Source organism: Oncorhynchus kisutch, linkage group LG20 (genome assembly GCF_002021735.2).
Source record: "Oncorhynchus kisutch isolate 150728-3 linkage group LG20, Okis_V2, whole genome shotgun sequence".
NCBI classification, from domain to species: domain Eukaryota; kingdom Metazoa; phylum Chordata; class Actinopteri; order Salmoniformes; family Salmonidae; genus Oncorhynchus; species Oncorhynchus kisutch.
The window spans coordinates 18,616,049-18,904,406 of NC_034193.2; the positions used below are offsets into that span (position 1 = coordinate 18,616,049).

Below are 288,358 nucleotides of genomic sequence, written 5' to 3' on the forward strand. Positions count from 1 at the left end.
AAGGTGCTTCAACAAAGTATTGAGTAAAGGGTCTGAATAAACATGATATTTCAGTTTTTTTCCCCAAATATATTTGCACACACTTCTGAAAACCTGTTTTTTCTTTGTCATTAGGGGGTACTGTGTGTAGATTGAGGGGGGGAAACAATTTAATCAGTTTTAGAATAAGGCTGTAACGTAACAAAATGTGGAGAAAGTCAAGGGGTCTGAATACTTTCCGAATTCACCATGTCATTTTAAGACACAAAAACCTTTTATGTTATGCTTTTGTTCTATTATATTAACAGTGAAATATAAAAAATAAGTGTCTTATGATTTTAAAAAAAGGTTGTGAAATTAATTCTAAACTAACCGAACATAGTTCACATCTTAATCATATCAAATAACTCGTTCTTCCCATTCACATTTAGAGACATCAGATTTCCTCAGCAACATCCTCCCTTAATCAACAATTGACTAGACTAGACTGGTTCAAGTAAAATCAATTCTTTTAAGAAATGAAAACAAAATCTCCATATGCATGAGCTGTAGGTAGACTGGACTCCTGTAGGACTCCTTTAGAATTCTGGAACCCCAGGCCCAGGGCAGTAGAGGATCTCTAGCTTTGGGTATGGAGTGACTGAAGGGACAAAATGCACAGTAACACCCAGGAAGAGAGAAATGGGACACACAGATCATATACAGCAAAACCTCAATAATACTATATTGTCTTCTTTTCAAGAAAGACACAATATGCAAGAGTTTACTATGCATGCAAATCTGTCCATTCTAATCTCAATAAAGGCCATATAGGCAACTAAGACAAGAGGTTGAGTAGAGACAAACACAGCAGCATAGAACAGAGCAGTGAGACATACAATGAATGGGGAGAGAGAAGGGAAATAGATACCATAATCTGGTAAGGGACAGATCGAAATTTACTGGGGGGAGGTGCCGGTCAAACTAAAGGTATAATTTAAAAAAATGCGCCCCCCTCCCCAAAGTTACAAATATTTTCACATGACCCTCCCCTTGTACTGTAAAATCAATTAAACCCCCCCCCCTCATATAATTAACTCTAAATAATGTTTACGACCACAAATAACAATAAATGTAGAGTCCCTGTGTTTATAAATATGGATATCGACTTTGCAACTTCAGCATGCTTTTGTGGCACAGTTGTTGGGCCAGAAGGATGATGTAAAACTGCTAATTTACTGCAATTCTATACATTTTGTCATAGGGGAACGAGCTCACCTTAAATGCAGAAGAATACTCTGATATCTCAGGTAAGCTTCATCAGTTGCACTGTCCTTTTAGAGATCAATAGACTGTCATGGAACTGAAAGTAGGAGTCTCATAATTTACTGCCTAGTATATTTAAACAGTGCTTGTTTATAGCCATAGCAGTGTTGGATGACACAGGGAATCACCGCGCCAGGTCAAAATGAGTAGAATTGCATGAATTGAGTTATAAAATTGCAAAATCTTCTCTCCGGCCCATGACAAAATATGTAGCATTGCAGGAAATTTACTTTAGAAAGTAATTAAAAAATATATTTTCTGTCAAGAGGGGGACCGCTATTACGAGGGGGGATACATTTGTGGGTGGCCCCCACACACATCAAAGTTGCCCATCCCATAGCTACATCACCATGGTTCAGAAGAGGGTGAGTAAAGAGAGAAACGTAAAGGGAGGTGGAGTGTGAGCAGTAGCTACATAGTGTGTGTAAAATAACATGCGCAGAACGTGATCTGGATTCTAAGCTTTGAGAAAGAGGTTTCTGTAAGGGTGGGGCAGAGGGCGAAAACTCCATATTCGTAGCCAGGGCCTAGAGTTTACACCATAGAGAATGAAAGAGGCCTCTAGTGGCCAAACAGCAGTATTATCATGGGCAGCACGATTGAGGGCTTCCACCATTTTAGTGTAGTCAACAGGGTGGGACTTCCAACTTCATTGGCTGAGGCCTCCTGGTGACTCTGTTGGAGTCCTGTCCAACCGGGTCATCAGGAGGGATCAGCCAATCATGAAGAAGAAAATTGACTACTTCAAAATGGAGATTGCCTCAATGGCGCTGCCCATGCTGTCACAGACGCTATAATGGCACATATAGAAAGATCAGTCCTCTATCTATCTCTATGGTTTACACACTGTGTTGACATAACACACTCACATACATTTTGCTTTACACAGCAGTTCACACAGGGCCAGGGACCCGGTGAACTATGTGCGGTTCATTGTAGAATTTGACAGTAGTGCTGTTTTTTTTTTTGCGGCATCTCATGTCCTGATAACAAAAAAGAGCCACAGAACATAGTCAATAGGAGAGACCTGCACTTTTTCTCTCGCTCTCCATCTTTCTCTCCCTCTCCATGTTATGTAATAGATGGCCAGGAGAGGTTGTAGGCGTGATGTAACCTGACAGACGCGGCATCCTTCCTGCTCATCCCGGCATTACCCGCCCTTTTCCTCCCATTCCTCTCTCTGCACGTCCGCACTCACTGACCCAGTCCCAGGACCGCCTGCTTCCTCTCATCTTTCTGTCTGCTTACCCTCTCTCTCCCTGGGCCATCGATGCAAGCAGAGTATAGCCTCACTGGCTGCCCCCTGCTGAGGCCTCCTGGATTTAAGCTCCTTATGCCCCGGCTAGCATATTCCCATAACCCACTCATAAACACACAGCAGCACTGAATCACTGCTATCTAAGATGAGCTGCAGCCACAAGTGCATCATCTCTCTTACTCTGCACTCTCTTTTCAATGTGAGATTTTACAACTCTAGGGAGTTGAATTGGTTTCCTTGTCTTACTTTGTTATGCTGAGTTACCCAGCTGCCCTGTTTTTCAAACCTTTTCTTTGCACTACCATCTCTGAGAACTCTCTCCTTCCCCTCAGGAGGCCTACTTGCTCCACCTCCTTTTCTGAAGTCTCTTCCCTTCCCTCGTTAAGATTTTTTGTGTCCTTTATCCCCACAATTCTCTACTAGTTCTCGCCCACTGCTCAGGCCCCAGCCAAAGGCTTTTATAAGGATCCCCACTCCCCTCTTCTCTTTTCCAGCGTGGTGTAGCCTACATGTTCCTATATGTCACCTGACCCGGCAGAGTGGAGCTGAGGACACCCGAGAAGGGATGAAGTGGAGACTCTTGCGTAATGGACTTATACGTGTGCAGACGTGTGTGTTTAGCCTATGTGTATGCGAGCGAGAGGGATGGCGGGGGAGTAGAATGGGAGAGGGAGGGAGAGATGGAAAGTGACAAAGAGTGGGATAGGAGTGTAGGAGAGAGAGTGCGGGCAAAGAGAGGGTACCACTGTCAGAGTCAATTCCTTGTTGCTTGTTTACAAGTGACGCGGGAGAGGAAGGGGTGCGGGCGACAGGTAGTCATGCCCCTGTGTTTGGCTTTACGTTCCCCTGTTTAACCGTCATGGGGGAATTATCCACAGAATGCAGGGCTTTTTCCATGTTTATTTCTTGTCACTTCATCTGAGTGGTTTGCTGCATTAATGAGCCTGGGGCAAAAAAGAGAGGAAGGATAGAGGATCCAAATAAATCTGTACGGTTGACTGACAGGCAGGAAGTAAATTCACAATGCCGTTACATGTTCAGTATGACAATGGCCGTGTTCGAGAGCATCAAATCCACAATGCATCGTGGGTAAATGTTGACTGATCTACAAATAATAATGAGGAGTTATTTATGGTGCTAAAGGATTCGTAGATCAGTCAGGCAGGCAGTCGCCTGCGCCTACAATGTTGAACAAGCCCAAAATGTGTTTGGCTGCGTTTAGACAGGGAGCCCAATTCAGATTTTTTCCCCACTAATTGGTCTTTTGACCCATAACATCAGATCTTTTCAAACCGGATCTGTTTCAGAGCTGATCTGATTGGTCAAAAGACCATTTAGTGAAAAAAGATCAGAATAAACACAGCCATAGTGTTGGAGAAAGAGTGCGTAAAGAGAAAGAGGGAAAGTTTCTGAATGCCCGTACACGTGTGAGTATATACTTGAATTGACAGCACAGCTGGCTGCAATGTTTGCTGCTGAGTGGAAAATTCCTACAACGGAGTGAGAGGGAAAATAGGGAAGAGGAGAGGAGGGGGCCACTAAGGGGGCAGGCAGGTCTAGGGTCGGAAAAGCAGGGGAGGGATTGGTTGGTAGGAAAGCTGCCATTGTGAGATCACAGCCCCCACAACAGCTTCCACCTACATGGTGATTGAGCGGGCTCCTTGCAAAAGATTCATAGCCAAGACAAGAAAAGTATCAATGAGAAAACGCTGTGTGTCTGCTATAATCTGTCAATTATGTGACTCTTTCAAATTGACTGGCTTTGGGCTGACTTTCACATTGATGAAAGTATAGGTTTTAGTAGAGCTAGGTTTTGTATATTGTTCATCCCACTTCAGATTCTTGTTAAATCATGGCAGGTATACATCTATGTGCAAAGCTTGCCCATGCTGACCTGAAGCTGTGAAGCCTGGGTAATGCAGTCTTTTTGCTACCAGGCGGTGAACAGTCAGCCTGGCCATGTCCTCACCTGAGGGACCCCTCACACCGTGCTCTCTGAGAGTGTGAACGCTTGGGATGATACCCTCCGCATCAATTGTTTATAGGAAAACACACCTGCAATCTAGTGCATTTAAATAATCCCTGTTTGTAAAAAAAAACAACATGAGACCTTTTTTAAAACCATATACGACACTTTGAAATCTAACATAGAGACATCCGAGTTGATCAGCCACCAAAGTGGAGAGAATTCAGTGTGACATGTAGCCTACTTATGTGACTTGTACTGAACAGTGTTAGCAGCCCCATCCATTCAATCCCATAGCGATGTGACATGACAGGTTCTGTTTACTCATAATTTGCCTCAATTTCTGCATGACGCGTTTCCATCCTTGGCTGACTGCAAACATAACTGAGCAAGTGTACATTTCCTACATAATTTACCCCCCCCCCCCGAAAAAGCCTCCACTTTTCCACAAAACATGTTTTGAAATCGCGAACATTTCAAAACATAAAGGGCAGTGAACACGTTTGTTTATACGTGTTCTTATTGCAGTGGAAAGATATGGAGTATGGAAATACAGAGATGCGTGCCAATCTGTTTTGGGTATATACAGTACGTGTTTCAGTAAAGCAGTGCAGTGTCTGGGAGGGATGGAGAGAGATGTTAGGGGTTCTGGTGGGGGGAGGGGACACTGACAAACACTACTTGCTTTTGTTTCCATGCCTTTCTTTGTGTGTTAGACAAACAATCAGTCTGCTCCAGAATTCCCCTGTTTATGTTCCCTTGGCGGTGTCTTTTCCTCAGGACGGCGATGGGGGGTCACTGAATTGGGAAATGCAGACTGTTTCGATGTGTATATGTCAGGTAAACATGGGTGAAGTCAGTGAAGTCCACACAACCCATCTCCCTTCCTTCCCAAGCATTCTTTCATAGTGGTGCCTGTCAACAGATGTATCAGGTAAGGCCTGGATATAGCCTACTCAGTGTACTGTATGTCTAGCCGTGCTGCAGTAGACTACATTAACCACTGGATCGAACGTTTCACTTGTCCCCTACTCTCACAACTACTAATCATTAATTAAAGATAATAATCCGTTGTTTCTCTCCCCCCCCCCCCCCCCCCCTCATTACCTGCCAATTACCATAGTTTGCTAAACTGAGACTAAGCTTTTTTTTTCTGACACATTCGCTTACCCGATGCTCAGGTAACACACTGTTAACAAAGGGATGGAGGAGGAGGCAATAACAGACCAGGGAGCGGGAGAATTTAAATTTAGTCACATATTTATTACATAAATATATAGTAAAATAGACCAGCGACAATTACCATAAAAATATCTTCCTTTAAAATCCTGACCATAAACAAAGATTTGAAAATCACACACTGACAATTACAAACACGCTGATTGTCTGGACCGGTCATAAGCAGCCCACCACAAAAACCTGACATCACACCACCCACTGGACTCTTATTGGAGAGGGAGGGTTCAGATGCTAGGGCGAGAAGGGGATAGGACGAAGGTACAGGTTCAGGAGGAAGAGGGTGGAGTTTGGGTTGAGGTTAGTTGGTTGGTGGTGGTGGTAGGTGTGATGACGGTGTGGGTGGTGTGAGAGGAAATCACAGTATATATATTCAGAGGTTTTGTGTGTGTGTAAGAGAGTCTTTTGCCCAGAGCTTGCCTACTGCCTGCCTGTGTTTGACTACCTTGTGTTTGTCCCTGTGCTTTGTGGAAATTGATCCTGAATACTGTTCGTCATGTCCTTGTAACAGTGACTGCATCTGAGATAGAGGGAGAATCTCAATTGCATACTACTCGCGTCCTCTCTCCTTCTCAAAACCCATTGGATGGGAAAGCCAGAGGTCCTTCCCCTCTGACCTTTTCCTCCAATAGGTTTTGAGGAGAGGACTCGAGGGGTATGCAATTGAGATTCTCCCAGAGAAACTGAGAGGAAGAGAGAGGAAGAGAAAGATGGAAAGAGAGAACGTATCAGGTCCCTACTGGTGACAGTCTTTAGCCTGTTGAAGGCCACATGTTTGTCTGTGTACTTTGTCCCCTCTCTGACCACCACAAGTTACGGCAGTCTCAGATCAAGACTACAGCCTTGCAATATCATTTCTTCAAAGTGTCTGTTGTACACTGCAATCACAGATATCCAGACTGAACCTCAAGGTAAGAACTACAGGGTCATCTGGCTTTTTCCATTGGCTGCAGTCGCTTAAGAACCCCCCCCCCAAAAAAAAGTTGAGGTGTCATAGGGAACGTGTTCGGCAGTGTGTTCAAAGACAGGTATACTGTACAGACACAGGGTGTCATTACATAGACCTATGTGTTACGTGGCTGCCACAGACTGACCTCTGACCTGACCTTGCAAAATGTCATGGCCCCAGAGTGTCTGTGAAGCACCCACCCTCATAAGGAACCTAGATAAAGGTCAGTGATAGAAAAGTATACCAAAAAGTCTTAGTTGTAGTAGACAGACAGTTTTCTTTCATATATTTTGACAGATTTGCATGTACAGCTGGCTGAAGGTTTTGAAGTCTGTTTTATGTATCAATAACCACAAATACACTGAGCAGTTGAAGAACGGACTGGTTGAATTTGTTTTGTGTGTGTGCGAAACAAAAATGACTCAAAACAGAGAAAATAATTTCTAACCCATCGGTATTGAGGCTCACAACTCTCCATTGGTCAAATTTGGTAAGACAATAAAACCCATAGCTTTGAATCAGGTGTCATACTTGAAGTGCATCGTCGAGATGGCACGTTGGCACGTGGCCCCTCTCTGGATCGCAAAAGTTCAGATAATATACAGCGACACAAAGATCATACACAAACGTCTGTACAGCAAAACCTCACCCAGAGTGCAGTCCCTATTCCAGGACTGGAGAACAAAACCTCACCCAGAGTGCAGTCCCTATTCCAGGACTGGAGAACAAAACCTCACCCAGAGTGCAGTCCCTATTCCAGGACTGGAGAACAGTGGTGACGCAGAGGCAGTTTGACATGGAGCCTTAAGACTGAATTTAGTAGTGGGTAAGGTACTGTAGTATAGTACCATCCCACTGGGCACAGATGTCACTTCAACGTCTGTTCCACGTTGGTTCAATGTAATTTCATTGGGGGAAAGGAAGAAACAAAACGGGGAAAAAATGGAAACAACGTTGATTCAACCAGTGTGTTCCTAGTTGAATGGGTATTGTTAAATCTATGGGCTCAATTAGACCAGTCTGTTACTGTGTGAGAACATTTGGTCCCTTCGCTGGATTTCAAAACTAGCTTAACAGAGCATTTCTCTGGCTTTGCATACAATACAAGGCTTTAGTGGAGCGCTGGCCGATGGACTTGCAGGGTAACCTGCGCTAGGAGTGTACATGTCAGATCAGTGCCATGGGAAAGACAGGAGACAGCGTGGGAAAAGGAGGGGTTAAGAAAAGCACCTTTTGAGGCCTCACTTTCAAACCTGAGCAGTCCTGACCGATCAAACCCGTTTTCAACCTGACAAACATTGCATATGTATTCATACAGATGGCTAATTCTCTAATATATATATGTATATTTTTTTGTTAATTAATTGTACATTCCTTGCTGCCTAGGGATATATTTTCCACCACACCTTTTACAAAAATATCTCCACGATTAGTCACCTCAATAGACATTGTACACACATAGGTAGTCCAAGCAGCATAATGCAGACCAATCAATTCACCAACTGTAATCACCTGCCGTCAAGAGCTCCTAAAGGTGTTACCTATTAGTGCTATTAATTCATTGGCAACAATTTGGTCCAGTAGTTAACAGACACAATACAGGCCAATCTGATGAGATCGCCAGAGCGATCGCTTCACCCCCGTTCATAGATCTTCACGCGTTATAATATTTACAGCTCTCCATGTCTGAGGTAGTGACCAGGTCATAGCGCAGGTCAAGGAGCGGAGCTCCAAGAGCCATAGAGGGGTTATAGTGCTTTTCAATGACCATAGGTCAACATACTACTGTATACAAGCACATCTAGAGGAGGGTTTACCGATAGACACCTGACAGTCATGACTTTTAAAAGTCAATGCGCTTCACAAAATGAAGTCGCACACAAGTACGTGCCCAACCTCTTTCTCTAGACCACACACACACACACACACACACACACACACACACACACACACACACACACACACACACACACACACACACACACACACACACACACACACACACACACACACACACACACACACACACACACACACACACACACACACACACACACACACTCACACACACACACAAACTCCTTTTCCTGTAGTATAGTTATCATTGTATCATTGGCAGGATTCAAATGTCATAATATGGTTTTCAATAGATCCCTCTGAACTCAAGTTTTTCTTGCCTCTGTTGCATCAGAGTTGCCTTCACGTGGATGTTGGCTCTAGTCAGTTCTAATCCTCTGTAACGATATCCTCATAAGGTTATTCTCCAAAAACGTAAGCTGGAAAAACATATTTCTCCCAAGTTCCAAACTCTATTACCTGCATTTTCTCAAAGCAAACCAATGAACGCCCACACCAATCATCAATCTCTATACAAAATGCTGCAGTACAGTGTCACAGAGCAGCAATACAAAACACAATCAATAAGGCAGCCGTTTCAACACCTGCCATGCCCTAGCGGCCAAAACAAGACAAACGGAACACTATTAACAGTCTGTTTTCCACTTGCAAGCTGAACGTCATTTCAGCCGAGCCCCTTAAGTATTACCCTGCTCGCACTCACGAGGTAGAAGCCCCGCACACACCTCCTAACGGTTCCCAAGCCCCCCCCCCTAACCCTCTCAGCCCAGCTTATTGAACACTCTTGGCTACATTCTTCAAGGAAAATAATAATGGAAGTCTATGACAAGGCTCTGTTTTACAGAAACCTGTCTTGTACCGCGGCCTCAAAAGATGCTTAGGGAGTTGGGGAGAACAAAGAAGGTCCGTGCCATTCACAACACACACAGAGGCACGTGCACACCCAAACAGACACAGAGGGACATACGCAACACACAACGCACATACACACACAACCTGCTGGGACAAAAACTGGTTGAATCAAAGTTGTTTCAGATTATTTCAACCCCAAAATTCGGTGATGATGCTGAATCAACGTACAGGAATTTGGTCATTTTTTCACCCAACTTTTAACCTAAATCCAATGACATGGTGAATTTTGTTGGTTGATTTCACGTTGAATTCACGTTCTTTGACAACTCAACCAAATGTAAATCAAAACTAGAAGTTGAACTGATGTCTGTGCCCAGTGGTACACACATCCAACACAAACAAATTTGAGCCTTACCACGCTTCCAATGGATCACAAAGTATTGGACATTAAGCACACATCAATAGAACAGGTCATGACACAGGAGCAAAGCTTTTCCTCAGATGGTGAATTGCTGCCATATTGGATGGAAGCCATTCATGTGGACCATTAGCCAACTGTGTGGGGGAGCTGGGAAATGCTGCTTACTCTTTAGCTGTAAATTCATACACCAGAATATCAAGCAGGAATCCACTGTCTGTGATGGTTACAATTCATTTTATACACTGCATGTGTTTCTGTGTGTAGTAAGCAAAGGTGGGACATGTTCCTTCTGGACCATAGGGCATAATTGGTTTTGGGGCAAGGAACTGTCCCAAATAAAGAAAACTCCTGTCTGAGTGCTCACCGTGTTGTCAGTGTTTATCACACATGCACCCACATTCAGCCACCCACCCACACTGAAACAGACAGATAGAGAGACAGACAGTAACACACACAGAAATATTATCTCGTTGGTGCTGTTTCTTTGCAGTAGGAGAAAGGATATGGGGAAATCAAATGGAAAAGGGTCGTTCCACCAATTCGGTGCCTTTTGAGAAGTGTACACATTTTCTTTTTTTTGGGGGGGGGGGGGGGGGGGGGGGGGTTTCACAAAATGTTTACCTTCTGTCATAAAGATCACATATTCAACTTCATACATAAAAAAAAAAAAAATCCCATCTCAAAAGGTTGAATAAAAATGACCATAGTAAGTGCCTAATAAAGTAACAGGGTTGACAAATTCATCTTGAATCAGCCATGAATCCCCTTGAGACAGGGGGGATGGAAGCTTGTTCTGTGCAACAGGGAGGGGCAATTGAATTCAAGCTTTTAATTATTTTTGTCAAAACATGCCCAGTCTGTCTATCTATTGGTAACAGGGTTGATGTGTTATGCTCGTCCCAGTCAGTTTTCCACCACAAATCACCAGAAAATGGCAAAGAGTAAAACCAGCTGACCTGCTTTTACACTATGATTTGTCTGTTAATGTTCAATATGTATTCATATACATATATATATAAATATATACAGAATAGTTATTAAATTGAGAGTTCAGCTCACATCTTGTGGAATTTTGGCACTCAAGCAAGACTTTAATATGGAAAATCTGATTTATTTAATTCTCCATGTGATCTATATTAAAGGGCACTTAATTCAATATAACAGGCTTTTAAAAATGCAATATTGGAGCACAATTTCTACTTAAAATAGCAAAGGGATTGCATGGAACGATCCAAAACCAAAGAGCAGGAGGCAAACAGTACATACCATGACATTCTCCATCCAGAGAGCAAAAAAAAGATGAGCTAACAATGGTGGTTCATCTAATGTTTATCATCATTTATTTAGAAAATGTTATTTTTTTCCTGAGAGAATCCTTCAATAGCTTTCTTATCCAGTCCGGGAAACAAGTGTGTGTCTGCGATTGTGTGTGTGTGTGTGTAGAATGGGTCACTGTGTTCTAGCCAACACTCTCATGGGTGGGTGCATGTTAAAACTAATCATGCAAATTCATATTGTCTCACGGTTAACAACCTAATAGGGTCTGACAAGACCAGCACCACTCACTCAGATATTTCACTTCATTAAAAGCTTACCCAGAAACATTGGTTAAACATTTTTTTTTGTCAACAGCTGTGGCTTCGAGGCTACACCAACACTTATATAACGGTTCAACTAGTTCAAAGTAACAGTTCAAATGTAAGCGCTATTTGGCCATTATCGGGTGCAATCAGTGTATTTAAAGTCTTCATGCTGACACAATCAACGACTACTTTTCTAGAATATTCTCCAGACAGCCTTTAGAATCTAGGCTGCTGAGAGTGCATCTCAACTACGTACGTGCTGCTATGTTAGTGCACGGCCAGTTAAAGCGGTCTTGTTTATGTGGTAACTTGGCTCGTTCATCAGTGCATTCGCCTGTGTCTCGTGAGTTGCAGGTGTCTGACCATCATGAGGAGAGGTTAGAGGTCATCCTGCCAATCGCACGTTACTCGCATCTCACCAAAGTACGTAACTCACCTCCCACTGAGCACCATAATGTCTTGAAGTACATTCATTTGGCCACTACCCACTAAGCACGGACTTACGCTGACGTCTTTTGGAGTACTGAACTATACTTTTCTTTACTTTACCCTCTGACCTCTTTTTTTGGTGCGGTTTTAACATCCACGGACCAGAGCGAGTCTGAACCAATCATAGACGTTTATGTTTGGTTTAGATTTGGTCTGGTCTGGACCGGCCTTTATTTGGCCCAAACAGACATCTATAATTGGTTCAGATTTGGTCCGGACCGGCGTTAATTTGTCCCAAACATATACGTCAGATTTGGTCCGAGCTGGACAAAATCTTAACCAATCAAAGACATTATGATTCACAAGTTTGGAGAGCACAGTACAGCAGTGCACAGTACATTACAGTACAGAAAAGTACAGTACAGTACGATACAGTAGAGTACATTAAAGTAAAGAAGGGTAAAGTATAGTTTAGTACAGTAGAGTACAGCACAGTATAATATACTGTATTTGACCCTACATTACTCTAATATACTCTACTGTACTGAATTAAACTGTACTGTAGCTACTGTACTGAACTGTGCTGTAACGTACTGTTATGTTCCAACTTGTGAAACATAGCCTAGACATCTATGATTTGTTCAGATTAGGTGTGGTCCGGACCAACCAAATTTGTACTTGTTTGGGGGCGGAGCTCATTAGGGCTCCCGAGTGGTGCAGTGGTCTAAGGCACTGCATCTCAGTGCAAGAGGCGTCACTGCATTCCCTGGGTCGAATCCAGGCTGTATCACATCCGGCCGTGATTGGGAATCCCATAGTGCGGTGCACAATTGGCCCAGCGTTGTCCGGGTTTGGCCCGGGGTAGGCCGTCATTGCAAATAAGAATTTGTTCTTAACTTACTTGCCTAATTAAATAAAGGTTAAATTTTATATTTACAAATAACACACAGAATGCTTTGCAAGTGTCTGTTTTTACATTTAACATTTACATTTTGGTCATTCCGCAGACTTACAGTCCACTAAGGTAGATAAACAACAACATATCACAGTCATAGAAAGAAAATAATATTTCTGTAACCGTGGTGTGCTGGTTTATTCTGTAGGTTGGAATGCTTGGAACATCAAGCTCACATAAACGCATGTGACCGGTGGAAGAAATAATAAATAATATTTGCTGCAATCTTCAGATGGCTCCTCTTTCCTATATTCAATTGATTTATTGTTATATAATTTATATAATGTTCCATATTTTCAACTTTCATTCAGAATGGAAAATTAACCTTACTTCAACGTCTTCAACGTAAATTTTGCTTACTGGGTAGATTCAATATTTTAACGCTCAACTATGCAAGTGATTAATTTTTTCACTCTAATTTCTAAATGAAAAATACAAAGACACAATTCACGTCTGAGGCTGCATGGGACTTGTTAGGGTAGCACTGAATCGATCCACCAAACCATGAGAGTGTTGTATCGTGTAGACAAATACTGTAACACAGATACAGCCATGCACGTACGCACGCACGCACAGAGATTCCGGAGCAGTTTACAACAGCACAACTCTATCCAATCTTCTATGATATCAACAGTGTCCTTCCAACTCCACTTGTCCTTTTGCCATCTCAACGAGTGGGCTTGCTGGTCCCCAGGCACCAACCGGTGAGCTAGGTCATGGTTGGAGTGTGAAGACAGGGCCTTTGGGCATCCCGTCAAACCTGGGTCCATTCACTTGAAAGCCCTGAGCCTCGGCACACACAGAGTAGCAAGGGTCTTTGCTCCCAGATCAAAGAAGGATCACTGGGATTCATGCAGTTGAGTTGGGGGAATCCAGACAAGGTTGAAACCGCTTTAATATAAGCATGGCTGGTAGGCTGGCTCGCCAGTAAAGGGAGCACGCTTTTGGAGGGGAATTGCATAGACATCTTGCTACTTGCGTTTCTTTTTTTGTCTTCACAAAGCTCTACATTTGGTAAAGGTGGAGCAAACAAAGCCCCCCCAAAAACAAAACATCACAGACAATCCTGTCCCTCTTCCCATGTGTCAACCTGTTTGGACTGAACCAAGATAAGACAGCTGATGAATGGACAGGGGTGTTGGGGGATTCCATTTAATGGGCTTTCCTAAATGAATGTAGCGGGCAGTAGCCAGGCAAGCTGATATATTGGAAATATTAGTGAAGTCTTGACATTCCCCTACCCTTTGTTATTGAAGGACTTCAGATCAGTGATTCTCAACTGTTTTTTTAATAAAAATAAATAAATACTCCAGTCTGAGTTTAAACGACTTAAACCAGGTAGAAAATGTGATAATGAATTTAAATGTGTAAATGATTTAATCTCTGAAAATGTTTTCTTCAATATAGAGCTGTTAGCAGCACTATTTTGGTTGATTTCGTGGGTCTCAAGCCAGTGAGTTTATTAACATTCTTCATCAAGAATATGAGCAAAATTGTATTATTGACAATGAAAGAGGCGGGGATGTTGTTCTCGTCATATAATCGTTTTCCAGATTGTATGTTGGCAATTATTTTTCGCGATGCAAATATTGGGTCGCGAGTGAGACAACCAGATTCATTTTGGGTCCCGGGACAAAACCAGTTGAGAACCACTGTTTAAGGTCACTAACCCCCCCCCCCCCCACACACACACACACACACACACTCTCTACCCACTCTCATCATTAACCATGGAGAGACCAGTCTGTTGTAGGTAGACACACATTGTAGCCATGAAAGCATTAAGATTTGCTGCCAGGACATACTGTAGGGATGGCTAGCTATCTCTTTTCTGAGAACAAGAGGCACAGGGTCAGTTTAATAAATTCATGGGGTAATTTTGAATATGGGTCGACATGTGAGAGTGCACACACAAGCACACACACAGATGTATGAAGCATTAATATACGTTGCACATTTTTTTTCTTACTTTACAAGATGGCGGGATGCAGGAGCTGGCAAGGAAGTGCTCAAGCCTCAACATCCAGTTTGTGAGTGTTGCATATGATTTTACATATACTGGTTTTTCATATTTCATTTTCTGTATTTACGTCCTTGGTTATGGCCAAAATCAAACTCAAACAGAAACAGTTTTTTTTGGGGGGGGGGGGTGAAAAAGTATTGCACCTTGCAGATGGGCAATATTCTCAGTTTGTTTGTGTGTAACATCGATGTGACACCACCATCCGTTCTGCTGGTGAGCGGAAGTGAGGTTGTGGGTGCCGGGCTCAAATCCAGCCCCGTCCTGTCAGCTACATTCAATACCATAGAGCACTCAGCCATTACAAAAGACTTCCCCCAAGCTCTGGGCCATTCACATTTGGCTTCACTATATATGGTCATGGAAATATCTGGGAGTGGCCAACTGCCAGCCAGCAATCCATTTCAGCACCTGATGATGATGCAAGACTTTACTAATGTTAGGTATCCTATCCGCGATCCTCCTAGAACCAATTTAATAGGTAGCAAGCGCAAAGGCTTGAGGGTAAGTCTTCTGTAATCACTGCATATGCGCACGGGCCACAAGCACATATCTTTTTGCGCACTTCCACATGCGCCCGTGAATCATCACTCCTCCCAAGTTCATTTGAGTTTTGTGTTGTGTGAGGTATGAGAAGATTGTGTTTCATTTTTTAAAACTTTTTTTTTTTTGGGTTGCAATTATTTTTCCTGTTTGTGTTTTTTTTTTTTCAAAGTCGTCTTTCATTAAAAAAAAGGAAACAAAATATATATAAAAAGAAAATATTCCTGTTTTTGTTTGTTGTAAATTCCTCTTGATAAAAGGGACGGACAATCGGACAAATACACAGACAACAGAGAAGTCAACACAAACTATAGGTGATGTGAAAAATAAGTGACATTTCTGTCTACGTTACACTGCACGCATCGTCAAAAAGTGACTACGGCTGTTCTTTTTTTCCCGTTTTACACAGAGCAGTCTAAGCGTCATAAACAAACATCAACAAAAAATAACATTGAGATAAAATGTAGAGAGAAAGAAACTGCTTATTCTCCAAGCGTTGAACTTTTGTTCAGGAGTCTTTTTAAAGTCATCTTTTTCCTCATTTCGCTTTTCTGGGATCATAATCATATACTCCCCCCCCCTCCCCAAAAAAATCCTCAGAAGGTAAAGCAGCATTTCAACCCCTATTGTCACACATATACCCAATCGGCTCACGAGAATGAAGGACATCACTATTGCGCTAACTTTTTTGTTGTTGTTATTGATTCTTTTTCAAAGAAGCTTGGAATTTAATCCATTGAGTGCCGATTCTGTTTCTCTTGCCGATCGTCTCCATTTGAAAGTTGGTGGCTCTCCTTATGGAAAGCTGAAGGGGGTATTTGTGGAAATGAGGGAGGGGGATTAAATGTTACAATGCGGAAGTGAAGGGGGAGACCATCTGATATACTGCCATCTCCCCCTTCTCCAAGTTCACAAACGGTGCTTTGACAACGGGCGACGATCCCCCTCTAACCCATGCCAGATGAAGGATGGAAGGAAGTCTCTCTGTCCCGCTCCCTTCGCTCTCTCCTACTCGCTCGTTCACTCGCTCCCACTGCTGCTTCGCTGTTCACATTCATTCGGCGACGCCACCCTAAGTGAGCTGCTATTATGGCCATCCTTGTCTCACAAGGGAGAGGCCTAGATTCCGTTTGGTGTCCAGGGACGTCTCCTGCGCAGTGGGTGACGGTTGGAGGAAGGCTGTTGATTTAATACTGACAATGTGACGGGGTTGGTTGGGAGCCCCGTCCCAGTGGGCCTCCATTAGAGTAGGCCAGGACTCCCAGAGGAAGGTTCATGACTGACAGATGAGTTGGGGCTAGGTTGTGTAGTTGCTGATGAGGGTGGGGAGAGGGGTTTGGACCACTGCCGTAGTGCAAAACCCAGACCAGCGTTGCTTGGGCCAGGGCCGGGGGTGGGGAGACTAGTGGAGTGGGAGGGTGGGGCACTGTGGAAGGGGATTCTGGCTGCTCCACCAGAGCGGTCTGAGGTCTGCTTACAGTGGATTTCTTGGTTAACTCCTCCTCCAGCGGTTGAGGTTGAGTTTGGACTCCTCCTACGGCGGTTGAGGTCGAGGCAGCGACGCTTGGCCATCTGCTATGAGTACCCGCCATCCCGATCCCGCCCGTCGCTCCGCGTCTTTAGGCGTTCATCCACATGCTCCCGGGGTGCTGAAACCCATCCGTTCATTCATCCCTCCCTCCCTCCGCCTCGTTCACTCGTTCAAAAACTACTGCTTGGCATTCAATAAAAATAGGTTGTATTTGAACTTTTCCCCCCTCAAAAACAGTGGTAAACACAGCCAGTTACGGCCTGGCCACCTTGGGGTTCTACGCTTCCTCACGGTGTATCGCTCCTCTTCCAGGGCGAGAGCTGGACTGTCCATTGTACTCCGTCACGTGATTAATTTGCTTCAGTTTCAACAGAAGAAAAAAAAGAGTGATTCCAAATTGAGAAACTTGGTCCCACATAACAAAAAAGAGAAAAGCTGAACATAATGGTTACCATCCTCCCCTCCCCCGAAAAAGAGATAAGTGACCGTAGGAAAAGGCAGGCCCTCCTGTCTTCAGTGGTATTTCCTTTTGTCTGAGTGATAACACTGATATTGTGTATCCTGTGTTTGTGTGATTTGTCTTAATGTATGTGTGCCTACGAGTTCACACGTGCCTATGTGTGTTGTTGAGTATCCTTAAAAGTGTGTGTGTGTGTGGGAGGAGGCTGGGGGCAGCTGCCCTGTGTCCAGAGGTGAGGTAGAGCCTGGCGGCGCCCCAGCCTTGAGGGTGTGCCCACTTTGAGGTAAATGGCAGCCGTCATTGGCCTTGCCCTTTCTCAGTGACCCCTACAGTAACGACGACTGAGTATGGAAGCCTGAAGGGGCCATACTGAGCTGAGTCACACAGGCGCGGATTCAGACTTACTTACCCTGCAGGTCAGGGCTACAGCACAGCAGTATATACAGTAAATAAGGCTTTGAGTTTCTGAGGGTAGGTGTGTGTGTGTGTGTGTTTCAGGATGCTGTTCAGTCTCCAGGCACTGAATCTGCTTGCCAGCTATTAAATCTATATTTTCCCTCTCTCCCCTACTCCTCCTCCCCCCCCCCCCTCCTCTGAGAACTCCTGCCAGTGGCGCTTCTCCTTCTTTCTCTCTTTTGTTCACTGTTATGACCTTCCTTGGAGAGAAAAGGGCTCAATTGTCATTCATGAGAGGGTCTACTGTTGGCACCAGAAGCACAGGCAATGACAAGGCAGGTCTGCCCAGTGTGTGTGTGGGTTTGAGAGAGTGCCAGTCACAGGCGCTTGCCTAATGACAGAACCAAAGGTAGATACGGAGCCGTGGTCTGTAGTTTTACACATTTACACATTTCAGACAACTGGAGTAGCCTTATAATACAGCACCTGACTTGGTTAAAAACATGAAAATGGCTCAGTTGTGTTCAGCCGTGATTGTAGGTACTAGTAGCTTTGCTCTACGGTAGGAGTTATATGGCACACTCAGTACCTCTGTGTGTGTCCCGGTGTGTTGTCAGAGACGTATCTCCTGAATCATTGTCTTACACTAATTCGGGGAGTATAATTAACTGACCGATTTTAAAAGATGGTTTCCATAAATTCAAACAGGTACAAACCTGCAAAGAACACCATCTAGTGGCAATGTGTGACAACTGAGGTGCCTCCAATAGGGCTCTGAGAGGGGAGCCAGAGTGTGTGTGTCTGTGTGTGTTGGCCTTGGCAAAAGGCTGCAACTCCCACTGGATAAAACACTGTGCTCAGACAGGGAGGGCCGCCAAACTGATTCCCAAAAACAGGTATGAAGAGGTGGTTGGTCAAAAAAAATGTAAATCCTGTTTGTTTGACTCCTGCTGCTGGTTGCGTTGTTTGTTGTTTACCACGTAAATGTCGGAAAAACACAAGTCCTGCCAAAATCCTTCCCAGTTTCAGAAAAACATCCATTCCTTTCCCAAGATGCCTCAAGTCGCTCCACTACTTCCTCCGGGGGTGCCACTCACACTTCCTGGTCCTCGAAGACCTCTAGGAAGAGAGGGGGGAAAAGTTCTGTCGGACACTCCACCTTCATGTGGAGGAAGCGGCTGGCGTGGCACGCCCCGATCATGCGCAGGTCCGTCACCTTCATCAGCAGCTTGGGCCAGAAGTGGGGAATGTTGTGCTTGCGGTAGTTGATGTAGTGTTCAAACGCCAGCAGGTAGGTCTCCTGGCATTTCTCGATCTTGTCAATGTTCGTCAGGCCCGAGCGGTCTGTGGCCGGGGGCAACGGGAGGGAGGGAAAAAAAGTGTCAGTAAACGGAGAGGGTAAAATTCCACCTAGCCTATCAGAGGGAAAGATGTAGGCCAAGTTGTTTTCAGCTAATAGTACAGCAGATTTTATTTATACTTACTTATAGTTCCTTCAGATCCACACAAAGTGCCTAGGTAGTAGTGGCTAGGGGGTGGATTTGGAACTCGGCCTGAATCCTCTGACCTGAATGACCTCAGTTGACCTCTGGCCATTGACCCTTGACCCCGTCCTCACCTGAGCTCATGAGCAGCACGGCCTGCAGCAGCGCCACCTCCGTGTCGTCCAGGTTGAACTGCGCCAGGCTCTTGCCCAGGTCGAAGATGGCGTCCGACACCACGCCCAGGCCGCCGTTCTTCAACTGCTCCCGCTTGACCGCCATCTCGCCGCTAAGGGTCAGCGTCTCGCTCTCTGGGTCGTAGCGCACGGCGGCGCGCAGCGACATGATCTCCATACAGCAGCCTTTCAATAGGATGATCTGGTCCTCACAAGGCAGCTGGACAGAGGAGAGGAGAGAGGGAGGAGGGAAAAGACGTGAGAGTAACAGCAGAGTTTATTGGTCGGTCACACTAATAGACTGAATTGTACACCAATATAAATACCTAGATTTTCATCAAATAGTAAGATAGCACAGAGGTGTGTGTGTGTCTGTTTGGTTTTACTACTTTTACTAAAAAGGCTATTTTATGCTTAGGGGTGAGGTTAAGATTAAAATTAGGGTTAGAATTAAGGTTATGGTAAAGGGTTAGGTATAGGAGTTAGGTTTGAAGTCAGAAGGCCCCACAAGAATAGTAAACAAACAACAATTTCACCAACTGGGGACATTTTGTTGGTCCCCAAAAGGTCAAATGCTATTTCTAAAGGGGTTTAGGGTTAAGGTTAGAATTAGTGTTAGGGTTAGAATTAGGTTTATGGTTAGGAGCTAGGGTTAGTTTTAGGGTTAGGATAAGGTTAGAGTTAAGGAAAATAGGATTTTGAATGGGAATTAATTGTATGTCCCCACAAGGTTAGCCGCGCAAGACTGTGTTTGTGTGTGTGTAATAGTAGGGTGAGTGCATTGATCAGTTCGGTAGCGAATAGGATGGGTAAGATCTGGCAGCAGCCTGTTCATGTCATGTTCAGTTCAGAGAAAGAAAGGAGGAGAAAGGGAGGGCAAGAGAGACTGTTAAGGAATGTAAACAACATTAACTTGAAGGCACTTTTCCATTCTTAGATTGGAATTTCAAAGGACATTTCCGTAAGTCTACATACTTTCCAGCTGCAGTGGTGTAGGCTTCGTGTGTAGTGTATGTAAAATAATGTTATATCAGCAAGCAGTCTACGTTTACCCAATCAGCCAATTTGTTTGCCCTGTGACGTTGTTCCTCAGGGTGTCGTCAGAGAAAATGTACATCATGCACATTATACATATTTCAACATGCACTTTCTACATGCATAAACGTAGTGTATTCAAGGTGCCAGTATTCCCTCAAAGTTCCTATTGTATGTCATTGTGGTGTGTATATTCCTTAGATGTGCTGTGATTCATACAGTGTGCTGAGGGGGCTTACATTCCACGCCCACACACACAGGGCTTTACCTCCGAGAACATGGGCAGTTTTTTGGCAAAGTCGACGACGCGGGTGATGGCAGGGGTGATAATCTTGGTAAACTCACTGAAGGCCTCCAGGTCCACCTTGTCTCCGTCCGACGTGGGGGCCACCGGAGACTGACCTATGTCCTCCGGCTAGGGGACAGGACAGGGGACACAGGGACACAAGTCAAGAAACTTGAGTTAAGTCCTTTGTTATGCCATGAGAGTGTGTTCATTTGGTTGCTAGTAAGATGCCATGAATTAAGCACATCCAACACAAGTGTGAAATTAGATATAGCAGACATTACGACTGAATAGTTAAAAAAAAATAAAATAATTGTTGACATAATTGAGGAAGATGAGATGTGTAGTAAACAACTTCTTAGAGCGCTAAAGAAAATCCACATAGAGATACAAAGCTCATGGTCATATGCAGAACATGTGGTTGGGTTACATGCACCACTAGCAGATGGGATTCTATGAGGCTCTCTAAAAGACACATCTGGCTTAAACTCTTAGCCTTAGTCCATCCCATTTCATTGTGAGTTGAGAAAAGGCTGAAATGTAAAATAACATAAGGCTTTGTCTTATTTTATATAATTAAGGACACACAATCTATACAAAGCTTATGGATGGCGTGACTGTCAGGATTATGCGCCCGAGAGTCAGGTAATTACCTAAAATTGGAATAATACAATAATGCTTTGATTACAGTATATACGTTTTCCTCAGCCTAACTAAAGCTGAGTTTCAGTTGTTCAAGGACAGCTGTGTTTATGTTTCAGACTTGAGAAATAGTTATCTCTTGACAGAACAGAAAAACAAACGAATTTCAACTGAAAACAAGCCACATTCTACAGCTCTGTAGTGAACTAACTCAAACCAACTGCAAAATGAACCTGTTTAGGTTTCAAAGGTTGACAAAGTCATTCTGGGGTTAAAGACGGTAAACCAAAGTATGTTAACCCTGTCTAAGCCGCTTGTTAAAATAGGTCAAAGATCATGCATTTACTGTCTTTTAAACCACTCTATTAGCAAACTGAGGTTTGAAGCTAGGTTGGGTGACCAGACTGGCATTACAGGGGGCACTGGTACACAAAAGTAATGGTCAACAATCCATTGTAACCAATGCCCTCAAACAACCTCATCATCACTCAAGCAATTCAATTTGCAGAGGGGCTCTTTCCATCTTGACCTTCAATCAAATAGGTTAGACATAATATAATGGGTCCTCTGCAGGACACAGGGCTGGAGTTGGAGTGGACTGGAGCTTTTTGATTTGGCCGGTGATTTTGATTCCAAGTGGGTGGGCGGTAAAGGTAGTCTATGGCTTGTTAGCTACTGTTAAATGGAAGTTATTTACTAGCATACATTCTTGTCCAGAGCGACTTACAGCAAGTGCTAACAAAATGCATTACATACTGTAGAAAATGTATATTAAAGGGAAAATTCACCACTAGACACTATCTGGGGTGTTTTTCCAGTCTCCCTACATAATTATGAGTGATGAGAGGGTGTTTCAGACATAATTATGCATTAAAACTGTATTAATTTTTTCGTGCCAGGAGACGTCATTGGTTGATTGAGCCTGTTCATTAAATTACTTCACCAATCAGTGCGTATACAGCAGGCAAGCTAGTTGTTTACGTGCATGATGGACAGACAAGTGGGTTTGAGGAGGCTTGAAGCACTGGGCATTTGTTATGACATGCATTATATGGATTAGGTCCACAGAATTATACCTAGGAGGAGCGGCTTCTATGGAGAAAAATTGAATGTCCTTTGAGCTAGCTAGTTATTAACAAGCTTGAGCTAGCAAGCTTTTGTGTGCAGAGTGGCACCAGAATTAAAAACGCGTCTTACCTTTCTGTAGTTAATCAATCCAATGTGAAAACTAGGCCTATGATATCCTTAACTAGCATTGAAAAAGTTAATTAGTTCTTCTCAAGCTAATTAAAAATATATATTCTGAATAAAGCTTCAACGTGACATCAGTAACCTATGGTTCGGGGGGCAGGTAGTTTAAACACGCACAGGCAAAGATTTTCAGCTTGCAGGCAGATAATGGAATAATACGTTTCTGGGTGGCAAGAGTGGGGGCTTTGCATAGGTGCTTTGTTGCGTTTTGTTCTGGGAGTTGGAAAAAAATGCAACATAAAATAACGTTATTAACCGGTTCCCATGCTTCTAAAATAACGGTACTGTTCCTGAACAGTATTGGTCACTTTCATTCCAGGATCCATGGTTGTTCCTTTTGAAAACGTATTAGATGGTTTTCTGATCTGTTCCCTGAACCGGTTCCAACCCCTACAGACAGACCTATTTATGTTAGCCGGAATACATTGAAGACGTGTTGAGACAGCGATAAAAAAAAAAATTGCGAGACCAGCAAGCAGCGGCGGCCTAAACCAGATGGATCAGGAATCAGGAGGGCAAATGACAGTAATTTTGCTGCTGCTGTTAGCTAGCTATATAACCTATATTTTTACGAGGCAGTGTTGTTCAGTACAGTACAATTTGGTGATTGATTCGGACATAACGGGGCTTGCTAGTTCCACTACAAGCCAAGCTAGCAAAGTTTAGCTATACCTAAAATGTACTGTAGTCTAACGTTATAGCTAGCCTCAGTGCCGCTCATTAGGAACAAAACTGGCGAAATGTTTGGATGATGTTGGAGTAAAGGAATGACTGGCTTTATGACTCTAGTCTTGGAGTAACTATACCGCTGTGATGTAGCTAGCGTGTCTGTTGGATATCTCGTGTCCTACACCATGCTGCTACAGTAAGAATACAGATGGTACAGTGATTGTCCATGAATGTCTACGTGTTTTTCGTCTTTCTCTCACAGACAGTACGTACCTTTAACATTACAATAGATAATTCATCTGATAGATGGCCCCCAGGTAGGCCAACCAATCAGAATTTGGGTTTAATACTTTTTATGGAAAAGTTTGATCTTACTGATATATGGAGAGAGAGAGGTTTCCGGCCAAAAGATCTTTCACTTGGAGTAACAAAACAGGCTCCAGACAATCCAGAATAGATTTTTGGCTTATATCCAAATGTATTGATAGTGTGTTACTACAAATATTTGTACTACTCCCCTCACAGACCATAAGGCTATTTACATTGATATCAAAATATTTACCCCTGATACGAACCTTGGTAGAACATCCTACTGGAAGCTAAATGGCTCATTATTAAATAATGATATCGTTACATTTGAGGTTAAAGATCTGCTCTCACACTTTTGGAAAAGGGCTTGTGAAGAAAAATCTTATTGCAAGAACTGGGAGCTCTTTAAATTTGAGGTGTCCAAATATCTTAGAAAATATGGTAGTAATCTTGCTAAGACCAGAAGAGCTGAGGAGGAAAAGGTGATCATTAAGATAACTTCCCTTTCTCAGAGGTCCCCAGCTGACCTCTTGGGGGAGGAGAAGATGGAACTAATTGAGTTACAAAATAAACTGGATAATATATATAAATTAAAAGCAGAAGGAGCCTTTATTAGATCTAGGAAAAAATGGATTGAGGAGGGAGAACAGAATTCATCCTATTTCTTTAGACTTGAGAAATTTCACTCTAAAAATAACACTATCCATAAGTTAAACATTGATGGTGTTATTACAGATGACCAAAAATTAATCGCTAAATACTGCAGCAATTTTTACAGAAAATTGTATAGCTCTACGTACTGTCAGGAATCCAAAGATATGTTTTTTAACTCACTGAATAATGTTCACTCTATCAGTGATATAGAATCTAAACAGTGTGATGAACCCATCAAAGTTGAAGAGATTATAGAGTCTATCAAACATCTAAAGAACAATAAATCACCAGGTGTTGATGGAATTACATCAGAATTTTACAAATTATTTTCTGAACAAGTAGCTCCCTTCCTATTTGAAGTCTTTTTAGAGAGTATTAAAAACAATGTTCTCCCTCCTACAATGAGTCAGGGGTTAATAACACTGATACCTAAACCTAAAAAAGAAGTGCTGCTCATCGATAACTGGCGTCCAATTTGTCTTCTTAATAATGACTATAAGATATTAGCCTCACTACTTGCAAAAAGAATTAAAGAAGTTCTGGATGCAATTATTGATGAAACACAGTCTGGCTTCATGAGGAACAGACATATTTCTAACAATGTCAGACTAGTATTAGACGTACTTGACTACTCAGACCTAATAACTGAGGATAGCTTCATATTATTTTTAGATTTTTATAAAGCATTTGACACAGTAGAGCATCAGTTTCTCTTCCACTCCCTTGAGAGACTTGGCTTTGGGGATTTTTTCTGTAAGGCTATTAAGACTCTCTATGCAAATGGTAACAGCTCTATCAAATTGAAATATGGCACCTCACCTAGATTTGAGTTAAAGAGAGGAATTAGGCAAGGTTGTCCTATCTCTCCATACCTGTTTTTATTAATCACCCAACTTCTTGCAAATTCTTTAAATAATAGTCCTGTACAAGGTATTTCCATAGCTGGTAAAGAAATTATTATAAGCCAGCTGGCTGACGATACTACACTTTTTCTGAAAGACGCTAACCAAATTCCCATATCGATCAATGTGATACAATCCTTTTCCAAAGCGTCTGGTCTATATCTTAACATTAAGAAATGTGAACTCATGGCTGTCAAAGATTGTGTGACACCTTCATATTATGGTATTCCAGTAAAAGAAGAACTTACATATTTAGGCATAACCATTACAAAGGATCAGAAGTCTAGAGGCTTACTAAATTTTAACCCTCTTATTAAAAAAACCCAGAAGAAACTAAATCAATGGCTACAGAGGGACTTATCTTTAAAAGGTAGAGTCCTGATAACCAAGGCTGAAGGTATCTCTAGACTAACATATGGTGCTCTATCTTTATATCTTGACCGTAAAATAAGCAAGGAGATAGACCAGATGCTTTTCAACTTTCTTTGGAGAAACCGTACCCATTACATTAGGAAAACTGTTGTAATGAACACTTATGAGAATGGTGGACTGAATTTTCTGGATTTTACTACTTTAAATAATACTTTCAAGATCATTTGGATAAAACAATTCCTAAGAAGACCCACTTCTATCTGGAATTTTATTCCTCATCATGTCTTCTCTACTTTTGGTGGCCTTAACTTCATGTTGTTTTGCAATTATAATATTGACAAAGTTCCAGTGAAACTTTCTGCTTTTCATCGGCAGGTTTTCTTGTCATGGTCCTTAATTTATAAACACAATTTTTCTCCACACAGATATTATATATGGAATAATCGGGATATATTGTATAAAAATACCTCTCTGTTTTTAGAATATTGGTTCAGAAATAATATCCTATTGGTGAGCCAACTGGTAAATGCAGAGGGTTTTTTACTCAGTTATAAAGAATTCTTATCACTTTACAAGGTCCCTGTAACACCTAAAGATTTTGCAATTGTTTTAGATGCCATTCCCTCAGGTGTTGCTATGTTATTCAGGAACATGTCAAGACCTGACCCTCAGAGCCTACCTTCTATTGACCCTGTTGACTCATCAGTAGGAAAGATTTGTTTCTCTTTTGGTCCATTCAACAACAGAGCGATACGATCCTTGTTTCAGCAGGATGTTGTATCTATACCTTATGTCATGCCTTATTGGAATGGATTTATTGATAATATCTGTTGGAAAAAAGTTTGGATGTTGCCACAAACATACCTACTTGTTAACAAAATTAAGGAAATTTCCTTTAAAATTATTCATAAATATTATCCTGCCAACCACTATATGAAGAAGTTTAAGGAAAACATCAACTCAAATTGCTCCTTTTGTAATGACCACCCAGAAACAGTTGTGCATCTTTTTTGGCATTGTATGCATGTAAGAAAACTGTGGCAAGACATCAGTAGGTTTATAATTGAACACATTTATGAAGATTTTACACTATTGTGGAGAGATGTACTGTTTGGATTCTTTACATACAATAGAAATAAGCGGAATCATTTTTATGTAATTAATTTCATTATTCTTTTGGCCAAATTTCATATACACAAATGTAAATTTACAAACAGAAAACCACATTTTCGTACCCTACAAAAAGAAATTGAACTGTATTTTAAGACGGTTAAATGCTCTACTAACAAAAAATCTGTTAGAATTGTAAGTATATGCATGTCCCTTAAGGTCCTTGTGTAATTGTAATGTGATATTGTACCCCCTAGCTCGATTGTCTATTATTTGTAATCTATGTATGCTTGTGTTCCCTCATGTGCTTTATGTATTGATTTGTTGTTAATAAAAAAAATAAAAATAAAAAGTACGTACCACTTGGATTTAAAGAAGTTGACTCTCAAGAAAGTTATTACACATTTTTATCCAACGTGTCATTAATAACTTCACCATGCTCAAGGGGATATTCAATGTCTGTTTTTTTAAAGCTTTTTTTTTTTTTTTTTTAAATATACACATTACCAATAGGTGCCCTTTTTTGTTGTTGGTTGAATCTGTTTGAAATGCACTGCTCGACTGAGGGACTTACAGATAATTGTACGTGTGGCGTACAGAGATGAGGTATTAATTAAACAATTGTTAAACACAATTACTGCAAACAGTGAGTCCATGCAACTTAATATGTGAATTGTTAAAGTTGCAAACCTTAACTTTTTGGGCGACCCAACCAAATTCAATTAGAAATGTGAGTTATAGATCTGTCATTCTCATTGAAAGAAAATCTAAGATGCTTCCCGTTCTTAAGTTTCATTTTGCGTTTTTTGGTTTTGTACATCAGCTTCAAAACAGATATTTCAATGGTTTAGATGGTACAATGATTCTCTGCACTACACTTGCTTGGTTTGTCCCAAACTGAAATTGGTCTTAGAATTTTAGCATCCAGAAAATGGCAGAGCGATTTCTACATAGTGCATCTTATTTAGGCTTGCCATAACGTGTTTGAATTCTTAAGACATTTCAGCTTTTTTAGACATTTTTTTAAATCTTGAAAAACATAATTCCACAATGCGATATTGTGTGTAAGGTGAGTGACAAAAAAATATATAAATGTAATACATTTTCAATTCAGGCTGTAACACAACAAAATGTGGAAAGTCAAGGGTGTAAATACTTTGAAGCCACTGTATGCAAGTATTCCCATTGTAGAACTAGTATTTATTATAAGCATTATATATATTGTTCTACTGCATATACAGTATGTCATACATTGCCATAACTTCCTGCATGTAAATGTATGCAAGTATTCCCATTGTAGAACTAGTATTTATTATAAGCATTAGTATATATTGTTCTACTGTATATACAGTATGTCATACATTGCCATAACTTCCTGCATGTAAACTCACCTCGGTCTCCAGAGCAAATAAACGTTGTCTTGAAGACAAATCTGTTTTATTTTAACATGTTTACTTGCCAACAAATTAAAGTTTAAATGATACACCAACGACCTTCATCATTTGTTTTAGCAGTAAGATTGAAGCTAGTTTACCAAAGTACATTTCATGAATATCACAATTTAAAGTCAGCACTATTGGTTTCTGATGCAGCTGGAATCATTTAAGTCACTTGTCAGTACACTTGTATAAAAAAAATATATATATAAAAAATGTTTAAAACACCATTATATACATATGTTCAACAGCTAGCAATAACTATACCACAATGCAATTGAGCATACTAGGCATTCTATATTATACTACAGCATCAGTCTAACTGTATATGGATGATTCGTTGGTTGCAGGTTCCAGAATGTTCGTGTGCTGAACGTCTTCTTGTGTTGGGTAATGGCAGCTGGTTTAGCAGGCTTTAGCGCTGTGGTGATGTTCTCCACCACCCACTGCTTCGACCTCGCAGATGATTTCTATGTACTGCAAGTCTCCTTGAAAAGACATGAAGACTGATCATGAGAATGTAACCATACAATAAACCATGTTCATCTATAAACAAAAACGGGTACAGTAGACTGGTATGTGTTTTTTTTTTTACACTTAAAGTCAATAATTGGGCATTGAGATGGGCTGTTAGCAAAGATGTGAAAAGTTTGAGGGGGGGGGGGGGGGGGGGGTTTGACTTGTAGACAGTCTAGTCATTTATCATTGTGCATGTGCACCAACAGTTGTGCAGTTGAGTAGACAAGCACTGCCAACAATAGTGTGAATAGGCTAGAAGAGTATACTAACAGCCCCTCTCCCCCATGACTCTTAGTTCCATTATATATAAAAGTAATTGGACGAAGGTGTCTTCTGTAAGGGGGAGTTTTAAGAGACTCGACGCTCCGTCTGAACATTAACACGCATCGCTTGCAGTACAGTTTTGGAAGCATAAGGACATTATCTTTCATATCAGTGAGAAATAATGTTTAAAAAAAACAATAGGTTAAATTGAGTCACACCTTTATAAGGTTAGGTCTACCTGTGCTAATTAGCTATCAGCGTCTTCGAACAGCTGTGTGTAAATGGAAGACAGACAACACAAAACGTGTTGTCACCGAAAAAATAATTTTGGCTGCAGCTGTTTTAAAACAGGTTGTGTATTTTGCATTTGTGATATGAAAGTATAGAGATATGTTTCTAGAACCGTACCACAATTGAGAATCGATTCACGTATAGATGACGTATTTGGCTGTTTTAGCTTCCAGAGCCAATTCGCCCTTTTAACAGAACATGTAAGGTCCTTGGACTAAAGAGTAACGCAAGGGTGTGAAAACATTTGAGGAGCACTTGTCTTGTAGACAGTTTAGTGTATTGGTGATTTGGTTTTCTCAAGATGATATTGTGCTTTCATAAATACCCCTGCCTGTCGTGGCTTGGTTCAAAGTCAGATGATGTTGGCCTTGAGCTTATTCCAGGCTTAAAAGTTGTCATCCAATGGGTCTAAAGGCTCTGTACTACTAAAGCTGGTGTCATGGTCATGGTCGGCAGGATTAATTATCAGCAGCAGGATTAGGCTCTATGACACACAGTAGTCAGTGATTAGCCAACATTTTACTACTTTGTCCCCATCAATACACGCTCAAACAAGGTACTATATTCACCCCCCCCCCCCCCCCTAACGTTAATAGATCATGCATACTAACCTTCACACACACACACACAATACCCACCCCCAACAGACACCAGCCAGTCAACCATACCATCCCCTCCTTTCTAATACCTCCTTTTCTCAAAATGTAGACTTCAAGCCTTGCATGAACAATCAACACATCTTCCATAATACAGAGAACTACAGTAGAGGTTGTAGCCTACTTGTAAAACACACCAACTATAACAAGACACGGACCATGTTTATGCCTAGCTCCAGTAGATTTATTTGCTCATCATGGAGTCATGGAAAGATTTGGTAGATTTTCGTATGGTATTTTAGGTGACTTACACTAGTTCCTGGTGCTGAGCTTGATGTTGATGCCACTGCAGATGTTGTTGGATTCGGACTCTAAATTGAACACAACGTTAGTCTCTGCGGTAGTTAGTTAGCTAGCTAACGTAACCTAAAGAAGCTAACGCTATCTTGCAAAGTTACAAATCACATTACCAGATAGCAGCTGGCTAATTACATATGGCATGCTTTGGAATGTCTAGCCAGCGTATTGTGAAAGCCAGTCATCAAAATGTTGGTTTAGATAAACACATGTAGTTGCTAGCTAGTTAGTTAGCTAGGTAATATTAGCAACGTTACCTCGGCTTGATGCAGCGTTGATGTTGGCTGATCGGATCCCTTCCTCTTCGAAGTGAAGTAGGAAATTGATGGAATAGCATCACTTTTCAACAGTCGACGACATGGAAAAAATCATCAGTTGAGACTTCAGTTCCATTTTGAAACACTCTGGCTGAAAGTGCTGGTTACAAACACAGGCATTTGTATATTTCTCACATCAACTGGATACACCTCCACAGAGCGGCACCTACATCCTGAAATCACTATGAAATCTGGATATTGTCGTTCGCTTACAACCACGAAATGTAACTGGCCCGTTTCTACCGGTGAGATGCAGAAACGCTCGTATTTGCGTGTAGTGAGGATTTTTCAAATATGTTTTATGACACAGGATAAGTTAACATATTAATGGACATATATAGTGAAATAGAGCAGCGGTGAAATGTCCCTTTAAGGACTAAACTAGGTTGTCATAAAACTGTTATTTCTTATAGTGTTATGTATTCGATACTGTAGCTAATAGTGTTATGTATTAGATACTGTAGCTAATAGTGTTATTCAGGGGTGAAAGTAGATTTTATTTCTTCAAAGTATGGGGACCTCGTATGTTTGCACGAGTGAAAAAAATGATGGGTCTAATCATAGAATTCCATTATAGAATCGATATACTTTTATTAGGATCATCATCGACCTAATAGTAAAGATGTGTCGTTTAACTTTTCAAATGTATTAGCCTACCTTTTAATGTGGCATAAACACAACCAGTCATGTTGGGGGGGGGGACTTTTTAAGCCTCATGTACATATTTTTCTGCTTATAATTTCTGACATTTGGAAGGCTATTTATTAGCCAACTTGTCTATAATTAGATATGTGCAGCTTCTCTTCTGTCATTACTTAATGCTCGTCTAGAACTCTAAATAAGCACTTGCTCGCTAGAATGTCATAAATCGACAGAATGATCAATGAATCATCAACAATCTAGTTGAGATTGGTTAAATTTGAGGACATTTAGGGACCAGGGAGATTTCCAAATGACACCAGTTTAAAGAAAATGAAAATCTGTGAAAACGATCAAACAACTGATAGTATTTCATTTAGTCTTGAATGTCAACTTTTATTCTCTCAAGATGTGGAAAGAAATAAATCATATTTTTTTCCTGTTCCCATTTGTATGTCATTTGATAAATGCAAAGAGACATCACTTACAAGACATCAAAATGTATGCATACACTGCTGTCCGCTCGAGTCTCAGTCACACCACATTTTGGAGCCACAAGTTCTCAAGTCTCTTTGCTCATTTTTCATGCGACTGACATGCGGTAATGACAAATAGAATCTTTGTTTTAATTATTGTGATATGTCCACATGTTTTACCAGTACGGCATACCCCTACAATTTATTTACTGGTACTCCACACCAGACCTGTTTCTATTACAATGTTAGAGGTGAAGTACTATATTCATCTGTTAGGTTAATCATATGACTTCAGGCTAGACATGTGTTATCTTGGTAGTAGGTGTGGTTCAGGAATGCTCTCAGCATTCTTCTAATGCCCGGCATTTGAGTCCCATTAAATTAGCACTGCTGTGCCCAGAGCCACATGTGATTTGTATCGCTGTGCATTTCTGATGGGCCGTGTTGTAGGCTATTTCGGGAGTATATAAGTTGATAGGACATTTCTGTTATGGTGTGATGTCATTGCGTCATCACTTTTGCTGAGCTTTGACCACACACACACACACACACCGACCACAGCGCCAGAGAGAGACACATTATGTCACTGCTGTGGCCAACACGCAAGCTCATATACATTTCACACACATACTTCTCACTCTCTCTGTCACTCACTCCCTCTCTCCACATTGAACCATTAGTACTTAGTTCTCCACAGTAAAACCATTGCTACACACTTGTAACACGCTATCCCAAACCTACAGTGTCTAAGGTCTCTAGTCTAGAAACTCTAGGTTTATGGAGGAGACATGTTTTAAATGTTACAGTGGGGCAAAAAAGTATTTAGTCAGCCACCAATTGTGCAAGTTCTCCCACTTAAAAAGATGAGAGAGGCCTGTAATTTTCATCATAGGTACACTTCAACTATGACAGACAAAATGAGAAAAAAAATCCAGAAAATCACATTGTAGGATTTTTTATGAATTTATTTGCAAATTATGGTGGAAAATAAGTATTTGGTCAATAACAAAAGTTTATCTCAATACTTTGTTATATACCCTTTGTTGGCAATGACAGAGGTCAAACGTTTTCTGCAAGTCTTCACAAGGTTTTCACACACGGTTGCTGGTATTTTTGCCCATTCCTCCATGCAGTTCTCCTCTAGAGCAGTGATGTTTTGGGGCTGTTGCTGGGCAACACAGACTTTCAACTCCCTCCAAAGATTTTCTATGGGGTTGAGATCTGGAGACTGGCTAGGCCACTCCAGGACCTTGAAATGCTTCTTACGAAGCCACTCCTTCGTTGCCCGGGCGGTGTGTTTGGGATCATTGTCATGCTGAAAGACCCAGCCACGTTTCATCTCCAATGCCCTTGCTGATGGAAGGAGGTTTTCACTCAAAATCGCACAATACATGGCCCCATTCTTTCTTTCCTTTACACGGATCAGTCGTCCTGGTCCCTTTGCAGAAAAACAGCCCCAAAGCATGATGTTTCCACCCCCATGTTTCACAGTAGGTATGGTGTTCTTTGGATGCAACTTAGCATTCTTTGTCCTCCAAACACGACCAGTTGAGTTTTTACCAAAAAGTTATATTTTGGTTTCATCTGACCATATGACATAATCCCAATCTTCTTCTGGATCATCCAAATGCTCTCTAGCAAACTTCAGACGGGCCTGGACATGTACTGGCTTAAGCAGGGGGACACGTCTGGCACTGCAGGATTTGAGTCCCTGGCAGCGTAGTGTGTTACTGATGGTAGTCTTTGTTACTTTGGTCCCAGCTCTCTGCAGGTCATTCACTAGGTCCCCCCGTGTGGTTCTGGGATTTTTGCTCACCGTTCTTGTGATCATTTTGACCCCACGGGGCGAGATCTTGCGTGGAGCCCTAGATCGAGGGAGATTATCAGTGGTCTTGTACGTCTTCCATTTCCTAATAATTGCTCCCACAGTTGATTTCTTCAAACCAAGCTGCTTACCTATTGCAGATTCAGTCTTCCCAGCCTGGTGCGGGTCTACAATTTTGTTTCTGGTGTCCTTTGACAGCTCTTTGGTCTTGGCCATAGTGGAGTTTGGAGTGTGACTGTTTGAGGTTGTGGACAGGTGTCTTTTATACTGATAAGTTCAAACAGGTCCCATTAATACAGGTAACGAGTGGAGGACAGAGGAGCCTCTTAAATAAGAAGTTATAGGTCTGTGAGAGCCAGACATCTTGCTTGTTTGTTATTGACCAAATACTTATTTCCACCATAATTTGCAAATTAATTAATTAAAAATCCTACAATGTGATTTTCTGGATTTTTTTCCTCATTTTGTCTGTCATAGTTGAAGTGTACCTGTGATGAAAATTACAGGCCTCTCTCATCTTGTTAAGTGAGAGAACTTGCACAATTGGTGGCTGACTAAATACTTTTTTGCCCCACTGTATATGTGTTCAGGTATTTATAGAAGAGCTAAAGTTTCTCCGTGCACCAGTTTAAAGGCGTTATTTTACATATTGGCTGGTATAACCTGCAGCTTGCTCAAATCCAATGTTTGGTTTCGGGTTGGCAGTGCTTGGACCCACCTCGTAATGGTTAGAGCTATTTAAACAAGCAAATTGACTGTGGCTTTGCGGGTTAATTGTCTGTGGTATGAGTGATTCTCTCAATCTAGAGCCTTTATGGGAGAATTGGGGCCTTACACTGGTGTGTATGTGTGTGTGCGTGCATGCACATGTGGGTGTATGAGAGGGACATTGTATCGTAAGTGTGTGTGAAAAAGAGCACATAGAAACATAATATATATTTAAGTGTGTGTACATGTGTGTGAAGAGGTAGCTTTATCGGTGTTTGTGTGTTGACACCAAACGTCCCATTTCCTCCCCCTCACACCCCGCCACTTCCTGAACACGGTTGCCTAGCAACACCGACCACGACACCTGCTACACACAGTGAGCCTCTGGGACCCCCGCCCTTTTCCTCCCAGGTAGATCACCCGTTCCTGGGGCACGTTTCTAATAAAACCCCCTGCTTATTTCCAGGGCTTAGTGTCAGCCATGCTGTGAGTGAAGAAGCCAGCTGATAACCCAGCACCCGCTAGGCCTAATCCCTGGCTAACACTTCCTGCCGCTGTGCGCCCAGAGCCACCTGGCCCATGGAAAACATATGGAGATCAGTAGTCCTACCAGTACTGCCACAGGGTATCCTGACAGGAATAGCCCAGACAACATGGGAACATACTGTAGTAGTAACAGTAGTAACTGATCGGCAGTCGAGATGATGGATGGCACTCAACGTAAATGCTAACGGTGCTATTTAGCGTAAAGCCCAATTTATCACAAAGGAGTCTAAAACAGCCAGCCAGTCAACAAAACAGAGAGCCAAACAAACACTTATGTAACCAGCCATTTAGCCAGCCAGTCAACCAGAATCTGGCAAAATTATCAGCCCTATTGGGGCGAGGCGAATGGTGCTCATCCTCTTACCAGGAACTTGCGTTTCTGTTTCCAGTGGGAGCCCTGTGCGTTGGTGTGGCGGTGGGCCTCGGTCAGCATGCGGATCAGCTCCCACTCTGAGCCGGTGGGCTCTGGCCGGTTCTGCAGGGTCTTCACCATCTCCTCCTTCTTCCTCTTCTCCCGGTTCTCCTCAATCAGACGCCGCTTGGCCACCCGCTTGGAGTCGTCCAGGACAACTGAGAGAGAGAAAAAAGACGGAAAGGAAAAAACGAGGGAGAAATAAAATGACTTCAGTTACATCAAGGTGTCACGAGTCCAAGCATCCACATGACTTGTAAAATGTGTGTAATTGTATAATGTGTGAGTGTGTGAGAGACACTCACGGTCCATGGCCATGCCCACTGCGATGCACTTCTTGAAGCGGCACAGCTGGCACTGGTTGCGGGTGATCTTGTCGATGATGCAGCAGCCATCGTACTTACAGGAGTAGGCGGGGTGGAGGTTCTTCTGAATCGTCCGCCGAAAGAAACCCTGGGAGAACGAGAGGGAAGAGATGAAGAGAGAGGGGGGTGAGGGAGAGAGAGGGTGGAGACAAAACGGAGAGACAGAAAGGGAAGAAGGAAGAAAGATAGAGGGAAGGAAGGAGAGAGAAAGAAAGCGTTCAGCATAACACTGTTCAGTGCCACCTGTCATACAAGGAAATAAAGTGATGATGAGAGCATCTTTGAATTCTCAACTTTCTCAGCTTGATAAAACACATCAAAAAAATACAATCTTCCTTGTTATTTGCTTGAGTTGTTATGGATCCAGGCGGTGTGTATATGTGTGTGTGTGGGTGCGTGTGCATGCACGTGTCTTTGTGGGCTTGTGTGGGTGTGTGTGTGTAAGGGGGAGGATTTGACAGGGACGGTGGGAGTTCACACAAGGCAAAAAGACAATGATGCAGGAGCGAGAGAGACAGACCGACATCCTGGAATATACAAGGTCTGAGGTCATCTGCCTTTGGCCTAAAGAGCAGGAACCCAAGACTTTGGAAATACAGACATTGTCATCCTACAAGAAACATGGTATAGAGATGGACCCACTGGTTGCCCTCAAGGTTACAGAAAGCTGGTAGTCCCATCCACCAAACTACTAGGTGTGAAACAGGGAAGAGACTCTGGGGGTATGCTAATTTGGTATAGAGCAGACCTAACCCGCTCTATTAAATTAGTCAAATCAGGAACATTTTACATTTGGCTAGAAATGAATAAGGAAATTATCTCAACAGAGAAAAATGTCCTCATGTGCTACCCGGCAGGTAGCCTAGTGGTTAGAGCGTTGGGCCAAAACAACCAACAAAAACGGGTCACAACTCCTGCAGCTCTAACATGCTGGGTCTGTACAGTCAATGGTAGGCTTCAAGGGGACTCTTATGGTAGGTACACCTACAGCTCATTCCTTGGCAGTAGTACTGTAGATTACTTTATCACTGACCTTATCCCAGTCTCTCAGAGCGTTCACAGTCAGCCCACTGACACCCCTTTCAGATCACAGCAAAATCATAGTCTACTTGAACAGAGCAATACTCAATCATGAGGCATCAAAGCCAAAGGAACTGCATGAATCAAATCTAATTTAATTTGTCACATACACATAGTTAGCAGATGTTAATGCGAGTGTAGCGAAATGCTTGTGCTTCTAGTTCCGACCATGCAGTAACATCTAACAAGTAATCTAACAATTTCACAACAATTACCTCATACACACAAGTGTAAAGGAATGAATAAGAATATGTACATAAAAATATATATGGATGAGCGATGGCCAAACGGCATAGGCAAGATGCAGTATATACATATGAGCTGAGTAGTGTAGGGTATGTAAACATTATATAAAGTGGCATAGTTTAAAGTGACTAGTAATACATTTATTACATCCAATTTTTAATTATTAAAGTGGCTAGAGATTGAGTCACTATGTTGGCAGCAGCCACTCCATGTTAGTGATGGCTGTTTAACAGTCTGATGGCCTTGAGATAGAAGCTGTTTTTCAGTCTCTCGGTCCCAGCTTTGATGCATCTGTACTGACCTCGCCTTCTGAATGATAGCGGGGTGAACAGGTAGTGGCGAACAGGTAGTGGCTCGGGTGGTTGTTGTACTTCATGATCTTTTTGGCCTTCCTGTTACATCGGGTGGTGTAGGTGTCATGGAGGGCAGGTAGTTTGCCCCTGGTGATGCGTTGTGCAGACCTCACTACCCTCTGGAGAGCCTTACGGTTGTGGGCGGAGCAGTTGCTGTACCAGGCGGTGATACAGCCCGACAGGATGCTCTCGATTGTGCATCTGTAAAAGTTTGTGAGTGTTTTTGGTGACAAGCCGATTTTCTTCAGCCTCCTGAGGTTGAAGAGGTGCTTATACGCCTTCTTCGCCACGCTGTCTGTGTGGGTGGACCATTTCAGTTTGTCCGTGATGTGTACGCCAATGAACTTAAAACTTTCCAACTTCTCCACTACTGTCCTGTTGATATGGATAGGGGGGTGCGACCGCTGCTGTTTCCTGAAATCCACGATCATCTCCTTTGTTTTGTTGACATTGAGTGTGAGGTTATTTTCCTGACACCACACTCCGAGGGCCCTCACCTCCTCCCCGTAAGCCGTCTCGTAGTTGTTGGTAATCAAGCCTACCACTGTAGTGTCATCTGCAAACTTGATGATTGAGTTGGAAGCGTGCATGGCCACGCAGTCATGGGTGAACAGGGAGTACAGGAGAGGACTGAGAACGCACCATTGTGGGGCCCCAGTGTTGAGGATCAGCGGGGTGGAGATGTTGTTTCCTACCCTCACCACCTGCGGGCAGCCCGTCAGGAAGTCCAGGACCCAGTTGTACAGGGCGGGGTCGAGAGCCTGATGACGAGTTTGGAGGGTACTATGGTGTTAAATGCTGAGCTGTAGTCGATGAACAGCATTGTTACATAAGTTTTCCTCTTGTCCAGATGGGATAGGGCAGTGTGCAGTGTGATTGTGATTGCGTCGTCTGTGGACCTATTGGGGTGGTAAGCAAATTGGAGTGGGTCAAGGGTGTCAGGTAGGGTGGAGGTGATATGATCCTTGACTAGTCTCTCAAAGCACTTCATGATGACGGAGGTGAGTGCTACGGGGCGATCGTCATTTAGCTCAGTTACCTTAGCTTTCTTGGGAACTGGAACAATAGTGGCCCTCTTGAAGCATGTGGGAACAGCAGACTGGGATAAGGATTGATTGAATATGTCCGTAAACATACCAGCCAGCTGGTCTGTGCATACTCTGAGGACGCGGCTAGGGATGCCGTCTGGGCCGGCAGCCTTGCGAGGGTTAACACGTTTAAATGCTTTACTCACGTTGGCTGCGGTGAAGGAGAGCATGCAGGTTTTGGTAGCGGGCCGTGTTGTTGGCACTGTATTGTCCTCAAAGCGAGCAAAGAAGTTGTTTAGTTTGTCTGTGAGCAGAACATCGTGATCCACGACGGGGTTGGATTTGTTTTTGTAGTACGTGATTGACTGTAGACCCTGCCACATACCTCTCATGCCTGAGCTGTTGATCTGCGACTCTACTTTGTCTCTATACTGACGCTTAGCTTGTTTGATTGCCTTGCGGAGGGAATAGCTACACTGTTTGTATTCGGTATTTCAGTTTTGCATGAATGCTGCCATCAATCCACGGTTTCTGGTTGGGGAAGGTTTTAATAGTTTCTGTGGGTACAACATCACCGATGCACTTGCTAATAAACTCGCTCACCGAATCAGCGTATTCATCAATGTTATTGTCCGACGCTATGCGGACCCTATCCCAGTCCACGTGATCTAAGCAATCTTGAAGCGTGGAATCAGATTGGTCGCACCAGCGTAGAACAGACCTGACCACGGGCGTTTCCTGTTTTAGTTTCGGTCTATAGGCTGGGCGCAACAAAATGGAGTCTATTTTCCGAAAGGAGGGCAGGGCAGGGCTTTGTATGTGTCGCGGAAGCTATTGTAATAATGGTCCATGATTTTCCCTGCCCGGGTCGCGCATTTGATATGCTGATTAAATTGAGGGAGTCTTGTTTTCAGATTAGCCTTGTTAAAATCTCCAGCTACAATGAATGCAGCCTCAGGACATGCGGTTTCCAGTTTACATAGAGTCCAATGAAGTTCATTCAGGGCCATCGATGTGTCTGCTTTGGGGGAAATATACGGCTGTGATTATAATCGAAGAGAATTCTCTTGGTAGATAATGCGGTAGACATTTGATTGTAAGGAATTCTAGGTCAGGTGAGCAAAAGGACTTGAGTTCCTTTATGTTGTTATGATCACAGCGCGTCTCGTCAATCATAGGGCATACCACCCCGCCCTTCTTCTTACCAGAGAGATGTTTGTTTCTGTCGGCGCGATGCGTGAAGAAACCAGGTGGCTGTACCGACTCCGATAGAGCCACGTTTCCATGAAACAAAGAACGTTACAATCTCGGATGTCTCTCTGGAAGGCAACCCTGCTCGGATTTCGTCTACCTTGTTGTCAAGAGACTGGATGTGAGCGGTGAGCGATGTGCCCGTCTATGGAGCCTGACCAGAAGACCGCTTCTTCTGCCCCTCCTGCAGCGCCGTTGTTTTGGGTCGCCGGCTGGGATCCGATCCGTTGTCCTGGGTGGTGGACCAAAGAGAGGATCCGCTTCGGGAAAGTCGTATTCCTGGTCGTAATGTTGACGCTGCTCTTATACCCAGTAGGTCCTCCCGGCTGTATGTAATAAAACTTCAGATTTCCCGGGATAACAATGTAAGAAATACCACTGAAAAAAAACTAAATAGTGCATAGTTTCCTGAGAACGCGAAGCGAGGCGGCCATCTCTGTTGGTGCCGAATGTGGACGGATATTAACAAATGCTACAGATGGATGGAAAGTAGTGTAAAAACCTACACATTTTTGGTGGGCAACAACAATCCCTCCTAGACAACTTCCTGGACAAAACATTTCACTGCAATAGTGAAGGTGTAAACTTGGCAGGAGAAAACCTAAACAGTTTATTTGACCTCTCAGCTTCCCTATCAAATCAAAACATTTCAAGCAGACAACCTAAGAAAATGAACAACAATGACAAATGGTTTGATGAAGAATGCAAAAACCTAAGAAAGAAATTGAGAAACCTATTGAACCAAAAACATAAGAGACCCAGAAAACCTGAGCCTACGCCTTCACTATGGTGAATCACTAAAACAATACAGAAATACACTACGGAAAAAGAAGTTACAGCACGTCAGAAATCAGCTCAATGTAATTGAAGAATCCATGGAATCTAACCACATCTGGGAAAATTGGAACACACCAAACAAACAACATGTTATCTATCCAAAACAGAGCTGTATGGGTAAACCACTTCTCCAATCTTTTTGGCTCTATAACAAAGAACAAACAGCAAAAACATATGCATGATCAAACACAAATCTTAATATCCCTATCAAAGACTACCAGAACCCACTGGATTCTCCAATTACATTGAATGAACTACAGGACAAAATACAAACCCTTCAACCCAAAAAGGCCGGTGTTGATGAAATGTTAAAATATACTGACTGCAAATTCAAATAGGCTATTAGGTGTTGGGAGGAAAACAAACAACATTATGAAATCCATGAACACAAACAACAAGTGTGCAGTTAACACTGGTTAAAACACACACACACACAGGACAGCAACACAATTAAACCTAACCAAATCTTGAGAAAACAAAAAGGTAACAACAAAAAAATTGAGCAAACTAGAATGTTATTTGGCCCTAAACAGAGAGTACACAGTGTCAGAGTGACTGACACAAAATTAAGGAACACTTTAAATATATACAGACTCAGTGAGCATAGCCTTGCTATTGAGAGATCCCGCCATAGCCTTTCTTCTCTTGAGAGCCGGGTTGGCCTTTGTGCATACTGCCTACAAAATTAAGTGGAAACTGAGATGCACTTCCTAACCTCTTGCCAAATGTATTACGATATTAGAGACACATATTTCCCCTGTTCCCACAAGAAAAGGGCAACCAGTGAAGAAAAAACATAATTGTAAATAAATACAGCCCATATTTATGTTGATTTATTTACCCTTCTGTACTTTAACTATTTGCACATCGTTACAACACTGTATATATCCATAATATGATATTTGAAATGTCTCTATTCCTTTGGACTTTTGTGAGTGTAATGTTAACTGTTAATTTTTTATTTAACTTTTGTTTATTACCTATTTCACTTGCTTTGGCAATGGAAACACATGTTTCCTATGCCAATAAAGCCCTTTGAATTGAGTTGAAAGTTGAGAGAGACCGATAGAAAGAGCGGGAGAATAGAGAGATAGAGAAGGATCTGATGTTGGAAAGCAGAGGGAGGGTGTCAGGCTGTCACTTGGACTACAGTGAGGCAAACAGATGACAGAACTGACATAGAGATGACATACCGTCAATATTGTGGAAACTGTCACACTGCGTATGTGTGTGTCTGTCACACACCCACTTGCTCACTAAGGCACTTACTTAAATTTGCCTGTCAAAGGGAGTTAGCGAGTGAGTGAGGTAGAGAGTGAGTAAGGTAGCGAGTGAGTGATGTATCGTATGAGTGAGTTGGTGAGTGAATGGGGTCGCATGTGAGTGAGGTACAGCGTAAGTGAGTTAGCGAGTGAGTGAGGTGGCGCGTGAGTGAGGTGGCACGTGAGTGAGGTAGCGAGTGAGAGAGTGAGGTACAGCTAAGTTAGCGGGTGAGTGAGGGAGCGGGTGAGTGAGGTGGCGCGTGAGTGAGGTAGTGAGTGAGTGAGGTAGCGAGTGAGAGAGTGAGGTAGCGAGTGAGAGAGATAGCGAGTGAGGTAGAGCGTGAGTGAGGTAGCGAGTGAGGTAGAGCGTGAGGTAGAGCATGAGTGAGGTAGCGAGTGAGTGAGGTAGCGAGTGAGGTAGAGCATGAGTGAGGTAGAGCGTGAGTGAGGTAGAGCGTGAGTGAGGTAGAGCGTGAGTGAGGTAGAGCGTGAGTGAGGTAGAGCGTGAGTGAGGTAGAGCGTGAGTGTGTGCACAGTACAAAAGTATCCTTACTTGCCCGAATTCAATGCAAATGAAGGTGAATACCCTAGTTAATTTGTGGTTAATGTTGTGATGAACTCTTCCCACACCTGAGCTTTGTATTTAGTGTCTCTTGACCTTGTCCCAACTTTCCCCACAAGTGACCCAGTGCTTGAAGTAAAAAGAAAAGGTGCAGGATCCATCCAAAAGTGGTGGCCTATAGGGAGCGCATGCCCTGTGTATCTCACCTTGCAGCCCTCACAGGTGATGCAGCGGTAATGGTAGCCAGTGGCCTTGTCTCCACACACCACACACGGTTCATCCTTTTCCAGATAGCTGGGGATGTACCCTGCAACACACAGAGAGAGGCGGAGAAGGAGAGAGTATGACGTCAGGTCCTGAAGTTCACTCTATTGCCACGTAGTACTGATGCTGTAAACATCAGAGGTCTCAAGATTTGTGTAATAGATATCTCCCAATATATAAACCAGGTTTGCGTCAATTCCATTTCAATTCCAGATAGTTCAGGAAGTACACTGAAATTACAATTCCACTTCTTTTCAATTCCACTTCTTTTCAACAGGAAAATGTGGAATTGGAATTTGGTTAACTTTCTGAAATGACTGGCTTTGAAATGGAATTGACCCCAAGCCTGGTCCAAACAGATACAATAGAAGACAGTCAAAGAAAAAAAGTAATGCTTATCCTAAGACCTCGGCCTACGGATCCCATCACATGAGAGTCAGGAAACAAACCACTAGAGGAGATGAGTGTGTGACAATGTGTGTGTGTGTGTGTGTGCGCGTGTGTGTGCGTGCGTGTAAATGTGTGTGTGCGTCTGTTCGCCTGAGAGAGAGGTTATCCTATTCTGTACTGTCTGTCTTTTCCTGGCCTGTGATGGAGGTGTAGGTCCGTAAATACATCTCCTCGTTTGAGCAATTGTACTTGGGCAGAGAGACTCCAACAAGTACCCTTCACTTTGAGAGCCACTCCAAAGCAATGAAGTCTGCCTCGCTGTTGAGTAGAACCCCCCCCCCCCAAAAAAAAAACATTTACTACCCAGCCTCTATCTCCTTCCTCTCTCTTTCTCCTCCCTTATTCAGACCAGCGCTCTTCTAGTCTTCACCAGCCACCTCGGGGAAAACGTTTTTTTTTCCCCATACAGAACATTGAGATTTAGTGAGGGAGCGCATAGACACGCATTTAATAAAATCTATAGTTGTGAGACTGGGGGAGAAGGTTTACGCGTTACACAAACACATACACTGGCAATGAAAGATCCTTGGACGTAGTTTAGGGAGCCAAGAAGTGCTGTCTGTGTGGGTTCCTCTCTCTGCATTGCTGCATGGTGGAGGAGTGTGTGTGTGTGTGTGTGTGTGTGGGACGAAAGTAACACTTTTTCCCCCTTCTTTTCCCCCCTGAGATCGATAGAGCTAGAGGGAACCTATTTTATGACAAACAACTTATATATGTCCTCTGCAATTTAGCAGTTGTCATTTCATTTCTAGGGTCAGTGAGTTGAAATGAAATAGACTGAGAACAGAACTACCAGCAACGTTACTTGTGTACCTGCCGGCGGTGCGGGAGTAACACAGCCTTGGGATGGAAGTAACAGCTGGCGAGGAGTGCACAATATCTGTCTGATCTCCATGTTTCTGCCTTGTAATGCTCGTCACTTTCAACAAATATACCATCAGACCTCATTTCATGTTTTTGTCGATTTCAATAACTAATGCTGTAGGTTAGAACATCGCAATGTTACGCAAACCACAATATTTAGCCTTACAATATTAAAATCAGACTAAACTGGATGACATAATAGCTAAATTAACCATACTTTACTATTCATGCTTCGCTCTACCAATCAGGCACGCTCCAGCTGTCCTTGTCATGCGCTCTCCTCGTGTCTCGATAGAATGGACGTCTTTATTCTCTTCACAAACGGCAAACTCATCATGCTCGTCACATTCCCATAGCTTGACAGAAGGTAATTGGCCCCCAGAATCATAAAGATACATGTTTCTAACCACTAACCCGTCAATAAAAGCTTATGTGAGAAGATGATCCATCAAATCAATTGATTAAGGCATAATTCTAACGTCATATATATAATTCAATTTTTTTTTTTACATAACATTCATATTGATATTATACTAACATTATAAAAACAAGATGAAGTAGAAGAGACAATGGCCCGTGCCTAAACGTTTATTTTATTTTATTCTAGGTCATCAGTTTACATTGTTTTATTTTTGTCTCATAAAAAACATGAGCTGGCGCACACCCGGAAAAAACGATTGTGTGTGGAGGTGCTGACTAACGGCGAATAAACTATAAACTATCAAAATAAATAGGCCCACGCTCCATATATAAACTCCCAGCAATTTACTGGGTTAATCCCCAACGTTTCGGCATCACTGTGCCTTCTTCAGGGTAATGTCATGAATACTTGAACCAGGTTATGTAGACAAACACTGCAATCAGTGCAACCAATGACCATAGTGACCCATCTCTCCTATATCTTCTCCCAGGCTAACTCCCAAGACCAACTATTTTATTTATGTTACCTTTGTTTAACTAGGCAAGTCAGTTAAGAACAAATTCTTATTTACAATGACAGCCTAGTGGGTTAACTGCCTTGTTCAGGGGCAGAACGACAGATTTTTACCAGATTGTTACCTCAGCTAGGGGATTTGATCTAGCAACCTTTTGGTTACTGGCTCAACGCTCTAACCACTAGGCTACCTGCCGCCCCAACTAGCATGATACTTGAAACCTATGCTGTCATTTAGTCACTAGATGGGTTAAGAAAAAATAAGTTTGGAGCCTAAAAACAACTAAACACAACTGTACAACTAAAAAACACTTTCGGGTTAGTTATTTTTACTTACATCGCTCAAAACCACTTTTTGTTGATAACTCTGCGAAACATGATTGGATTGGGAGGGGGGGGGGTCATCCTCCACATTAGGACTGTGCTGACTTCACTAAGTCATTCTAGCGTCTGTGTTATCTGAGAAAATGTGTGTGTTACTTTCGCCCCGTGTTACTTTAGTCCCGGCTCTCCCTAGAGAAAGTAAAAAGGTGTTTATATGTGTGTGTGTCCAGACCACACTGAGTACAGTCTTACAAGTGTCAGTCTGGCTCTCTCAGAGGCAGAGGAGTGGACACTGGACAGGGACAAGGCAGTACAGGACAGGGTAGGGATGCCCAGTCTCACAAGCCAGTCTGTGGGGGTTTTGATAGGAACCAGAGCCAAAATCAATAGTGCTGCTGAAGCCCACACCCTCTGCTATTGCTCCAATAGCTCAATTGATGTACAGTCACATCTGTTGAAATGCTCCGACCCAAAAGGATGTATGGAACTGACCTGTATTCTCTGATCCAGTCTGTCCGTATCCCTTCATTTCTGTTTAGAAAAGAAAAGTGACATTATAATCTATTTTCAATGAATGCAAAATGGAAGAGTCAATGCTCTCTTCATAGAAAAACACTCCACTTTATTTAGATACATTTAGATGAAATAAAGTCTTTCAAAATCAAATTCAGGCAAAATGACATACTGTATTTACTGACATACTGTTTTGGGGACAAACCACTTCTCTAAATCCTTTAAAAATATACTTTTACACGTTTCCTTCGTGGGTTCTTCAGATGAAAAACCCTATTGAAAAAGGTTGAGGGTGCCATGCCATGTGCCAATAGCACTTAGGTAGTAAGAACCTGCACTATGCCCCACCACCCCTCAAAGCCCGGCTCAGACATAGTTTCCCAGCGGAGATGGACCATGGTGGGTCACATGATTCAGGTCTAGCTGGCTGATAGCAAGGTGGGTTGTTGGGGCTACGGGCTTCCTCATCGGTCTGTCCGTCCATAGGCCCGGGATGAGTATCATGGCAAGGAAACAAAACAAGAAGCGGATTTCACTCCTTTAGGAAAACAGCGCTAATGTTGAAAACATTTCTTTTCCAAGCTATAACACACAATATTTTACATACAGCAGGTTTTCAAAAGGACCAAAAAGATTGGTACTGTATGCTTTGTGTTTGTTTTTTTCTTAATGGAAAAAATATTGCAATACTATTATCGTCACAGCCCTATCTGCCCAGTTGGCGTTCAGGAGATGACAAGCGCAGATGTTTTCCAGCATCTCGGCAGATGACACAGATTCCTCTAAACTGTTTTTCTTGCTCGCTCTCTCAACTCCCGGCACTTTAAGATGTCAATCAGAGACTGTAGTCTACTGCAGGAAGAAAGATAGCAGAGCGGCCGGCTCTCGTTTACCGCTGAAAGATGTGGCTCAGGCTCCCTTGTTTCTCCTCATAGGTGATAAATACATACTCAAAATGTAAAAGGTGCCAGTGAATTATGAGCTGTGACATCTGTGTTTCCCACACAAGCACACAACATACAAACCAGGCGACAGGTTGGGAACACAATTCAGGTTTGAGTTTTTGCAGAGTTGAAGACTCTGCAGGCTGGAAAAATCGAACCTAACAGTACATTGCTTACATAGTGTCTTTGTTTGCAAATGGCTGTAAGTCTACCGTAACTGTACCTACCAGACATGCTCTTCACCGAACATGAGCTGCTCTTTCTTTTCCTTTTCGGGCCATCGATCCACCTGCAGAATGAGAAAAGAAGAGAGAGAAAGAGAGGGAGAGAGAGAGAGAGAGAGGGGAGAGAGTGTATGTGTAAAGGAGGAAGCAGGAATTTAAAACACAGGCAGAGTGGAGGGCATGTCTGCATATTTTATCCTTGAAACGGAAAAGACGCAACGCTCGCTCACCATAAAAATGTATCGTTTTATTGAAGCAAGGTTGAAAGATTAACGTTTCAGCCCTTCAATGGGGATTTCATTTTTTGGGTTGCACCTCGACTCACGTTGATTGAGGGCCCCCCCACTTCTTTGCATGTTTCAACCTGCCAGTTCTCCGACAGGAACCTTTCAGGACTCTAGCAGTGCTCTAGTTAAGGGGGTGGAGAAAATGTCTGCCCTTCCACTTCAATTTACATTGGAGGGGAAAGCAAGAACAACAACCACACACACATACACCAATGCGCAAACACGCACACAGTCGGCAACACACAAATACACACCTACGTTTTTCAATATCATTACATTTGAAAAATGTTACAGGCGGCCATGTAGGCATTAATGAATCAATAATAGAATCATACAATCAATTTGACTTTGTTTTACCTACCATAACTACATAATGGTAATCATTTATTTGAATGGTAAATCTCTATTGATAAACTGGGTAAATTGTGTGTGTATGGAAACAATCTTACATTATCCTATCTTACAATCTTACATTATCCTATCCTAAGGTTTTTGGTTAACATTTGTTAGCTTCAGCTGTAAGCTAGCTGGGAAAGTTAGCTTTCCGTGAATGTTGTTTATTGTAGAGCTAGCTAGCTAGCAGGTTACCGGTATCTTCTGGCTTTGTAAAGTGTTGTAGCCTGTATGGACATTGTTTTGCCTAACAGAAAACAAATGAACTGTTTTAAAATGCAGTGTCGCATTATTCAAGTGTCTTCATTATGTGCAGAATTAGTGAGGCACGAGCCAGAGATGCAGCCATTGGCTCAGAGCAATAAGTGAGTAAAACTGGTTTAGAAAAAGTTTCACCGGAGAGGCACAGGGCGCTCGCGCTATAAAGGGGACCTCGGCAGTGCCGATAGTCAATAGACTAGGAACTATTTATTTATTTAACCTTTATTTAAAGGAAAGGACTATATCGGCCAAAAATATAGTCCGAACCGATCGGTCGTTCTCACACACACACACACACACACACACACACACACACACACACACACACACACACACACACACACACACAGCCCATCTGAATAAAGCACACCTCTGTAACAGGAGAACTTAGCACACTTAGCCTGGGAGAGAGTGCACTAATAAGTAACGCTGTAGGATCTATCAGACGTCAACACTAATGTTTCCCTATGGTCCCTCTGCAGCCCTCCAGACACTCCTGAGCACTTCAGCTTCTTGCACCATGAGAAGCTCTTTAATGCCAGCTCCAGGTCTGCTAGGGGAGTGGGTCTCCATAAAAGTGTATAAAACCTAATATAGCTTACTAAAGTGAATTTGAACACTCGTTTGTCTGAACTCTCTCTCCCTCTCTGCTCTCAGTAAATAGCGATCGTTGCTAAGGGAATCCTAAGGACATAAGTGGTTGTTTCACTGGCTTCCTAATTGGGATGTGTTGTTTTCAATTACAGTAACGTGGGTGCCACAGTGAGCCTAATCAAGCCTTAAAGGGGCAATCTTCCAGTCCAAATACTAACAAAGTGGACACCCCGCCACTGTTTTGGCGAATAGCTGAGGGATGGGGCTGGAGAAATGTAACCACTCTCAAATTCTTAGACAGAGCTCTGGATGCAAGGACTGACCATCCATTATATCAACATGACAGTTTAACCACGTTTTGAGGCTATACAGTGCTGGTTTATATTGACCTTTTTTTTTTTTTTTACAAACATTGGACTAAAACACGCTTATATTTGGGGTTCTGACGGGGTATATTATTAAAGAATAAATGGGTACACATTTGTTTATACGTCCAAAAATGGATAGCAACTGCAGATAGCCCCTTTAAGGTATTGAACTAAAGGTCTTGAAGTCAACTCTTAAATGTTTCATAGAGAAATAGAATAAAGGTATACTACTGCCGCCTGCCAAGCCTCCATATCTAAATCACCCTCACAGCCAATCAATTCAGAAATAACTTGAATGAAAACACAACCTCCACCATCACAGTCGACCCGACAGAGATGAATAAGCTGAACACCCTAGCGGAGCCCTCAGAAGTGGCTAGCCTAAACCTAGCGTCCAGCCCCCTCTCAACTCTCTGTTGTGCCAGCTATAAAAAGATGCCTTCAGAGCTTCACACACAGCTCAAGTCTTCTGCTGAGGCGAGAGTGAAATAGAAGGAAAAACCTACTCTGTACACTGCTTTTCACCACAACAACAAAAAACATCAATTATTTCACACTCAAATGGAGGGAGGCCAAGTAGGGGGGGGGGGGGGGGGGGGCAAGTGCCTTTTAGGAACTCAATTCAAGGAGCCATTTGCAGTTTGCTTGGTTGCAGTGTAGGCTAATACCCACTAGTGCCGTGATGGAAAAAATATTGCGATACTTGGTACATGGCAAAAATGAACTCACGAAGCAGACAAACTATTTGGTCCTTTAAAAACCTGATGTAATTAAAATACTGAGAGCTATAGCTTGGAAAATAAATACATGTGACTGGATGACAACATAACGATGTTTGCTTTCAACATTAGTGCGGTTTTCCTAAAGAAGTTAAATCCGCTTTGTGTTTTGTTTCCTTGCCACAATACTAACGAGTATCACAACACTGGTATCGTCCCGGGCCTACGGACGGACAGACCAAAGACGAAGCCCGTAGCCCCCAAAAACCCAGCATGCGCTCAGCCAGCTAGACCTGAGTCATGTGACCCACCATGGTCCATCTCCGCTGGGAAACTACGTATCGCGAAACTGGTATCGTCCCGGGCATAATATCCACCCTCTGTGGGTCGGAAACAGGGGAAATGGAAATGAAGCCTGTGAAGTGACTTCCATTGTCGGACGTTAATAAGTTGACACTCCATCCTAACTCCTCCTCCACATTTACTGGATTGGTTCAACAGTGCAGAAGAGAACCTCCCCCGACAGTTTTTTTCCCTTCTCGTCAGGACCTGCTACATTAGGTTAGCTAATACCCAACGCCAGAAGCTGAGGAAACATTTTGTGTGTGAATTTGTATATACGTATGGTACGTCGCAGAGCTAAAGGGAAGCTTTTTGAAGTGCCCCTATCTTATGAAAACAATGCTTCATTTGGGTACAATTATGTAAGGAGTTGGCGGCCGAGCAGGTTTTAAACTGTGCCACACTGCTCGGGAATTACAGCACATAGCGCTTTTGCAGAAACATACTGTACAACAGGACTAATTCATAAAAAAAAAAAGTTTTTAACTGCAATGTGATCTTACAAGTTCCAGCACATAGTTGTGTGAATCAGATAGCAAAATCAAAGTTTGATTCCCCAAGGTTTGATTCCCTAAGATTTGATTCCCCAAGATTTGATTCCCCAAGGTTTTATTTTCTGCTCAAAAATCAAAGCAAGCAACATTACTGTAGCAATGTACCATCCCTGAAAAACAACAACACAGGCACAGTGCAATTAACCTGCAAAACAAAAAGTGACAGTCCAAAACATGAAAAAAACATTTCTGACCTTATAACGCAGTGTGAGTGTAGAATATGCATTGCGAAAAGAGTGGCTGGCCTCTCAAACAGCTGGCAAATTGGAGAGACATCTACTGTACAGTGAACCTGCTGCCAGCCATGTTTTAGCTCTGAAAATACTTTCTCTCTCTCTCTCTCATTTCTCTAAATAAACCCCTTCTCTCTCTCTCTCTCTCTCTCTCTCTCTCTCTCTCCCTCTAGCCCCGCCCCTGCTCTCTGATTGGACGTGGGACAGCCTCTCCACCTGAGGGTCTGACAACAGGTTTTGGGATGATTGATGGTGGGTTGATATGGCAACTAACAGGTAGCTGTCAGGCAGGCTCTGACCACAAGGCGGGTTCCATGGGTCTATTTCTGTACTTCAGCAACAGAGCCGAAAGCGCAATGACTTGAAATGAGGGCGACTTACTTAAAGGGATTTAGAAACGTAGCTAATTGTCGACGACCCAACATTTACGAGGCAAAACAGAAATCGTCAATGCTCGAATGCAGAAATATCAAAGACATTACATTGACGGACCCCTTTAAAACCGTCTCAGATGTCTTTTTATGAAGTAGCCCTATCATGTGACTCAAGTCTTCAGGGACTGAAATACTAAAGTAAACAAGTCGTGTACCTTTAATAGAAGCCTGACTTCAATCTATACCCCACCAGCCTATGCAGGACGTCGGGCCCTACATTTAGGTCCAGTACTACACAGTAGCTTATTGTTCCCAGTGAATTGCGCATACTAAAACCAGATTTGCATCGGATTTCAGGCGTGTAAAGTCTTGTTTGTTAGACAGGTTATTTACAAATAATGCCAGTGAAATCAGAGATAGAAATTAGAGCCATGCACACACACACCTCTCTCTCTCTCTCTCTCTCTCTCTCTCTCTCTCTTTCTCAGGTCAGTAATTACAAGCAATTATACTTCTGGCTGTGATAGAGGTCCCTGCCAAAAGGAAATCAAAACATTGTTTGTCTCACATGTCCAATGAATGCGTAACAAGATGACAATAGTGTACTACAGGCATTGTTGCTTCTCATACTGTTTCATAATGAAGCTGGGCATATCACATCCACTGCTATTCATCTTCCATATGACACAAGGAAGTCGTAAAAGCAATATTGATGTCATGAGAGGAAGGGAAAGCAAAATCGTCTATTCCACGTTGGTTCCACCAGCGTGTGCCCAGTGAGCAGTGACCGCAATTGCATGACAGAAATGGCATTGTTTGGTATGGAAATTGATTTAAGAGTCACAGAGGCTGGAGAAATTCAAGAAGCCAAAATACAACGTGTACAATGTCGGAAAGGGAAAATAAATACCCTGTTTGTACGGATCTCTCATTCGATAGTGAAGCCTGTCGGTTTCACACTGCAAACCTTATCTGAATAGAGAGGATGAGCGTGTGTGTGCCCGTTTGATAACGGATATGGGCACAACAGCTGTCAGAGAATAATCCAGCCCGTCTCTGTTCTCTACACCACTTCCATTTCCGCCATCTTATCAGCAATTAGAACAGATTTGATCATCCAATTGCAGTGACTTCGTTGCCACAACGACATCGGCGTTGCCAAATAGCGCTCGGCAAACCATTGCCTACATAAGTAGAATAAGATCGGGCAGTGGCTTTTTTTGGCAACGTTGAGAACACTAAGGAAACAAAGAAAGCTGGTGCTAAGCCATTTGCTACCATCAGCAACCACAGCACCACAAGACATGAAATTACTGTGCGTCTCTCGCTTTATTCCTGCCTCGAGCAAGTGCAAGAGAAGAAGCAGGAGACTTCCCTGCACCAGCCCTGTATTACTTTCATCTACTCTCATCCGAACAGTGACGTTAAAAGGGACAGTTCAGCAAAGTTGCGTATTCAGATATTTGTTGCCTTACCTGAACAGCAGGAGTGACTGCAATCCACAGTTGCTCGGCTAAAGTCATTCCTTGTTCACAGACTGCTTTCAAGGTAAGGAAACAAATGTATACATCTGTCATTTGGTTCAACTATCCCCAGTTTCACTTCAAAAGGTTTGCAAGGACAACACGGTGAAGGAGAGCTTTAACCACATTCACTACAGTATCAAACAGTTCAATCAACTCCAATGTGATTAGCAAACAGTCCAAATCAGGATCAAGCTCTTTAATTCCTCCCCGTCTTTAATTGACACAGCGACAGCAGGCTTAATTTAGCCCTGAACCTTCACTACACACACGCACGCACGCACACACGAGCCCAACTGCTAATCTACTGACAGGGGTCCATCGCGGCTGAGAAATTTTGTCCGGCTCCTGTGGCTTTCCTTTCATTTGGGCCTGGGTAATATGCCAAAGGGCTCAGCGCCGGGGAATTTGACACAGCATTCCAGGGAGCCGTAGACCCTCTCCATGGCCCACGTGTCACAACCACGACACACAACACACACAAGCACAACGTAGCATACACACACAAGGGCAAGCACAAGCAAATAAACACCCACACAAGCTCACGGACGCACGCAAACACAGACTTTGATGCACGTACTGTATCCAACCGCTCTCAAACACACATCAGTATGCATAAATAATGTAGACACACGTACCAGTGTAACAGAACACAAACACCACCACTATCAACCATATAAAACTATAGGCTATGCTAACAGAATGTGGTATCACTCTACCCTAGCCAGGCTGCTCTCTCTCTCTCTCTCTTCCCCAACCCCCATATTGCTCTCTCTCTTCCTCTCTCTCCCTCTCTCTCTCTCTCCTCTCTCACTTCTCGTCTCTTCTCTCTCTCTCTCTCTCTCTCTCTCTCTCTCTCTCTCTCCAATCGCTCGGAGGCAAATCAGACTGACTGATAGTTGTGCTTTTTGAGCAGGAGGAGGTTGCTCTTTGATAAAAGTCCTCGTTCCACTCTGACACAGCCTGACTGGTTGAGACAGAGGAGCTTCCATTTCATTGATGTTGTGTTCTAATGAATGATGACAAGGGAACGACCTGTGTTTGTGTCTGGTGGACTGGCTCCGAGCAGTTAGTAAGTTACACACTCACACGTGTTCAGGGTCGGGAAACCTGGAGGACTAGTTTTTAGGTTTCTTCGAAAACGAGATCACTTTTTTTGAGCTGTTTCAACTTGCAGGCAGTAGACAAAGAGGAAAGAGAGGGAGAGAGGAGAAAGAGGAAAGAGAGAAAGAGAGGGAGAGAGGAAAGAGAGAGAAAGAGGAAGAGAGGGAAGAGGGAGAAATAGGGAGAGAGGGAAGGGTGAGAAAGAGAGAGGAAAGTGAGAGAAAGAGGGAGAGGAAAGAGAGAAAGAGGAAGAGAGGAAAGAGAAAGAGAGGGAGAGAACGAAGAGCAAGAAAGAGAGGGAGAAAGGGAAGAGAGAGAGAAAGAGGGAAGAGAGAAAAGAAAGAGAAGCACAGCGAGAGAGGGAGCAGAGAGCAGACTTTCAAAACAAAAGGGTAAAACCCAGTAATTCTACACTTTCCCCAGAAGACCCCTAACCCATAAGACCATGTGATCCCTATCCACTGTGTGATGTTAGCGGCAGGGTTATAGCCTGTATGGTTGAGACCAGGAAGTGGGGGACAGGACTCACCGTTTCTCCTCTCCCTCTGATAGGCTAGGGTCCTGCTCCTTGGGCATGTGTTCCATTCACCTTAATTCCATCCAACAGCCAATCATGCGAGACTGAGGCGGGCCCCACCCTCGGACGCTCGCTGGTCATTCGCAGGTAGGGGGGTCAGTCAGTGCGACATCACAGGGTCCCGGTCCGGGCGGGCTCTAGCCTCCGGAGCGACCCCCCTGTGCTTGCCCTAGGACTGACGAATGGACTGGACCGGACAAGATCTATCAATGAGAGAATAGGATATATTCAGTTAGCAAGAACTCCACGTAAACAATCAGTTAGCATGACTTCCATACACAGTAAGCAACTTCCATACGTTTGGTTAGTATGACCTCCATGTATACATTCAGTTAGCTTGGCTAAATGTATACATTCCGTTAGCTTGGCTAAATGTATACATTCCGTTAGCTTGGCTAAATGTATACATTCCGTTAGCTTGGCTAAATTTATACATTCCATTAGCTTGGCTAAATGTATACATTCCGTTAGCTTGGCTAAATGTATACATTCCGTTAGCTTGGCTAAATGTATACATTCCGTTAGCTTGGCTAAATGTATACATTCCGTTAGCTTGGCTAAATGTATACATTTCGTTAGCTTGGCTAAATGTATACATTCCGTTAGCTTGGCTAAATTTATACATTTCGTTAGCTTGGCTAAATGTATACATTCCGTTAGCTTGGCTTAATGTATACATTCCGTTAGCTTAGCTTAAAGCGCACATTCCGTTAGCATTAGATGGATAGGTCATTGTCATGGGAGAGAAGCGAGAATAGAACAGAGGGAATATCATTGACTGCCAATCAACAACAGTGGATACGAATTTTGTTTTAGTGCCAACCATGTTACTCAACAAGGATTCTCGTTCCTTTTTCTCTGTCTCCCTCCTGTACCTAAACAGAACGGACTAGAACTACCATGATTTGAGATGACATGTCCTCGTGTTTCCGTAGGGTTCAGACCATAACAGACTTGCCAGAGAGTGGTCTTCCATATGTTGCATTGGCCACATTGTTTATGCAACCTTTCCAAAAGCTTCATGTGAGAAGGTCTCACACGTTGGCCTAACATGCATGACCCCTGACTCCTGGCCACACGACGACAGGGCTTTCCAAGAGTTTCTGAGAAACACACACACACACACACATTTACATATACACACACACAAGCGACCTATTCAACCTTTTTGACCGCTCCTTCCTCAGCTCTATTCTTCCTCCCCTAATCCCTCGTTCAACGCCTTTCCAACCCCAAACAGAGGGATGGAACGATTGCGAGCACGAGATTGTTGTCAGCAATCGCTAATTTAACAGTGGCACCGCGTAATTGCCACATAATAGTGCGAGTTGAAATGCTGCGATGTCACCAAGCTTACTGTGTTCTATTTTACAGCACGTTGACTGCTTTAAAGCCGGGTTGTCGTGTCATTTTAAGGTAAGAAAGTGAAACCTATTGTGTCTTTCATGTATTCCGTTTTCCTCCAAGAGTGGCTGAATATTTTCCATCTATATTTCACATGGAAAATCATTTTGCTTGTGTAGGAATCTTCTTCATTGTAAAATTACAGACAAAAATGATCATTGGTCAGTGGGTTGATTCACTGATGTGGTCATCCTGTCTGGGTTGGCGCCTCCCCTTGGGTTGTGCCATGGCGGAGATCTTTGTGGGCTATACTCAGTCTTGTCTCAGGATGGTAAGTTTGTGGTTGAAGATATCCCTCTAGTGGTGTGGGGGCTGTGCTTTGACAAAGCGGGTGGGGTTATATCCTTCCTGTTTGTCCCTGTCCGGGGGTGTCCTCGGATGGGGCCACAGTGTCTCCTGACCCCTCCTGTCTCAGCCTTCAGGACTACCTGACATGATGACTCCTTGCTGTCCCCAGTCCATCTGACCGTGCTGCTGCTCCAGTTTCAACTGTTCTGCCTTATTATTATACGACCATGCTGGTCATTTATGAACATTTGAACATCTTGGCCATGTTCTGTTATAATCTCCACCCGGCACAGCCAGAAGAGGACTAGCCACCCCACATAGCCTGGTTCCTCTCTAGGTTTCTTCCTAGGTTTTGGCCTTTCTAGGGAGTTTTTCCTAGCCACCGTGCTTCTACACCTGCATTGCTTGCTGTTTGGGGTTTTAAGCTGGGTTTCTGTACAGCACTTTGAGATATCAGCTGATGTACGAAGGGCTATATAAATAAATTTGATTTGATTTGATTTATTTGACGGTCATGTTAGCATGATGTTTCGACAGTTCCCTCTTCGAGGTCAAAAGCCCAAACCCATTAATCAAGGCGTGTGTACGCAACCCCAGCCTCCGTGTCACACTTAACGATTTACAAGATGTCGACTGATGCACAGGTGTGAGTTTTACTAGCCAACTTCACCATTTACTTAGTTAAACAAATGTTGAACCGCGGCATTAACAGCCTCTCTCAATCTATTTACAGCTTGAACACGCTCCGTGATAAGAGGAACTTGAGACGAACGCATACCAGCCGCACAGCATCATGGGGGAAAAAAGGGAGGGGTGTATGTTGGAGAAGTGGTCGGCCTCCTACAGTGATGTCCTGACCCTGATAGATAACGCTAATAGCTGACCATAATACAGCGGTCTATCTAGCCATATCAAGGTTATCGTGCAGAGGTGGGATGCAGGACTAGCCAGACCCCCGTGGACATAATATATATTTCATATTCTATAGCGAGTTCAAGGACATTTCAAGGCATTCTAGTCCAACGTACCATAATGTGATGCAGTGGTTCTTGTAATAGTACTGTGGACTGTTAATAAGAACAAATATAAGAGCTCAGCTGGCGTATCCCCTCACACGGCATGTGCTGGTTCAGAGCTGCTAACACGAGACACACACACACACACACACGCTGACAGACACACACACGGAATCCAGCACAACACACGTGCACTGCATAGTCATGTAGTCTCCTCGACCCTAAACCACAAATGTGAGGACAAATTGTGATAAAAAGCTGGATAGGACAGTAATGACACACATTCACCAGAAGGACTATCACAAGAAAACCATTGACAGAGCTATCCCTGTGCTGCTTCTGCATGTACCAGTTGAAACAATTTGTCCGCGGCAATAAAACAGACAGAGGCTAAAGGGACTCATTGTGTTACAGTCAAATGGAGAAAAACAATGCAACCACATCTTGAAGTTCAAGAATGATTTAAAATCGGTTAAATCTCCAATACGGTCCAATAGATTAGATTAGATAGAGAAATGTTCTTCTGTCTATGTGCGATGTCCCATTTTCACTCTATGCCCGACCGCTAGCTCATATCTAGCCTCATCAGTGCTGTGGCCTTGCCTTGCCTGCACCTACTCAGATATCCATGCGTATGCTGTCTCCCTATAGCCAAGGTCAACCCCATACCATAATCTTATCATCTCTCTCTCTCTCAAGAACCCTATGCAATAATAAAACATGCTTTAGTAGGGGTGGGCTGTTTGATAGCCCCTACTAAAGCATGTTTTATTATTGCATAGGGTTCTTGTGAGAGAGAGAGAGAGAGAGAGAGAGATGATAAGATTATGGTAGTCAAGAGGAAAAGCAAGATGGAGCACGGGGAGAGGCTTTCAAAAGACAGAGTACAGCACACAGTAAATCTATACTTTCCTCTGAAAGTGCAGTAAAGGAGAGAGAAGAGAAACAGGAGAGAATGGGAACAGAGAGGGAGAGGGAGACAGAGGTAAATAGGGAACTTTAATTAGATCACAGTTGGTTGGCCTGAGGAGAGAAAATGAACTTAGTTTTTAGGGCTTACAAACCAATAACAGGAAAAGGGAAAAGAAAACACTGAATAATACATTTAAGGTGGAACGGACAGCGTTTGACCTACTTTGCAGTACAATACAGACAAGACAAACAGACAATCATATCAGTCAAAAATATCAAATTCCTCGTTTGTGCTACAAAACCAACTTTATAACTGGTTTTAAAAATAGTTTATGTTTGACTCAAAATTCCATGATGTACTGTAAGGCCTTGTTGGCAGAATAGATGTATGCGGTACACTGAATGATTTATATAATTCACCAAGACATTTCTTGGTTGTCCAAAACATATTGCTATCAGGTTGTAAATCACAGCTGGTCTGGAACATAACTCAATATTTTGGAAAAAAATGTACAACTGTAATAACTAAGTCATAACATGGCTAATATGCTATAGCGCACATGTCAAATACAAGGCCTGAGTATAAAGGAGTCAACAGTTGAGTCACCTACTTTATAAAATGACAGTCTGATGTGCTCTCATCTGTGAATTCAACTTCAATTGCGCTGCTTCTATGTGTCCCGTTTACAGCGCACAGCAGAGGGAAAGTGTACAGACACAAGCTACAATCCTAGCTCGGCTACTAAAAACGTGCAGTCTGGCTTTGGTTTTTAAAGCTTGACAAATGAATAACCAAAAAACAAAACCTGAAACAAAACTCCATCCAATGAGAAACATATAGGCCTATTACAGCAACATTTCAGCAGTAGCCTCGGCTGGCTACTCAACTACAAGACATTTTGAGTGCGCCACACAGCAATGCTGCATTCAACCGCACCAGTGACCCATGCAGTTGCAAATAAAGGCAAATCATGTTTTAAGTTTAAATGTTACAATAACCTATAGCTCTGATTTTGTTATTTGGAGTTATTAAATACTTTTTGATTAGGAAACGTTGGAACATATTATGGGCATCTGCAAGCACAGCAGCAAAGGCTGGACAAATAGTATTTATCTATTCTTTTGTTTTAATAAGTTATAATGCTATACAAAGCATCCTGTGTGCATACAGTGCCTTCGAAAAGGTTTCAGACCATCTGCCTTCTTCCACATTTTGTTGCCTTACAGCCTTATTCTAAAATGGATTAAATAAATAAAAATCCTCATAAATGCACACACAATACTCCATAATGTCAAAGCGAAACTAGGTTTTTTAGAAATCTTAGCAAATTTATTACAAATAAAAAACAGAAATACCTTATTTGCATAAGTATTCAGACACTTTGCTATGAGACTCGACATTGAGCTCAGGTGCATCCTGTTTCCATTAATCATCCTTGAGATGTTTCTACAACTTGATTGGAGTCCACCTGTGGTAAATTCAATTGATTGGACATGATTTGGAAAGGCACACACCTGTCTATATAAGGTCCCACAGTTAACAGTGCATGTCAGAGCAAAAACCAAGCCATGAGGTCAAAGGAATTGTTCGTAGAGCGCCTAGACAGGATTGTGTCGAGGCACAACATTTCTGCAGCATTCAAGGTCCCCAAGAATTATTAAATGGAAGAAGTTTGGAACCACCAAGACTCTTTCTAAAGCTGGTCGCACAGCCTAACTGAGGAATCAGGGGATTGTCACTCTGACAGAGCTTTAGAGTTCTTCTGTGGAGATGGAAGAAACCTCCAGAAGGATCATCTCTGCAGTACTCCATCAATCAGGCCTTTATGGTAGAGTGGCCAGACGGAAGCCACTGCTCAGTAAAAGGTACATGAAATCCCACTTGGAGTTTGCCAAAAGGCACCTAAAGACTCACAGACCATGAAAAACAAGATTCTCTGGTCTGATGAAACCAAGATTGAACACTTTGGCCTGAATGCCAAGCGTCACATCTGGAGGAAACCTGGCACCATCCCTACGGTGAAGCATGGTGATGGCAGCATCATGCTGTGGGGATGTTTTTCAGTGGCAGGGACTAGGAGACTAGTACTGTTATAATCTCCACCCGGCACAGCCAGAAGAGGACTGGCCACCCCTCAGAGCCTGGTTCCTCTCTAGGTTTCTTCCTAGGATCCTGCCTTTCTAGGGAGTTTTTCCTAGCCACTGTGCTTCTACATTGGCATTGCTTCCTTTTTGGGGTTTTAGGCTGGGCTCAGGACCTCAGACTGGGTTGAAGGTTCACCTTCCAACAGGATAACGACCCTAAGCACACAGCCAAGACAACACAGGAGTGGCTTCGGGACAAGTCTCTGAATGCACTTCAGTGGCCCAACCAGAGCCCGGACTTGAACCCGATCTAACATCTCTGGAGAGACCTGGAAATAGCTGTACAGCGACACTCCCCATCCAACCTGACAGAGCTTGAGAGGATCTGCAGAGAAGAATGGGAGAAACTCTCCAAATACAGGTGTGCCAAGCTTGCACCCAAGAAGCCTCAAGGCTGTAACCGCTGCCAAAGATGCTTCAAGAAAGTACTGAGTGAAGGGTCTGATTACTTATGTAGATGTGATATTTCATATTTTGCAAGTTTTTTGGTAAAAACAAATAGGCTATATCTGTCCCGAAAATGCAACTTTTTCTCCTCATATCGTTTTTCAGTGGCTACAGCTGGAGAGACAGGTGTAATTCAGTTAGCAAGCAAGAAATGTGAATCATTTTTCTCGCTAGCTAGCTATGCTGAACTTTAACGACTGTTATCCACAGTTACCATATCTCTTAGTTGTCAATCAAATGTATTTAGCAGGCAGGCACGTTCCCATTCAACTGTCAAAACGTGCGTTGGGACCAGCATGCATTGGTAGGCAAACTACAGAAGGACGAGCAGGCTACTATTCTCCATCGTTTATCAGTGCAATTGTGATGGCCAACTAGCTGAAAAAGTTTGAGAGGGTTTATCTTACGTTCCCTCGTTAAATTTGAGCTCATCTTGTTTGCATAATAGGCCAACTGTAGCTCTGATTGGCTGCGTAGACACCGGTCCTGGACAAGACAGATGTTTTTATTCAGTTTTGTTGACTGTAATTTCTATGAATTGTCCAAACGCACAGCCGTTTTCCAACTTTATATTCATATAGAATTTTATGTCATTCCCGAACATTCTATTGCTTTATGGAACCAACTATATGTAAGTGCTCGCTCGTCAGAACCCCACCCCCACAAAAAAAAAAAAACCATAGGTGTCACATTCTTCCTGGGAGATTTTAATAAGATTTCATGTTGCTAAAATGCTGTCAGTTCCACTTTAAGGGTTTCAGGTGGCTTATGCAAGTGTGTGTGTGTGTGTGTGTGTGTGTGTGTGTGTGTGTGTGTGTGTGTGTGTGTGTGTGTGTGTGTGTGTGAGTGAGTGAGGTGGGTTGTTTTGTGTGTTTGTGTGCATTTTTGCGCTTGTACTGCATTTGTGTGCTGTGTGCTTACATGAGTGAGTGTGAGCGAAAATGTGTGCGTGTATATACACATATAATCTTTTGCCACAGACGCTGTATCTCTGAGAGTCTGGCAAGCGTGACTAGCACATGTAACAAGAAACATAGGTATACACTGAATGTGCAGACAGCTACAGTATGGATCTCGTCAAGTGGGGGATGATTACTTGAGAATAATCAAATCACATTTTATGTCACGGTAAGGACCGACGCTGGAGATGAGAAGCAAGTACAGGGAGTGAACATTTAATGGAAAATGAAACAAACAGCGGGAGGAACAAAACGACATGACAACAATAATGCTGACGGGGAACAAACTGAGGAACAAACAGATATAGTAGGGGCAATCAACAACGTGAAGGAGTCCAGGTAAGTCCAGTGAGCGCTGGTGCGCGTAATAATGGTGACAGGTGTGAGTAATGAATGGCAGCCTGGCGCCCTCAAGCATCAGAGAGGGGAAGCGGGAGCAGGCATGTCAGTCTCATACATGCCGAATATAACCTTGAAATGCTTACTTACGAGCCCCTAACCAGCAATGCAGAGTTTTTAAAAAGTAAGTAAGTGAAATTGGCTAAATAAATTAAAGGAAAAAAATAACAAGGCTTTATACAGGCGGTACTGGTACCGAGTCGATGTGCAGGGGTACGGGTTAGTAATTGAGGTAATATGTACATGTAGGTAGGGGTAAAGTGACTATGCATAGATAATAAACAGAGAGTAGCAGCAGCGCATGTGAGAAGTGTGAAGGAATGTGAATGTATGTGTGTGTGGCGTCAATATGCATGTGTGCGTGTGTGTGTGTGTGTGTTGAATACATCTCTAAACAATGTGAGCCCAGCCATTTCTTCAGTCACTCTCACTCACATGGCCTGATCTGTTTCCCTGTCCTGTCAAATCAACCCTCCAACTTTTAATTGGGGCTTGAGAATCTGGGCTCGCTCCCCGAGCTGCACTTTAATTGGCATACTATAAAATGCCAACTTTAAAACGCATGAGAAAGAAAAACGAGCGAACTTGTGATGTTGGCGCGTGGGGCAGCCTCTGTATCAATTAAACATCCCTCTATTTATTTAGTCTTTTAGTTCCCACCAATTTGATTGACGTCTCTCAGTTCTTTATTTGCGAGGGAAAATGACAAAAGGGAGGAGCTGAGCTCGGTTAAAAAGGAGGAGAGAGAGGGAGAAGAAGCTCTTGATGGAGGAAGAGAGGGAAGTTTAGATCAAGGACGTCTGAGGTTTAATGTGTAGTTGATGTGACGGAGTGAAATAGGTTGATCTGTAAAGAGGAACTTGACAGAGAGATCTAGGGCTGTCGACTTGTTTGGAGCTTGAAGAACTGCGGGTGCTCCATCTGCTGCAGTGCAATCAGTGGAAGTCTCCTAAGACTCCTTTCCAAGTTGGTGCATAATTCACCCTGACTCACATGGCCTTATTGCAGTTGGTGAAAGTGGTGTTAATCAATGCAACGAGGCTCCACTACTAAGGGCTTTATAGACCATACTTTGTATTTTTTATTTCACCTTTATTTAACCAGGTAGGCCAGTTGAGAACAAGTTCTCATTTACAACTGTGACTTGGCCAAGATAAAGCAAAGCAGTGTGACACAAACAACAACCCAGAGTTACACGTGGGATAAACAAAAGTACAGTCAATACCTCAACAGAAAAATCAATATACAGTGTGTGAAAATGAAGTAAGGAGGTAAGGCAATAAATAGGCCAAAGTAGCGAAGTAATTACAATTTAGCAAATGAACACTGGAGTGATAGATGATGCAGATGATGATGTGCAAGTAGAAATACTGGTGTGCAAAAGAGCAAAAAAAGTAAATAAAAACAATATGGGGATGAAGTAGGTAGTTGGATAGGCTATTTACAGATGGGCTGTGTACAGCTGCAGCAATCGGTAAGCTGCTCAGATAGCTGATGTTTAAAGTTGGTGAGGGAGATAAAAGTCTCCAACTTCAGTGATTTTTGCAATTCGTTCCAGTCAGCAGAGAGCTGGAAGGAAAGGCAGCCAAAGGAGGTGTTGCATTTGGGGATGACCAGTGAGCTGAGATAAGGCGGAGCTTTACCTCCAAAGACTTATAGATGACCTGGAGCCAGTGGGTTTGGCAACGAATATGAAGCGAGGGCCAGCCGACGAGAGCATACAGGTCGCAGTGGTGGGTAGTATAGGGGGCTTTGGTGACAAAACGGATGGCACTGTGATAGACTGCATCCAGTTTGCTGAGTAGAGTGGTGGAGGCTATTTTGTAAATGACATCGCCGAAGTCGAGGATCGGTAAGATGGTCAGTTTTACGAGGGTATGTTTGGCGCGTGAGTGAAGGAGGCTTTGTCTAGATTTAATTTTGGATTGGAGATGCTTAATATGAGTCTGGAAGGAGAGTTTACAGTCTAGCCAGACACCTAGGTATTTGTAGTTGTCCACATATTCTAAGTCAGAACCGTCCAGAGTAGTGATGCTAGTCGGGCGGGCAGGTGCGGGCAGCCATCGATTGAAGAGCATGTATTGAGTTTTACTAGCATTTAAGAGCAGTTGGAGGCCACGGAAGGAGTGTTGAATGGCATTGAAGGTCATTTGGAGGTTTGTTAACACAGTGTCCAAAGAAGGGCCAGGTGTATACAGTATGGTACAGCACATCTCAGTGTCATCACCACCTTAAGGCAGAGAGAGAAAACCTGTGTGTGTGTGTGGACTCCTGAACCACGTGCCAGACACACACACACACACACACACACACACACACACACACACACACACACACACACACACACACACACACACACACACACACACACACACACACACACACACACACACACACACACACACACACACACACACACACACACACACTGCCCAGCCTACTCCAGTTGCATTACACTATGCAGGAGGACATAGGATCACTGTTCCCTCCGCTATAGCCCTAAGACTGAACGTGCCCGTCATGAGGTAAACAAGTCACCTGGCAAAGAGACACACAGATGCCTTTTTTCATTTTTTTTAACTGACTCGTCACTACATCAACCCAACAGCCCTACGGTAACGTAGTGATCCTGCCACTTGACAGAACCCCTGGTATTCCAGATAGAGACTTGTTAGACAACAAATCACAATCAAATCAAATTGTATTGGTCACATGCACATATTTAGCAGATGTTACTGCGGGTGTAACGAAGTGTTCCTCGCTCCAACAGTGCAGTAATATCTAAGCCACCCCATAAACATTCACCCCCTGACAACTGACTTGGGGTTGGATTTCTATACTCCCACTGGGGACCCTAACCATTATGAGGAATTCACATAGTTGACCTAAGACCAGTTGGTGAGGTTGAAAAGTAAAGAGAGCGGTATGTGTGTGTGTGTGTGTGTGTGTGTGTGTGTGTGTGTGTGTGTGTGTGTGTGTGTGTGTGTATCAGTTGGCCTGGTGTATTTGATGTCCAGCTGGGAGGGCACATTGACACTATCCTGATTACTTTCTAGTGGTCATTATAGGTCACAGCTAGCCACACACACACACACACACACACACACAAGCAGATATATGGTAATCTATAGTAATATATTGCACTACAGAGACAATTGAGTATTGCAAGCACACATACATTACCTCATCCACATCCGCACACACCCTGTCCCCCAACCTTTCTCCCTCTGTGATGGGAACCGTGGAAGCAAACCCAACCTTGAACTCAGAGGATATGCCCTGCTGATTGTTGCTGTGTGTGTGTGTGTGTGTGACAAGGGCATATGGGACGTGCTGCAGGGCCTCTTCCCTAGGTACAGTATGCAGAGCAGGGTAGGAACACTTGGCACCATGTTCTGTCTGTCTGTCTGTTTTCCTCTTTTCTTTTATACTATTGAAAACAGTGATGAATAGAGAAATAAGCGAAAGCCTTAGGAAACTGTCTCTTCTACCACTCTGCAACAGTACACAAATTGTTTCACATTTTTCAACAACATTGCAGCAAGGCCCCCAAGGCAAAACGGAGCCTCAAATCACATGAAGAAATAAGGGACCTTTTATCCCAAACAACAGAGACGGTGTGGGGGTTAGAGAGAGGGTGCCTAGGGGTTAGATATGTTGGGGTTATATATGAAGGGGTGCCTAGTCAGGGGGTGTCAATGTATGTAGGGTAGATAGACAATAAGATCTGGTTATATCTTGCTCTTGTGTACAGATCCAGGATCAGCTTATACATCCTGAATTCTAACCTTAAACATTAAGGGATGGAGGGGGGGGGGGTTAAAACTGACATGAGATCAGTATCTTGGACCAACTTCCTTTTACTTGATAGACAGACAGGGGCAGCTGGCTGAGGGGGATACAGACAGAGGCACTGGGACTGATATGAAAGACAGATAGTGGCAGTTGTGGGGCAGGGTGTGTGTGTATATGTGCTGCATGTAGGTGTGTGTGCAGGGGGAGGGCGTCCGACGGCAGGCTGGAGTGGGTGACAGATAATAGTTGTAGGGTTCAACCCACAGGGGTGGAGATTATAAACAAGGCAGAGGCTGCCCCGCCCCCTATTCCACAGAGCTAAAGATCTGCATTATGTTTTGGGCATTTGTTTCTTTACCTGTACTTTACGGACACATTTTTGTGGTCACCCTCCCTTCACACATTTCTCACTGTCGATGGTGAATGTTAAATCTTCAAGATTTACCGGTGAAACGTCCATGCAGTATCTGCTTGCCAGCAGTTTGATCAGTTTCATGGAAATATACATTTATATGTTCTTAGTTATATGTACGCTGTCGTTTTGAAGTACAGTGCTGTTTTGGACAGTGAGTGAATGTTGGAGCAGATTGAGTTAAAACACTGTAGTATTCCTGCGTTTTGGTTCAATCAAAGCACAGATTTTGCCTCGCGGCACATGTTGTCGGACAATAGGGAAAAAAAGGACAGTAATGTTCGGTTCTATAATTATTTGATCATTCAGACATTGAGTCAGCTTTGATCAAGTCCATTAAACACCTTTCTCCATTCATCACTGAGATTGAGCAGAGTAGCTTGTTCTCTGGGCAGCAGAATGAGACGAGCAGAGACTGTGCGTACAGTAGAGAATCTCACACGTGCATAAGCTTTAAACCTTTAGCTATTGGGAAGAGGGTTCCAGAGATTTCGGATCCACAGCCACTCCGTATAAAGGGGTTTACATAGACAATGGTAGTCAGGGCAGTTGCAGTAAATAGGTCTAATGTACAGTGTGGATGGAGGAACAAATACAGGTAACAGAGTGGAAATGCCATGATGTAAATAAGGTTATAATCCTGTCCTATAGCTCCCTTTCGCTCCCCTCCCTCACTTTTCTCTCCTCCCTCTCACCCCCCCCCCCCCCCCCCCCCCCATCCCCGTTCCAGCCTGTTTTGGCAAAGGCAAGTTAAGACGCTCCCAAGAATGTGACTAGCGTTCGGAAAACAAATCCAACTCTTTTTCCTTCTTCTACCCCACTGTCTTTTTTAAGGTAGATCTATCAAGCGTCTCAAGCCTGGGTACTTCCAAGAGGAAAATAAAGGGATTTGATTGGATCAAACCCGCTACGGGTCAGCCTCCCTCCTTTCCGGTCCCTTGACTTGATGGAGCACAACATATTTTTCAACGCACCTAACCCCTTGACATGAAGGTTGTTCTCCCACAGTCCACCTTAACAGAAACCCATTGCGTGAAAGCATACATTCTGTACTTAGTTTGTTTTTGTTCTGTTGTTGTTTTTATATGGCAACTTCCCACCCCTCTGTTCATCATTTCCGAACAGCAATTGGAAATTGTAGTGAACTACACTCAGGGAATGACTTCATATTTGTACCTTCAACAGTCTTTGGCAAACCCTGCTACGCTATTGGGCGATACGCCATAACTTTCCATTGGAACCAAAGAGAGAGAGAGAGGGGACACTGAGTGTTCTTCTCAAGTTTCAACACAAAGAATCCCACTGTCTGACCGACTGCGTGTTTCTACAACAACGAGTTTGTTTATAGTTTGGATAAATCCATTTCACAAGACTCATTAAATCGCTGAATACAGTTGAGAACAAATATATTGCCACCCTTGCACTTTTGAAATGAAGCCTTCTATGAAAATAACACCCTCCCTATAATCAAACATGGGGAGGTTTGATAATGCTGTGGGGTTGCTTTGCTGCCTCTGGTACTGGGGACATTGAACGTGTGCATGGCATCATGAAATCAGCAGGTTATCAAGGTGTTTTGTAGTGCAATGTTCAACCCAGTGTCCAAAAAACTATACTGAAGGTTGTGGGTCTTCCAGAACGACACCGACCTCAAACACACATCAAAAGATCTGAAAACAGCAGTTGGTGGAGGGCACCCCTCAAACATTGAAAAATTAGAACAGTTTGCTGTTGCCAGTAGAATGGTGCAGCAAGCTCATTGACGGCTACAAGAAGCATTCGTCTGCAGTTATATTGGCCAAAGGCTGTGCAACCAAGTACTAGCTCTGGGGTGGCAATCATTTTGTCCATGCCATTTCCATTTACTTTCTAAATTAAAATGGTAAACTTTACAAAAATACATTGGTTCTGCAATGTTGAAAATCCAATAACAAGGTGTGGTGACCTGAAGTTATTTTCAATTTCAAATTATTTTTGAAGAAATAGGGAATTTGCAAGGATGCCAGGAAAGATGCAAGGGGGGCAATATACAGTTGAAGTGGGAAGTTTACATACACCTTAGCCAAATACATTTAAACTCAGTTTTTCACAATTACTGACATTTAATCAGAGTAAAAATTCCCTGTCTTAGGTCAGTTAGGATCAACACTTTACTTTAAGAATGTAAAATGTCAGATTAATAGCAGAGTTAATTATTTATTTCAGCTTTTATTTATTTCATCACATTCTCAGTGGGTCGGAAGTTTACATACACTCAATTAGTATTTGGTAGCATTGCCTTTAAATTGTTAACTTTGGTCAAACGTTTTGGGTAGCCTTCCACAAGCTTCCCACAATAAGTTGGGTGAATTTTGGCCCATTCCTCCTGACAGAGCTGGTGTAACTGAGTCAGGTTTGTAGGACTCCTTGCTCGCACACACTTTTTCAGTTCTGCCCACAAATTTTCTATAGGATTGAGCACATTTCTCCAAAAAGAACCATCTTTGTTCCGATGTGCAGTTGCAAACCGTAGGCTTTATTATGGCGTTTTTTTATATGCTCCCAAGGATGAACAAGACTTGTGGAGGTCTACAATTGTTTTCCTAGGTCTTGGCTGATTTCTTTTGACTTTCCCATGATGTCAAGCAAAGTGGCACTGAGTTTGAAGGTAGGCCTTGAAATACATCCACAGGTACACCTTCAATTAGCCTATCAGAAGCTTCTCAAGCCATGACATCATTTTCTGGAATTTTCCAAGCTGTTTATAAAGGCACAGTCAACTTAGTGCATGTAAACTTCTGACCCACTGGAATTGTGATACAGTGAATAAGTGAAAAAATCTGTCTGTAAACAATGTTGGAAAAATGACTTGTGTCATGAACAAAGTAGATGTTCTAACCGACTTGCCAAAACTATAGTTTGTTAACAATACATTTGTGGAGTTGATGAAAAACAAGTTTAAAGTTTTAATGACTCCAACCTAAGTGTGTGTAAACCTCTGACTTCAACTGTATTAGTCCACAACTGTATAATGCCTAAATTACATTAGATGAATAACAAACTAAAAACATCAAAAGCCTTCATTGCCGAAGGCAAGATCATGGTTAGGGTTGCAAAATTCCAGGAACTTCCAATAAATTCCCTGCTTTTCCAGAAATCCTGGTTGGAGGATTCTGGATTTCCTGCTTATTCCCTCCTGATTCCGGGAATCCTCCAACTGGGATGTCGGGAAAACAATGGAATTCATTGAAAGTTCCTGGAATTTTGCAACCCTAACCATGGGAGAACAGTGAATCAGGGACCAGATGTATTTCACCTCTGTGTATGTTCATCTCGCATAGTAATGGGGGTTGTCTCTCGTTCTATAAATCACACACACAAATCAATTGAATCACCTACATACACGTGTGCACCAACACACAAACTATATCCCATATCCTCATAGATGGGACAAGATAGAAGGACTGACATGACCTCTAAGGGAGGTCAGGACATGCAGGTACGCTATGCTTTATTGTGTGTCTTTATTTCATGGTCACAAAGTGGAGGCTAGCTGAGCATTGGCAGACGCTCAGATCAGCAGGTACACTTTTATGAATGGGGTAGCCAGGCCAAGTTTCAGCATGGATACAAAGGGAATTGCACGTGTGTGTGTGTGTGTGTGTGGTCATTAACAAGGGCAGCCACGGGTTTGTGTGTGTGTGTGACATCAGCCAGGTTGGGAATATGAGGCCGGGGGCTGTGCGGGGTATTCTTTTTTACAATATATAGTATCAGATTGACAATATCGCAATATTATTTTTTGCGCTAGTTGGCTGTACCTGCACCAAAACCACAGTATGCCAATTTGTTTTCAGAAATTGTATTTCCCTGACTGATCAAAAGTCATTTTCTCATGATTCTCTCATCCCTCAACAGAGATATAGTGAGTAATAATTTAGGACCATGGAATCGCAATAAAATCCCAGTCGCTATATATATATATATATAAATATATATATATATATATATATATATATATAGAATCGTGAGAATCACAATACATACAGAACTTAAGTATCGTGATAATATCGTATTGTGAAGTCACTGCCAACTCTGTGGGCCGAATGCTTAAACCATGGCACGCTCACACACAGTAACCTCTTCTAACTGTGCAAGTGATCAAGGCAGTAAGGATTGACATGCCGACAACCCCAGGTGGTGACTCCATCTAGCCCACGCTGTGGGGTAGGAAGAATCTAGGGAAAGTCCCCTGGTCCATAACATGCCAACCAACACTCCCTTATTTACTAGGCAGATGTGAACAGAGCACAATAATGAATTTACGGCTGTCCCCGACAAAAAACAATCATCTTGGTCGATCGAGAGTAATCTGTTCTTTCGACCAATCGATTGGCCAACATTTTTAAACGTGTATTTTTCCATATATAGACATATTCTTTGTGTTTTTATCCAATCAAATATATGCACTGAGCTTGTATGATGCTTTATGCACACTGTTTCATTAAATAATTAAGAAACACAAATGACAAGAGGGAATCCGACCACAATTGATTTGATTGGGCGGGTCCAGGCTCAGACTCTTCTGACTGAAAAGTTCTGTTATCTAAATCCCTAATTTGTTTAGGAAAAACATTCCCTATTCCCTCAGCCCTTGCTCTCTTTACGGGACACATGTATGCATTGCCTTCATGTGACTAATAGGGCCTGACCTATAGCATGTCATAATTACATCAATACATTGGTTTTAACAAACTCCGAACACATGTGACAGCAAAATGGATGCAGAGGACGTGACAAATAAACTTGAAACTGGGGAACGTTTACTGGTTGCTCAGGAGGTAAAGGGGAAGTCGGATATATGGAATACATTTGAGTAGTAATGGAAAATACTGGTGATCAAGGAAACGAAGGAGCAAGGCCTGTGTGCATATTATGTGTGCCAAACAGGTGCTCTTAGATTACAATATAATTTTTCTGAAGATTTGGAACAATGTAAACAACAATAAATAAAGCATACGCATACCAGACAGTCTATTGTAAAGTTGTTTTGCTTTTTTGTAAAGCCTTTATTACAGCAAAGACCAAAAACTTTCGCATTCATTCGTGAAAGCAATTTCTGAAATTGAATATTCATTGTGTATGCGAATTACTCAAGGGCCTCTTCAATATTTTATTTTAAATCATGAATGACTCGAATGCTCTGTGATGATATGAACAAATTAATGATTGATACAGTAGCCTATAGAAGAATTGAAATGTAGGCCTAAGTAAGTTACGGTATCAAGACTAAACAGGATGCGATCTTAGGCCTGGTGGTTATACAAGGCTGCTATAATAAGCCTAGCAATGATAACAACGTGACTTATTATTATAATGATGATCATAACAACAATAGTAATCATAATAATAAGAAGGACATCAAGAAAAAAAAGAGGGTTATTATTGTTATAATTATAAATATTATGTTTCTGATCATTTGGAACAGTGTCAACAACACTAAATAAATTATAAGTAATAACAGAGAGGCTGTTCTAATGAAAAAACGTGTAAAGCCTTAATTACAGCATAGCAAAGATTAAAAACAGACAAACTTGTGAAATTGCTTATCCAACATGTTGTGGTTACGTTAGGCTTGGTGCTCACGGAATCAGTAGGCTATTAAACAAACACTCAAACAGAAGCAGGATCTGTCTTATTTCTGTAGATATACAAAACCAGTCAAAAGATTGGATACAGCTACTCTTTCAAGGGTTTTTCTTTATTTTTACTATTTTCTACATGGTAGAATAATAGTGAAAACATCAACACTATGAAATAGAACATATGGAATGGAAGTAAAGTGTTAAACAAATCTAAATATATTTTATATTTGAGATTCTTCGAAGTAGCCACCCTTTTCCTTGATGACAGCTTTGCACAGTCTTGGCATTCTCTCAACCAGCTTCATGAGGTAGTCACCTGGAATGCATTTCAAGTAACAGGTGTGCCTTGTTAAAAAGTTAATTTGTGGAATTTATTTCCTTCTTAATGCGTTTGAGCCAATCTGTTGTGTTGTGACAAGGTAGGGGTGGTATACAGAAGATAGCCCTATTTGATAAAAGACCCAGTCCATATTATGGCAAAAACAGCTCAAATAAGCAGACAAACGACAGTCCATCATTACTTTAAGACATGAACATTTCAAGAAATTGCAGTCGCAAAAACCATCAAGCGCTATGATGAAACTGGCTCTCATGAGGATCACCACAGGAAAGGAAGACACAGAGTTACCTCTGCTGCAGAGGATAATTATAATTACAGAGTTACCAGCTTCAGAACTTACAGCCCAAATAAATGCTTCAGAGTTCAAGTAACAGACACATCTCAACATCAACTGTTCAGAGGAGAACATCATGAATCAGACCTTCATGGTCGAATTGCTGAAAATAAACCACTACTAAAGAACACCAGTAATAAGAAGAGACTTGCTTGGGCCAAGAAACAGGAGCAACAGACATAAGACCTGTGGAAATCTGTCCTTTGGTCTCATGAGTCCAAATGGTCGATTTTTGGTTCCAACCGCCATGTCTTTGTGAGACGCAGAGTACTGTGGTTCCCACCGTGAAGCATGAAGGAGGTGGTGTGGGGGTGCTTTGCTGGTGACTGTGATTAATTTAGAAATCAAGGCACACTTAATGAGCATGGCTACACACAGCATTCTACAGCGATACGCCACCCCATCTAACCCCGTTGCTCCCTCTGCCACATTGTTCTCAACACCAATATGCTGGTTAACTTTGCTATTATGCACTTAGCAACATGGAAAAGGCGGCAATTCAACGGCGCACTGGTGTTTCAGCGCTGCGGACAGCGAGTGCTATCCAATGCAGGAGAAAGAGCATTTGATATAAAATAATATTATTTGTATTAGTGTTGCACCATTGTTCTTATGTAACATAACCCTATACAATTTCAGTAGCACATCTTAAGAGTGACGGACTGTGCCATCTAAACGGCCTCCACAATGGATTAGCTCACTCAGAAAAGGCGCTAATCAGACAGGTGTCTTGTACAGTCGTGGCCAAAAGTTTTGAGAATGACTCAAATATTAATTTGCAAAGTCTGCAGCCTCAGTTTGTATGATGGCAATTTGCATATACTCCAGAATATTATGAAGAGTGATCAGATGAATTGCAATGAATTGCAAAGTCCCTCTTTGCCATGCAAATGAACTGAATCACAAAAAAAACATTTCCACTGCATTTCAGCCCTGCCACAAAAGGACCAGCTGACATCATGTCAGTGATTCTCTCGTTAACACAGGTGTGAGTGTTGACGAGGACAAGGCTGGAGATCACTCTGTCATGCTGATTGAGTTCAAATAACAGACTGGAAGCTTCAAAAGGAGGGTGGTGCTTGGAATCATTGTTCTTCCTCTGTCAGATGACGCGCCGTCATCATTGCTTTGCACAAAAAGGGCTTCACAGACAAGGATATTGGTGCCAGTAAGATTGCACCTAAATCAACCATTTATCAGATCATCAAGAACTTCAAGGAGAGCGGTTCAATTGTTGTGAAGAAGGCATCAGGGAACCCAAGAAAGCCAGGACCATCTCCTAAAGGTGATTCAGCTGCAGGATCGGGGCACCACCAGTACAGAGCTTGCTCAGGACTGGCAGCAGGCAGGTGAGTGCATCTGCACGAACAGTGAAGTGAAGACCTTTGGAGGATGGCCTGGTGTCAAGAAGGGCAGTAAAAAAGCCACTTCTCTCCAGGAAAAATATCAGGGACAGACTGATATTCTGCAAAAGGTACAGGGATTGGACCGCTGAGGACTGGGGTAAAGTAATTTTCTCTGATGAATCCCCTTTCCGATTGTTTGGGGAATCCGGAAAAAAGCTTGTCCGGAGAAGACAAGGTGATCGCTACCGTCAGTCCTGTGTCATGCCAACAGTAAAGCATCCTAAGACCATTCATGTGTGGGAATGCTTCTCAGCCAAGGGAGTGGGCTCACTCACAATTTTGCCTAAGAACACAGCCATGAATAAAGAATGGTACCAACACATCCTTCGAGAGCAACTTCTCCCAACCATCCAGGAACAGTTTGGTGATGATCAATGCCTTTTCCAGCATGATGTAGCACCTTCCCATAAGGCAAAAGTGATAACTAAGTGACACCAATATTTGGGGTCCATGGCCAGGAAACTCCCCAGACCTTAATCCCATTGAGAACTGGTGGTCAATCCTCAAGAGGCAGGTGGACAAACAAAAACTCACAAATGATGACAAACTCCAAGCATTGATTATGCAAAAATGGGCTGCCATCAGTCAGGATGTGGCCCAGAAGTAAATTGACAGCATGCCAGGACAGATTTCAGAGGTCTTGGAAAAAGAAGGATCAACACTGCAAATATTGACTCTTTGCATCAACTTCATGTAATTGTCAATAAAAGCCTTTGACACTTATGAAATGCTTGTAATTATACTTCAGTATTCCATAGTAACATCTGACAAAAATATCTTTCAGACACTGAGGCAGCAGACTTTGTGAAAATTAATATTTGTGTCATTCTCAAACATTTTGGCCACGACTGTACACAATTCTTTAAAAAAAAGTTTTTGCTACTGCTCGACCAAAGAAATCTCGGTCGACCAACAGCCTATCGACCAAACAATCGACCAGTCGACTAAATGGGGTCAGCCCTTAAATTAATTACACACAAGTGTAACATAAATACACGTTTACAAACGCATTCTGACGCACAGCCACTTTTACAACGAACATTTGATTTACAGACATGTAAATTACACACATAAAACACACACACACCCCACCATGAGCAGTCCACTAAGAAGTTGTCCAGGTCCCACAGTTACGGTGCAGTCCAGTGAAACACTACCAATTGTTCCTGTGCTGTGTGTACAAACAGGCCAGAGGAGCCAAACACAGGCCACAACTCAAATAAAAAAACAACAGGCTCGGGCCAAGAACATAAACATAAATAAATAAAATTATAGGTATAAATGTGTGTAAATGTATCAAGAAAAATAGAAAAACCTCGACAAATTGGGATGAGTTCATGAGGTTTATCCAGGCAAGCCTCCAAGGAAGGGATTGAGACATTGCCCAGAGTAGTGAATTTTGCATCTCAGCCCTCTCAGAGTATGTGTGTGTTGTCATTGTAAACAAGCGTACCCCACACAGATGCACTATCACTGGTCTATATCATACAGGTTAACATACAGTGTACCACACACACACACACCCTACAGCTCCTGTCACCTTTCAAAACAAAAGGAGGCCACCTCTATAATGACCAATAAAATATATATAGTAATAGTGCTTGTAGGAGGGGAAAATCCAGACACACACACACACACACACACACACACACACACACACACACACACACACACACACACACACACACACACACACACACACACACACACACACACACACACACACACACAGCTGTAGAGCCCACCGCCCAAGGGCCGGTTCCTACAGGGGATCGAGGTGTGTGTGTGTGTCCCGGTCCCTTCCCTTCTGGTGCGGATGTAAAGGATCCCAGTGAAAGGGAAGAAGGTGGTGGGCTTGGCAGGCGCAGGCGGTTGGAAGGTGATTTGCTTGGCAATGCTTGTGGATCAGGCCGGGGCGGACCACTCTCTCTCTAACGCCTGTGTGGTCCTGGATCAGATTAGCACCCCGGGCCTCTTAAAACACACACACACAAATAGACGCAGACTCGCAGGTATACACAGATGTGCGCACACACACAGACACTTTGATACACATACAAATCTGCTCTCAAACACACACCCACACTCAGAAATACAACAATAGACACACACACATGCACACACACACTTTATCAACTCGGACAGATCACCGAACATATACTCTACAGTCAGACAGAGCGACCAATAGAAAACAGACAGACAGAGTGGCCAATAGAAAACAGATAACCAAGAAAAAAAGGAGAGGAAAGCAGATTTAGGAAGGAAAGCAAAGGGGACGAGGGTGGGGTTTTCATGGCAAATGGCCCTGAGGTTATTTAACCACCCCTTTTCCATGCGTTCTCTTGTTCTCATTTCATGTCCCCCCCAGCCTGTGTGTGATTATGTGTGGCATTACATATGTATTTCAGAGTCCACACGTGTGTATACTGTCTGGTATTTTCTCTGTCTGTGATCTCCTAATGTGTAGGAGTATACCTATCTTTTTCCTGTCTGTGTGTGTGTGTGTGTTGGTGCTCGCGCAATGGTCTTCTACGTATTTGTTTGTGCATGGTTATTTGCTTAGAAAGCCTTGGGGGGGGGGGGGGGGGGGCGCCGCTGGCTATTTCCACCAAGTCCAGGTCTGTGTGAGTCTAATTCATGTCTGGGGTTGTATGTCAGGGCAAGTACAGCTCTGTGTGAAGAGTATGGGTCTATTTATTAATATGGAAACACATTCTCTCTCTCTCTCTCTCTCCCTCCCTCTCTCTCCCCCTCCCTCCCTCCCTCCCTCCCCCATGGCTATTGAACTGCAGTGATATTGAACGGCAGCTATACCTAAGAGTGTGTTTGTCTTCCAGTTTCCTTCCCCAGCGCGCCAATGCAGCTGGACAGAAGGTTGTTGGCTAACGAGCGCTCGCTAACGACACGAGGAGCTATTGTTATGACATCAGTGGGTTCCGTTTGAAGGCATATGGATGGGAGGGGAAGGGATAGTTGGGGATTCCCAAAAGATTTGCGGTGAGACAGACAGCACTCGCTGTACACATGAAAAAACACTCTAGGAGCTCAGATGCAATAATTGAATGAGCTATTAACCAACGTTTTTGACAGACAAGCTGTCTTCATCAGGGTATAATGGCAAACACTGCGGGTCACTAGTTTATATAGTATCAAAGGACACACACAGGTGTCTGTAATCATAGCCGGGTGTGGCCTGATATCATTGGATAGCTCTCAGATATAAACAGAACATACAAAAAGCATGAATGGAAAGCATACGATCATAGATACACAATTTGGCTACATAGACCTACAAACATTTACAATCAATAGCAAGAACACAATAATCACCAGAATGGCTTCAGATGAAAGTCTACGTTGAGACCGAAGGGAGCAAGGGTCTTTAAGTTAATGATCCAGGCAGCCTCTCGTTTTAACAATAAATTGTAGAGGTTACCCCCTCTCCGATATAACGTGGAGACGAAATCGAGCGGTTAGCTTCCAAAAAGTGGGCCGCAACTGGGTACGCCGAGTTTTTGCACCTGATGGTGCAACGATGCTCTGAGATTCGTACTTTTCATTTGCGCTTCGTTCCCCCCCCCCACATCATTTTTGACCACAGTTTTAATAACTGCCTTAGTGGAGCATGTGATAACACCTTTGATTGGGATCTGTTTCACTGTTTGGGGGTGTTGAAGGATCTACATTTATAAGTGCCATTGCATTTGAGCACAGACATTACACTTGTTGTTTCCATCCGGTAGAGGCACAAATAGACAATGTTGTGCAGGGATATTTTGGGGTGGTAAATCAGAGTATGCCAATTGATCTCTGAGATTTCTACCCCGAGAGAATAGGACCAAGGGAGGGTTCCCGAAAACACATTACCTAGACTGTCATCGGATCAATGTTTGTGAACGATTCCCTTAATTTGTTCAGAGCACTTTGAATGGCGGGTAAAGGAATGCTTTTTGCGAGACTGTCCTTGAAAGAGATCACGTCTCAATTTGTTGAGAATTTTCTCAACAGCAGTATTAATCTGACCCTTTTTGTATCACCTCTCCTTGAATTTTCTTTATGTCTTTTGACACTGTATAAAGCAGTGAGCCGCAGTGTTCTCGTCGGCCCGCACCTCGCCCCAACAGGTGTGAGTTTCCTTTGCCTCCAGAGCACTCCCTGTACAACCTTAATATTTTGGTGTGTGTGTGTGCGTTTGTACGCTCGGCATTGCCATGGCGACACATTAGCATCTCTGTAATGATCCTATGGTAGGCTGTCGTAACCATGGTAAGCTGTGGCTCTAGGCAGACAACTATAGCTACTCTACAGTACACTCTCGCTAGGCCTATACCACATCAAAGGAATTCCTATATATGAGTGGCACAGGCTAATGCCAGCACAGCGAAACCAATGGCATTGGTTTCCCAACCCTGGTCCTCCGGTACACAACAACAAAACACATTCGTTGTAGCCCTTGACAAACACACCTCATTCAACTTATTGAGGGCTTGATGATTCGTTGACAAGTTGAATCAGGGGTGCTTGTCCAGGGTTACAATCTAAATGGTGTTCTGTTGGGGGTACTGGAGGACCAGGGTTGAGAAACACTGGCCTAGCGTTTAAGAGTGTTGGACCAGTAACCGAAAGGTCACTAGCTTGAATCCCCGAGTCGACTAGGTTGAGAAATCTGTCGATGTGCCCTTGAGCAAGGCACTTAACCCTAATTGCTCCTGTAAGTCGCTCTTGATAAGAGCGTCTGTTAAATGACCAAAATGCAAATGGCCTACAGTACGGCAAGCTAAACATACCCTTTAGACTCAATGTTCCAGACAAACCCACATATAATTAGAATGAGGAAGGTTGGGAACAGAATGTACACAATTCAGTGTTCTACCACACACACAAAACACTGGAATTCAATCAAATTCAATGAAAGTAAATACTGCAATGAAGGGTCTGAGTGAATTGAGCACGCCGAGTCTGATAGCATTCAAATAAAAAATAATGACGTTGACAAAAGGTGAGTTTGTAATTGAAGAGCACATGAAGTTAATTAGGAGTGAAACTGCAACCTCTACTCAGTCTGCAGAGCAGCAGGTTTCTAGTACTGTCAGTCGCGAGCTGAATCACAGAGCAGTGGAGGGAGTTCTGCTGCTTGGGCAGGTGTGTGTGTGGGAGGTTGTGGAGATTGTGTGTGGGAGACATTGGGACGAGGTAGAAACACTCCTTCAACCTAGGTAGCCTGGCGTTATCGGAAAGGAATCCCACGCTGTTCTGCGGGCAGGCCGGACGGTTTTTGACAAGATCGAGTACAGCAGAAATGACTTTTCGTAGAAGGCGAGGAGAACTTACGCAGCAGGTTAGGAGAAGGAACGTAGCAGGTTAGGAGAATGAGGTTACAGTTAGGAAAAGGGTCAGGGTTAGCTTAAATCATAGCCAGAACCAGGCCTTCTCTCGGAACAGCCTTTGTTTCCATGAACACAATTCTGGTTAACCTGGTTGTCATCACTTGTCATCTCACCACCAATAGAAAAGCTCTGACTCAGAGTATGAATTCTTAAATGAGAGCTGACGGTGAGTTCCCACAGAGAAGAACCACTCAAACTAAGTAATTACAGGCACAATAAACGTTTTTTGAGACGTCATATCACTACTAGAAAGTGAATTTGTCTTTCCCCAACCTTTATTACACGAGTGCCGCTTTATTTCACGGTAGAGAAATGACCAGGCATTTTCCTTTTGAATGACGTGCTACAATTGCGATGGTGAACAAACAGTTCTTCACATCGTTAAGTGAACACACATCATGTGCACACACACACACACACACCCAGGTCGTCATTCTAAATAAGAATTTGTTCTTAATTGACTCGCCTGGATAAATAAAGGTTAAATAAACACTTTGTGAGATCTGTGTTCAAACGTGAACACTTCAATAATGAAACATACAAACCTTTATGTAAACACACAAACCACCACAAACACTTGTGCAGGTGTGCATGAATCGAACATGCACACACTCACAGAGACATGTATAAGGGCTAAGGGTGTATTCACACACACAGCTATATGCAGTGCCGCCACACACACACTAAAAGGTCTGGGGGGGTGAGTAAGCTCCAGTACATTCTTCTGCTTCACGGTCTGTCCTATTTACAATCTCGAGAGAAACAGTACACAGCTAGAGATCCAAACTTCCTCTCCCCCTGTCTCCCTGTCTCCCTGACAGACAGACAGACAACCTTTTGATGTCCTCCTTAAACATGAACACACACACACACACACACAACCAACTCCCTTAGCCATTCACATAACTCCCAATGAAAATACAGCTATGCCCTTGATAGCCGTGAAGCATTGGCATGAAAGATTCCTCCGTTCCATACCGTACTGTGTGACTAAATAACTCCCTGTCCACTTAACTAGGCCATGAACTGGCTGGCACATTTATCATCGCATTGGATAGGTGTGTTCTAAATTAGCATGCCAATCCATTCAACAAACTCATTGAACCTCATTCATCACTTTTGAGCAGTACGACTTTCCATGTAAAGGGCTTTTTTACTTAACAAGGTCTTCAGAAACCGAACAGGTAAGCACACAATTCCTGAAATGTGTGATTCATGTTAGGTGGGGTTTTGTGAATACGTTTTCCTACTTGATAAATGAGGCTGTTTAGCAGAGCTGAGGCGCCACAGTGTAATACTCTAACCTGACATATAGGGGACAGTGTGGGGCAGGAGGAGGGGCGACCCTACCACAGCTCCACCTGTTGCAGCCCTGGTCAGTAGCCTGAGGAAATACTACCTAAATCCCAAATTGACCCCTAGCCTCTACTCCCTAGCCACTCCTTTAGATCTGAGAGGATTGAATGTGTGGTTGAAGTGGAAGCAAATTGGTGACAATTCCAGCCAGTCAACCACAAGGTCAGATTAGGCATATTACCATAATGCCCATCTACCCAATACTTTCTTGTCTACAGGATGACTAGGGTCTAGGGTTTGATATAGAATCCAGTAAAATAGAGAGGAATTTTGAAATTGACACAGAGTGACTAAAGCAGCAGATCAAGCATCTATTTAATAAGTATTTCTCACATCTCTGCATTATGTGCCCCTAGTATACTTCGGGGTATTGCAGGCTAGATTTGCCTCAGGCCTAACCCCTGCTAATGCAATGATATGGAGTCAGATGGCATAATGTAGTGGGCCATTGGATCACTTGGGATCCGTCTCAAGCCAGCACAGAGATGGTACACAGCCTAAGCTCATTATTAGAGGGATAATACAGCTTATCCATGTGGGAGGAGAGGGGGATGAAGGGAGGGAAGTAGGGAGGGATGGAGAGAGGGAGTGGAGGAGGTTTGGTTGGCTCGCTGGGGACAGAGGAGCAGCAGGCATGTGTGATATCTAGCAGGGAGGAGTGGGGGGAGAATACTGTCGCAATTGCAAGTCCGCTGCGCAGGAGAGGCACACACACACACACACACACCAGAGGAGAGAGATCGCACAGAGACACCCTGATGCTACACTGTGTGTGGGTGTGTGTGTGTGTGTGTGTGGAGGGGGGGGGGGTGTATCTATTTCTGAGCTAAATTGGTGCTGCTCTCTGCAAAAGAGAAAAAGAGAGAGAAAGAAAGAGAGAGAGGGAAAAGAGAGAAGCTTGGAGAGAAGCTCTTTCCCAGTTTCCCAACTTCTACACATAGACACACACCGCCAGGAAGCAGCCACTGGACAGACCTGGGGAGCGAGACATTCTGGATCACACAGCCAGATCACACAGGCAGCCAGCCAGCCAGCCAGGCATCTGTAAACATCATCCATACTATACCACTCCCTCTCTCACTCCCTCCCTACCTCCCTTTTTACTGCTTTCTCGCCAGGATGTGAACGCACAACGCAATGTCCAGTTGAACTATAGGCGGCACTAGGAGAGTTCCCCCTAAAAGGCAAGGGACTCACCACTGCCAACCCCCCCCCCCCCTCCTGGAAGGAAGAGAAGAGACTGAATTAGCCATCTGGAAAGCTTCAAGGTTAGTTCAAGTCTGTATGTAGACAATCAACATTAGCAACTCCACTTCCAAACCCAAATAAAGACATATCACAAGAAATGAGAAGTCTGGCGAGGGGACATTGCTCTTTATAACAAGTATGACACGCAGCCATAACAGAAACGCAAAGCTAACAAACACCCTTCAACTCTCGCACATCTCTAATGTGTCCTGTCCTAAAAGAAGAAAAAAAATCGATGCAAATATGCTCGCTCTCTCTCTCCATCCATCCCTCCCTCCTTCCCTCTTCACCCCTCCACAGAGGACACAGTCTCTTTTGCACTTTACACTGGTCTCTCCCACCTGAACAAGAGGGGAAATAACTATGTGAGAATGCTGTTCATAGACTACAGATCAGTGTTGAACACTATAGTCCCCTCCAAGCTCATTACCAAGCTGGGGACTCTGGGACTGAACACCTCCCTCTGTAACTGGATCCTGGACTTCCTGACAGGACGGCCCCAGGTGGTGACAGTAGGCAACAACACCTCCGCCACGCTGACACTCAAGTCGGGCCTCTCAAGGGTGTATGCTTAGTCCCCTCCTGTGCAACCTGTTCACCCACGAGTGTGTGGCCGTGCACGACTCCAACACCATCATCAAGATTGCTGACGACACTATGGTGGTAGGCCTGATCACTGACGTCGATGAGACAGCCCACAGGGAGGAGGTCAGAGACTTGGCAGTGTGGTGTGAGGACAACAACCTCTCCCTCAATGCCAGTAAGACCAAGGAGCTGATTGTGGACTACAGGAGACAGAGGGGAGCGGTTCGAGAGCTTCAAGTTCCTTGGCGTCCCACATCACTAAGGACTTAACATGGTCCACACACACCTGCACAGTTGTGAAGAGGGCACGACGGCGCCTCTTCCGCCTCAGGAGGCTGAAAAGTTCTACAGCTGCACCATCGAGAGCATCTTGACTGGTTGCATCACCGCTTGGTATGGCAAATGCACCACCCTCGACCGCAAAGTGCTAAAGAGGGTTGTGCGGACAGCCCAGTACATGACTGGGGCCGAGCTCCCTGCCATCCAGGACCTCTATATCAGGCGGTGTCAGATGAAGGCCCGAAAAATTGCCAAAGACTCCAGCGACCCAAGCCATGGACTGTTCTCCCTGCTACTGTCCGGCAAAACGGTACCGGAGCATCGCTTCTCGCACAAACAAGCTCCGAGACAGCTTCTAGCCCCAAGACATAAGACTGCTCAATAGTTCATTAATAGTTACCCGGACTATTTGCACTGACCCTATTTTGCACTGGCTCTATGCACACTCACAAGACAATGTAAACACACTATATACACACACTCGCACACACACTACAAAAACCCACACACATTCCCTACATACAGTAGTCCTGATTCCTAGTCACTTTACCCTGCCTTCATGTACATATCTACCTGAAATACCTTATACCCATGCACATTGATCTGGTACTGGTACTCCCTGTACATAGTTTCAATTTTGTGTATTTTATTCCTCGTGTTCCTTTTATTATTAGCAAGCATTTCAAGGTTTAGCCTACACCTGTTGTATTTGGCATGTAACCAATAACATTTGATTTGCCTAGCGTTAGCAGCAGGGTTGTCGCTAGCTAGATGTGAGGACTCGGGAGGGCCCATGTGTTTCTTTGAGCGCGTTTAGGAAATAAAACCAAGTGTGCTCGTTTTAGCTCGACCCAGGCACCGGTTGGGCGTGGTTTGCACTTTTTGACATTTCACACCATTCTATTGGTCAGAACATGAAAACTCGTGAAGGCTTGTGCAGAGATAACAGGAGATTCTCCTGTAAGACCAGCTGCCCGGGCAGGTTGGCTCTACGTTACTTAAACAACAGACTATTTCCCTGTGGTACCTATGAGTCGGATAAAGCTACAGTACTAAGAGGATTATAAACTGTCTGGTTTAGACAGGTGAACCGCGAGATATCCTGGGCTGCAGTGTTGGAGTTGTTAGCTACAGTAGGTGTGAGTGTGGTGAGAGTGTGTGTGTGTGTGTGCGCGCGTAAGTAACTGCATGCTCGTGCGGCCGCACGTGTATCTCCGTCTCATACACACAGGTGTTCTTCCTCTCGCCTTTTCATGTCCCTGCCTCAGAGTGATAAGAGCGAGACTCTGACAGGGTGCGAAAGCCTACATGGAACACAGTGCACACGTGTAAAGGTACAAAGCATGGTGAAACACGTCCTCATTTTAGGGACTGGCAATGGGTTTATTTCACACGAGAGCGAGGAAACGCTTTGAAAAGCAACGTGGGGAGGACATTTATAGGACAATCTATAGTAGATTATATAGGTGACACCTGGGATGTATAGGCCACATACACATTATGAACACCTGCTCCTTCCATGACATAGACTGACCAGGTGAATCCAGGTGAAAGCTAGGATCCCTTATTGATGTCACCTGTTAAATCCACTTCAATCAGGGGATGGAGAAGAAGGATTTGTAAGCCTTGAGACAATTTGAGACATGGATTGTGTATGTGTGTCATTCAGAGGGTGAATGGGCAAGACAAAATATTTAAGTGCCTTTGAACTGGGTATGGTAGTAGGTGCCAGGCACTGAAACACAGCTGGGTTTTTCACGCTCAACAGTTACCCATGTGTGTCAAGAATGGTCCACCACCCAAAGGACATCCAGCCAACTTGACACAACTGTGGGAAGCATTTATTTATCTAACTAGGCAAGTCAGTTGAGAACAAATTATTATTTTCAATGATGGCCGAACGACAGATTTGTACCTTGTCAGCTCGGGGATTTGAACTTGCAACCTTCCGGTTACTAGTCCAACGCTCTAACCACTAGGCTACCCTGCCGCCCCATTGGCTTCAACATGAGCCAGCATCCCTGTGGAACACTTTCAACACCTTGTAGAGTCCATGCACCGATGAGTTGAGGCTGTTCTGAGGGCAAAAGGGGGGATGCAACTCAATATTAGGAAGGTGTCCCTAAATGTTTGGTAGACTCAGCGTATGATACATCTCAAATGTATTGCGGTTATGTGTCCTTTGGTGCCTATTCTCCTACCTATAACTTCATACTGTACTGCATAGTCTTCTCCATCTATAATGCTGACCGTTGTGAGAGAGCTAAAATGGCCTCTCCATCCAAAGTGTTCCTTTGGTCAAGGGCAACATCATAAACAAACCCTGCAGAGCTTCCTTAACCCTCCAGTGCAGCATTTCTGACGCCTGTACCTTCTACGGCTTAGAGTGGCACTTGTAATTCACACTGACAGACTTCTCTTCATCTTGTTATCAACAGCAGATTTGTCCCCAGTGAGATGAGGGCAGTGGAAGGTAGGCCCGTAAATGGCAGGTAATCCAAGAAGGAAAACAAGTAGGCTGCCAGTACGATGCAGAGAACTATTTACAGATCATATATACAGTACACTGAATACATGCAGTGAGCTCCAAAAATATTGGGACAGTGACACATTTTTTGTTGTTTTTTGCTCTGCACTCCAGCTCTTTGGATTTGACCATCACCATGAGGTTATGTGGGAGATTATCAGCTTTAATTTGAGGGTATTTTCATCCATATCAGGTGAAATTCGCTTGTGCCTATTAAAGTAGTAAAAGGTTCATTATTTGTGCGTCTGTCACGTTTGTAACAATGATTTGGGAGACAGGCGAAGGAATGCGTAATAGTTTTTTTTATTATACCCCAAATTACGAAGCGCCGCGTAAGGGCACGGGGACGAAGACCAAACAAACACGTAACAAAAACACGGTTGAAACCCAAACAAAAGAACGTGGAGTACCTCGAATAAATAACACACGCGCACAATGATTATCACAGGGGACTAGACCCGTAATCATCTGCGCAATCCACAAGGGCACCAAAGCCCAAAACACACAGCACAGGTACTCACACACACCAACGGACATTGTAACAATAATCGACAGCACCACGGTGAACAAAGGGCACATGTATACAAATACAATCAGTGGGAATAGTGGCCAGGTGTGCCTGATCCGTGGGAATAGGGTGTGCGTAATGAAAGTTCCGGAGGGATCCGTGATAGCGTCTAACTTTTTCACTTTTGGACGCTATTTATACAAAATATGTACAACGTTATCACATCAGTGTATAAAGGCAACATGAAAAAGTAACACAATATATACAAAGGAGTACGTAAAGGGATCATCTATCTGAGTAGCGTGGTGCGTAAAACACATGCTAGAAAAATCAGTGGGGAGCGACAGTATCTTTTTGTAGTAGCAAACGGCCAAAGTCACCCTCTCTCTCATTCCTCTTCACTTTCTCTATTGCTCAGAACTTTAGTTCGTTGTGTTGGTGCTGGATGAGGGTCGTATACGTCCTTGTGTCTAATAGAGCTTTTGCGTTCCGTGATCCGTGTTCATAAAATTAGCACACAAGAGAGCACTGTATTCAGCCCGAGACATACTGCTACAAATAACGTTATAATTCTTAGAAAAACATCTAAATACGAAGCTTGACCTTGCCATGTTGTGTACATGAAATGACTAATCCTCTCACTGAATGCTGGTCATAGTGAGACTTAATTCATAGAAAAACACTGAAGTACATTATCCAAAATGACCATATACACACTAATAATCCCTCCCTATCTGAGTGAGTTGCTTTAGATTAGTCATATCTCAGTGTTGGGCCAGTAACCGAAAGGCCGCTGGTTCGAATCCCCGAGCCGACTAGGTGAAAAATCTCTCAATGTTCCCTTAAGCAAGGCACTTAAAACTAATTGCTGCTGTAAATCGCTCTGGATAAGAGTGCCAAATGACTCAAATGCCAAATGGATCTGTGGGTTGTTCCATGTCATTACCTAAAAGGAATAGAGAGGGAGGGCTGTTTACTCCAGTGGAGGCTGGTGTCACTTTTTTAAAGCATTTATTTTCGTACTTTTTACCCCTAATTGGTTGTCAGAGTCTTGTCCCATCACTGCAATTCCCATACAAAGGTTGAGAGCCATGCATCCTCCGAAACACAACCCTACCAAGCCACATTGCTTCTTGACACACTGCTCGCTTAACCCGGAAGCCAGCTGCACCAATGTCGGAGGAAACACCGTACAGCGACCAAAGTCAAAGTGCGTGCGCGCTGCCTGGGATTGAACCTGGGTCTGTAGTGACACCTCAAGCACTTCGATGCGGTGCCTTAGACCGCTGCGCCACTCGGGAGGCCTGGTGTCACTTTAAAGAGCCCCCCCCATTCTCCAGCCTCCACTGCTTCTCGCCCATCTGAACTCTTTTTGACCCCCGTCTGGCATAGCTTCTCCCTGTACAAACTAAAGACATACATCCCCCTTGTGTACACTGCCAGAGACATACACTGAGTATACCAATCATTAGGAACACTTTCCTAATACTGAGATGTACACTCCCTTTACCCTCAGAACAGACTCAATACGTCGGGGCATGGACTCTACAAGATGTCGAAAGCGTTCCACAGGGATGCTGGCCCATGTTGACTCCAAAGCTTCCCACAGTTGTGTCAAGTTGGCTGGATGTCCTTTGGGTGGTGGACCATTCTTGACACACACGGGAAACTGTTGAGTGTGAAAAACCCAGCAGGGTTGAAGTTCTTGACACAAACCGGTGCGCCTGGCACCTACTACCATACCCAGTTCAAAGACACTCTTTTGTCTTGACCATTCACCCTCTGAATGGCACACATACACAATCCATGTCTCAATTGTCTCAAGGCTTAAAAATCGTTCTTTAACCTGTCTCCTCCCTTTCATCTACACAAATTGAAGTGGATTTAACAAGTGACATCAATAAGGGATCATAGCCTTCACCGCAATGTCATGGAATGTTTTGTATACTCAGTGTATAGACGAGAGCGAGCATGCAAGGTCACGAGGGCCTGCTGGATGCTATATTAATGACCCCAGAAATGCATAGTCAATGGATGGGTTCGCTTTAGCACTGCGGTACCTTGTGGAACGTACTGCTGCATCGGGGACATCTAAGCCTTCCTGGCTTTCGTCGCGAAAGTCCCCTAGCCTCCGCCGCGCCACCCTAGCTGGCCTTTCACTGACCCTAGTGTCTGCATGCTATAGCTAATCACATTGCACTGGTATATGTAATTATATAGCTCATTAAGCTAAAGCCCAGGGGTCATTACCATTAACTAGCGTGTGCAACTGTTTTGCTACACCAGGCACATCTAAGGCCAATTAATAGAAAGTTCAATGGTTCCAGAGTTACCCGTTAGCCGTGTCATTGGGCGATTGAGCCTCTGCGTCTTCGACATTGTAATTCATTCGAGGTTGTTTGTTCGACCGGAGGCGAGCTACTGTAACTTGACGGCTAGTTTTGTCACCAGCATACGGATATGCTAAAACGGAGACGCCGTAAACAGACAGTAGAGTGTAAAGTGTGTGGTTGTTTGGTTTGTGTGGGGGAGTCCAGCATCTTCCTATGGATGTGAAGACATGACTAAGTCTACAAAACCACAAATAGACCTATAGGTTCATCTGTACACATATACACCTCCCATACACATAATAAACACACATCCACAGAACACATACACCCACCCACACACACCTCAGCACCTACACATCTGACATGTGGACTAATAGCCAATAGGGAGGAACCCCTGGTCTGCTGCCCAGGAAAACAGGGAACAACAACATCAACGCAGATACCATACCAGATAACAGCAGCCTTTTAAAGCAAGGACCACTGCCCAACATTCTGTAAACTACACCAATGTGGGCAAATATGACAGGAACGTGGGTACTACACATTGTAGGCGGACAAATGGACTCATAATGCTCTTTGAGTTTGTGCAAAGCACTCTATACTGTCAATGCAAATCATGAATCAATGTCAGTGTTTGGACAGTACAGTGCCATGAATGTACATTTGGGTTATCACTGGGCAAGGCACGCCCTTCATTTTAGAAAGCATTGCAGAACTGCTATGTGCTGCTAAATGGAGTTGAACAGTACGGCCTGAGTCTCTGAGGCAGTAGCGGATTTAGGTAAAGGCGACAGGGGCAGCAGCCCAGGGCGGCATGGGGCGCCCTCACAAAAAACAAAATATACAATTTTGAACGGTGACATTTGCGTGATTGGTTTTCTATCGCTCATTTGCACATCACGTCAATGATATCATGTCACTGTGTGGGACTGTGGGTCAATTAACCTTGTCGGAGTGGGCACCCTGATTCTAGTTTGTGAGCTAGGCAGGCTACTGCCTGGGAAGGTCTCCCACTCAGAAGTACAAGATGGGGAGGGGGCGAGGGTAGGGTGACCTCAGGTCTCCCCACTGGAAGCCAGAGGTAGGGGGAGTGGGGGAATCTATCAAATAGTGCACCACTAACTATGTACAGTACTAATGCAATTAGTTGTGCACTTTAATTTGTGTTTCTTGTTTGAGGTGTCTTATTTTTGTATATATTTGTATATTTATATAGTTTTATATGTTATGATTATTTATTTGTGTTGTTCCAAATGTCTGAATAAATATTACAATTAGTGGGAGGGTTCGCCCAGGGAGCCATACAAGCTAGAACTGCCACTGTCCTGAGGTGTACCTTTACCTCTTTATTGACTTCCTGTCTCTCTCCCTAATCTCTGCAGAGAGAGAGGGAGAGGAGAGAGAAGAGAGGAAGAGAGAGAGAATGTGAGAGAGAGAGAGAGCGCAAGAGAGAAAGAGAGCGAGAGAGAGAGAAGGAAAGCGAGAGAGAGAGAGAAGGAAAGCGAGAGAGAGAGTGAAAGAGAGCGAGAGAGAGTGAAAGAGAGCGAGAGAGAGAAAGAGAGTGAGAGGGAGTGAGAGAGAGTGAGAGGGAGAGTGAAAGAGAGAGGGAGGTAATGAGATGGGAGAGAAAGAGTCCAGCCCTCCATATGGATGTCGGCTTTTGAGCCACTAAATCAAACCCATTACATCAATTTCCTCTAATCTGGGCAAAGCCTGCCCCGAGCAGGAAATACCAGGCTCGGCGTGGGGCCCCAGAGAAAAGAAGCCATTGTGCCTGCATGCAAAGCATAAGCTGAGGAAGATCTGATTAGCTCACTGCTCTGCTGGGTGAGTGTTTCCGCCGCTGCCAATCAAGCCAGGCCTCCTCTCTTCTGCCCACGCTCCACTCGTCAACACACGCCCACACACAAACACACGGTTGAAGGTCGCTGGTTCGAATCCCCGAGCCGACTAGGTGAACAACCTGTCAATGTACCCTTGAGCTAGGCAGACATCTGCTAAATGGCTACAATGTCAATGTAATGTAAATACAATTGTAGCAGCACCATTCAAGTGAAACTGAATTGAACTGAACGGTATCAAATAGTCTTACTGTACGTTCTGCCGACTGGCTGCTGCTCATGAATTGATTTCCTTGCTTCTGCAACACGTGTGCCACAAGACAACATCCTGTTTAAAGAACACATCCTGATTGGCCATGAGGGGTACACACCCCCGACATGCACACATTTCCCTGTTTGTTGTGGCTTCTGCCTGCTGGCATCGGGCATGGCAACTGCAGTTCAGGTTTGCATGGTTTGCGCCTGCTGCACAGTGCATACCCACACAGCCTTGGCGCTATAGTAACATCAACGGTGTATGAGACCGACTGCTTGATCATCAGATTTAGGACGTGTCAAAGAGGATATCTACCAAGAGTGGTCATCACAACACATGCTATGCTTCTCCTGGCCTACTGTAATTCCTCTGTTCAAGGGAACCCTGCCCAGGAACCACGTGTAATGTCTTATGTGCAATGCGTTCGGAAAGTAATCAGACTCCTTGACTTTTTCCACGTTGTTACATTGCAGCCTTATTCTAAAATGAATTTTTCCTCATCAATCTACACACAATACCCTATAATGACAAAGTGAAAACAGGAAGTCCCATAGGGTGGCGCACAATTGGCCCAGCGTTGTCCAGGTTAGGGGAGGTTATGGCCGGGGGGGCTTTACTTGGCTCATTGCGCTCTAGCGACTCCTTGTGGAGGGCCGGGCGCCTGCAGGCTGACTTCGGTCGTCAGGTGAATGGTGTTTCCTCTGGCACATTGGTGCAGCTGGCTTCCGGGTTAAGCGGGCGGGTGTAAAGAAGCGTGGTTTGTTTATGAGGACTTATGACTTGACCTTCATCTCTCCCGAGCCAGTTGGGGAGTTGCAGTGACAAGACAAGATCGCAATTCGATATCATGAAATTGGGGAGAGAAAGGGCAAAAAAATGTTTTTAAATAACAGAAATACCTTATATAAGTATTATAAGTATTCAGACCCTTTAATATGAGACCTGAAATTGAGCTCAGGTGCATCCTGTTTCCACTGATCATCCTTGAGATGTTTCAGCAATGTCTCATGTATTATCTTAGAGCAGGGATCATCAACTAGACTCAGCCGCGGGCCGATTTGTTCTTGAGCGGATGGTCGGGGGGCCGGAACATAATTACTAATAATTTGTAGACTCCAAATTGACTGCAAGAAGTCCAAACAGATATATTTTTTCACCAAAATATAATAATTTCAAACCTTGCTTACATTTGTATACGATCACGTGTCTCTCTATTATGCGTGGGAAGACTTGGGAACAGATTTCTTAAATTAAAATAATTTGGAGCTGATTTCCTGGTGTTTTTAACAGTCTTATGTCCAACAATAAACATTTTCCTATTTACAGTACATATTATTATTCGTAATTTTTTCTCAGAAAACTTGAGAGGCCAAATAAAAAACCCTGCGGGCTTACCAGTTGGGGAACCCCGTCTTATTGTTTATGTTCCTACGGTGTATCTTGTGTTTAATGTATTTGTTGACTTGTCTGTTGTTACTTGTGAATGATTTTGCAGCAAAACCACTTTCCCCCCGGGGGACGATAAATCCGTCTACTGACGACTGATGTTTATTGGCAGACTCTGAAAGATCTGAATGAGTCATAGTGTTCTTGACAAGCAGATTGTCAAAGGAAAGACACAGTCAAATAGTTTCACAGATGCACAGAAAACAAAACTAATTACCTCTGTTTCAATGGACAATGGTTCCTTTATGTATATCCACGTGTCCATATTTTGTGGCTTCTTCTAAGGGCCCACCCTGTGTCCACTGTCTTTAACGGTGAGACCACCTGTAAGAGCTATCCATCTTGACACCACTCCTCACCTCCGTGACGAGCCGTCCATAGGTCCGTAGTATGTGGTTTCTGTCTGTTGTTCATTCTGCTTGTCAGTTCTGCTTCTGCTTCCGTCGTTTAGATTTGCAGAAACGATATTGTGGTAATGTAAAGATCCCCATTTACACAGTGTGCAAACACATAACCCTTTGTGCATAAGCACACAAGGGAATTCGCAATTCCCCATCTTCAGCTAACTTTATTGACGTTTAAGTTGTGAGCCGACGACTACATTGTCTCTCAAAGTTCTGGAATGTTTGTTTGTAGCATTGTTTTGTCTAGACAAAATGGGTGGCTATTTGGGAGTGGGATCTTAAAATGCATGCAATGGGTCCTATGGCTCGGCAACCGCTTTTGATTTCAGATTGCCCCGTAAATCTGGGAAACCCACTAATTACGCAGTTGTTTGTTTTTCTGCTCTTTGGGTATTTGATGTAGGTTAAAGTTTAAGGCTTTAATGCACTGGGTTGGAATTCCAGTTCCGCTTGCCATGTAATGACCCTAATCCTTCCGAGCAGGAACTGCTCCTACGCAAAGAACGGTAATTTGTTTCCCCAGTGTCACACACACCAGCCAGAAGCATAGGTAAGAGCGGCACGGAAACCATCAATTATGCTAATTAAAAGTGTGGTGGTGGGGGGGGGGGGGGGGGTTCTCATCCCGAAGAGCGGCAGAGGAGAAATGAAGGAGAAAGGGAGAGGGAGAGATGGGACAAATGATTGTTAAAGATAGAGAGGCGAAAAGATAAATGGTGGAAGAGTCAGAGAGCGAGAGTAAAGTCATTTCGCATGCTTTCCAGCCAAAACAGTTCGGAAGAGTTCGTGCATATAATATGATGACATTTTGTGGCGTTTTTGTTTGTTTTGAACTTCGGTAAGGGTTTTGTCAGCTGTTCCGGCACCCAGAAATTTTTCTCGAGGCCAGCCGAAGTTTGGGAGTCCCCTTTGTCAGTCAACTGTAGGGATGTAGAGATGACTCCTTTTCACACACATTTTTTCATTGAGAAATAATGCACCAAAATCTTAGTTAGATGTAATATTGCGCGACTAAGATCTCCTCTGCAAAAACGTCAAAATTAATGACAGATTTCTTGAGTTATCTTCGATTCATTCGGACTATTTTGAGGAAGTGAATACTGGCTACGGCGTCTCGAAACAGACAAACAGTACTATTGCCGATTTTTTCCTCGTTCCTAAGCAACAGTCGTCGAAGGGAGCATGTGAGCACACTAGTTCAGTTCGCCCAGCCGACTTCGGCTAGCCGCCAGCTGAATTGAAGCATGCTGACGCCTTAAGGGGAAGCAGAAAAAAAGAAACGGGGGAGGGGGGTGAGACGAAAGGGGGAAGGAGAGAAAGAAAACAGAGAGATGGCCTGGTGACTCTCTCCATGTAGCCTTGTCTCTGGGGCACAATGCGTAATCAGTAATCAGAGTAATTCGCTGATTAAACAGATAGACAGTAACGGCCCTGATATATAGTCACCCAGCACTAATCCTCATCACCACAGGAGGCTCAGCTAAGCAAAGACCCCGGGGTCAGTTTCCTGTAGTCACTTTGGGAGTTTGGGTCGCGGTTGTGCTGCTGAAAGCTGATCGTAAGACCTGTGTTTGTGGACAATGTCTCATTACAGTGTCAAAATGGCCTACGATGAATGTGGTAAAAGAGTATCTACACAACACAACTTACTAACCAAGTCCTATTGAACTTCGTAGGCTCGCCATTCATTATTTTATCTCTATGTGAACCTTTGGCATGTAAAGTGAGTAACCAAGCAGTCCATTGACTTGATTGATCTGTGAATCTGAATTAGCAGATCTAAACCTAGCAAAAAAAACATGCCTAAGATTTGCAATCCATGTCCCGTGTATTGGGCTATCAGCACAGTCCAGAGAACAGAGAACTGGCTGTACAGCACTAGAGCAACTCTTAATTGCTGCACTATTCCGCCTCCCACCTCAGACATTTACAACCTTGAGTTTATGACAATGGTCAGACAACTGTCACATTCAAGAGCCATTTTATAGAAAAAATAACTGATTTTAATAACTGCTCAGCATGTGTGAGAATGATGTCATCAACACTCGCCAGTCACCCAGGTGAATACTGTAACGCAGCTGGTCATTTCCCCAAAACGCTGGTTTCCTGCTTCGTATGGATGGAGAAAGCGGCGCAACACATTTTGGCAGTGTAACAAAGAAGTTATTATTTCCCTCGAGGGGTAGGGATCTTAAAAACATAAACGTTCCTGAAATGTTGCACATTTTGGTATTAAAAAGCAAAGTAGGAATATTTACAGTCTGTCACATTTGAGGCTATAACGGGCAGTAAATAATTTGGGAAGAAAACACCTGTATGTGTGGTTGAATGAATGCTCGCACAAATAAGCGCCCGCACACACACTCGCGGGCACGCAAGCACACAGACACGTGTGGTAGCTGTTTTTTGGGTCGACTGCAGAACCAGCTCTCTCAACAAACAAGGATTTTACATCAGGAAAGCAGTGTTTTATTAATGAAGTGAGATGATGGTGGCCATGTGAGGAGGAGTATGGGATGGAGCAGAAGGAGGAGTAGAGGAGAGGGGAGATGTGAAGGCATTAACCTTCCCGCCATAAGAGAAGGAGAGAGGGAGTTCAAAACAATTGTCTCAGATTGAATGATCAACTTCTCTTTGGCAATGTATGGGCAGGATAAACAATCTAATTTTCCAACATGTGTGGGAGGAAGATTAATATTTTAATACAATACGCTCTCTATTTTGCTAGTTTCATCCACATTAAGGCTATATGACGTTATGGCGTGGAACCAAGCCAATGGAAACAGCATGTCAAAACAGGCAGAGTAGAGGGGAGTGTTTCTAAGGTACATAAACATGTGAATGCTATAGGTTAGGCATTACCACCGAACAACCACCTTGTTGACACACACCGCCGGTCGAGAGGGTTGATTACGTACCACCTTCAACGCTAGAACTCATTAATATGATCTGGGCAGCGGAGAGAAAGCAAATAGGCCTCAAATAAGCATCAAAAGGGGATTTTTGACATTCCGAAAATAGAGATGAAATCCCAAGGGGAAATGACTGGGTTTGGGTTGAACCACAGACAGGCAGCAAAACTGGGCCTCGCTTGTGCGTGCCGCTGCAAATAAACACATACGCAAGCTCGCCCACATCAGCACGCACGTATGTGCACGTACACACGCACGCAAACAAGCAAAAACAGTCGCAAAGGTGTGGTGGCGGGTCATCAACAGTTTGGATGTTTTCCCCCTAATGTATTCGATCCTCCGTATTAGCAAGGCTAAAAAGGTTGCTTACATGACATGAGGTGTGGACTGAATTCTTCTAGCTAGGACACATCTATACAGTACACACTCTATACTGGCAGCGCTGGTCTGTTAACCAGGAAACCATTTCTTATTGCAGAGTGGCATATTGCACAGGGAGGAGGGTACAATCAATGGGCTGTGAAAGGGAGAAGTAAACCGCTAGCCCGCTAGGCGCTAACGCTTCTATACACTTCCTACTGGAGTTTAGCCTCAAATCAAATTGTATTGGTCACATGCGCCAAATACAACAGTGAAATGCTTACTTGCGAGCCCATTCCCGGCTGTGCAGAGTTAAAAAGTAAGACAAAATGTAGGTAAATAAAAAAGGAAACAGTAACAGATTTAAAGCAATAACGAGGCTATATACAAGGAGCCCCAGTACCGAGTCAATGTGCAGGGGTACGGGGTAATTGTGGTAATACAATATGTACATGTAGGTAGGGGTAAAAGTGACTAGGCAATCAGGATATATAATAAACAGAGTAGCAGCAGCATATGTAAAGTTTGCTGTACAGGCACCATTAGTCAGGCAGCCACAGCCTGGCTCTTTGGAGTCTTTTCCACTTTAATGCACATAATGTATATCTTTGCACAACCAGTGTGTACAGACATACAACCACTACAACCGCTCCAGTGTAGTGAATGCCTCGAACTGGGAGAGGAGAGGGTCCACAAACAGTACTTTACAAACCGTACTGTTCTTTATCCTGCTTGCCTGACTGCCAGTGTGTGAGTGAGGGGAGGTGTGTGTGTGGGGTCGTGTGTGTATGGTTTGAGGCCGCGACTGTTTACTGTTGTGATAGTGTGTGTGTGGCTTGAAAGAGGTGTGTGTGTGTGTGTGTGTGAGAGAGTATGTGCATGGGTGGCTTTGACCTGCCCTTACTGGGAGATCCTGCTCTGTGTGATCTGCGTGAGCATGTGAAAGGGGGAGAGGAGAGGGGTGTGGCTGGGGCAACCCTCTGCCTGAAGAGCTGCTGTAGGCAGGCTGGAGATCCTGCTCTGTTCTAACACACCTGGTTCAGCTAATCAGAGCCTGATGAGTAGCTCATTAGCAAAATGTGCTGTGTTAGAGCAGGGTCGAAGCAAAAGCCTGCACGTCACAGACACGCACACACACATCCGCACATAAGGGAAGGTAAGACCAGCGTACACACAGTAAGCTGTTTGGACCACACAGGAACCCAAAGCCAAACATACAGGGAATCTAGAAGGACAGATACATGCTTATAGACAACATCCCAGCTATTCAGCAGTTCACTGAGGCCATATGCTATTATGTCCTTGATAAACCCAGCACCATTAGCCTACAAAAGAAATAGAGAAAAACCAACATAGGAAGTGTTGCTAGTAAATGTTAGGCTGGTACCAGTGGAGGCTGGTGGAATGAGCTATAGGAGGATGGGCTTATTGTAAAGACTGGAATGGAATCAATGGAACGGTATTATCAAACATATGGAAACCACATGTTGGACTGCGTTCCATTTATTAAATTCCATCCATTACAATGAGCCTGTCCTCCTATAGCTCCTCCCACCAGCCTCCTCTGGCTGGTACAACATTATGTTTTGTTTAAGTAAATTGCTGTATCCTACCTACAACACGGGTCATCCAATTATATTACACAACCACATTGCCATGGTGACATTCTCTTGCTAGGATCAGAAGTGTGACCAATTTTGTGGTGAAAAAAAGAACCCCTGTGTCGTGGTAGGAAACTAAAATCATTTATTTGAAATGTTGGAATCTGTTGGATGGAATCCATTAAGCATGATTATTACGGTAAAAGGCAGCGTTTCATAGCGACCACCATGAGATATATCAGGCATATTAGAGCCTTGCACATGTCCACCTGCTGTTTCGACACTGTTTATAGTGCAGTAACACTTTTTATAATATGGGGTCACTGTGGAGCAGTTTAAGGAGACCAGACGGTAGGGTATCTATCGATTAGCTAACGACATTGATCCACAGTGCCTCCAGTGCCTGTTTCCATGGGTCATGTATAGGTCTGCACGTTCACACACACACACACACACACACACACACACACACACACACACACACACACACACACACACACACACACACACACACACACACACACACACACACACACACACACACACACACACACACACACAAAGGGTGAATCTAAAGCATGATGCCAGGCTGTCGCTGACAAGTTAACAGTAAAATGCCTCGTGTTCAATACCAGGCCTTTACAATATTCTGTCCAGGTTGGAATGCTCTTCAGTTTATTTTCTGTGAAAAAGTAAGCTGCTTGCCTCCATACCAGGCCTGTTGAGAATAAATCAGAAGGGGCATCACTCTCTTGACCCAAATACTGTACACTTAAACAGTTAGAGGTCATATATAGGTTATAGGTCAGGGGTCGGCAAATGGCAGCCGGGGGACCAAAAGTCTGGTAAAAACTTTCTTTGTTAAAAAGAAAACTGCAAAATCACCAGGAATTCAGCTGAAAATGTGTTTAATTTAGGAAATCTGTTCCGAAGTATTCCCACGAATAAAAATGTAAAAAGAGACGTGGCTGTGTCTCAATGTAATTAAGGTATGAAATTGTCATTTTCAAATACAATCTCTTTTTGGGTTTAGTTGTGGTGAATTTGCAGTGTACAAATTATTATAATTATGTTCCGGTCCCTCGACCAGCCACTCAGACAGTGGCCAAATCTAGTTGCCTACCCTTGTTATAAATCATCATGTACAGCTGAAGTCAGAAGTTTACATACACCTTAGCCAAATATATTTAAACTCCGTTTTTCTGACATCAATTCCTGACATTTATTCCTAGTAAAAAATCCCTGTCTTAGGTCAGTTAGGATCACCACTTTATTTTAAGAATGTGAAATGTCAGAATAATAGTAGAGAGAATGATTTATTTCAGTTTTTATTTCTTTCATCACATTCCCAGTTGGTCAGAAGTTTACATACACTCAATTAGTATTTGGTAGCATTGCCTTTAAATTGTTTAACTTGGGTCAAACGTTTTGGGTAGCCTTCCAGAGAGCCTTGACAGAGCTGGTGTAACTGAGTCAGGTTTGTAGGCCTCCTTGCTCGCACAAGCTTTTTCAGTTCTGCCCACAAATACTCTATAGGATTGAGGTCAGGGCATTGTGATGGCCACTCCAATACCTTGACTTTGTTGTCCTTAAGCCATTTTGCAACAACTTTGGAAGTATGCTTGGGGTCATTTAGAAGACCCATTTGTGACCAAGCTTTAACTTCCTGATTGATGTCTTGAGATGTTGCTTCAATATATCCACATAATTGTCCTACCTCATGATGCCATCTATTTTGTGAAGTGCACCAGTTCCTCCTGCAGCAAAGCACCCTCACAACATGATGGTGACACCCCTGTGCTTCATGGTTGGGATGGTGTTCTTTGACTTGCAAGACTCCCTGTTTTTCCTCCAAACATAACGATGGTCATTATGGCCAAACAGTTCTATTTTTGTTCCAGAGGACATTTCTCCAAAAAGTACGATATTTGTCCCCATGTGCAGTTGTAAACCGTAGTCTGGCTTTTTTTATGGTGGTTTTGGAGCATTGGCTTCTTCCTTGCTGAGCAGCATTTCAGGTTATGGCGATATAGGACTCGTTTTACTGTGGATATAGATACTTTTGTACCTGTTTCCTCCAGCATCTTCACAAGGTCCTTTGCTGTTGTTCGGGGATTGATTTGCACTTTTCGCACCATAGTACGTTCATCTCTAGGAGACAAAACGCGTCTCCTTCCTGAGCGGTATGACGGCTGCATAGTCCCATGTTGTTTATACTTGCTCACTATTGTTTGTACAAATGAACGTGGTACCTTCAGGCATTTGGAAATTGCTCCCAAGGATGAACCAGATGTGTGGAGGTTTACAATTTTTTTTCTGAGGTCTTGGCTGATTTCTTTTGATTTTCCCATTATGTCAAGCAAAGAGGCACTGAGATTGAAAATAGGCCTTGAAATACATCCACAGGTACACCTACAATTGACTCAAATTTTGTCAATTAGCCTATCAGAAGCTTCTAAAGCCATGACATCATTTTCTGGACTTTTCCAAGCTGTTTATTAAAGGCACAGTCAACTTAGTGCAGGTAAACTTCTGACCCACTGGAATTGTGATACAGTGAATTATAAGTGAAATAATCTGTCTGTAAACAGTTGTTGGAAAAATTACTTGTGTCATGCACAAAGTAGATGTCCTAACTGACTTGCCAAAACTATAGTTTGTTAACAAGAAATTTGTGGAGTGGTTGAAAAACGAGTTTTAATGACTCCAACATAAGTGTATGTAAACTTCTGACTTCAACTGTAGCCAGATTGTCTGTCTGTTTGTCTCTCTGTCTGTCTGTCTTTCTTTCTGTCTGCCTGTCTTTCTGTCTGCCTGTCTGTTATAATATGATTCCTTATTTAGTGGTTTGATTATTTGCCCAGCACCAGTATTCATTTCGGGATTAACTTTGTTTGAATAATGGAGCCCAACAGATTATCTATCAAAGAATGAGCTCAATCATTTCAATTCTGCACCAATCTTGCTGCTGAGAGAGTGTGTCTGTGTGTGTGTGTGCGATGAGCATGCGTGCACGTGTGTATGTGTGTGTGTGTGTGTGTGTGTGTGTGTGTGAGAGCGCTCGTGCGTGCCGTGTGTATGAGTCAGAAGAGGCTGGTGGGAGGAGCTATAGGAGGAAGGCTCGTTGTATTGGCTGGAATGAAAACAATGGAACGGTATCCAACACATCCAACATATGGAAACCACATGTTTGACTGTAGGCCTACGTGGGTGTGCACGACACATGTTTGACTGTAGGCCTACGTGCGTGTGCACGACACATGTTTGACTGTAGGCCTACGTGGGTGTGCACGACACATGCGGGCGATGCGTGTGTGTATGAACGTTAGCGCGTGTGCACGACACGTACATGTGTGCACAAACACTGCAGACTTTGTCAGCAGCAGCCTTGCCGCAACAGGTGAGATTCATGAGGTGTTAAGAATGTTCGCCTGTAACCCAGCAATGGGACTCTGGGATTCCGGGGGCTGCTGCATACGCCTCTACCTAACACCCCACCCTCCTCGAAATCCTAAAGCGTGAGCTTCTGATGTCTTGTAACACCATACAACCCCCTTACGTCCTCCTCCCCCCATCGTTCAGGCAAAACACACCTTCTAAATGATCCCCCAGACACATTCAGCTTCCCCTTTTCTCTCTCGAATGACCAAGTATCTCCTCCTATAGGAGGATAGTAAATACATCTCACTGTCATTGACGGCAGCGTCGGTTACTCTTGACCCCCCAAAAATCTGAAGAGAACGATAGTTACCCCTATCCCTAATGTCACAGTAGGACACAGTTCACGCTATACAAAGAGTACTTTTAGTGGCGTCCACTTGCCACATCCATCAAATAGGCATATGACATTACTTCAAATGGTGAAACCCATCCGTAGGTATTACTGTACGTGCAGATGTCTAACATTCCCCACGAGGACCCAGTTAAATGAAGACGGAAAAGCAAACCATTCACCTTCAGTCCCACAGCCATCTCTGGCCATGGCCAAAATGGCCATTCTAATGCTTCCTAAACGGGCTCAATGTTTCAACCCCCCACTGTCTTCACCATCCCTCCTAGTTGCTGACTCAAACGGCATTTGCTGAAAGCTTATGTACCACTCCGCTGCAGCCATTAAGATGTATTACCCACCCAACATCTGTCCAACAATCCTCAGATCAATGTTCCGCCTGTTTCCGCCTCTTTCCTAATTCGTTCACCAGCATTACACTGTGATTACACACTTCTGTCCCTTTCTCCCTCCCTCTCTCTCGCTCTCCCATTTACCCAGCTGGAGAGGAGAGGAAAGGGGGAGAGGAGAGGAGAGGAGAGGGGGAGAGGAGAGGAGAGGAGAGGAGAGGAGAGGAGAGGAGAGGAGAGGAGAGGAGAGGAGAGGAGAGGAGAGGAGAGGAGAGGAGAGGAGAGGAGAGGAGAGGAGAGGAGAGGAGAGGAGAGGAGAGGAGAGGAGAGGAGAGGAGAGGAGGAGAGGAGAGGGGGAGAGGAGAGGAGAGGAGAGGAGAGGGGGAGAGGAGAGGAGAGGAGAGGAGAGGAGAGGAGAGGAGAGGAGAGGAGAGGAGAGGAGAGGAGAGGAGAGGAGAGGAGAGGAGAGGAGAGGAGAGGAGAGGAGAGGAGAGGAGAGGTGCTCCAACAACAGCCAGTAACAAAAACACTGTCAGACTGGCATTATAACCTGGGTAGAGTTCAATTCCATTTCAACTCTGTGGAGCCAAACCAACGACAACTTACTTAAACCTAAGGTTGAAACTTTCTCTCTGTAACAAATTCCACATCAGCCAATTACAAATAGGTCAACTTGGCCACCAGGGGGATATTTTGAACCTCCAAAATCAAGGTCTAGGTCATTCCGCTTGGTCTGTAACCAGTGAAGTGTGCCAATATACCGTATATTGCATGGTGAATCCTTGACTAGGCTACTAAAAGTTGGACAAAATTCCAAAGGCACGTTTTCACATACATACGTTTCGGATTATGCGTTTCACACACATCCATGTGCTTTTACAGAATACATATACAGGAGGTCTTTACAACATATTCACACATCATATATAAAAATGAGCAAAAGAGCCTTTTGGTCTTGTCATGTACCCTCATTACTATGCAGTCAGGTGGTGTACACTAAGGTGATAAAGCTCCGAATCTTCAGTAACTGCGCATTCAAGTCGGGTGTGGTCCAAAAAGTGTTTGACCACGCCCAGCTACGTTAATGCTTTTAATTGGCTCGGAAATAATCACGCTTGTCAGCTGGTTGTGGTAGCCAGGTGGCTAATTGTACCATGTTATTCACGGAGAAAAGCTAACACCTAGCATATTCAATTCAAATTCAACTCATGAAGAGAAAAGTCCACGTAGGACACAAATGTCAAAATTCAACCTGCATTATAGTTCTAAACTGTCCTGTCTTAATGTTTACTACAGTTCCACCAGACACTGTATCGAGACGCAAAGTGAAAGTCTTAAATTGCAATGCCGGTAAAAACAAAAACACTAGACAGGGAATTTGGATTTATGTATCCCTAGACACAGTGATCCCATAATATTCCCATATTCCAGTGTGGGAGTTGGGGGTGTGAGTCGGGCAGACACACAAGGCCCCGGCTCAGGGACACACCATGGAATGCTGGGAATGTGCCTCTTTGATTTCCTGCCCTGGGCTGGTGGGAACAGTTACCGTTAATATCAGGACCCTGACTTTAACACCACACTGCAAACACACACGCCATTCTGGAAAGAGAGAGAGAGAGAGAGAGAGAGAGAGAGAGACACAGACAGAGAGAGACAGACAGAGAGACAGAGACAGATGGAGAGATGGAGAGATGGAGAGACAGAAGGAGAGACAGAGACAGAGAGACAGAGACAGAGAGACAGAGACAGATGGAGAGATGGAGAGACAGAAGGAGAGACAGAGACAGAGAGACAGAGACAGAGAGACAGAGACAGAGAGACAGATGGAGAGATGGAGAGACAGAAGGAGAGACAGAGACAGAGAGAGAGAGAGACAGAGAGACAGATGGAGAGACAGACAGAGAATCGTACATATTTTCACATTAGGATGAAGGCAGCATAAGACCCTATTTGGAAATACTTGGCATTCCATCAGTGGGAGTCGATACATCTTACTGTAGACTGGGCTATAAGTTATACTGCCTGAGTGTGTGTGTGTGTGTGTGTGTGTGTGTGTGTGTGTGTGTGTGTGTGTGTGTGTGTGTGTGTGTGTGTGTGTGTGTGTGTGTGTGTGTGTGTGTGTGTGTACACATATGTTTATGTGCATCTGTGTGGAGGGCTGACCCCTCGCAGTGCGGAAGCGGACGGGAGGTCAGACAGACAACATTCAAATTAAAATATATTTTTGTCCCGCAGCTTAAGCTACTTGGAAACAGTTGTCTTATTGTTCGTCCGATGTGGCAGGGCTTGCAAACACACCAAGACAGTCGTGAAGAATGAAGAACCCCCCCCCCCCCCCCTTTGCTGCTACAATAGCCTCCACTCTTCTGGGAAGGCTTTCCACTAGATGTTGGAACATTGCTGCGCGGACTTGCTTCCATTCAAATCCAATTTTAATGGTCAAATACACATTCCCAGATTCGCAGCAGTCTAAGGCACTGCATCTCAATGCAAGAGGCGTCATTGCAGTCCCTGGTTCGAATCCAGGCTCCATTACATCCAGCCATGATTGGGAGTACCATAAGGCGGAGCACAATTGGCCCAGCATCGTCTGGTTTTGGCCCGGGTAGGCTGTCATTGTAAATAAGAATTTGTTCTTAACGGACTTACCTAGTTAAATAAATAAATATAAATGGTGAAGAGTAATTTATCACTCCAGAGAAGGTGTTTCCACTGCTCTAGAGTCCAGCTTTACACTACTCCAGCTGATGCTTGGCATTGTGCATGGTGATCTTAGACTTGTGTGCAGCTGCTCGGCCATGGAAACCCATTTCATGAAGCTCCTGACGAACAGTTCTTGTGCTGATGTTGCTTCGGTAGTGAGTGTTGCAACCGAGGACAGCCCTCGCGGTCCCGTTCTGTGAGCTTGTGTGTCCTACCACTTCGCGGCTGAGCCGTTGTTGCTCCTTCACAAAAACCACACTTAGTTGACCAGGGCAGAAATTTGACAAACTGACTTGTCGGAAAGGTTGCATCCTATGACGGTGCCACGTTGAAAGTCATTGTGCTCTTCAGTAAGGCCATTCTACTGCCAATGTTTGTCTATAGAGATTGCATGGCTTTGTGCTCGATTTTATACACCTGTCAGCAATGGGTGTGGCTGAAATAGCCGAAACCACTAATTTGAAGGGGTGTCCACATCCTTTTGGCCATATCGTGTAATGGGCCACGTGAGAATCTCTGGTAAAGCCTATTTTTTGGCACATTTTGATATTGCCTATAAGGTGCAAAATTGCTAGGACTATGGCTGCCAAGCAAGCTGCATCACATACAGTATGCCTAAAATAACATTTGCAGGACTGCGGTCGGGTTCGGGACCAATTCTTGCTGGAGCGGATGAAGAAATCAGCCCCGCGCAGACCTCTACATCCGTGTGCATGTATGTGTGCGTACAGTACACAGACATACCGCATATAGCTATAGGGGGCGAGAAGCAGCCAGTAAAACCTACCAGTATCCTGTTGTGTGTGGAGGTTAATGATATCCCCAGGCCTGTAGTTTGTTCTGTGTGACCGTTGGCCTCCGCCCTGTGAGAAATAAACAGACGATTGTTCAGAAGAGGGCGAGAAGGAGTGGAGGTACAGCACAGTGGGAGGGGAGGGATACAAGCATATGGAAAACAAACAGTGCAAGGAAGGCAGTACACAGACGAATAGGGACAAGACTCTTACTCTCTTCTACTCTCTAACAAGACTATGTCCCGCATGCAGACATTAAACGTGTCTACTATAGGTTTCCCCCATCTATTTACAGCACAACACAGCTCCAAACAACGGACACGACACAGCTCTCTCTATGGATCTCCCCTCTCCGTGCTTCTCTCCTGTAATAGCGCCATGTTACTGTAGCTCCAAGCTCCAGAGGCAAGCATTAACACGCACGTTCTCAATCTCCCTACCGCCTGTAGTACTCTGCTCTAATCTGCTGCTAATGTCCGCCATACCTGTTGCCTGCGGTCGTATCCGTGGCCCATGCAAAGCCTGCTTAATGGGGCCACAGACTGTGCTACGCAGAACAACAACGTGTTCGGAAATAGACATTCCTGCATGTTTGCTGAGGATTTACACCAGACTTTTCTGTTTCCGTCGACGCGGGCCAGCATCTGTGTCGCGGGCCCGGCATCTGTGTCGCGGGCCCGGCATCTGTGTCGCGGGCCCGGCATCTATATCTCAGGCCACTGGTACTTTTCAGCTGGCATTTACATAACAATGGCTAACCGTGAACTTCCAACACCTTCTCACAGAGCAACAATCTAGAACGATAAAGATGTCGTTGATAACACTAGAGCAGACATTAACATAAAACCCTGGCGGCCCACTGGTGTGGGGATAAGTCTTAAGGGAAAAGTAGCACAGCGAGCTAGCTGGCTGGGGCCTGGGAATTCAGATCTGGGCTCTTAGATATGGGGCTTAATCTGATTATGTAATCAGCTCTTGTGAAAACAGGACTCCTGTTGTTGTAGATCCCAGGCCTTTACAGCGTCGTTTGCATTACTGTTAATTAATTGGGCCAAAAAAAATGAAAGACATGGAACTCTGAGAGGAGGAAGGAGAGGGAAAAAAGAGAGAAGAAGAAGGAATGGGCACAGAGTGGAAACTGTTCCACGGTTCACCGGGAGGAGCAAGCTGTTAATGTCATTACGGTCCTATCCGAAGGGAAGCGCCGGGAGGAGGGCGTGTGTGTGTGCCTGTGTATGCGTGTGTGTGTGTATGAGTGTGTGTGTCTGTGCGTGCATGCATGCCTGTTTGTGTGGGGGTGGGGGAATCCCTCCCTCATGGCAAGAACTGCTCCTGTGGAAATGGGATGGTGGGAGTGGGGTGTTGGAGGTAGAGGGGCGTCCTCTCGACATGCCTAATTTGTGCCTGATTAGACAGGGTCAGGGGTCGGGTGCTATGTTTGCTCAGAGGGCCTCATGGGCTTGTAGACAAAGACCTGGAGGGAGGGGGGGGGGGTACTTTTGGGGTGGATGGTTGTTTGTGTATCTGTGTGGGTGGGTGTGGTTGGTGGTGGGGGGGTGGGTGTAGTTGAGGAATAGAGGTCAGACATGCCGTGAAAAAGGACTGCACCCAGCTCACTGAGAATAACTCCACCATGTGTTCATGACGAGGCGAGCAGCATATGAGAACAGGGTGAGAGAAGGCTGGGTTGAATTCCTCCACCCCTCTTGTCACAGACAGTATGTGACAAGAGTCATCAGACTATCCACCAACATCAGTGGTGTTAAAAGACCAGATAGATGGAGGAATACAGGGACAGAGCAAAGTGAAAAGCAGGAAGAGCTGGAGGGCTAAGCACCCTATTTAGTCAAGGAGAGGAGGGCCTGTCTTCTGGTAAAAGACACAGGTTTCAAAGTCAAGTCTCGGGTGCTTTACTTTCAGAATGAGGCGGACAGTGCCAACTCCACTGTTCTCACATCAGCCCTGTGAAAGGCCGCCTTTGTTAGACTGAAAGTCGTGAATTAGCTTGTGGCCTCTTCCCCTGCTGACAGCTATCGAAAAAAAAAAAAATACGAAAAGAAAAAAGGCAGCACCTTGGGATTGACGGGAGGGAACAATTCACGCAATAAAAAGAGAGGTCCTATGATGCCTTCTGCTAGAGCTGAGTCGATCTGCTAAGAGAGGTTTGGCCATTAAAAGATACAATGAGAAAGCTCTGCCTATTAAGAAAGCGATCAAAGTATCCTACTGCCAAAGGCACTCGCGGCCTGTAGCTACAGTTACAGTGCATCCATGTTCTAAGCTGATAAGCTGAAGCTAAAGGCTTATAACTCTATCCAACGCAGATAGGAATCTCCCTGCCGGCTGCTGTTTAGACTGACTTGTCAGGGATGAGCAACTTCCGTATTGGATTGGAACAGTTACCTGCTCCCTCGCCATCGGACATCTGCAGCTTGGCGTATGTGTTTGGCTGTGCCGGGCACCGTGGGGTTCGTTAGTACAGTGACTCGCTCAAGCTGCGGATTCACGACGCCTGCCAAGTGTGCTTTCGCTGCTGAGGACTACTGAACACTGGGTACAGCTTCCTTGCCAAACACGGCGATCGGCACTTCCGCAATGACGCAGAACAACAGAAATACAGAGTATGTGTAGTGTCTGTATGGTGAGTGTGCACGATTTGAGAATGTAGGTGCACTTGTGTGCTGGTAAACGCAATAGCTTGTGTACGTGGAGACGCGTGTTATTCTTTTGATAATGTGGCAAACAATCGTATGCTCATGCAATTTTTGCACTCATAGCAATATCATGTACATGTCCAGATTGTCCATCTGTAGAGACCTCGGTCTAATTAAGGCTAGGCCTGAGATATACACTGAATAGACAAAACATTGAGAACATCTGCTCTCAACTCAATACTAGTAAGGTGTTCCTAATGTTTGGTAGACTCAGTGTACAACAAACCTTTTGAAACGTAAACAATAACAACGTCCTTGTACCAAAGCATAAATGGATGCCATGGTAAACAATCAGGTTACACAGTATTGCAAAAAGGAGGTTATGTTTGTGTACCAGACGTTTGCTTCAGAGGTAGACCTGACGGCACTTCTTCAGAACAAACAGAAGAAATCATACTAGTTTCTATAGAGATGTAAATCTACTTTAGCTAATGTTGTTCTCCCTGCAGATGACGAGCAATGGAACATGGGGTGCACCACGGAAAGCTGACACCTGGTTCCTATCCCACTATTATGTGTCATGCATTTTCTTGATCATACTAATTGAAATTTCCTAAACACAGCAGATGCGTCTGACGCACTGGTTCTATAGGCTGCGAATGGGTCCGTTGAAAAAAGGAGGACAACCATTAACAATGACCTAAGCTATAATGGGGCCAGCACTGACAACAGCATATATCAAACAAGGTCAACTGTACTCTGAGCTTCTTTCTGGCTCGAATCTGTGGTCTACAAATAGAACCTGGTACTTTAATTTGAAACGGCTCTCGACTCTGCAATAATTCACAACTTCAAAAAAGGGCAAGACGACAAGATAAAGAGGGAGTTCAGGTCTCTCCGCGATAAGACATGTGGAATCCTCCCAAGGCTACTCGTCAACACACATGAGAGTGGAGCCCAGGACAGGAGAGGAGTTGTGGGAGAGTACAGTAGGCCTTGGGATAAAAGCTAAGTACTCGACGACCTCGGCGTCAACGGAATCCAACCTCAATCGGTTCTGAGAAAAAGAACGTGGAGGGGGATGTCATCAGGGCGACTTCAAAAGGTTTGTGTCCTGTTCACCCTGACAGATCCTTACGATGACAATCTAGCTGACCTCAGACAAGCCTAGGGGCACGAGGTCGCGCCCTGCAACCTTTAGACTCATCATACTCTACACTGTCGGAAGCTGTTAAACGCTCCCTATGAAAACAGCGTACTTCTTTCAAAGTGATCTGTGGCCGCCCTCTCAATCGATTTCATTGAAGTCTAACAGAAAGCAGACCTTTCGAAAATAGTAGGCCTTGATGCATAGTCTGTGCACGACATGATCTCGAATCTGAGGAAAGAGGCCCTCCCTGCTCACGTGAACGCGATAGCAACAGTAACTCTGCTTCCTTTCCAAGCAGCTCACTCTCCACGCATAGCAATCAATCACAAGTGCAACCCAAGCTGCAGTTTAACAGACAGTCTTTACCTTTTAACATTTCCAAGAGAGTGCCTCCGCAGGTTACGAGATTCCTGGTTACAAGACGGCTATACTTTTTGTGGGGATTCGTTTCCCCCCTCGCTACTGACTAAGGAAGGTGTTGGGTTGTGGGGAAAAACATCACACCCCTGCCAAGAGGATAACATCGGATCGCATGAGCATAAGGTACAAGGTGTGTCTGTTTCAACTGAAAACACCTTGGGGCTAGACTCGGTGGGCCCCAAGTTCTCCCCGCCTGAAAAGGCCCCTTCTCTGGTGGCAAGGCTTTGATGTTGTGAAGGTAATTCACTGGCCTGTCACATGGTTCAGTGACTGATGGTGGGGATTGAGGAGATCAGATCCTGCCTCGAGCGATATGCCCCTTGCATGCAGGGCTTGAGACGGAGCTGTGCAGGGCCAAACATATTAAGATATCTAGCAGCAGGGTGACTGGAAATTGCATATGCTGCGATGGACCAATTATGGCTAGTGACCAATGTTCCCTAAAAAAAAAATTCTGGCACTGAGCAAATTTCAGGTCTGCTGAGCGGCAACTTTTCTGTGCAGCTTCCGGCGCATGTTTACTGTGAACACTGAGGCTGTACCCGCTTTAAGTTACAGTTTTAACAGTGGCCAAGTAGGGTACTGTGGCTTTTTTGATCATAAAGTAGGCCTGCCAGAGTGGCCTACTATAAAAACAATGGAGAAAATGCATCCCATAACATTTTAACATGGAAATAGCTGTTCTATCATTCAGCCTACCGTAGCAGCCAATGTGTTTAATGTTCTGCAGCCCTACATTCCATGAGACTTTTGAAAGAAAGAAAAAAACATGGAGGACTTGACATTAACCTGTTTATCCACTTGTCCTTCAGACAAGGAGGTGACTGAAAATGTTGTTCTTTGATAAAAAAAAAAAAAGTTCAAAATATATATATATATTATTCCTATAGCATTATTACAGAGAATCAGACAAATTAGGCTACCCTCTGCCTAAAGGCTACTTGGTTTATTCAAGACCGTCTCAAAATACAACACTGCCCCTTTAAGAGATAAAAAAGCTATTTACCTGACTCGCTTTTCAAAGATGGCTAGAAATGTACACATTCTGTGCTCTCGTTGGAAGCAACCACCCCCCCATTGTTGACTAGAAATGAGCTATAACTGGGCTAATAACTCACTAACTAGCAAACAATATGAACAAAATGTGCTCTCGCTTTGACCTCAAAACAAGCATCTACTCACGACCGCTCAGGCAATCCAGTTCAAAGTGAATGGCACAGTTCGATATATGGCAATGGCCATTTGCATTTGGGCCTACTGCAGCTCTGATTGGTTATGACGCACCGTTCTGTCTAGAGTACGGGCCTGAGTCATACATGTCAAAGCAATAGAATCCTACTCCAATACGTGCTGCCTACAAGAAAATCTGTTGCACAGTTAGTTTTGCATGTACTGTATGTTTGATTGAAAGTGGTTAATATTGCATTGATTCGAGCACAATTCCCACAGCAGATCAAAACGTAGTGTTGACTAAAGGGGAAATCTCTACAAAGTTTAGTAAAGTTCAATCTCGTGCTTCTCTGCGCGGGCTGATACTTAATCTGCACGGCAGTCCGAGGGGAGCTGTGCGCACCTTAGAGGGAACATTGCTAGTGACTACTTGTGCAAGTGCGGTAACCAGGAATCATAAGCAGACATCAAGGGTTGTTGATCAATTTCAAGCAGTTAACTTTAACTACCTTTTTCCTGAACTCATAAGTGAAGTACTGATCAGCAGAGATACCATTTTTTAAATGGGCGGCACTTGTTTTGATCCAGCTCATGGGTCCAGGAAGCACGTATTTAATCCAGCTCATGGGTCCAGGAAGCACGTATTTATTTAATCCAGCTCATGGGTCCAGGAAGCACGTATTTGATCCAGCTCATGGGTCCAGGAAGCACGTATTTGATCCAGCTCATGGGTCCAGGAAGCACATATTTGATCCAGCTCATGGGTCCAGGAAGCACGTATTTGATCCAGCTCATGGGTCCAGGAAGCACATATTTGATCCAGCTCATGGGTCCAGGAAGCACGTATTTGATCCAGCTCATGGGTCCAGGAAGCACGTATTTGATCCAGCTCATGGGTCAAGGGAGCTTGTATTTGATCCAGCTCATGGGTCCAGGAAGCACGTATTTGATCCAGCTCATGGGTCAAGGGAGCTTGTATATGATACAGCTCATGGGTCAAGGGAGCTTGTATATGATACAGCTCATGGGTCAAGGGAGCTTGTATATGATACAGCTCATGGGTCAAGGGAGCTTGTATTTGATCCAGCTCATGGGTCAAGGGAGCTTGTATTTGATATAGCTCATGGGTCAAGGGAGCTTGTATATGATACAGCTCATGGGTCAAGGGAGCTTGTATTTGATACAGCTCATGGGTCTAGGGAGTTTGTATTTGATACAGCTCATGGGTCCAGGAAGCACGTATTTGATCCAGCTCATGGGTCAAGGGAGCTTGTATTTGATACAGCTCATGGGTCCAGGAAGCACGTATTTGATCCAGCTCATGGGTCAAGGGAGCTTGTATATGATACAGCTCATGAGTCAAGGGAGCTTGTATTTGATACAGCTCATGGGTCAAGGGAGCTTGTATTGTTTGATTAGATATGCACTTTGAAGCTCTTGGGAGCTTTGGCAGTTGACGACTACTCTCTGAGCTCAGACTCTGAAGCCAATCAGCTATGGTTAGTGCTATCCGGAATCCTTGGGACGTCCCTAGGCTAACCCCTAACCCTTAATCCCTAGCCTTACCCTAACCATTTTAAAGTTCGACTTCAATTGGGTAGGGAGGAGGGACATTCCAAGGACCCTGGATAGTAAGGACCAATCAGCTAAGGAGCATAACGTGTGCATCCCTAATAGAGCCTGTGGCATTGGCCTTGGAGTGTTATCATGGTCACTGGACTGGTTATGTGGAGCCCCCCCTGTTCCCATGTTGTTGAACTCTGACCTCCATTATCACGTAAAACTAACACACTAACCATTCACTAACTTCATACTTCCCTTGAGACAATTGAGAAGGCAAAATGGCAAAGAAAGTTGCTTTTTGTCTAATCCCAGTCAAACAGAGAGTAGGTTAGGTTATGAATGGGATATGTTATCAGGAAACAATGACAATGCTCTGTTTTCATACCAGCAGTCTGGGGGGCGAATGGCTCCCCTGCAAGAGTAGGCAGGGCAGCGATGGCGGGAAAGCATCCATCGTCAGTAAGACACTAAGTGCCTCTGTAAATGAATAAAAATAGGGGGTCTCTGTTTTTTGTTTCTGTGTGCAGCTTCAGGGGGTTGAGAGGGGACTGGGGAGCCAATGAATATAAAATAAAGATATTAAAGCCACAAAACAAGATATGATGCAAACAAGTGTATCTCATGAAAGAGAAACAAAACCAGTTGTATGGTTTTAAAGCGAATCTAAAGAAAGTATTGTGGCATCTGTACATCTGGTATCAATAGAGATTCAGGCTATTAACACACATTGATGCAATTCTAGCAGTTATCTGATCTAATACATGCCTTAAAAGGAACTGTTTCAAAATGAAGCCATGGCCTTACGATCACCATGTCCGGCATATCAGATGGTCACTCTTACGCTTGCATGACTAACACGTGCAAAACTCTCTATATTCCATAATCTACAGCTACAAGCCATTGTGGCTAGAGGACAAAAGCACACACACGTGCCCATCTCTGACCTACAGCCCATCTGTGACCTACAGGCCATCTGTGAGCTACAGCCCATCTGTGACCTACAGCCCATCTGTGACCTACAGCCCATCTGTGACCTACAGCCCATCTGTGTGTCCAAACTAGACAGAGAAAGAAAGAAAAAACACAACATGCTCATGGTGTCATTCCAAGGGCGGCCGTTTAGAGCCACTGAAAGACTCCATTCACATTGTATAACACACAGCACTCAGAGGGAGAGAGAAACGAGAGACAGACAGACAGAGAGAGAAACGAGAGACAGACAAACAGAGAGAGAAACGAGAGACCGACAAACAGAGAGAGAGAGAAACGAGAGACAGACAAACAGAGAGAGAGAGAGAGAGAGAGAGAAATGAGAGACAGACAGAGACAGAGACAGAGAGAGAGAAACGAGAGACAGACAGAGAGAGAAACGAGAGACAGACAGAGAGAGAAACGAGAGAGACAGACAGAGAGAGAATGAGAGACAGACAGAGAGAGAATGAGAGACAGACAGAGAGAGAAACGAGAGAGACAGACAGACAGAGAGAGAAACGAGAGACAGACAGAGAGAGAAATGAGAGAGAGAGAGAAACGAGAGACAGACAGACAGAGAGAAACGACAGACAGACAGAGAGAGAAACGAGAGACAGACAGAGAGAGAGAGAAACGAGAGACAGACAGACAGAGAGAGAAACGAGAGACAGACAGAGAGAGAAATGAGAGAGAGAGAGAAACGAGAGACAGACAGAGAGAGAAACGAGAGACAGACAGACAGAGAGAAAAACGAGAGACAGACAGAGAAAGAGAAACGAGAGACAGACAGACAGAGAGTGAAACGACAGACAGACAGATAAAGACAAGGCCAAGTTGATGAGCAGCTGCACAACTGTGCAGCTCGCAGAGAGAGGCAGATGAAAGGGAGGAGGGAAAGACAATTCAGACGGCTTGTCAAAACTCAAATGTATTGCCGGTCAAGCAGCGAACAGCAGTGGCCTGGAGTTAATTTGCATGGAAGATGGGTCGGGAAGGAGGGAAAGAGCGAGGGAGCGGCTATTGGGCCGGTGTGTTTAAATGCAGTAATTGTGAGCATGACAGAGGGAGGGGGGAAATATCTGGGCTGGGAATAACAGGTTCTTAGCACACTGAACACATTATGCTTAAGCTCATAGAAGAGCGAATGTGATGGAGAGAAACACATCCCTTGAATGAAAATGATATGGAATCGCTTTCCTTTAAAAGGGTTCGGGCCTAACTCACACTCATGACTGGATGGACCCTGGGTGTTGTTGGTCCATGTCAAATCATCGGTGATGTTCAACTTCGACGCACGTTTATTACTGTTGGATAAATAAACCAATGAGATCATCTGAACTGGACACATGTCAAAGGAACCCTCTGGTTTCTAGTAACATCATGTCCCATCTAAGCCGCTCTTACCGGTAAGGTCAGGTCCCATACATGGGACAATGCTGTAGGCCCTACTATCCCTGTGCTGTCTTGTTAGGACCCTTGTATTGGGGTAGGCAGACTGCCTCCATGACTACCTCTGTGTCTTCCCTAGTATTCACCACTGTGCCCCCTACGCCCAATCACAGCTTGGTGTGAGGCGTACTGTATGGTAAGCCCCCTGTAACATTCCTGTTGTGGCTACAGTAGAACACGCATATGAAGGCCCACACACTACCCTGTCCCGTGTCCATCCCACGTGTCTCGTTCAACATGGTGCGGTAGTCGCTACTGACGTCCCCTGTCCATCCCACGTCTCTTTCAACATGGTGCGGTAGTCGCTACTGATGACCTATGTCCATCCCACGTGTCTCTTTCAACATGGTGCGGTAGTCGCTACTTACATCCCCTGTCCATCCCACGTGTCTCTTTCAACATGGTGCGGTAGTCGCTACTGACGACCCCTGTCCATCCCACATCTCTTTCAACATGATGCGGTAGTCGCTACTGACGACCTATGTCCATCCCACGTGTCTCTTTCAACATGGTGCGGTAGTCACTACTTACATCCCCTGTCCATCCCACAATGTCTCTTTCAACATGATGCGGTTGTCGCTACTGACAACCTATGTCCATCCCACGTGTCTCTTTCAACATGGTGCGGTAGTCGCTACTGACGTCCCCTGTCCATCCCGCGTGTCTCTTTCAACATGGTGCGGTAGTCGCTACTGACGACCTATGTCCATCCCACGTGTCTCTTTCAACATGGTGCGGTAGTCGCTACTTACATCCCCTGTCCATCCCACGTGTCTCTTTCAACATGGTGCGGTAGTCGCTACTGACGACCCCTGTCCATCCCACATCTCTTTCAACATGATGCGGTAGTCGCTACTGACGACCTATGTCCATCCCACGTGTCTCTTTCAACATGGTGCGGTAGTCGCTACTTACATCCCCTGTCCATCCCACGTGTCTCTTTCAACATGATGCGGTAGTCGCTACTGACGACCTATGTCCATCCCACGTGTCTCTTTCAACATGGTGCGGTAGTCGCTACTGACGTCCCCTGTCCATCCCGCGTGTCTCTTTCAACATGGTGCGGTAGTCGCTACTGACGTCCCCTGTCCATCCTGCTTGTCTCTTTCAACATGGTGCGGTAGTCGCTACTGACGTCCCCTGTCCATCCCGCGTGTCTCTTTCAACATGGTGCGGTAGTCGCTACTGACGTCCCCTGTCCATCCCGCGTGTCTCTTTCAACATGGTGCGGTAGTCGCTACTGACGACCTATGTCCATCCCACGTGTCTCTTTCAACATGGTGCGGTAGTCGCTACTTACATCCCCTGTCCATCCCACGTGTCTCTTTCAACATGGTGCGGTAGTCGCTACTGACGACCCCTGTCCATCCCACATCTCTTTCAACATGATGCGGTAGTCGCTACTGACGACCTATGTCCATCCCACGTGTCTCTTTCAACATGGTGCGGTAGTCGCTACTTACATCCCCTGTCCATCCCACGTGTCTCTTTCAACAAGATGCGGTAGTCGCTACTGACGACCTATGTCCATCCCACGTGTCTCTTTCAACATGGTGCGGTAGTCGCTACTGACGTCCCCTGTCCATCCCGCGTGTCTCTTTCAACATGGTGCGGTAGTCGCTACTGACGTCCCCTGTCCATCCCGCGTGTCTCTTTCAACATGGTGCGGTAGTCGCTACTGACGACCTATGTCCATCCCGCGTGTCTCTTTCAACATGGTGCGGTAGTCGCTACTGACGTCCCCTGTCCATCCCGCGTGTCTCTTTCAACATGGTGCGGTAGTCGCTACTTACATCCCCTGTCCATCCCGCGTGTCTCTTTCAACATGGTGCGGTAGTCGCTACTGACGACCTATGTCCATCCTGCGTGTCTCTTTCAACATGGTGCGGTAGTCGCTACTGACGTCCCCTGTCCATCCCGCGTGTCTCTTTCAACATGGTGCGGTAGTCGCTACTTACATCCCCTGTCCATCCCACGTGTCTCTTTCAACATGGTTCTGTTACCAACACCTCAGTTACATTTGTAGTAAGATTTAAATCTTAAATCAAATTTGCAAGGTTGATATTTTGTCAGTGGATCCCCAAATTTGCAAGCTAAGGCAGAGAGTGTTTCTTTACCTAATTTAGAGCTCATCAGATGAAGGCCGGTGCATTCTGGAAGAGGAGCAACGGGTGCCTGGCAACAACTTGTGGTGTGACACAGCATCCATTCACACTGTTAAAGACCAGAGAACAGGGCCAAGGAGCTAGCGTCGGGTGCTGAGCGCCATTAGCACCCATCCTGACACATTCATCGGCTGCTTAGCGGAGGTGACTCATGCGATTCGGGGATTACTCCGTGCAGGACAGGAAAATCAAAGGGCCGTATGAAGTCAGTGTTGAAAAGAAGAGAGGAAAGGAGGGTTATCAAAGGGGGAAAGAAGGGAACGAAAAGGGGAGCGAGCCGTGGAGGCAGAACTAAGTACACTCTTCCATAATTAAAGAAGACAGCTCCTTTGTGCTTCCATGTCATTAAAACAAGCTCCCACACTGCAGGTAAGATGGGCCTTCCGAGTCGAAGCGTAAAAGCTGGGAGACAAGTCAGAATACCACAACTTTGATTCCGCTGCATGAATATTGCAAGGCTCAAAGTCCCATTCATTCCACTGAAGGACTTGAAAATGAGCTCATGCATCAAAGTTCTGTCGTTCATTTACTGTACATGCAAGGTCATATCAATACACAGGTATCAACAGCCCAAACAGGCCATAATATGTCAAAGTACTATTAGTTAGCATCAGAAACAGCACAACAGCTTTGTTGGAATCGATTTGTCGTCTATTTATACGATAGGGCTGGGAATTGACAGGGACCTCATATTATCATGATACTTAAGTGCCGATACGATATGTATTGCGATTCTCACGATTCTATACGTTTCGAGATTCAATACTGCGATTTTATTCCGATTTGATGTTCCAAACATATTGCCGACTAGATGTCTGCCGAAGAGAGACAAGAGAGAGCATGAGAAAATGTGTTTCATCAGTCGTCAAAATAAAAGAGAGGAAAACATGTTGGCTCACTATTTCAAAAGAAGATGGAGTACAAGCAAAAGGATTAAAATCAAATCAAATGTTATTTGTCAGATGCGCGGAACACAACAGTTGTAGACTTCACCGGGAAATGCTTAGTACTGAGCCCTTTCCCAACAACGCAGTTAAAAAGTATGAATATTTCCCCCCAAAATGTTAATAACATTAACACAATAAATAACAATAACAAGGCTATAAACCAGGAGTACCGGTACCGAGTCAATGTGCAGGGGGGAGGAGGTAGTTGGGGGTATATACAGAGCCTTCAGAAAGTATTCCTACCCCTTGACTTATTTCACATTTTGTTGTGTCCAGTGAGTGTACATAGAGTCAGTGAAAAAGTCTCAATACAATAGTCCGGGGAACCATTTGATTAACTGTTCAGCAGTCTTATAGTTTGGGGGTAGAAGCTGTTCAGGTGCCTTTTGGTCCGTGACTTGGCGCTCCGGTACTGCTTGCCGTGTGGTAGCAGAGTGAACGGTCTATGGCTTGGGTGGCTGGGGTCTCTGACAATTTTCCAGGCCTTCCTCAGACACCGCCTGGTATAGAGTGGCGCAGTGGTCTAAGCCACTGCATCTCAGTGCTAGAGGCGTCACTACAGACCCTGGCTGTATCATAACCGGGCCGTGATTAGGAGACTCATAGGGCGGCGCACAATTGGCCCAACGTCATCCGGGTCGGGTTAAGGTTTGGCCGGCGTAGGCCGTCATTGTCAATAAGAATTTGTTCTTAACTGAGTTGCCTAGTTAAATAAAGGTTAAATAAAACACATAAAAAAACTGAATAAATAGAGGTCCTGGATGGCAGGGAGCTCGGCCCAGGTGATTTACTGGGCCATCCGCTCCACCCTCTGTAGCGCCATGTGATCAAGGGCGGTGCAGTTGCCATACCAAGCGGTGTTGCAGCCAGTTGAGATGCTCTCAATGGTGCAGCTCTATAACTTTTTGAGGATCTGAGAGCCATGCCAAATCTTTTCAACCTCGTGATGGGGAAGAGGTGCTGTCGCCCCTTCTTCACGACTGTGTTGGTGTGAGAGGACCAAGGCATAAAATTAACACCCACCACTCGCCAAATGTAAGTATTTAAGTGTTGGCCAGTAAGAATGTATATTTCACCAGACACGTTGACGGATGGTCAATTTGCCGGGCTCTACAGCGCAAGCATTACATTCACAAATAAAAATAGTCAAAAGTCAAGTATGACCACAAAATGCTGCTGTAGCCGTATCAAAGTATTTCTGCTGTTTTGTTTCATAGATGCTATTTGCACAAAGAAATCCAAATCCTATATCCCACCTCAAGCAGCAACACTGCCTGACAGGAGAGCTGTGCGCTCCAAGTGAAGTGCTGAAAGATTCATTTTTGGAGGCTCTGCGCACAGACATAAAAGTTGGTGTAATTTACTCAAAAGTCTTGTCCTCGTGTTTGTTGGCTATTTACATAGTTTTGTTCAGAAGCTCAGTTGTTTTTCAACGTTAGTTTGAGTTTGCTGCTTTAACTGATAGCAAAGAGACGCCCTAGTTAGATCCCAAATCTCACACAGACACAGTGAAACAACTTGAGTGGCCCTGTTACCACGGTAACCCCTGCCCTTAAAGGGCCAGCTGAACATTCTGCCTCATCTGATATTTTGTAAAAAGACTCGGGTCACAAAATGTTTTATTAAATTGAACAATATACCACATTACTTCTTACTAATACATGTATTGTTTTAGAAACATTACAAAGCACGGTCATCAGTATGTTTTGTTCGTTTTTTTTTTACGTAAGTATGGCCAAAAATATTTTGGCTGATAAAAAAAATTGACCAAAAATACAACTTTAGGCCCTGGAGAGGACCATGTTCATTCCTTGGTGATGTGGGCACAGAGGAACTTAAATCTCTCGACGCGCCCCACTATATCTCTGTTGATGTGTATGGGGGTGTGCCCTCTGTTTGGGGTGTGTGCCCTCTGTGTGCCCTCGTCCCTCTGTTTCCCGTAGTCCACGATCAGCTCCTTTATCTTTCTGACATTGAGGGAGAGGTTGTTGTCCTGGCACCACACTGTCAGGTCTCTGACCTCCTCCCTTTAAGCTGTATCATCGTCGTCGGTGATCAGGCCGAACACTGTTGTGTCGTCAGCAAACTTGATGATGGTTTTGGAGTTGGGCGTGGCCACACAGTCATGGGTGAACAGAGAGTACGGGAGGGGACTAAGCACACACCCCTGAGGGGCCTCCGTGTTGAGGGTCAGATGGGTTGTTTACCTACCCTCACCACCTTGGGGAAGCCCGTCAGAAAGTCCAGGATCCAGTTGCTGAGGGAGGTGTTCAGTCCCAGGGCCCAGAGCTTGGTGATGAGCTTGGAGAGGGCTATGGCATTGAATGCTGAGCTGTAGTCAATGAAAAGTATTCTCACATAGGTATTCATCTTGTCCAGGTGGGAGAGAGCATTGTGGAGTGCAAAGTTATTTATTCATCTGTGGATCTGATGGGGTGGTATGTGAATTGGAGTGGGTCCAGTATACCTGGGATGATGGTGTTGATGTGTGTCATGACCAGCCAAAGCATTTCGTGTTTTCAGATGTGAGTGCTACAGGATGATAGTTGTTTGGACAGGTTATCTAAGAGTTCTGAGGAACAGGGACAATGATGGTCTGCTTGAAACATGTTGGGATTACAGACTGGGACAAGGAGATGTTGAAAATGTCTGTGAAGACACTTGCCAGCTGGTCTGTGCATGTTCTGAGAACGCTCCCTGGTATTCTGTCTGGCCCGGAGGCATTTCGAGTGTTAACCTGTTTAAAAGTCTTACATCGGCCATGGAGCTGTGAGTAATAACTACAGCCGGCTGACGCTACCTAGTGTATTTTTTTACAAATCGATACTTGGAGTCATAAAAATCATCTAAAATAATATTGCGATATGTAACTGTATCAATTTTTGCCTGCATCACTATTATACTAACACCCACACCCAACACATATGCAACACATTGACAGCCAATGACTCCCTGGAGAGATCACGCTTGTCAAGACCATCAGGTTCTACTGATGTCCCGTTGAAAAACATTGATTGGCCTGGAGCTGGGCGGTATACCATATTTTACGATATACCTGTATTGATGCACTGACCAGTTTGGGTTTTTACTTTACCTTCTATAACGCTATTTGAATGTTTGGTTTGTAAAGTACATTTTTTGAGTTTACATCCTCTCGGTCTCGGTCACTCTCTCTCTCCATACCGCTTTCCACACAGACCTAGCTATGCCCCCTCACACTCAAGGAGCGCATTTGTTGATCCTCTACGACGAGACACTTGCGTTCAGTCTCTGCATGGTCAATGCAGCACATGAAACAATGTTGATGACAACGATGCCATTTTCACTTTGCTTCTTAATATAAATCCACTAGCGTTCTAGAATTACACTATTCGTTTGTGTTTCTTACATCTGCAAACAGCTAGTTTTTACTTTCTTAGTAATTGGGTCTAACTCTTGTTAGCTGTTAATCACTAATGCTAATCACTAGCTAGCTAATGAATGTAATGTATGAGTCAGAGCAAACGTATTTAGCTATGCAGCCTGATAATACGTAAGTGATGTTGTGGACCTACAGTACATCTGCCTGTTTTTTTGTGCAAAAGTATCTTCTAAATCAAAGAGGAATACAAGAAGCAAGAATATGTTGGCTACATGAAAGTATCTAAGAGAAAACATTCAATGAAGCCAAAGTTTAGGAAACACTTGTCAGCATTTTGGTTCCTACCCTTTCACAATACTTTTTAATTTTTTTAAAAACTTGTCATCATGTCAAACACTGTATTCAAAGTGCCCCCTATTATAGTTTAACTATAGAATTAGAATAATACATTTGATTTCCATGATTCCAACAGTTCACCAAAGTGTTTTGCTCTAAATCACAAGTCAAATCGCAATTGCAACATTTGGTTAAAAATAAGGGCCAGATTTTGCCCATATCGTGGAGCCCTACGTGGCAATGTGGAAATTATCTCAAATTAGTGGAGGAAATGCAGAAATTGGTGAAAATGTCATTGAAAAGTATAAAACAAATAGAATGGAGAAAGACACATTGAAATCACTTGTGTGATGCCACCCCAGGATCCCTCACTACTCATAAAGCACCCCAGGATCCCTCACTACTCATAAAGCACCCCAGGATCCCTCACTACTCATAAAGCACCCCAGGATCCCTCACTACTCATAAAGCACCCCAGGATCCCTCACTACTCATAAAGCACCCCAGGATCCCTCACTACTCATAAAGCACCCCAGGATCCCTCACTACTCATAAAGCACCCCAGGATCCCTCACTACTCATAAAGCACCCCAGGATCCCTCACTACTCATAAAGCAAATGTACAACTTTTATTATTCAAAAACATTAAATAACATCATACCATTTAATCATTAAAATACCGTGATGAAATATTTTGGCCATATCGCCCAGCTCTAGATTGGCCCAATTAAAACAACAGTAACGTAAGAGAAAAAAACTGTGATTTACAACACTCTATGTAACCTCTAGGGACGGGCTTAGGGTCAAGTTATCCACTGGTTGTCGTATATACTGTTGCCAATCCTGGGTCAGTGTATAGGCCAACAGCAGGCTGTATGAATGCCCGTGCACATTGACAGTTGAACTTTTTCTCCCCTTCTTCAATGTGCAGACACTCACTTTGTGCATTTTGTTTTCCCTTCATCTTTCTGTTTAGGCTATTTCTTTCCTCCACCCCTTCTCTTCCTCTCCTTCAGGGAATAAATTGTGAGTGGTCATATTACTCATTCAAGCGGAACGGCACAGTCATCACACACCTGGGTTCACAGAACGGGTACACACACAAACACAACTCACACTCACTTTTGTGGATAAATAAAACATCTTTGAAATAAAGCCAGGCATTTGAGTGAACAGCCCAGTGTGGGTACTAGTTTGTACTCTGAGAGGACCATGGCTAGAAAGTATACAGCTTTTGTGAGATTAACATCAAAATAATATTTTATTTTGCATTTTAGCTAACCCTATTCCTAACATTAACCTAATTATCCTAACCTGCTTTGTGAATTATCCTAACAAGTTCTCCTAACCTGCAACGAAAAGTCAAATCTGACAAAAGCTGTATCCCATCTAGTCAAAACCCTCTGACAGTGTGTCTGGTGGGGCAAGAGAGAGCACGCCCCCTAGAGAGGAGAGAAGGCACCTCCCCAAATTCCCAGCTCACCCTCCTCTTCACACAATCACATCTGATTCCCACTGACAGGCCCAGGCAGATGGGCGCAAACACACACAAATCCACATAGGCGCAAAGAGGCTTTGGGAGAGGTAATAGAAAAGAGAGTATGTGGTGGTGTCAGTGCATGTCTGCTCAATGTGCTCCTCTCCATTTGTCAATGTGTGTCTTTCTGTATATGTAAGTGTGCAGCAGTGCTATGCTCTCTCTCTCTCTCTCATTCTCCTTCACGTGAAAGCTCACTCACATGCCCCCTGCAGACACAATGAGAGGGAGAGGATGAGAGAGTGAGCGCTGTTTGCGACACATGGCCCCGCCTGCAGAAATCAGAACGAGAGAGGGAGGAAAACTCTGACCCAAACTTAAGGAAAGCTTTGACTATGTACAGCCTTGGTGAGCATAGCCTTGCTATTGAGAAAGGCCGCCGTAGGCAGACGTGGCTCTCAAGAGAAGACAGGCTATGTGCACACTGCCTCACAAAATGAGGTGGAAACTGAGCTGCACTTCCTAACCTCCTGCCCAATGTATGACCATATTAGAGACACATATTTCCCTCAGATTACACAGATCAACAAAGAATTCGAAAACAAACCCAATTTGGATAAACTCCCATATCTCCTGGGTGAAATTCCACAGTGTGCCATCACAGCAGCATGATTTGTGACCTGTTGCCACAAGAAAAGGGCAACCAGTGAAGAACAAACACCACTGTAAATACAACCCATATTTATGCTTATTTATTTTCCCTTGTGTACTTTAACCATTTGTACATTGTTACAACACGGTATATATATATATATATATATATATATATATATATATAATATGACATTTGTAATGTCTTTATTGTTTTGAAACTTCTGTATGAGTAATGTTTACTGTAAATTTTGATTATTTATTTCACTTTTGTATATTATCTACCTCACTTGCTTTGGCAATATGAACCCTATGCCAATAAAGGTCCTTGAATTGAATTGAGAAAACTAGGGGAAATAGGGAAAGGGAAAATAAGGTAGAGGTCTGTTTTGGAGGGTGTTGAGTCCATACCCTATAGAGAAAACACAGACATTCTGTTCTGCAAACTTATGGTGGAGGGTCTGTCACTGCTGAGATATATTCTCGGTCTGTGTTATATTAAGGCCACATGCCCTATTAGCTGATTTGCTTGATGATTAATGCTCCCATTAAGCTGTCATGTAATAATAGCATACTTTCCTTCCAGAACCATTGGAGAAAATACATAGACACACCCTTATTTGTGTTAGCTCAGCTCCAGTACACCCGCTGTGTGTGTGTGTGTGTGTCTTGTGTTGTGTAGTGTAAGAGCATCTGTGAGTGTGTGTAAGCGTATGTGCTAATCTGAGCGTGTGTGTGTGTGTGTAATGTACACGATGTACTTACCATGACATGATACAATGCCAGGCCCTTGCGTAATCTGTCTCTCTATTCCCTGCCTGCCCTGCTGCCTACCAGGCTGGTTGTTTGTCTGGTTCAGACCCGGGACAATAGAAGGGAGAATGGCCTCTGCCTATTTGTCTATGTGCTCTGATGTTTAAAGGCATTGTCCTTGTGGAGAGGCGACACCAATGGATCTATACCATGAACAGAGGGGGCTTTATCGGGTGAAGTCACAAGCCTGCCTTTGTCTTTTAGCTCATTGGCGGGGTAAAGGCCTCCCTTAGCCTTTAGCATGTGTGATGGAGAGAAAGAGTGGAGGCATGGAGGGAGTGAGGGGTGTTGAAGGAGAGCCAAAATCGAATTGTTCATAGCAGACGGCCATGAGACTGAAACATTGTCAGTTTACAGCCTCCCCAGAGCCAATAACATCTCATGTATGAGGAGTTCAAGGCCAATCCAGTCCCAAGGGCTAAAAACATGCTAAGCTAATGACAACTCTCAACAATAAAAGGTACATCATAAAGAAAAGCTTTAGGTGGCTAAATGGTCACTGCTGAACCCTAAAGGGTAAAGGTCAATGCGGTATTTCCTAGAAACCACAAAACTCTGCTTGCTACGATTACAAGAAATCCTTGCTACGATGGCTAACGCTACAGTACAGAGCTAGGCCTAGCATAGGCTAACCTAGCCTCCTGTCTTTCTCAATTTTTAATAAATATTTAGCCTGAAGGCCTAGCTGAATGGAGTCAGACCTATAAAAACAAGAATATGCAGGCCTGACATATGCAGCAGCCCAGCTCCGGAGCTTCCACTGTTTTCACAAGACCTGATTACTTTCTGCTCACCAGGCCGCGGTTAATGGCAGAGGGAGAGAGCTACACTACTGCGCAATACTGTACCTGGCCTGTCCTCACGTGAACCTGCCGTTCAGTAGCCATTTTGTTCTTAAAAGGCAATGCTGTTCCACCCATAAAAGCAGAGTTATAAATTATAGCATGTGAGAGCTGGTACTTGAGCCAGGGCCTAATCAACTAAGAGGGATATTATCAAATTAATAGGGTCGGGTTGTGACTGAGTCAGGTGAAGTTTTGCGAATTGGTACATTTATTAGGTACTTCATTCTTGGCAATGGCCAGGTGACCGTTGGTAAAAGATAGGCCTAGTTCCAATCCATATCAAATGAGCAATCTTTCTAAAGAAAAAATGTGACTAGAGACAACAATGACGTAGATGTATAGGTACATCAGCATGGATATTGATTGCGATAGATATTCATAACTGGAGAAGCAGCGACTCGATGAATCATTTCTGACTCGCTGTAGGAGATTTGAGGTAAGTTGAGCCACCCTTGTTTCTAGGAAACCATACACAAAATTAATAATTTGACCAAATATTTAGGAAGAGGTGACCATTTCCTGGAGTCTGTGAAGGAAGAATCCACATGGAAAAAGTGGTAAGCAAGTTGGTAAAAAAAATATATATATTTTTTACCAAGTCAAATAAATGTATTGTGTTAGAAGCTTCATGAGGTTTGTATCTAAACCGAAGTAGATTATTTTAAGATTTTTCTATACATCAGTGGCTATAAGCTTCAATATGAGGTCCTAAACCTAGCATGAAAGTGCAGCCTTTTAGCTTTGTGGGCTAATATAGTCAAAATGTTTGCCTTGTGGTAAGTTGAGCCAATGGTTGAGCCAATGGTTGAGCCAATGCCAAGTTGAGCATATTGAAGTGTTTTCTTCCCAGGCGTAATGCAAGACATTAACGTTGGGATATGAGGTAAGAACACGGTCTGGCCTCTGTTAATAGTGTTAAACCTGTGTTAAAAGATGATGAAAAGGAAAGACAAAAAAGTGATAGTGTTGAATTGTGTTTGGGAAATAAAGATAGACATGGTTTTTAATATTTCATTAAGTACAGAAATGTGTAAGTGGCTTAACTTATCCTGTCCCGCAGCTCAACTTACCCCATACTCCATTGGTAAGTTGCGCCAAGAGATCACATTTTTTGGACAAGCTACAGTATGTTTTCAAAGCTGTAATGTTTACAAGAATTCAGATTATTTCCAGGGATACACAACATCCTGAAATATATGTAGACATCTTTGCTAGAAATAATACTATATTTCCCTTGACGGAGTGACGCTGAATGTAAAAAAATGGCTCAGCTCACCCCACTCTCCCCTACTGCCCAGCTGATCGTGCCTAAATTCATCATTAAGTCAAATCCATTTCCTCTCCCCCACACCCTGCCTCAACCTTTCTCTCTCCCTCCCCCCTTACCGGATAACCGCAACAACAGTCAACTAGGGCTGGCAGGGGAACAAACACGCGGCCGACAGCACAGCATCAACATTGTCAGTTTCCCCGCCCTCAATTCCCCACGCCAGATTCTCTAATTGCGTACATGTGCTCTGCTGCAGTGGTTTCCTCAAGTCTAAAACACAGCCACACACAGCAACACCGCTGTGGGGACACCGCTGTGGGGACACCGCTATGGGGATACCACTGTGGGGACACCGCTGTGGGGACTTGGGACACAGAAGGAAATTGCAAAAATACAGTTCTGTTCCTGTGGCCTTGAGATTCTCAGTCATCGATGCGCTTCAGAGCGATTCGACATCCTGGATGGGGATCTTGTCCCCATCGGTACATGTTATGGGAAATCTAGCCTGATGGTTCCCTTGGTAACTGTCCCCCCAAAAAACATGGAGTGGGTTAGAAGAGTGAGGGAAGGGGAGGTGGGAGTGGGGGCCGAGGGCGAGTGCCTCACACCGTTTTACAGCTGTGGGGCTAATGGATCCTGTGACAGGTGCTGTTAAACTCACGCAGCTGGCAGACCACCAACGTAGCCCATCGCACATACCAAACACACCTAAGAAGGAAGCCAATCCACAGAGGCTGAGTGGCCTTTTACAGTCAACTCCATGTGACTTCAGAGCCGCAAGAGACAATATGGTCGCCGACACCCAGAGCAGCCCCATAGGAACCAAACCACTGGATCTCCCACAACCAAAGCAACACTTGACGCTATAAACTGTACATTAATGATGGTGAAACACATGAACTACAGTGTAGCAGCAGATCAGGTCAATCTGTGAGTCCGGTATTTAGAAGGCACTCCAAGGACAGTAATGGTATGCAACCTTTTGTGCAACTTCGAATCAGAGGTAGATGGTTTACAAGAGCTGCGATGAAATCATTGATAAAGTGGTTACACTTTCCGTGACCTATCACTGAAGCCTTCTCGATGAAGCCTGCTTTCTTCAGGGGTAGTGCACGGCCTGAGGCTATAATGAGTTATAGCCTAACAAGTATGTCCTACTGTAATAACAAAATAGTGATACCAGTTTATGCCAAACTGATATGAGACACTATCACTTTACAACTCGTCAAGTTTGTTGGTTTGAAAACATTTGATAGTTATCCATTATTCAAGGGGGCGAACTGTGTGTTAAGATACAGTGCTTTCAGAAAGTATTCACACCCCTTGACTTTGTTGTGTTACAGCCTGAAATGTAAAAAAAAACACATAAAAAAATGGAGGTTTAAAAAACACCTCTGTAAATCCAAGATGGAAGGAGGATTGTCTCTCCCAAATTTTATATTTTATTACTGGGCCGCTAACCTCCGCGTTGTTACGTTTCTGTTGGATGACGTACTTCCGGCATCCAGCTGGCTTAGTATGGAGCGTGAGGAGTGTCACCCCTTCTCTATTGGCGCTGTGATTTTGTCGCCTGTCAATCTGGAGATGTCACTTTATTGTAACAATCCTATTATACATAGCACAGTCCGAATCTGGAAGCAAATTAAAGTCCACTTTGAGCTTAGACCAATGTCATTCATGCTCCCTGTCGCCAGGAATCCCTCCTTTGCCCCTTCTAACCTTGATAACACCTTTGAGCGATGGGGAGAGTTGGGGATAAGTACCATAGGGGATTTATACATAGAAGGGACCTGTGCTTCCTTTGAGTTGCTGAGGGAAACTTATAATCTTCCCAGAAGTAATTTTTTCAGATACCTACAAATTAGAGACTACGTTAACAAATACCTCCCAACATTTGGGAATGCTAAACCTTCCATGTTTGACGGATGCATAAAAATATGCCCCACCTCAGATAAACTGATATCGCGTCTATATGATGCTTTTCAATCTGTTAGCACACCTTCTACTGATGCCATCAAGGCAAAATGGGAGGAAGAACTAGGGACTGACATCTCGGTGGCAGACTTTGAAGAGAGCTTGGAGTATATCCACACATGCTCCATTAATTCCAGACATCGTCTCATACAATTCAAGGTATTACACAGATTACACTATTCCAAAACTAAACTGCATATTTCCTGACACATCCCCTACATGTGATAAATGTCAGGCTACGCAGGGTACACTACTCCACTGCTTTGCCCTATGCTCTAGCTTGCATGGTTATTGGTGTGGAATTTTTGGGATCCTCTCTGAAGTTTTGGAGACTTCAATAGATCCAGACCCGCTTCTGATAATCCTGGGAGTATCTGAGTCCCTAAACGGATTAACCAACCCCCAAAAACAACTAATCTCGTACGGTCTCATCTCGGCAAAAAAAACGAATCTTGTTGTTTTGGAAAAGGAGGGAAGCGCCCTCTACCAAATTATGGCTCAGTGAATTGGCAAACACTGTACACTTAGAAAGAATTAGATATATTCTGAACAATAAATGATCAACATTTGATCAAATCTGGCAGCCTTTCCTCTCCTACTTGGACGAGTCGGCGCTGTGAATTCGTACTTATTAACGCACTCTCAATTGTAATATTTTAATCTACCTTTGGGCAGCATGTGCTGGCCCTGCCACATGAGCAGTTGGGAGGGGGGGGGGGGATAGGGGGGGGGGGTAGGGGGAACATCTTCCCTCTTTCTTTCTACGTGTCCTTGGTTTGTATGTCGTGTTTTGTATGATTTGTTCTGCACCCAGAACTCTGGGTCTTGTTGTTCCTGTATGCTCTTTTATGTTTAGATAAGAATTGTATACCTGTCTTGTATACCTATACACCATTCTTGTGTGTGTTTAATACAAAATATTTGAAACTAAAAAAAATGGAGGTTTTGTGTCACTGGCATAGATACGATACCTCATAATGTAAGTACGTCTTTCGATATGTTTTACAATGGTCTTGAGTCAATAGGTATTCAGCCACTTTGTTACGGCAAGCCTCAGTAAGTTCAGGAGTAAAAATGTGCTTGACATGTCACACAATAAGATGCATGGACTCATGGACTAGTGTTTAATATGATGCTGGAATGACTACCTCATCTCTGTACCCTACACAAATAATTATCTGTAAGGTTCTTCAGTCGAGCAGTGAATTTCAAACACATATTCAACCACAAAGACCAGGGAGGTTTTCCAATGCCTCGCAAAGAAGGGCACCTATTGGTAGATGGGTAAAAAATAAAAAATAAAGCAGACATTGAATATCCCTTTGAGCATGGTGAAGTTATTAATTACACTTTGGATAGTGTATCAATATACCCAGTCACTACAAAGATACAGGCGTCCTTCCTAACTCAGTTACTGGAGAGGAAGGATTTCCCCATGAGGCCAATGGTGACTCAAATAATGACAGAGTTTAATGGCTATGATCGGAGAAAACGGAGGATGGATCAACAACACTGTAGTTACTCCACAATACGAACCTAAATGATAGTGAAAAAAAGGAAGCCTGTACAGTTTTGGAATATACATGTATTTTGGAATAAACATGCATCCTGTTTGCAATAAGGCACTGAAGTAAAACAAAAAAAAATGATTGGCAATGAAAGAAATATAATGTCCTGAACACAAAGTAGAGGTCGACCGATTAATCGGAATGGCCGATTAATTAGGGCCGATTTCAAGTTTTCATAACAATCGGAAATCGATTTTTTTACTATTTTATTTACAACTTTATTTATCCTTTATTTAACTTGGCAAGTTGGTTAAGAACACATTCTTATTTTCAATGACGACCTTGGAACAGTGGGTTAACTGCCTTGTTCAGGGGCAGAATGACAGATTTTTACCTTGTCAGCTCTGGGATTCAATCTTGCAACCTTACAGTTAACCACCTGATTACATTGCACTCCATGAGGAGACTGCCTGTTATGCGAATGCAGTAAGAAGCCAAGGTAAGGTTGCTAGCTAGCATTAAACTTATCTTATAAAAAACAATCAATCAATCATAATCACTAGTTAACTACACATGGTTCATGATATTACTAGTTTATCTAGTGTGTCCTGCGTTGCATATAATCGATGTGGTGCGTATTCATGAAAAAGGACTGTCTTGCTCCAATGTGTACCTAACCATAAACATCAATGCCTTTCTTAAAATCAATACACAAGTATATATTTTTTAAACCTGCATAATTAGTTAATATCGCCTGCTAACCTGGCTCGTTGCGAACTCTGAGCTTTGAGCTGTTAATGACTTCAAGCCTATCAACTCCCGAGATTAGGCTGGTGTAACCGATGTGAAATGGCTAGCTAGTTTCAAACGTCACTCGCTCTGAGACTTGGAGTAGTTATTCCCCTTGCTCTGCATGGGTAATGCTGCTTCGAGGGTGGCTGTTGTCGGTGTTCCTGGTTCGAGGCCATGTATGGGCGAGGAGAGGGTCGGAAGCTATACTGTTACACTGGCAATACTAAAGTGCCTATAAGAACATCCAATAGTCAAAGGTATATGAAATACAAATCGTATAGAGAGAAATTGTCCTATAATTCCTATAATAACTACAACCTAAAACTTCTTACCTTGGAATATTGAAGACTCCTGTTAAAAGGAACCACCAGCTTTCATATGTTCTGAGCAAGGAATGTTAGCTTTCTTACATGGCACATATTGCACTTTTACTTTCTTCTCCAACACTTTGCTTTTGCATTATTTAAACCAAATTGAACATGTTCATTATTTATTTGAGGCTAAATTGATTTTATTGATGTATTATATTAAGTTAAAATAAGTGTTCATTCAGCATTGTTCTAATTGTCATTATTACAAATAAAATAAAACATTTAAAATCGGCCGTTTAATCGGTATCCGCTTTTTTCGGTCCTCCAATAATCGGTATCGGCGTTGAAAAATCATAAATCGGTCGACCTGTTTGGGGTAAACCCAACACAGTAAAAGGAAAGCCTGGTTCAGTCTGCTTTCCAACAAACACTGGGAGACAGTGATTGTGGCATAGTTACAGTTTTGACTTAAATCGGCTTGAAAATCTATGGCAAGAACTGATAACGGCAGTCTGGCAATGATCAACCACCAACTTGACAGACTTTGAAGAATTTTAAAATATTGTACAATCCAGGTGTGCAAAGCTCTTACAGACTTACCCTGAACGACTCACAGCTTCTAACATGTATTGACTCAGGGGTGTGAATAGTTATAGAAATAAGATATTTCTGTATTTCATTTTCAATACGTTTGCAAAAATTTCTAAAAACATGTTTTCACTTTATCATTGAGGTTTTGTGTGTAAATGGTCCAAAAAATATATTAAGTCCATTTTGAATTCAGGCTGTAACACAACAAAATGTGTAATAAGTCAAGGGGTATGACTATTTCTGTATTTTATGCTATTAGCTTACACAATAAGTACTTGTGTACAGAGCATTCGGTAGAGATGGAAAGATTTGCTTCCCGAAGATATATGTTAACACCAAAAAGCAGGTCCAAAAGAACACACAAGCAATAAAAAAACTGTTTAAATCCTTGTGTTAAACAACTGTGATACATAAAAATACCTGATGCTATTTCATAAAGACATAAAAAAGACCATCTGATGCAATTTCATCCAAGGCAGTGTCATTTAATGATAGAATGTACATTCAATGCCAGGTCAAAAAGCATTTAACTGCACTACAACACACGCTGCTATTGAACTCAGAGAGAGGGGAGTGGGACTGGTATGGTCAAAGACGATTGGCCAAGACCTAGGAAGTGACGACAACGTTTTCAGAGATGATGAAAACAGATAAAAACATTACACTAAAAAACAGATATGCCTATACAGAAAGGCCTATACAGAAAGGCCTATACAGAAAGGCCTATACAGAAAGGCCTATACAGAAAGGCCTATACAGAAAGTGCAATTAACAGAAAGTGCAAATAATAACAAAAGAGAATCTAGCTACAGAAAATACAGCAACAATACAGCATTTTACAATACAGCATTTGTTAGCTTCTAAATTCCATTCTGTTTTGGTTAGACAAGCTACTTTGAACCAAGTACTGCTCCATATTTTCTGCATTTAAATTGGAGGGTTGAGGGTTGAGACCAGCAACTCCCCCTGCCACTTTCAGTAGTCTCAATGTTGATGTGTAATGTCCAAACCCCTTCAATCCACATACTCCTCCTCAAAAATGCAGAATTTCCAATCGGTCTTCGCCACCAGATTATTTTGATTCTCATACCTGTGCGGCTGAATGTACGTATGCTCGTAAAACCCATGTGCAACACCAGGACCAACATGGCCCTTTGGAATGATGGTAATCAGAACCTTAGATTGGTCTTGATTTTTGTTTTGGGGATTTTCTTTGTTGTGTCCCAGTTATTCAAGTAAAAAAAAAAAGAACCACATTCAGTAAGCGCTACCAAAAGGAGAAACGGTGATGTTGCACAATGAAAACCGTTGGGGATGAAAGATGTGTATTTCCACAGCAAGCAAAACATCAAAGATCTGTCTGTTACAAAACCCACATGCCTTTATTCCACTAAATCCCTGGTACAGTGAACGACATTACAGTTTGACTGGATGTTACAAGGAATCTAAAGGCTTTCTTCTTCCCAGCAAGCCCACAACAAGCACATCCGGTCTGCACGTCTCCCTTAAAAAAGAGCCACAAGGCTGAGAATCCAGCCCAGACCCAAAACAATGGACAAAAGCTCAATGGTGACATTTGCAGTGCAGGGATGAAGGAGTGGGGGGGGGGTGGGGGGGGGCAGTGCTACGGCCAAAGTCAGTAAATCATTACGGTAATGTGCAGCAGGCCTGCCATCTGAGCATCATACACAGCTGGGAGCCCCAGAGGCTGCCTGGCTAACGAACACTGGGCCCACAGAAGAGCTACAATCACACAAAACGTTGTGGACATGCATAAACACAAACACACACATTCACAGCGGTACTCACAAATGCACGCACACACATAAAACATCCAGGCACGCACAGACACAAAATCACTCAAAGTGCATGTCAACAGATAATAATGAATCAATTAGGGTTTTGTTAATTGACATGCATGTATAATGGCTGGTGGTGCCACTAAGAAAGGTATCATCAGATGCAATCCTCCTTAATTCAAAATAACAATTTAGTGGTAGCAGACACAGAGAGAGAACAGAGAGAGAGAGGGAGAGGGACAACAAGGGAGAGATAAAGGGGGGAGAGAGAGACAGAGAGAGACAGAGAGGAACGACAAGGGTAATCAGACGGAAGGGTCATATGAAGGTATAGGATAAAAGAGAAGCAGACATGCCAGAGGGAGGGGGAGGAGTGTGATCCTCTGTCCAACCAAAGCACTGATCCACAGACATCTGTATAACACATTTTTCCAGCCTGAGTTGTCTTTTTTCTCCCTCTCTCTCTCTCTCTCTCATCTCCAATGGTAGACAGAGCAGGATCCAGGGACAAGACCAGAGGCAGGGCAGCCAGAGAGGGGTGGAGAAGAGAGGGGGTACTGTATTAGAGGAAGCATCCAAAACACACTCAGAGCCACAGCCACGCACAGAAACACAACGTCATTCTGTTTGTATGACGAGGCCAATGACAATCTGGACCCTCTATTTCTGAAACTATCCGCCGCCATTGTCGCAACCCCTATTACCGGCCTGTTCAACCTCTCTTTCATATCGTCTGAGATCCCCAAGGATTGGAAAGCAGCCGCAGTCATCCCCCTCTTTAAAGGAGGAGACACCCTGGACCCAAACTGTTACAGACCTATATCCATCCTGCCCTGCCTATCGAAGGTCTTCGAAAGCCAAGTCAACAAACAGATCACACCGTACCTTCTCCGCTGTGCAATCTGGTTTCCGAGCCGGTCACGGGTGCACCTCAGCCACGCTCAAGGTACTAAACGATATCATAACCGCCATCGATAAAAGACAGTACTGTGCAGCCGTCTTCATCGACCTGGCCAGGGCTTTCGAATCTGTCAATCGCCATATTCTTATTGGCAGACTCAGTAGCCTCGGTTTTTCTAATGACTGCCTTGCCTGGTTCACCAACTACTTTGCAGACAGAGTTCAGTGTGTCAAATCGGAGGGCATGTTGTCCGGTCCTCTGGCAGTCTCTATGGGGGTGCCACAGGGTTCAATTCTCGGGCCGACTCTTTTCTCTGTATATATCAATGATGTTGCTCTTGCTGCGGGCCATTCCCTGATCCACCTCTACGCAGACGACACCATTCTGTATACTTCTGGCCCTTCCTTGGACACTGTGCTATCTAACCTCCAAACGAGCTTTAATGCCATACAACACTCCTTCCGTGGCCTCCAACTGCTCTTAAACGCTAGTAAAAACCAAATGCATGCTTTTCAACCGTTCACTGCCTGCACCCGCACGCCCGACTAACATCACCACCCTGGATGGTTCCGACCTAGAATATGTGGACATCTATAAGTACCTAGGTGTCTGGATAGACTGTAAACTCTCCTTCCAGACTCATATCAAACATCTCCAATCTAAAATCAAATCTAGAGTCGGCTTTCTATTCTGCAACAAAGCCTCCTTCACTCACGCCGCCAAACTTACCCTAGTAAAACTGACTATCCTACCGATCCTCGACTTCGGTGATGTCATCTACAAAATATCTTCCAATACTCTACTCAGGAAACTGGATGCAGTTTATCACAGTGCCATCCGTTTTGTTACTAAAGCACCTTATACCACCCACCACTGCGACCTGTATGCTCTAGTCGGCTGGCCCTCGCTACATATTCATCGCCAGACCCACTGGCTCCAGGTCATCTACAAGTCCATGCTAGGTAAAGCTCCGCCTTATCTCAGTTCACTGGTCATGATGGCAACACCCACCCGTAGCACGCGCTCCAGCAGGTGTATCTCACTGATCATCCCTAAAGCCAACACCTCATTTGGCCGCCTTTCCTTCAAGTTCTCTGCTGCCTGTGACTGGAACGAATTGCAAAAATCGCTGAAGTTGGAGACTTTTATCTCCCTCACCAACTTTAAACATCTGCTATCTGAGCAGCTAACCGATCGCTGCAGCTGTACATAGTCCATCTGTAAATAGCCTACCCAATTTACCTACCTCATCCCCATACTGTTTTTATTTATTTACTTTTCTGCTCTTTTGCACATCAGTATCTCTACCTGTACATGACCATCTGATCATTTATCACTCCAGTGTTAATCTGCAAAATTGTAATTATTCGCCTACCTCCTCATGCCTTTTGCACACAATGTATATAGACTCTTTTTCCCCCCTTATTTTCTACTGTGTAACTCTGTGTTGTTGTCTGTTCACACTGCTATGCTTTATCTTGGCTAGGTTGCAGTTGTAAATGAGAACTTGTTCTCAACTAGCCTACCTGGTTAAATAAAGGTGAAATAAAAAAATTAAATTAAAATAAGCACATCTGTCATACAGTCAGTGTATCATTTCAGTAAGCTTTTTATGCCATGTAGCAGACATATATATTTTTGTGTTTGTCTTTTCATTTCCAGCTTTAGTGGTATAACCTGGGGGGGGGTTGATACCGAAATGTTGATATTGATTGTTGTTTGACTGTTGTAAAACTTAATTGATCCTCCTTTATTTCATTCTGAGTGAAAAGTGTGAAATCACACTTGGTGTAAATCTTTTTTAGTACGCATTCACCATCACATGTACTTGAAATGATCTTGTGAAATACATTTGAATTGTTAATGAAAAAAGATTCCACTGTCTCAAGTACCATTTACCTTTTTATGAAATTGAGCACATTGAACGGATATTAAGTCAACTTTGAATATGACCGTAATTGAAACTGTACAGCCTACGGACTTTGAAGTTAGTCTTCATTGGAGAATACATGTGCTGGAGGACATCTGCAAGATGATGCTGGCTGTAAGGTTCTGCTTTTCTTTTCTTAGTCAACCTTGTGTGCTTTTTCTTTGTGTTCTTGAACGTAGCCCTGTTTCTTTGTGTTCTGGAACGTAGCCCTGTTTCTTTGTGTTCTGGAACGTAGCCCTGTTTCTTTGTGTTCTGGAACGTAGCCCTGTTTCTTTGTGTTCTGGAACGTAGCCCTGTTTCTTTGTGTTCTGGAACGTAGCCCTGTTTCTTTGTGTTCTGGAACGTAGCCCTGTTTCTTTGTGTTCTGGAACGTAGCCCTGTTTCTTTGTGTTCTTGAACGTAGCCCTGTTTCTTTGTGTTCTGGAACGTAGCCCTGTTTCTTTGTGTTCTGGAACGTAGCCCTGTCTCTTTGTGTTCTGGAACGTAGCCCTGTTTCTTTGTGTTCTGGAACGTAGCCCTGTTTCTTTGTGTTCTGGAACGTAGCCAGGTTTCTTTGTGTTCTGGAACGTAGCCCTGTTTCTTTGTGTTCTGGAACGTAGCCCTGTCTTTCATTTGTGTTCATTGATTTCACCTGTGTTTGTTTCTCACCTGGTCTCATCAGCTCCCTATTTAGTTCAGTTCTTTCTGTTTGTACAGTTGTTAGGTATTGTTTGTTTTTGACTGCCTACCTGTTTTTGACCATTGCCTGCGACCATGATTCCTGCCTTCTGCGAAGGCTTAATAAACATTTGCAGCACTCTGCGCATGAATCTACACCTTGTTCTCCCTGAGTATACATTACAGAATACCTCAACTAAATACAGAATAGATTCAGCGGAGCTACAGCGGTGCCTAACCCAGCAAGAGGAGCTTATGGAGGAAATTTGTCATGTTCTCCGCCAGCCTATCCCTACTCCCCCGGTGCCAGGTATCGTAACCCATAGCCCTCCTTCGTTCATACCCATGGCTTGTAAGTATGACGGTTCACCTGGGAAATGTCAGGGATTTCTGATGCAATTCAGCAAATATACTGAGCACGACCCCATTAACTTTGCCACCGACAAGAGCAGGGTGGATTTAGTTGTGTCTCTACTCACAGGCAAAGCCCTGGATTGGGCCACCGCCACATGGACTGCCAACAGCACAGAACTCGGTTCCGAGACCCATTTCCACACCCTCTTCAAAGAGGTATTCGATCACTCTGCCTCTGGTCGTCCTATAGGAGACCTCCTCATAGAACTTCAACAAGGACGCAATTCAGCTGCCTAGTATGCCCTCGAGTTCTGCACCATGGTTGCAGGGAGTGGATGGAGTGAGACTGCTCTACTTACCTTCTACTGAAGAGAGCTCAATAGGGAACTTCAGGCAGAGCTGGCCTGTGGAGGTGACCTTCAGGATTCAAATCAATACCATCGTATGTCCATCTCCACCGGCGGTCGGCGAGGAGGTGGTCGATGAACTCTGCCACCCAGGAACCAGAAACCTTCTCTTTCCGTGATTCTTAAGGATAGGCCTTAAATCCAAATGGTTTGGGATAGGCTTAAAACAAAAATATCAAAAACAACTTTCTATCGCTGGATTCAAAATTGCAACCTTTGGAATCAGAGGCAGATGCTTACATCGATCCACATCCACAGCAACCTAGCAAAACCAAAACCTACTTGAAGGTAACAGCACTCACTGTTGCCCCTAGTGGCCGGTTTCCACACTCTCCAGACGTCCTCAGACATGGACGGATGTCGAATACTGACTCGTATCACGGGTAACCTAGCTGTCCTCTCTGCTTTCGTCGTGTGTGTGTGTGTGTGTGTGTGTGTGTGTGTGGCGCACAGTACATGGCATGACTGTGTGTGGAGTGGTGGATTTTAAGTACTGTACGTTGAAGAAGCCAATTGGATACACAATATGTCAAGGCAAGAGAGAGCCAGGGAGAGGGAAGGAGAGAGAAAGTGAGTGAAAGGGAAAGCGAATGGGGGAGAGAGAGAGAGAGAGAGAGAAAAAAAAAAAAAGATCATAAAAGGGGATTACAGTGCAGTTAAAGGAGGCTGGATGTCAGCCAAGGGTCGGGCCCCTTTCCAGCTGCAAATGTACAGGGGTGGAAAGAGCTACACAAACTGCACTGGGTAACCAAGGAGGTATGAGGCCCACAGGAAAAGGAGAATGAGACTCAACACCTAAGGGTGGATGAGATCAGATACAGAGGGATGAGATCTCATTCCACCCAGTTTACCACCATTGCATGTTAATGCTAAGCTTTAAAAAGGTTCAATGCAGCTGTTTTTTTTATCTCAATATCAAATCATTTCTGTGTAACAGTTAAGTACCTTACTGTGACTGTTTTCCATTTAAATTGGTCAAAAAGAAACAAAAATAACGTCTCAACAAAGAGCAAATTCTCAAGCGAGAATTTAGATAGGACTGTCTGGGAGTGGTTTGAGAGTAAAAACAAAAAATGTGCTGTTTTTAGGAGCGGTTTGGAACTCTTTTTCTTATTGGTCTATTAACTATGGTGATGTCACCATGGAATGCCAAAACTCCCTCCCAGCAAAACAGGCTGAAAATTCAAGCGGTCTTTTCAAACAGCTCTTAAACTAAAAGGGCATTATCATAATTTAGACAATTTCACAGTATTATTCCAACCAAACATATATAAAACAGCAATGGGCCATTAAATAGCTGGTCGATCCATCCACATGCTCTTTATAAGCTGAGGCAATTAGTCTGGCTATAGATGTATCCCCTATTCAAAGAAAGCCACCTCGCCCCTCCTGCTCTCCCCACTCAAAGTGCACCTTCCTGGTGTTTCCCCCCCCGCCCTCCCCCCAATCCCTGTGTAACAACTGAATTAATGTTTGCAGACCGGGTAAGCCCTGTTCAGGCTGACATTTGACTTGCGCTAGCTACATAGCCTAGCCTTACTAGCCTAGAGCACACTCAGTAGGCTACAGCCTGGTTAGGCTAAATTTCATCACCTTGACTGACCTATTTAGTGTAGCCTACCTAGCCTAAGCGCTAGTGGACTCTTACCTAACAGCCTGGGCTACATCATCAACTTGACTGACATGTCCTATTTAGCCTAGCATACCTAGCGAATAACAGCTTCAAACAGCACCGGTGTGGCGGGATGAACCAAGATCCTTTTCTTCCCCTTTATCAGTACCTTCTATTAATAGTACCGTTGCTGTGATGTTTGAGTCCAGTATGTTCCACCAAACACGAGCCGGACCACATCCCAGAGGCATGTCTGGCAGCTAGCGTGCTCACTGAAACACTAATGTATGGACGTGTATGTTGTAAATATGCAGGGCAGAGGCAGATACCAGGGGGAGGAAAGGGGGCAAGCTGAGAAGGTATTTCAGGAACATAGCTAGCTGTTCAAAGGGTCTGGAGGTGAGGGGCCAATCCAAATAGAAGAGTTTACAGACAGGCCAAGGGGTTATTCTCAGACGTTTGCTGAGAGGGTTGGATACTGTAACACAGGGTTCCACTCTATGTGAAGGAGATGTGTCGTGCTGCATGAAGCAAATGGTGGTCACATCAGATACTGACTGGTTTTACTTATTTTGCACCATCATTTGCAAATAAATTCATAAAAAATTTGATTTTCTGTATTTTTTTTCTCATTTTGTCTGTCATAGTTGAAGTGTACCTATGATGAAAATTACAGGCCTCATCTTTTTAAGTGGGAGAACTTGCACAATTGGTGGCTGACTAAATATTTTTTTGCCCCACTGTATATACAGTATATACATACATATACACACACACACACACGTTCAAAAGTTTGGGGTCACTTAGAAATGTCCTAGTTTTTGAAAGAAAAGCAAATCAGCTCCAAGTGATTTTAAAGTAAGATATATTATGTTAAAGTAAAATTTATTATGTTTTAGTCAAATATTATATCTGTTTGGGCTCCTTGCGGTCAACTTGCAGTCTACAAATCATTTGTGATGATCTTCTGGCCTCCTGACCATCCGCTCAAGAAAAGAATTGGCCTGCGTCTAGTTGATGATCCCTGCTGTAGCAGGACGAACACACACACACACACACACACACACACAGAATCAGCAGCAAGGGACACACACTCACTCTCAGGGGTGTGGCACCGACAGTGGCACACTTTGCACCCGGCTAACCTTGGCAGGGATTAAATGAAGTGCTTTGACAAAAGGCACGTGGGGCACTTTATTGGCTGAAGGGTTATGCAATGATGATAACACACCGGAGCTGGCAGGCAGAGCGCAGAAAGAGAGGGCTGAAGAGCGAGTGAGGGGGGTCCAGAAATTACAGGAACACCATTAACCATGGGCCTGTCCTCCTTTATAGCGGGCTCTGGCAGGAAGGTGGAATGGATAAAGGATCATGAATAAAGGATATTATACCACCAGACCCACGGTGACAAAGGTCTAAGTTTAATGAGAAGGTGCAGAACATGGCTGACTGATCTGGAACACTTCCAAATACCAAAGTTAGGTTATCCATTCATCTCTCCCCTACCTGTGTGTGGGGAAAACAAATACGATTTTGTGTGATTTTGGTTTTTACTATCCTCGTAGGGACCAGAAGTCCTTACAAGGATAGTGAAACAAGGAAAATATGCCGGTCCCCACAAGCAAAAATGCTATTTTAGGCTTAGGGGTTAGATTTTGGGTTAGAGTTACAATGGGATAGGGTTAGAATTAGGGTTAGGGGATAGGTTTAGGAGTTAGGGCTAAGGGTTAAAGTTAGGGTTAGGTTAAGTATTAGGAACAGAGCTCCGAGTGCTAGACGCACCTTACAATGACAATGCATGAACCCCTGGGAGAATGCACTCTGCTTTGTGACAGGCAGGATGAGGAACCCTGACCCACACGCACAAGCCTCAGGGAACACAGGTCACCATAGAAGATTAGGGTTAAGCACCACCTCAAAAGGTTAAGGTGAGGCACCCCACCCCAAAGGTTAAGGTGAGGCAAACCACCCCAAAGGTTAAGGTGAGGCACCCCACTCCAAAGGTTAAGGCTAGAGTTCAGGCCAAGAAGAACGGGAGACATGCGAGGGCGCCGACAGTAACAGGGAGAGAACCCTCACAGAGGCCGTTATGTCCTTCCTTCCAAAAGGTCAGCTACGGTTGCAAAGAAGGGTCATCAGGCGAAAGAAGCAGTTGGCCGCGCAACCGCCACCTCTGACAGGTGACTTCAGTGTCTGGCTTTTTCTTTTTTTCCCCAACTGTTAGATGCATCCCTGCTATGATCCATGCATGAATCAGTGGCACTCCGCTTGACCGTCAACACACCGGAGAATGAGAGCCCAAGCGTGGACTATTCGGCCCCCCCATTGTTCCAGTCTAGATTTATATACCCACCCAGAAAGGTCAGATGGAGAGCCGCACCATTGTTATGCCCCCTGCCTGCTTTGAGAGCAAGCCACTGAGCCCGCAAGCCCTTGTGTGCGTGTCTGTCTGTCTAGCTATCTGTCGGGTGGCCCCTCCCTCGCCGCAACCTAAGCCCGAGCTCCTTGAAACTCAGCCCGCAGCTACGTTTCCTCTGCATCACCACGTTGACCCTCACCGAGGGAGACTGGGGCGACGAGGAGCAACAGACTGACCACGCAGCGCGCCCACACACCCACACACCCACACAACATGGCCCCTTAGGACCAAAACATTGCCTTTCCTGTGTCTGCACATGTCTGTACATGTCTGCACATGTCTGTGTGGCTGAGTGGAGCAAGTGGGAAGGAAGGTGAGTAAGTAGAGGAGAGGAGAAAAGAGAAAAAGAAGGGAAATGGAAAAACACAACAAGCAAAAAAGAAAAAAACTCGGGGCAAGCACCCGTCTACCTTATGGCTATCACCTCGGCAGAGGCACAGAAGAGGAGTCGAGCTGCAACGCGTTTCGTCCTTCTTCTACTCCTCAGGTAGCAGAGACGGGGGGAAAACAACATCTATCTACAAAAAAACTCTAACTAAATAAAGGTGACGGTAAAAAAAAGTTGCCAAATTGGCCCAAAGTGCAGAAGGTCCGCTGTGAAGAAACAGAAGAAGTGGTGCTAATCCCATCCAGTAAGAAAACAATTAGAGGTTGGAGAAAGCAGCTCTTCTCTCCTTGACAGTTGGGGAAAATAGGTTTTTGTTTGGTCCCCTCAAGGATTGTGTGTGTGTGTGTGTGTGTGTGTGTGTGTGTGTACAAAAGTCCACAAATAGATAGTAAAACAAGGAAGACAAGGAAGTGGGGGACATTTCCCAGGTCTCCATGAGAAAAAAAGGGTTAGGGTTGTAACCCTATTTTAGGGTTAGGGTTACAATTAGTATTGGAGTTAAGGGTTAGGTTTAGGGGTTAATGTTTGGGTTAGGGCAAGGGTTAGGCTTACGGTTAGGGAAAATAGGATGCTGTGTCTTGTGTGTGCTTTTACGTGTTCATCTGCCTGTGTTATCCACTGTGCCAAATGAGTCGTTCCCTCCCATGGCTTTGCCTGGATATACAGAAAACCTATCCCACATGCTCGTAACAACTCCAAACAGAAACTATTAACCGACGGACCTCTGTGTGCATACCATACGGGTTACTGGATGTGTGAGTGACCCTGTGTGTTAGCGCGGCCTCTCTCGCTCCTTCCTCCCTCTGTGTGCATACCATACGGGTTACTGGATGTGTGAGTGACCCTGTGTGTTAGCGCGGCCTCTCTCGCTCCTTCCTCCCTCTGTGTGCATACCATACGGGTTACTGGATGTGTGAGTGACCCTGTGTGTTAGCGCGGCCTCTCTCGCTCCTTCCTCCCTCTGTGTGCATACCATACGGGTTACTGGATGTGTGAGTGACCCTGTGTGTTAGCGCGGCCTCTCTCGCTCCTTCCTCCCTCTGTGTGTGAATTAAAGCGCTTCCCTCTATTCTTCTTGCGGCGCTGTGAACTACAGCAACCCTGTTTACTGGAGGGTTCCACAGCTCATTTGTGTGGTGAGCGTGTTGGAGGGAGGCTGAGGAAGCGGAATACTTGTGGCTGTCAACAAAAGACACGGAATGCCCTCTCTAAACTAGCTAGCTAACGATGCCCACCGCTAGCCTCCAGTTGCCACATACGTCCCCTTATCTCTGCCCTCTCCCTCCCTCTTTTCCTTTATTCCCCCCTTCTCTTTAACTTGGGTTACTAGTCTGGTCTTGATTACAGCGGTGTACACTGTATACAAAGCATTGTGACTCTGTTTATTGCAGTTTGGACGCAACAAACACGCTAATTACGGATATCCTAGCTGTACAAAATAGCCCAAAGTGACCCTGACCACAATGTGTCTTTTCTTGGTGGGATCAAGTGTTTGAAATCAAGACCAGCTCTTTGCACCATCACTGCACTTTTCATTATTACTCAAGTAAGGAACAAAGTGTTTCGCCGAGCCCTCAATCCCTTACACACACACACACACACACAGAGAGTGAGCCAGCATGTTCTTACGTCTCAGGGTTAAATTACCCAGTTCTTCCCCGATTATTTCCAGACTTACTGTATTACTTATCTACAGAGGGTGTTACTTATAAAGATTCACTGTTAAACAGCAACGGACCCTCTTTTGTCCTCAGCTACACACAATACGTACTTATCCATGCTATGATATCCTTATCTCTAATCCTATAAGGCTGAGCCCACACAAAGTCAAAAGGAAAACACACATCGCAATCGGGAGTAGGGACACTGAAAGCAGAGTGGTCCAACCAGATCCTACTCTCCAAACAGTTCCTTTTATTCTGTTCAAAGACAAGACTAGACTGATTGTATAGCGTGGTCGCCCGACTGTTTAAGCAGGGTCTCAAGTTCATATCACTCCCTCCCGGCTACACCTGTTTTTTTTGTGTTGTTTTTTTTACTTCAACGGACACCGCCGGAGGGGAATGAAAGAGAGAGAGAGAAAACACGTTCCCATACATCCATCCAGAGTGAGACGTGTTTTTATGCAGAGCAACTTTGTTGGCGTGGGTTCTTATTGAACAGGCAGAATTGTTGGAATGTGAAAAATATGACAAATTCAATGTATGCAATTGTGCAACAAAAATGTGATTTATGGTTAATAAGTCATGTTTCATAAATAAATAAATAAATATAAACTCACCAACAACCACGAGACGAGACCATAGTCTTGATTAGCATTAGCATACACTACATTATTTTGTAAAGTGGCAGAAGGCAAATTATTATTTATTTTTACTTTGTCAGCCGAACAAAACAGCGCTATTGTTTATGTTACATGACTGGAACTATTCATCTTTCAAAGATATATTAATAATGACCTTTTGGAAATGCTCCACATTGTCAGGAATTACCGTTGGATGATGGATGGGGAGGAAGGTCGACTAATGTTTAGGAGCGTTGGGACAGTAACCATAAGGTTGATGGGTCAAATCCCGAGATGTCTAGGTCAAAAAATCTGCCGATGTGCCCTTGAGCAAGGCACTTAACCCTAATCACTCTGGATAAGATCATCTGAGTAGAACACTTGGAAAAGAAAAGGAGAGCTGCACACTCTAGGAGCTCATTTCGACAGACAGACAGACAAGTGGTCTTCATCCTCTGTGGAGATGGAGGAACCTTCCTGAAGGACAACCATCTCTAGAGCACTCCACCAATCAGGCCTTTATGGGAGAGTGGCCAGACGGAAGCCACTCCTCAGTTAAAGGAACATGACAGCCCACTTGGAGTTTGCCCAAAGGCACCTAAAGGTCTCTCAGACCATGAGAAACAAGCTTCTCTGGTCTGATGAAACCAAGATTGAACTTTATGGCCTGAATGCCAAGTGTCACATCTGGAGGAAACCTGGTAACATCCCTACGGTGAAGTATGGTGGTGGCAGCATCATGCTGTGGGGATGTTTTTCAGCGGCAGGGACTGGGAGACTAGTCAGGATCGAAAGAAAGATGAACGGAGAGATCCTTGATGTAAACCTGCTCCAGAGCGCTCAGGACCTCAAACTGGGGCGAAGGTTCACCTTCCAACAGGGCAAAGACCCTAAGCACACAGCCAAGACAACGCAGGAGTGGCTTCATGACAAGTCTCTGAATGTTCTTGAGTGGCCAAGCCAGAGCCCGGACTTGAACCCGATCGAACATCTCCGGAGAGACCTGAAAATAGCTCTGCAGCGATGCTCCCCATCCAACCTGACAGAGCATCTACAGAGAAGAATGGGAGAAACTCCCCAAATACAGGTGTGCCAAGCTTGTATCGTCATACCCAAGAAGACTCAATGCTGTAATCGCTGCCAAAGGTGCATCAACAAAGTAGTGAGTAAAGGGTCTGAATACTTATGTAAATGTGATATTTTCATAATTTTTTTAATACATTTGCTAAAACTTCTAAAAACCTGTTTTTGCTTTGTCATTATGTGTGTAGATTGATGAGGGAAAAAAACTATTTAATACATTTTAGAATAAGGTCGTACCGTAACAAAATGTGGAAAAAGTCAAGGGGTCTGAATACTTTCTGAATGCACTGTACATGCCTGTATGCCTATTTAAAATGCCTATTCAACCCCGGTTGCTTGTAGGGCTACAGCCTATCTGAAAGCAGTCAGGATATAATGCAGTTGGAAATTGACAGCAGAAGACCTTTATTCGATAATTTGGGAGAGTATTCATTAACAAAAATTAAAAGATAGGCCTATTTTAATTTTTTATGAGTGCGCCCCATAAAAAAAAAAAGCACCGGTAGCCTATGTAACAGTGTTGATTTCGTCCCTCTCCTCACCCCAACCTGGGCTCGAACCAGGGACTCTGTGAACACAACTGCCTCCCATGAAGCATCGTTACCCATCGCTCCACAAAAAAACGTGGCTTTTGCAGAGCAAGGGAAACAACTACTTCAAGGTCTCAGAGCGAGTGACGTCACCGATTGACACGCTTTTAGCGAGCACCGCTAACTAGCTAGGCATTTCACACCAGTTGTTATTGTCGGTCAGTCATAGCTGCACTACAGTCAGAGGCTCCATGTGTAGCAAGTAAAGTGGGAGATTTCTAATCAATACAAAATATAGTTACAAATATGGAATTAAGTTGGCGAAATGAGAAGGAGTAGGCTACAATGATCAACCAACAGGTAGGCTGTTGTCCGCTTTGTGGTTTTAATGGCTGTCAATCTCGTGAGCTAGCATGGACGTTTCTACCTTGAGAGACAGAGCGGTGTAGTGTCAGCAATGAGTGGTTGAAGGCCCCTCAAAATAAATGAGGTGTGGGGGCATGAGTGGTGAGGGCCTGGCTCCAAAAATCATTCTGACCCCAGAGCTTTTAAGTATTTGCAATTCAAGAAAAACATGCTGTTGTAGCAGAAATTCTCATGTAATTGTTAGCCTATATAAGGCGGTAGGTAGCCTAGAGGTTAGAGCGTTGGGCCAGTAACCAAAAGGTTGGTGGATCGAATCCCCGAGCTGACAAGGTAAAAATCTGTCGTTCAGCCCCTGAACAAGGCAGTTAACCCACTGCTCCTAGAATTTGTTCTTAACAGACTTGCCTCGTTTAAAAAAATATATTACAAAAAAATAGCTGTAGCTTCAGTTTAACTTATGGATGTTCTCAAAGAGGGGGAAAGGGCTGAATGGAAGTGAACAACTACCCCGCCGGAAAGGATACCAGGCTCTGGGGGAGGGCACTCGCCATGACAACCAGGCACCAGCAGCTGTTCCAGAGCTCATAAGCCCCTTATGAAGAGGGCCTCAAAGGACGGGTGATGTGGTGTCAGGGCAACCCTAGCTAGTCCCATGGTAGGGTGGGTATTGCTTGCCCATTATGCCCCACTTCCATAATGTAATGAGTTTCACACATTGACTTTAACATTGACACTTAAGTCCAATCAAAAAGATACCATTTCAGCCTGAGACCATATGAGATTAACAGAATAGAAGATCGTATTTGCATTATACTATCTAGTCTGCATGACATTGTACATAGAATGAAAGAGACTTGATAATGGCTCCATGGCACAACCCATTTAATAAAACAACTGTTTCTGATATTTCCCATAGCAGACACAAGCTTTCATTTCACTTAAAAGGCTGCTGTTGTTGGTTTTTTTCTGGGCTAGTCTAGTGGCAACAGGAAGTTGCAGCAGTAACAAATGTTACGTTTGAACTCGACGACTGCAGTGTCTTAGCAAACCGTGGGTTCACGGACTCAACCAACTTCTTTATGACCCATGTCACGTGGCCTACTCCGCAACCAAAAGAAAGTGAAAACATGTAAATTGGTTGTAAGCAGAGGAGAAGCATAGTGTCACCTGTCATTGTGCTTTATGTTAAAGCACAGTGTGTACTGTGTCAATATGACATAGCTGATTAGGTGCAATTGACGCCATACCTCCCATGGGTTTGTAGACTAAACAAAGTAGTCATTGTCCTTCCATCACCACTTTGTGGCTTACTAGGCCCCATCTCCAGACGTTAACCTCAACAAAATGATCTTGAACTAACCGTGACCCCGGACCATCCCAGCCAATCAGCTCAGGTTACAATAAAAATAGAGCCGTGAAAGTGAAGCTATCATAACAAAGAATAAAATGACTCAACGCTACACCGTAAGCACTCCATCTACCAACCAACAGTTTACTCTTCATCTGGTGCTCTCTGGTTGACCCATATTTCTTTACTGCTCTAATACTTTTGTTGAGGTATTTCCTGGACTGCTGACTGTGGGGAGAGGCAGACAAGCCAACCACTTCCCTCTGTTCAATGACGGAGCTGACAAATAAAACCACAATACTAGTCAACAGCACCCACTGCCTTGCCTCACTCCAACCAAACATTATAGCATTATAGCATTGCACTATTGAGCCTGCTCTGCAACCTAACATTATAGCATTGCACTATTGAGCCTGCTCTGCAACCTAACATTATAGCATTGCACTGTTGATCTGACACTGCAACCTAACATTATAGCATTGCACTGTTGATCCTGCTCTGCAACCTAACATTATAGCATTGCACTGTTGATCCTACACTACTCAGAACCTTCATCATTGCAACCACTTGCTCTGCATGCACAGATCAACTAAATTTCATATGGCAATAATACTTTCAGTACACTGCAACCAAAACGTATATTACAGGTGTATTACCAATATACAGTGCTTTAGGAAAATATTCAGACCTCTTGACTTTTTCCACATTTTGTTACAATACAGCCTTATTCTAAAATAGATTAAATAAATACAAATCCTCGGCAATCTACACACAATACACCATGATGAAAAAGCAAAAACAGGTTTTTAGAAATGTTTGCAAATCTATAAAACATAAAAAACAGATACCTTATTTACATAAGTATTCAACCACTTTGCTATGAGACGTGAAATTGAGCTCAGGTGCACCCTGTTTCCATTGATCATCCTTGAGATGTTTCTACAACTTGATTGGAGTCCTCCTGTGGTAAATTCAATTGATTGGTCATGATTTGAAAGGCACACACCTGTCTATACAATGTCCCACAGTTGACAATGCATGTTAGATCAAGAACCAAGCCATGAGGTCGAAGGAATTGTCCGTAGAGCTCTGCGACAGGATTGTGTCGAGGCACAGATCTGGGGAAGGGTACAAAAACATTTCTGCACCATTGAAGGTCCCCAAGAACACAGTGGCCTCTATCATTCTTAAATGGAAGATGTTAGGAACCACCACGACTCTTCCTAGAGCTGGCCGCCCGGCCAAACTGAGCAATTAGGGGAGAAGAGCCTTGGTCAGGGAGGTGACCAAGAACCTGATGGTCACTCTGACAGAGCTGTAGATTTCCTCTGTAGAGATGGGAGAACCTTCCAGAAGGACAACGATCTCTGCAGCACTCCACCAATTTTATTTGTATTATTTCACCTTTATTTAACCAGGTAGGCCAGTTGAGAACAAGTTCTCATTTACAACTGCGACCTGGCCAAGATAAAGCAAAGCAGTGTGACAAAAACAACACAGAGTTACACATGGAATAAACAAACATACAGTCAATAACACAATAGAAAAATGTATATACAGTGTGTGCAAATGTAGTAAGACTAGGGAGGTAAGGCAATAAATAGGCCATAGTGGTGAAATAATTACAATTTAGCATTAACACTGAAGTGATAGATGTGCAGAAGACAATGTGCAAGTAGAGATACTAGGCTACAAAGGAGCAAAAAAATTAATAATATGGGGATGAGGTAGTTGGGTGGGCTATTTACAGATGGCTGTAGCATGAATGCCAAGAATCATGTCTGTAGGAAACCTGGCACAATCCCTACAGTAAAGCATGGTGGTGGCAGCATTTTGCTGTGGGGGTGTTTTTCAGCAGCAGGGACTGGGAGACTAATTAGGATCGAGGCAAAGATGAATGGAGCAAAGTACAGAGAGATCATTGATGAAAATCTGCTCCAGAGCACTCAGGACCTCAGACTTACCTTCCAACAGGACTACAACCCTAAGCACACAGCCAAGACAACGCAGGAGTGGCTTCGGGACTAGTCTCTGAATGTCCTTGGAGTGGCCCAGCCAGAGCCTGGGAATGTACCCGATCAAACATCTCTGGAGAGACCTGAAAATAGCTGTGCAGCAACGCTCCCCATCCAACCTGACAGAGCTTGAGAGTATTTGCATAGAAGAATGTGAGAAACTCCCCAAATACAGGTGTGTCAAGTTTGTGGCGTCATACCCAAGAAGACTCGATGCTGTAATCGCTGCCAAAGGTGCTTCAACAAAGGACTGAGTACTTACATAAATGTGATATTTCATTTTATTTTATACATTTGCACAAATTTCTAAAAACCTGGTTTAGCTTTTTCATTATGGGGTATTGTGTGTAGATTGATGATTGATTTAATACATTTTAGAATAAGTCTGTAACGTAACAAAATGTGGAAAAAGTCAATGGGTCTGAATACTTTAGGCACTATATCTCTCTTAAATAAGAGAACCTCTTAAATAATTATTATTTCCTGTCTAGAAAAAAATAATAATAACTTACCAGAAACAATTGGATCCACTTGATTTCCAGGTGAAATTTCTTGTTAAAATGTCACAACCTGGAATAGAAATGACAATTACATTTAAATGCCACTGAAGTATGTATTTGTGTGGATATATCCCCATAGCTTTGGTTTAAATGTCACAGTCTCTAAGCATTGTAATGCAGCAGGAAAAAAATACATCTGTGTAAAGTGTCTTTCCAGTTAAGTATAGACTTAAAATGCCCATCTGAAAAATGAATTTCTCTCAAGTGTAGAGTCAAGGTTCAGAATGCATCCGGTCCAAAAATATCCACTGGGATTACAGTGAGCCATGTGGTGAATCATACAGTTAGAGATTCAGGCAACCCAAAGACTGGCATCATTCCCACTGTATGCTGAATGCTAAGTCAGTTCTACTGAAAAAATACTGTAGCTTGCATCCTCCATTGTCCCAACTGAGAGAAGAGGCGAGTGTACAGGGAAACAGGTTTTTTTTTCTGGATCAAACAGGGTCTTCGGTGGTGTCCGTGGCAAGGGGCTTGTTTGGCCTGGCTGAATTTTAGAAAACACTTTCTCAAATTTCTCCATGGAGGATTAAAATAAAATAAAGTTTGGACTTAAACGACCTGAAAAAAACATAAAACCTTCTTTTTAATCGCTCAGGCGGCCTGCCCAAGGATTTCAATGGAAGCAAAATCCCTGGGAGAGAAAGAGAGAGTAAGTAATGCTAACAGCGCCAATAGTGACAGATGGGCAGGGAGTGGCGATACACTCTGACTCTCCCACCTGAGAGGCACGAGTGAGGGATCTGTGTCACTACTGCTCCATCCTGTCCTCTCATTGTCTCTGACAGATGCTCCACTACTGCACCCTCTCCCACTCTTCTCCCTCTGAAAACACACATCAAGCTGTTTCTCACCAACTACAACCACTAGCTATTCGCTAACACATTCCTGCACCACACTGCACATACAACATGCTAACTGTTCCATATAACCCAGTGACTTCACATTTTGTCACACGATGTTCAAAATATAAAGAATGCTATTTTTCCAACAAATGAGAAAACTATTCAAGATGAACGCTAGACATTCACCAAACTGCTCACTGTGCCATCAGGGGGATCCTCGCAAATTTTTTCATATGGTTCAATGATAACGTGATGACCTCACGTTGGCAGGCTCCTAATTCCTTAAACAGACAGCAGTGCCTGCTGTCATTCATGGGCAATATTCACATGAAAATATCTGTAGCACGTATGCATGGTGCTAGTGTAGAGCAGACAAGGTGACCCATGGTCATGGCCAAAGATAGCTCCCTGTGCTGTGCATTTGTGTGCTACGCAAACATGTCAATGACCTTATGCCCATACAGGCAGCAAAGCTCCCACTAAACTTATCCCACTCCCTCCTCCCCGTTTCCAACCACCAAAACCTGATATCTGCACCTGTGGAGTCATAAACACTGCACTAGAACTGGGGAAAATAAAACCCTCCCTCCCTTCTGCCTTTGATTCTGGTCTACTGTACTAACATATCTCACAGATGTTTTATTTTACCTTTATTTAACTATGCAAGTCAGTTAAGAACAAATTCTTATTTTCAATGACGGCCTAGGAACAGTGGGTTTAACTGCCTGTTCAGGGGCAGAACGACAGATTTGTACCTTGTCAGCTCGGGGGTTTGAACTTGCAACCTTCCGGTTACCTTCCGGTTACAAGTAGTTCTCTCTAGCAAAAGGATTAGTGGCCTCAGAGACGCATAGAACGACAACTGTTGAAAAAAACAATCCACACGATTAAACAGCTCAATACGCCTGAGGTATGAAAGTTCAAGTGTCCTCCAGACGCACTATACATTCAATAAGGACAAGAGTTAGCTGAAGATGATGTCGGTGATCCGTGTGTGTTCTGGCTAGCCAGGGACAGGCAACAAGTAGTTGAAGGTTCAGGAGGGGTGGAAATCAGAGGGAGCTGCAAAGGTTGGGGTTTGAAGGGGGGGGGGTCTGCTGGTCAAAGCAAACCTCTACAGTGAATTTTATGTGGCCAGCTTTCCTCAAAAAGGCTTTCCATCTTAATCCTCCAGCCAAATGGAGGTGTCTAACCTAACACTTAGCCTATTGCTCGTCTTAGGTACATTTGTTCAGTAATGTAAGTGGATGGTGCAGCCTGCAAAGGATTTATACAGGATTTACGTTATATATTATATTCCCCAATCGTCTCTCAGTCCACTGCTCGCTGCTACTATAATAATATATCTTCCCTGCCACTACTGGATCATTGAGAGCTGCAAACATGTATTATTTTAACAAATTAACTTACATAAGAACAATTACGGTGCTTGTGCAACTCAATAAATACCCTTTCAACTTTGAATAACCCATTTTTTTGAAATTCTGAATGTACCTCACATATCAACATGGATACAGTGGCCGTCTATACCATGGCCTGATATCTTCAATAGGTTCAGACCGAGTACGAACGTATATCCAGATATACATTTTATCATCAGTATGTGATTTGGCAAATGTACCAACATAATGCAATTTAGTCAGGACAGTAGAGTACACTTATATACTCTCATTATTCAATGGCCCCTTTTTGTTTTTGGCCATTATGGCTTTGCACATCTGATGACATTCATTTACATTCACTGCCAAGAAGGTCACGAGCGCTCTTGGGATGCCACTTGACGTGGCAGCCACAGAAAGTGAGTCCACTCCTACCTATTCAGAAGATAATGGAACAATTCCAATGTCTACGCTTCATTAAGGTTACACGTGTAACAAACTCTGTTGCCTTTTGATCCTGGCTTTGGCTTTGCCAACTTCGTCAATGATCCAGCTGGCTTCAGATGGATTCTTGGCCAATTAATCTACTGTTCTACAAGACTTTGCACAGCAATAGTGTCAGAAATGTAATGACCTGTATGAAAGTTTGAAGGGGCTCTCCCTTACTGTTGAGAGACCATTAATAATTAAAAAAAATCATCTTTTGACCAATGGGTAAAATAATATCTTAAATTGTGTAAAGAATCATGTAAAGAATCATACAAGAAAATCAATGGTCCAAACCTCATGTCCCTATTATAATCGGTTCAGAACCTATTGGAGTTTCTACCCTCATCAAGGACAACAACCACACGAGCCACTGCCTGTTCACAACCGCTACCATCCAGAAGGTGAGGGTCAGTACAGCTGGGAACAAGAGGCTGCTAGCACATTAGAGGCTGCTGCCCTATATATATATAGACTTGAAATAACTGGCCACTTTAAAAAAATTGGAACCCTAGTCAATTGAATAATGTTTACATATTTTGCATTACTCAACTCACATGTATATACTGTATTCTTTCCTATTCTGCTGTATCTTAGTCTATGCCGCTCTAACATTGCTCATCCAAATATTTATATATTCTTAATTCCATTCCTTTAGATTGTGTGTATTGTTAGATATTACTGCACCTCTGGAGCTAGAAACACAAGCATTTCACTACACCCATAACATCTGATAAACACGTGTATGTGACAAATCCAATTTGATTTGATTTGTAGGATGGCCAGAAGTAGGGCGACTAAATCAATGGAGGCCAGAGAAAAAAAAGTGGTCATGAAAATGGCATCACGTCAACTAGGCTGGATGCTGGGAAAGAATTAAGGCTACAGGACAGGCTTACCATTGAACTTGTCATCTTTCTTCTCAAATACGGAGGACATAAAACAATAAAGAGGTAGAATAGATATACATTTTGAGACATGACGTGGTATTTTCATATTGTAATATATGATGTTCATATTAAACGCAAAGTTCCTGTTCTTTTTCATAGTTTTCTCACAAAAAAAACATGTGTATCTCTGTTAAATGTCAATGAGCTTTTTTTTTTTTTCAAAGCCTTTTACATTTAATTCGGCTCATTTCATGCTAATTTAACTATTTGCGACCCGCGGAAACAACTTTGAAGACAAATACAAAATGTAACATCCTAAAAAGTTTTGGTGATAATGCTGCACCGCTCTGAACAGAGCTCGGTGGATATTATCGGGTGCATTAGGTTAAGAAATCCTACTTTTTTTTAATATAATGTTAATGATTTGTTAGAGAAAGAGCCCACTGAACAATTCAGAACATTAAAAATGTCTTGGTAAAATGTATTTAGAAACATAAGGAAGTGAAATGTCATCACCAAAGCATGTTTTCTCCCACTCTGGGCAGAGTCACCTGAATTCATTGCGGGTGCATTGAAATCAGAAAACACTGTTGGCACTCATGTCTGTTACTCCCTTGAGGGGCACTGTTTATATTAGCAAAGGCAACTAACACACTATACATTTAATACCTGGAATAAGCAGTCAATCGCTTGTCAACCCATAAGCTTGGCACACCTGTATTTGGTGTGCAGATCAGCAGGTCCTCTCAAGCTTTGTCGGGTTGGATGGGGAGCATCGCTGCATAGCTATTTTCAGATCTCTCCAAAGATGTTCAATTGGGTTCAAGTCCAGGCTCTGGCTGGGCCACTCAAGGACATTCAAAAACTTGTCCCGAAGCCACTCCTGCGTTGTCTTGGCTGTGTGCTTAGGGTTGTTGTCCTGCTGGAAGGGGAACATTCACTCCTGTCTGAGGTCCTGAGCGCTCTGGAGCAGGTTTTCATCAAGGATCTCTCTGTACTTTGCTCCAATCATCTTTACCTCGATCCTGACTAGTCTCCCAGTCTCTGCCGCTGAAAATAATCCCCACAGCAAGATTCTGCCACCACCATGCTTCACCGTAGGGATCTTGGCAGGTTTCCTCCATATGTGACGCTTGGCATTCAGGCCAACGAGTTCAATCTTGGTTTCATCAGACCAGAAAATCTTGATTCTCATGGTCAGAGTCCTTTAAGTGCCTTTTGGAAAACTCCAAGTGGGCTGTCATTTTCCTTTTACTGAGGAGTGGCTTCAGTCTGGCCACTCTACCATAAAGGCCTGATTGGTGGAGTGCTGCCGAGATGGTTGTCCTTCTGGAAGGTTCTCCCATCTCCACATACAAACTCTGGAGCTCTGTCAGAGTGACCATCGGGTTCTTGGTCACCTCCCTGACCAAGGCCTTATCCCCCAATTGCTCAGTTTGGCCAGGCTGCCAGTTCTAGGAAGAGTCTTGGTGGTTCCAAACTTCTTCCATTCAAGAATGACAGAGGCCTCTGTGTTCTTGGGGACCTTCAACACTGCAGAAATGTTTTGCTCCCTTACCCAGATCTGTGCCTCGACACAATCCTGTCTCAGAGCTCTATGGACAATTCCTTCGACCTCATGGCTTGGTTTTTGCTCTGAGAGGCACTGTTAAATGTGGGACATTTTATAGACAAATGTGTGCCTTTCCAAATCATATCCAACCCAAATGTGGGAAAAAGAATCAAGGTGTCTGAATACTTCTCTAGTCAGCTGAACTCGTGGATACCATTTTTCTGTCTCTGCTTCCAGTGCGAACCCTATTACAGGGGCTGAGTCACTGGCTTACTGGGGCTCTCTCATGCCGTCCCTGGAAGGGGTGCGTCACCTGAGTGGGTTGATTCACTGATGTGGTCATCCTGTCTGGGTTGCCGCCCCCCCTTGGGTTGTGCCATGGCGGAGATCTTTGTGGGCTATACTCAGCCTTGTCTCAGGATGGTAAGTTGGTGGTTGAAGATATCCCTCTAGTGGTGTGGGGGCTGTGCTTTGGCAAAGTGGGTGGGGTTATATCCTTCCTGTTTGGCCCTGTCCGGGGGTGTCCTCGGATGGGGCCACAGTGTCTCCTGACCCCTCCTGTCTCAGCCTCCAGTATTTATGCTGCAGTAGTTTGTGTCGGGGGGCTAGGGTCAGTTTGTTATATCTGGAGTACTTCTCCTGTCCTATTCGGTGTCCTGTGTGAATCTAAGTGTGCGTTCTCTAATTCTCTCCTTCTCTCTTTCTTTCTCTCTCTCAGAGGACCTGAGCCCTAGGACCATGCCCCAGGACTACCTGACATGATGACTCCTTGCTGTCCACAGTCCACCTGGCCGTGCTGCTGCTCCAGTTTCAACTGTTCTGCCTTATTATTATTCGACCATGCTGGTCATTTATGAACATTTGAACATCTTGGCCATGTTCTGTTATAATCTCCACCCGGCACAGCCAGAAGAGGACTGGCCACCCCACATATGCTCTCTCTAATTCTATCTTTCTTTCTCTCTCTCGGAGGACCTGAGCTCTAGGACCATGCCCCAGGACTACCTGACATGATGACTCCTTGCTGTCCCCAGTCCATCTGACCGTGCTGCTGCTCCAGTTTCAACTGTTCTGCCTTATTATTATACGACCATGCTGGTCATTTATGAACATTTGAACATCTTGGCCATGTTCTGTTATAATCTCCACCCGGCACAGCCAGAAGAGGACTGGCCACCCCACATAGCCTGGTTCCTCTCTAGGTTTCTTCCTAGGTTTTGGCCTTTCTAGGGAGTTTTTCCTAGCCACCGTGCTTCTACACCTGTATTGCTTGCTGTTTGGGGTTTTAGGCTGGGTTTCTGTACAGCACTTTGAGATATCAGCTGATGTACGAAGGGCTATATAAATACATTTGATTTGATTTGATTTGAAGGAATTTAGCGGTAGTTTTGCGAGCCATTCGTAACTAGCTTAGCTGCTCCTAATCTCTCGAACTACCACTTTAAGCTTTTCATGGACAAGAGGCAAAAGGGGTTTTCATAACTATGTACATTTTAAGTGTTTTTGATTTGAAACATTCAGTAAGTGAGTGTACATTTGAAGGAATTTCAGAGCCACATTTTACACCCGTAGGGAAATACCTGAAAAGTGCAAACATGAATTCAGCAGCAGCATCTACAGACTTAGACAACAACTCAACCCCTGATCTCTACCCACAGCTCAGGGTCAGGGGTCAGCAGTGCATTGTGAAGCCCTGATAATTCCAACAAACTGTAGTCGCTGTCGTCCAGAGCTGTCGCCGATATCAAATGTTGGTTTCGCACACACTAACGGTACCCTTTTAAAGCAGTGCACAGCGGCTATGGCTGTTTGGTGTTGCCTTGCATAAGATTGTCATGCTATTCCTTACGCTAAGGTAGCAAAGGGCTGTTGACATGCCTCTCAGAGAGGGATAAATATGCACCGGCACAGGCTGGCCAGATAAGGTCAGCTGTGGACTGGTAGGGTTCAAACGGTCAGTGGCCCAGGCCTCCAGTGCCCTTCATTTTACACAAACAGGAGGACAGCAGGAAGGATTTAAGAGTTCATTCGGCGGTAAACGGCTAATAACGTTCCAACCTCCCGTTCAGGGTCAGTCAAGCCTCTTATTGCGGTCTGTGGGGGAGGTCGACTAGCAGCGATACTTCAATCCCTGGGTCGTCTGTCACTTCTTTTGCAATCTGTTTCTCCCTGGCGCTTTCCGTAGCATTGTGCGGGTGTCTGTGTGTGACTTCGGGGGTGTGCATGCTGGGTGTGTATCAGTGTATGAGTTAGGAGAGCAGTGAAAGGAGAGAGCAGCACATCTTATAAGCTAAGTCAACAACATTATATCTGCCTCATTTGTTTAGGCAAAGATGGTAGTTAGCAGGGTTAACAGTGAAAGGGGAGATTGGGAAATGCCTCTCAGTGTGGAAACCCTGACATTCAAGCATACTGTAATTTACTACTTGGATGGTTGCACACACTGATAATGACATGCTTAACAATATTTCAGGCTGACACAGATGGCCAGCAATGGACGAATGTATGTATGGCCTAACAGTAGACAGTATAACAATATAAACACAGTAGAGAACAGAACTGTAGTCCTTAAATAACTAACCGGACCAAACTATAACAACAAACCCTTGGCTGGATGGAACTTGAACCACACAGATAATGCAGCCTGTGTCTGAAGCAGCTTGACTGTGGTCGTTACTATAAACACCTGTCTTCCGTGTGGGATGACAAGTGGGAGCTAGTCATGCCATCGTAAGGCTGATGGATAAGAAGGCATGGTTTGAAATGTAGGTAGCCTATACCATATCCTCCTTTCCACTCATTCCAGCCAAAACTACATTTTAAAAAACAAATGGGCCTCTGTCTGGACGCTAACTTAAAGTAACAGTATACCTGGATGTTTCTGGCAAAGCAATTTCGCTCTAATATACAGCTATCAGTTTTCAGACTTTCCCAGAGGAGCCAAAGTCAGTGAGTCAGTTAGCGACGCCTCACCAGAGTAGCCAAGCCAAAACCAACCCCCAGAGAGAGTTTGCCAAACCTCACTCTTGAATCATAGCCTTCTGTTTGCATATTATGGAAATCGGTGGAGCTATATGAATCTATGGGTGTAAATCACAAAAAGCATGTGGTGCAGCGTAAACAAGCGCGATGGGGGGTATGCAAATGACGACTCACTCTGACACAGATAAGTTGCTGGTTTGGAACATTAAATACAATCAGGTCCATAATTACTGACACCCTTACTAAATACTTACAAATACTGAGCTATATTGTACGCTATACAAATTTGGGGAAATTATATTTTATACTAATAAAATTGCCCAAGTAATAGAAAACCTCTCAAACGATAGGGGTCAAAGTTATTGGCACCCCTGTTGTCAATACTCCGGGACTCTCCCCCTGCGAGGATAACATCACTGAGCCTTTATCAAAACATCTTTATGAGATTGGAGAACATATTGGGATGGATCTTAGACCATACCTCCATACAGCATATTGAGGACATTGAGGTACTTTTCTACATACCCTTCCGATTTTTAAACGCCAAACGCACCACTGGTGTGCGTGGCCAAAGATCTCTATTTTCATGTCATCTGACCAGAGCACCACCTGGAGTTTGATAAACAGCATTGGCACTTGGATTGGAACCGCTGCTACGGTCAGATGACATGAAAAGAGGCTATTCCATTCGGTTCTAGTCCATTTGTTTTCGAACAATAATACATAAATTATTTGGCGAGTATATATATATATATGTTATTTCATTACCCCTCTTGAACTAAAACCAATATCTTTGTGTTTTAAAGTCACTTTAATCTATGAGTGGCCGGTTGCTGTGCATAGTTTATAGAGCTGCGCGTAGTTTATAAGTGCTAAGCTGTAGCGAACACACACACACACACACACACTAACCGAGCCAATGTGGAGATTAATCAGCTGGGGCCTGTCAAAAATGGGGCCCATCCTTCGCAGGCAGGGCAAGCCAAATAACTCTCCTTGTACTTTCTCTGCACTCTCCAATGCCCAGAGAGAGAGAAACGTAGAGAAAGAAGGGAGTGAGAAAGAAAGAAATACTTTTTTGTCTGGTTTCTGTATAAGCACTTGTGTGACATCTGCTGACGTAAAAAGTGGTTTATAAATACATTTGATTTGATCAAAAAAGGGGCTTAATTGGGGGGCGTGACAGGGGTGTGGCAGGAAGCACGTTCGGCCCATCAGCGTGGCAGAATTTTCTAGTCGATTTTAGAGGCCCCATCTTGGAGGTGTAGAGACATTTTTAAGCCGATTTCCTACACTTCTATACATTTCTCCATGGAGCTGAGAGACAATGTTGCAGTTTTAAAAGCACATTTACTGCAATTCTACATATTTTGCCATGCCGCTGAGAGAAAGTATTGCCGTTTTAAAGCGAATTTCCTGCGATCCTATGCATTTTGCCATGGCTAATACAATGGGCTTTTGCTCAAACATAATAAACAATCAAATCTATTGTTAAATTCATTGTTTCTTTAAAAAAATATATTATCCCTGACTGTCTAGCTTTTACTTTGGTCATGGTTAGTTTTGAAAGATATATATATATTTTTTTTTTTAACTATATATATGTAGTTTCCTGTGTGTATCAAGAATGGTCCACCAACCAAAGGACATTCAGCCAACTTGACACAACTGTGGGAGGTACTGGAGTCAACATGTGCCAGGAACCCTGTGGAACGCTTTTGACGTCTTGTAAAGTCCATGCCCCGACGAACTGAGGCTGTTCTGAGGGCAAATAGGAGTGCATCTCAATATTAGTACACTCAGTGTATAGGTCCATTATCTTTTCTACATATTATATAGCTGGTTTAAGTCGTTTAAGCTTATTCTGAAAGCATTTTTTCATCCCCAGAATGTATTTCAGGCGCAGTGTGGATTTAGGAAAAAAAATCCCAGAAAGTAAAAAAAAAGAAAAGAAAGCCAGAGATCCTGGTAAGGTCAGATAGCATTCTGACACCCTTTTCAGAAAAAGGAATGCCTGACCTAATTCTCTGCCTTTCCCATTCCCTCTCGGTTCTGTGTTAGAGGAAAGAGAGTATCTGGCTGTTATAGGCGGCCATTGCAGAGATGGACAAGTAGATCTTGTTATTTGTGTTTATTGTCCTTTACAAGAAATGCAAACAGCAGATGAGAAGTCTGTTGTGTTGACATCCTCAGAATAGCCCATGCCTGAACTGTGAGCGCGCGTGTGCACATCCTCAAATCCGGTTCAATAATCAATTATTTCATTGGAACATTCACGCACACACACGCACGCACACACACACAATCTCTCTGGGGCCACACGGCCAGCCTTGGCCCCATAGCGTACTCCAGATGTGGAATGCAGGGACGCACAGAGGACAGTTGGACACGTCCCAACCTGGACAAGGGTCAAGGACTCATCCGAGGCAAGGTGGAAATGGAGTATCTGTTTGGAACATGTCCCACGAGCCAACTCTACTGTACCGATTTACTCCTCAGTCATAGAGTTCAACTCAATTTACAGGCTCTTAGGGCAAGAACAGCTGTACAGAAGACAGTTATCTATATTAACACTTGTTGTCCAAGTTGTCAAAACACATATGCGTGTGTGTGTGTGTGTGTGTGTGTGTGTGTGTGTGTGTGTGTGTGTGTGTGTGTGTGTGTGTGTGTGTGTGTGTGTGTGTGTGTGTGTGTGAGGGTGTAAGAGTGCTGCTTACAAATGCATGGAGGACTATTTGTACTTGTATGTATGCATTCATATGGGTGTGTGTACTCTGTCCCGGTCAGTGAGTCTATTGCTCTAAAGGTCTGGTCACGTGCAGTAATCACAGATCCATTGCATCATGAGGATAATGTTTCCTCACACCAGGGAACTATAGAGATATTCACATGATCCTGAACTCTGCCCTTTCATATGAGTACATAAACACCGACACAGCCAGCTGCACTTAAACATATGTCAAAATCTTAAAGGCGTACTGTACATTGATGCATAACACCGTCCAAAATGCACAAGTACACGCCTAATAGACTCTAGAGGGTTTTTAATTACTGTTCACAAAACAATGTCCATACAGGCTAGAACACTTTACAATGGAAGAAGACACCGGTAGCTTTCCTTGCTAGCTAACAGCTAAAGCTAATATCAATTAACTACCCTAGTACTTTGTTTGTGTTAATATGCAAACCATCACGCAAAATGTACTTATTTCAAAGCTGTTTGCCACCAAAAACTTTATTCATTCACTTATTCTCTCTCACAAAGACTATCTAGTATTGCCTCAGCGAACTGACTGCCTTGTGAATGACATCATTACTGGTTAAAGAGACAGCGCACATTTTTTATAAAGAAAGCTCCTTCTAGGCTTGGGCAGTATACCGTATATACTGTATCCTGGGGTACTTGGAAAAAGCCACAGGATGGTTTTTCAATATCGTCAATACCGTCAAAACTATTTATTTGAAGATTTTCAATAATTGTGAATATTTGTAGATACTTTTTAAAAGTTATTACCAGCAGTGCAATAACTTAGGAGATAAAGCAGATTGCGTTCTTCATTTCACCTGTCACATTATTTTAAATGATGAAGTTTACCGTAGTTCTCCCAGAACAGGTGAGCCACTCTCACGTGTTGGTGTGTAAATAGCACAACAGGAGAAAGCGAGCTGGTGAGTCCATAGCGTTCTATATCAATCAGTGAGTCTCTGTTGTGCAGCGCACATGAGTTGATGAAGTTACACTTGAAAGCAGTTTACTTCTAAATGTTTGCTATCAGATACATTATTTATACAACAGCCTGTTGAAACCACTTCAAATTAGTGGATTCGGCTATTTCAGCCACACCCGTTGCTGACAAGGTGTATAAAATCAAGCACACAGCCATGCAATCGCCAAAGACAAACATTGGCAGTAGAATAGCCCTACTGAAGAGCTCAGTGACTTGCAACGTGGCACCGTCATAGGATGCCACCTTTCCAACAAGTCAGTTTGTGAAATTTCGACCCTGCTAGCGCTGGGGGGGACCAACTCCATATTAATTCCCATGATTTTGGAATGAGATGTTCAACGAGCAGGTGTCCACATACTTTTGGTCATGCAGTGAATCTTATAATGGATTTCTGCCAGAAATCAAAGAGCTGTACAGCTGCCATTTTTCCTTGTGCTTCCTACTAGCGTTAGTTCCCCTGTGCTTCCTACTAGCGTTAGTTCCCCTGTGCTTCCTACAAGCGTTAGTTCCCCTGTGCTTCCTACAAGCGTTAGTTCCCCTGTGCTTCCTACAAGCGTTAGTTCCCCTGTGCTTCCTACAAGCGTTAGTTCCCCTGTGCTTCCTACAAGCGTTAGTTCCCCTGTGCTTCCTACAAGCGTTAGTTCCCCTGTGCTTCCTACAAGCGTTAGTTCCCCTGTGCTTCCTACAAGCGTTAGTTCCCCTGTGCTTCCTACTAGCGTTAGTTCCCCTGTGCTTCCTACTAGCGTTAGTTCCCCTGTGCTTCCTACAAGCGTTAGTTCCCCTGTGCTTCCTACAAGCGTTAGTTCCCCTGTGCTTCCTACAAGCGTTAGTTCCCCTGTGCTTCCTACAAGCGTTAGTTCCCCTGTGCTTCCTACAAGCGTTAGTTCCCCTGTGCTTCCTACAAGCGTTAGTTCCCCTGTGCTTCCTACAAGCGTTAGTTCCCCTGTGCTTCCTACAAGCGTTAGTTCCCCTGTGCTTCCTACAAGCGTTAGTTCCCCTGTGCTTCCTACAAGCGTTAGTTCCCCTGTGCTTCCTACAAGCGTTAGTTCCCCTGTGCTTCCTACAAGCGTTAGTTCCCCTGTGCTTCCTACAAGCGTTAGTTCCCCTGTGCTTACTACTAGCGTTAGTTCCCCTGTGCTTCCTACAAGCGTTAGTTCCCCTGTGCTTCCTACAAGCGTTAGTTCCCCTGTGCTTCCTACAAGCGTTAGTTCCCCTGTGCTTACTACAAGCGTTAGTTCCCCTGTGCTTCCTACAAGCGTTAGTTCCCCTGTGCTTACTACAAGCGTTAGTTCCCCTGTGCTTCCTACAAGCGTTAGTTCCCCTGTGCTTCCTACAAGCGTTAGTTCCCCTGTGCTTACTACAAGCGTTAGTTCCCCTGTGCTTCCTACAAGCGTTAGTTCCCCTGTGCTTACTACAAGCGTTAGTTCCCCTGTGCTTCCTACAAGCGTTAGTTCCCCTGTGCTTCCTACAAGCGTTAGTTCCCTTGTGCTTACTACAAGCGTTAGTTCCCCTGTGCTTCCTACAAGCGTTAGTTCCCCTGTGCTTACTACAAGCGTTAGTTCCCCTGTGCTTCCTACAAGCGTTAGTTTCCCTGTGCTTACTACAAGCGTTAGTTCCCCTGTGCTTACTACAAGCGTTAGTTCCCCTGTGCTTCCTACAAGCGTTAGTTCCCCTGTGCTTCCTACAAGCGTTAGTTCCCCTGTGCTTCCTACAAGCGTTAGTTCCCCTGTGCTTCCTACAAGCGTTAGTTCCCCTGTGCTTCCTACAAGCGTTAGTTCCCCTGTGCTTCCTACAAGCGTTAGTTCCCCTGTGCTTACTACAAGCGTTAGTTCCCCTGTGCTTCCTACAAGCGTTAGTTCCCCTGTGCTTCCTACAAGCGTTAGTTCCCCTGTGCTTACTACAAGCGTTAGTTCCCCTGTGCTTCCTACAAGCGTTAGTTCCCCTGTGCTTCCTACAAGCGTTAGTTCCCCTGTGCTTCCTACAAGCGGTAGTTCCCCTGTGCTTACTACTAGCGTTCTACTCATTTCTGCTCTGTGTACTACACATGCTGCTCTTTCTCAGAAAAGCATGCATAACAACTTTGTTCATTTGTGCAATTTCTCTACTTCACTTTCGCTTGAAAATGTCCACACTCACTGAAAATGACATTCGGTAGAGACTAGCTATGCTTATTACTTTATGAGTTGGATTTGCCTGTTTTTGCAATTTGTTTGTTTGTTTTCGCTCGTTAGCATTTAGCTAACATTGTCTATGTGAATTTCGCTATTAGTTTGTGCTAATTGTTTTAGCATTCTGGTGTGCTATGCCGGTAATACCATAAATCGCAGTATAAGAGAAGGATGGTATGACAATATGAAAATCTGGATACCCGCCCAAGCCTAGCTACTTCTATGCAAATGTTGTTTATCAGTACAATAAAATAAGTCCCAAATAGAAGGGAAACAGATTGTTTGTCATCTGCCCCATGAAATCACCTAAAACAAGCTCAGTAACTCAAAGCATGGATAGGCCTAGGCGACATCTTAATTTACCCTGTTTATCAATAGAGATTTACCATTCAAATAAATGATTACCATTATGTAGTTAGATTTATTCTTATTTTTTTACCAAAGTCAAATTGATTGTATGACTGTATAATTGACTCATTAATGCATATATGGCAGTCTGTAAAAATGTTGATGTATAGAAATTCAAACTCAAAAGCTGCCCAAAGTTTGAACAGAGCAGTAGCTGATTTCATATTTTTGGATCAAGGTCCATTCTGTGACTTTGGCTAATATTCCTTCTTTTTTGCCGTGGTATCGTTTTTGTTATTGGGTATCGTGATATTACTGTGTATTGTAATACTAAACCTGGTATAGGTCCAAATTCTGGTATCGTGACAACACTACCCTACATTGGGCTCCCAAGTGGCGTAGCGGTCTAAGGCACGGCATCTCAGTGTTAGAGGTGTCACTACAGACCCTGGTTCGATTCCAGGCTGTATCACAACCGGCTGTGATTGGGAGTCCCATGGAGCGGCACACAATTGGCACAGTGTTTTCTGGGTTAGGGTTTTGCCTAGTTAAATAAAGGAAAAATAAAAAATAAATAAAACATTGCTCCAAACTGTTTTTGTGCATTAATTAGGTTGGAAATAACTTAGGTGTTGTACAGAGTTCTTCTTCGAAAGCGAGATCAATGACGGTCATGTAATGACACGGCACTCTATAAATATATGAAAGAAGTGTCAACAAGCTGTCGGCTAATGGGCATCCTGGTAAATCCAAATCAAATTAAACAGTCATCAGGGGTTGGAACATAAATTAATTTCTAATCGTTTCGTTCTGAATAGAACCATATATTTTTCTTCCTCGTTACACTGTTCTGACAACAAAATACATTTCTGAACCGGTTGTAAACCCCCCAAAAAATGTACAGTTTGCATTGTTCCTTTCTGTTCCTTTTTAAAGCTGCAATATGTAACTTTTTGGGTGACCCAACAAAATTCAGATAGAAATGTGAGTTACAGATCTGTCACTCATTAAAACCCTATGAAGCGGTAGATCTGTTTTATGTGCCCTAGTTCTATGCCTTACATTTTTAAGTTACTTTTTTTGCGTCTTTAGTTTTCGGTTTTATACACCAGCTTCAAACAGCTGAAAATACAATATTTTTGGTTATGGAAAATATATTTCATAGCAGTTTAGATTCGAGGTCGACCGATTATGATTTTTTTAACGCCGATACCGATACAGATTATTGGAGGACCGAAAAAGCCTATACCGATTAATCGGACGATTTTTAAAATGTATTTGTAATAATGACAATTAGAACAATACTGAATGAACACTTATTTTAACTTAATATAATACATCAATAAAATCAATTTAGCCTCAAATAAATAATGAAACATGTTCAATTTGGTTGAAATAATGCAAAAACAAAGTGTTGGAGAAGAAAGTAAAAGTGCAATATGTGCCATGTAAGAAAGCTAACATTTAAGTTCCTTGCTCAGAACATGAGAACGTATGAAAGCTGGTGGTTCCTTTTAACATGAGTCTTCAATATTCCCAGGTAAGACATTTTAGGTTGTAGTTATTGCAGGAATTGTTGGACTATTTCTCTCTATACCATTTGTATTTCATATACCTTTGACTATTGGATGTTCTTATAGGCACTTTAGTATTGCCACTGTAACAGTATAGCTTCCGTACCTCTCCTCGCTCCTACCTGGGCTCAAACCAGGAACACAACGACAACAGCCACCCTCAAAGGAGCGTTACCCATGCAGAGCAAGGGGAATAACTACTCCAAGTCTCAGAGCGAGTGACGTTTGAAACGCTATTAGTGCGCACCCCGCTAACTAGCTAGCCATTTCACATCACATTGTTACACCAGCCTAATCTCGGGAGTTGATAGGCTTGAAGTCATCAACAGCAGAGCTGCTGGCAAAACGCACAAAAGTGCTGTTTGAATGAATGCTTATGAGCCTGCTGGTGCCTACCATCGCTCAGTCAGACTGCTCTATCAAATCATAGACTTAATTATAACATAATAACACACAGAAACGTGAGCCTTGGGTCATTAATATGGTCAAATCCGGAAACGATCATCTCGAAAACAAGACGTTTATTCTTTCAGTGAAATACGGAACCGTTCCATATTTTATCTAACGGGTGGCATCCATCAGTCTAAATATTCCTGTTACATTGCACAACCTTCAATGTTATGTCATAATTACGTAACATTCTGGCAAATTAGTTCGCAATGAGCCAGGCGGCCCAAACTGTTGCATATACCCTGACTCTGCGTGCAATGAACGCAAGAGAAGTGACACAATTTCACCTGGTTAATATTGCCCGCTAACCTGGATTTCTTTTAGCTAAATATGCAGGTTTAAAAATATATACTTCTGTGTATTGATTTTAAGAAAGGCATTGGTGTTTATGGTTAGGTACATGTTGGAGCAACGACAGTCCTTTTTCGTGAATGCGCACTGCATCGATTATATGCAACGCAGGACATGCTAGATAAACTAGTAATATCATCAACCATGTGTAGTTATAACTAGTGATTATGATTGATTAAGTTTAATGCTAGCTAGCAACTTACCTTCGCTTCTTACTGCATTCGCGTAACAGGCGGGCTCCTCGTGAGGCAGATGGTTAGAGCGTTGGACTAGTTAACCGTAAGGATATATATATATATATATTTTGTATTATTATTTATTTATTTTGTATTTAGTTTTTTAAATCGGCAAAATCGGTGTCCAAAATTACCGATTTCCGATTGTTATAAAAACTTGAAATCAGCCCTAATTAATCGGACATTCCGATTAATCGGTCGACCTCTAGTTTAGATGGTACAACGATTCTCTACATTATACTTACTTGTTTGGTCAAATAAACTGAAATGAGGAACTATTACAATTTTAGCAACCAGGAAATGTCAGGGCAATTTCTGCATAGTGCATCTTTAAATCTCTGAAATATCCCGCCAAAAAATGTACATTTAGCTTGACAGTAAATTACTTCAGCAATCAGTGCTGATAGAGCAACTTGCTGTGGATACGTGATTTAATCTGTATAGGGAAGTTGTTTAGAGCAAATGCTATTTTAAGGGGGAGGAGAGAGCGAGAGAGGGTGGAGGAAGCTTGCCTTGAAGCCAGCCAACTAACAAACTTGTGTGTGAAGAGAATTAACTAGAATTAATAACACATCTTACTTTTTTGTAGTTAATAAATCTAATGTGAAACAACTTGCAGTGAAAAAGTAAATCCATTCTTCTCTAATTAAACATCTCTTCCTAATTTCTGAATTACACTTGTAATATCGTCAGTAGGCTATAGTAACCTATGTAGGCTATAGTAACCTATGTAGGCTATAGTAACCTATAGTAACCTATGTAGGCTATAGTAACCTATGTAGGCTATAGTAACCTATGTAGGCTATAGTAACCTATAGTAACCTATGTAGGCTATAGTAACCTATGTAGGCTATAGTAACCTATGTAGGCTATAGTAACCTATGTAGGCTATAGTAACCTATGTAGGCTATAGTAACCTATGTAGCTATAGTAACCTATGTAACCTATGTAGGCTATAGTAACCTATGTAGCTATAGTAACCTAGGCAAAGATTTCCAGCTGGCAGGCAGAGGCTGGAATAAGATTCTGAGTGACAGAGTGAGGGCACTTTGCTGCGATTTATGTGGGACTGGAAAAAAATGCCCAGAACATAAAATAATGTTATTAACCGGTTCCCATGCTTTTAAAATAACAGTTATGTTCTGGAACAGTATAGATCGCTTTTGTTTTCGGTTCGGGTTCTGTTCCTCCAATAATTGTACTATTTTCCGTTTTTTGGGGTTCTGTTCCCTGAACCGGTTCCAACCCTTGACAGTCATGGTGTGTCACAGTCAAAGACACAGAGGGTGACGTTTCTACTTGTTGGTAATAGTATACCTGGCAAACAACAATCTCCATTTCTTGACGGGAAAAGTGCTAATTGTTTAAATGCATCCACACCCATGAGGACACAATGGGAATTCACACAAACGCACGTACGGGCATACAAACACACACAAACACACCCAAGTCCCCTTGAGTTATGACTTCATTGTGACATGCACCCAACCACTGCCTCTTCACAGACACACACACACACACACACTCTCACAAAAGAATATCAAGAGGCCTTCTCATAGCCAAGTCACCTGATGCATGAAATAACAGGTGTGCAGGACGGGAGAGGGAGGGAGTGACGGGGGTTAAGTTGAGAGCTGAGATAACAATCGGGACAAGATGACAAATGGAGGTAGAATCAGCAGCAGCGGGCACGGCAGCGTCAACAAACAGAGGAGTGTTTTGTGTCGTGGAGTTTCCTATTTCCTATGTGCAGGGCCCCCTTCGCCGGTTGGGTTGCTAGCGCGGTTGCTAATCTTCCGGAGGGGAACTCCTGCAAGCCCTCATTACAGGATCTCACCTCGGCTAGCAACCCAGCCCCAGCCCTGCCCTATCCCCAGCTATTCATCCCTCACCTATCTAATCAATCAACACAGTTCACAGAGTAAATTGGTTGCCCATTCACTGCATACTGACTACAATAGATCATTGGAAATAATCTCCATACCGGGGGGATTTTGACGCAGAATTTGAACCAATACTGTATCATGTTCATGTGATGCCTTAATTGGTATCACAATTCGTATGATAATATCAGTGATAGTGATAAATTACTGTGGTTTATAAGATTATTTCACCACAGAAATCAAAACAAAACAAAACCAGTAACTGCCCCAGGCTTGGCTTACTGTTGAATGTACAGAAACTCAGTCAGAGTGTAATCATGTGGAGCTGAACAATATGATTCCGGAAAGTTCATCTTTCAGATGTCTCTCGTCAGACAAACATTGAACCTTGGGACTGGGATTGCGGCTCACTGGGCAAAGGGTCATGTCTTGTCCCAAAAAAATGATGGAGGGACAACATCAACACTTCAGTATTTCAGTGCAAGACACAAACAAATAAACTGTAGTTATTCTCTCTGTCTCTCTCTGTAGCCAAAGGAATATTTTACACACATCTCTCTGTTCATCGCTCCAGGGAAACTGATGTGGGACTATGTGTTAAGGGAGAGAGCCAGAAGTGTGATCAAAAAAACTTGGGCACTCTCCAACTGAAGCAGCTTGCAGTAAATTAATATGTAAGCCTTGTAGTGACAGTCAAAAGGAGGCAGGATGTCATAGCCCAGCACAGTAAAAGCTTAATAAGGCCTACTCTCTCACACACATTATCCCAAAGTAAATTCACTTCCCCACACACACACACACACACACACGTACACACACGCATTATCCCAAAGTCCATTCACTTCCCCATACTTGGAATTCCACAGCCTGTCTTGGGTGAAGAGCCGGGGCTTTAACGAAAAGCCACGTTTCTATTTTAAGGGCCGACTGTGCAACAAGGAGCTCTTATTTGGCCTTGTATATGTTAGCCAGTTAGCGTTAAAAATAAAATAGGACCCTAGAGTAAGAAGTGGCCTTAAATTTGAAAGGCTCAATGAAGAGGTGGACGGACTGCTGCTTGGGACCTGCCGTACCCTCAGCTCCTGGAATAAGTCCATCGAAATTTCCTGAAGCGTGAAAGATTACAAAAACAGGGGCAATAAAAAGGCCGTATTTCATCACCATAGACACCCATTTATTCTCCCCACCCTGATTGGCAGTTCTGTGGAGGCTTCGGGAGGGCAGAGTTAAGATCGTGGCCATCTTATGTAAACTTCCGTGCTCGTTTGTAATTTCCTTCCCATTCTGTTGCAGTTTGATGATTGTTCTGAGGTAGTATGCTGACTCGGCACGCTAACTGAGTGTGTTTCTTGTGTTTCTTGACAAAGTCAAAAATAATGGGTAAGATTAAAAAATATATATATATAATAATAATTGGATGTTAATAAACAAATTTAGCAGTTAAATTTTCATTTAAGCAATAAAACGATGACCTATTTACAGATGGCAAGGTACAAAATCTGAATAGAACTTGGTCCGCTGCCAACATTCTAATCTTCCCCTTTAATTCGGTCTAGCCGATATGGCCAAAATGTCAGATTTTTTTACAGTAGGACTGTGTTTGACAGGTTCTTACTTTCTACATTTGCTTTATGAGTAGTCTGTGACCCTAGGGTGAGACCACATACATTCTAAGTGACTTCAATGGGTCTTTCTCCATTCTGATTGTTTTATACTGTTCCATCAAACTTCAACCAAAAATGTATTTCCACACTGCCACGTAGGGCTGCACGATATGGGCAAAACATCTAGGCCTTATTTTTAACAAAATATTGCAATTATGATTTGACTTGTGATTTACATCGAAACACTTGGGTAAACTGTCAGAATCATTCTAATCCTATAGTAGTGCCCACCACAGTCTGGTTTGACACGACACCAAATTAAAAAGCTTTTTCATTCAGGTCAAACAACACTGTATTCAAAGTGCCCACTATTACATTCTATCTATACATTTAGAATACTCATAGGGTCTTTATGTGGAGGCGTTATTGGGCGCGTTCGATTGGATAACTTTTGTCAAGTCGGTGTCATTGCCTTTTAAAGTGTGTTGCATTATGGTTATAAAAATTGTTGACTGCAGGAATTTGACAAAACTCCAGTGATCACAGTTTATGCAGTTCTTTATGAAGTCGCCTTCAATTCACTGCAGTTGCTTCTCACCAACTGCAACTTGCAGCCATCGCCTGCATTGTGGGAGGCACTACTTGTCAACCAATCATTAAGGTGGTTTTGTTTGACCCACGTTCACATGGCCAAAGACGTGACTGAAACAGGAACCAACTTTGCCACGATTATAAAGCTACAGGGGGTGAAAATGAAAGTGACATGAGACTTCTCTCTAACTAATTAATTGTACACAAGGTTTGCAGTTTGTGAGTGTGTGATTTAGGGGTATATAAAAGTTTATTTATACAGAAAACCTATATAAAACAATAGCATTTATGTTGACACTGCCATGTTGATCTGAGCCTTGCTGTTTGAAGCATTCATAACTACAAGGAAACAATTATACCTTAGGGACTATTTTGTAAAAAAAAAAATTTTAAAGTGTCAAGATTAGACTACTACTTGTGGTTTAAATGATGATATTGATATTCTGAGCAGATTAAACTACAGTAGTTGTAGTCCAGAGAAGCTCTGTGTATATTTATACTGAATCATGCTACGCCATTCAGGATTGCTACTCTGCTTGCCTGTGACATCTCCGCAAATCCGTCACGACTTCATTTCTCTCCCAGTGTGTAAACACAAACAGAGAGGCTACTAAAATGGGCCCATGCCAGACAGTGTCAGATGGACTCCGACTCGTAAAGCCGTCGCCCTGGCAAAAATAATGCTCCCGCGCCGCGCGCCAAATCTTCCAGCTCATGAAAGAGGTTGTAGAGCTGGAGGGAACAAGCAGTCGTAACCAGGGCTACATGACTGCTTTTGATATGTGTAAAAACAGCCTCAACTCCCCCTGTCCAATAAAGGGACGTTTTATACCTTATCGTGTCCCTGTGAGCTGAAGTCGGCTGCAGATTAAGACAGAAAGAGAGAGAGGGGCAGAGAGAGAGAGGCAGAGAGAGAGAGAGAGGCAGAGAGAGAGAGAGGCAGAGAGAGAGAAAGAGAGAGAGAGAGAGAGAGAGGCAGAGAGAGAGAAAGAGAGAGAGAGAGAGGCTTTTGTATATTATCTACTTCACTTGCTTTGGCAATGTTAACATATGTTTCCCATGCCAATAAAGCCCTTTGAATTGAATTGAGAGAGAGGCCCTGAGGCAAAGAGTGGGCTCATGGAAGTCTCGCAGTCATGATCATACTAGGAGTGGCAAGAGAGGTGGAGGAGGGCGCTGTCTGGCATCCATTTGCATGGAAATCCCAGCCGAGAAGAAAAAGCAAATAAAAAGGAGCAGAGACAGAAAAGTTATGGGGACCCTGCCTGCTAGGAAATGAAGAGAGGAGGCTTGGCTTAGCTTGGCTGGAGCTGAAAGAACAGACGAAAAAATCTTTGGAAAGCCACACATTTGCCTCTGAAGGCGAGACGCAGACGGTTTGTTGGTAGTGGTCTGTTTGTGTGCGCGCGTTGTCGTCTGTGGTAGTGTGCGTTATCTCAAAGACGCCAGGCAAGCTTATCAGCAGTTAGGGGGCTGCGTTGTCCTCTGAACAGGCTGAAAGCAGCCAGTCAAAGTTCAGCTTCATTAGTAGTGTAAGGAACTCAGCCGCCACTTCACTCAAGTTCACACTGAGAGGTGAACAGGTACCTACGGTTCATGAAGTTCATTGTATGTGGGCTGAAAAAGTTTGGTGCCCAAAATCAATCATTGCATTCAAGAAGAAAAGCAACATAGAACAATTTGTCACTTTTTGGGAGACCTGACCAAATTCACATAGAATGTGTTATAGATCGGTCATTCTACTTGAAAGCAAGTCTAAGAAGTAGTAGATCTGTTCTATGTCTGCTATTTCTATGCTTCTTGTTCTTAAGTTTTGTTTTTGAGTCTTTTACGTTCAGTTTTGTACACCCGCTTCAAACAGCTGAAACAACAATATTTGTGGTTATGGAAAATATATTTCACAGAGGTTCAGATGGTACAATGATTCTCTACACTATACTATCTTATTTTGTCACAAACTGAAATTAGGTGAACTATTATAGTTTTAACAACCAGGAAATGGTGGAGCGGTTTCTGCATAGTGCAACTTTAAGCTTGGGGTGACGTAGAAGCTCAACTGAAATGGTCCCTGAGGAAAACCATTGGTCACACAGAAATGACAACCCGCACTCAGTAAATAGCCCCTTCTTCACCTCAGCCAATGGCGAGTCACAATGACAACCCTAAACCATTTAAGTCTCATCTGACCTCATGTCGTTTGACCCCTATCTACTGGTTAAACCATAGACGAGTGGTCACCAACCTTTTCTGAGTCAAGATCACTTTTGCAGTCAAAAAGCAAGCCGAGATCTACCATAAAAACATGAACCTAATAGGAATGAGGTTTGAACAGTAGGTTTAATACATTATCACAGAATATTGGCTACATGCCTGGCCTGCCAATATTGTTCTTCTCAGACCGTATTATATTTAAAAACTCGAACTTTGATTAGAAAATAGATGAGTTTGTGTAGCACCTGCGAGTTCCCAGTTGTCTTGAACACACTGAAGTCGGAGATTCCCGAGTTCCCAGTTGTCTTGAACAAGGTATTAGTCTCAGCAGAGGGAGGGAGAGATTAGCAGAGGGTCCGCCTCTCACGACCCCTGCTCTCTCCTTCCTCACCCCATGACCTCACCCCATTGTTTCCTATGTGAAGTCTCAGTGGGCATTTGAAGATCAGGAAGTGTCGTTTTAGTGCGTTGCCATCTTGCTTCACGGAGGAGTTTTTGGAAACATTGCACAGTTTAAGCTATTCTGGGAAGTGACTTTGCAGGCAAGCTCAGTGCTGTCCCCTCTGAGTATCTCAAATTGAAGACCGACCGGGGTACTGCAGGCTGCAATTTATCCTTAACTTCTGTGTGCAATTTTCAAATAATCGGTTAAAGGAAATACATCTGGTGAAATAGAAACAAGTATTGGTACCATGATTGTGTATGAAAAATGTTTGGTATCCACGAATATTCACCACCATACTCTTTTGACCTATAATGGGGGATACTGCTTTTTGATAACGTTGCCTTTGTGTACTCTGGTGCACTTCACACATTGTCCTTGCTAGAGTGGAATAACTACAGAAGTGTGATTAATCTAGAGTTGAGACTGAAATTTCAGAACGTTTTCAGATTTCACAGAAAATAAACGAACAGAAATATAGTTGCTAGACAGGATAAAAAGCTGTTACTATTGACTAGAAATCAATGGGAGTGTGTCAAACACAGAAGTATGGTGAAGAGAGTATAAAGGGATTATAAACTGGCTGGTTCGAGCCCTAAATGCTGATTGACTGACATCCATGGCATATCAGACCATATACCATGGGTATGACAAAACATGTATTTTTACTGCTCTAATTACACTGATAACCAGTTTATAATGGCAATAAGGCACCTCGGGGGTTTGTGGTATATGGCCAATATACCACGGCTAAGGGCTGTATCCAGGCACTCCACACCGTGGTGCGTAAGAACAACCCTTAGCCGTGGTATATTGGCCATATACCACAAACCCCCAGGGGGACCTTGTTGCTTAAAGATAGTCACTTGTTGGTAACTGCACAAAAACAACCTCTAATGCATCGGGCCAGGACATGTTTCAACTCTACCTCTGGGAGAAAGATGTTGGCATTGTCACACACTGTTATAACACTCATTTATCAAAAGCGCACATTTAAAGCCTTTGGGAGAAGGTCAGTTCAATTCAATTCAACCCGGCGGATCAACAAATTGGATGCACAATGGTATGTGAGCATATCTCAGGACAGACAACACTGGCTATTGTTTAGCCAGTCAAACAATCTCAATTGTTATCCGCTCACATCTATGGGACCAACTCTACATTACCTTCATCTTAATCATTCAAATGGACTTTGATGTAAAAAGGTTTTGAGAGAAGTTTATCCGTCGTAAAGACGATGTGCCCCAAATGCTGTCATTCGCAGAGCGAAAACATACAGATCAGCTGATGGCATTTTGTGCTGGACTGCCTGCACCTTTCTGAACGGAGACCACGAGAGCAACCTGTGAGCGCATGGCATAAATCGGTGACATAATCTAATTAGTCATAAACACGAGCAGGGACAATCACGCGAGAGCACTCCGGGGACATGTGTGGGATGACTAACTCTGCTGCACAGTATTCAGGTCAAGTCGACATGAAAACCATTCACTGTCAAATTGAAGAACATTGTAACCCAAAAAAATATCATATTTCTCAAAGACAGTACATTGTCCAGTCTCAGTCGATATTGTAGAAGTAAGTAATGGAATCCGGACAAATTCCAGTCTGGCCCCATTGCCTACTCTCACTCTCAGCCTAGACTGTTCAGGAAAGGGCTCCACGTGTTTGACTGCCCAGCATGTCACGGTCTCTCTGTAGTCTCCTCTTCTCTGCTCTCTCTGACATCATAATAGAGTGGATTCAGATCAGGACATCGGCTGCACTGCATAGCCTGCTTATATAACTGAACTCCATCTCACTTTATCTAAGCTTCCAGCACCACTGCCCCATACAGAGAGAGACCGAGGGGCAAATGAGGAGGAAAAGCTGAAATGTCTTGAGTCAATAAGTATTCAATCCCTTTGTTATGGCAAGCCTAAATACAAATTTGCTTAACAAGTCACATAATTCGTTACCTGGACTCACTCTGTGTGCAATAATAGTGTTTAACATCATTTTTTATGAATACCTCATCTCTGTACCCCATACAGTTATCTGTAAGGTTCCTTAGTCAAGCAGTGAATTTCAAACACAGATTCTACCACAAAGACCAGGGAGGTTTTCCAATGACTTGAAAAGAAGGGCACCTATTGGGAGATGTAAAAAAATACATTGAATATCCCTTTGAGCATGGTGAAGTTAGTAATTACACTTTGGATGGTGTGGCTCAGTTGGTAGAGCAAGGAGCTTGCAATGCCAGGGTTGTGGGTTCGATTCCCATGGGGGACCAGTACAAAAACTGTATGCACTCACTACTGTAAGCCCCTCTGGATAAAAGCGTCTGCTAAATGACTAAAATATCAATGCAAGTATATCAATACATCCAGTCACTACAAAGATACCGTTGACAGAGAGGAAGGAAACCGCTGAGGGATTTCACCATCCGGTGTCTTTAAAACAGTTACAGAGTTGAATGGCTGTGAGAGGAGAAAACATTGTAGTTACTCCACAATACTAACCTAAATGACAGAGTGAAAAGAAGAGAGCCTGTATGGAATAAAATTATTCCAAAACATGCATCCTGTTTGTAGTTAGGCACTAAAGTAAAACTGATAAAAATGTGCAAAGAAATTAACTCTATGTCCCGAATACAAAGCGTTATGTTTGGGGATAATCCAGCACATCACCGAATACCACTCTTCATATTTTCAAGAATGGTGGTGGCTGCATCATGATATGGCTATGCTTGTCATCGGCAAGGACTAAGGAGATATTTAGGATAAAAAGAAACAGAATAGAGCTAAGCACAGGCAAAATCCTAGAGGAAAACCTGGTTTAGTATCCTTTCCAACAGACACTCGGAAACAAATCCACCTTTCAGCAGGATAATAAACAAGGCCAAATATACACTTGAGTTGCTTACAAAGATGACATTGAATGTTGCTGAGTGGCCCAGTTACAGTTATGACTTAAATCAGCTAGAACATCTACGGCAAGACTTGAAAATGGCTTTCTAACTTGGCAGAGATATAAAAAAAAAAATGCTAATATTGTAAAATCCAGTTGTGGAAAGCTCTTAGAGCTTACCCAGAAAGACTCACAGCTGTAATCACTGCTAAAAGTGATTCTAACATGTATTGACTCAAGGGTGTGAATACAGTACTAGTCAAAAGTTTGGACACCTACTCATTCAAGGGTTTTTCTTTATTTTACACATTGTAGAATGTAGATAGTGAAGACACCAACACTATGAAATAACACATACGGAATCATGTAGTAACCAAAAAATTGTGAAAAACAATTCAAATATATTTTATATTTCAGATTCTTCCAAGTAGCCACCCATTGACTTGATGAAAGCTTTGCACACTCTTGGAATTCTCTCAACCAGCTTCATGAAGTAGTCAGGTTCGTGCCATGGGGGAGATCTTCATAAGCTATACTCAGCCCTGTCTCAGGGTAGTAAGTTGGTGTTTTGCGGATATCCCTCTAGTGGTGTGGGGCTGTGCTCTGGCAAAGTGGGTGGGGTTATATCCTGCCTGGTTGGCCCTGTCCGGGGGTATCGTCATACGGGGCCACAGTGTCTCCCAACCCCTCCTGTCTCAGCCTCCAGTATCTATGCTGCAATAGTGTGTGTGTCGGGGGGCTAGAGTCAGTCTGTTATATCTGGTGTAATTCTCTTGTCTTATACAGCGTCATGTTTGAATGTAGGTACACTTCCTCTAATTCTCTCTCTCACTCCCAGAGGACCTGAGCCCTAGGACCATGCCTCAGAACTACCTGGCCTGATGACTCCTTGCTGTCCCCAGTCTACCTGGTCGTGCTGCTGCTCCAGCTTCAACTGTTCCGCCTGTGGCTATGGAACCCTTACCTGTTCACCGGACGTGCTACCTTGTCCCGGACCTGCTGTTTTCGACTCTCTCTCTCTCTCTCTACAGCACCTGCTGTCTCGAACTCTGAATGCTCGGCTATGTAAAGCCAACTGACATTTACTCCTGAGGTGCTGACCTTTTGCACCCTCTTCAACCACTGTGATTATTATTATTTGACCCTGCTGGTCATCTATGAACGTTTGAACATCTTGGCCATGTACTGTTATAATCTCCATCCGGCACTGCCAGAAGAGGACTGGCCACCCCTCAGAGTCTGGTTCCTCTCTAGGTTTCTTCCTAGGTTCCTGCCTTTCTAGGGAGTTACTGATATCCCCCCCCCCCGTACTAAACATAAACAGTATGCACTAATACACACATAATAAACCATGTAAACCTGTACACATTAGTGCATTTTTGTTGTTGTTGTATCTTTAACTCTTATTTTACCAGGTAAATTGAGTGATAACTAGATTCTCATTTACAGCAACGACCTGGGGAATAGTTACAGGAGAGAGTAGGGGGGGGGATGAATGAGCCAATTAGAAGCCTGGGATGATTAGGTGGCCATGGTATGAGGGACAGATTGTGAATTTAGCCAGGACACCGGGGTGAACACCCTTACTTTTACGATAAGTGGCATGGGATCTTTGGTGAGCGCAGACAGTCAGGACACCCCTTTATCATCCCATCTGAAAGTGACGGAACCCAAGATGTAGGAGGCTGAGTTACACATGATTGGCATACAGAAACTTTCCAAATCCCACACGGGGTTTATTTGCTTTCAGAAACATGTTTATGGTGTAATGTCTGATTTGGCCAAGGGCCAAGGCTAATCAACAGAGGCAAAGAAGACAGAGTTTTAAACACCTTGGTAATGATTCATGTGTAGGTGGAAATCTGGATGAAAGTCAAAGGACTCGATGTATTAGGTTTTATCATAGAGCTGGGAAATATCTCCCTCCCAAATGTAAACAGCTATCAGTATCCCTGATATTTGCCCTACCACTTGTATGGCGTTGTTCTGAACCCACTGCCCCCAAGTCGTTGTGACATCGTCAAGTTCGCCACCCCCACCCCGTCCATTGGTCTGCCCTTAATGGAGATTGTGCACGCCCGGTCGAGCGCGAGTAGCAAGCTAATTAGTTTAAATATCAACAGTACTGCCACAGCAGCATAACATTTGATTAACACTTGATTTACATCACCATCAATATTCGGCCTGGTTGGCTGATAGCACTTAATAATTTCCTTAGCTGCGGGAAAGTTGCTGGAGGTGCTGCAGCACCCCTGATAAATGTAAATATATGTGCCAAAGTTCTAGAATTACTGCTGTCTGTTCAGAAAGAAATGACATTTTCAGAATAGCCTACTGTACCAGAGTAGTCCTATAATGTAGCCACAGAGGATCAATAGCTTTTTGTTTTTTATTGCCTAGATGTGGTTGGAAAGCAAAATGGCTCCTGCTGAAGAGAGAAGACTCTAATCTGTCTGCTTTAAGCTACCTTAATATTTAATCAACTTCCAAATAGGCCTATTGAGCAAACATTGTTTTATGTAAAACAAGAGAGAAGTAGGCTTTGGCACGAGCGCATAGCGAGCTGTGCATTATTGGGCAAGTCAGTGAAACTGAAAAGCTTTTTTAGGACTACAATTTTCTTGTCATATTGTACAATATGTGTGTCTCCACACACACCTAGGCCCAGGCTACTGATGGATTCAAGACAAGGTTGTTTTTATTGATCTCAGATTCTCAGATGGTCAGTGTCAAAGTAGCCTGTCATTTCCATCAGTTGTGCCGTATTACAAACGTATCCAGTCATGCACAATGATGTATAATTGCATGAAATCCGTTTATAAAAGGCCACATTTTTCCTGGACCCTAGGCTACTAAAAATGGTCCCCATGTGTGCAAAAACAAAGCCATCAGTGATTGGATCATTTCGAACCAATCAGAGTATCAAAACCAATGACACATTTTCAAAACGCCGCTTTACCCATGTGTGTTCTGGGTCTGGCCCAACCCATCCGTTTCTGGGACCAATCAGACGGTCTAGAATGGATTTGCTCGGGGGGGGGGGGGGGGGGGGGGGGGGGGCATTCCTGCAGAGCCAGGAATGACCACATGCAGGAACGCCCCGAATTGCGGGCTGCAGTTGTACACTATTGACTGATTGAGGAGAAGAAACTTTAATGTCCATGGGCGTGGTGTTGCGTTTGGCCAGAGCATAGAGTTTGGATAGCCAGGCAACATTTAAATGGACATTACTGTATGACAGCGCTAAGAAAACAGACACATTTATTATAATAGAATAGTAAGTAACGTTGTACCAAGCTATTGACATTACACAGGAATTTCCCAAACAAGACTAAATGATATGGCTGTGCATAACTGTCATGTGTTCCATGATATTTCCCAGGCCCATATTGTTGGTATGCCCTATGACTGTCAGAAATCAATATTCATGGAGCTATAGTCCTAGAATGATCCATTTCATTCTGCGGTATCATTTCTGCGGTATCATAGCAAATGTGATATGTCATTTGTACTGTAAACCTTAGAAGTTGGCAGTTAGCCAAACTATTTGCTGCAACTGTGCTACAAACATACCTGCACCAGATTTGAACAATAAGACACTTGCTAAAATAATATTTGAACCTCCTACACACAAAGCCACACAACCTGCACAATAATAGACAGATGCGTGCGTGCGTGCGTGCGTGCGTGCGTGCGTGTGTGTGTGCGTGTGTGTGTGTGTGTGTGTGTGTGTGTGTGTGTGTGTGTGTGTGTGTGTGTGTGTAGTATCATAAATTAATAAATACAAGTTAGGCCCCTCAGTTGATTATGTGAACACATTGCACACGGACTATCTGCATCGACAACTACATCAGACAATAAATTAAATAAACACTACAACAGTACAACAGTAATTGCGGCGAATTATATTTTAGCACGCAAACTGTAGGAGGCCAAGGTGAAGCTATACTGTAGCCTACATAACGCATAACGCTGCTGATCTGTCAAACCATGCAGCTACTGGGGCTAGCTTGGACAGAAAAATACGCACAAATGCGACATGCAAGGTGGGTAGAACACGTTTGAAAGTAAATATGTGCCAATGAGACTCACCGTCAGGTTCTTCTACTGTTTTGGACGGGAATACGGTTGTTTTGAGACTGAAACGAGGATGAAAAAGTCAAAGCCTCTCCGTATAAAGCGCAAGTGGAGTGGTAGGGTATGCAACTGCACGGTACCGGGCTTTTCTATTTAAAAAAATTCCTCTGCAAAGCGCCGCTTGCCGTCAAAACGTCTCGTGCGGTTCCTAATTTGCACTTAAACAAAGTCACAAGGTGCTCGTTATTTGGGATTTCCCATGAGGTGTGTGTAAAAAGGTGCTCCAGTAACGTTTCGGTAGGCTGCCACGACAGGGAAATGGAATCAAGAGATATACTATTGCTCCTCCCTCCGCATATGTACAGTATGGGGCGCACACTGCTCTGGGCCAATGCAATGCTCTGGGCCCGCATAAAACAATTTAATAAAACTAGCTATCTACCGCTCTCTACAGGACTACCACTCTCTACAGGACTAACACTGTAAAGTACAAACACATCTACCTCTGATTCTAAAAACGTATTTAAAAGTAGCAATATTCGCTTTGAATGTGAGACCATGAGAATGAATGTAACCTAGTGTGGAGATGTTGAGCATCCCCTGGCATTCACACTGATACAAGTCTGGCGTGGTGCGTTATTCTCGTCCTCATATAGGCTAGGTTCACCGAGGACGCGGTCCAGCTCCTCCCTTCACAAAGAAGAATGAAAGACCTCAAGTACCTGACTTGCCTTACCCGATGGGAGATGAGGTTAGGTGAGGACCATGAGCTTTTCTCAATAAGACAAAACCATTTTCAATCAAACTATTAAATACCCTAAAATATATTACACCTATGAGATGAAAATATGAGGCTATTAATAAAATATAACAATTATTATCACATGCCATGCTTATTGTCTGCTTATAATGATACACCTTGAAGGTATTCTATAGTCTACAGCAGTTTTGTATGGACCCTGAAAACCTACGCATCTGACTGACAATATTTTGGACCGAACGCTGAGGGAGGACTTGGAGACAGGGCTCAACACTTGGGCAATGTTAAATACTCTACAGATAGCAGATGGGAAATTGTTATTAATAATGTGAGAAAGCCTGTCTGCAAAGCAGAAGTTTGGGTCGTATCCAAGAGCAATATGGGAGTGGATTGCATTTTCTGTCATATTGTATCAGTAGGAAGAGCTCCACATGTTACTGCCTAGAGACAACAAACTGGCTAGCTTATATAAGGATTTGATTTAATAACTTCCAAAATATGTATTTTACCATGACCCCAATGATGATGATTCCAAACCTGCCCATTGCTTTATATTAATGTGACGTGCTAAAACATGACGACTTTTGCTTCCATTCGGCCTAAATAATCCCCCTCTTTTTCCCATTAAACAGAGCACTATAACATTTATATCATGACTGACAGATATTTCCATAAATAGCATATGGATCCTTTCCTAGGTGGTAAGAGCTCATATATAAGAATTATGCTATTTCTGCTGTTAGAGAGAACTCACACATTAAATGGCACAGGGTTTGAGAAATCATGAGGCATGATGATATATGCTTCCAAGGCATCAACGATGATTCAGAAAAATTCCGTCTATTTCACCCATTTCCATCTCATCTAAGAGCTGCATGGACATGGCTGAGCAGAATGTATGCTTACTGGCTCGGTTCAGTCAAACATCAGTCACATCATCTAATCTTCCAGACAAATATGTTTAGAGAAAAGCACACTATCAGGTGTATTAGGATATGTTTTCAGAACATTTAATGCTAGCACTTGTGACATGTACATTGGATGGAATCAACTATCGATTGAAATCACCCGTGTGAGGGAATAAAGATGGATCCTTCGTTGCTAAACCCTTGTCAACATGGTGTGTGCCTGACTGATGTACAGCAGATGGGATCTGGGAGGTTTGATATGGGGAGTTGCTGTCTTTGATGGCAGCACCCTACACATTTCCGTTTGATCACACTGAGCAACAGTGTTTTCCCCCGGAACAAAGCAGCTAGTCCGTCATAGGCTCATCTGACAGTCTGATCGAATTTATGTGTGTGTGCGTGTGTGTGTGTGTGTGTGTGCGTGCGTGTGTGCGTGCGTGCGTGTGTGTGTGTGTGTGTGTGTGTGTGTGTGTGTGTGTGTGTGTGTGTGTGTGTGTGTGTGTGTGTGTGTGTGTGTGTGTGTGTGTGTGTGCGTGCGTGTGTGCGTTGTGTGTAGGGGATTGAAGGGGCAGAGTGGAGGACTAGAGTGCCGAAAGGGCAATAGTAATTATTTTAGCTTCCATTGTGTGTTCAAATGACATGTAACAAAGCAGTCAGTCCAATCACTGACTAGAGCACCCAACTGTTGTTCAATCCCCCTTGATATTCAATTGGAGATCTTTTCAGTCTGAGTTATTTATATTTTGACACCAGCCACTGCGCAATGTCATCCATAACCTTTATGTGTTACTATATTAAGGATGTCCGTAGCTTATGCCTGCCCATAGCATAATCCTACTGCCACCAATGGGCACTCTGTTTACAACGCCATACACGTGGTCTGCGGTTGTGAGGCCGGTTGGACGTATCGTCAAATTCTCTAAAACATAGTTGGAGGTGGCTTATGGTAGGGAGATTAACATTCAATTTTCTTGAAACAGCTGTGTGCAAAGTTTTCATCAAGGCAAAGGGTGGCTACTTTGAAGAATCTCAAATATAAAATATGTTACACTTTTTTAGTTACTAGATGATTCAATATGTGTTATTTCATCGTTTGGATGTCTTCACTATTATTCTACAGTGTAGAAAATAGTAAAAAAATATTTTTTACCTGGAATGAGTAGGTGTGTCCAAACTTTTGACTGGTACCGTATATACAATTTTATAGACAGTATAAGTAGCCTGTGTCAGTCTTCGGAGGTGGAACCTCAACAAGCAATTCTGCTCTAGAACAGGAATGATATAGAAATAGGGGCGGGCATTGCCCTCAGGTGGGGTCCTTTTAATACTTTTTACATTACAACAAAAAATGGACTCTGAATATCTCATTGTGGAATGATACATATTTGATGTGATCTGCAAAAGTGGGAATTATTATTATTTACCTTTATTTAACTAGGCAAGTCAGTTAAGAACAAATTCTTATTTTCAATGATGGCCTAGGAACAGTTGGTTAACTGTCTGTTCAGGGGCAGAATGACAGATTTGTACCTAGTCAGGGATTTGAATTTGCAACCCTCCGGTTGCTTGTCCACCGCTCTAACCACTAGGCTACCCTACCTAGTGTTGACAAAGCAAGCTACGGTACTGTATGTGAATACAGGGCCTTTGATGGCGAACGTTCTCCAGCCTTTAGCATTTTTAAACTAAAAGGCATTGCTTTCAATGTATCTCACAGATTGCTGTGTGCAACAACAGTGGAACAGGAGGTTTGTTCCAGTTTGATCCCACAATCAGCTTTTTCATGTTGAAAGGCAGTATTGAACGAAACCATCAGCATTCCAATTTCACCTCTTCTTTGTCACAAAGAGGTTGACAGCTACTGGAGATGGTCTACGGTTGTCTACGTTTGGCTAACTGCCAGTAACTCTCAAAACATGGGGTTGATCATTCCACGCTCATCTGCAGAGAACTGATTTCTATATTTGCACTACAAACAAGAAAAGAAAGTTCCAAAGATATAGAAACATCACTAGAATACCAAATCTTGGCACCCAGAACCAATTTTAAATGTGCACGCTGACCAGCTACTCGATCTAACAGTAACAAGAGACTACTGGAATATTACCATTTGAAGCCATCCTCCCAAATCATCCAGGGATGATGGTTTAGGTGGGATACAGTAGGTAAAGACTATAATTGGATCATGTGAGACATGCAAAGAAAGGAATGCCCACTTCCCGCCATCAAACCACACGCTACACAAGCATTTCGCTACACCCGCGATAACATCTGCTAAATATGTGTATGTGTAACAGTATAATTTTAGTCCGTCCCCTCGCCCATACCCGGGCTCGAACCAGGGACCCTCTGCACACATCAACAGCTGACACCCACGAAGCATCGTTACCCATTGCTCCACAAAAGCCACGGCCCTTGCAGAGCAAGGGGAACCACTACTTCAAGGTCTCAGAGCAAGTGATGTCACCGGTTGAAACGCTATTAGCGCGCACCACCGCTAACTAGCTAGCCATTTCACATCCGTTACATATGTAACCAATAAAATGTGATTTGTGTTAACCGTGACAAGCGCTATGTAAATACTTGACCTTAATGACAAGTCTACAGCTTGTAAACTCTAATCCAATAAAGAAATGGGATAGTAAAACCCCTCTTAAAAGGAATCCAAAACACACATGTGCGCACGAACGTACAGTGCACACACTCACAGTCAGCTTTCAATTCCTATAATCCAATTACAAATGTGCACTTTTAGATTATTTTTAATTATGTCACATGCACGCACGTGCACACACACACACACACACGCACACGCGCACATGCACGCACACACACACACACACACACACGTGCACACGCACGCACACACACACACACGGGCACACGTGCACACGCACGCACACACACGTGCACACGCACACACGCACACACACACACACACGCACACGCACGCACACACACACACACACAAAGCCCCTTGACATAGATGCAGTGGGGGGAAAAAACATGTCTCAGTTCAAACCATTACCTTCCTTATCTGTTATTGTCCTATTGCTTTTAATTGTTACTTTACTGTCCTTAAACAACACTCAATTTCAGGTTATGTGCACTGAACCTTGATCAGACGTGTTCAAGCGTATTTGCAGTGGTGTAAAGTAACTAAGTAAAAATACTTTGAAGTACCACTTACATTTTTGGGGGTATCTATACTTTACTATACTATTTGTATTTTTGGCAACCTCTACTTTTACTCTACTACAATCCTAAAGAAAATAATGTGCTTTTTACTCGTCTCCATTTCCCTGACATCCACAAGTACTTGTTACATTTCTAATGCTTAGGCAGGACAGCAAAATGGTCAAATTCACACAGCTGTCAATATAACGCAATTTCATCCTACTGCCTCTGATCTGGTGGACTCACTTAACACAAATACTGTGTTTGTAAATGGTCCCTGAGTGTTGGAGTGTGCCCCTGGCTGTCCATTTTTTTTAAACACAAGAAATTGTGCCGTCTGTATGGTTAATGTAAGGATTTTGATGTATAGCATTTACTTGAACTCTAAGTATGACAATTTAGTACTTTTTCACCCACTGTACTAAAGTACATTTAAAACCAGATACTTTTAGACTTTTAATCATGACTTAAGTTATTTTCTATTAAGGTACCTTTACTTTTACTCAAGTATGACAATTGAGTACTTTTTCCACCACTGCTTATTTTGTGGTGAACCATGTTAACCCCTCGGGTTCCTGTCATGTTGATTGTATCACGCAGAGCGCCAGTTCCTCGGATCACTGATAGGCTAGTCACTGGGAACATTTTTGCTTAATGGTCCACAATGATTTACATATGCCAATAGATGTAAAGAAAAAATGTATGCAGTCACTACTGTAAGTCGCTAGAATAAGAGCTTCTGCTAAATGACTAAAATGTCAATGTAAAATGGATTTCAGGAATTTTGTTCCTATCAGCCTTTACATACAGTACATCAGAGTTCTAAATCAACATCATTACATTAGATTGATTGTGCTAATTTACTTTTGTAAATATTCATGGGACTGCTCTCTTACCCAAGTGTAGGCAGGAGGAGGGAGGTTAGCCCACTATTTATGTTGATGCGTAATATGAGCCATTGTTATTCATCATTTAGAAGGGCTTTTTAGTAATTACAACTGCTTCCAGGTCAATGAGTGTCCTCCTCAGGTGAAAGCCAAAGGGTTAATTAGGCTACGATTCTCACTGAGGTTTCACCCTTTCTCAATAATAGACAGAAAGAATTTGGACTCAATCAATCAATCAATCCACACTCACTTTAATTCAGGACCTCAATCAACATAACTCATGCATAGGTTGGAGAATGGTTCATTGTTTTCAACGCAGATTTTGTTTCCCTGAAATGAATGAGCTGATCTTGCAGGGGATGCTTAGCAAAGAGGATGTTGTTCGTTGTCCAGTAACTCCGAATTCGTAACACTTAAACATATACCTGTCTTTGCAGTGATCTGTGAAATATAGAAATATAACTGTGTGTCTCAAATTTCCACATCTTTCCTTTCTCTTCTTTCTGTGACCGTGTAGATTTTGGGGGAGATTGGGATTGTATGGTTTAAGAGAGGTCCTGCAGTGGCCAGTGTTTGTGACATTTTCTTTGGGAAACCCTATTGAGGAAGTGAAAATTGCAACAAATTGAGTGAAGAAAGGCCCAGGGCAGCTACAGCAACATACTGTGCCTCCAGAATGTGTTCACACCCCTTGACTTTTTCCACATTTTGTTGTGTTACAGCCTGAATTTTAAATGGATTAATTTGAGATTTGTGTCACTGGCAATGATGTCAAAGTGGAATTATGTTTTTAGAATGAATTACAAATTAATACAAAATGAAAAGCTAGAAAGTCTTGAGTCCATAAGTATTCAAGCCCTTTGTTAGGGCAAGCCTAAATAAGTTCAGGAGTAAACATGGTCTTAACAAGTCACATAATAAGTTGCATGGACTCGCTCTGTGTGCAATAATAGTGTTTAATATGATTTTTTATGTACCCCACACATACAACTATCTGTAAGGTCCCTCAGTCGAACAGTGAATTTCAAACCCAGATTCAACCACATCACAAAGACGGGCACCTATTGGTAGATGGGTAAAAAAACAAACACAAAAAACAGACATTGAATATACCTTTGAACATGGGCTTTTCACAGTCCCCAGGTCCAGAACCAATTCAAGGAAATGTATATTATTATACAAAGCCATGAGTGCATAGAACTCCCTTCCACCTTAGTGAACAGCAAACTTGGTTTAAAAAAACAAATAAAGCAACACCTCACGGCACAACGCCTCTCCCCCATGTGACCTACTTGTTGTGTATATGAATTGACAGGTAAACTATTTTTACCAAAAGTATGTGGACACCTGCTCATCGAACATCTCATTCCAAAATCATGGACATTCATATGGAGTGGTTCCTCTCTTTGCTGCTATAACAGCCTCCACTCTTCTGGGAAGGTTTTCCACTAGATGTTGGAACATTGCTCGGGGACTTGATTCCATTCAGCCACAAGAGCATTAGTGAGGTCGGGCACTGATGTTGGGCGATTAGGCCAGGCTCGCAGTCGGCATTCCAATTCATCCCAAAGGTGTTTGATGGGGTTGAGGTCAGGGCTCTGTGCAGTACGGTCAAGTTCTTCTACACCGATCTCGACAAACCATTTCTGCATGGACCTCGCTTTGTGCACGGGGGCATTGTCATGCTGAAACAGGAAAGTCCTTCTCCAAACTTTTGCCACAAAGTTGGAAGCACAGAATCGTCTAGAATGTCATTGAATGCTGTATCATTAAGATTTCCCTTCACTGGAACTAAGGGGCCTAGCCCGAACCATGAAAAACAACCCCAGACCATTATTCCTTATCGACCAAACTTTACAGTTAGTCCTATACATTCGGCAGGTAGCGTTCTCCTGGCGTCCGCCAAACCCAGATTTGTCCATCGGGGTGCCAGATGGTGAAGCATAATTCATCACTCCAGAGAAGGCGTTTCCACTGCTCCAGAGTCCAATGGTGCCAGGCTTTACACCGCTCCAGCCAACACTTGGCATTGCGCATGGTGATCTTAGGCTTGGGTGCTGCTGCTCGGGCATGGAAACCCATTTCATGAAGCTCCCGACGAACAGTTCTTGTGCTGAAGTTGCTTCCAGAGGCCGTTTGGAACTCGGTAGTGAGTGTTGCAACCGAGGACAGATGACGCGCTACGTGATTTAACCTAAAACACAAGGTCAAATATACTGTACACTGGAGTTGCTTACCAAGACAACATTGAATGTTCCTGAGTGACCTAGTTACAGTTTTGACGTAAATCGGCTTGAAAATCTATGGCAAGACATGAAAATGGCTGTCTAACGATGATCAACAACCAACTTGAGTTTGACATTTTTTAACAAGAATAATGTGCAAATATTGTACAATCCAGGTGTGCAAAGCTCTTAGAGACTTACCCAGAAAGAGCCACAGCTGTAATCCCTGCCACAGGTGATTCTAACATGTGTTGACTCAGTGGTGTGAATATTTATTTCTAAAATTATGTTTTCACTTTCTCATTATTGTCTATTGTGTGTAGATGGGTGAGAGACAAAAATAAATTGAATTCAGGCTGTAACACAACAAAATGTGGAGTAAGTCAAGGGGTGTGAATACTTTCTGGAGGCACCATAGATGTCCTCAGCCACCTTAGCTTTTCTGTGGGTGTGTGTGTGTGTGTGCGCGTAAGGCTTACGCGCATGTATCCACAATAATCCATGTGCGTGTGTGTGTGTGTGTGTGTGTGTGTGTGTGTGTATTGCTGTGCGTATGTGTGCGTGCGTGTGAGTGCGCATTTGTGATTCAAACAAGGGTAGCTTATACGGCAACCAATTAGCCTTTACAATGTACTATTCTCCCTTTGTACTCTCAGAGAGGAATGCTAACAAATGAGAGTTCATGTAGCAAATGCATATTAGGGGCTGATATTACAGAGGTTTGTCTGCTCTGCTCAGAATAATGGATTGGGTCGTCTACAGCTGTCCACTCCCTAAACGGCGCCAGCGCGTAATCTGCCTCATGATGAATTTCCCCCCTGATTTAAGTTAGCATGGGGCAACACAGACCCTCCAAATTAAACACTAATGTGATAATGATACACTGTAAAAGCAGCTGTAACACAGCGCAGGCAATAGTTTCACAAAATGAAAGACCCTTTCTATAAGATGCTGTTTTTAGTGTGTGGTTTAAGTGAGTGGTGACAAGCCAAGGCGGAGAGGGTGTGAAGTGTAAAGCAATATGTAGCCAAGATGTCTGTGGCTACGGAGAACCGTGCAACAACAAAAACTGATCCAAGCTGTATCCAAGAAATTATATTCCCCTGTGGGTTTTCATTCTGTCACAGTATGAACACAAGGGGCTAATCCAATGTTAATTAAGAAGGCAGATGAACCCAAGTTGCTGCTAGTACACAGTATATCACGTCCCCTTGTTGACATGGAAGCCCCATTCATTGTCATGGCAACCGATAAACCTGTCATGACTAGGAAAACCTCCAACAGGTTAAACTGTGAATAGTCTCTGTGCTAAGACGATACCTAAAGGGTGATGTTGATGAGAGATTTCACACCAAATTATGATACATTTGTTCTACTTGGTTCTTCAAATGAGGCATACAGATGTAGGATCTTAATTTGAGCCAGTTTGCTACAACAGGAAAATAATCCTGCAGCTAGAGTAATGTGAATTATTATATGGATTATAATTAATGGACATTTTTGTAGGGGCTGATACATTTTTCATAAGGGGAAATCAAATTTCTAAGTGGAACTTACAAACTTCAGAAGCCTTTTCAAACCTTAAATACACTACAAGATTTGAATTTCCTACAATGCAGGAAAGTTCTGTAACAGAGAAATCCGATTAAGAGCCTACTGTACATATGTAAGAGTATGCTTTAGGACTCAAATTTGTTAATGCTGATTTTACAGTTTCGTAAGTAACTCTGGCTGTTGTATATTGTTGGCTTATGGTCTTGTTATTGTTTTTGTTCACTTTCCTGCATTGCGTTTTTATTTTTTCATTTAAGCATCCATATCTGAAATGTGCTATATAAATCAAGTTTGATTGGATAATTAATCGCTTTTTTCATGCTTACACATGCATGAAAACCCTGCGGGTTTGACAGTCGTGTTTAACTGAGTCACTTACATACTGCTTACCAGGCCCAGCCGGTGTGTAGCTGAAAAACACTCACTGAGGACTGAATTCTATGTACAACTCTATGGGGGCTGTATTCTAATTCTAATGGTTAAACAAACATGTGATGTGCCATGTTGAAGACACGACATCAGCCTCAGCTTTCGAAGGAATATTTATGAGGTATTCTCAGTATTACCTTTGACTTGTATTACCCAGGTCGCCATGGGAACCTATGTTGCAACTAGAAACTAATGGGTACCTGGCTCTCGAAAGGAAGGAAATCGGTGAATGAAGGCAGGCATTATGGGTTAAGGCACTTACGGTGTAACTAATAACACATAGACATGTTGCTAGCTGTAATGGGCAAAGATTGATGTTCCCCCCCCCCCCCCCCCCCCAAGCACTATTACATGGCTCTGCTAAACCCATTAACCCCATTACCGAAAAGTTTATTTCATACAGTCCGTCCCAAGCAAAATCATAAAATCTCCTGACTCTATGAGACAAGCAGATGTTTCGAGGAAGTCATTACTCTTCAGAAGAGGACACAATGGGAGATTCTCAATTGGTCAAAATGCCTGTCCTCTCTTTGGCTCCTCCGTCCTCCTCTCCTCCGTGACCCAGAAAACATGAAGTGGTCGCCGTATGAAGGAGAGTGTCAATTTGTTAATAGGCGAATGGAGGAGTTTGCTCCAATCCTCGATTGCCTCATCCGACAGAGAATATATTATAATATATATATATATTATAATATTCTACCGCAGAAGAGTTTTGAAGTCCACCCCACCCCTTAGAAACAGCTTGTTGAGAAAAGCATGCACACATTTATTAAAAACAACATGCTTCTAATTCTTTCATTTATACAATGCACAAGAAGATACATTTGTTTTGATCCACATACCCCCTCTGTTAACATAATTTTGGCTGATGATGCGCTAGTGGAGAAGGAGAGTCTTATTTCAAACAAGCACATTTGTTTCCTTGCCACCTCTCTTCGATTAACTTTGACCTTTTTCAAAAGGTGGCAAGGAGAGGGCAGAGGAGAGGAGGCGAGGAATGGAGGAAATCTCATTGTAATTCTCCCAATGTCTTTAAATCCTAATCCTTAATGGCGCCCAAATTATCTCTCATGTCCTCCTGGTAATACGAGAATGGCTGTGCTCGACCCACTGTCCGGTTAATACTTGGTAAATCCCCCTAAATCCCCTTTCTCTCCGGCATAATCTGATGAGAGAATCTGTTCTCAACCCAGCGTCACATCTCTGGCATCTGACGCTGATGGAGTTCATGAGCTGGGCCTCTCTGAACTGGATCTGTCTGAGCTGACGTGTGTGTGTGTGTGTGTGTGTGTGTGTGTGTGTGTGTGTGTGTGTGTGTGTGTGTGTGTGTGTGTGTGTGTGTGTGTGTGTGTGTGTGTGTGTGTGTGTGTGCTTGCGTGTAAAATACGTAAAAAATTGCGTTTATTTTCAGCAAATTTAACGTCTTTCTGAAAAAGGGACAATTCTTGTTTTTGCTGAGTTTATACAGTATACCTATGGTGTATGTAGGCACCTGAGCTGAGCAGTAAGAGAAACTGGGCATCTACCACCCCACTATCAGTTAGGGGGGGTAATGTCCAACCTCCCCACACACACACACTCTTTTGATATGAAATCACCATCACCCACTAATTAATTAGTACTTTTGCAGATTAAAAGTGTTTGAGCTAGTAATGCAATATTTATTTATTTTAATTAGCTGACATAGCCAACTAATACTGTATACAGTGGAAGTTGGAAGTTTACATACACTTTAGTCAAATACATTTAAACTCAGTTTTTCACAATTCCTGACATTTAATCCCAGCAAAAATTCCCTGTTTTAGGTCAGTTAGGATCACCACTTTATTTTAAGAATGTGAAATGTCAGAATAATAGCAGAGATAATGATTTATTTAAGCTTAAATTGATTGAATCACATCCCCAGTGAGTCAGCAGCTTACATACAATCAATTAGTATTTGGTAGCATTGCCTTTAAAGTGTTTAACTTAGATCAAACGTTTCGGGTAACCTTCCACAAGCTTCCCACAATAAGTTGGGTGAATTTTGGCCCATTCCTCCTGACAGAGCTGGTGTAACTAAGTCAGGTTTGTAGGCCTCCTTGCTCGCACACGTTTTACAGTTCTGTCTACAAATGTTCTATAGGATTGAGATCAGGTCTTTGTGATGGCCACTCCAATAACTTAACTTTGTTGTCCTTAAGCCATTTTGCCACAACTTTGGAAGTATGCTTGGGGTCATTGTCCATTTGGAAGACCCATTTGCAACCAAGCTTTAACTTCCTGACTGATGTCTTGAGATGTTGCTTCAATATATCTACATAATTTCCCTACCTCATGATGCCATCTATTTTGTGAAGTGCACCAGTCCCTCCTGCAGCAAAGCACCGCCACAACATGATGCTGGCATCTCCGTGCTTCACAGTTGGGATGGTGTGCTTCGGCTTGCAAGCCTCCACCTTTTTCCTTCAAACATAACAATGGTCATTATGGCCAAACAGTTCTATGTTTGTTTCATCAGACCAGAGGACGTTTCTCCAAAAAGTATGATCTATGTCCCCATGTGCAGTTGCAAACCGTAGTCTGGCTTTTTATTGCGGTTTTGCAGCAGTGGCTTCTTCCTTGCTGAGCGGCCTTTCAGGTTATGTCGATATAGGACTCGTTTTACTGTGAATATAGATACTTTTGTACCTGTTTCTTCTAGCATCTTCACAAGGTCCTTTGCTGTTGTTCTGGGATTGATTTGCACTTTTCACTCCAAAACACGCTCATCTCTAGGAGACAGAACGCGTCTCCTTCCTGAGTGGTATGACGGCTGCGTGGTCCCATGGTGTTTATACTTGCGTACTACTGTTTGTACAGATGAACGTGGTACCTTCAGGCGTTTGGAAATTGCTCCCAAGGATGAACCAGACTTGTGGAGGTTTACACTATTTTTCCGAGGTCTTGGCTGATTTCTTTTGATTGGCCCATGATGTCAAGCAAAGAGGCACTGAGATTAAAGGTAGGCCTTGAAATACATCCACAGGTGCACCTCCAATTGACTCAAATTATGTCAATTAGCCTATCAGAAGCTTCTAAAGCCATGACATAATTTTCTGGAATTTTCCAAGCTGTTTAAAGGCACAGTCAACTGAGTGTATGTAAACTTCTGACCCACTGGCATTGTGATACAGATAAGTGAAATAATCTGTCTGTAAACAATTGTTGGAAAAATGACTTGTGTCATGCACGAAGTAGATGTCCTTACCGACTTGCCAAAACTATAGTTTGTTAAGAAATGTATGGAGTGGTTGAAAAACTAGTTTTAATGAGTCCAACCTAAGGGTATGTAAATGTTCGACTTCAACTGTATATAGCACAACTTTGGATTTCACCCCCATCTCATTTTCAAATGGTTTAGACCGTTTGGAAGTTTTGACTAGGGGTGAGCTTCTCTTCTTCTCCTGCTTGGACCATGCAGTGCAGGTAGCAAAAATGATTGCTGTCCTCATTATAAAACTATTAACTAACTATGTAAGCTCAGCAAAAAAAGAAACGTCCTCTTACTGTCAACTGCTTTTATTTTCAGCAAACTTGTGTAAATATATGTATGAACATAACAAGATTCAACAACTGAGGCATAAACTGAAGCATAAACAGACATGTGACAGAAATTGACAGAAATTGAAAAATGTGTCCCTGAACAAAGGGGGGAGGGAGTCAAAATCAAAAGTAACAGTCAGTATCTGGTGTGGCCACCAGCTGCACTAAGTACTGCAGTGCATCTCTTCCTCATGAACTGCACCAGATTTTCCAGTTCTTGCTGTGAGATGGTACCCCACTCTTCCACCAAGGCACCTGCAAGTTCCCGGACATTTCTGGGGGGAATGGCCCTCGCCCTAGCCCTCACCCTCCGATCCAACAGGTCCCAGACGTGCTCAATTGGATTGTGATCCGGGCTCTTCGCTGGCCATGGCAGAACACTGACATTCCTGTCTTGCAGGAAATCACGGACAGAACGAGCAGTATGGCTGGTGGCATTGTCATGCTAGAGGGTCATGTCAGGATGAGCCTGCAGGAAGGGTACCACATGAGGGAGGAGAATGTCTTCCCTGTAACGCACAGCGTTGAGATTGGCAACAAGCTCAGTAATGGCAACAAGCTCAGTCCAATGATGCTGTGACACACCGCCCCAGATCATGACGGACCCTCCACCTCCAAATCGATCCTGCTCCATAGTACAGGCCTTGGTGTAACGCTCATTCCTTCGACGATAAACGCGAATCTGACCATCACCCCTGGTGAGACAAAACCGCTACTCGTCAGTGAAGAGCACTTTTTGCCAGTCCTGTCTGGTCCAGCGACGGTGGGTTTGTGCCTATAGACGACATTGTTGCCGGTGATGTCTGGTGAGGACCTGCCTTACAACAGGCCTACAAGCCCTCAGTCCAGCCTCTCTCAGCCTATTGCGGACAGTCTGAGCACTGATAGAGGGATTGTGCATTCCTGTTGTAACTTGGGCAGTTGTTGTTTCCATCTTGTACCTGTCCCGCAGGTGTGATGTTCGGATGTACCGATCCTGTGCAGGTGTTGTTAAACGTGGTCTGCTACTGCGAGGATGATCAGCTGTCCGTCCTGTCTCCCTATAGCGCTGTCTTCGGTGTCTCACAGTACGGACATTGCAATTTATTGCCCTGGCCACATCTGCAGTCCTCATGCCTCCTTGCAGCATGCCTAAGGCACGTTCACGCAGATGAGCAGGGACCCTGAGCATCTTTCTTTTGGTGTTTTTCAGCGTCAGTAGAAAGGCCTCTTTAGTGTCCTAAGTTTTCATAACTGTGACCTTAATTGCCTAACGTCTGTAAACTGTTGGTGTCTTAACGACTGTTCCACAGGTGCATGTTCATTAATTGTTTATGCTTCATTGAACAAGCATGGGAAACAGAGTTTAAACTCTTTACAGTGAAGATCTGTGAAGTTATTTGGATTTTTACAAATTATCTTTGAAAGACAGGGTCCTGAAAAAGGGACATTTCATTTTTTGCTGAGTTTATATCTAAAAATGACTATATAGCCTAGTTGTCACACCCTGCTCTGTTTCACCTGTCTTTGTGATTGTCTCCACCCCCCAAGTGTTGCCCATCTTCCCCATTATCCCTTGTGTATTTATACCTGTGTTTTTGTTTGTCTGTTGCCAGTTCGTCTTGTTTGTCAAGCCAACCAGCGTTTTTGTGTCAGCTCCTGTTTTTCCCCAGTCTCTCGTTTCTCATCCTCCTCATTTTTGACCCTTGCCTGTCTTGACCCTGTACCCACCCGCCTGACCACTCTGTCTGCTCCTGACCTTGAGCCTGCTTGCCGTCCTGTACCTTTGCCCCACCTCTGGATTACCGACCTCTGCCTGGCCTGACCCGTCCTGTATCTTTCCCCCTGTTGCTATAATAAACATTGATACTTCAACACGGTCTGCATCTGGGTCTTACCTTGATACCTGATACTAATTGTTTAAAGCAAAACTATCAAAACTATTGCTGATGGTGAACTTGAAAAATCAAAATCAAATCTAATGTAATCCCCAATCAGAATGTAGTCTACCTATAGCCAGATGAGAGTTGTCTCTGATGGTAGCTTAGGCTACTTTTATGCCGGTAAAACACCATTTTCAATAGCCACATTTTATCAAAATAACCTAGCAAATTACATGGGTTGTCACTCAACTAATGGCCTAATATTGTGCAAGTCATTTTACAGAAATTTGAATGCTGAAGGTGACACACAGATGCGACAGATGAGGAATAGGCCTACCTCTCGTTAGTCAGCATGCAAAGCTGCGTTCAGCCCGCAATTTGACTATGTTCTTAATATTGCCTCGGTTTGTTTCGGCATGCAAAATAACTTGTAGATCAATGACTGCCAACATAATTACATGCTTAGTTTGAGAGGACGCAGTTGTCACAAAAGATGAGAAAAGGTGTGAACCGGCGATTCTTTACTTTTGAATAGATTTTCTGGCTGATTTGCTGCTACAATTTGAATGGTTTGGGTTACTGCTGACAGATGCACTCATATCTTAAACATTTTAACCTGGGACCGATGCGTATCGGTGAATTGTTACCTCTCTAAATGAATACCCATTGATGGTGCGTCACAGACACTGCGTACTTTTTGGAGACAGCGCTATGGTAGCTTGAAAAAGATTGGTAGGTGTGGTTGCTAACTGTAAACAACCTTAGCTAGCTAACTAACCATCTTAGCTAACGGTGTGGTGAAACAATTCACTTGCTTACCATTAGTTAGCGGTGCTTCACTCTTTGCTAGCAAATGAAGGCTGTCTCGAAAACGGACAAATCCAATTCTGTTTATACTGTTGCAGTTTGTGATGTCTCCACTTTCCAAGTGTATTGCTAGCCATCATTACTTGAGAGTTGGTTATTGTTGAAGCATCATTGCTATTTCCACCAGATCTCAACCAAACCTAAGATGTGTTTATTCCTGGTGTGTATGTTACGTGTGTAGAAGACACAATCATCATGGTCAATGAAAATGTAACAGAGTACAAGGGAACAGCAATGAGAAGCCGGGACATCCTGAATGCATACCGATTGACATACTGAATACTGAATGACAGCCATCCCTGAACAGTCACTACTCCAGATTCGAGAGCAGGTAATTCAATTCCCCATGACTACTCCAGATATTTTCACAGTCTTCCACTCACCATAAGCTTTCAAACACACACTTCATTTAACTATCTGCTCCTTCAAACGAAGCATTAGCATATTCCAGCTGCCGAGTGTCACATTCATTTGCACATTTTATGGCCCTTATTAAGGGCTGAGTTTAGTGTCTCTGCATTAGCCTGCTGCATCACATGATTCGGGCGACACAGAAGGCACATTTTCATTAGGCCCTCAAAGACAAGGTGCAAATCACAAGCATCAAAAATTGTGTATTCTTTTTATGTTACTAAAAGCAAGACCACCTCAAAAGGGCAATTTCTGTAAAAAGAAATTGACTGGTTAAATCATAAGACTAAAGCAATTGATTAGTGTCGCTAATAAAATGTCTGCCGCTCACTCATGACTTTGCAATTCAATGGGGGTTGTATCATAATGTGTAAACAATTCTGAACCTGGTTGGTATATATACATTTTTACATTATGTGTTAGACATTTAGCAGACGTTCTTATCCAGAATAACTTACATGACCGATTAGGGATAAGTGCCTTGTTCAAGGGCACATTAACAGATTTTTCACCTAATTGGCTATGGGATTACGAACCAACAACCTTTCGGTTGTTACTGACCTAACACGTCCACAACATGCAACCCTCAGCCTTCCTTGTGAGGCTATTTACGTGGTATTACGCAGTGGCTGGGACATATTCTCACCTCCTGCATTTCAATAGCTCTTCACACAAACACTCATGGAGTGTGGAAATGACAAGGTGACATTGTAAAACAACAGATGAGAGTGCATCATTTTTTTTATAAAGGGAGATGTATTATTCATAGGCAACCTATATTTGACTTTGTGTATACATCAAATGTTATCGCAATAAATATTCTCTCCGAAGTTAATTTCATTCTAGTTTTGACAGCATTCGCATACAAATATTGCAGGTTGACGTTTATTGCCATTAATCTTGCCCTGGAGGGAGAACTGAGTGATTTCCGCTAGATGGGCCAACTGAAAAGTAAAAATGGTCTATATCGTAAGAATGATAGAAAACAAAAATTTGCTTTTTGGTCTTACTTTTAAGGTTAGGGTTAGTGTTTTATTACTTTGTGGCTGTCTCCAGGCCAAGATTCATGACAATAAATGCAAACCTTCAAAAATTTGTTTTTTTACGGAAGAGTGGTCAGAAAAAAAGCAATTTCTTAAAGAAAGAAATAAGCAAACACTTTTGGTGTTCCCCAAAAGGCATGTGGGAGACTCCCCAAACATATGGAGGAAGTTACTCTGGTCAGATGAGACAAAAATGTTGCTTTTTGGCCATCAAGGAAAGCTCTATGCCTGATGCAAACCCAACACCTCTCATCACCCAGAGAATACCACCCCCACAATGAAGCATGGTGTTGGCAGCATCATGCTGTGGGGATGTTTTTCATCGGCAGTGACTGGGAAACTGGTCAGAATTGAAGGAATGATGGATGGCGCTAAATACAGGGAAATTCTTGAGGGAAACCTGTTTCAGTCTTCCAGAGATTTGAGACTGGGATGGAGGTTCACCTTCCAGCAGGACAATGATCCTAAGCATACTGCTGAAGTAACACTCGAGTGGTTTAAGGGGAAACATTTAAATGTCTTGGAATAGCCTAGTCAAAACCCAGACCTCAATCCAATTGAGAATCTGTGGTATGACTTAAAGATTGCTGTACACCAGCAGAACACATCCAACTTGAAGGAGCTGGAAATGTTTTGCCTTGAAGAATGGGCAAAAATCCCAGTGGCTAGACGTGCCAAGCTTATAGAGACATACCCCAAGAGACTTGCAGCTGTAATTGCTGCAAAAGGTGGCTCTACAAAGTATTGACTTTGGAGGGGGGAATAGTTATGCACGCTCAAGTTTTCTGTTTTTTTGTCTTATTTCTTGTTTGTTTCACAATAAAAAAATATTTAGCATCTTCAAAGTGGTAGGCATGTTAGGCAAATCAAATGATACAAAGCCCTCAAAAATCCATTTTAATTTGAGGTTTAGAGCAACAAAATAGGATAAATGTCAAGGGGATGAATACTTTCGCAACCTACCTAATTCTGTTCTCCCCATCGACGACCGTTGGTGAGCAGGCAAGAAGTGAGGCTGGGGTTGAGGTCTTTGCCAGAGTCACATTGATGTGTATATCAGCGGAGATCAGCTCCTGACCCCTCATCAAAAATACTGGTCGATCACACACACACACACACACACACACACACACACACACACACACACACACACACACACACACACACACACACACACACACACACACACACACACACACACACACACACACACACACACACACACACACGGTGATTACATTGTCAATGGTGGTTATGATTAGCCTGGTGGACCCAACCTGATCGTTGAGTTCACCTTACAATTTCATTTCAGATATCATAAAATGTGAAGTGAAATAGAACACAGCGATCAGGCTGGTTCCACCAGACTACGTTATTCCCTGGACATTATATGCATCTAATAAGTAGAAAATAAGCAACAAAGAGACAGCCAAGTGGTAAATTCCATTATGTTCCAAAGAAAGGACAAAGCTTTTTGCTAATGCACTTCTTAACCAAAATGACACTACTTGTTGTATCTGCTTGGCTGGGGGATTAGCTTACTATTTTGTCAAGCTGGGTATTTTTTTTATACAACTTTTCACATAACACACATTACCTGTCTTTGCTGATGAAGCTGTTTGTGTCATCAGGGCAGGCCACTATCAGAGGCCTCATGATGGCATGTCCTTTCTATAGGAGTCGAAGGAGACTGGCAACAACAGAAGAGGCGTCACAAGTGTATTTGTGTTTGCATGGCAAGAGGTCTTGCCTGACAAGCTGTAAAAATAGTAAGTGAACAGTGAATTACTTTTTGGAGGTCTCTAAACCATTGCAATCACATTGCTGGACATAATCAAACCAACCTTTGCTCCTTTTGGTAGGTCCCGGCATCCATTCATGACCAGGGGATCAGTCTGTGCACTTTGTCTAACAGAAAAACAGGGTCAACAATTGTCATCATCCCTTATAAACATAACTTGAGAAATAACGTAATCTCATTTGGAAGCTAATTCTATGTTTTACAGATGTATACTGACTGGCTCCAGATTGGATTATATTCTGGCCGGTGACACCATTACGCTATGCAATCCACTGTGATATGTTTTACTATGGCCCTAGGTTGGTTTGAATTTGTTGCTGCTAGATAGTACACTGTTGTAGTCAGACATGAGTTAGCTAATACCACCATAGCTGCATCCATATATTTATTTGTGCCCTAGAGACATGGATTGCACCTCGGAGACTGTTTAGTCGAAATTACATTAACTTAGAGTGGCATGGAAATACGATTACATTGCTAAAGTAGGGAAATAATTAGTAGGAAACAGCCTTGTCATGTTATGATGTCATCAAATTTACTTTAGAGAGATGACAATGTTGCCATTACTGTTCCTAGCAAAGTTTGTCAAAAATTGTTAGCAATGCTACTGTTAGCTGGCAAAAAAATAGAGTGGTCCCCTCAATCTTAGTTAGCTGGCTAAAGTTATACTGCATCTAAAGTCAATCTGGCAACATCACATTCATGACAAAAGGGTTTCCTACAAGTTGTAATGTGGTAGAATAATGTTAGCCGTTTAAGATGAGGGAAGACAATTTATTTTTCATGAGCATGGTCTTATTTCTATTATAGCATTTTGGATGACTGTCATTCATATTCCATTCACCCAGTTCAATGTAACAACTATAGGTTTAGGCTACTACATGATACTCAAATTGTCCCTATACCCATCATGAGGTTGCTACAACCTAGTCTATGAATGGCAGTTTACAACGTAGGTGCACATTTGAGGTGACAGACAGGGGCACATGGACATACAGTGACATTCAATACCACCTTGCACACTCTTGCCTGCATCTAGCTGATATAGGGTGTAATCATTAGTCCAGCAGTTGCAAATGAGAGTTTCTATTGGACATATTCAGGTATGTTTATCCCCGTTTTGATCCATTTACTTTTGTTGAAGAAACATTTTTCAATAGAATCGGAGGAATGAATGCACCCATGATCACACATAAACACAGTTCATTTTCATAGCAGCCACGTTGTATTCCTGTAGTCCTCTCACCTCTTCCCTTCGCTTGTCGACTTCAATGCACAACACATCAGCTGTATGTGACCAGGCGTAAAAAACATTCTAAGCCAAACCGCTACACACCGCCTACACCATTGTCGCCATATTAGCTAAAGTAACGTCATAGTAAGCATAGCTAATAGAACTAATGCGTTAGTAAACCCGCGACTATCATGCAGTAATGTTACAGTGTACAGTCAGTAAGCAGTTACACAGGCAGTCCCGGTGGCAATAAATTAGTAAAACCAAAAGCTTACTTTGACTTGGAAGAGTTCCAGTGATGTGTTGGAAAGTTCTAGCCAGCTAGCTAACATAGCATCCCTCTGTTTGAGCAGGGTGTTTCAGTAGGCTAAACTAGCTAGCTGCATTTGCTAGCTAAATAAGTGAAACTTGAAGTGAAAAAAAAGACAATCTCTCTCTATTTCTCTCTTGCTTCTCCTTAATTTTGTAAGAAATTAATTTGTTCAGAACTGTTCAACTACTGTATTTCTCTCTCTTTAAGTCAACTACTCACCAGATTTTATTCAGTGCTAGCTGTAGCTAATGCTTTCAGTACTAGATTAACTCTCGGATACTTTGATGTTGTAGACAACATGTCAGTTCATGCTGATAGGTTGGAGGACGTCCTCTGGAAGTTGTCATAATTACTGAGTAAGACTATGGAAGAGGGTGAGAACCATGAGCCTCCTCGTATTGAAGTCAATGAAGTCAATGAAGTTAAATGTTTAGATTTTTTTTTTTTTATAAGAAATTCCCTGAGGAGGATGATCCTCCCCTTCCTCCTCTGAGGAGCCTTCATTGGGAGCTAACTAGCTAACGTCAGCTATTCTAGCCATGTTAGTGATAATGATTATTAAAATATACATCACCAGATACATAACCAGCAGTCTATGGTATAGCTACTGGTATACTCACCACCATTGGGGACCAATGAACTCCAACCACCTACAGTATTCTGCATGATAGGGTCCTTCTGCATGGCATGCAAACCATATTGTTGGCTCTGCATCCTGCTGGAAGCATGTATTGCATGGTCAATCCCTATAGGGCTTTTTCGTCTCAAACGGCAGTGATCCTTTGAACGTGTTGGTTGGGGGCGATGAAACAACGGAGCCCCATTCAATTTTTATTTTTTTATTTTTTTATTTTACCTTTATTTAACCAGGTAGGCAAGTTGAGAACAAGTTCTCATTTACAATTGCGACCTGGCCAAGATAAAGCAAAGCAGTTCGACAGATAAAACGACACAGAGTTACACATGGAGTAAAAACAAACATACAGTCAATAATGCAGTATAAACAAGTCTATATACAATGTGAGCAAATGAGGTGAGAAGGGAGGTAAAGGCAAAAAAGGCCAAGATGGCAAAGTAAATACAATATAGCAAGTAAAATACTGGAATGGTAGTTTTGCAATGGAAGAATGTGCAAAGTAGAAATAAAAAAATAATGGGGTGCAAAGGAGCAAAATAAATAAATAAATTAAAATTAAATACAGTTGGGAAAGAGGTAGTTGTTTGGGCTAAATTATAGGTGGGCTATGTACAGGTGCAGTAATCTGTGAGCTGCTCTGACAGTTGGTGCTTAAAGCTAGTGAGGGAGATAAGTGTTTCCAGTTTCAGAGATTTTTGTAGTTCGTTCCAGTCATTGGCAGCAGAGAACTGGAAGGAGAGGCGGCCAAAGAAAGAATTGGTTTTGGGGGTGACTAGAGAGATATACCTGCTGGAGCGTGTGCTACAGGTGGGAGATGCTATGGTGACCAGCGAGCTGAGATAAGGGGGGACTTTACCTAGCAGTGTCTTGTAGATGACATGGAGCCAGTGGGTTTGGCGACGAGTATGAAGCGAGGGCCAGCCAACGAGAGCGTACAGGTCGCAATGGTGGGTAGTATATGGGGCTTTGGTGATAAAACGGATTGCACTGTGATAGACTGCATCCAATTTGTTGAGTAGGGTATTGGAGGCTATTTTGTAAATGACATCGCCAAAGTCGAGGATTGGTAGGATGGTCAGTTTTACAAGGGTATGTTTGGCAGCATGAGTGAAGGATGCTTTGTTGCGAAATAGGAAGCCAATTCTAGATTTAACTTTGGATTGGAGATGTTTGATATGGGTCTGGAAGGAGAGTTTACAATCTAACCAGACACCTAAGTATTTGTAGTTGTCCACGTATTCTAAGTCAGAGCCGTCCAGAGTAGTGATGTTGGACAGGCGGGTAGGTGCAGGCAGCGATCGGTTGAAGAGCATGCATTTAGTTTTACTTGCATTCAAGAGCAATTGGAGGCCACGGAAGGAGAGTTGTATGGCATTGAAGCTTGCCTGGAGGGTTGTTAACACAGTGTCCAGAGAAGGGCCGGAAGTATACAGAATGGTGTCGTCTGCGTAGAGGTGGATCAGGGACTCACCAGCAGCAAGAGCGACCTCATTGATGTATGCAGAGAAGAGAGTCGGTCCAAGAATTGAACCCTGTGGCACCCCCATAGAGACTGCCAGAGGTCCGGACAGCAGACCCTCCGATTTGACACACTGAACTCTATCAGAGAAGTAGTTGGTGAACCAGGCGAGGCAATCATTTGAGAAACCAAGGCTGTCAATGAAGGGAAGCAAAGTGGGTCGGAGAGGCGATTTGCACATGGAGCTCGGCAAAAGGGGTTATGATTTGTTGACATAATTGTAAAACCAATCTTCATTTACTTGTTGTGACGCACTGAGGTTTCAAACTCTATTTAGACATGATTGACTTTGACCAAAATGATCCTATTTACACTTTGTAGTCAATTATGACACTAGAATATATATTTCTGACTCATATCGATGCTACACAGGTTGTTTTCAAAAAAGAGTTGTTGATTTCTAGGGGCCGTCGCTCCTTAACCTGATTTTCATCCAGTCGGCCTCAGCTGATTAATCAACAAGGCCAGTCCATCATTAAAATATGAAACACTTGGAACATGGCTTGCATTCACTAGATGCATGAGGGACACAGCTGTAAACACTCCATGTCAGATACTGTGTTATGTGTAAGAACTGTATGTAATATTCCTAAGAAAAACTGTTTTGAAATGCTGGGCGCCAGAAAAGGTCATTTGATGGGTAGGAGTGTTTATGTGAGCATAGCTTTTGCTGGCGAACTAGACAGCTACACCAAACAACTCTTGATATACATCAGGCTCTTCTCTTTAGCAAAGGAGGCTGAGGAGAGGAGGTGGTACTGGGAGAGATTCAATAGACCATGTTGAGACAGTTGACCATATGCTGCTGTAGCAGGGGGCTGGGGTTGAACTAACAGCATCATCTGTATAAACCCTTCCTTAATGATGCTGGGTTTATACATACCTACATACTGTATGTATAGTACACACTCAATGACACACACATACACAGACCACCCCCTCCACACACACAACATCCACACATCATCTAATCAATGGCCAGTGTCGACGTTATTAGCCACAGTACTTAACCACATTCATATCGAATCCCCTTAACACACGCTAACATACGACCCCCTGCTGAAAGCATAGGTTATCAAACCATCAGGGTGCTTTGGTGTAAGACCTTGGTGTGTCCCTGCAGGCTGACCGTGAGGCCCCCCCTAGGTAGTATGGCCATGTGGCGTGGAGTGTGTTGAGATCAATTAGATCTGGCCCAGCTGTTGATTTATTCATCAATAAGCAGTGTAGTGGGAGGTCTGCAGTGGTGGCAGGAAACTGAAGCCTCCTGCAGGGTTAATATTTAAAGGGGCCCTTTGACTCTCAGACTCTCTGGTCAAGTGAGGGCCACACTGGGCTCTTACAGTATGTTCACCCTGCTGAAGTTGGACAATATGCCCATTTTGTTCCTTGAATTGTTAAAATGACATGTGTTTAAAGTCTAACTTAACAGTTACTTTATATGGGTAAGTTAATGACATTTCAGTATCTTTGGTAATAACAGTGCAATTCAGATGTTTCCCATAAACGGATGTTTTACTCACTCAGAATAATAAAATAATAATCTACATCCACTTCATAATGTTGAGTAATTATGTTGTAGTTACCACAGTAATTAAAGAGTATTAAGTATTCTGTCCCTAATCACCTCACATTCTGAAGCATAAATTAGATTTGGATGTTTCCAGCCTATTAAAAGTGAATGAAATAAAAAAGCTGCAAAAAGCTATTATGTCCCTGGACGCTACTTTGGCTAAGAATGACTTTGTGTGCATTGAGCTTCATTTTTGTTTTCAAAGACAATACGTCCTCCTGTGAGCATCATTTCACAATTCCGTAAAGCTTTAAGACCTCATTTCCTCTTTCTTGGCTTCTGTAACAACACGACTTGTATCTGGGTTTAGAAACAAACCCAAAGGTCTTTGAAGAAACTGATTTCCTAACTTCTTGGGCTGTCTAAATGTATCTATTCCTTTTGTGCAATGTTCTTGAGGTAGATAGGCTAGAACTCGCGTTGTATGTCAGCACACTGGGAGATTTTCATTTCCTATTTTTCTGATGTATTTTTCCCTTCAAAGGAGAGGCGCTTTGATGTCCCTCAAATCTCATTAGTGTTGGGGAACGGTGGCGGCAGAGGCCGATTTCCACCGGTTGGCCAGCTCCCCGAGAACGAGATGAGAGAGACAAATCCCTGCAGAGCAGAATCAAAATGGACGTGGCCCGCCGAGAGGGGGTGCACGTTGCCGACCTCCTTGCTCTGTGGCGGAGGCGTAGCTTGTTTAGCGGTGATTAGCAACACCCAGCATGGCGGGGTGAGTCACTCCCGCTACCACTCACAGCACACAAACGGAAACATCAACTGATAAACATATTCGCTCTCTCACACTCTCCCACAACAGACCCAGGCACAATGACAAACAATTTTGTTTTGGTAATGACAGACTTTCTGAGGATGTTTTCTGATTAGTTCTCTACCTGTCTGGTCCTTCTTCCTAGAATTGGTGGGTAATGGTTTCAGTACTGACTTCATGCTGAGAGAAAATCCTGTTCAAAGCTGGTAGAGTTGCCAGATTAGACGATGCTGTTCCTTGTGGCGCTACAAAGCAGACCTGTATGAGAAAGTCTCAAGACCTCATCTTCCATCAGCGGGCAACCTGCCGAGAAGCCCATAGCAGCCATCCAACAACAGAACCACAGCTGAAGCACCATGGTCATTTGATATCTTCCCTCCACTTTATCCATCCTTAATGAGTATACTGCTGAGATCAGCCTCAAATTATGTTCAATATTCTCACTAAGTACAAGGACATATATCCTCGTTACACTGATGAATCAATCCTTGTGCCCTCAAACCATGTAGGGCCGAAGTGAGGCTGCGGTGTCTGATTGGACTAATGTGTTACGGTTATGACTGGGTTATGCGTATGATTTATGAAGAGTGGGGGAGTGTCCGAGTCAGTGCCAAATGCGGGCTCTCTGTACAGGGGAGCGTCTGTTTGCATTACAGTGTTTGTGATGGTATGGACTGTTTATGGGTGCTGTACTGTGAACGCCCGCTCTGCTCTCGCTCTCGCTCTGTTTACGTTAGTGCGTAATGTTGAGATTTCCATGCTGCGTGGATGTCAGTATCTGCCAATGGGCAGCATATGGAAGTATGTAAGTCCATGGCCAGTGCGGTCGAACCACAAGGTTCAAGGCTTCTTGAGATGCTCTTAGACCGCTAGCTCAGATACTTACAGAAAACAAACATTTATTCAACCGTTCCTCACCAGAGTGCGTTTAAGAGAGCAGAGCCATTTAGACACTGATGAAAGCAGGCTGCTCTTTACAGCTCCACGTCTCACCAACAAACTATATAGCTGCGGTGTAATGGCTGGAAAATGTCTCTCTATTTCTATCTCACTATAAACACACTCACAGTATGCTTCCTTTACGTCTCCTTACCCTCTCACACTAAATATGTTCCTCCTGCCTCTACATCAACTAACCTGACAGGCAGTCACGCACACACACACACACACACACACACACACACACACACACACACACACACACACACACACACACACACACACACACACACACACACACACACACACACACACACACACACACACACACACACACACACACACACACACTCTCTAACACATGACAGATTCCTGCCTGGACACACTCTCAGCATGCTGCCCTATTCATAACAAATGAGGGTGTTTAGTATTTATTAGGATCCCGGCAGCAGCTATTCTTCCTGGGGGTCCAAACAGGATTAAAACAATTCCATAACACATCATAAATAAAACCATACAGTATACAAGACATGATTACATTATTACTGTGTTATTACAAATATACAATATAAAATGTACAGTACAGGGCCTCCCGAGTGGCGCAGCGGTCTAAGGCACTGCATCGCATTGCTTGAGGCTTCGCTTTTGCACAGTTGGCCCAGCGTCGTCCGGGTTAGGGGAGTGTTTGGCCAAGGGGGCTTTACTTGGCTCATTGCACTCTAGCGACTTCTTGTGGCAGGCCAGCCGCCTGCCGGCTGACTTTGGGCGTCAGTTGAACGGTGTTTCCTCCGACACATTCAGGATTGAGTGGGCAGGTGTTAAGTAGCGCGGTTTGGCGGGTCATGTTTCGGACGACATATGACTCGACCTTCGTCTCTCCCGAGCCCGTTGGGGAGTTGCAGCAATGAGACAAGATCGTAATTGGATATCATGAAATTTAGGAGAGAAAGGGGGTTGAATACAAAAAAAGATGTATACAAATCAAATGTACAATACTACAATATCACAGTAATACAATGTGTGTGCAGAGTGTTAGTGTGTGTGCGTAAGCGTGTGTGTGTGCGTAAGCGTGTGTGTGTGTGTGTCTCTTCACAGTCTGCGTTCTACCGTGAGTTGTTGTTTTATCTGGGGGGGGGGGGGGGGGGGGGGTATTTTAGATCTGATTTTACTCCTCGCTTTAGTTACTTGATGTGAAAGAGCGTTCCATGTAGTACTGTGCATTTCACAGAGTCTGTTCTGGATTTGGGGACTGTAAAGAGACCCCTGGTGGCATGTCTTGTGGGGTATGTATGGGTGTCTGAATTGTGTGCTAGTCGTTTGAACAGATCAATGCCTCTCACAAAGACAAGTATGATGCAGTCAATCTCTCCCCAATTTGAGCGAGGAGAGATTGACATGCATGTTATTGATATTAGTCCTCCGTGTACATTTAAGGGCCGGTCTGTTCTGTCCTGGGACACCTGAAATTTGCCTATGTCCTTCTTTGTGGCACTTGGCAATATAACTGGGAAGTAGTCCAGGTGTGAAAAGATTAGGGCCTGTAGGACTGGTCTGTTGATTGTGTATGTTTGCGTATGATTTGCATGGAGGCCCTGATCACCGGCTGATCTAGGAGCTGTGAAAGCAGTGGAGCTCTGAGTCTAGAGCACACGTGTTGTAAGGTCTCATGGACACAGAACTGCTGTCACTGGTACTGTTATACAGGAAGACCCGAGGAGACACCAGGTGTAGGAAAAAAAGGAACTGAGACTAAAGACTGTTGTTCAGAGAGAGACAGGGCGAGAAGAAGTAGGGAGTGAGGGTTATATGAGGAATGAAGGGAGCAGATGAGGGTAGAGATGGTAGCATAAGTGAAGAAATTCTCCAAAATAAAGCAATTCATTCCGAATGGAGAAGATCAAGCAATCTGACATAGTCTTGATATTTCGTAAACAACTGGTACGTTTTTAAAAATCTCACCATCCTATTTCCACTCAAAGTTTCATTGATAGATTTTGATAAAACAGGAAGTCACATATTATTGAGCTTGAAACAGATAACATGCTGACTACACCGGTCATGGGGGTTCATCCACGTGCGCCATCGTGCACATGTTGATTTGTTTATTCCCACCAGACGTGATCATGACACGCAGGTTAAAATACCAAAATCAACTGTCAATCAATTATGTTACTTCCGGGGCAGGTAGAAACACACAACATCTTCATGGACATTTAGCTAGCTAGCTGATGATAATTCATTATTTTACCTGACATGCATATGGTCCTCGTCTTTGTAGAATTTTGAACTGGGTGTCATACAAAATCCTCTGTTTCTCTACTCCAACGATCGATCCACAGATAAAAAGGGAAACCTAGTTCATTTTTACTTAGCTGTCTTTAATTATTCTCTCCTCGTTTGTATCTTCCTGAGGGCACTTCAAATCAAATCGAGGTTTATTGGTCCCGTGCACAGTTTAGCAGGTGTTATATTGATACAGCGAAATGGTTACGTTGCTAGCTCAAACACCTAAAATGTAAAGAATAAATACAAAAAAAGAAAGGCAAGAAATCAAGAACAAATCAATCAAATTAACAACCCAAATAGCACTGTAGCAGTATCAAAATGCAATCTATACATACGTGCACCGAGGGAATTCACACAAGCTAAACAAAAAATTATACACTATATATACAGAAACGTATGTGGACATCCCTTCAAATGAGTGGTTTTGGCTATTTCAGCCACACCCATTGCTGACAGGTGTATAAAATCGAGCTCACAGCAATGCATAGACAAACAATGACAGGAGAATGGCCTTACCGAAGAGCTCGTGACTTTCATCATGGCACCATCATAGGATGCCACCTATCCAACAAGTCAGTTCATCAAATTTCTGCCCTGCTAGAGCTGCCCCGTTCAACTTTAAGTGCTGCTATTGTGAAGTGGAAACGTTGAGGAGCAACAACAGCTCAGCTTGACAGCTCAGCTGTCAAGTGGTAGGCCACCCAAGCTCACAGAACTTCACCGCCAAGTACTGAAGCGCATAGTGCGTAAAAATAGTCTGTCCTCGGTTGCAACACTCACCACCTATTTCCAAACTGCCTCTGGATGCAATGTCAGCACAATAACTGTTCATCGGGAGCTTCAAGAAATGGGTTTCCATGGCCGAGCAGCTGCACACAAGCCTAAGATCACCATGCGCAATGACAAGCGTCGGCTGGAGTGGTGTAAAGCGTGCCTCCATTGGACTCTGGAGCAGTGGAAACGCTTTCTCTGGAGTTATGAATCACACTTCACCCTCTGGCAGTCCGACGGACGAATCTGAGTTTTGCAGATGCCAGGAGAATGCTACCTGCACGAATGCACAGTACCAACTGTAAAGTCTGGTGGAGGAGGAATAATGGTCTGAGGCAATTTTTCATGGTTTGTTGAGATTGGTGTGGAAGAACTTGATTGGCATGCACATAGCCCTGACCTCAACTCCAACTCCAACACCTTTGGGATGAATTTGGAACGCCGACTGCGAGCCAGGCTTAATCGGCCAACATCAGTGCACAACCTCACTAATGCTCTTGTGGCTGAATGGAAGCAAGTCCCCGCAGCAATGTACCAACATCTAGTGGAAAGCCTTCTCAGAAGAGTGGAGGCTGTTATAGTAGCAAAGGGGTACCAACTCCATAGTAATGTGCATGATTTTGGAATGCGATGTCAGACGAGCAGGTGTCCACATACTTTTCATCATGTAGTGCATGTACAGCAGTAAACGTAATTAGAGTGAGTTATGTCAATAATACAGTATATAAATAAATATGTGATTTGTATACCATGTATGTGTACATTTATTAACGTGTGCACACGCAATGTTTGCACGTTTTGCATGTAAGAGTGGAGTGGAGATGAGAGGATCAGCCTCAATACTTACTACAGTGGCAGGGCTGATCCTTAAGGTGAAATGATCAAAGCATTAGTTGATATACAGCTGAGTCGTGAAGGATGCACTTTTGCTAAGTGCAAACTAATTGCTGTGTATTGATGTGTGTTGTCGTGATGTTGTGCTAAACTTCCATGGCTTCTTTACGCTTTATGGGATCCCTTCAGTTGATAACATCCTCATACAGTGTATAGAGAATTAAACAGGAATACCGCTATGCTATCTTGTATCGAGTGTATGGAAAGTAGGCCTATATATCGCACATATGACTTCAATGTCTTGCTGGATTTTGTGAAGGTGAAATGTCACTGTTAAATATTTTTTAACCATCGCCTGAGCTTGGGATCCTCCTTTCTTTTCCTTTAGGTTTAGACACATCAAGTGAAGTCTTGTTTACCCAAACCGCTGAGGCAGTGCACAGCATACTGCTGTTCCATATCGCTTCCATTACCTGCGGTGCGTCAACATTAGCATTACCACAATTATCCACTTGTGACGATGTGACGATTTCCTCTGAATTATAACATGGCCAATTTCGGGTTTGTGTTCTTCACTTTCTGAAATAGCTTTTTCAATCACAATTCCAAATGGATACTGTAAGGAGTGGTCAGATTAATTTCCATCCACTTTGAATAAAAACTGAAAGCCAATGAGGTGGATACCATCAGATATGGAACTAAACTGAACAAAAATATAAACGTAACATGTAAAGTGTTGGTCCCATGTTTCATGAGCTGAAAAAAAAGATCCCTGAATTTTTCCATACTCACAAAAAGCTTATGTCTTTCTTATTTTATGCACAAATTTGTTTACATCCCTGTTAGTGAGCAATTCTCCTTTGCCAAGAAAATCTATCCACATGACCGGTGTGGCATATCAAGAAGCTGATTAAACAGCATGATCATTACACAGGTGCACCTTGTGCTGGGGACAATAAAAGGCCACTCTTAAATGTGCAGTTTGGTCACACAACATAATGCCACAGATGTCTCAAGTTTTGAGGGAGCGTGCAATTGGCATGCTGACTTGCAGGAATGTCCACCAGAGCTGTTTCCATAGAATGTAATGTTAGTTTCTCTACCATAAGCCGTCTACAACGTCGTTTTAGAGAATTTGGTAGTACTTCGAACCGGCCTCACAACCGCAGACCACGTGTAACCACGCCAGCCCAGGACCTCCACATCCGGCTTCACTTGCAAACGGACACCTGATGAAACTGAGGAGGAGTATGCCTGTAATAAGCCCTTGTGGGTGAAAACTCATTCTGATTGGCTGGGCATGTCTCCCCAGTCGGTAAGCCTATGCACTCCCAGGCCCACCCATGGCTGGGTCCCTGCCCAGTCATTTGAAATCCATAGATTAGGGCCTATTGAATTTATTTCAATTGACTGATTTCCTTACATGAACTGTAACTCAGTAAAATCGTTGAAATTGTTGCAAGCTCTTTCTTTCTGCGTTCTGTACCTATTCAACCCCAGTGCCCCAAATCCGGATGGGGTAACAACATATTGAAACTTTCTCTTTGAAGGCCTCTTTCAGGTGAAGCATCGAATCAAAAGCTCAAGTGACCTGACAATGGTCCGCTCAGCTCAGGGTGCAACAGTGATACCCAGTGATCTCCCTGCAGCACATTTCACAGTCTGCAGCCCACCCTAATCACACACTCAATGGGCCATCAGGAGCCAGCCTGGGTTATACAGTAGGGTACGTACAACAACACACAGAGCACAGACCAGCAGGGAGCAGCGTTTCATTTGACCTATTTAGAGACAATAAATAAGGGTGTGTGTGTGTGTGTGTGTGTGTGTGTGTGTGTGTGTGTGTGTGTGTGTGTGTGTGTGTGTGTGTGTGTGTGTGTGTGTGTGTGTGTGTGTGTGTGTGTGTGTGTGTGTGTGTGTGTGTGTGTGAGAGAGAAAGTTTGAGAGAGAGAGAAAGTGAGAGAGAAAGCGAGAGAGCAAGAGAGCGAGAGAGAATGTGCTGACAATGTAACAGGTAGCATGTCATAACACAAGGCTCTCAATATTGATGACAACCATCCTGTAAAGAGCATAATGCATTGCTGACTGCGAGATCTTCCACATAGGTTGAACATGTAGGCAGGTTTTCTTTACTTTATATTTGCGAGTGTGTCTGTACAGTATGTTAAATGTAGATATTCTTATTGTCCCATAAACCATGTCAACTGGATTTGCTGAGAATCTTCACAACATCCGAAGAGAACCCACATCGAAACCCCCGTTGTGGAACGAATATAGCTGTTCCACTGTTCTAAATTCTTAGGAAAAAAGGTGCTATCTAGAACCTAAAAGGTTTCTTTGGCTGTCCCCATAGGAGAACCCTTTGAAGAACCCTTTTGGTTCTAGGTAGAACCCTTTCCACAGAGGGTTCTACACGGAACTCAAAATAGTTCTACCTGGAATCAAACAGGGTTCTCCTTTGGGAACAGCGATCTGGAGGTTGTGATGTACAAGCTTTCTGCCTCAATAAAATACATAGGGATGTGTGTGTGTGTGTGTGTGTGTGTGTGCATGTGTTTGTGTGCCGGAGTGATCCCGAATGCTCTGAAGCACATGTGCCCACTCAGGCATCACATCCAAGCCCATTACCTCTGCAAGGTTCCCTTACTCTTGATCAGTGGCTATTTTAGCATGTAAATCTTGGTGGGGCATACCAGCAAAAAAGAAATGCATGAATGCCAGCAAAGCATCTACACAACACATCACAGTACATTCATTGCACTATAACAGTGACAAGCGGTGCCCACAAAACTGCTAGGGCCCACATAAAGGTTTCTCAACAGCAGAGTCCCGACACGTTACCACTGCTACACCTGGATACCTTGTCTGGCAGTGAAACAGCTCATTCAGCCTCATTTACTGCCTTTAAAAACAACATAGCTGATATGGCTGACTTGCTTAAACAAATGTGGTTTCTACTGACAATTGATATGTACAAACTATGACATAAGAGGACAACGAGCGGATAAGAGGCAATCCGACGAGCGGATAAGAGGCAATCCGAAATTTTGATTAAGACTTTAATGAGCGAGCTAGGACAGACGTAGTCAATATAACCATTTTTTCAGCACTTTTGAAATGTACAGTGACAGAATTCAGAACATGCTCCATACTTACAGTATTCTCCCTGTACAATAAGTCAGAACCGTAGGATAAATAAAGTGGGCATATAAGCAGACAATGAAAACTCTTACAATATTGGATGATGACATTTCTCTAAAACAGGCTATAGGCTACATGTGCTCCACCAAAAGCTAACAACATACACTTAGTATTACTTTCTTAGCTACAGTATACATATCTCCCTGGCATATAACATAATTTATGCAGCAGCATACAATAGATTTTTGGACTCATATAGATTGTTGTGCTGTGCTCACTTGAACAGGAAGGTGGCGCGGTGGTCCTTTGTTGGCAAATTTTGTCTACTTTGTCATCAAAGTCTGGCATTCTCTGGATTTATGGTGCTCTCACAAAAACTGGGAACTAAGGAAATAAGGTGGAATCATGATGACGTCAGTGATCTTCATGTCGGAGCTCTAGAAAGAGGCCTGAGTTCCCAACTTGCAATTCCGAGTTGGATGACCGTTCAAAGCGTATGTTCCCAGTCGGAGCTCGTTTTTTTTCAGAGTTCCCAGTTGTCTTGAACACACTATAGTCAGATTTCCCAGTTCCAAGTTTCCAGTTGTTTTGAGCGTGGCAGAAGTCATGTTGGATTGACAGCCAGGCCAATGTTGAATGTTTATCCTTTTAAGCTTGGAAAAGAGACCCTTAAACAAAGACTTAGGACCACACACCAACTACACTGAATAGCAGGCTAGTGATTGCTTTGCAATGCTTGCAGATATCCACTGATTCCTTCCATACCACTCATTGTTGAATTTGCAATTTCCAACTTGTTGTGTAATGTTTATGTCCAATGGCCGATGAGCACCAATACGTTATATCTTTAATTTCTCTTCATTATTTCTCTTCATAGGACAAGTATTGAAAAGGGCTTGCCAGTAGATTGCCAACTTGATTCATGATGATCACTGCTTGTCTAGCTTGCTACAGTAGCTAAGATTTTGAAAGTATGATGTTGCCATGATGTTAGTTTTTTTGCGTTGTTTGTAACTATTTTTTTAACTTATGTTGTACATAATATTGCTGCTACCGTCTCTTATGACCGAAAATAACTTCTGTACATCAGAACAAGTCAGATGCAAAGGATATACTGCTTTCTCGGGAACGGGCCCAAATCCCTGTAATTTGTGTGAAGAAAAGACAGAGAAAAAGGGGGCAGAGGTCGGGCTGCTCTCTGAGAATCTGTTTGTGAATAAACTTCCACTACCATCCGTTCTATTGGCCAATGTGCAATCATTGGAAAACAAAATGGATGATATATGATCAAGACTATCCTACCAACGGGACATTAAAAACGGCAATATCTTATGTTTCCCGTGTCGTGGCAGAATGATGACACAGATAATATAGAGCTGGCGGGATTTTCCATGCATCGGCAGGACAGAGAAGCTCCGTCTGGTAAGACAAGGGGCGTGGGTGTGTGTCTATTTGTTTACAATGACGGCCTGCCCCGCCCAAACCCGGACAACTGTGTGCCGTAACCTGCCTAAACGATTACCGCCCCGTAGCACTCACGTCGGTAACCATGAAGTGCTTTGAAAGGCTGGTCATGGCTTCAATTCGCATACTACCCCAACAGATCCACAGATGATGCAATCTCAATCTCACCCCACACTGCCCTTTCCTACCTGGACAAAGGGAACACCTATGTGAGAATGCTGTTCATTGACTACAGCTCAGCGTTCAACACCACAGTGCCCACCAAGCTCATCACTAAGCTAAGGACCCTGGGAGTTAACACCTCCCTCTGCAACTGGATCCTGGACTTCCTGACGGGCCGCCCCCAGGTGGTAAGGGTAGGCAACAACATGTCTGCCATGCTGACCCTCAACACTGCGGCCCCTCAAGGAGGTGCTTAGTCCCCTCCTGTACTCCCTGTTCACCCACGACTGCATGGCCAAACACGACTCCAACACCATCATTAATTTACCTGACAACACAACAGTGGTGGGCCTGATTACCGACAATGATAAGACAGACTATAGGGAGGAGGTCAGAGACCTGGGAGTGTGGTGCCAGGACAACAACCTCTCCCTCAATGTGAGCAAGACAAAGGAGCTGATCGTGGACTACAGGAAAATGAAATGCGGGCCATAGTGGAGCGGGTCGAGAGTTTCAAGATCATTGTTGTCCACATCACCAACAAACTATCATGGTCCAAACACACCAAAACAGTCATGACAAGGGCACGACAACACCCTTTCCCCCTCAGGAGACTGAAAAGACTTGGCATGGGTCCTCAGATCCTCAAAATAGTTCTAAAGCTGCACCATCGAGAGCATTCTGACCGGTTGCATCACCGCCTGGTATAGCAACTGCTCGGCATCTGACCGTAAGGCGCTACAGAGGGTAGTGCATACGGCCCTGTACATCACTGGGGCCAGGCTTCCTTCCATTAACTATTGGCTTGTAAGTAAGCATTTCACGTTAAGGTCTTCACCTGCTGTATTCGGCGCATGTGAGAAATAAAGTTTGATTCGATTTAATTAGATTAGTCCAATCTAAGCTACTGTAGATATAATGTGACAACATTGAGCCTTCTTGGATGAGCCTTCTTGGATGGGCACTTCTAATGTAACTCTATGGCAGCACCCAAGGGGCTTGCCTTTCGAGCTCTACCCTTAGATTTTGTGGTGACGTAGTGTCCCCATGAGTGACAGAACACTGCGACAATCACGGCGCAACTAGAAAACAATACCAACCCCTACGCACCGAATTTTCCGTTGGCTGCTCCTCCACCACAGAAAGCACTGAGCTAGGCTGGAACACCTGCATTTTGGAGCTGCCTTACTCAAGAAAGCAAAAAAGAGACTAATCTATGCGGCTTTATTAACTCAATTGTGGGTTTTTTTAGGTTTTATTATTGTTTACAAACTGATATGTGACAAAAATAACATGCAAAACAGGCGGGGCTCCACGGCAAACACAAAAGGGTGTATGGCAAACGACCTCAAGTTCAGATTAAGATCCATTGAGAATTTGAGTATCTTTGTGATTGCTGAAAGACACCTTCTGTGTGCTTACAGCTGTGCTGGCACACAAGTACTCACACATGCACAAGCATACGCAGGCACAGGCACACACACACACACAAAAAGTTTGTGAAAACAGTTTGTGGAAACACAAGGCATATTTCAACAAATGACCCAGCTATACAATGTTTATGCATTGGTAGCATGCCCTTCACAAAGAGTAAAATATGCCCGCTCATACACTTATTTACAAGATAAACACTGCATTCACAACACCCCACCTGCAACAAAGTCCTCGCCATAGTTGCTGCTAGGATTCGACAGTGCGGAGGATCAAAGTCTCAGGCTCTCGCTGCAGGCGCAAGCGATTTAACATGGCGAGGTAGCCCTGATAAGTTCCGTTCAATATTCATAAGAGAAGAACAAAAACAAATGTTTCTCCAAAAGCTTGCTTCCCTGCCTAACTTAGAAGCTGTCTAAAATGACTGGGAAACTTCTCCTAATTCGCAATTTGGGCTCCTAAACCCTCCTGTTGCACAGTTCCCCATCATGCCTCTATGCACTCAGCTTGAATGACAAACCTGCTGGCTCAACACCAAATTGAAAGGTACAGATGTGTCTGCAGGTGCTGCGGTGCTGAGTAATCCAACTGTTACGAATGAAAACCGCCGGCAGCACTCACAAATATAGCCATTTCTTCAGCTTTTATTGTGTAATTGTAGTTGCAATAATCTGGTAGCATTTTATAATAACTTCTCGTAATAAAGCATTTATAATGGATTAGTAAATAGTTTATTCATCATTTAGGAATTGTAAACGTTGGTAACCTAGTTATTCACACCTTTATAAAAATTTTTTAGGTGTTTAATAATGATTCACAAGATCATTCATAAGATGTTCAATGAAGGTCCTTGTAAACCACTTACTAATCATTAGTTAAGTATTTTTGCGTGGCCTCATCTAAAGTGTGGGCTATTTTTACTTTACAAATGTTTTGAGTTTCGAATGTAATTTCTCACAAATATATGGATATGCCATTAGCAGACATTCCAGCAGTAGGGGAGAGTGGGGTAAGTCATGCCAAAGGGTTAGTTGAGCCACCCCTTGTTTCTAGGACACCATACACAAAATTAATCATGTGACCAAATATTTAGGAAGAGATCTTCATTTCATGTCTGTAAAGGAAGAAACCACTTGGGAAAAGTGTTAAGCAAGTTAGGTAAAAAAATTAAATAAAAAGATTTTCACAAAGGCAAAAGTGTTAGTTTTAGTTTAGTTTAGTTTTCATGATGCTTCTATCTGACTGTTTTATACATCAGTTGGGGTCTCCATAAGGTACAATATCAGGCCTTAAACATGAAAGTGCATCCTTGTAGCTGTGTGGGCTAATATAGTTAGAATAGTTGCTTTGGGGTCAATTGTGCCATTTGGCCAAGGGTAAGTCGAGCCAATGGATAATCAATATACCCCATACAAATGGTGATTACATTTGGTCAGTTCTATGAGTAATATGCATAGTATTTTAATGACACCTCGCATTTGTGTGATTAGTTGAGTACAAATGATGAAAAATGCCTTCCTCAGTTGGGTTCGGCCCCCCTCCTGGCCACAATTGAAGTGTTTTCTTCATCAGCGTAATTATTGCCGGGATTTGAGGTTACACCAAGGCCTGAGTCTATGTTAAAAGTGTTTAAAAAGTACCGTGTTAGACATGTGTTGTGCCAAGAGACCCGTTTTTTTTGGACAAGCTATGTTTTCATGAATTCTGGTTACTTCCAGTTGATAAACAAAATCTTGAAATACATTTAGATATTTATATTTCCCTTGACGTTATGATGCCTAATGTCAAAAATGTCTCAGCATACCCAATTCTCCCCTACCGATGCTCCTAAAGGTCTCAAAATGGCCCCTAGAACATAATGGTTAAGATGGTCTAAGTTCCCCCGGGAAGGGGCACATTTCTAACACTCTGTACTTTTAAAAACACTTTAAACATAAGCACACAATACAGAGGATTTAAGAAAATGCATTGAACATGTATTATTCCAAAACAGTCCCACTGTTGTGATGTGTAACTTGAGAGATTATGACTGATTACAAGGTAAAGAAACACATATCTGAATACCTTATTTCGCTGAACTATCCCATGAAATGGAAAGAGTTACGACCTTCAAAGGCCCAGTTGAGGAGCTGCCAAACAAAGCCACGTGTGAAAATAGTCTGCGGCTAAAAGACTGAAGCACTGGGAGCATTTAAAGGTTATACATGACAAATTTATACCTGCAAATTATACATGTGACATTTCTACCTCAATCACATGACCCTAAGCATAATGGGATGTTAATTGCTTAATTAACTCAGGAACCACACCTGTGTGTAAGCACCTGCTTTCAATATACTTCGTATCCCTCGTTTACTTAAGCGTCTCTGTTATCTTGGCAGTTACCTGTATATAGCATTTCTACCTAAATCACATATCAGTAGTAATGAAGGAGTAAACATCCACAAGAGAAAAACTTAGCGGTCCAGTCAGCTGTTGTGTAAAGGCTACATGAGGGATCATCAAGTAGATTCTGCCGCGGGTCTGTTTTTTCTGGAACGAATGGTCAGGGGGCCGGAACATAATTACTAATAATTTGTAGACTGCAAATTGACCACAAGAAGCCCAAACAGATATAATGTTTGACTAAATTATAATCGTTGGTACCTTGCTTACATTTGTATACGATCACGTGTCTCTCTATTATGCGTGGGAAGACTTGGGAACAGATTTCTAGAATTATTATCATTTGGAGCTGATTTCCTGGTGATTTGACAGTCTTTAATGTCCAACAATGAAAATTCTTCACAAATTCCAGAAAACTTGGGTGGCCAAATAAAAGCAGCTAGGGAACCCTGGGTTACATCTTTCTGTGTTATGACTTGTTTGTATTCGCGAGGTTATTAGCAAAACATTCACATTACAACTCCTCCTTCAAGTCCTTACAACAGTTTTTGTGAATAAAATGTTCAATATATTTCCTGTGTTGCATCCATTTTGAGACCCTAAGGAACACCAGGTACTGCTTGAATGTCTACCAATGGCATGCATGTGCGTCTTTTTGTGTGAACTTACACTGGTCACTCAAATAAAAGTATTTATAAATTATAAATATCCCACACTTTAGATGAATCCACACAAAAAAACTTAATTAATGACTAGTAAATGGTTGATAAGGACCTACATTAAACATTTTATGAATGGAATAATGATTAATACACAATGAATAAACTATTTACTAATCCTTTATAAATGCTTCATGTCATAGAGTTACTATAAAGTACCACCCATAATCCATTTAGCAATGATCGTCTTCATGTGCTCTTCTCCTAATTTAAAAAAACAAGTATAATGGGAAGATAAGGAGAAGGTTTTATTAGTCTTCTTTCGAGGTTTCTTAGATTTGATGACTTTGACTACTTCTATACTACTTAAAGCACCTGTGCAGACCAACTCACTCGCTATCTCTCTCAGAGCGATCTTCTTGACCCTAACCTTCAAGACAGGTCACTGAACCGAGACTGTTCTCCTCTGTGTCATGAAGGCTCTCCACACTGCCAAAGCTGACTCTCTCTCCTCTGTTCTCATCCTCCTAGATCTATCTGCTGCCTTCGACACCGTGAACCATCACATCCTCCTCTCCACCCTCTCATGGCTGGTTGTCTCAGGCTCTGCACACTCTTGGCTTGCATCCTACCTGGCAGGCCGCTCCTACCAGGTGACGTGGAGAGGATCTGTGTCTGCGCCACATACTATCACTACTGGTATCCCTCAGGGCTCTCCTCTTCTCTCTATTAGAGGTCGACCGATTATGATTTTTCAACGGCGATACCGATACCGATTATTGGAGGGCAAAAAAGCCGATACCGATTAATCGGTCGATAAAAAAAAAATAAAGTATATATATATATATATATATATATATATATGTACTTACACATTTTTGTAATAATGACAATTGCAACAATACTGAATGAACAATGAACACTTTTATTTTAACTTAATATAATACATATTATGGGCTTTTGGATGGGTGTTCTTAAGGTGATTCCACAGGTTGGTGGTACTTTTTGATTTAGCCGTTGCTGACCCCATGCTTACATCTTTATCACAAATAAGACACCTTGCTTTCCCTGGTGCCAATTCCATGTAATAGTCTCACACTGGTGCTCTGCTTTTCTCTGCCATCTGTAAAACACACACAGCTCTGAAGTGACAATGATACTGAAGAGTCTGCTTAGGAGACAAATACTCTCAACTGTTTGAATAAAAATAGAGTTTAAGTTACCTGTGATGAATGTTGAAAACAAAAACTGTCATTTCTACATGCAGGAAATCCTATTTTAATAATGGACATGGTAAGAATTGACTACCAAAGTACGAGTCATAATTCCCATGACACCTTCAAGCAAAATCTGAAAAGCGGTTCCTTCATTCATTTATTCCATAGGATATTTTTAGATTAACTTAAAATAAGGTTTGTGTTTCATGTAGGCTTACACCACCTTGACAATTTTATAACGGTGTAGATATCCATAGGACAAGGTAACTCTGATCAATATTGGCTAAATATAAGCGAAGATCATTTTTTTTGTAGAGTGGATTTACCTTATCCTAGTGAGATTTACATGGGTATCAAAACGCTGAGGCGGTTTAAGCCTGAACAAAACACAGACCTTATTGGAAGTAGATCAAGACCTTCTCTATGGAAGACATGAACGGTAAAATAACAAAGGAACCCCTTTCAAGTTCAGCCGCAAGTTATTACAGGAATTATAACGCGTCGACTATTTCTCTCTAAACCATATACCTTTGACTATTACGAGCCTGCTGCTGTCTACCACCCCTCAGTCAGACTGCTCTATCAAATATGAAATCATAGACTTTAACTATAATAAACACACAGAATACGAACCTTAGGTCAAATCGGGAAACTACCACCTCGAAAACAAAAATCGTCCTCCAAAAATACCGATATCCGATTGTTATGAAAACTTGAAATCGGCCCTAATTAATCGGCCAATCCGATACTCTCTCACCAATTCACTCGGTTCCGTCATATCCTCACATGCTCTCTCCTATCATTGCTCTGCAGATAACACAACTACTTTTCTCTTTCCCACCTTCGGACACCCAGGTGGCAACATATATCTCTGCATGCCTGGCATGCTTGGATGTCGGCCCACCACCTCAAGCTCAACCTCAAGATGACAGAGCTGCTCTTCCTCCTGGGGAAGGCCTGCCCGCTCCAAGACCTCTCCATCAGGGTTGACAACACCACGGTGTCCACCTCCTAGAGCGCAAAGAACCTTGGCGGTACCCTGGACAACACCCTGTTGTTCTCTGCAATCAAAGCAGTGACAGTGTACATCCTGCAGGTTCGTTCTCTACAACATCCATAGAGTAGGACTCTACCTCAGACAGGAAGCGGCGCAGGTCCTAATCCAGACATTGTCATCTGCAACTCGCTGTTGCCTGGGCTCCCCTTTTTGGCATCAAGCCCCTGCAACTTATCCAGAACGCTGCAGTCCGCCTGGTGTTCAACCTTCCCAAGTTCCCCCACTTTGCTGCACTGCACACGCCACTGGCTTCCAGTTGAAGCTCACATCCATTACAAGACCATGGTACTTGCCTACGGTCCCAAACTCTACACCCCCCTCTCGTGAGGTTAGCTTGTGAGATTAGCCTCGACGTAATCCCCCAATAATTTCTCAATGGGAGATTAAGCACTTGACACAATAATTCACAATAATTCAAACAGAACTGACAGCATGTGGCCCATAGCAATACAATAATGGCCTTCACTCCTTTTGGGTAACACTTTTGTTTTTGACTAATTCTCTATCTATAGGTTTTCATTTATTCCATGTGGCAATGATGCAACCCAATTGGTGTTGAACTCAATATAGTGCCTGTGAGCAATAGCCTCCTCTTCATCTTTCAATCTCCATGATGTTTAGTCGTAGGGAACATGATGTACCTATCTGTTGACAGTTGACACTGCATGACAAGTCTTCAGGGGTACTTCCATCAATCTTGGTTAGAGTTAGAGAGAGGGTGAGCGCCAGGTGATGTTTCATCATATTTGAACGCAGCAAAGAACGCTTTATCAAAAGTGCTGCATCTTACTATGTAGAGTCTCAGAGGAATATTTGTTTTTGGGGAATTCAGTGTGTTTTCTCTCACTCTATGTCTCTAGTTTTCTGGTTCAAAAACATGGGTGTCAAGCCTTCTTCAACCTGTCTCCCCCCCTTCATCTACACTGATTTGAAGTGGATTTAACATCAAGTGACATCAGTAAGGGATCATAGCTTTCACCTGGATTCACCTGGTCAGTCTATGTCATAATATTTTGTACACTCAGTGTATATCAGTAGGATTTATTATTGATTTGTTGTTGATTTATTGTCACTTGTTATGACCTAAAAATTTTTTGTGATGTACAAGTCAAAACGAACTCAGACTCCTCACTGTACTGTGGGTTATTTAACAGGGCTCCTAATGCCTGCGTCCCAAACAACACCCAATTCCTTATGTAGTGCACTACTTTTAAACAGGACCCATAGTGTAGTGCACTAAGGGAATATGTCATAATTTGGGACGTGTATTATTCTACGCAGGCCTGAGAAAACAGAGCTTGAAGGGCCAAGGAGGAAAGCACAGCGCTATCAGAGTTATGCGAGGGAGATGTGAGTCGCGCTTATTTCTCATGTATTGTGCCAAACCAAATGTCTTTGTCTTTGTCTAAAGCTTTTGTCTTCACTCGTTTAAACTGGGCTCACTTGTTAGCGGCGGGCCCATTGTATTGTCAAGATATCAATCATATTGAGCAGAAACAAACACTAGATTGTAGTATGTTTCCGGAAATGTAATTACAGCATAACCATTATTTGATGATGTGAAATACTTGTTATCAAATAGATTGTATATTCACTGCAATGCCTGACTACACGTATAAGAAATACAAAAGCAATCATACGGGGGGTCAAAGCGGGTCAAAGCGGGTCAAAGCGGGTCAAAGCGGGTCAACATAGCAGCGCTGTCGTCATGTCATGTTTGTTTACTGCTAATCAAACTCTTCTACTCATTCTTTTTCCAACAGCCATCCAAGTTAACATTATATTGGTTATGCATGGATTGAGGATTTATTCCCATGCCTGCCTACATAATCATGGTATGAGCCAAACAAAGTCAAATAATGGGTCAAAGAGGGTCAGGATAGTTTCTAATGAATGTGTTCAACTCTTTCTGATTCTACCGATCAAACAACAGTGACACGGTGCTACTTTCTGTTCTAATTAGTGGTTAGTAATTAGCTGGTTAATTAGTAGTCAACGGCTCATTGCTGCAGTGATTGACTAAATGTAAAAGTTAATGCAATTCACTGTGTGGATAGGGTTTTTGTAGGTATTAACTGTAGCATTGCTATTGATAATACTTGTACTATGTTGCTAGTGATGAGGATACAGCGCAAGCTGATATTGAATCCTTTCCATGATCCTTTTCCCTGCTTCTATTCTAGCGATGGAGCATCTGAGGGGAGCACCTGAGATTCAGGTCACATTGCAAACCCAGAGTGTTCGCCTTTGAACCATGCTACCTTACATGATCTCTCACTCTCTCTTTCTCTCGCTCTCTCTTTCTCTCGCTCTCTCTTTCTCTCGCTCTCTCTCTCATACTCCTTTTCTCTAAATCTCTCTTGCCTTTTCTCTCGTCCACCTGGCCAAGTTTTTTCACTCATCCATTCACTGTCTTTACCTATTAATCTCTTTATATTGGTCCCGCGCTCTCTCTATCCCTCTGCCTCTCTCTATCCCTCTGCCTCTCTCTATCCCTCTGCCTCTCTCTATCCCTCTGCCTCTCTCTATCCCTCTGCCTCTCTCTATCCCTCTGCCTCTCTCTATCCCTCTGCCTCTCTCTATCCCTCTGCCTCTCTCTATCCCTCTGCCTCTCTCTATCCCTCTGCCTCTCTCTATCCCTCTGCCTCTCTCTATCCCTCTGCCTCTCTATCCCTCTGCCTCTCTCTATCCCTCTGCCTCTCTCTATCCCTCTGCCTCTCTCTATCCCTCTGCCTCTCTCTATCCCTCTGCCTCACTCTGTCCCTTCATCTTTGTTGCCAGGACAGCGCAATATATACTGTGATATGCGGTGCTGTGTTGTGTCTTCATCGACATTGACGCAGGACTCTTGGCACGGCTGAACTCCCCACATTGCAAACTCTCCCGATGCTTGGCATGTTCCCTGACCCAAGCCTGACATCCCTGTATTGCACTCTCGAACTCCAAATGCAATCTCACCCAGTATAGGAATACACCTATGAATGTCTCTCTCCCTATTTCTTTCTCTCTCTCTGTCTCTCTTCTACCTCCCTCTCTCACACAACCTCTCTCTCTCACCGCCCCATCTCTCTCTCTCCTCTCCCTCTCTTTTGCATTGCAGGGGTTTTAGCCTTTCTCTTCCAGGGCCCTGGTCCTAGAGCATGTCCAGTTAGTGATTAGAGCACTCAGCGCATTCCTGCGCCTGGCTAATGTCAGAGTGTTAATCAGAGAGAGATAGAGAGAGAGAGAGATATGGAGGGAGAGATAGAGAGAGAGAGATCTGGGTGTACTGGGCAGTGCTATGGTTTCCTGTCTGTGTGTGTGAGAGGACTGTGTGTGGGGGGAGGGGTGTGAATGTACCATAATATCAGTAACTGACAGCTTCACACATTGCGCCGAGCGCATCGCGGAGAGGACATACAATCATAAAGGAGGAGTAATGAGTGATGCAGGATTGTGGGAAATGCCAACCCAAACCCACACCCAAATGACATATCACGTCCAAACCACTCTGGTCCACCCTCAAGGAGGAATCTGACAATTCATTAAATGCAACTTTTTCTGCTCCATGGTTTTTAATTCTCTAATATTGGTTTTGTATTTCAGAGTAAATCCCTCTGGTATTTTCCACCATCATTTATGGGGGCGTTATTGTGTAGGGGAGTGCACACTATATATTGAGGTAGCCAGAAAGACAAATCAAAGCTCATATGATCCCAGCTCCCACGTAAACCCCCAGATTTTATTGCCAAGTATTAGAAACTGAATATGGGGGTCAGTATATGGGGGTCAGTCACAGGAGGTTAGTGGCACCTTAATTGGGGAGGATGGGCTCCTGGTAATAGCTGGAGCAGAATGAGTTGAATGGTATCAAATACTTAAACACATGGTGTGATGCCATTCCATTCGCTCTACTCCAGCCATTGTTATGAGCCGTCCTCCCCTCAGCAGCATCCACTGGTGTCAGTGTTTGTGTGCAAATGCGAGTGTGTATGTTTGCATGTGCAGTGCAACTCAGTAAGCGTGTGTGCATGCGTGTGTGTGTGTGCGTGCACGTGCTCATGTGCGCAACCTGGTGTGTGCGCACATGTGTGGTACATGCATGCGCACATGTCTGTTAAAGTGTTTTATGGGACGAAAAGAGTGGATAGCTCATTCTGAGTTGGCAGCAGTAATCGACTGGCTAAATGGCTGAAGACTTGCCAACTCAGCACAAGCCTGAATAAGGGAATGTGACAAGAAGGAGAAGGGCAGGGCAAGGAGGGGGGAGGGGGGCAGTGCAACATTACCCTTCATGGTCTTTATACATTAATACATTAAATATTCATCCACTTTATTATAGACAGGGGACCAAAAGGAGAGATACAGGCATAGAAACAGATTGCATAGCTACTCTAGCTTCATTTATCAAATTGTCAAGTCTTCATGCACCGTGACAACCCATCTATGACGTTTTAGTCATTTAGCAGTTGCTCTTATCCAGAGCGATCTACAATTAGTGCATTCGTCTTAAGATAGCTAGGTGGGACAACACATCACAATCGTATCATGCACATTTTTGCGAGAGTTATTTAAGAGGTAAGGTTTCAAGACAGGGACTCCACTGTCTTGACTTTAGGGGAAAGCTTGTTCCACCATTTGGGTGCCAGGACAAAGAAGAGCCTGGACTGGGCTGAGTGGGAGCTGCCTTCCCGTACTGGTGGGAGGGCCAAGAGACTAGAGGTGGCGGAACGGAGTGCTTAGGTTGGGACGTAGGATTTGAGCATAGCCTGAAGGTAAGGAGGTGCAGTTCGTCTTGCTGCTCCGTAGGCAAGCACCAGGGCCTTGAAGGTGATGCGAGCTTCGACTGGAAGCCAGTGGAGTGTGTGGAGGAGCGGGGTGACATGGGAGGACTTAGGAAGGGGAGCCCAGCCAACAGAGAGTTGCAGTAGTATAGACGTAAGATGACAAGTGCCTGGATTAAGACCTATGCAATCTCCTGTGTGAGGAAAGGTCATACTCTACGGATGTTTTAGAGCATGAGCGAGTCACTGCTTTAATGTTTGCAGAGAACGACAAGGTATTATCCAGGGTCATGCCAAGGTTCTTTGCACTCTGGGAGGGGGACTCTGTGGAGTCATCAACTGTTATGGAGAGGTCTTGGAGTGGGCAGGCCTTTCCAGGGAAGAAGAACAGCTCCCTTTTGTCGAGGTTGAGCTTTGAGGTGAACTTGAGGGAGGTGGGACGACATCGAAGCTGAGATGTCGACCAGACATGCAGATGCATGTCGCCACCTGGGTGTCAGCAGGGGGGAAGGAGAAGAGTAGTTGAGTGTCATCCGCATAGCAATGATAGGTGAGAGGATATGAGAGAGCCGAATGACTTGGTGTATAATCGAGCCCTGGGGGACACCAGTAGTGAGAGCAAGTGGTACAGACACAGATCCTCTCCACGCCACTTGTTAGGAGAGACCTGTTAGATAGGATGCAAGCCAAGAGTGTGCAGAGCCTGAGAGGCTCAACGCAGAGAGGGTGGAGAGGAAGATCTGATGGTTCACGGTATCAAAGGTAGGGGATAGGTCTAGGAGGACGAGAAGAAAGGAGAGAGTCAGCTTTAGCAGAGCAGAGAGCCTCTGACAGAGGAGAGCGTTCTCAGTTAAGTGAGCCACCTTGAAGCCTGACTCGTTAGGGTCAAAAATATTGTTCTGAGAGATAACGAGAGAGTTGGTTAGAGACAGCACACTCAAGTGTTTTTTTTTTAAGAAAGAAGAGATAGCGTTCTGTAGTTTCTGATGTCAGAAGGGTCGAGCGTTGGTTTCTTGAGGAGGGGAGCCACTTTGGCCTTCTTGAAGTCCGAGGGGGTGCAGCCAGTGGTCAGGGATGAGTTGACGAGTGAAGTGCGGAATGGGAGAAGCTCTCCAGAGATGGTCTGGCGAAGGGGATGGAGCAGGAGGAAGATTAAGGAGGGAGGATAAAGTTGAGAACCGTTTCCCAGGGTTGGAGACAGATGCTTGACATTTAGAGTGATATAAAGTGGCTTTTGCAGCAGATACAGAGGAAGAGGAAAAGAGAATAGGTTAGAATAGATGAGCGTAGCAGGAGAGAGCTAAGATTGCGGCAGCACATGATCATCTGGGTCGGGGCTGAGTGGGAAGGGTTGGAGTAGAGATGGAGAGAGAAGGAAACAAAGAAGGGATCAGAGACATAGAGGGTTACAGTGAGATTAGTAGGTGAATCGGCTCTAGTGAAGATGTGGTCAAGCGTTTTGCCTGCCTTGTGAGTGGGAGGTGACTGGGAAAGGGAGAGGGCAAAAGAGGAAAGGAATGGAAAGAAAAAAGGTAGAAAGAACGAAATTGAAGTCAGGCGTCGGGATGTTAAAGTCACCCAGTATGATTAGAGGTGAGCCATCGTCGGGAAATTAGCTTATAAAAGGGTCATGCAAATTGAGGAACTCTCCCAGGGTACCTGGTGGGCGATAGATGAAAACAGTGTTAAGCTTGGTGTAGAATCGAGCCCTGGGGGACACCAGTAGTGAGAGCAAGTGGTGCAGACACAGAGCCTCTCCACACCACTTGGTAGGAACGACCTGCCAGGAAGGATACAATCCAGGAGTGTGCAGAGACTGAGACCGTGTTAAGCTTGAGTAGACAAGTGACAGTGACAGCATGGAATTCAAATGAGGAGCTAGACAGGTGAGAGAGGGGGAAAACAGAAAATCTCCACTTAGGAGAAATGACTAGCCCTGTGCCACCACCGTGACACGCAGATGCTCTCGGACTATGAGAGAACAGATGGAGTAGCAGTGTTCTCTGGGGAAATCTATGTCTCCGAAAAACTGTAGGGACTGAAGGGCAACATAGGCTGACATGAACCCAGCCTTATTGAGCGCAGATCGGCAGATCAAAATGCGCACAGGGTTCACCAAATTAGAAGGGTTGCAGCCACGGAGTGGTGCGTGTCTGTAAAGCCTACAGGGAGAGGAGCAAACTGGGATGGAAAACACACACATGCCAAAGCTACAAAAGAGCTAGGTAAGATACTAAAGTGGCGTGGAGCCTTACCCTCGTTCCTTCCTCGAACAACTCGGCAGAACGTCTTTGTTTGGCTGACTATCAGAACTCAGTGTAAGACCCAGATGCAGACAACTAGAGTTACAGATGTTTAGTGACCCAAACAGGGGGCAGGCAAAAGACAGGTCAAATGCAGGTCAAAGGCAGTCAATAAGGTACACTTCTCTCAGGGGAGAAGCTCCAGGTGGTATCCGATTTTAAGTACCTTGGCATCATACTTGATTCCAACCTCTCTTTTAAAAAGCATGTGAAAAAGGTAATTCAAATAACCAAATTCAACCTAGCTAATTTCCGATTTATACGAAATTGTTTGACTACAGAGGTAGCAAAACTGTACTTCAAATCTATGATACTCCCCCACTTAACATACTGCTTGACTAGTTGGGCCCAAGCTTGCTGTACAACATTAAAACCTATTCAGTCTGTCTACAAACAGGCTCTCAAAGTGCTTGATAGGAAGCCCAATAGCCATCATCATTGTCACATCCTTAGAAAGCATGAGCTCTTGAGTTGGGAAAATCTTGTGCAATACACCGACGCATGTCTTGTATTCAAGATCCTCAATGGCCTGGCTCCCCCTCCACTCAATATTTTTGTTAAACAGAAAACCCAGACATCTGGCACAGATCCACAAGGTCTGCCATGAGAGGTGACTGTATAGTTCCCCTAAGGAAAAGCACCTTTAGTAAATCTGCATTCTCTGTGAGAGCTTCCCATGTCTGGAATACACTGCCATCAGACACACATAACTGCACCACATATCACACTTTCACAAAATGCTTGAAGACATGGCTAAAGGTCAATCAGATTTGTGAACATGGTCCCTAGCTGTGTGTTGCCACTCCATGTTGTCTGTTGTCTGTAGCTTGTGAGGTGTGGAAACACTTTGTTGCTTTTATGAATTTTGTCTTGCTGCTTTTTGTTTTATGCTGCTCTGTCTGTATGCTACGTCTTGCTTGTCCTATGTTGCTCTGTCTGTATGCTATGTCTTGCTTGTCCTATGTTGCTATGTCTTGCTTGTTCTATGTTGCTATTGTCTATATTGTAATTGTTCTTAATAACCTGCCCAGGGACTGCGGTTGAAAATTAGCCGGTTGGCTAAAACCGGCACTTTTACTGAAATGTTGATTAATGTGCACTGTCCCTGTAAAAATAAAAATAAACTCAAACTCAAGATGGGTGACATCTCGAGGGGGGTGGAGACAAGCACAAAGACAGGTGAAACAGATCAGGGTGTGACAGTGACAATACCTCCGCTTGAGAATACCACCACTTACAGCTGCCGCTGAAAAAACAGGGTACTACTGTAGCACTAAATGCCCAGCAGAGTTGAAAGACACACCTGTCAGTACTGATTCAAGATTTCCTGGCAGAGGATAAGAAAACATCTCCCTACAATACAACACGCCCACAAATTAGCAGGACTGTAACACATATAGGCTTGAAACTAATCTAAATCCACAACGCCAATCACAAGGACTGAGCAATCAGACAGTTCGAACAGCAATGATTAAATAGGCTACTAGGTAAAAGACAGCACTTAAATTAAATTTCCCTAGCAAGACAATACCAACAGCTACTTATTGATTCAAAAAATATACTTGCTGCTCTTGTAAGAATTGATCCCCTTTCCAAACTATAAATTGAGATGGGGAAGCAAACATAGAATTGCCTGAGGTGGTGCTAGAAACCTATTACGACTGTCTAACAGTCAGGCGTAGCTTTCAATAAGGGTGTCTGATCTTGATTGAATGTCTGTATAGAAACAAGTACTGTTTGCCAGTGAGAATAGGGAACACAGTAAGACATGTTTTGCATCGTCTGTTACTGACTGGCTGTTGGACATTTGTGAATTCCTACAATGGTTCCTATTTCTTTGCTGTTCCACACATAAATAGCTTTAATCAAATCAAATCTAGTTGGCTCCCTCTCACCAATCTCACCAGTCTTTCCTTCTAACCATTGGAAATGTATGGTTAATACATAATGCTCACATTGATGTTTTCAAGCATTCCCATAGGGAAAAGATGTATACGGAACCCATACATATGTATTATCCGAGCTGTCTCACGAGTGTTAGATTCAACATACAAAGGTCAAGTGTAACAGGATGGGCCGTCTTTGAGCCAAACATGGTATCAATTACTCTTGATTAGCCAGGAATGAACCCAGAGGTTTAAAATGCAGGGAGATACAATACTCCTCCGGGGGAAACCAGGAAATATGGTCCGACTGCATTCCCAATGTACAGTTGGAGATAAAAGATGCCAATCAAGACATTTCAACATCCATATGTTGTGCATTTCTTCAGGAGCAATGTATGGATGTTGTGAATTATGGTGGGTTGCCAGCTATAGGACAGCTGCTGGTATGTTTAGTGCTAATAGGGCAGTATGTCAAGGTTGGAGGAGTGAGTTAGAATAATTTACCTCATTGGAGCTAAATCAGAAAACTACTAAGGATATCAATGCTGTCAATCTGTATGCTGTATGATGAGTTGGAAAATAGAAAGAGCAGAACCTTTCTGTGGGAAAAAACGAAATACTAATGATTGGTAGGCTTACTGAAATAACATTCATTCATAATATTAGCAAGAATTTACCATTTTTCAAGTGCTGTCTCTTACCAAATCATGATATACTTTTAAAAACAAAACACTTGTTTTTTTCTCAGATAAATTAGCATTGAGGGAGAAAGACACAGGAAATTAAATCAGTGCTTATTTTTCCATTCTTGGTAACATTACAGAGATTATCTATGCTTCATATTGCCATTACATTCTTACCAACAAAAACAGCAGATTTTTTTTTCTAAATTCCTTTTAGTGCTGGTGTTACTATATCAAAGTGGTTGGTTTGATGTCAGCGACTCAAATTCTAGCAGAGCTGTGTCTGTATTTGAAACTATTTCCCCCTCATTGATGCAACTTCACATTAAATCAGAACAATGATAGATGGAGCCAAACCACAGGCGGCCAGTGGCACCTTAATTGGGGAGGACGGGCTCATAGTAATGGCTGGAAAGGAATACATGGAATGGTATTGAATACACCAAACACATGGTTTCCATTCAATTAACTCCATTACAGCCATTACTATTAGCTGTCCTCCCGTCAGCAGCCTCATGTGGCCACCAAACACAGGTGAACCTATGACATCGGCCAGAGCCATGAATTTTCTAAATATTACAGTCCATTCGGAAAGCATTCAGACACTTTGACTTTTTCCACATTTTATTACGTTTACAGCTTTGTTCTAAAATGGATTAAATCATTCCCCCCCCCTCAATCTACGCACAATACCCCAAAATGACAAAGCAAAAAAACAGTTTTTATACATTTTTTGCCAATTTTCTTTTACATTTAAATATGACATTTACATAAGTATTCAGACCCTTTACTCAGTACTTTGTTGAAGCACCTTTGGCAGCATTACAGTATTGAGTCTGTTGGTGTATGACGCTACAAGCTTGGCACAGCTGTATTTGGCTAGTATCTCCCATCCTTCCCTGCAGATCCTCTCAGGCTCTGTCAGGTTGGATGGGGAGCGTTGCTGCACAGCTATTTTCAGGTCTCTCCAGAGATTTTCAATAGGGTTCAAGTCCGGGCTCTGGCTGGGCCACTCAAGGACATTCAGAGACGGGTCCCTAAAGACGCTCCTGCATTGTCTTGGCAGTGTGTTTAGGGTTGTTGTCATGTTGGAAGGTGAATCTTCGCGCCAGTCTGAGGTCCTGAGTGCTCTGGAGCAGGTTTTGATCAAGGATCTCTCTGTACTTTGCTCCGTTCATCTTTCCCTCGATCCTGACTAGTCTCTCAGTCCCTGCCACTGAAAAACATCCCCACAGCATGATGCTGCCACCACCATGCTTCACCGTAGGGATTATGCCAGGTTTCCTCCAGACATGATTCTTGGCATTCAGGTCAAAGAGTTCAGTCTTCACCTCATCAGACCAGAGAATATTGTTTCTCATGGTCTGAGAGTCCTTTAGGTGCCTTTTAGAAAACTCCAAGCGGGCTGCCATGTGCCATTTACTGAGGAATAGCTTCCGCCTGGCCATTCTACCATAACGTACTGATTGGTGGAGTGCTGCAGAGATGGTTGTCCTTCTAGAAGTTTCTCCAATCTCTACAGAGGAACTCTGGAGCTCTGTCAGAGTGACCATCGGGTTCTTAGTCACCTCCCTGACCAAGGGCCTTCTCCCCTGATTGCTCAGTTTGGCCGGGCAGCCAGCTCTAGGAAGAGTCTTGGTTGTTCCAAACTTCTTCCATATAAGAATGATGGAGGCCATTGTGCTCTCGGGGACCTTCAATGCTGCAGAAATGTTTTGCTACCCTTCCCCAGACATGTGCCTCGACACAATCCTGTCTCAGAGCTTTACCTCATGGCTTGGTTTTTGATCTGACATGCACTGTCAACTGTGGGACCTTATATAGACAGGTGTGTGTGTGCCTTACCAAATCAATTGAATGTCCAATCAATTGAAATGACCACAGTTGGACTCCAATCAAGTTGTAGAAACATCTCAAGTATGATCAATGGAAACAGGACGCACCTGAGCTCAATTTCAAGTCTCATAGCAAAGGGTCTGAATGCTCAATTACTGTAAATAAGGTATTTCTGTTTTTTTATTTTGAATACATTTACAAAAATGTCTAAAACCTGTTTTTTCTTTGTCATTATGTGGTATTGTGTGTAGATTCACATTTGTTTTTACATTTCATCCATTTTCGAATAAGGCTGTAAGGTAACAAAGTGTGGAAAAAGTGAATACTTTCCAAATGCCCTGTATGTCTCTGGTCTCAGCTGGTGTGAATGAACTCATGTTATGTAAGGTAGTCAAGGGAAATTTATTATTAAATTAAATTAAAATAAATCTTACATTTATTTATTGCACATTGCACACTGTAATGATGTGGCGGTGAGTCGGGAGCAGGTGCAGGTGAAACATTTGAATAAAACAACAAAACCAAGAACACAACACTAAACATAAGGCAGAAAGCTGATACACAAGAACAATACCAACTGGTGAGTGAACCTGGGAGATTGACATATGAAGGGGAGGAAATGATTAAGGTCATGGAGTCCAGGTGTGAATCATAATGATGAATCCCAGGACCGGTGGTTAGTACTCTGGCGACATTGTACACCGGAGGGGAGGAGCCGGAGCAGACATGACACGCACCAGTTGTTATTGACAAATAGACACACACCCCCACCCCTCGTCTTACCAGACATAGCTTCTCTGTTCTGCCTATGCATGGAAAATCCCGCCAGCTCTATATTATCCGTGTCGGTGAAACATAAGATATTACAGTTTTTAATGTCCAGTTGGTAGGATAATCTTAATCGTAGGTCATCAACTTTGTTTTCCAATGATTGCACGTTATCCAATAGAACGGATGGCAGTGGGAGTTTACTCACTCGCCTAAGAATTCTCAGAAGGCAGACCGGCCTCTGCCCCCTTTTTGTCCATCTTTTCTTCACGCAAATGACAGCGGTTTGGGCCTGTTCTCAGAAAGCAGTATATCCATCTCGTCGGACTTATTAAAGGAAAAAGCTTCTTCCAGTTCGAGGTAAGTAATCATTGTTCTGATGTCCAGAAGTTATTTTTGGTTCTAAGAGACGGTAGCAGCAACATTATGTACAAAATAAGTTTAAAAAATAAGTTACAAACAACGCAAAAAAACTAACAACATAGCACAGTTGGTTAGGAGCATGTAAAACGTCAGCCATCCTCTTCAGGCGCCATCTTAATGTTTTGTCATAGGGTACATCAGGGGTAGGCAACCCTTGTTCTGGAGTGCTGCAGATTTTCATGTTTTTGATTTACCAACCTAGAAGAACAGGTGTGTTGAATTTAGGTAATCACTGAACTGATCAATTAGCTCAGTTGGTCAGGTGTAGTGCCTATTGGAACAAAATCTTGCAGTACCTCTGGCACTCCAGGAACACGGTCGCCTACCTCTGCAGTACATGATTCGAAATTAGAAGGCCATACGAAGCTACACTCTTAGAAAAAAGTGTTCTAAAAGTTTTTGGGGGCTATCCCCATAGGATAACCCTTTGGGGTTCCATGTACATTTAGAACCTTCTTTGGAAAGGGTTCTACAGTATGTGGAACCCAAAATGGTTCTACTTGGAATCAAAAGGGTTCCACTACCTGGAACCAACAAGGGTTCTTCCATGGGTTTTCTATAGGGGACAGCCATAGGTTTAGGTTCTAGATAGCACCTTTTTTCTAAGAGTGTACGTTAATCTAATTTGTTGCTAATGTCTGCACAAAAATATTTTACAAGGATATGTCAGGCCTTTCCGTTGCATCCCATTCCATACCACTTTAACTCTATGAGTCAATGTCCTACTTAATTCAAACAATAAGCAGAGAGAAATTCAAGCGCTTTGTGGTTTATTCAGTTGTACAGAATGTCCTTTCAAATATGGAATGTAAACGATGGAAAAATTGTTAGATTAAGCAATAGCTATTTGTCCTATGGGACCGTCGACAAAGTCAGGAAGTTTTGTAATAGCCAATTCCAACTCAACTCTCCACAATGGTCAGTAGCCAGTCAACCATTAATTTGAATATTAACATATTGTATGACAGAATAAATATGAGAATAAAATGAGAATAAGTACATGAGAGGAAAATTTTAGAAAATAAATAAAACAAAGAGCCAATTAAATTGGAATTGGCTATACAAATATCTTGCTGGTATTTGAATAGCGAACAGTTCAGCTTCCAAAAACAACAGTAGCCTTATGGTTTTTGAAGACACTTCATGCAAATGAGCTGTGAAATAGGTTGAACATGTCATGATAACAGTGTTTTCATTTCGATGCCAAACCCACCATTGGTGTGAGTGGCCAAAGAGCTATAAATATGTTGTCCAACAAATGTAAACGCCTGGAGTTTGCTTAACGCCATTGGCACTTGAATTGGAACCAGTGCTTTGGTCAGATGAGGTCATTTCCATGTAAAGGACCAATGAGCACCAACATGTGAAGTTCATAGGAGCATGTCAAATTGGGCATCAAATGAAAGCAAAGAGTCTATCTTTTTGAGAAATTAAGGCATAGATACATTTTTCAACCATTTTACATCCCAAAAATTAGGAATAAGCAAAGGCTTTGATTTCTGGTCAAACAGATGGAAAATCTACCAGAAAAAGTATTAAAAGGTATTAGAAATACACAACCATGTTGAAGACCCCTGCCAACAAATATCAACAGTTTTGGAGAAAGTTTTCTGCCTTCTGTAAGTTTAAGAAACATTGCCTTGTGCCTTGAAATTCCATTACCAAAAAACCCCATATCTTTACGATACAGTATTTAGGAGGAGGGATGATAGTGAAAGTTCACAGAAGTAACAAGTAAAGGTAGACCTATCAATTAATTATAGTGTATTTTCTAATATCAATTTTGTTAAGTGATTAAAACTTGAAATTCTGTTACCAAAACAGTAACAGAATTTCAGAAAAATCTGTAACGAATTGGCTACAATGGGAAATCATAGTACTCACAAACCACAGTTGGGTTCATAAGTTTGGACAGCACAGTAGAGTACAGTGCAGTACAGTACGGCACAGTAGAGTACAGTACAGTAAAGAATAGCAGAGTTCGGTACAGTAAACAGTAGAGCACATTAGAGTTGAGTACACTATAATGTAGTGTATAGTACTGTACTGAACTCTACTGTACTCTACTGTACTGTACTGAAATCTACTTTACTGTTCTGTGTTGTGCTGAGCTCTAATGTGCTGTACTTTGATGTCCAAACTAGTGAAAAATAGACCTCTATGATTGGTTCAGATATGGTCCAGTTCGGACCAAACAAATTTGTTCTTGTTTGTGGCCAGAGCTCATAAAAATAATAGCCAGTGTGTAGAATAATACCGAAATATGCAAAGCAGAATATTGCAAAATTATACCTTTGTGCGCCTAATTAGGATATATCACCATGAAGAGAATGACATGCATATTCATAATTATGTATTTCTGTGCAGTACAGATCAGGGACCCATGATGAAATTCCGTAAACCGCAATTCCGTCAAAGTCAATGCGTCATGTCACCTGACACCCCATTCTTTCTGCAGACATCTTTGAATCTTAATTTTGAGCAGATATTTAACAGAGTTTCCCATGATATGAAAATAGAGCTCAATGGCACACCAGTGGGGGTTTGGCATCAAAATCAGAAAAACCTGGTTGCCCCATGCTAGGAGACTGAAACTTTGCTGCAAGTGGATCTTCCAGCAAGACAATAGCCCCAAGCACACATCAAAATCATTTTTAATTGGCCACAAAATCTACATTTTGCATTGGCCATCTCAGTCCCTGGACGTGAAACCATTTGAAATTAGGACTTGAAACCATTTGAAAACCTGTCGTTTTGTAATTGAAGAGGGCAGTCCATAAGCGCAGAGGAAGGATATCAAGGATCTGGAAGGATTGGAATAACAACAGCATTGTAAGGGTCTACAGGAGAACAACCAGGTAAAGGGAGGCAGCCTTATTATGGCCAAAAGTGTTGATGTGCCCTTTGGTGACGTGGTGGTATAGGAAAAGCTTAGGTCACATGATTCGAGGCACACTGAAGATTCAAGTATATATACAGTGGGGTCCGAAATGATTGACACTCTTGGGAGAAATAATATTATTTTATACTCATACAATTGCTCAGAGAAATAGATTTTAGTTTACAAGTAATACTTTTTTTCTCAAAAAGGTAGGGGTCAATTATTGAAACCCCTGTTTTCAGTGCCTTACAATACCTCACCTTGCGAGGATGACGGCACTGAGCCTTTTTCTAAAATGTTTATGAGTTGGAGAACAGATTGGGAGGGATCTTTCTCCTGTTAGACCCTTACCATGTTGTTGTTTAACCCCAGTTTAAACTAAGTTCAGCTGACCCAAAAGTCAACGGGGTCAAATGTTGTGCTACCTTTCAGACACATATGGTACCTGATTGCATTTTCACATTAAGTGCAGTGTTGCTTACTGTAATACTACAGGGATGTCTCCAGTTCCATTGGGGCGTAATGGGGGATGTGAGGGGGGGAGTGAAGGATTCCACACTGGACAGATTCCCCTTCAATAATACAATGTGTGTGTGCCTACCAGTATGTGTATCACAGATGAAGCAGGCATGCGTGCCGCCAGCCCGCCCGTCCACAGTGCTACGAGGCACCAAGACCTACTTGAGCCCTGTCCAACCTCATTTATAACACTCAGATATAAGTGCATTCTCAGGTTGATTAAATACAGTACTACCTGCTGTCTTGTCTGGGAAATGATCGTCTGGTGGTTGTTCGTGTGTATCGTACCGCACACCATAGGAGGCCGGTGGGAGGAGCTGTAGGAGGACGGGCTTATTGTAATGACCGGAATGGAATTAATGGAAGGGAGTCAAACATATGGTTTCTAGACATTACAATGAGCCAGTCCTCCTATGGCTCCTCCCACCAGCCTCACACCAGTCAGTCATTTTTTCTGGGCTCTATGTAAACGCCTTGACGTGGGGGTGCATGCATGTACGAAAGGATGATTCTTTGTGAAGAATGAATAACGCATACTGATGAGGTGAGGTGTCAGGGCAAGATCATTTTACATTGAAGGTGAAAAGACAATGAAAAGAGAGTAAGTCATTTTGAGGTATTGTCTAACATGGCCACACTGACTGCAGGGGCCTCAAGAAGAAAATGTTTTATTGTAGAGCGCTGTGAGAGAAAAAGAAGATGGCTGAGAATGGAACAGATGGGGAGAGGAGAAGCAGGAAGTGGAAGAAAGAGAGAGAAAACAAGGTAAAACGTGTAGATTCATGTACAAGGTCATGTTTAAAGGGATAATGCAAGATTTTTGCGATCAAACCCTACATACCCATAGTGAGATGAACTCATGGATAAAAATGTTATGTCTCCGTGTACAGTTTGAAGGTAGTTAGCAAGGGATTTGTGCTAACTAGTGTTAGCACAATGACTGGAAGTCTACTTGAACAGCTAGCTAGACTCTGGGTAAGTAGAAAAGGGACTTAATTGCCAAAATCTTGCACTATTCCTTTAAGAGGAGGGGTGGTGAGTATATTGATGTGTTCATAACCAAGTGGGAAGGTGGTATTTACCACATATCAAAATCTGTTGACCGGCCATCCAACTGGTATAATCATCCCTGAGCTCCCACATGCTGAACTCTGAGGTCACCTACTAAGGAAATGACATCTATAACAGCATTTTAGGCAACAACAAAACACTGTTTATTAAAAGCAACCTATTAATATGGTTTTTGAACACTAGAATTTGTTTACAAGCATGATAGCTGTACTTTTAGTTTATGGTTGATGCAGCTTGTTTGCCATCAGCCAGAGTTCAAAGCACGTGAATGCATCCAACACGTGAATGTAATTACCACCTTCCCACTTGGTTACGAATGCAGCATAAAGCATCTGTGGAGTTTGGAGACAATGGCTAAGAGGTGGTCAAGATATAGATGTCTTCCACCAGGGAGAATGAGAGAGCTGTTAGATATGCCCTGATTATGTCACATGATAGCCCCTAGCTTAGACATGACATGAGTGAGGATGTGATAGTTGTAGAATTCCCTCAAATGAATGGTTGTTGAAGATGCTATAGGACCATTAGTGGATGTGAGGAGTGATAGGAGACAGGGCCACTCTGAAGTTAAGTGCTTCCTATAATGTGATACAGTGGAACAGTGGAGGAAGGGGAGGACCATTAAAATTGTAAAACATAATTTAAAAAATACTTTTTAGATAAAACTATACTCAATATAATCACATCTATCCAAACAACTGATTAAAACACACTATTTTGACTGTTATGAGAGTGAAATCTATGCTTGATCAGGGGTTTATTCATTCCGCCGATTCTGTTGAGAAATATTTCTTAAACGGAAGCAACTGGAACAAAATGATGGTAAACCTACCTGAAACTGTCCAATAGAAACTCTTGTTTGCAACTGTTGGATTAATGATTACACCCTATATCAGCTAGATGCAGGCAAGAGTGTGCAAGGTAGTATTGAATGTCACTGTCTGTAACCTCAAATTTGTCTTTCAACCTGTGTACATTAACGTTGTAAACTTTCACTCATAGGCTAAGATGTAGCAACCTCATGATGGGAATAGGCAGTGGTGTAAAGTACTTTGTAAGTATTTGGGGGGGGTATCTGTACTTTACTTTACTATTTATATTTTTGACAACTTTTACTTATACACCACTACACTCCAAAATAAAATAATGTACTTTTTACTCCTTACATTTTCCCGACACCCAAAAGAACTCGTTACATTTTGAAAGCGTAGCAGGATCGAAAAATTCTCTATTTCATGCACTTATCAAGAGAACATCCCTGGTCATCCTACTGCCTCTGATCTGGCAGACTCACAAATCCTTTGTTTGTAAATTATGTCTGTTTTGAACTCTGCCCCTGGCTATCCGTAAATTAAAAGAACTTGGCCCAGCGTCGGTTCTTAACGGACTTCCCTAGTTAAATAAAGGTTAAATAAAAAAATAAAAAATGATCTGATTAGGGGGTGTGCTGTACCAAATTGAACAAATTGCAGTGAACAAGTACAATTGAGCATTAGATGACACCTTCTCAGTATGGATAAGTAAAATGCTAATATTTATTGATTACTACACAAGTTCTTGCTAAACAGTATGTTTTAAATAACATGTAGCATGATTAGTACACTGTATGCAGATTTAGTAAGTAGTAGGCAAGACATACTGTACAGTATTTCTCCCAAAATCGTTATAGCCTACTGTGGACTAAATGCACTAACCATACTCCTACTCTCACACCAATGCATACAGTAGACTAGAGTGTGAACAGCTGGGCAGCATCCTCATCAAGCATACTGAATAAGAAGTAACCTCATGGTGTACTAATCTGCACTCCCATTCACTTCAATGGTCCAACAACAGAGGGTGTTATATAAGTGTAGTGACATCAATCATCTCCTGATAAATTCAAGGTACATATGTTGTATGTCATCCTAATCCACCAGTGGTTTAATACATCTGAATTTGTGCTGAGATATCCCAGGGCTTAAAACACATTTGCCCAAATTAAAGCCAGCCAATATATATACACTGCTCACAAAAATAAAGGGAATACTAAAATAACACATCCTACATCTGAATGAATGAAATTTTATTTTTAAATACTTTTTGCTTTACATAGTTGAATGTGCTGACAACAAAATCACACAAAAATTATCAATGGAAATCAAATTTATCAACCCATGGAGGTCTGGATTTGGAGTCACACTCAAAATTCAAGTGGAAAACCACACTACAGGCTGATCCAACTTTGATGTAATGTCCTTACAACAAGTAGAAATGAGGCTCGGTAGTGTGTGTGGCCTCCACGTGCCTGTATGACCTCCCTACAACGCCTGGGCATGCACCTGATGAGGTGGCGGATGGTCTCCTGAGGGATCTCCTCCCAGACCTGGACTAAAGCATCCGCCAACTCCTGGACAGTCTGTGGTGCAGCGAGACATGATGTCTCAGATGTGCTCAATTGGATTCACGTCTGGGAATGGGCGGGCCAGTCCATAGCATCAATGCCTTCCTCTTGCAGGAACTGCTGACACACTCCAGCCACATGAGGTCTAGCATTGTCTTGCATTAGGAGGAACCCAGGGCCAACCGCACCAGCATATGGTCTCACAAGGGGTCTGAGGATCTCATCTCGGTACCTAATGGAGGTCAGGTTACCTCTGGCGAGCACATGGAGGGCTGTGCGGCCCCCCAAAGAAATGCCACCCCACACCATGACTGACCCACTGCCAAACTGGTTGCTGGAGGATGTTGCAGGCAGCAGAACGTTCTCCATGGCGTCTCAAGACTCTGTCACGTCTGTCACATGTGCTCAGTGTGAACCTGCTTTCATCTGTGAAGAGCACAGGGCGCCAGTGGCGAATTTGCCAATATTGGTGTTGTCTGGCAAATGCCAAACGTCCTGCACGGTGTTGGGCTGTAAGCACAACCCCCACCTGTGGACGTCGGGCCCTCATACCACCCTCAAGGAGTCTGTTTCTGACCGTTTGAGCAGACACATGCACATTTGTGGCCTGCTGGAGGTAATTTTGCAGGGCTCTGGCAGTGCTCCTCCAGCTCCTCCTTGCACAAAGGTGGAGGTAGCGGTCCTGCTGCTGGGTTGTTGCCCTCCTACGGCCTCCTCCACGTCTCCTGATGTACTGGCCTGTCTCCTGGCAACGCCTCCATGCTCTGGACACTACGCTGACAGACACAGCAAACCTTCTTGCCACAGCTCGCCTTGATGTGCCATCCTGGATGAGCTGCACTACCTGAGCCACTTGTGTGGGTTGTAGACTCCATCTCATGCTACCACTAGAGTGAAAGCACCGCCAGCATTCAAAAGTGACCAAAACATCAGCCAGGAAGCATAGGAACTGAGAAGTGGTCTGTGGTCACCACCTGCAGAACCACTCCTTTATTGGGGGTGTCTTGCTAATTGCCTATCATTTCCACCTGTTGTCTATTCCACTTGCACAACAGCATGTGAAATTTATTGTCAATCAGTGTTGCTTCCTAAGTGGACAGTTTGATTTCACAGAAGTGTGATTGACTTGGAGTTACATTGTGTTGTTTAAGTGTTCCCTTTATTTTTTTGAGCAGTGTATATATCTCTCACTCTCTCTCTCTCTCTCTCTCTCTCTCTCTTTCTCTCATCCCTCCTCCCCAAATCAAGACCATTCATCCTCCCTCCGGAGCAAAATATGTATTCCCTGTCTGATTAGGGATGGTAGTAGTTAGTCCACTACTATTTCTGCCACCAAATAGACCCCCACCAACAGAGGCTTTCCAGTTTTCAGAATAGAAAGTGTGTCCGAATGCAGTATACTTCTTGAAGAAAAGGTGCTATTTAGAACCTAAAAGGGTTCTTCGGCTGTCCCCATAGGAACCCTTTGAAGAACCCTTTTTGGTTACAGGTAGAACCTTTCTGGGTGCCATGTAAAACCCTTCCACAGAGGGTTCTACACTGAACCCAAAAAGGGTCTACCTGGAACCAAAAGGTGTGCTGCTATTGGGACAGCCGAAGAAACCATTTGGAACCCTTTTTTATAAGAGTGTAGTTTAAAAAATGCCTGCGTAAACACATTGCAGGTTTGATTTTATTCCAGGCTCCTTCTTTTACCACATCTCACTGTACAGTACGTGCTGAACCACCCTGACACATACTCCTTCACACTACCACCCCCCTCTCCTCTTTCCTTTTCATTTAGTCATCTTCTACTCAATCTAGCCTGTCTTCCTGTTTGATGCTCTAGCTAGCTGGTCTGTGCCACCATCTATTTTCTCTGACTGAGACTTATTGATGTCAGATGGATATAGGAAGTCATTATTCGACATCTTTAGAAAGTTCTACAGTTGGCCCAGCGTCATCCGGGTTTGGACAGGGTTTGGCCAGGGTGGGGCAGTACTTGGCTCATTGCGCTCTAGTGACTCCTTGTGGCTGGCCAGGCACCTGTAGGCTGACTTAGGTCATCAGTTGAATAGTGTTTCCTCCGACACATTGGTGCGGCGGGTGTTAAGGAGCGTGGTTTGGCCGGTCATGTTGCGGAGGACTTTCCCGAGCCCGTTGGGGAGTTGCAGTGATGAGACATAATTGGATCGCAAATTAAATCACAAAATTGGGGAGAAAAAGGTTCTAAAAGGGTTCTTCTCCTGTCCCCATAGCAAAAACCTTGCTGGTTCCAGATAGAACCCTTTTCACAGAGGGTTCTATGTGAAACCCAAAAGGGTTCTACCTGGAAGAAAAAAGTGTTCTACCTGGAACCAAAAAGTGTTCTCCTATGGAGAGGGTTGAAGAACCCTTTTAGAATCCTTTTTTTTAAAAGTGCAGTATCATAGTTGGCCAGGAAATTTCTATTAGCTAATGCGACCCTGGAGGGCTCCATTAATTCTGAATGAGATAAAATGACCCACACAGCATTTCCTGGTTCACTGCCATTGCAATGACTCCCCAGTGACTCCCCAGTGACTCCCCAATGACATACACTACTAGATTGGATCTAAAAGTTGGATCTAACAGCATTGGTTCAATGCCTGTATAACAGGCAGAGGGATGAGGCGGTGCAACCTCCTATCTTCATTTAGATGGACATTTCCTCAAGACACTGTCCTTCCATACCTGGATCAGCACCAAATACATAAAGCATCTACGCCTACTCCCTCATTACCCTGGCAACAGGATCACAACAGAAGAAACAGGGAGTTGTAAAGCGTCCAAGAGCTACCTCTCCTTAATGTGTCTCTCTGTCTTTTGCTCTCTCTGCCAAGCTGAAGACATTTCAACAACCCTTTCAGAACGCGCGGGCGAGACAAAAGGCTCTTGAGAATGCAGGGCTAGTAGGGTAGAGTGGTTCATGTTTATTTTAGAAGCCACTTGCCCCTGACTTCCAGATTCATTCTCATTGCTTGAGAGGAACGGGGAGACTTCCAAGGGCAGATGGGGACTGACAGCATGCTGCCACAGTGCAGACAGGGGAAGGTCAAGATGATGTAAATAATAATAATAATACTTAATGTGCCTGAGGTTGGGCGTACATATTGTATAGACGATGGAGGTGTGTTGGAAGGTACACATGCACAATGGGTGTAAATAGGGCAGGAGAAGCCGGAAAGGGGATGAGTGTGTCAATGGAATATTTGGTGCAAAAGTCCATCTTGGTGTAATTTAGAATGGTGAATAGAATGTTGGAAGGATTGTGAAGGAACATTTATTTCAATTTCACTGTCATTTTGATAGGTCCATAAAACCTGATATGGAACAAAAAGCCATGTTTGTATTTCACATTTCTACAATACGACAAAACAATGACGACAACTCTGAATCCGCTGTCAGTGATAAGATATCAAAGGAAAATGAGAATATGAGAATTAATATTGGAGTCCTTATAGCGTTTTTAAACTGCAGGGTTTTTAAACTGTATCTACAAGTCAAGCTGTCTCGGGAGTTGTCCTCATAGTGTATTCATACTTATGTAAATACAAAATTCATATATACTGTATGCTACAGTAAGTGTGTTTGGCATCCCCCATTGCACTGGGTAAATCCATAGATTTCCCTGGAAATGTAAATATAGATTTTACACACCGTGACAAATGTATGATTTTTTATTCATTTAAGTATGAATACAGTATGAAGACAACTCCAAAGACAGCTTGGCTTGTAAATATGTTTGGTGAACCATCCGACCCACAGTCTCTCTGAGTACTGCCTGACTGCCTCCATTCACTCTTATGGTCAAAGTGTGTCAGTACTATTATAGCCCAACATGTCAATTGATTACCGCCTGCAGACTTACACTACATGTGTTTCTGTTCTTATCCCCACCAAGGTGTACAGGGACATTCATACACACATGTCAATGCAACAGCATTCATTAAAGAAGGTAAACACTCACGCACACATGCACAAACACACACACACACAAGCATCATTAAACTGTTTAAAAGTAACATATTTATCCCATTAGATCAATAATACTCAATGCCGTGTGCATGGCCTGAGAAAACATCTTAATTAATTAACATCTTAACAGAATGTTTGAGGGACAGCTATTGGGGAACTGTGGGGGGGATCTTGGAGAGTTCGGGTTCACGTTTTTTGGCCTGGTGGTAGATCTGCCAACATGCCCTTGAGCAGGGCATTGACCCTGGATGCTTCTGTGTGTCGCTCTGAATGGGAATCTGTTGGATGACTGGTATGATGTAGTTGTTGAGCGGCTTCACTGCAACTATATTTTATGTTTCGGACATTCAATAAATAAATAAAAAATACAATAAAACATTTAATTCTCTGTCAACAGCTCTGGCGGACATTCCTGCAGTCAGCATGCCAATTGCACGCTCCCTCAAAACTTGAGACATCTGTGGTATTGTGTAACAAAACGGCACATTTTAGAGTGGCCTTTTATTGTCCTCCGCACAAGGTGCACCTGTGTAATAATCATGCTGTTTAGTCATCTTCTTGATATGCCACACCTGTTATTTTGGCAAAGCAGAAATGCTCACTAACAGGGATGTAAACAAATTTGTGCACAAATTTTGAGAGAAATAAGCTTTTTGTGCATATGGAACATTTCTGGGATCTTTTATTTACGCTCATGAATCACAGGAATCATGTTGCGTTTATATTGTTGTTCAGTGTACAATGAGGGGAAACAGTTCTAATAAACCACATGGTGATCTACGGTGATTTCTGACAACTGTAACCGCTTGGGACTGATGTGACAGCGTGCACTAAACCAGAAAATGCAGTTATCAAGAAAAATTATAAAGAATGTTGTTGAATTGGGACTAGAGTTCACTTAAAACAGAGTTTGTAGTTACATAAAGTGTACTCATCAGGAGTCAACTGTATATCCTTACTCAAAAAATTAGAACATGAATTAGCAGCGTTAAGACAAAATGGATGAGAAATACTCTTAGAAAGACGGAAGGAGATTCAGGAAAGTATATATATTTTTAATGTATCAATAACCACTACCTCATGGCAAAACATTTCAGTGCTTTTAACACGATATGTGATATCAAATGTAATTGTACTTCTTTAACATACATTCAGTCTATAATCAGGAGGGCATTTAGTAAATACTGATTCTAACATACAATAGGCATAACAATAGATAAAAATCCATCTCAATTTAAACCTGTTAGGGAGGCTGCGAATTTTCGCAGCTTTTTGTTAAAAATCGCGCAAGATTTCAACGTCCTGCTACTCATGCAAGGAATATAGTAAATGCATATGATTAGTATGTGTGGTTAGAAAACACTCTGAAGTCTCTAAAACTGGTTAAATCATGTCTGTGGCTATAACAGAACGTGTTTAGGAGACAAAATCGCAAGGAAAACGGTTCACCAAAAACACAAAAAAATATCCATCCGCCAGTCTCTGTATTGTCTATGGCAAGGGAAAATAGATAGAGCCCCGTTTACAATGCCTACAGCTTCCACACGATGTCGCCAGTACTGGCAATTCAGTTGTAGTTTATCCTTGGTGGGATGACGAATAGGCACTTCCTGTCTTGGAGTCCACCGAAAGAAGTTATGAAAGGGAGAATATGGACGATGATTTCAAGACTTGCTGCTATCGAATACAGATCGCCCCGTGATCAATTTGATCGATTATTAACGTTTATTAATACCTAAAGTTGGTTTACAAAGGTAGTTTGAAGTGTTTTGTCAAAGTGTATAGGCAACTTTTTTAATTTTAAAAAACGCCATTGCGTTTTAGAAAGGTGATTTTTCCTGGATCAGACGGGCTTCATAAATGGACATTTTGGGTATACATGGACGGATTTAATCGAAAAAAAGACCCAATTGTGATGTTTATGGGACATATAGGAGTGCCAACAACGAAGCTTGTCAAAGGTAATGAATGTTTTATATTTTATTTCTGCGTTTTGTGTAGCGCCGGCTACGCTAATTATTTCTGTTTACATCCCATTTGGTTATTTCGAGGGTTGCATGCTATCAGATAATAGCTTCTCATGCTTTCGCCGAAAAGCATTTTACAAATCTGACATGTTGGCTAGATTCACAACGAGTGTAGCTTTAATTGAGTACCCTGCATGTGTGTTTTAATGAAAGTTTGAGTTGTATCGAGTACTATTAGTTGGCGCTCTGAAATTTCCGCTGATTTGGTCCCTGTACAGGGACAGCAGCCGTAAAAGGGCTTGCGCAATACCCTAGATGAGGTTGCACCCCTAAAAACTAAAAACATTTCTCATAAGAAACTAGCTCCCTGGTATACAGAAAATACCCGAGCTCTGAAGCAAGCTTCCAGAAAATTGGATCGGAAATGGCGCCACACCAAACTGGAAGTCTTCCGACTAGCTTGGAAAGACAGTACCGTGCAGTATCGGAGAGCCCTTACTGCTGCTCGATCATCCTATTTTTCCAACTTAATTGAGGAAAATAATAACAATCCAAAATTCCTTTTTGATACTGTCGCAAAGCTAACTAAAAAGCAGCATTCCCCAAGAGAGGATGGCTTTCACTTCAGCAGTAATAAATTCATGAACTTCTTTGAGGAAAAGATAATGATTATTAGAAAGCAAATTACGGACTCCTCTTTAAATCTGCGTATTCCTTCAAAGCTCAGTTGTCCCGAGTCTGCACAACTCTGCCAGGACCTAGGATCAAGAGAGACACTCAAGTGTTTTAGTACTATATCTCTTGACACAATGGTGAAAATAATCATGGCCTCTAAACCTTCAAGCTGCATACTGGACCCTATTCCAACTGAACTACTGAAAGAGCTGCTCCCTGTGCTTGGCCCTCCTATGTTGAACATAATAACCGGCTCTCTATCCATCGGATGTGTACCAAACTCACTAAAAGTGGCAGTAATAAAGCCTCTCTTGAAAAAGCCAAACCTTGACCCAGAAAATAAATAAAAACTATCGGCCTATATCGAAACTTCCATTCCTCTCAATTTTTTTTGTGAAAAGGCTGTTGGCAAGCAACTCACTGCCTTCCTGAAGACAAACAATGTATACGAAATGCTTCAGTCTGGTTTTAGACCCCATCATAGCACTGAGACTGCACTTGTGAAGGTGGTAAATTACCTTTTAATGGCATCAGACCGAGGCTCTGCATCTGTCCTCGTGCTCCTAAACCTTAATGCTGCTTTTGATACCATCGATCACCACATTGGAGAGATTGGAAACCTAAATTGGTCTACAAGGACAAGTTCTGGCCTGGTTTAGATCTTATCTGTGGGAAAGATATCAGTTTGTCTCTGTGAATGGTTTATCAACTGTAAATTTCGGTGTTCCTCAAGGTTCCGTTTTAGGAACACTATTGTTTTCACTATATATTTTACCTCTTGGGGATGTCATTCGAAAACATAATGTTAACATTCACTGCTATGCGGATGACACACAGCTGTACATTTCAATGAAACATGGTGAAGCCCCAAAATTGCCCTCGCTAGAAGCATGTGTGGATGGCTGCAAACTTTCTACTTTTAAACTCGGACAAAACAGAGATGCTTGTTCTAGGTCCCAAGAAACAAAGAGATCTTCTGTTGAATCTAACAATTAATCTTAATGGTTGTACAGTCGTCTCAAATAAAACTGTGAAGGACCTACTTATTTTCCACCATAATTTGCAAATAAATTCATAAAAAATCCTACAATGTGATTTTCTGGAATTTTTTTTCTCATTTTGTCTGTCATAGTTGAAGTGTACCTATGAGGAAAATTACAGGCCTCTCTCATCTTTTTAAGTGGGAGAACTTGCACAATTGGTGGCTGACTAAATACTTTTTTGCCCCACTGTAAATGCAGAGATGTAAGTATAGTCACACACATTTGCATTCCTACTGAAATTGAAAACAATTCAAACACAAAACAAAAGCCTTATACAACTTATCTTGTCGCATATTCCAAGCTTTGGATATACATTTTGCAACCGGCATCACTCATTTTCTGGATAGCCATTCAAGTTTCTCTTCATCACTACTCCAGCATAGTCATTTTAAGGGTATTTTCTGAAGTTCCCAGTAAAGTCAATACTTAGACAAAGACCCCTGCTAGTTTAGCTGAGTTAAAGCCTGATGAGGAGGGGACATACAGCTCAGTCCAGTCAGGACACCTAGAGGAAATGTAATCAGACTAACACAGGGACACATCTCACACCCAATGGAACAGATGAAAAACAGGATCATCACCTCACTCGCTCCCGTTATGAGAAAAATAAATATAAGCAAAATGAGAAAGGAAGAAAGAAAGAAAGAAAGAGAAAAAGGGATAACGGATTCACGTGGGGGGGTTAAAGCCTGAGAAGACGAGATGAGACGAGAAAGAGGGCAATACAGGGAGAGAGAGAGAGTGAAAGAGAGGGGGGGGGGGGGGGAGAGGTAGCATAGTAAAGGAAGCGCTTGCAGCAGTCAGATTAGTGAGGGAAGCTGCAGTATATGTCATTCAGGCAGATTTCATGAAGCCAAAATCAAAGCAACAGCTGGAGGAAAAGGCCATGGAGAGACAGGAACATGAGACAGGAACATGAGACAGGAACATGTCAGAACACGGAGAGACAGGAACATGTCAGAACACGGAGTGACAGGAACATGAGACAGGAACATGTCAGAACACGGAGAGACAGGAACATGTCAGAACACGGAGAGACAGGAACATGAGACAGGAACATGTCAGAACACGGAGAGACAGGAACATGAGACAGGAACATGTCAGAACACGGAGAGACAGGAACATGTCAGAACACGGAGAGACAGGAACATGAGACAGGAACATGTCAGAACACGGAGAGACAGGAACATGAGACAGGAACATGAGACAGGAACATGTCAGAACAGTGAGAGACAGGAACATGAGACAGGAACATGTAAGAACACGGAGAGACAGGAACATGAGACAGGAACATGTCAGAACACAAAGTGACAGGAAATGAGACAGGAACATGTCAGAACACGGAGAGACAGGAACATGTCAGAACACGGAGAGACAAGAACATGAGACAGGAACATGAGACAGTAACATGAGACAGGAACATGTCAGAACACGGAGAGACAGGAACATGAGACAGGAACATGTCAGAACACGGAGAGACAGGAACATGAGACAGGAACATGAGACAGGAACATGTCAGAACAGTGAGAGACAGGAACATGAGACAGGAACATGTAAGAACACGGAGAGACAGGAACATGAGACAGGAACATGTCAGAACACAAAGAGACAGGAAAATGAGACAGGAACATGTCAGAACACGGAGAGACAGGAACATGTCAGAACACGGAGAGACAAGAACATGAGACAGGAACATGAGACAGTAACATGAGACAGGAACATGTCAGAACACGGAGAGACAGGAACATGAGACAGGAACATGTCAGAACACGGAGAGACAGGAACATGTCAGAACACGGAGAGACATGAACATGAGACAGGAACATGAGACAGGAACATGAGACAGGAACATGTCAGAACACAGAGAGACAGGAACATGAGACAGGAACATGTCAGAACACGGAGAGACAGGAACATGCGACAGGAACATGTCAGAACACAGAGAGACAGGAACATGAGACAGGAACATGAGACAGGAACATGTCAGAAAACGGAGAGACAGGAACATGTCAGAACAGGGAGAGACAGGAACATGTCAGAACACGGAGAGACAGGAACATGAGACAGGAACATGTCAGAACACGGAGAGACAGGAACATGAGACAGGAACATGTCAGAACACGGAGAGACAGGAACATGAGACAGGAACATGAGACAGGAACATGTCAGAACAGGGAGGGACAGGAACATGAGAAAGGAACATGTCAGAACACGGAGAGACAGGAACATGAGACAGGAACATGTCAGAACACGGAGAGACAGGAACATGAGACAGGAACATGAGACAGGAACATGTCAGAACAGGGAGAGACAGGAACATGAGACAGTAACATGTCAGAACACGGAGAGACAGGAACATGAGACAGGAACATGTCAGAACACGGAGAGACATGAACATGTCAGAACACGGAGAGACAAGAACATGAGACAGGAACATGAGACAGGAACATGTCAGAACAGGGAGAGACAGGAACATGAGACAGGAACATGTCAGAACACGGAGAGACAGGAACATGAGACAGGAACATGTCAGAACACGGAGAGACAGGAACATGAGATGGGAACATGAGACAGGAACATATCAGAACACGGAGAGACAGGAACATGAGACAGGAAATTGTCAGAACAGGGAGAGACAGGAACATGTCAGAACACGGAGAGACAGGAACATGTCAGAACAAGGAGAGACAGGAACATGAGACAGGAACATGAGACAGGAACATGTCAGAACACGGAGAGACAGGAACATGAGACAGGAACATGTCAGAACACAGAGAGACAGGAACATGTCAGAACACGGAGAGACAGGAACATGTCAGAACACGGAGAGACAGGAACATGAGACAGGAACATGAGACAGGAACATGTCAGAACACGGAGAGACAGGAACATGAGACAGGAACATGTCAGAACACGGAGAGGCAGGAACATGTCAGAACACGGAGAGACAGGAACATGTCAGAACACGGAGAGACAGGAACATGAGACAGGAACATGTCAGAACACGGAGAGACAGGAACATGAGACAGGAACATGAGACAGGAACATGTCAGAACAGGGAGGGACAGGAACATGAGAAAGGAACATGTCAGAACACGGAGTGACAGGAACATGAGACAGGAACATGTCAGAACACGGAGAGACAGGAACATGTCAGAACACGGAGAGACAGGAACATGAGACAGGAACATGTCAGAACACGGAGAGACAGGAACATGAGACAGGAACATGTCAGAACACGGAGAGACAGGAACATGTCAGAACACGGAGAGACAGGAACATGAGACAGGAACATGTCAGAACACGGAGAGACAGGAACATGAGACAGGAACATGAGACAGGAACATGTCAGAACAGTGAGAGACAGGAACATGAGACAGGAACATGTAAGAACACGGAGAGACAGGAACATGAGACAGGAACATGTCAGAACACAAAGAGACAGGAAATGAGACAGGAACATGTCAGAACACGGAGAGACAGGAACATGTCAGAACACGGAGAGACAAGAACATGAGACAGGAACATGAGACAGTAACATGAGACAGGAACATGTCAGAACACGGAGAGACAGGAACATGAGACAGGAACATGTCAGAACACGGAGAGACAGGAACATGAGACAGGAACATGAGACAGGAACATGTCAGAACAGTGAGAGACAGGAACATGAGACAGGAACATGTAAGAACACGGAGAGACAGGAACATGAGACAGGAACATGTCAGAACACAAAGAGACAGGAAAATGAGACAGGAACATGTCAGAACACGGAGAGACAGGAACATGTCAGAACACGGAGAGACAAGAACATGAGACAGGAACATGAGACAGTAACATGAGACAGGAACATGTCAGAACACGGAGAGACAGGAACATGAGACAGGAACATGTCAGAACACGGAGAGACAGGAACATGTCAGAACACGGAGAGACATGAACATGAGACAGGAACATGAGACAGGAACATGAGACAGGAACATGTCAGAACACAGAGAGACAGGAACATGAGACAGGAACATGTCAGAACACGGAGAGACAGGAACATGCGACAGGAACATGTCAGAACACAGAGAGACAGGAACATGAGACAGGAACATGAGACAGGAACATGTCAGAAAACGGAGAGACAGGAACATGTCAGAACAGGGAGAGACAGGAACATGTCAGAACACGGAGAGACAGGAACATGAGACAGGAACATGTCAGAACACGGAGAGACAGGAACATGAGACAGGAACATGTCAGAACACGGAGAGACAGGAACATGAGACAGGAACATGAGACAGGAACATGTCAGAACAGGGAGGGACAGGAACATGAGAAAGGAACATGTCAGAACACGGAGAGACAGGAACATGAGACAGGAACATGTCAGAACACGGAGAGACAGGAACATGAGACAGGAACATGAGACAGGAACATGTCAGAACAGGGAGAGACAGGAACATGAGACAGTAACATGTCAGAACACGGAGAGACAGGAACATGAGACAGGAACATGTCAGAACACGGAGAGACATGAACATGTCAGAACACGGAGAGACAAGAACATGAGACAGGAACATGAGACAGGAACATGTCAGAACAGGGAGAGACAGGAACATGAGACAGGAACATGTCAGAACACGGAGAGACAGGAACATGAGACAGGAACATGTCAGAACACGGAGAGACAGGAACATGAGATGGGAACATGAGACAGGAACATATCAGAACACGGAGAGACAGGAACATGAGACAGGAAATTGTCAGAACAGGGAGAGACAGGAACATGTCAGAACACGGAGAGACAGGAACATGTCAGAACAAGGAGAGACAGGAACATGAGACAGGAACATGAGACAGGAACATGTCAGAACACGGAGAGACAGGAACATGAGACAGGAACATGTCAGAACACAGAGAGACAGGAACATGTCAGAACACGGAGAGACAGGAACATGTCAGAACACGGAGAGACAGGAACATGAGACAGGAACATGAGACAGGAACATGTCAGAACACGGAGAGACAGGAACATGAGACAGGAACATGTCAGAACACGGAGAGGCAGGAACATGTCAGAACACGGAGAGACAGGAACATGTCAGAACACGGAGAGACAGGAACATGTCAGAACACGGAGAGACAGGAACATGAGACAGGAACATGTCAGAACACGGAGAGACAGGAACATGAGACAGGAACATGAGACAGGAACATGTCAGAACAGGGAGGGACAGGAACATGAGAAAGGAACATGTCAGAACACGGAGAGACAGGAACATGAGACAGGAACATGTCAGAACACGGAGAGACAGGAACATGAGACAGTAACATGAGACAGGAACATGTCAGAACACGGAGAGACAGGAACATGAGACAGGAACATGTCAGAACACGGAGAGACAGGAACATGAGACAGGAACATGAGACAGGAACATGTCAGAACAGTGAGAGACAGGAACATGAGACAGGAACATGTAAGAACACGGAGAGACAGGAACATGAGACAGGAACATGTCAGAACACAAAGAGACAGGAAAATGAGACAGGAACATGTCAGAACACGGAGAGACAGGAACATGTCAGAACACGGAGAGACAAGAACATGAGACAGGAACATGAGACAGTAACATGAGACAGGAACATGTCAGAACACGGAGAGACAGGAACATGAGACAGGAACATGTCAGAACACGGAGAGACAGGAACATGTCAGAACACGGAGAGACATGAACATGAGACAGGAACATGAGACAGGAACATGAGACAGGAACATGTCAGAACACAGAGAGACAGGAACATGAGACAGGAACATGTCAGAACACGGAGAGACAGGAACATGCGACAGGAACATGTCAGAACACAGAGAGACAGGAACATGAGACAGGAACATGAGACAGGAACATGTCAGAAAACGGAGAGACAGGAACATGTCAGAACAGGGAGAGACAGGAACATGTCAGAACACGGAGAGACAGGAACATGAGACAGGAACATGTCAGAACACGGAGAGACAGGAACATGAGACAGGAACATGTCAGAACACGGAGAGACAGGAACATGAGACAGGAACATGAGACAGGAACATGTCAGAACAGGGAGGGACAGGAACATGAGAAAGGAACATGTCAGAACACGGAGAGACAGGAACATGAGACAGGAACATGTCAGAACACGGAGAGACAGGAACATGAGACAGGAACATGAGACAGGAACATGTCAGAACAGGGAGAGACAGGAACATGAGACAGTAACATGTCAGAACACGGAGAGACAGGAACATGAGACAGGAACATGTCAGAACACGGAGAGACATGAACATGTCAGAACACGGAGAGACAAGAACATGAGACAGGAACATGAGACAGGAACATGTCAGAACAGGGAGAGACAGGAACATGAGACAGGAACATGTCAGAACACGGAGAGACAGGAACATGAGACAGGAACATGTCAGAACACGGAGAGACAGGAACATGAGATGGGAACATGAGACAGGAACATATCAGAACACGGAGAGACAGGAACATGAGACAGGAACATGTCAGAACAGGGAGAGACAGGAACATGTCAGAACACGGAGAGACAGGAACATGTCAGAACAAGGAGAGACAGGAACATGAGACAGGAACATGAGACAGGAACATGTCAGAACACGGAGAGACAGGAACATGAGACAGGAACATGTCAGAACACAGAGAGACAGGAACATGTCAGAACACGGAGAGACAGGAACATGTCAGAACACGGAGAGACAGGAACATGAGACAGGAACATGAGACAGGAACATGTCAGAACACGGAGAGACAGGAACATGAGACAGGAACATGTCAGAACACGGAGAGGCAGGAACATGTCAGAACACGGAGAGACAGGAACATGTCAGAACACGGAGAGACAGGAACATGAGACAGGAACATGTCAGAACACGGAGAGACAGGAACATGAGACAGGAACATGAGACAGGAACATGTCAGAACAGGGAGGGACAGGAACATGAGAAAGGAACATGTCAGAACACGGAGAGACAGGAACATGAGACAGGAACATGTCAGAACACGGAGAGACAGGAACATGAGACAGGAACATGAGACAGGAACATGTCAGAACAGGGAGAGACAGGAACATGAGACAGTAACATGTCAGAACACGGAGAGACATGAACATGTCAGAACACGGAGAGACAAGAACATGAGACAGGAACATGAGACAGGAACATGTCAGAACAGGGAGAGACAGGAACATGAGACAGGAACATGTCAGAACACGGAGAGACAGGAACATGAGACAGGAACATGTCAGAACACGGAGAGACAGGAACATGAGATGGGAACATGAGACAGGAACATATCAGAACACGGAGAGACAGGAACATGAGACAGGAACATGTCAGAACAGGGAGAGGCAGGAACATGTCAGAACACGGAGAGACAGGAACATGTCAGAACAAGGAGAGACAGGAACATGAGACAGGAACATGAGACAGGAACATGTCAGAACACGGAGAGACAGGAACATGAGACAGGAACATGTCAGAACACAGAGAGACAGGAACATGTCAGAACACGGAGAGACAGGAACATGTCAGAACACGGAGAGACAGGAACATGAGACAGGAACATGAGACAGGAACATGTCAGAACACGGAGAGACAGGAACATGAGACAGGAACATGTCAGAACACGGAGAGGCAGGAACATGTCAGAACACGGAGAGACAGGAACATGTCAGAACACGGAGAGACAGGAACATGTCAGAACACGGAGAGACAGGAACATGTCAGAACACGGAGAGACGGGAACATGAGACAGGAACATGAGACAGGAACATGTCAGAACACAGAGAGACAGGAACATGAGACAGGAACATGAGACAGGAACATGTCAGAACACGGAGAGACAGGAACATGAGACAGGAACATGTCAGAACACAGAGAGACAGGAACATGAGACAGGAACATGAGACAGGAACATGTCAGAACACGGAGAGACAGGAACATGAGACAGGAACATGTCAGAACACGGAGAGACAGGAACATGAGACAGGAACATGTCAGAACAGGGAGAAACAGGAACATGAGACAGGAACATGTCAGAACACGGAGAGACAGGAACATGAGACAGGAACATGTCAGAACACGGAGAGACAGGAACATGAGACAGGAACATGTCAGAACAAGGAGAGACAGGAACATGAGACAGGAACATGTCAGAACACGGAGAGACAGGAACATGAGACAGGAACATGTCAGAACACGGAGAGACAGGAACATGTCAGAACACGGAGAGACAAGAACATGAGACAGGAACATGAGACAGGAACATGTCAGAACACGGAGAGACAGGAACATGAGACAGGAACATGTCAGAACACGGAGAGACAGGAACATATCAGAACACAGAGAGACAGGAACATGTCAGAACACGAGACAGGAACATGTCAGAACACGGAGAGACAGGAACATGTCAGATTACGGAGAGACAGGAACATGTCAAAACAAGGAGAGACAGGAACATGAGACGGGAACATGAGACAGGAACATATCAGAACACGGAGAGACAGGAACATGAGACAGGAACATGTCAGAACAGGGAGAGACAGGAACATGTCAGAACACGGAGAGACAGGAACATGTCAGAACACGGAGAGACAGGAACATGAGACAGGAACATATCAGAACACGGAGAGACAGGAACATGAGACAGGAACATGTCAGAACAGGGAGAGACAGGAACATGTCAGAACACGGAGAGACAGGAACATGTCAGAACACGGAGAGACAGGAACATGAGACAGGAACATGTCAGAACACGGAGAGACAGGAACATGAGACAGGAACATGTCAGAACACAGTGAGACAGGAACATGTCAGAACACGGAGAGACAGGAACATGTCAGAACACGGAGAGACAGGAACATGCGACAGGAACATGAGACAGGAACATGAGACAGGAACATGTCAGAACACGGAGAGACAGGAACATGTCAGAACACGGAGAGACAGGAACATGTCAGAACACGGAGAGACAGGAACATGAGACAGGAACATGAGACAGGAACATGTCAGAACGCGGAGAGACAGGAACATGAGACAGGAACATGTCAGAACACGGAGAGACAGGAACATGAGACAGGAACATGAGACAGGAACATGTCAGAACAGGGAGAAACAGGAACATGAGACAGGAACATGTCAGAACACGGAGAGACAGGAACATGAGACAGGAACATGTCAGAACACGGAGAGACAGGAACATGAGACAGGAACATGTCAGAACACGGAGAGACAGGAACATGAGACAGGAACATGTCAGAACACGGAGAGACAGGAACATGAGACAGGAACATGTCAGAACACGGAGAGACAGGAACATGTCAGAACACGGAGAGACAAGAACATAAATAAATTCTGACGTCATTTCCGGTCACAACTTGCAGGCTTGTTTTCGAGTTGCTGTGCGTTTTGTTGCTAACCTGTTTTGCTACCTGACAACTTTACGGTTTTCACTTTTCAATTACCGTTCATATATTTATTTATTTTTTCCTCAACTTTTTCACTCCGGACGCTTTATCTGGACACGATTCGTCAGGACCTCCAACAGCCGAAGCTAAGTAGTAACATTAACATGATGACTTCTAATTGCAGCCGCTGTACTCGGCTTACGGCGAGGATAGCTGTGCTGCAAGCCCAGCTTCAGACGCAATCGTTAGGCAAGGGTAATTTCAGTGTAGGAAAGGATGAAATAGCGTCTGTGGCACCAGTAAGTACAGATAGTAGTGTAAATCCCCTGGCACAGTCCCCGCAGCCGGACATCTTTCTCACGGTTTCTGGAAGGAAATGCTGTAGGAACGCTCAACCGGTGTCGCTCATTCAGCCGACAGAAACTTTCAACCGGTTTTCCCCATTAAGCAGCGGGTCGGAGTCAGAGGCCGATTCTTCTCTGGTCTCTACTCCTCCCGTTACGGGGTCTGAGACGCCGAAGCTTCCCACCATTAGCTCTGACAAATTGAAAACTCTAGTCATTGGCGACTCCATTACCCGCAGTATTAGACTTAAAGCGAATCATCCAGCGATCATACACTGTTTACCCGGGGGCAGGGCTACCGACGTTAAGGCTAATCTGAAGATGGTGCTGGCTAAAGCTAAAACTGGCGAGTGTAGAGAGTATAGAGATATTGTTATCCACGTCGGCACCAACGATGTTAGGATGAAACAGTCAGAAATCACTAAGCGCAACATAGCTTCTGCGTGCATATCAGCTAGAAAGATGTGTCGGCATCGAGTAATTGTCTCTGGCCCCCTCCCAATTAGGGGGAGTGATGAGCTCTACAGCAGAGTCTCACAACTCAATCGCTGGTTGAAAACTGTTTTCTGCCCCTCCCAAAAGTTAGAATTTGTAGATAATTGGCCCTCTTTCTGGGACTCACCCACAAACAGGACCAAGCCTGACCTGCTGAGGAGTGACGGACTCCATCCTAGCTGGAGGGGTGCTCTCATCTTATCTACCAACATAGACAGGGCTCTAACTCCTCTAGCTCCACAATGAAATAGGGTGCAGGCCAGGCAGCAGGCTGTTAGCCAGCCTGCCAGCATAGTGGAGTCTGCCATTAGCACAGTCAGTGTAGTCAGCTCAGCTATCACCATTGAGACCGTGTCTGTGCCTCGACCTAGGTTGGGCAAAACTAAACATGGCGGTGTTCGCCTTAGCAATCTCACTAGGATAAAGACCACCTCCATTCCTGTCATTACTGAAAGAGATCATGATACCTCACATCTCAAAATAGGGCTACTTAATGTTAGATCCCTTACTTCAAAGGCAATTATAGTCAATGAACTAATCACTGATCATAATCTTGATGTGATTGGCCTGACTGAAACATGGCTTAAGCCTGATGAATTTACTGTTTTAAATGAGGCCTCACCTCCTGGCTACACTAGTGACCATATCCCCCGTGCATCCCGCAAAGGCGGAGGTGTTGCTAACATTTACGATAGCAAATTTCAATTTACAAAAAAAAAATGACATTTTCGTCTTTTGAGCTTCTAGTCATGAAATCTATGCAGCCTACTCAATCACTTTTTATAGCTACTGTTTACAGGCCTCCTGGGCCATATACAGCGTTTCTCACTGAGTTCCCTGAATTCCTATCGGACCTTGTAGTCATAGCAGATAATATTCTAATCTTTGGTGACTTTAATATTCACATGGAAAAGTCCACAGACCCACTCCAAAAGGCTTTCAGAGCCATCATCGACTCAGTGGGTTTTGTCCAACATGTCTCTGGACCCACTCACTGTCACAGTCATACGCTGGACCTAGTTTTGTCCCATGGAATAAATGTGGTGGATCTTAATGTTTTTCCTCATAATCCTGGACTATCGGACCACCATTTTATTACGTTTGCAATTGCAACAAATAATCTGCTTAGACCCCAACCAAGGAACATCAAAAGTCGTGCTATAAATTCACAGACAACACAAAGATTCCTTGATGCCCTTCCAGACTCCCTCTGCCTACCCAAGGACGCCAGAGGACAAAAATCAGTTAACCACCTAACTGAGGATCTCAATCTAACCTTGCGCAATACCCTAGATGCAGTTGCACCCCTAAAAACAAAAAAAATGTCTCATAAGAAACTAGCTCCCTGGTACACAGAAAATACCCGAGCTCTGAAGCAAGCTTCCAGAAAATTGGAACGGAAATGGCGCCACACCAAACTGGAAGTCTTCCGACTAGCTTGGAAGGACGGTACCGTGCAGTACCGTAGAGCCCTTACTGCTGCTCGATCATCCTATTTTTCTAACTTAATTGAGGAAAATAAGAACAATCCGAAATTCCTTTTTAATACTGTCGCAAAGCTAACTAAAAAGCAGCATTCCCCAAGAGAGGATGACTTTCACTTTAGCAGTGATAAATTCATGAACTTCTTTGAGGAAAAGATTATGATTATTAGAAAGCAAATTACGGACTCCTCTTTAAACCTGCGTATTCCTCCAAACCTCAGTTGTCCTGAGTCTGCACAACTCTGCCAGGACCTAGGATCAAGAGAGACGCTCAAGTGTTTTAGTACTATATCTCTTGACACAATGATGAAAATAATCATGGCCTCTAAACCTTCAAGCTGCATACTGGACCCTATTCCAACTAAACTACTGAAAGAGCTGCTTCCTGTGCTTGGCCCTCCTATGTTGAACATAATAAACGGCTCTCTATCCACTGGATGTGTACCAAACTCACTAAAAGTGGCAGTAATAAAGCCTCTCTTGAAAAAGCCAAACCTTGACCCAGAAAATATAAAAAACTATCGGCCTATATCGAATCTTCCATTCCTCTCAAAAATTTTAGAGAAGGCTGTTGCGCAGCAACTCACTGCCTTCCTGAAGACAAACAATGTATACGAAATGCTTCAGTCTGGTTTTAGACCCCATCATAGCACTGAGACGGCACTTGTGAAGGTGGTAAATGACATTTTAATGGCATCGGACCGAGGCTCTGCATCTGTCCTCGTGCTCCTAGACCTTAGTGCTGCTTTTGATACCATCGATCACCACATTCTTTTGGAGAGATTGGAAACCCAAATTGGTCTACATGGACATGTTCTGGCCTGGTTTAGATCTTATCTGTCGGAAAGATATCAGTTTGTCTCTGTGAATGGTTTGTCCTCTGACAAATCAACTGTAAATTTCGGTGTTCCTCAAGGTTCCGTTTTAGGACCACTATTGTTTTCACTATATATTTTACCTCTTGGGGATGTTATTCGAAAACATAATGTAAACTTTCACTGCTATGCGGATGACACACAGCTGTACATTTCAATGAAACATGGTGAAGCCCCAAAATTGCCCTCGCTAGAAGCATGTGTTTCAGACATAAGGAAGTGGATGGCTGCAAACTTTCTACTATTAAACTCGGACAAAACAGAGATGCTTGTTCTAGGTCCCAAGAAACAAAGAGATCTTCTGTTGAATCTGACAATTAATCTTAATGGTTGTACAGTCGTCTCAAATAAAACTGTGAAGGACCTCGGCGTTACTCTGGACCCTGATCTCTCTTTTGAAGAACATATCAAGACCATTTCGAGGACAGCTTTTTTCCATCTACGTAACATTGCAAAAATCAGAAACTTTCTGTCCAAAAATGATGCAGAAAAATTAATCCATGCTTTTGTCACTTCTAGGTTAGACTACTGCAATGCTCTATTTTCCGGCTACCCGGATAAAGCACTAAATAAACTTCAGTTAGTGCTAAATACGGCTGCTAGAATCCTGACTAGAACCAAAAAATTTGATCATATTACTCCAGTGCTAGCCTCTCTACACTGGCTTCCTGTCAAAGCAAGGGCTGATTTCAAGTTTTTACTGCTAACCTACAAAGCATTACATGGGCTTGCTCCTACCTATCTCTCTGATTTGGTCCTGCCGTACATACCTATACGTACGCTACGGTCACAAGACGCAGGCCTCCTAATTGTCCCTAGAATTTCTAAGCAAACAGCTGGAGGCAGGGCTTTCTCCTATAGAGCTCCATTTTTATGGAACGGTCTGCCTACCCATGTCAGAGACGCAAACTCGGTCTCAACCTTTAAGTCTTTACTGAAGACTCATCTCTTCAGTGGGTCATATGATTGAGTGTAGTCTGGCCCAGGAGTGGGAAGGTGAACGGAAAGGCTCTGGAGCAACGAACCGCCCTTGCTGTCTCTGCCTGGCCGGTTCCCCTCTTTCCACTGGGATTCTCTGCCTCTAACCCTATTACAGGGGCTGAGTCACTGGCTTGCTGGGGCTCTCTCATGCCGTCCCTGGAGGGGGTGCGTCACCTGAGTGGGTTGATTCACTGTTGTGGTCATCCTGTCTGGGTTGGCGCCCCCCCCCCCCCCTTGGGTTGTGCCGTGGCGGAGATCTTTGTGGGCTATACTCAGCCTTGTCTCAGGATGGTAAGTTGGTGGTTGAAGATATCCCTCTAGTGGTGTGGGGGCTGTGCTTTGGCAAAGTGGGTGGGGTTATATCCTTCCTGTTTGGCCCTGTCCGGGGGTGTCCTCGGATGGGGCCACAGTGTCTCCTGACCCCTCCTGTCTCAGCCTCCAGTATTTATGCTGCAGTAGTTTATGTGTCGGGGGGCTGGGGTCAGTTTGTTATATCTGGAGTACTTCTCCTGTCCTATTCGGTGTCCTGTGTGAATCTAAGTGTGCGTTCTCTAATTCTCTCCTTCTCTCTTTCTTTCTCTCTCTCGGAGGACCTGAGCCCTAGGACCATGCCCCAGGACTACCTGACATGATGACTCCTTGCTGTCCCCAGTCCACCTGGCCATGCTGCTGTTCCAGTTTCAACTGACCTGAGCCCTAGGACCATGCCCCAGGACTACCTGACATGATGACTCCTTGCTGTCCCCAGTCTACCTGGCCATGCTGCTGCTCCAGTTTCAACTTCCACCTGACTGTGCTGCTGCTCTAGTTTCAACTGTTCTGCCTTATTATTATTCGACCATGCTGGTCATTTATGAACATTGAACATCTTGACCATGTTCTGTTATAATCTCTACCCGGCACAGCCAGAAGAGGACTGGCCACCCCACATAGCCTGGTTCCTCTCTAGGTTTCTTCCTAGGTATTGGCCTTTCTAGGGAGTTTTTCCTAGCCACCGTGCTTCTCCACCTGCATTGCTTGCTGTTTGGGGTTTTAGGCTGGGTTTCTGTACAGCACTTTGAGATATCAGCTGATGTACGAAGGGCTATATAAATAAATTTGATTTGATTTGATTTGATGAGACAGGAACATGAGACAGGAACATGTCAGAACAGGGAGAGACAGGAACATGTCAGAACATGGAGAGACAGGAACATATCAGAACACAGAGAGACAGGAACATGTCAGAACACGAGACAGGAACATGTCATAACACAGAGAGACAGGAACATGTCAGAATACGGAGAGACAGGAACATGTCAGAACACGGAGAGACAGGAACATGAGACAGGAACATGAGACAGGAACATGTCAGAACACGGAGAGACAGGAACATGAGACAGGAACATGTCAGAACACGGAGAGGCAGGAACATGTCAGAACACGGAGAGACAGGAACATGTCAGAACAAGGAGAGACAGGAACATGTCAGAACACGGAGAGACAGGAACATGTCAGAACACGGAGAGACGGGAACATGAGACAGGAACATGAGACAGGAACATGTCAGAACACGGAGAGACAGGAACATGAGACAGGAACATGTCAGAACACAGAGAGACAGGAACATGAGACAGGAACATGAGACAGGAACATGTCAGAACACAGAGAGACAGGAACATGAGACAGGAACATGTCAGAACATGGAGAGACAGGAACATGAGACAGGAACATGTCAGAACAGGGAGAAACAGGAACATGAGACAGGAACATGTCAGAACACGGAGAGACAGGAACATGAGACAGGAACATGTCAGAACACGGAGAGACAGGAACATGAGACAGGAACATGTCAGAACAGGGAGAGACAGGAACATGAGACAGGAACATGTCAGAACACGGAGAGACAGGAACATGAGACAGGAACATGTCAGAACACGGAGAGACAGGAACATGTCAGAACACGGAGAGACAAGAACATGAGACAGGAACATGAGACAGGAACATGTCAGAACACGGAGAGACAGGAACATGAGACAGGAACATGTCAGAACACGGAGAGACAGGAACATATCAGAACACAGAGAGACAGGAACATGTCAGAACACGAGACAGGAACATGTCAGAACACGGAGAGACAGGAACATGTCAGATTACGGAGAGACAGGAACATGTCAAAACAAGGAGAGACAGGAACATGAGACGGGAACATGAGACAGGAACATATCAGAACACGGAGAGACAGGAACATGAGACAGGAACATGTCAGAACAGGGAGAGACAGGAACATGTCAGAACACGGAGAGACAGGAACATGTCAGAACACGGAGAGACAGGAACATGAGACAGGAACATATCAGAACACGGAGAGACAGGAACATGAGACAGGAACATGTCAGAACAGGGAGAGACAGGAACATGTCAGAACACGGAGAGACAGGAACATGTCAGAACACGGAGAGACAGGAACATGAGACAGGAACATGTCAGAACACGGAGAGACAGGAACATGAGACAGGAACATGTCAGAACACAGAGAGACAGGAACATGTCAGAACACGGAGAGACAGGAACATGTCAGAACACGGAGAGACATGAACATGAGACAGGAACATGAGACATGAACATGTCAGAACACGGAGAGACAGGAACATGTCAGAACACGGAGAGACAGGAACATGTCAGAACACGGAGAGACAGGAACATGAGACAGGAACATGAGACAGGAACATGTCAGAACGCGGAGAGACAGGAACATGAGACAGGAACATGTCAGAACACGGAGAGACAGGAACATGAGACAGGAACATGTCAGAACAGGGAGAAACAGGAACATGAGACAGGAACATGTCAGAACACGGAGAGACAGGAACATGAGACAGGAACATGTCAGAACACGGAGAGACAGGAACATGAGACAGGAACATGTCAGAACACGGAGAGACAGGAACATGAGACAGGAACATGTCAGAACACGGAGAGACAGGAACATGTCAGAACACGGAGAGACAAGAACATGAGACAGGAACATGAGACAGGAACATGTCAGAACAGGGAGAGACAGGAACATATCAGAACACAGAGAGACAGGAACATGTCAAAACACGAGACAGGAACTTGTCAGAACACGGAGAGACAGGAACATGTCAGAATACAGAGAGACAGGAACATGTCAAAACAAGGAGAGACAGGAACATGAGACGGGAACATGAGACAGGAACATATCAGAACACGGAGAGACAGGAACATGTCAGAACAGGGAGAGACAGGAACATGTCAGAACACGGAGAGTCAGGAACATGTCAGAACACGGAGAGACAGGAACATGAGACAGGAACATGTCAGAACACGGAGAGACAGGAACATGAGACAGGAACATGTCAGAACAAAGAGAGACAGGAACATGTCAGAACACGGAGAGACAGGAACATGTCAGAACACGGAGAGACAGGAAACATGAGACAGGAACATGTCAGAACACGGAGAGACAGGAACATGAGACAGGAACATGTCAGAAACAGGGAGAGACAGGAACATGAGACAGGAACATGTCAGAACACGGAGAGACAGGAACATGAGACAGGAACATGTCAGAACACGGAGAGACAGGAACATGTCAGAACACGGAGAGACAAGAACATGAGACAGGAACATGAGACAGGAACATGTCAGAACACGGAGAGACAGGAACATGAGACAGGAACATGTCAGAACACGGAGAGACAGGAACATATCAGAACACAGAGAGACAGGAACATGTCAGAACACGAGACAGGAACATGTCAGAACACGGAGAGACAGGAACATGTCAGATTACGGAGAGACAGGAACATGTCAAAACAAGGAGAGACAGGAACATGAGACGGGAACATGAGACAGGAACATATCAGAACACGGAGAGACAGGAACATGAGACAGGAACATGTCAGAACAGGGAGAGACAGGAACATGTCAGAACACGGAGAGACAGGAACATGTCAGAACACGGAGAGACAGGAACATGAGACAGGAACATATCAGAACACGGAGAGACAGGAACATGAGACAGGAACATGTCAGAACAGGGAGAGACAGGAACATGTCAGAACACGGAGAGACAGGAACATGTCAGAACACGGAGAGACAGGAACATGAGACAGGAACATGTCAGAACACGGAGAGACAGGAACATGAGACAGGAACATGTCAGAACACAGAGAGACAGGAACATGTCAGAACACGGAGAGACAGGAACATGTCAGAACACGGAGAGACATGAACATGAGACAGGAACATGAGACATGAACATGTCAGAACACGGAGAGACAGGAACATGTCAGAACACGGAGAGACAGGAACATGTCAGAACACGGAGAGACAGGAACATGAGACAGGAACATGAGACAGGAACATGTCAGAACGCGGAGAGACAGGAACATGAGACAGGAACATGTCAGAACACGGAGAGACAGGAACATGAGACAGGAACATGTCAGAACAGGGAGAAACAGGAACATGAGACAGGAACATGTCAGAACACGGAGAGACAGGAACATGAGACAGGAACATGTCAGAACACGGAGAGACAGGAACATGAGACAGGAACATGTCAGAACACGGAGAGACAGGAACATGAGACAGGAACATGTCAGAACACGGAGAGACAGGAACATGTCAGAACACGGAGAGACAAGAACATGAGACAGGAACATGAGACAGGAACATGTCAGAACAGGGAGAGACAGGAACATATCAGAACACAGAGAGACAGGAACATGTCAAAACACGAGACAGGAACTTGTCAGAACACGGAGAGACAGGAACATGTCAGAATACAGAGAGACAGGAACATGTCAAAACAAGGAGAGACAGGAACATGAGACGGGAACATGAGACAGGAACATATCAGAACACGGAGAGACAGGAACATGTCAGAACAGGGAGAGACAGGAACATGTCAGAACACGGAGAGTCAGGAACATGTCAGAACACGGAGAGACAGGAACATGAGACAGGAACATGTCAGAACACGGAGAGACAGGAACATGAGACAGGAACATGTCAGAACAAAGAGAGACAGGAACATGTCAGAACACGGAGAGACAGGAACATGTCAGAACACGGAGAGACAGGAACATGAGACAAGAACATGAGACAGGAACATGTCAGAACACGGAGAGACAGGAACATGTCAGAACACGGGGAGACAGGAACATGTCAGAACACGGAGAGACGGGAACATGAGACAGGAACATGAGACAGGAACATGTCAGAACACAGAGAGACAGGAACATGTCAGAACACGGAGAGACAGGAACATGTCAGAACACGGAGAGACGGGAACATGAGACAGGAACATGAGACGAACATGAGACAGGAACATGAGACAGGAACATGTCAGAACACGGAGAGACAGGAACATGAGACAGGAACATGTCAGAACACGGAGAGACAGGAACATGTCAGAACACGGAGAGACAGGAACATGAGACAGGAACATCAGACAGGAACATGAGACAGGAACATGTCAGAACACAGAGAGACAGGAACATGAGACAGGAACATGAGATAGGAACATGTCAGAACACGGAGAGACAGGAACATGAGACAGGAACATGTCAGAACACGGAGAGACAGGAACATGAGACAGGAACATGAGACAGGAACATGTCAGAACAGGGAGAGACAGGAACATGAGACAGGAACATGTCAGAACACGGAGAGACAGGAACATGAGACAGGAACATGAGACAGGAACATGTCAGAACAGGGAGAGACAGGAACATGAGACAGGAACATGTCAGAACACGGAGAGACAGGAACATGTCAGAACACGGAGAGACAGGAACATGAGACAGGAACATGAGACAGGAACATGTCAGAACAGGGAGAGACAGGAACATGAGACAGGAACATGTCAGAACACGGAGAGACAGGAACATGTCAGAACACGGAGAGACAGGAACATGAGACAGGAACATGAGACAGGAACATGTCAGAACAGGGAGAGACAGGAACATGAGACAGGAACAGGTCAGAACACGGAGAGACGGGAACATGAGACAGGAACATGTCAGAACACGGAGAGACAGGAACATGTCAGAACACGGAGAGACAAGAACATGAGACAGGAACATGAGACAGGAACATGTCAGAACACGGAGAGACAGGAACATGTCAGAACACGGAGAGACAAGAACATGAGACAGGAACATGAGACAGGAACATGTCAGAACAGGGAGAGACAGGAACATGTCAGAACATGGAGAGACAGGAACATATCAGAACACAGAGAGACAGGAACATGTCAGAACACGAGACAGGAACTTGTCAGAACACGGAGAGACAGGAACATGTCAGAATACGGAGAGACAGGAACATGTCAAAACAAGGAGAGAAAGGAACATGAGACGGGAACATGAGACAGGAACATATCAGAACACGGAGAGACAGGAACATGAGACAGGAACATGTCAGAACAGGGAGAGACAGGAACATGTCAGAACACGGAGAGTCAGGAACATGTCAGAACACGGAGAGACAGGAACATGAGACAGGAACATGTCAGAACACGGAGAGACAGGAACATGAGACAGGAACATGTCAGAACAAAGAGAGACAGGAACATGTCAGAACACGGAGAGACAGGAACATGTCAGAACACGGAGAGACAGGAACATGAGACAAGAACATGAGACAGGAACATGTCAGAACACGGAGAGACAGGAACATGAGACAGGAACATGTCAGAACACGGAGAGACAGGAACATGAGACAGGAACATGAGACAGGAACATGTCAGAACACGGAGAGACAGGAACATGTCAGAACACGGGGAGACAGGAACATGTCAGAACACGGAGAGACGGGAACATGAGACAGGAACATGAGACAGGAACATGTCAGAACACAGAGAGACAGGAACATGTCAGAACACGGAGAGACAGGAACATGTCAGAACACGGAGAGACGGGAACATGAGACAGGAACATGAGACGAACATGAGACAGGAACATGAGACAGGAACATGTCAGAACACGGAGAGACAGGAACATGAGACAGGAACATGTCAGAACACGGAGAGACAGGAACATGTCAGAACACGGAGAGACAGGAACATGAGACAGGAACATCAGACAGGAACATGAGACAGGAACATGTCAGAACACAGAGAGACAGGAACATGAGACAGGAACATGAGATAGGAACATGTCAGAACACGGAGAGACAGGAACATGAGACAGGAACATGTCAGAACACGGAGAGACAGGAACATGAGACAGGAACATGAGACAGGAACATGTCAGAACAGGGAGAGACAGGAACATGAGACAGGAACATGTCAGAACACGGAGAGACAGGACCATGAGACAGGAACATGAGACAGGAACATGTCAGAACAGGGAGAGACAGGAACATGAGACAGGAACATGTCAGAACACGGAGAGACAGGAACATGTCAGAACACGGAGAGACAGGAACATGAGACAGGAACATGAGACAGGAACATGTCAGAACAGGGAGAGACAGGAACATGAGACAGGAACAGGTCAGAACACGGAGAGACAGGAACATGAGACAGGAACATGTCAGAACACGGAGAGACAGGAACATGTCAGAACACGGAGAGACAAGAACATGAGACAGGAACATGAGACAGGAACATGTCAGAACAGGGAGAGACAGGAACATGAGACAGGAACATGTCAGAACATGGAGAGACAGGAACATGAGACAGGAACATGTCAGAACAGGGAGAAACAGGAACATGAGACAGGAACATGTCAGAACACGGAGAGACAGGAACATGAGACAGGAACATGTCAGAACACGGAGAGACAGGAACATGAGACAGGAACATGTCAGAACAGGGAGAGACAGGAACATGAGACAGGAACATGTCAGAACACGGAGAGACAGGAACATGAGACAGGAACATGTCAGAACACGGAGAGACAGGAACATGTCAGAACACGGAGAGACAAGAACATGAGACAGGAACATGAGACAGGAACATGTCAGAACACGGAGAGACAGGAACATGAGACAGGAACATGTCAGAACACGGAGAGACAGGAACATATCAGAACACAGAGAGACAGGAACATGTCAGATTACGGAGAGACAGGAACATGTCAAAACAAGGAGAGACAGGAACATGAGACGGGAACATGAGACAGGAACATATCAGAACACGGAGAGACAGGAACATGAGACAGGAACATGTCAGAACAGGGAGAGACAGGAACATGTCAGAACACGGAGAGACAGGAACATGAGACAGGAACATATCAGAACACGGAGAGACAGGAACATGAGACAGGAACATGTCAGAACAGGAGAGACAGGAACATGTCAGAACACGGAGAGACAGGAACATGTCAGAACACGGAGAGACAGGAACATGAGACAGGAACATGTCAGAACACGGAGAGACAGGAACATGAGACAGGAACATGTCAGAACACAGAGGGACAGGAACATGTCAGAACACGGAGAGACAGGAACATGTCAGAAACACGGAGAGACATGAACATGAGACAGGAACATGAGACAGGAACATGTCAGAACACGGAGAGACAGGAACATGTCAGAACACGGAGAGACAGGAACATGTCAGAACACGGAGAGACAGGAACATGAGACAGGAACATGAGACAGGAACATGTCAGAACGCGGAGAGACAGGAACATGAGACAGGAACATGTCAGAACACGGAGAGACAGGAACATGAGACAGGAACATGTCAGAACAGGGAGAAACAGGAACATGAGACAGGAACATGTCAGAACACGGAGAGACAGGAACATGAGACAGGAACATGTCAGAACACGGAGAGACAGGAACATGAGACAGGAACATGTCAGAACACGGAGAGACAGGAACATGAGACAGGAACATGTCAGAACACGGAGAGACAGGAACATGAGACAGGAACATGAGACAGGAACATGTCAGAACAGGGAGAGACAGGAACATGAGACAGGAACAGGTCAGAACACGGAGAGACAGGAACATGAGACAGGAACATGTCAGAACACGGAGAGACAGGAACATGTCAGAACACGGAGAGACAAGAACATGAGACAGTAACATGAGACAGGAACATGTCAGAACAGGGAGAGACAGGAACATGTCAGAACACGGAGAGACAGGAACATATCAGAACACAGAGAGACAGGAACATGTCAGAACACGGAGAGACAGGAACACAGAGAGACAGGAACATGTCAGAACACGGAGAGACAGGAACATGTCAGAACACGGAGAGAACAGGAACATGTCAGAATACGGAGAGACAGGAACATGTCAGAACAAGGAGAGGCAGGAACATGTCAGAACACGGAGAAACAGGAACATGAGACAGGAACATGTCCGAACATGGAGATTACAGGAACATGAGACAGGAACATGAGACAGGAACATGTCAGAACACGGAGAGACAGGAACATGTTAGAACACGGAGAGACAGAACATGAGACAGGAACATGAGACAGGAACATGTCAGAACACAGAGAGACAGGAACATGAGACAGGAACATGTCAGAACACGGAGAGACAGGAACATGTCAGAACACGGGAGAGACAAGAACATGAGACAGGAACATGAGACAGGAACATGTCAGAACACGGAGAGACAGGAACATGTCAGACAAGGAGAGACAGGAACATGTCAGAACACGGAGAGACAGGAACATGTCAGAACACGGAGAGACAGGAACATGTCAGAACACAGAGAGACAGGAACATGAGACAGCAACATCAGACAGGAACATGAGACAGGAACATGTCAGAACACAGAGAGACAGGAACATGAGACAGGAACATGAGACAGGAACATGTCAGAACAGGGAGAGACAGGAACATGAGACAGGAACATGTCAGAACACGGAGAGACAGGACATGAGACAGGGAACATGAGACAGGAACATGTCAGAACAGGGAGAGACAGAACATGAGACAGAACATGTCAGAACACGGAGAGACAGGAACATGTCAGAACACGGAGAGACAGGAACATGAGACAGGAAACATGTCAGACAGGGAGAGACAGGAACATGAGACAGGAACAGGTCAGAACACGGAGAGACAGGAACATGTCAGAACACGGAGAGACAGGAACATGAGACAGGAACATATCAGAACACGGAGAGACAGGAAACATGAGACAGGAACATGTCAGAACAGGAAGACAGGAACATGTCAGAACACGGAGAGACAGGAACATGTCAGAACACGGAGAGACAGGAACATGAGACAGGACATGTCAGAACACGGAGAGACAGGAACATGAGACAGGAACATGTCAGAACACAGAGAGACAGGAACATTGTCAGAACACGAAGAGGACATGGAACATGTCAGAACACGGAGAGCACATGAACATGAGACAGGACCATGAGACAGGACACCATGTCAGAACACCGGAGAGACAGGGAACAATGGTCAGAACACGGAGAGACAGGAACATGTCAGACACACGGAGAGACAGGAACATGCAGACCAGGAACCATGAGACAGTAACATTTCAGAACGCGGAGACCGAGAACCCCGGATACATGAGACTGCAGGAAACCATGTCAGAACACAGGGAGAGCCATGGGAACATGAGACAGGAACCATGTCAGAACAGGGAGAAACAGGAACATGAGACAGAACATGTCAGAACACGGAGAGACAGGAACACTGAGACAGGAACATGTCAGACACGGAGAGACAGGAACACTGAGACAGGAACATGTCAGAACACGGAGAGACAGGAACATGAGACAGGAACATGTCAGAACACGGAGCGACAGGAACATGAGACAGGAACATGTCAGAACACGGAGAGGACAGGAACATGTCAGAACACGGAGAGACAAGAACATGAGACAGGAACATGAGACAGGAACATGTCAGAACAGGGAGAGACAGGAACATGTCAGAACATGGAGAGACAGGAACATATCAGAACACAGAGAGACAGGAACATGTCAGAACACGAGACAGGAACTTGTCAGAACACGGAGAGACAGGAACATGTCAGAATACGGAGAGACAGGAACATGTCAAAACAAGGAGAGACAGGAACATGAGACGGGAACATGAGACAGGAACATATCAGAACACGGAGAGACAGGAACATGAGACAGGAACATGTCAGAACAGGGAGAGACAGGAACATGTCAGAACACGGAGAGGTCAGGAACATGTCAGAACACGGAGAGACAGGAACATGAGACAGGAACATGTCAGAACACGGAGAGACAGGAACATGAGACAGGAACATGTCAGAACAAAGAGAGACAGGAACATGTCAGAACACGGAGAGACAGGAACATGTCAGAACACGGAGAGACAGGAACATGAGACAAGAACATGAGACAGGAACATGTCAGAACACGGAGAGACAGGAACATGAGACAGGAACATGTCAGAACACGGAGAGGACAGGAACATGAGACAGGAACATGAGACAGGAAACATGTCAGAACACGGAGAGACAGGAACATGTCAGAACACGGAGAGACAGGAACATGTCAGAACACGGGGAGACAGGAACATGTCAGAACACGGAGAGACGGGAACATGAGACAGGAAACATGAGACAGGAACATGTCAGAACACAGAGAGAGACAGGAACATGTCAGAACACGGAGAGACAGGAACATGTCAGAACACGGGGAGAGACGGGAACATGAGACAGGAACATGAGACGAACATGAGACAGGAACATGAGACAGGAACATGTCAGAACACGGAGAGACAGGCCATGAGACATGAGACCGAACATGTCATGAACACGGAGAGACAGGAACATGTCAGAAACACGAGAGACAGGGAACATGAGACAGGAACATCAGACAGGAACATGAGACAGGAACATGTCAGAACACAGAGAGACAGGAACATGAGACAGGAAATGAGACAGGAACATGTCAGAACACGGAGAGACAGGAAACATGAGACAGGAACATGTCAGAACACGAGAGACAGGAACATGAGACAGGAACAGAGACAGGAACATGTCAGAACAGGGAGAGACAGGAACATGAGACAGGACATGTCAGAACACGGAGAGACAGGAACATGAGACAGGAACATGAGACAGGAACATGTCAGAAACAGGGAGAGACAGGAACAGAGGACAGGACATGTCAGAAAAACAGGAGAGACAGGGAACATGTCAGAACAACAAGGAGAGACAGGAACATGAACATGAACAGGCACATGAGACAGGAACATGTCAGAACAGGGGAGAGACAGGAACATGAGACAGGAACAGGTCAGAACACGGAGAGACAGGAACATGAGACAGGAACATGTCAGAACACGGAGAGACAGGAACATGTCAGAACACGGAGAGACAAGAACATGAGACAGGAACATGAGACAGGAACATGTCAGAACAGGGAGAGACAGGAACATGTCAGAAAAGGAGAGACAGGAACATATCAGAACAACAGAGAGACAGGAACATGTCAGAACACGGAGAGACAGGAACATGTCAGAACACGGAGAGACAGGAACATGTCAGAAACGGAGAGACAGGAAACATGTCAGAACAAGGAGAGCAGGAACATGTCAGAACACGGAGAAACAGGAACATGAGACAGGAACATGTCAGAACACGGAGAGACAGGAACATGAGACAGGAACATGAGACAGGAACATGTCAGAACACGGATGAGACAGGAACATGTTAGAACACGGAGAGACAGGAACATGAGACAGGAACATGAGACAGGAAATGTCAGAACACAGAGAGACAGGAACATGAGACAGGAACATCAGAACAACGGAGAGACAGGAACATGTCAGAACACGGAGAGACAAGAACATGAGACAGGAACATGAGACAGGAACATGTCAGAACACGGAGAGACAGGAACATGTCAGAACAAGGAGAGACAGGAACATGTCAGAACACGGAGAGACAGGAACATGTCAGAACAGGAGAGACAGGAACATGTCAGAACACAGAGAGACGGGAACATGAGACAGGAACATGAGACAGGAACATGAGGACAGGAAACATGTCAGAACACGGAGAGACAGGAACATGAGACGAACATGCGACAGGAACATGAGACAGGAACATGTCAGAACACGGAGAGAGCCAGGAACATGAGGACAGGAACATGTCAGAACACGGAGAGACAGGAACATGTCAGACACGGAGGAGACAGGAACATGAGACAGACATCAGACAGAACATGAGACAGGAACATGTCAGAACACAGAGAGACAGGGAACATGAGACAGGAACATGAGACAGGAACCTGTCAGAACACGGAGAGACAGGAACATGAGACAGGAACATGTCAGAACACGGAGAGACAGGAACATGAGACAGGAACATGAGACAGGAACATGTCAGAACAGGGAGAGACAGGAACATGAGACAGGAACATGTCAGAACACGGAGAGACAGGAACATGAGACAGGAAATGTCAGACAGGGAGAGACAGGAACATGAGACAGGAACATGGTCAGAACACGGAGAGACAGGAACATGTCAGAACACGGAGAGACAGGAACATGAGACAGGAACATGAGACAGGAACATGTCAGAACAGGGAGAGACAGGAACTGAGACAGGAACAGGTCAGAACACGGAGAGACAGGAACATGAGACAGGAACATGTCAGAACACGAGAGACAGGAACATGTCAGAACACGAGAGACAAGAACATGAGACAGGAACATGAGACAGGAACATGTCAGAACCGGGAGAGGACAGGAACATGTCAGAACACGGAGGACAGGAACATATCAGAAACAGGAGAAGACAGGAAACATGTCAGAACACGGAGAGACAGGAACATGTCAGACACGGAGAGACAGGAACATGTCAGAAACGGAGAGACAGGAACATGTCAGAACAAGGAGAGCAGAAAAACATGTCAGAACACGGAGAAACAGGAAACATGAGACAGGAACATGAGACAGGAACATGTCAGAACCCGGAGAGACAGGAACATGTTAGACACGGCGAGACAGGAACATGAGACAGGAACATGAGACAGGAACATGTCAGAACACAGAGAGACAGGAACATGAGACAGGAACATGTCAGAACACGGAGAGGACAGGAAACATGTCAGAACACGGAGAGACAGAACAGAGACAGGAACATGAGACAGGAACATGTCAGAACCGGAGAGACAGGAACATGTCAGAACAAGGAGAGACAGGAAACATGTCAGAACACGGAGAGACAGGAACATGTCAGAAACCGGAGAGACAGGAACATGTCAGAAACACAGAGAGACGGGAACATGAGACAGGAACTGAGACAGGAACATGAGACAGGAACATGTCAGAACACGGAGAGACAGGAACATGAGACAGGAAACATGAGACAGAACATGAGACAGGAACATGTCAGAACACGGAGAGACAGGAACATGAACAGGAACATGTCAGAACACGGAGAGACAGGAACATGTCAGAACACGAGAGACAGGAACATGAGACAGGAAAATCAGACAGGAACATGAGGACAGGACATGTCAGAACACAGAGAGACAGGAACATGTGACAGGAACATGAGATAGGAACATGTCAGAAACATGGAGAGACAGGAACATGAGACAGGACATGTCAGAACACGGAGAGACAGGAACATGAGACAGGAACATGAGACAGGAACATGTCAGAACAGGGAGAGACAGGAACATGAGACAGGAACATGTCAGAACACGGAGAGACAGGAACATGAGACAGGAACATGAGACAGGAACATGTCAGAACAGGGAGAGACAGGAACATGAGACAGGAACATGTCAGAACACGGAGAGACAGGAACATGTCAGAACACGGAGAGACAGGAACATGAGACAGGGAACATGTCAGAACAGGGAGAGACAGGAACATGAGACAGGAACAGGTACAGAACACGGAGAGACAGGAACATGAGACAGGAACATGTCAGAAACACGGAGAGACAGGAACATGTCAGAACACGGAGAGACAAGAACATGAGACAGGAACATGAGACAGGAACATGTCAGAACAGGGAGAGACAGGAACATGTCAGAACACGGAGAGACAGGAACATATCAGAACACAGAGAGACAGGAAAATGTCAGAACCGGAGAGACAGGAACATGTCAGAACACGGAGAGACAGGAACATGTCAGAATACGGAGAGACAGGAACATGTCAGAACAAGGAGAGGCAGGAACATGTCAGAACACGGAGAAACAGGAACATGAGACAGGAACATGTCCGAACATGGAGATACAGGAACATGAGACAGGAACAGAGACAGGAACATGTCAGAACACGGAGAGACAGGAACATGTTAGAACACGGAGAGACAGGAACATGAGACAGGAACATGAGACAGGAACATGTCAGAACACAGAGAGACAGGAACATGAGACAGGAACATGTCAGAAAACGGAGAGACAAGGAACATGTCAGAACACGGAGAGACAAGAACATGAGACAGGAACATGAGACAGGAACATGTCAGAACACGGAGAGACAGGAACATGTTAGAAACACGGAGAGGACAGGAACATGAGACAGGAACATGAGACAGGAACATGTCAGAAACAGAGAGACAGGAACATGAGACAGGAACATGTCAGAACACGGAGAGACAGGAACATGTCAGAACAGGAGAGACAGGAACATGAGACAGGAACATGAGACAGGAACATGTCAGAACACGGAGAGACAGGAACATGTCAGAACAAGGAGAGACAGGAACATGTCAGAACACGGAGAGACAGGAACATGTCAGAACACGGAGAGACAGGAACATGTCAGAACACAGAGAGACGGGAACATGAGACAGGAACATGAGACAGAACAGAGACAGGAACATGTCAGAACACGGAGAGACAGGAACATGAGACAGGAACAGAGACAGGAACATGTCAGAACACGGAGAGACAGGAACATGAGACAGGAACATGTCAGAACACGGAGAGACAGGAAATGTCAGAACACGGAGAGGCAGGAACATGAGACAGGAACATCAGACAGGAACATGAGACAGGAACATGTCAGAACACAGAGAGACAGGAACATGAGACAGGAACATGAGACAGGAACATGTCAGAACACGGAGAGACAGGAACATGAGACAGGAACATGTCAGAACACGGAGAGACAGGAACATGAGACAGGAACATGAGACAGGAACATGTCAGAACAGGAGAGACAGGAACATGAGACAGGAACATGTCAGAACACGGAGAGACAGGAAATGAGACAGGAACATGAGACAGGAACATGTCAGAACAGGGAGAGACAGGAACATGAGACAGGAACATGTCAGAACAGGAGAGACAGGAACATGTCAGAACACGGAGAGACAGGAACATGAGACAGGAACATGAGACAGGAACATGTCAGAACGGAGAGACAGGAACATGAGACAGGAACAGGTCAGAACACGGAGAGACAGGAACATGAGACAGGAGACAGGAACATGTCAGAACACGGAGAGACAAGAACATGAGACAGGAACATGAGACAGGAACATGTCAGAACAGGGAGAGACAGGAACATGTCAGAACACGGAGAGACAGGAACATATCAGAACACAGAGAGACAGGAACATGTCAGAACACGGAGAGACAGGAACATGTCAGAACACGGAGAGACAGGAAACATGAGACAGGAACATGAGACAGGAACATGTCAGAACACAGAGAGACAGGAACATGAGACAGGAACATGTCAGAACACGGAGAGACAGGAACATGTCAGAACACGGAGAGACAGGAACATGTCAGAACACGGAGAGACAAGAACATGAGACAGGAACATGAGACAGGAACATGTCAGAACACGGAGAGACAGGAACATGTTAGAACACGGAGAGACAGAACATGAGACAGGAACATGAGACAGGAACATGTCAGAACACGGAGAGACAGGAACATGTCAGAACAAGGAGAGACAGGAACATGTCAGAACACGGAGAGACAGGAACATGAGACAGGAACATGAGACAGGAACATGTCAGAACACAGAGAGACAGGAACATGTCAGAACACGGAGAGACAGGAACATGTCAGAACACGGAGAGACAGGAACATGAGACAGGAACATGAGACAGGAACATGTCAGAACACAGAGAGACAGGAACATGAGACAGGAACATGAGACAGGAACATGTCAGAACACGGAGAGACAGGAACATGTCAGAACACGGAGAGACAGGAACATGTCAGAACACGGAGAGACAGGAACATGAGACAGGAACATGAGACAGGAACATGTCAGAACACAGAGAGACAGGAACATGAGACAGGAACATGTCAGAACACGGAGAGACAAGAACATGTCAGAACACGGAGAGACAAGAACATGTCAGAACACGGAGAGACAAGAACATGAGACAGGAACATGAGACAGGAACATGTCAGAACACGGAGAGACAGGAACATGTCAGAACACGGAGAGACAGGAACATGAGACAGGAACATGAGACAGGAACATGTCAGAACACGGAGAGACAGGAACATGTCAGAACAAGGAGAGACAGGAACATGTCAGAACACGGAGAGACAGGAACATGTCAGAACACGGAGAGACAGGAACATGTCAGAACACAGAGAGACGGGAACATGAGACAGGAACATGAGACAGGAACATGAGACAGGAACATGTCAGAACACGGAGAGACAGGAACATGAGACAGGAACATGAGACAGGAACATGAGACAGGAACATGTCAGAACACGGAGAGACAGGAACATGAGACAGGAACATGTCAGAACACGGAGAGACAGGAACATGTCAGAACACGGAGAGACAGGAACATGAGACAGGAACATCAGACAGGAACATGAGACAGGAACATGTCAGAACACAGAGAGACAGGAACATGAGACAGGAACATGAGACAGGAACATGTCAGAACACGGAGAGACAGGAACATGAGACAGGAACATGTCAGAACACGGAGAGACAGGAACATGAGACAGGAACATGAGACAGGAACATGTCAGAACAGGGAGAGACAGGAACATGAGACAGGAAAATGTCAGAACACGGAGAGACAGGAACATGAGACAGGAACATGAGACAGGAACATGTCAGAACAGGGAGAGACAGGAACATGAGACAGGAACATGTCAGAACACGGAGAGACAGGAACATGTCAGAACACGGAGAGACAGGAACATGAGACAGGAACATGTCAGAACAGGGAGAGACAGGAACATGAGACAGGAACAGGTCAGAACACGGAGAGACAGGAACATGAGACAGGAACATGTCAGAACACGGAGAGACAGGAACATGTCAGAACACGGAGAGACAAGAACATGAGACAGGAACATGAGACAGGAACATGTCAGAACAGGGAGAGACAGGAACATGTCAGAACACGGAGAGACAGGAACATATCAGAACACAGAGAGACAGGAACATGTCAGAACACGGAGAGACAGGAACATGTCAGAACACGGAGAGACAGGAACATGTCAGAATACGGAGAGACAGGAACATGTCAGAACAAGGAGAGCAGGAACATGTCAGAACACGGAGAAACAGGAACATGAGACAGGAACATGTCCGAACATGGAGATACAGGAACATGAGACAGGAACATGAGACAGGAACATGTCAGAACACGGAGAGACAGGAACATGTTAGAACACGGAGAGACAGGAACATGAGACAGGAACATGAGACAGGAACATGTCAGAACACAGAGAGACAGGAACATGAGACAGGAACATGTCAGAACACGGAGAGACAGAACATGTCAGAACACGGAGAGACAAGAACATGAGACAGGAACATGAGACAGGAACATGTCAGAACACGGAGAGACAGGAACATGTCAGAACACGGAGAGACAGGAACATGAGACAGGAACATGAGACAGGAACATGTCAGAACACAGAGAGACAGGAACATGAGACAGGAACATGTCAGAACACGGAGAGACAGGAACATGTCAGAACACGGAGAGACAAGAACATGAGACAGGAACATGAGACAGGAACATGTCAGAACACGGAGAGACAGGAACATGTCAGAACAAGGAGAGACAGGAACATGTCAGAACACGGAGAGACAGGAACATGTCAGAACACGGAGAGACAGGAACATGTCAGAACACAGAGACGGAACATGAGACAGGAACATGAGACAGGAACATGAGACAGGAACATGTCAGAACACGGAGAGACAGGAACATGAGACAGGAACATGAGACAGGAACATGTCAGAACACGGAGAGACAGGAACATGAGACAGGAACATGTCAGAACACGGAGAGACAGGAACATGTCAGAACACGGAGAGCAGGAACATGAGACAGGAACATCAGACAGGAACATGAGACAGGAACATGTCAGAAACAGAGAGACAGGAACATGAGACAGGAACATGAGACAGGAACATGTCAGAACACGGAGAGACAGGAACATGAGACAGGAACATGTCAGAACACGGAGAGACAGGAACATGAGACAGGAACATGAGACAGGAACATGTCAGAACAGGGAGAGACAGGAACATGAGACAGGAACATGTCAGAACACGGAGAGACAGGAACATGAGACAGGAACATGAGACAGGAACATGTCAGAACAGGAGAGACAGGAACATGAGACAGGAACATGTCAGAACACGGAGAGACAGGAACATGTCAGAACACGGAGAGACAGGAACATGAGACAGGAACATGAGACAGGAACATGTCAGAACAGGGAGAGACAGGAACATGAGACAGGAACAGGTCAGAACACGGAGAGACAGGAACATGAGACAGGAACATGTCAGAACACGGAGAGACAGGAACATGAGACAGGAACATGAGACAGGAACATGTCAGAACAGGGAGAGACAGGAACATGTCAGAACACGGAGAGACAGGAACATATCAGAACACAGAGAGACAGGAACATGTCAGAACACGGAGAGACAGGAACATGTCAGAACACGGAGAGACAGGAACATGAGACAGGAACATGAGACAGGAACATGTCAGAACACAGAGAGACAGGAACATGAGACAGGAACATGTCAGAACACGGAGAGACAAGAACATGTCAGAACACGGAGAGACAAGAACATGTCAGAACACGGAGAGACAAGAACATGAGACAGGAACATGAGACAGGAACATGTCAGAACACGGAGAGACAGGAACATGTTAGAACACGGAGAGACAGGAACATGAGACAGGAACATGAGACAGGAACATGTCAGAACACAGAGAGACAGGAACATGAGACAGGAACATGTCAGAACACGGAGAGACAGGAACATGTCAGAACACGGAGAGACAAGAACATGAGACAGGAACATGAGACAGGAACATGTCAGAACACGGAGAGACAGGAACATGTCAGAACACGGAGAGACAGGAACATGTCAGAACACGGAGAGACAGGAACATGTCAGAACACGGAGAGACAGGAACATGTCAGAACACAGAGAGACGGGAACATGAGACAGGAACATGAGACAGGAACATGAGACAGGAACATGTCAGAACACGGAGAGACAGGAACATGAGACAGGAACATGAGACAGGAACATGTCAGAACACGGAGAGACAGGAACATGAGACAGGAACATGTCAGAACACGGAGAGACAGGAACATGTCAGAACACGGAGAGGCAGGAACATGAGACAGGAACATCAGACAGGAACATGAGACAGGAACATGTCAGAACACAGAGAGACAGGAACATGAGACAGGAACATGAGATAGGAACATGTCAGAACACGGAGAGACAGGAACATGAGACAGGAACATGTCAGAAACACGGAGAGACAGGAACATGAGACAGGAACATGAGACAGGAACATGTCAGAACAGGGAGAGACAGGAACATGAGACAGGAACATGTCAGAACACGGAGAGGACAGGAACAATGAGACAGGAACATGAGACAGGAACATGTCAGAACAGGGAGAGACAGGAACATGTCAGAACACGGAGAGACAGGAACATGTCAGAACACGGAGAGACAGGAACATGAGACAGGAACATGAGACAGGAACATGTCAGAACAGGGAGAGACAGGAACATGAGACAGGAACAGGTCAGAACACGGAGAGACAGGAACATGAGACAGGAACATGTCAGAACACGGAGAGACAAGAACATTGAGACAGGAACATGAGACAGGAACATGGTCAGAACAGGGAGAGACAGGAACATGTCAGAACACGGAGAGACAGGAACATATCAGAACACAGAGAGACAGGAACATGTCAGAACACGGAGAGGACAGGAACATGTCAGAACACGGAGAGACAGGAACATGTCAGACTACGGAGAGACAGGAACATGTCATTACAAGGAGAGGCAGGAACATGTCAGAACACGGAGAAACAGGAACATGAGACAGGAACATGTCCGAACATGGAGATACAGGAACATGAGCAGAACATGAACATGAGACAGGAACATGTCAGAACACGGAGAGACAGGAACATGTTAGAACACGGAGAGACAGGAACATGAGACAGGAACATGAGACAGGAACATGTCAGAACACAGAGAGACAGGAACATGAGACAGGAACATTGTCAGAACACGGAGAGACAGGAACATGTCAGAACACGGAGAGACAAGAACATGAGACAGGAACATGAGACAGGAACATGTCAGAACACGGAGAGACAGGAACATGTCAGAACAAGGAGAGACAGGAACATGTCAGAACACGGAGAGACAGGAACATGTCAGAACACGAGAGACAGGAACATGTCAGAACACAGAGAGACGGGAACATGAGACACGGAACATGAGACAGGAACATGAGACAGGAACATGTCAGAACACGGAGAGACAGGAACATGAGACAGGAACATGAGACAGGAACTATGAGACAGGAACATGAGACAGGAACATGTCAGAACACAGAGAGACAGGAACATGAGACAGGAACATGAGACAGGAACATGTCAGAACAGGGAGAGACAGGAACATGAACCAGGAACAGGTCAGAACATGGAGAGACAGGAACATGAGACAGGAACATGTCAGAAAACGGAGAGACAAGAACATGAGACATGGACATGAGACAGGAACATGTCAGAACACGGAGAGACAGGAACATGTCAGAACACGGAGAGACAGGAACATGTCAGAACACAGAGAGACAGGAACATGTCAGAAACAAGGAGAGACAGGAACATGTCAGAACACGGAGAGACAAGGACATGAGACAGGAACATGAGACAGTAACATGAGACAGGAACATGTCAGAACACGGAGAGACAGGAACATGTCAGAGCACGGAGAGACAGGAACATGTCAGAGCACTGAGAGACAGGAACATGTCAGAACACGAGAGACAGGAACATGTCAGAACACGGAGAGACGGGAACATGAGACAGGAACATGAGACAGGAACATCAGACAGGAACATGAGACAGGAACATGTCAGAACACAGAGAGACAGGAACATGAGACAGGAACATGTCAGAACACGGAGAACAGGAACATGAGACAGGAACATGAGACAGGAACATGTCAGAACAGGGAGAGACAGGAACATGAGACAGGAACATGTCAGAACACGGAGAGACAGGAACATGAGACAGGAACATGAGACAGGAACATGTCAGAACAGGGAGAGACAGGAACATGAGACAGGAACATGTCAGAACACGGAGAGACAGGAACATGTCAGAACACGGACAGAAAGGAACATGAGACAGGAACATGAGACAGGAACAGGTCAGAACACGGAGAGACAGGAACATGTCAGAACACGGAGAGGCAGGAACATGAGACAGGAACATCAGACAGGAACATGAGACAGGAACATGTCAGAACACAGAGAGACAGGAACATGAGACAGGAACATGAGATAGGAACATGTCAGAACACGGAGAGACAGGAACATGTCAGAACACGGAGAGGCAGGAACATGAGACAGGAACATCAGACAGGAACATGAGACAGGAACATGTCAGAACACAGAGAGACAGGAACATGAGACAGGAACATGAGATAGGAACATGTCGAACACGGAGAGACAGGAACATGAGGACAGGAACATGTCAGACACGGAGAGACAGGAACATTGAGACAGGAACATGAGACAGGAACATGTCCAGAACACGGAGAGACAGGAACATGAGACAGGAACATGAGACAGGAACATGTCAGAACACGGAGAGACAGGAACATGAGACAGGAACATGTCAGAACCACGGAGAGACAGGAACATGTCCAGAACACGGAGAGGCAGGAACATGAGACAGGAACATCAGACAGGAACATGAGACAGGAACATGTCAGAACACAGAGAGACAGGAACATGAGACAGGAACATGAGATAGGAACATGTCAGAACACCGGAGAGACAGGAACATGAGACAGGAACATGTCAGAACACGGAGAGACAGGAACATGAGACAGGAACATGAGACAGGAACATGTCAGAACAGGGAGAGACAGGAACATGAGACAGGAACATGTCATAACACGGAGAGACAGGAACATGAGACAGGAACATGAGACAGGAACATGTCAGAACAGGGAGAGACAGGAACATGAGACAGGAACATGTCAGAACACGGAGAGACAGGAAACATGTCAGAACACGGAGAGACAGGAACATGAGACAGGAACATGAGACAGGAACATGTCAGAACAGGGAGAGACAGGAACATGAGACAGGAACAGGTCAGAACACGGAGAGACAGGAACATGAGACAGGAACATGTCAGAACACGGAGAGACAAGAACATGAGACAGGAACATGAGACAGGAACATGTCAGAACAGGGAGAGACAGGAACATGTCAGAACACGGAGAGACAGGAACATATCAGAACACAGAGAGACCAGGAACATGTCAGAACACGGAGAGACAGGAACATGTCAGAACACGGAGAGACAGGAACATGTCAGAATACGGAGAGACAGGAACATGAGACAGGAACATGTCTGAACATGGAAGATACAGGAACATGAGACAGGAACATGAGACAGGAACATGTCAGAACACGGAGAGACAGGAACATGTTAGAACACGGAGAGACAGGAACATGAGACAGGAACATGAGACAGGAACATGTCAGAACACAGAGAGACAGGAACATGAGACAGGAACATGTCAGAACACGGAGAGACAGGAACATGTCAGAACACGGAGAGACAAGAACATGAGACAGGAACATGAGACAGGAACATGTCAGAAACACGGAGAGACAGGAACATGTCAGAACAAGGAGAGACAGGAACATGTCAGAACACGGAGAGACAGGAACATGTCAGAACACGGAGAGACAGGAACATGTCAGAACACAGAGAGACGGGAACATGAGACAGGAACATGAGACAGGAACATGAGACAGGAACATGTCAGAACACGGAGAGACAGGAACATGAGACAGGAACATGAGACAGGAACATGAGACAGGAACATGTCAGAACACAGAGAGACAGGAACATGAGACAGGAACATGAGACAGGAACATGTCAGAACAGGGAGAGACAGGAACATGAACCAGGAACAGGTCAGAACATGGAGAGACAGGAACATGAGACAGGAACATGTCAGAAAATGGAGAGACAAGAACATGAGACATGGACATGAGACAGGAACATGTCAGAACACGGAGAGACAGGAACATGTCAGAACACGGAGAGACAGGAACATGTCAGAACACAGAGAGACAGGAACATGTCAGAACAAGGAGAGACAGGAACATGTCAGAACACGGAGAGACAAGGACATGAGACAGGAACATGAGACAGTAACATGAGACAGGAACATGTCAGAACACGGAGAGACAGGAACATGTCAGAGCACGGAGAGACAGGAACATGTCAGAGCACTGAGAGACAGGAACATGTCAGAACACGGAGAGACAGGAACATGTCAGAACACGGAGAGACGGGAACATGAGACAGGAACATGAGACAGGAACATCAGACAGGAACATGAGACAGGAACATGTCAGAACACAGAGAGACAGGAACATTGAGACAGGAACATGTCAGAACAAGGAGAGACAGGAACATGTCAGAACACGGAGAGACAAGGACATGAGACAGGAACATGAGACAGTAACATGAGACAGGAAACATGTCAGAACACGGAGAGACAGGAACATGTCAGAGCACGGAGAGACAGGAACATGTCAGAGCACTGAGAGACAGGAACATGTCAGAACACGGAGAGACAGGAACATGTCAGAACACGGAGAGACGGGAACATGAGACAGGAACATGAGACAGGAACATCAGACAGGAACATGAGACAGGAACATGTCAGAACACAGAGAGACAGGAACATGAGACAGGAACATGTCAGAACATGGAGAGACAGGAACATGAGACAGGAACATGAGACAGGAACATGTCAGAACAGGGAGAGACAGGAACATGAGACAGGAACATGTCAGAACACGGAGAGACAGGAACATGAGACAGGAACATGAGACAGGAACATGTCAGAACAGGGAGAGACAGGAACATGAGACAGGAACATGTCAGAACACGGAGAGACAGGAACATGTCAGAACACGGAGAGACAGGAACATGAGACAGGAACATGTCAGAACAGGGAGAGACAGGAACATGAGACAGGAACAGGTCAGAACACGGAGAGACAGGAACATGAGACAGGAACATGTCAGAACACGGAGAGACAGGAACATGTCAGAACACGGAGAGAACAAGAACATGAGACAGGAACATGAGACAGGAACATGTCAGAACAGGGAGAGACAGGAAACATGTCAGAACACGTAGAGACAGGAACATATCAGAACACAGAGAGACAGGAACATGTCAGAACACGGAGAGACAGGAACATGTCAGAACACGGAGAGACAGGAACATGTCAGAATACGGAGAGACAGGAACATGTCAGAACAAGGAGAGGCAGGAACATGTCAGAACACGGAGAAACAGGAACATGAGACAGGAAACATGTCCGAACATGGAGATACAGGAACATGAGACAGGAACATGAGACAGGAACATGTCAGAACACGGAGAGACAGGAACATGTTAGAACACGGAGAGACAGGAACATGAGAC

The 288,358-nt window shown here is 43.9% G+C and overlaps 1 protein-coding gene, 1 long non-coding RNA gene and 1 pseudogene across 4 annotated transcripts; all 3 read right to left on the reverse strand.

Moving 5' to 3' along the window:
- Positions 1-5,750: 5,750 nt before the first annotated feature.
- LOC109865402 (thyroid hormone receptor alpha) lies at positions 5,751-180,112 on the reverse strand. Of its 3 annotated transcripts, XM_020453544.2 has the most exons (12): positions 179,760-180,112; positions 149,011-149,068; positions 103,980-104,055; positions 53,796-54,046; positions 46,518-46,579; positions 45,326-45,364; positions 42,204-42,304; positions 35,319-35,466; positions 34,966-35,171; positions 20,701-20,847; positions 19,359-19,617; positions 5,751-19,084 (listed from the first exon to the last, which is right to left on the reverse strand). In XM_020453544.2, the coding sequence occupies exons 4-12, from the start codon at positions 53,849-53,851 to the stop codon at positions 18,834-18,836; spliced, it is 1,269 nt and encodes a 422-aa protein (XP_020309133.1). In that variant the 5' UTR covers positions 53,852-54,046; positions 103,980-104,055; positions 149,011-149,068; positions 179,760-180,112; the 3' UTR covers positions 5,751-18,833. The 3 variants fall into 3 exon arrangements, with proteins under 3 accessions (XP_020309133.1, XP_031654950.1, XP_031654951.1); XM_031799090.1 differs by lacking the exon at positions 149,011-149,068 and having other exon boundaries at positions 179,760-180,080; XM_031799091.1 differs by lacking the exons at positions 53,796-54,046; positions 103,980-104,055; positions 149,011-149,068; positions 179,760-180,112 and adding an exon at positions 50,227-53,378.
- On the reverse strand, positions 27,075-31,462 carry LOC109865403 (uncharacterized). The gene is made up of 4 exons (XR_002251564.2): positions 30,348-31,462; positions 30,045-30,104; positions 29,463-29,621; positions 27,075-28,551 (listed from the first exon to the last, which is right to left on the reverse strand). It is a non-coding gene; the product is annotated as an uncharacterized LOC109865403 (long non-coding RNA).
- Positions 180,113-226,176: 46,064 nt separating the features above from the next.
- Positions 226,177-231,808, reverse strand: LOC109865138 (uncharacterized; annotated as a pseudogene).
- Positions 231,809-288,358: the final 56,550 nt, after the last annotated feature.

What these genes read in the sequence shown, in the direction of transcription:
- LOC109865402 (XM_020453544.2), bottom strand. Translation starts at nt 53,851, where the DNA reads ATGGAACACATGCCCAAGGAGCAGGACCCTAGCCTATCAGAGGGAGAG. An exon ending in AGTGGGCATGGCCATGGACC is followed by an intron (nt 35,172 to 35,318) that starts GTGAGTGTCTCT and finishes TCTCTCTCTCAG; the next exon opens with TTGTCCTGGACGACTCCAAG. An exon ending in AACTGCCCATGTTCTCGGAG is followed by an intron (nt 19,618 to 20,700) that starts GTAAAGCCCTGT and finishes TCCTCTGTCCAG; the next exon opens with CTGCCTTGTGAGGACCAGAT.